Source organism: Dermacentor albipictus, chromosome 8, assembly GCF_038994185.2.
Source record: "Dermacentor albipictus isolate Rhodes 1998 colony chromosome 8, USDA_Dalb.pri_finalv2, whole genome shotgun sequence".
In the NCBI taxonomy this organism is placed as follows: Eukaryota; Metazoa; Arthropoda; class Arachnida; order Ixodida; family Ixodidae; genus Dermacentor; species Dermacentor albipictus.
Window position 1 is genome coordinate 58,529,739 of NC_091828.1, and position 288,358 is coordinate 58,818,096.

Consider the following 288,358-nt stretch of genomic DNA (forward strand, 5'->3'; position numbering starts at 1 on the left):
GAAAGGTCATGGTGATAAACTCATGGTAATGAAGGCATGATAATTAATTAATCATAACAGTATGTGTATTCTTTATTCAGCAGAGCAAATGCGAGCTAGGAAGCCTTCCGCAGAAAGATAAATTCAAGCGCAGTGAAATAACTAGCTGCCAGAAAAAATTACCACTTTCATCACGCAGCAACACTGCGATATTTGCGTACCATGGCACATATAAGTCGGCTGAAGGTAATAATCATGCCTATCTCTGCTTCAACGAAAGCCAATAATAAGAGCGGCAATGTTAGCGTTAGAAAAATATTGTACTTACACTTAATTAAGCAGTTTTATAGCTTGATGAGCTACTGTTTTGAGTTGTTAGGAAACCATTCAGCTTGTGATAGTGTCGCCGATAAAAATTTCATGGCACGTAAGCTTTGCTGACTCCTTCAAAGTGGAGGAAGACCAATGAAAGAGAAATGAAATGAAAGGACCTGACTATTACCCTGCCGCTACGGTGGTCGGAAGTCGAGAACATTGTCACGAGCCTTATGCTCGTCCAAACGTAACCAGCCATATGAATGATGCTACGGGCCGTAATGAAAAGCCTGGAGCCCTTGCAAGCGTCACAAAGCTTCATAAAGCCGGAACGTTTGGTTCTTCCCAACTTGGAATCAACTTCAGCGAATTCAGGAATAATGGCTGACGGTGAAACCGAGACCAAGAAACCTCGCCTAGAAGACGGCAAGTACGATGATAGAACATCGAATTATGAGCTAAGTGATGAAGAAGAGATGGGTGAAGATGCACCATTTACTGTGGTCACGTATAAGAAAAAGCGAGCCGAAGGAATTCCGGTTGTATTTCGCCCAACAAGTGAAGGTACTACTTTTTGGCAAGTAAATCCAAACCGAGTGTCTGCCGAAATAGTTTCCGCTTCCAAAGAAAAAGTACACTTTTCAGGACGACCAGAGTTGGAAGTTTCAGTGTCGGCGTTGCTCCCTTAGCATCGGCGAAACGCCTTTCGATGCTCTCAAGTGTAGGCGGCCTGGAAGTCAAGCCCTTCATCCCAGAGTCATACACGCGAAACGTTCGGAAAGTAAAACATGTGCCTCTGCAGTATAAAGACGAACAGCTCCTAGACTTCTTGAAAGACGCAGGAGTTATATCGGCACGCAGACAGATAAGGTATTCCCGCCAAGAAGATGGAGCAGTGAAGTCTTATCCACTTCACACGGTAATTCTGACTTTCAGAGATGACCGCCCTATTCCTTGAAGAATTTACTTGGTTTCACCAGTCACCCTGTCGAGGAATACCTAGGACCCACACTTCGCTGCTATAATTGCCAGAGATTTGGGCACATGGCAAAATGCTGGCAAGATGCAGAATCTCCTCAGAAGACCGTAACCACAAGGAGTGAAAGTCACTTCTTCAACCTAAATGTGCGAACTGTGCGGGGAACCATGCCGCCTCCTTCTCAGGCTGCCCACAGAGGAAAGCAGCGGCCCAAATGCGTCGACATGAGCTAATCCGTGGAAGACAACCGCGACGCAATGAACCCGCACCAAACCTCGAGATTGTTCATCCAGTGCCAGATCACCCACCTCAGCGGGCACCGGAACCACCACAGCCAAGAGCACCAACAAGATATCCCTCCTCTATAGAACAACCAAGAGTGCAATCAAGAGACCAATCAAGAGGATCACAGTCAAGCGCCCAGTCTTATGCATCAGTGCTACGGAAACCCAGACGACAACAGGCAGAAAGTAATACACAAGAAAGCTCCTGTACTCGAACACATTTCTCTCAGTGACCTTACGCATCTACTGCAGAAGTAACACCAGCTAATAGCGGAGACACCACAGCATAGGTGACACAACTGATTTTGCCAATGCTTTTCGCAGCTCTTAAGGCAATCCTATGTGCTCTGCCGAAAGCAAACAACCCACCAGAAGTGAAAGCCTTGTTGCCTCTTGAAGCACTATTGTGTCAACAATCCGGGCCGGAACTGCGGCAGGAACTACATGAATAACCGCTACAAAAATGTCTCCATATTTCAGTGGAATGCCAACGGTCTTCGAAGAAAGTGTGCTGACTTTCGTAAAGTGCTTGTGCAATACAACTTCCCAATACTTTGCATTCAAAAGGCGGGAATCAATGACGACTTTTGCCTCTCGAATTATGTGCTATATAAGACTTCTCGTCAAGGTGCTGTTAGCAGAGTGCTCCTGTGCGTCAGAAAGGACCTACCATGTTATCAAATTCAGTCCAGTGACTCAGACTTCCCGGAATTCGTCCCATGTAAAATATCCTTTGGCAAGCTCTGTATAACAGTGATTAATCATATCTACAACCTTCAAAGCGGATTTCAGTAGAAGCGCTAGTGAATATCTTCAAAATAGCTCATTCTAATGTATTTATATGTGGTGACTTCAATGCACACAACATCATCTGGGGCAGTGATCACTGTGATGCACGGGGTAACGTTATTGAGTGCGCCATAGATAAATGCAACTTGACTGTTTTAAACGATGGGTCGCCAACATTCCTTCGTGAATATAATTACTCAAGCTGCATAGATGTTACCCTGTGCTCACATGATTTAGTGAATGGTGTGGGATGGACAACAGATATGGAAACGCGCGAAAGTGATCATTTTCCCATCCTTGTTAACCACTCTGGCATGCACTATGATATCAGGCGCTACAGCAGACTAACCAATAACCAACTGGCAAGCTTTTCGGTACCGCCTAACGGATCAAATTAATCAACATGCAACAGTGGAAAAATTTACAGAAATTTTGCAGGATAATATAAACATATGCACAAAGAAGATCCCAATACCAAAAGATTATGCGGCAGTTGACGGAGAATATGAACCCCTAAGAGCCATCTGACGCCGATCCGAAAGAGCTTACCGACGGAGCGGAAGTTTAGAAGCATACAGAAACGCTCAGAAAATACACAATGTAATGCGCAGACGAATGGAAAGCTTAGGCAAACGGCGTTGGCGCGAATTCTGCGGCACGCTGTCTCCTCACACGGCGGTCCCACGAATTTTTCCAGTAATTCGTTCTTTAAGCGGACCTGTAACACAGAGCTTCCCATTTCGTGCTCTCGCTGTAGCTCGGGACACGTGTGAAATAATAGTTGCAGATGAATTTTGTGAGCTTATTTCCAGATCTGCTTTTATTCACAATGTGCAGAATTTGATATTTCAGTAGAGTTGGCTAAGCGAAAAATTACTGCTTGCCACTGGGCCCAACATCCTCAATTAGATCATACTTTCACATTAAGCGAGCTTCAATGTGCAATTGCATCATGTCGCCAAAAGTCCGCTGCTGGGCCGGACGGCGTTACGTACAATATGCTAAGAAACCTCGGACCGACAGGTACAAATGCTCTGTTAGACATCTATAATAACTTATGGATAGAGGAAACTGTACCTGACTCTTGGAAAGTCGCTCGAATCATACCAATTTTAAAACCTGGTAAGACGCCCTTGTGCCTTGAGTCCTTCCGCCCTATTAGTTTGACAAATTGTTTATGGAAAGTAATGGAGAAAATGATTGACGCGCGACTTCAATGGTGGTGTAATGAAACGAATGTGTTGTCCGACTACTTAGTAGGTTTCAGAAAACATAGATGCACAATGGATGCAATATTAGATATAGTAGCCTGTGTGGAGCACGAGCGTGCACGTGGAAACATGACTATAATAGTATTCATAGACATCAAGAGGGCATTTGACACAGTCATGTTCATGTTCTGCTAAGCATGTTGGAACTTGGTCTGTCTGGCAGGTCCTTGCGATGGATTTCTGAATTTTTAGCAGGTCGCAAAATATTTCTTCAGACGAGTGAAGAAAAGAGGGCTGAACCTGTTGTCAAACAGGGAGTACCACAGGGAAGCGTACTCAGCCCCTTCCTTTTTAACTGCGTCATGGCTGATTTAACGCGAAGGCTGCCATCACAGTTAAAGCTTTCACTGTATGCAGATGATGTGTGTATTGGACATCTGGGTCTAATGCTCAACTACTTCAGGTGGCATGGCAAGACGGCATAAATATCATCAACCAATTTTCGAGAGAAAGAAGAATGGTACTATCACACGCAAAGACTGCTGTATTGTCCTTCACTCGGAGGCAGTTAAAAAATTTCATTCTTAATATGGAAGGACACCCTCTAATGATTATCACGCAGCATCGATTTCTTGGCATAATACTTGATAGGCAGCTATCCTGTGCACCCCATATAAAAACTTTAAAACGAGGTCAATGCCATAGTGACTGTACTTCGCAGACTTGCAGGCACACCATGGGGCGGATCAGTATCGTTCATGCTGACTGTTTATAATGCATTAATATGACAAAAAATTGAATATTCCACGCCCATCTCACACGGACTTTCCCACACGTCAGAAGAGGGACTTCAAAGACATTTAGCTAGAGGACTACGCTTATGTCTAGGAGTTCCACAAGCGACTTCTAGTTCTTTTGTAATAGCTGACGCTCGCCAATCGCCATTTCCAGTTATGCGAACTACACAAACATTCCGGCATTATTTCCGTCTTCAAACCCAGCATAGAAACCACCGATTGGCTCTAGACATAATGAAACGAGATAGAAGTTATGTTCCATAGAGAAATTCAAGGAAATCTTCACATATTGCCACGAAATGAATTTTGGAACTCAGACATCGAATATCCTCCATGGCTGCTTACAGTTCCAAAAATCTAATTGTCAGTAGATGGGATATTCAGAAAAAGAGACATGTTCATTCAAGCTGCTCAAGAACTAGCACTATACCAGATATATGTGCGGTATTCATGATACGCACACGTCTATAGAGACGGCTCCAGTACAGCAACCTCTTCAACTTCAGCATTCATTATACCACACCTCAACAAACAACAATCATTTAAGTTATCTCGTGTGACTTCGTCCACAACGCCTGAACTGTTCGCAATCCTATGTGCGGTAAAATTTATACTGTCAGTAACAGGTGCACAAAAATGGGTAATTTTCAGCGATTCACAGGCGGCTCTAACATCGCTCTGCTGCACAAAGGGGAAAACATTTAGCGACAGTATAATATATGAAACTATGAAACACTTAAAAACCTCACAAAGGCAAGCGAAGCGAAACATGCAATAGCATTCTAGTGGATACCAGGGCATTGCAACATTCCTGGCAACACAGCAGCCAATGAAGCAGCACGACAAGCGCACCTCAAAGATGCTACGGCTCCGCTCCCAATATTAAAGACTGAATTACGGTGCATTATAAAGACAGCGTCTTTCAACATGTCTAGAAACACTTAGTTTGACCAGAATTCTAAGAGCTCTGGCTTATACCATATTGATCCATTTAATGAATTCAAATATTCCTTGTCATTAGATAGAACTATGGAAACGCTTATTCATCGATTAAGGCTAGGCCCTGCCTACACAAAGCATTTCTTACACAGAATTGGCCGAGCGGAAACCCACGAATGTGATAATGGATTTGTAGATGAAGATATATATCACCTCCATCTAGATTGCCCACATCACGACACACCAAGATGCCGACTTAAATCAGCGGTAATTAAATTAGACCGCAGACCTTTCAGTTTAAGGAAACTTTCGGGCCCTTGGCTAAGAACGGCCTTGCAGAAGAACGCTTTAAAAGCACTAAAGACTTTTCTTGAAGACAGCGGCATTGTTGGACGTTATCAGCGCTTTCATTGTTCTGTTCATTTCAATGTCACTCTATGTATGCATCTGTTTGGGAATTATGTTATGTTGACTGTTCTGTTGTGACTGTATGTGATAATAGATTTACACGATGTATGTACCACCCGCTGACTAGACCATGTGTTATTAGGTGACAGTATCGTTTGTACTTTTGAGACTTTCGTCTACATAAGGATGGAGACATTTACCTTGTATATTGTATGTACCATGTGTTCCTAACGTCATAGTCTTCCTGTGGAAACGTTGCGTGATAAGCCCTTGTGCTTGTGTGAAAATATTACTTGATATGCAACCTTGAACCCTGAATGATGTATGACGGAACCACCCAAGAGATAAGGAGTATCCGGCGCCTTAAATTGCGCGCCAACATCTCCTTATATAATATCAATAAAAAAAAGACAAAAATCGGCACCAGCACGTCTTCTAGGACGAAGTGAATATTTCTTTCAGCTAGATATTTCATTCGGAGAAAGCTGTATAAGTTTCCTTTCAAACCTCGTGCTACAAGACGGATGCAGGTCGATGCTACAAGCTGTTGGCTGCTGCTATGCTAGATTATTGCACCTCTGCTTTCGGAGGCGATAAGAAATACTACAAAAGCGAATCAAAAGAGACTTGTCTGTAATTGTACGCACGTACGTGTATCTATAAATTATTTTGCCTCAATATGAAAATGAAAAAAAAATCACCGAAAATTACGGTAATCGCTAATGCGAAACTTGAGAGGAGCTCCATACTGGTTTTCATTTTGTGATATACTGAGGCAAACAATTTGAGAGATGCATGTGGCAGAGTCAGTGATCCTCGAAAATCTGATCTATGGGTCAAGCGCGTCTCCTTTTGTGCATGACTCGTCGAAGGTTCGAGTGTAATCGTTGCTACCGCGTGGCTCCCAGAAAATACTGCACAATTCACGTCGCGCATACAATCAGATTACAAAACAATCGCAAACCGTAACAATCGAAACAAGCCGCGAACGAGACTAAGCCGAGCAAGCCAAACAAGCGCGAGCAAGAGTTGACCCCAGCAGACGGTAGTACGAAATGAGCTATACTGCCAAGATCTGATACGAGCAGGCATCATGCGGTCGGGCGGGGCCACATGGCACCAGTTTCTCGCGCACACGTCACTGAAGGGGCTGATCTCATTGCTCTCTGCCGTTCGCGGCTCACATCTTTCATGCTCCGCTCCCCGTTCGCTCTTTCATCTTTCGCTGCGCTCGTTCCCCCAGTTATGACGCCGCCACCGCTGACGTTCGCTGGAGGAAAGGGCGCGCAAGAGCTACGCTCTAAGAAAAGCAAGCCGCAGCTGCTTGGCAGCCGCAGTAGTCAAGAGCGACAACTTTGAATTGTGGAAAAAATACAGGGTGACTTGTAGCAAATTGAAAACTGTTGAAAATTATGCTTTCGAATGCGATGCGCGATTTCACATTCGATATTACGCAATTATGCAAGTAAGTATATATATATAACGGAGAACGCTTGACTACCTTGCAAAATAGTACAACGGGAAAATTCACCAGTGTGCGCAAGGGGACATGCTAGTAAAACACTTTTTTTCATCGCATGTTTCATATCTCGTAGCCCATTTTTTTTAAAGAGCTCGTCCCGCATTAGCTAGGACACAGAGGAGCTCTGCACACCTGTAAATGTCATATGCTCGTGCGACTAGTGCCATGGCTGCATGCGAATGTTGTGGGATCGTTCCCCACCTGCATCAAATAGTTTTTTCATCCACTTTCATTTCCATTAATTTATTGTTTCTTTATTTTGTTTATCAGCACAAGTAATTTCCTCTATGTTGTCCTTGGTGTCAGTGTTTGCTGGCTTCTTATGATATGACTAATAAAAATCAGCCCCCTCGGTTAACCCCGTTTCTTCTCGTTTATGGCTGCATATATGGCACACGTGACAACAACACGACGAGCGTGGCTTCTGAGATTATGCGGCACGCGCGGTGTCAAAATGAGGTGAAATGCGCACGCAGGCAAAGAAAGACCCCCGCAGTGAAGGACTCAATTAAAGAATGACTCCCATCAAAAACACGGCAACGAACATTTCCTCGTCAAAATTTATATATCCATGCGCTGGTTCCCAACAGTATGAGCGCGTCGCAGGAGGAGCAGAGTGTGGCGCGACGGCCTCGCCAATCTGGAGACTGCGAGAGGCAGCGCATGAGTGTGGGCACGATTCACACCATCCACCGCAGGCGCCTCCCAGCCAGCGCACGCTACAGCGGCGCTATCTGGTAGCCATCATCTCCGCAGTACCTTTTTTTGCTCATGCTTTCGCCATACCCTCCTCCTCAACTTTCCTCCTCGCTTCTTTAAGCCCACGCTGCCCTCCGCGTTCGCTCTTTCATCCTTCGCTCTGCTCGTTCGCTTAGTGACGTCGCAGGTACGGGCGCCTAACAGCCGCACTCTGAAACTCATTCCGGTGGGAAAAGCTCACGTAGCTCTTACCAGTGCTGTGTAAATAGTTCCTGACAGTCCAATCGCAACGTTGCACCAGAGCAGAGGTGCATGGAACACTGAAAAACAAGCAGTTGGAATGCAAGTAAGCAGGAGAAACTACTGTTATGTAGTGAGATGAATATACAAAACAACCCTTACTGCTTCCCCGTCGTAACGTAAAAGAGTTCGCTTGACCTAAGGTTGGGATTATTTGTCCAACTTGAAGCTTGCAGCGCATATGCACGTCGAATGCTGCCATCTAAGCATAATTTTAACGTGGTACTGCAATATTATAACGTGGTATTCTAAAAATTCAGCAGAACGGACAAAAAGCACGCGAATAAACACATGAAGCAATTTTTTTAACATGCCCATGTGGGGGTACACTTCACAGGACCGTATATTGAGCTACTTCCTGTCAGTTTTATCCTTTACTTATCAGGGTGGCTCATTGGGCTAGTTTATGATCTATTACCATGAGTGCACAGCGCCAAGGTTGAAGCTATATGTAGACTGAACGAGCAGAAGCACTCGTATTTGTCTTGCGTACGTCCACGTTCAGACTGCACGTTGTACACTCCAAATTATATTTGACATATATCTTTTCCGGATTTTCTACATTAGAAATAGTGCGGGCTAAGTGAACCTGCAACGTGCTTTCATTCATCCGCGATATCATAAAAGTTGAACAGACAGGTTACCTTAGCAAGAGGCATGCGCCCAAACTGTTGTTCACGTTATCACTAGACTCAACTGGAACATTTTTGATTACTAATCAATGATTCATATGTGCTATGTTTAAGCCTCGTCACCATATATAAATAATTATTGTATCTGAGTGTCCCGTCATTTCTTCTCTTCAAGAAAAAACCATGTTCGTCAGAGAGTCTCATATGTCTTTACTTTCTAGTGCACTTGAAGAAAATAGGCATATAGCGTATTGACTTCGTTGGATTGGTTCCCGATTCGAGCACTGAGCGAGTACTGATACAAAATTTCGAAGTCGAGATAACTTGTGAGGTCAATTTTTCTCGATATGCCTATAGCATCTGCGAAATATAATAGTATAGCGCCAACTCCGCTCTGCAGAAAACTGTCGGCGCAGGACGAAGGAATAAGGACGACAACGAAGACGGCGATGACATAGCGGGACACGTGCGTACGCAGATGGAGAAAAACAACTAGCAACAACGAATATATCGCGCCGGCACTCGCGTCAGAGTTTTGTGCGATCAGATGACCAGCTGTAAATACAAACGTATCGCCTCCTCTCCGTTCTGTCATTGCTCTCTGAAATCAAAACTTGTACTTGTATCTATTACGAAGACTATAGATAATTACCCGTCGCGCGCTAAGCAAAGAGGTTTCGTTTCATACATGCACAAAGCTGATTTATATATCCACTCTCTGCAACTATGCTTTATACACTTCCCGAAGCTTTGCTGCAGTTGGCCTTTAGAGCAAGTCACTACGAAGAGCAGGTGAGCTGGAACGCGAATTAGTGAAAGCAGTGTCTTGCCGGGAGCAAGAACAAAATAGATGTTTCCTGCAGGAAACTTCACACCTTTCGCACTCTTTTTTTTGTCTTACAAGAAAAGAAAACAAAAAATAAAGTATATGAAAACATAAATTGACACCCACCCGTATGTAGCACGAAGCTGCAAAGGAAACCCACACGAGCTACTCAAAAAGAAAGCCTCCGAGTTCAGGAAAAAATAATCGTGGTGGGGGACGAGGAATAATTTTTATTCGGGACCGAGATGAATTTGTTTTTCAACTAAAAGGCATTGTTACTCATTAGCTCGTGTGGGTTTTCTTTGCAGCTTTGTGCTACATACGGCTGGATGTCAATTTTTCCTTTCTTGAAGCTTCATCAAACTTGCGCAATTCCGCAAAACTAGTTCTTCAAAAAGACAGTAGCAACGTAATGTTTCTCCCCACAGTGATTTTTAAAACATCTTATTCGGTAACTATCACTAACTTAAAGCTTCAAGTTCTTCAGAGTATTTGGTTCGATACTTGATGGATTCGACTATCCAAGTAAATTACAGAATCATACTGCACCTGTTTCAAGGGCCAATGAAGCTGCGAATATAGAGATAGCACCAATACTTTGCTGGAAGAGAAAGCAAAATGCAGAGAGCTGACATATTTTGTGTTCCGCACTCACTGACAGAATTTAGATACCAGTCGCGTTCTCACATCATTGATACCCATATTGCATGGCACTACGCCTTGCTATATTTAATCTTTTCTTTTGAGAGAAATATGGTTGTAGGGATTTCTTTACACACACCAAATACAAGTATCATTCTAACTGCGTGACACATTACACGATTCACCATCAAAGAAATGATAGAACACAGGGCCGTGTAAATCGGCGACCGCTACGGTGAGTGAGAGTGCTAATCTACTCATTACATTAGGCAACGCCATCACCTCAACATGTTTCAACTTTTATAAGTGTTATTCCTGTACTTATTTTATCGCTGCGAACCCCTACCGGCCAAAATATGTCTTATTTTGCAGCACCTGCCCATTGAAGGAAGACTGTGTTGTGTGTAACCTTCCTCTCGTTGTTTCAAATTTGGGGGAGGAGGGGCAGCTTGTTACGAACCTGCCAAAACATAGCACGGGTGCGTCCCCTCCTTCTACCGCCTCCCCACCTCCCCTCCCCTCTAATAAAAAAAACTGGGAAAGCTTAACACAAGTGCCCCTAATATTTATTCATGACCTAAATTCAGCTTAATTTGAGGTGCAGAACAGAACCACAAACTTTCTGGCTGCGAATTCGTAGCTTGATTTTAAACAGCTACGTGCGAAATTGCAATGTAATTGAAGCGAGAAAGTAATTCTTGGGCTCCACATTTAAAGCCTTCCAAATTTTTACACGAAATAAATAGGAGGGCACCTTTGCCTTAGTATCATTGCACTTGTACAAAGTACGTATACTTGTGACCTATATTGCTAAATAGCGATTCAGATCTAAAAAAGTAAGAAAACCCAATTCCACCCTCCCATAAATTGGCACGAAACAAAGCGGACAAATACATAGAAGCTTCACTGCAATGATGGAGTGTAGTTCTCCACGACACTACGTAAGCAGTATTTGCCTTAAAAAATGCATACCATGTAAATCAGCAAAATCTACAACTACAAGCAAGACTACGGCAGTGAGCATGTGTCACGCACAATATTTCGACGGGCACATAGAGAGATGCTTAAATTAAAGGCGTTCAAATAGAATTCTCCCTTCGCAGTGTTTTAAGCTAATTTCCATGAACAGTTTCTTAACCAACGTGAACTACGACTTTGATTTAGTAAATCTAATTGTTCACCCCGAACTGGAAAAGATATGTAAGATTTATTGGTCAACATAAGAATAGCAATACTTTCAGAATACCAAGCAAAGAGAAGGCACTAAAACAGCAGAAAATAAAGCAGGTCACGAAACTGCTATTACTTATGATTTTTCACCACCTAGATACCTTAATATATGTATGTCTCCAACATACTAAAAGCACGCAACATGACGCCTCGACGTTATGATGATACAAAGATCTGACATTGCCTGCGGCTTTATTAGGTGCCAAAATGTACATCTCCTATCGAGCCTAATATTTGCAAGCTGCGTCTTCACAACACTCTCTCGAACGGGCACTGTAAGCATACCCTCTATGCTCTCATATTCAGGCCTCTTTGAAAGGTCTCCTTACATTCACCAGGCAAGCGCAGTTCCATTATTGAGTCTTTCGCCTGTCCCATACAGACAATATTTCACAAGAAGCAGCATATCTTGCCGCACAGCAGCGGTCATAATATGATGACAGGCCACAAAGCAGAGTGTCCCTTTCAGACTCAAATCATCTGTGTTTGTTTCTTCTCTATGAGTCGTTTGTGATTATCTTTCCTTGAATGATTTTTTATGTTTCTCTGAGGCTGCACCAGATGGATCGCACCGGCATTAACGAATGAGACCACGCCTTCATTATTCCCCTGCACCAGACGAAATAAGCTTTCGCCTTATTGGCCATCTCGTACTGTGTATTGAGCGGCGAAAAAAGGCACTGCACTAAAAAGTGCAGCTCGCGCGGTGGCTGCATCTGCACTTGAAGACAGCGCCCAAATAAAAAAAAATATGGAGAAAAATTGCGGCAACCAGCAACCACAAATGGCATGGCACCTTCTTAATAGAAGTGGTTTGTTATTCGGTTCTTGGTCAATTGACTTTTATCCCCACGCTGGAAGACTAGATTGCCGAGCTTAGAAACAGGCATTAGAGGTCACGTCATATGCAAAAGTATCTTCGTCGTACTTACCGTTAAAAAAATGTAAATAACACACGCAGTGAGAGATATGGTGCTGTTGAAGCGCAGACGTATGTACTGTGGGGAAAGAATTATATACTATCGTAAACAATGGTGTTATTACGACTTCAATAATGGTTAAACTGTGGGCTAGTTAAATTACATTACAGAATGCATTCACTTCTGTTACAAATTTGTTTGAATGGACTTAATGAGAGCAGCATTCCGGGCAAGTTCGTAATCTATTACTCAAGGGATATTGCGCAACAAAAAATGACACAGACGTAAGAGAAGAAGGCACACCAAACGCAAAAGCGCGATTGGTGTATATTCTTCGCTCACATCCGTGTCGTTTTTTCTTGCGCAATATCACTTGTATTTAAATGGGTTTCCGCAGAACTATCCCTTCAAAGTATCGCCTTTGTTTCGAGTTCTTTTAAAATTTCAACTTCGCCCTGCCATCTGCAAGTCGCCTGGTTATCTCAGATTGTAGAGCGGCTGCCTTGCAAAGATGGTGGTCCCGGGCTCGAGACCCGAACGAGGGCGAATTTTTCTTCAACTGCGGGGCTTTTCTTTCACGGAACCCGTATGGGTTACCTTTGTAGCAGTTGCTGCGATTGGGTGGATGTATCATTTTCTAAAAATAATTACTTCTCTCCACCTTCTGGTTTCGCCAAACTATTACGTCAAACTCTTGCCATATATTGCCTCGTATTTATTCACTTTCTTCATTTTCTGGATGTAGCGGCCGCATGGCCAATACCCCACTGTGCATTTGTGCCAGGGCATGGAATACATAACCATCATCAGAACCGGCGATCACAAAAAAGGACTAGTTGGCGTTGGCACAATATGTGCCTCCTAATTCTTGTCCAACCTCCCATTATGGGTATGTGCCGCTGGAGGAAAATCACCATAATGAAAATCGACACGCGGACACGTTTTTTAGCACGTCATTTGAGCGGTGGGAGGTACAGCTGACCGGCGATACCCTGGCGGGACAAGAAGCTCTAGTCCAGCAAGTTCGTCGAGCAGCCATGGCCAGTGGAGTCCTGGAATGAGGACACCACCCACTCCACCTCAATAGCAACCACCTCGATGGTTCAAATAAATGTTTTTTTTCTCTCTCTCTCTCTTGGCCAATAAGCCATTTTAGGAGCACGTCATAGTATAGAAGTCATTGTAGCGACCGTCTGTCACCTCGTCTTCCCCGCCGAGCGGGGTCACGGCTCCCTGCTCGAGCCAAAGTGGCTGTCCGACAGGGCCACCACCATTGCCACTCGGCAAACATTCTTTTGCTTTTGAATAAAGCCAGTCGACTCTCCGTTCTCAACCTGTCAAAACGTCGATTACTTGCCTCCGCTAAACCAAGCTCCCAAAATCATCATTATAATCACGAGGCGACCATCTGAAAGAGCCAGTTGGTCTTGGCATATTACAGCATATTTGAATTTCTTCAAAAATTTAAAATCCATTCTTCATTGCAGTCGATCTTTCAAAAGGGACGGTCTGCAACTGTTAAACTTCTCTCCGCCTTTCACGCGTTTGACTCAATTCTCGACAACGCCGGCCAAATTAATGTTATATTCCTCAATTTTATTAACGCCTTTGGCCGGACCTTTCCTTTTAATTTGATAAGGAAACTTAGTAAGTATCACTTTCCACCAAGTGTGGTATATACTTATTGAGCATATTGCCGAAGGACGCAATTGACATTGAAAAAGCCCCGTATGAGAATGTGTTTATTGGAATAAGAAAATAGAGGGTAGCTAACCATACTGAGCCCATTGGGCAACCCTTCACTGAAATGGAGAAAACAGGCTAAAATATTATTATAAATAGCGGGAAAAAATACTTCCGACTACGCACACATGCAGACCCTGAAACTTTCCTCGTCACGGCGGTCCCGAGGTTATATTAGAGGATGGATTTCAACAAACACAGCAGCGCTTTGGAGGCTTTTCACATCGCAGCCCCAGGATATCTTATTCTGTACACTACCTGTTATCTCATTTCTCTCAAGTGATCCTAAATTCGAATGTTCAATCGTGATTTGCTGGGATGCTACGCAACAGGTGCAACCCATTATCCTGTGAAATGGTATGGTACGGTAAAACTTTATTCTGGTCATTCGGAACGTGCATCATCACGTAGCGGGCCGCGCCCACGTCGGTATAGAAAGGCCGAACCATAGAGTTTCTCACTACATTGCCTAGAAGGAAATCTGGCGCTGCTGCGCTGTGGTATGCATGGGAATGCCGGTATATTGTGGATTCGGATTGGCATCGTTCTCGTAAAGACAGGACACCTTGAAGACGCGCTTGGCAAGTACCGTTCCGTTTGTCACAATGACTCCTTTTCTACTGGAACAGCACGTAAAAAGCTGTTGTGGCTTTATTATTACACGAAAACATGTTTTGTTTAACTATAAGAACTTGTTATTGTGTGTACGACTACACGTAAAAAGTATCAGCGGGCCCTCTAAAGTTGGAGGACAGACGACAAGGTTCGCGCTCGCTCTGAAACAGTTGGTCGTCTGTTCTTGCTTTTCTTCCCTTGGTCATGCATCGTGGGTGAGTAAAGATGTAATATGCGTGAATGGAAACAGTTTATGAAGATTTTACTTTGAGAACGCGTTATTTGCGTAGCCATATCCACGTTTTAGACGAAGCCTCTTACAACACCAGCCAACACGAGCCTCGCAGACACATATACCGTCATTCCCATGACGGCGCGGTGCCCCCTTAAGAAACTCCCATAGACGGTGGCGCCAGATTACCCTCTAGGTGTTATAGTGAGAAACTCTATGGGCCGAACCACTCCGCTGCGTCGCGGGCCCGATTGACAGCCCGTATATGTGCTTCAAGATCGGGGCTGCTGAGGGCAGCCTGCCATTTGGACGACATGCCACCGTCGCCGTCGCGCAACGCGGAGCGCCACCAAAGCACATGTTCTATGTTAGCTACGTCTGAGCATAGCTCCTACATTTTCGTCGATTGTATCTCTGGATAGATTTTGCGTAACCGAGCGGGGTTAGGGTATACCCCGACCTGCAGTAACCTGAGTGTTAAAGCCCGTGGTCAGCCTAGTTTCCTATGTGGCTGAGGATATCGTCTCCGTCCCATCTAAAAATATTTGGTAAGTTCATTATATGAGTAGGGAGATTCCCGATTGTCCATAACCTCAGCGCAGCGCCAGCCGGTAGCTACGCAATCGACGACTCCTCGCACAGCAATATGGGCCGACTCGTTAAGGTTTGATGCATTTTTTTAGCTGTACAGAAAACGGGCCATGTGAACAAGCATGCGCATAAAGTGCGAGAGGCGTTCATAGCGCCAGGCCTACTATAGCAGAAAATTGTAGGCCTCGAAAAGCGCAGTGTGCAGTATGTGTGATACATGTAACAGCATCTCGGATGTCTCACCACATTTCAGTTTTTTCCATTTTTTTCAAATGTGAACCAAGTCAAAGCAAGCGGTGCAGGATACCTCTTTTGTAAAGCACAGCGTTTCACTCACCTCAAACATCGACGTCACACCGAGACCGTAGAGTACAGGTACAAACACGTGCGTAGCCAATGGGAAAAGAAGTAACGGCAATATCGTCCCCCAAATCAGGTGCCAGCCATACGCGTAATAGTGAGCAGGTAAGGCAATAAGCCCCGTTGAAGAGATGATTGATGCCACAGTGGAAGCTGCCAGAGGAAGCATCATAAGTTTCCGGCTTCCGAGAAACACTTTCACCACTGCGGAAGTCGAACTAGCGCATCGCCCATGTTTCCGTAAGGAGAACCAAAGACCCAGAGAAAAGTTTGCCAGGACCAGAACTCCGAACAGGACATATTCCAGGACGTCCATCATGGATGATGTCTCCTGCTTCACGTCCCTGAATACCGTTCAGTCCTTTTTCTGCGCGAGAGAATTTAGGCCGCTTGAAATGCTACCGCTGGAATCGCGCTTTGCAATGAGTAAAAACTTCACGTAGTTTTCAGTTCACATTGCACAGATTTAGGATTTGCATGACGCCTCGCACGTTCGCACATGCACCCTGACACCATGTCGCTTATATTGGCGGAAATAGCTACTGTGGAATTGCGCTTTGTTGGCTAAAATGAACACGAAGTATTTAGCAAGACTTGAAGCAGCGCGGAGAAGGCGAGGCGAGCAATCGAAAACACAAACAGGATGAGCTCTGTACTACAAAGTGGAAATTTTATTGAAAGATCAACCAGCTTTTACAACATGTAAAAAAAACCATAACCAGAAGCTTGAAAACATGCATACTGCCTACAAGTAGAGGTGCTTATCTCGAAAATTTATCTGAAGTTTTGTTAGGCTGAGTGACGCTGTGCTAACGCATTTATCTCCCGCTTTGGTAGTGTAGTAAGCTTCAATAATTTATCATTCTTTTTCCCTCTTTCCGTGCTTCAGTAACCTGGTGTTATTGAACAGTGGCATACATCAGAACTTCTTGCAATGCGTAGCTAAATTGCTACCGTAGCTGCTTTTTACATTGTTTTTATGCTTACTATCTCTATAATTAAAACATTTCCCGGTTTGTCCGATGTGCACTTGTCCGAAATTTATAAGTATCTCGTAAACGACGTCAGAAGTGGACTTGAATTTTTTCTTGCGATTCGTGCTGCATTACTGGCGTTTACAATTTTTCATAGCATTGCATGATATCGAAAGTTCAGAGGGGGCGGAAAACACTAAGTTGATTTGGTACCTATTTACCACTTTATTTAGGTTATAGGATAACTTATGAACATCTAGTATTACATCCGAAGGTCTCTTCTTTTTCCTGCTTTTCGATTTTTCTTCCTGGGTGTTTTGTTTTCTTTTTTTTGTAGGACTATTTTACGCACGGCTGTGACGGCAGGTGATGGGTACATCATGTAACCGCACAAAAACAAGGGACAAAGAAGGAACACACAGGACAGGCGCGAACACACAGGTCCGCGCCTGTCCTGTGTGTTCCTTCTTTGTCCCTTGTTTTTGTGCGGTTACATGATGCATTCCAATAACAACCACCAACTAGCCCGCTTATCCCTGTTAAAAGATGATGGGTACCCGGCTGTCTTAAGACGTTTTGTCTGCTGTAGGAGACTATTTTTGATTTGGTGCTCACAGGATTTGTTCATTGTAGCTTGAATACAGGAGATGACTATTCCCCTTTTCGCGCGTTTTGAATGAGCACTGTCATAGGGAAGCATGCCTTTCTTAGGCCTAGGTTGATAAACCCAGCAAACATGGTGATTTGAAGCAAATAAAAGATTAATAACCCAGAATCGAATGCTAGTTTAATTCGGCAGTTCAAAGGTGAGCTTCAATCCCCCACCGTGTATAAGAAATTCTAAGAAGAATTTCCCCCAGCGTGTATAAGAAATTCTAAGAAGAATTTGCAATTCTTCGTCAAAGCAATAAGCAGGTCACTGCTTTACAAGAACCAGGTAGGTGTCTGCGTAGCGATAAATGTTCGTACCTGGGAAGTCAACTAAATCAGAGCAAATGTGTTTGTGAATGCTAGATAAAAAATATATCAAAAAGCAAGGGTGCCATGAATGAACTGATAGGACAACAGGTTTCGAAATTCTTGTTCACCTGATTCATTGGCAATTTCTCTGAAAGCAACCAACACACCGTCTCAAGGAGGTGAATTAAACCGATCTTCCCGATCAACAGAAAACCCGCTGACGCAATTAAAATTTGTAACACGAGTTCACCTTATACTTCACTCACAAATTCTTCTCACACGGTAGGAATCATTGACCTGCAGAGTCTTTAGATGGCCTTGCTAAACGTCCGACAAGCCACTACCACAAAGTCCTTTTGGATACAATAACCCTTAATGGGTGGTTCGGTTTATGTGTTTTGCACACAAAGAACACTTGCAGAAACCAAGATTCTGCTTTGCTAGCGAGCTTCTTTAACGGTTCAAGTTTGTTCAAGTTCAGTTCATGTTTGGTAATAGCTTGAGAGCAGCTGTCGTTTTGTTTTGCGGATGTAAACTGACTGCTTTGCACTTCTACGTAATAGCTCAGGTGTCTTTTTCTTTCAGGAAGAATTCTGGTAGCACGACGAACCTTCCTCTTTGTCGGACTGCAGACATTCCTGCTGTTGTTCTTCATCCGGGACACAACTTTTTTTAACAGTAATTTAGGTGCCTTCCTATGCGCACAACAGTCATGCACATAGATTTAAGTGCACTTTAAAAAACACCAGGCTGTGAAAATTATTCGGGAGTCCGCCACTACAGCGTGCCTCGTAGTCTTATTATGGTTTTAGCGCATACAGCCTCAAAGTTCTGCCAACACGTCTGCCGCAGTGCGATGTGTTATGTGAAGCAATGACAATGTTCAACCCTCTCATAAGTTATAAACAATTGTGCACAACAACGCCTGAAGCCAACACGTCTCACTGTATGTTGTGTACTACGCAGACAAAAAGCAGTGGTGCACGCATGGTAACATTTACCGTCAACTTGTTACTCTCGTATTGCACTAAACGCTGAAGAAACTATACATTCGCAGTTAGCATTACCGCTAATTATGGTCAATAAAAGCAAACAACACAAAAGCTCCACTTACATCGATTCCCACACTGCGTGGGATCCGCATAATTTTTTAGGCTGTGAATTTATATACTTAAGATTGGCGCTTTTTAATACAATATTTTCATTCGCAGTGAGCAAAAGCGGCTGTCGTGTGCACTGTAGAAGGGCTTCAATCCCATGAGCATTACATCATTGCCAGCTTCCGTGGGATCGTAGTCGTCAAAATGGGATATAATAGACAGAGAAATCAGAAAGTTGATGAATGGCAAGAAGACAGGAGCTTGCGCAAGGCCTCAGGAAAATAAAATGACTTTTCGAGCAGCATGGTGAGGGGGCCGTGCTATGGCATCAACGTCTATTAAAAATCCCCCAAAATATGAACAGAGGCCGGCAAAACTGCAGGCATTTTGGAAAAGCTGAACTCACTGGAAGTCTCGGTACTGTACTAGCTTAAATATAAAACATGTCTAAAACATAAAAAACATAAAGTTGGTAGCCCAAATTCCGGACAAATAAATTGGCTGTTAAAGGCGTTTAGGCGAAACCCGATAGTGCGAAGTAGGGCGACAATGTTGCCAAGCGTTGTAGAAAGGTCAAGCAGGTCTGTGACCGACGCCATCGCCCGACAACTGTCATGTGGCTGCACATATAAGCGAGATGCCTGGTCGTCATTCGTTACAGGGTGAGTCGGGTATAAAATTTTGGGCACAGACTCCATCACATTAGATACAATGCACTCTACGGTCATTCTTCGACGCCTCGTACCGTTTCTCGTGCCATGAAAATGCAAACAAATTGTCTCACGTGCCGACTGTCACCTTTCTCGAACTGCCAACATTTCTTGCCGGCCGTACATGCTTAGTTTCTATTGGGTTCGGCTGCTAATCACGAGGTCACGGATTCCCTTCTACCGCGTGCCTCATAATCAGATCGTGGTTTTAGCATGTAAAACCCCATATTTTTAATATTTACCATTCCTTAAGCATGTGCTTGGGAGTCCAACAACTCTTGAATAGAAGTGTCAGGAGTTGTGTGCGAGGTATTTCAGTGGGTAGCGATTTTGGCTCTCGATATTTTCTAGTCTACATTGCGGCTATATTATATAGGCGGAATGGAAAAATGGTAGACAATATGGAGAACAGACAAATCCCGCATTTATTACTACACAATTATCCTAAATAAATTTCTTCTTTCGCGCATGTTGATAACCGTGATAGGACAGTAATTTCACAACTAACTGGAAGTACTGTATATGTTGTGCGCAAAGGTGTACCTGGCCCGGTAGCCAGTAAATGGGACGTAGTATTGTGAGCAGCTTCGTTCATAGCGTGTTAACGGACGACCAAACAGAGACAGTTTATACAGTTATTGTGTCGTGCCTTTTGCCTCAAGGTGCAAAACCAACTTATCCGTGTATGCATATAAATAGTTGTGCACCTCTCGATTTGCAGCTGCTTTGGTAGCCCATGAATGCGGATAGCAAAGTCGCTAGGGAAATAATTGGGGGCACCTTAACGAAATCGATAAATCAAAATCAAAAGCCGTCCAAGACGGCATCTCTCGTAGACAGTGTGGAATGTTCGGATGTTAATAATATGTGCCGACTGAATAAAGGCTGCTACGGGGTGATTACGATGATTACCCTAGCTTCTTAACTGCTTAGCATCAAAAAACAAAAGAAAGAACATTAAAAAAAGAACCGCATCAAAAGCCCAGAATGAATCGTCGCTCGTCGCAACTAAACGCTCCTAGGATGATAATTCATATCCAGGCGACGAGCGGCTACGCTTTATCAAGAACACTGATAACGCCGGCGGGACAAGCATGGTGGCGAAGTTCAATGTGCAGGAATAGCTTTTAATTGTTTTATTTTTGTTTTTTAGACGTCATCATGCGTCACTGCGGGAAGTTTGAAAAGATTACGGCCAATACGCCACGTGTTGGCACTAGCGCGAACTAAACCCTCGTGTCCAGAAAGTCTGAATACGGCTATAGCTCAAGCAAGTAGACGTTACGTGCGAGTCTGATGAGAAATACAACTTGATACAGGACCGACCGCAGTAGGGCAGTAGTTATGGCGTTGTACTGCTGAGAATAAGCTCGTGGGCACGAACCCGAACACTGCGGCCGCATTCCGCTGTGGGCGTAATACAGAAACGCTGGTCTACCATACATTGGATGCACATTAAAGAATCGCAGGTGATCAAAATTATTATGTAGTCCCTCACTACGTGCTTCACAATCAGATAGTGGTTTTACAGCAAAAATGTATACCTCTACCCCTCCCCCTAATGCATTTCTCGTGTCCATTCCAAAAAAATTCACCAATCATAGCGGGAGGCGAGGTTCTTTGCAGCATCACCAGATGGCGCGCGCCACCGCGCGTCCACGGCAGCGGTGGTGTAGGCTGTGCGGGGGAAAGAAAAAAAGAACCAGAAAGCTCGCTTTCGCACTTAGCGTTCGCCGCAAGCGTTTGCTGGTAAACAAGCTGCATTTGCGGGAAGCGACAACTGTAGCATGCGAAGCATGGATTGACGTCACTACCCTTTTATATGTAGAGCAACCCACCTACCAAATGATTCCATTTGTGTTGTGGTAGCGCTATGGAAAGCCCACGCATAGTAAAGACACCCGAATAGCACTTGAGGTGCGATGAGCGGCGATGAGAAAAGCAGCGTCAACATGCACAACGGCGTCGTGCTCAAGCGAGGTGGGACACAATTCAAGGCTACGTCACATTGGTCTATCGCATCAGGTGATACCACAACCACAGCTTCGCTGGTCAATCACCTTCACAGCGTAGATTGGAGCCAATTTTTTTCTACCTAAACCTCGCAAGCGAATTATATTGCATACAAGATGAAGAGCAAATACTCAGTTTGATGTCAAAGTACCCAGTTTGTTAGAATGATGGATGGGTAGAGTCAATTTCTGAAAAAAATGAAACGCCTACAGCGCAAACTGCATTTCAAATGCAACTCCGACTGCCTTCGCTAGCACTCTTTGTAAGAATAAAACTGTATTCCTTTATTACGCACACGTAGGATATACAGGAGTCTCACAGATTCGAACCAGGAAAACGCATACATACCTGTACCAAGTAAAACCGGCCCTTTGTGTATGTAGTGGATATTGTTGCGCACTGTATCATGGAAGCAAGCTGGCCTCATATCCTCACAAAATGTATAGTTTGACACGTACACTAGATAACCTTCCTGTCTTTGCCTTTCCTTTTCCTCCTCCTCCTCTTCCTTGTCACGGCACTGTTTGACAAGAGCTACTCTTTACACACGTACAGGAAGTTATTTCCAGGAGAAGGGAGTAACATAGGTGTACAGGCACGAGTCGAAGCGTGAATTTTCGAAAGAGTGGTTCATCGTTTAGAGGTTGTCGAAGTGACCTCGCACACTGGGCCCCGGGTAAAGAGAAAAGCTGACCCAGTAGTTGCACCTGCGACAAAAATATGCCCCGGAGCCCTGCAGCAGGCTCACATTTCGAGGCCAGAATAAATTTTGTTCTTATTTCCAAAGTCGGTAGGAAATGCATGATCAAGATTTTTTTACCTTAATAATTTTATTCAGCGGCGTGTTATTTCCAGTAGAGCAAAATAAATACAATAATGTTTACTGCGAACTTAAAATACATGAAACTGCAATCCAACAGGGGAAGCCTCCGGCGGGAGTCAGTGTTACGACAATGCACTTTATTTTGTCATGGTTTTGAAAGAAATAAATCTCCATCTTGAGAGTCAATTGTATAATAACTTGCATTATAGCAAATATGTTGCGGTTGTTGATATATTGCTATAAAGTTCCGGGAGATCAAATAAATGTTATCAAATATTGGTGCTAAAACGACCTAATAACGCAAAACACACCTCTTTTTAAGTTTTACGCCCTCGCCGCTAACACATGCTCGTTCGTTCCCCGCCCACCTGCATTACCCCCTCACCCCTTCAGAAGAACCACGCCTATGTATACTGTGCCGAGGAAAGCATATGTCTCCTTGTCTAAAGTCTACTTGTCTAAACAAAGGCTCTGGCTTTCACCTTGTTCTCGCTCTGCTCATCGTCTTGAATTTCCATCTCCCGCATTCCCCATGTTTTCCCTGGACTCACACCGCAAAGCAGCGCGCCATCATTGTTGTGATGTACGTTGCAAGAGATATTTTTAGTATACTCCCGTAACAAAACACTATGCATTGACAAACGCGATGATCTGTCACAATTACGATGCTGCTGGCTGTGTTAAACAACTCGCCGTGTACCAAAGCATGACTACAAGGCACCTTCAAAATGACGCAATGTGCCATTAATCATATCATAAGCCAACAAACACTGATACCAAGGACAACATAGGCGAAATTAATTGTGCCTAATAAACGAAACAAAGGAACGATAAATTAATGGAAATGAAAGTGGATGAAAAAAACAACTTGCCGCAGGTGTGGAACCATCCCGCAACCTTCACATTACGCGTGGGATGCCCAACCAATTGAGCTACCGGGGCGCCGCTTACCGATTCACTTTCTTGGGTATCTATGTTTCTTAGTAGAACCCTGGCAGTGTTAGCCAGCGCCACCACTGACAAACATTGGCGGCGGATGTGGAACGTCCTTTCTGCCGCAGGCGTCACGATACCATGATCTTTTTCGGTGAAGGCAACCGTTGAATAAGCCCACACATGCTACCTGAAGGTATCACTCCTGCAACATTGATGCCGAGTTGTTGATTTTTTGATGATTGCTGAGAATGTTTGTTAGTTACTGAAATTCCTCTGCAATTGCTTTCAGGAAAATATTAAAATTAGCGATGAAGATATCCAGACACTCTGAATGGGCGTTATATGCGGCCTGCACTCTAGATAGAGGGTCATGAAAATCGGAAGGCAGAAAGGCACGCCATTATGTTCTGCTTTTCTGTGGAATGTAAAAGTGCACATTACAAAGCCAGTGTTAGTAGCAGATTTTTTCATGTATTAATGTGCGGAGAAAAAGAACACCCCATTTGTTGCGTCTACAGGTTAAGGTAGGTAACGTGAGTGTCTGCGTCAGCTCTGTGGAGATGGAACGCCTTTTACAGAATCGGTGTTCAAATATAGATTGTGAGCTGTATTCCACACTTACGAGAAGTTCAAAATTTGACCTACAAGTGCCGCCCCAAACGACGAAGGCGTACTGAAGAACTGGAAGGCATACGCTTTGATATAAAGTCACAAATGACCCAGGTTGTTTGAAGTTTCTCGTCGACTGACATACTCTCCCGAGCGATCGAAGTGCACGCTGCCTCGTCCAGCGTGGGGCGAGAAATCCAGAAAGCTAGCGAAGTACACTCCAAAGTCCTTCGTTCCCTCAGCTCTTGGCAGGAGAACGTCTTTATTGCTATAGGGAAATAAGCTCCTGTTAGTCTTCCGCTTGAAGCTTGCAATTTTTTTTTCATGCCGTTATGACCAGCCTGTTTCCAGCGCACCATGACGCAAAATTCGCAATTTCCTTCTGAAGAGCGGCGCAATCAACACTTTTTTGCTACTTTGAAAAGTTTCGCGTCATCGGCATATAACAAAACAAGAGTGTCCAATGACTGCCGAAACGTCGTTAATAAACAGCGAGAAAAGAAGAAGGCCTAGGACAGACCCTTGAGGAACTCCACTTGTAACCTCACAAAGTTCTGACGATTGACCATTTACGCTAAAGTAGCAGTACCGGTCGCGAATGAAGCTTCTTATCATCGCTGTAACAGAGTGATGTCATGCAGATAAAGTTGCGTTAAGTTTTGAAGGAGTATTTTGTGGCACGCATCAAACGCCTTACTGAGGTCAAAATAAATGACAACGAGCTGTTATTTCTTATGCGCTGCTTGAGAGGCACGCATCAGGAAACTAACGAAGTTGGTAGTTGTGAAGCGTCCTGATACGAAGCCGTGCTGCTGAGGAATGATGGTATTTTTAATAGAAGATGAAATTATTGAGTGCACGGTTGACTTGAATAATTTAAATGCTGCGCATTGTAGAGAAATAGGCCTGTGGTTACTCGTAGCAGTTCCTACCTCCGACTTAACGACAGGAACGACCCGTGCTGTTTTCCAAGCCTTCGGGAATGCGTTCGTCTTTGGAGAGGAATGAAACATATAAGTAAGCACTGTGTATTGAAGAAGAACAGGAACCAAGCAGTAGATGGACGCTATCATCTATGTAGGACGCGAGCGCAGACCACGAGCTGTTGGAGCCGAGACCATTGTTCCCTTGGGACTTCGCTGGTTTTTGTCTGTCGCTTGTCGTCAATAAATCCTCTTATCAATGTGGTGTAGGCGCGGAGTAAATTTTTTCAAACCTGGAACTCCAAAGCCGGACGTTGCCCACCACCACTCCGACAACGCCTGATGACGCCACACAGCAAGGCGCGGCCTAATCTGCGTCGGTCGTCATGTCAAGAGCGCTGCGCCAGCCCTATCCTGCTTTCTTTAGCGGCACCGATGACCATGACGCAGAAAATTGACTGTCGTTGTTTGAAAGGCTGAGCACGCACAAGTGGGACGACGCTACAAAACTGCGCAACGTCCTGTTCTATCTACCAGACGTCGCAAACCTCTGGTTCCGCAACCACAAGTCTGGCTTCGCCCCTTGGTTTACTTTCAAGACGAGCTTCGCGGAAGTGTTCGGTCACCCTACAGTGCGCAAGCCATAGATTAACATATTAAACGTAAAGAGTGGATGCTTCTATAGGCTCCTCCGGCCACCTCCGGCCGACTTTGGCTCTCAGCGCACCTAGCGTAATCGGCGAAACGCACTAGCCTCTAAGATGGTCACGCACGCTGCCGAATCGCGGAGGCTCCAATTTCAGTTTTTGTTTCTTGTATTTGTTTTGTGACCAATACTTCTGCTTATCATGTGATTTCATGCATGCGCCTGTGCCGCCGTTGATATGTTGTGACGACGAGCGCGCAAAGGTGTTTCACTCATGTTAGTTTTACTTGAATTCATATTTGCTGTTTCAAGCACTAACTTAGGGCAACAATCATGCGAACTGTTGAGCAAGTGGAACTTTATCGCTTATGATATTGTACGTCTAGTAACTCACGCCAAAGGTGTATCGTAAATAAATGTGCCGTGTTCCTTAAGTATAAATGAACTTGCTGCACAGTCAAAAATACGAAAATAGCAGACCACAATTTATTGCAGCAAGATTGTAAGAAGCAGATACATGAAAACGTGAAGAAACAACGAAATGCAAGTAATACGGGTGCCACACGGCGCACTTTATACGCGATCAAGCCCAATCCGATTTGAATTTCTCAGTCACGATTGGTTATTTTGCGCAAGCTGCGCGATGGCGCCAATATCAGTCGCAAATTTCAATCCGCATCGGACTTCTTCGCGATAGAAAGTAGTCGTGTGACACCGGTATAATGGAGAATAGTCGGAAATGAATGGCGTGATGGCAATAACTTTGCACAAGCAAAACACATAGAAGACGTGTTGCAACTATCCAGACAATGAATAAAAAACCTGCAAATACACGACAGCAATTACTTTGCTCAAAATGGGATTCTTTCAGAAGGAAAAAAATATCACTTTTTTTCTTTTACTTCTGCGAAGGAGGGTAATTTAGGGCAGCAAAATTATGTGAATGGCAGCGTGCCGAAATGAAATGGCTGCAGAAATAATTGAGCACGCACCAACATCGTCATCTCGAATGTGTAAGCCAGTGTCATCATCATCACCATCATCAGCCTGGTTACGCCAACTGCAGGACAAAGGCCTCTCCCATACTTCTCCGACTACCCCGCCGGTCATCTACTCAGTGTGGCCATGTTGTCCCTGCAAACTTCTTAATCTCATCCGCCCACCTAACTTTCTGCCGCCCCCTGCTACGCTTCCCTTCCCTTGGAATCCAGTCCGGAACCCTTAATGACCATCGGTTATATTCCCTCCTCATTACATCTCCTGCCCATGCCCATCTCTTTCTCTTGATTTCAACTAAGATGGCATTTACCCGCGTTTGTTGCCTCACCCAATCTCCTCTTTTCTTATCCCGTAACGTTACACCCATCATTCTTCTTTCTATAGCTCGTTGCGTCATTCTCAATTTCAGCAGAACCCTTTTCGTAAGCCTCCAGGTTTCTGCCCCATATGTGAGTACTGGTAACACACAGCTGTTATACACTTTCCTTTTGAGGGATAGTGGCAACCTGCTGTTCATGATTTGAGAATGTCTGCCAAACGCACCCCAGCCCATTCTTATTCTTCTGGGTATTTCTGTCTCATGATCCGGATCCGTCGTCACAACCTGCCCTAAGTAGATGTATTCCCTTACCACTTCCAGTGCCTCGCTACCTATCGTAAACTGCTGTTCTCTTCCAAGACTGTTAAACATTACTTTAATTTTCTGCAGATTAATTTTCAGACCCACCCTTCTGCTTTGCCTCTCCAGGTCAGTGAGCATGCATTGCAATTGGTCCCCTGAGTTACTAAGCAAGGCAATATCATCAGCGAATCTCAAGTTACTAAGATATTCTCCATTAACCCTTATCCCGAATTCTTCCCAATCCAGGTCTCTGAATACCTCCTGTATACACGCTGTGAATAGTATTGGAGAGATCGTATCTACCTGCCTGACGCCTTTCTTTATTGGGATTTTGCTTCTTTCTTTATGGAGGACTACGGTGACTGTGGAGCCGCTATAGATATCTTTCATGATTTTTACATATGGCTCGTCTGCACCCTGATTCCGTAGTGCCTCCAGGACTGCTGAGGTTTCGACTGGATCAAACGCTTTTTCGTGATCAATGAAAGCTATATATAGGGGTTGGTGATATTCAGCACATTTCTCTATCACCTGATTGATAGTGTGAATACGGTCTATTGTTGAGTCGCCTTTACGGAATCCTGCCTGATGCTTTGGTTGACAGAAGTTGAAGGTGTTCCTGATCCCATTTGCAATTACCTTGGTAAGTACTTTGTAGGCAACGGACTGTAAGCTGATCGGTCTATATTTTTTCAAGTCTTTGGCATCCCCTTTCTTATGGATTAGGATTATGTTAGCGTTCTTCCAAGATTCCGGTACGCTCGAGGTCATGAGGCATTGTGTATACAGGGTGGCCAGTTTTTCTAGAACAATCTGCCCACCATCCTTCAACAAATCTGCTGTTACTTGATCCTCCCCCGCTGCCCCTTTGCATAGCTCCCAACGTTCTTTACTTCTTCCGGCGTTACTTGTGGAATTTCAAATTTGTCTAGACAATTCTCACTCACATTATCATCGTGGGTGCTACTGGTACCGTATCAATCTCTATAGAACTTTTCAGCCACTCGAACTATCTCATCCATATTAGTTTAATGATATTGCCGGCTTTGTCTCTTAACGCACACATCTGATTCTTGCCTATTCCTAGTTTCTTCTTCACTGCTTTTAGGTCCGTGCTAAGGAAAATGGTACGAGATCGACCTACACACAGAGAAGCGGCTACCAAGGTCCACCGCCGCCAGAGGCGCTCACGTAATCGCAGAAGGAGATCATCATCGACAACAGAACAACCTGTACTCCAGGGAAACTCGTCGCGCGCTCCTGCTAGTCCTCATACGTCAGAGCCACATTTAACCTCGTCTACTCTTGTGAACACCAAGGACACTACTATATGGCCTTCCCTGCCATCTCGGAGTACAGAAGTGCAGCCGGAACGCTAGCGTGAAAGTGAACCTTCATCGTCGGATTGGCAAATCAAGGCAATGCTTGCACAGTTCATTCGTTCCTTGCGAATGCTGCTCATCGGAGTTAAGACGCCCGTTGCCAAGGCTGCGATGTAAATTCTTGACGCACTAGAACCAGTGCTTGCTGCTGTATAAAAGCTAGTAAACGCCATGGCATCATCAACTTCAAGGTTGTCACTACAACAAAGGATAAGCGGTTCCGTAATATTCCAGTGGCACGCACGAGGTCTCCGGAGTCGCCTGGGAGATTTTAAACAGAGAGTGCTCAAGCATCGGTTTCCAGTTATTGTAATATGCGAGCCGAATATGACATCGCCACTTAGACTCTCTGGATATGAACAATTCGCGTCTGGGACAAGTGGAAATACTAGCAAAGCTTTACTATGTGTGCGATGTGACCTCACGTATTCGCTAAACCAAGTTCCGGTGCATAACAGCCACGAGTACATCTCTATAACACTGAAGCTAAAGCGTCGGATAATCTCGATCATCGGTGGCTATGTTTCTCCCAGGGGAAGATTTGACTCTGGACATCTGAAACTTATTCTTGACTCTTGCCAAGGACCTCATATTATTGTAGGCGATTTCAACGCGCACCACCATCTTCGGGGTAGTAGGACCACAAATCTTCGAGGAACACAACTTCTTAACTTCACAAGCAGCAACGATCTTGACATCCTGAATGATGGCTCACCAACATTCAGTGGCGTAGCAACAGGGAGGGCCGGGGGGCCGTGGGCCCCGGGTGCAAGGGGCCAGTGGGAGGGGGGGGGGGGGGGTGTCATACGCCTGAAGACCCCACTTTTTCCGCCGGCTTGACTGGGCGCAAATGGCAAAGAATGCTCCGTTATACAGTAGCCCGCGCTCATGTACCCGATGCGTTGCGCCGCAGAATTGTTGGCTGCAGCTCTATCAACACCCCATGAAATAATTGCACAAATGTGCGGGCTAAGAAATTTAATTCCCTAAATGGTCGCTAAACTATTCGCCTTAGCGGAATCTTTCATGCGGGGTGTGCCTTGCGTTCATGCTGGGAGCAGGAGTCGCTAAACATACAGTAAGGCGTTGTAAGGCGTTGAGGCTCTTGGCTCCCTCTTCCATTCAGAACGCGCAACGAAGACGAACAAAGACAGCAGTAAAAGAGGGCGTTCAACGAGCGCGCCCGGCGCTCTCGTTTACGGCGAAGTGTTCGTTGAGAGCGACGTTGCATAAGTGCGGCCGTCAAAAGTCGCGAATGGGATTCTCTGGATCGTCTTCAGACTCTGTGCGGCCGAAAAGTTTGGCGGCGTATGACTCGACATGCTGTATATAGTCGCCGGCGCCGCGATGTTCAGCTCGCTTTTACTTCCCCTCTCCCGCTCGCTCCGAGAGCCGCTGCGAAACCTGCCGTTATGTTTCACGCTTTTCTTCTTACCCTCGAAAGCTTCAGAAAACTGTTGTTACTGTGTGACTTCATATCACAAGTACAGCGTCTGTGTCAGCTGCACGGAATTAAAAAAAAACGTGAATTTTGTAAGGATATTTTCCGATATTATATGAAGTTATGTGTCTGTGATTACAATGAACTCGGCAGCGTCAAAAATATGACAGGAATTTAATAACCATATCCTTAATAATCCCCTAATTAGTACTTATAGAGGAAGCACTTCAATTCCAGAATTGAGGATTCAAAGTCATATTATTACCTCAACAAAAACTTAAACAAAATCGTTTTGGGTGCTACAACCTACAGTACTTTGGCACTGCGGGCGGCGCCCAGTATGGCAGTAGCGAAAGAAATATGAAATAGTGGACCAGTGAGGTTGATCCATCAACCCTCTCCATTGCGAGTGCAGACCACCAGGTTTCGCTGGCACGGCTTCATCGAGGTCCTTTTTTTTATGGTGACGCCAAGTATCGACGCGAAGCGTTCTCTATTTTGTTCCCAAACCTTTGGTGGTACCGCAGCTAGGATAATCACGTTTGTCCAAAATAAAAACAAGGCTTTATTGATCACAACGAAGAGAAGTCGTAATTGTCATAACATTGGCGCCCGCGCAGCAGGGAGGCAGGTGGCGTTTTCCGTTTTTCTAATATGGTGGGGAGATCAGCGTCACTGAGAAACAATTGAATTTTCGTTTTCGTTCAGGGCTGCTCACAGCCAAAATACTGCGGGCCATAGTACCTACGACGATTTTTGTGAAGTTGTTGTTGGGCAAGATATGAATGTCGGCCTTCAATTTCGCAAATGCAATGTTGCCGCTAAAATTGGTAATTAAAACTTTAGAATTTTTTTTACTTGTGACGTGAGACGTATTTGCCACGATTTCGCATTTGTATTGGTTGCCAAGCCTTACAGTCTGACAGAAGATGTGCACATGCGCTTATCACAAGTTATCAGTGCAGCACACTGTGTTATTTGGCTCAGAAAAAACGGCGTTTATTGGCCTCGAGCTCCACAACTGGAAAAGCTGGCGCCATCGTCGGCGTGACGTGCTATTAGGGATCACGTGGACATAGCGGCCGCGTCGGCTGCTTCGGGAGCGCCGAAGCAAGCTGAAAAGGAATGTTTAAGTTCCCTCGTACGCTGCGGTCCTCGTTTATTGGCGAGATTTTCCCGCTTCGATCGAGTGTCTCCTTTAGAACGATCGGGAGCACTAGAATAGGTAGTGGCTGTCTTTGAAGGTGCGCAACATGGTAGGCTACTGCTCGGTGACGCAGTGAACGACGTACGCTACGGAGCCCGGTGTCAGCCTTATTCATACGTAGCCGCAGGACAGGAAGCTGCATATAGCTTGGCTCGCGAAACATAAAACCGGCAAACAGTCATCGGCTACAACTCTGGTATGCAGCAAGCACAGACGCGAGGAAGATTTCTGCTACGGCGCCGGGTCTGCGATGTTCGGAAAACACGCGCTAAGTCCGCTGCCCGACTAATGTCATGAGGGTTTGGTCTATGAACTTGTCGATGCTATAGATACAGGCAAGTGCACTGGAATGGATAGGGAGCGGTAAGAAGCACATAAAGAAAAGCATGGCATATGGTCATGTTTGTGTTATGAATTAATGCACTGAATTACAAAGAAGCAGCGGGAAATCGCACGCTGAGAACACTGATAAACACATCGTGCGTCGCAACTCGAGAAATAATATTGAAACGTCCAAGAATTTAGAAAAAAAAGGAAGATTGAATCGTCGCGACGTCCGGTACATCAGTCCCCGTAGGCGTCGAAGTCTCTACAACGAAATGATTTTTGAACAGCTTTAATAGCGCCCACGCAACATTGCTTGCTTGTATACTGTCAAATGTTCATATGCTGCGGTCTAAAGCTCATGTCACGGTGCGAAAACGCGCACGCGGCGAAAGCGAAACAGTGGGCGGACAAGCATGCAGACGCGCAGTCGGTCGCTGCGAAGCTGTGCGATCGCTGCATTGAGGCTTCATTCTATTACGCTCCATTTAGATATACAAACACTATAAGAACATATTTCACATAGTTTGGTCTCGGCGTTTGCCTACCTTTCACGCAAGAAGCCGGTTCGGGAGACTAAATCGCGGCGACCGCGCATAGTGGCGTTCACTGTACGTATTCGGTAAAGAGATAGCGTCTGCAAACGATTCTGTGCTTTCAGTTTGCCCAAGATTATTATTTAGACAGTAAAAAACTTCTCTCGTTTCGAAAGTACTTACAGAAATTCCCGGGAGAGCTCCCGCGTAGTGTTTTCAGTGAGCGCTGACAGCAAAACCTATGAGGAGCGCGCCGCGTTATCCCTCATACTACGCCAGCGAGGCGCTTCCTATAGATGGTGACTCTGTAACTCCTCGCCGCCAATACCTGCTCATTCGCGACCTCTGGGAAAGAAAGCGAAGGAGAGGGGGACCCGGGGGACGTGCGCGGCGTCCAAGGCGGCTGTACTGATGCTGAAACCCGGAAATTGGCGATATCCTCGCCTTCCTCGACAACACCCGGGGGGGGCGGGACAGAAGACCTATGGGCCCCGGGTGCCAGACGACCTAGCTACGCCACTGCCAACATTTCTTCGTGGCACAACATACAGCAGCTGTCCCGATTTAGCTATGGCTTCACGATGCCTTTCGTCTTCTGCTGCCTGGTGCACAGATGCTGAAACGTATGGCAGTGATCACCTACCTACTTATGTACAATTGAGATGGTTTACAAGACTTCCAAGTTCTCATACGCGACGCACTGACTGAGATGCTTTTCAGAACAAGCTAGAAGAATCCCGCGACTGTGTCATTTCACCGAAAGAGATTGAAGAGTGCATTAGAGCAGCAATGCGCGCAACAACACGCATCATCCAAACATCAAATTCGAGAACATCCGTTGACGTTATGTATGAAGAGCTGCGGGCAGTCCGACGTCGCGCCAAGAGGAAATACAGGCGAACTAAAGACTTGAGGAGGTGACGCCATGTGCAAAAGAAAATTCAAAGATACTTAGACAACCTCGACAGACAACGTTGGAGGTCCTTTTGCACCAGCATGGACCCAAGAAAACCGTTGTCCACAATACGGCATGTTGTACGAGCACTAGCATCTCCTCCACAACAGCTACGTCCCTTCCGAGCTTTGGCTATGATACAGACGCGCAGTGAGAGGGAAATCGCGGAAGATTTCTGCATACACCTCTCTGTATCTACAACATCGGTAGCTTCAGTGATCAGATGTGCTCCTCCAACAATGGACGATCGTCTCGACCTCCCATTCACGCTGCAAGAGCTACGTGCAGCGATTTCCTCTTCAAGACACTGCGCCTGGTCCTGATGGAATTACCTATTCTACCTTGCGCCATCTAGGCCCTCGAGCGACTGAAGAGCTCCTGCGTTTATAAAATCTCTCTTGGTCCTCGGGAACTGTGCCTGCACACTGAAAGACAAGCAAAATCGTGGCATTATTGAAACCAGGCAAGACACCCCATACTATGCTTTCCCACAGACCTGTGGCGCTTGCCAGTCGCATAGGTAAAACCATGGAACGCATGGTTTTGACGCGCCGGGAGTGGTTTTTGGAGAAGCGTAATATATATCCAGACGCAATGGCAGGTGTCCGAAAGGGTAGGTCGTCAATCGACAGCGTCATTGACCAAGTACAACTGTTGAACATCAGAAACGCCGCCGTCGATTAACAGCCGCTGTCTTTCTAGATATCAAGGGTGCTTTTGACAACGTTCTACATGATGCAATTTTAAATGCTCTAGAAGAATGCGGCGTCGGGGGACGTATGCATCAATGGATAGCCAGCTATCTTTAAGAGAGAACGATATTTATGACAACTCAAGACGGTGAAACAAAGAACCACCGTGTCTATTGTGGAGTGCCTCAAGGAGGTGTATTGAGCCCAACCCTATTTAATATCGTTCTCATCGGACTGGTCAAAAAAACACGCAGGCACAGTCTCGGTCTCTGTGTACGCAGATGACATCTGTATATGGACCACGAGCTTAACGCGCTTGTAAGTGCAAACGAAGCTGCAGTGCGCGATGTCAATAACGTCGACATACCTAAACAGTCGCGGACTGCAGCTCTTACCGGAAAAATGTGCAGCCATGGCATTTACATGGAAGTCAATGGCCTGCTACCCCGTTATGATTGATGGGAAGATTATACCTTCAGTAACCAACTACAAGTTTCTCGGAGTAATCATCGACCGTGACTTATCTTGGTCGAAGCGCCTCTGTGGATTAAGAAAAAAGCTGGACAGCTTTAATCAGATCATTCGACATATGTCTGGAAAATTATGGGGACCATCCAAGTCATCTCTTCTGCAGCTCTACCAGGCACTTTCTGTTGGCTACTTTCGCTACAGTGCGCCTGTACTTTCTCGGGTTAGTACAACTGCTGTACGCACACTTGAAGGTGCTCAGGCTCGCGCACTGAGAATTTGCCAAGAACTACCACGATGTGCGTCTACTTGGGGCACTATTGCAGAGGCACGTGCGCACCCAGCTCGAGTTTATCTGCAACATGAGCCATTGCGAGTGCATCTAAGGCTACTGACTAGACACAGGAATCACCCACTCACGAACGTCACAAGCGTACGGCCTTTGTCCGCCTACTCGGAAGCCGTAATAATAATAATAATAATATTTGGGGTTTTACGTGCCAAAACCACTTTCTGATTATGAGGCACGCCGTAGTGGAGGACTCCGGAAATTTTGACCACCTGGGGTTCTTTAACGTGCACCTAAATCTAAGTACACGGGTGTTTTCGCATTTCGCCCCCATCGAAATGCGGCCGCCGTGGCCGGGATTCGATCCCGCGACCTCGTGCTCAGCAGCCCAACACCATAGCCACTGAGCAACCACGGCGGGTGCTCGGAAGCCGTGTTCTCGCAGCAAGACTTATTGCCGTCGGACTTCCAACTGTATTACATACCCGAAGTTCCACTCTGTACGATGGCAAAGCCAACGGTGAGACGCTCAATCCCTGGAATAACGAAGAAGTCGAAGATACCGATTGCTGGGCTCAAGCATTTCGTACTATCATACATTGCTTACATGTATGAATATTACGAACATGTTTTTACAGATGGTTCTGTGACACAGACCTCTTCCGTGGCGGCCTACACGGTGCCAAGAAAGGGGATCACACAACGGTTCACGATAGGACACAGGACGTCGTCTACAGCAGCTGAGTTAACCGGAGTTCGAGAAGCAGTTCACTGCATACTGCAACAGAGTCTCGAGAAGTGGACAGTGTTCTGTGACTCAAAACCAGCACTGCAACTCATCAGCAATTATATGAGTGACAGAACCACATATAGTCCTCTGGTTTATCACATCATGTCTCTGCTTGCTGAGGCGTCTCATTGCGGGCATACCATCGTGCTGCAGTGTATTCCTGGCCATTGTGGAATACCTGCAAACGAACAGGCTGACGCAGAAGCAAAAAAAGGCGCACACTGACGGAACTAATATAAAGATTCATTTTTCCCGGTAAGACATTAACGCCTTGCTCCATACCTCCCTTAAAGCTTCTACGGCGCGACATTGGGAAAACCCCGAACATCGACAAGAGCGCCTCCATAGACTTGACGCTGGATTACAATTCCGGCTTCCACTTCGGTTGCGGAGAAGCCAGGAAACACTCATTCATCGATAACGCCTGATTGTGGCATACACCAACCGATACCTCCACAAGATTGGACAAACACGGGACCCTGAATGTAGCGTCTGTCACACTCTCGAGACAATAGCTCACGTACTTTGCGTGTGCCCTCAATATGCGGCCGACCGAAGAAAACTCAAATCTACATTTGACAGCTAGGACTCCCACCCCTTTTCAGAAGAAAAACTTTTGGGCTCGTGGAGGACTGTTCACTGTGCCCAACATGCCATAAAATCCCTTTTGAACTTTTTAAGTGAGACTGGTTTAGACGATCGCATCTAGAAGCTGTGAGACGTGCAGTTAGTGTGAAATGTGTTTGCGCAATAACTTTCTGTGACAAGATTACTTTTTGTATGGACAAGATTGCTTTTACGTATATTGCGTCTACAGTGCACATCTGCATATAGGACAACGTGTATATATTATCTCATTGTACCATAACATTATCACCCACCACCTGCCTTTCCCTGTATTTCCCACTTCCGCTTTTCTAGTGAGGAGAAGCAGGCTAGAGGCACGCTCCCCAGGTCGACCTGTCTTCCTTTCTCTTCATTAAAATCTACTCCTCCTCCTTTTAGGGTTCCTCCGTTCCTGAGAGCAAGTTCAATTCTATCCAAATTATGGTTCCTTATGTCAGCTGTCTTACGCTTGTTGATTAACTTAGAAAGTCTAAACCAGTGCATCCGTCAATAAACAGCTGCAATTTACCACTTTGTGTTGGGGGTCTCCACCTGCTGTCTTCGAAGCCTTGCAATCGTCTTCTGAAACTTGGAATTGTGCCCTTGAAAATGCGTGATGTTCTTTGGCTCTGCAGTGTATATTTAGGAAATGGCCGAAATTCCTACAATACGTAGAATGACAGACAGAAGGTAATCAATACCGGAGGCATCAAAACTATTCAATGTAGACACTACGTTCCTTCGTATAAACAATATTGGAGCCTGCAAAGTTTTATAATGGAGATGCTGCCTTCCTTCATGCAAAGCGTTTTTTTTTTTTGGGGGGGGGGGGGGTTAAGGAAGCATTGTTATAAAGGCTAAGAAACAAGGAACTTTCTACGGTAACGACTCCATACACAATTAGGACGTGAAAACACGTATATTCAGCCCAATGCAGAACAGCTAACAACGCTCGAGCGCACATAGCCTGCTACAGAGGTTGGCATAGAGCGCAATATTGCCATACTGCAAATATTGCACGTGTACAGCTTTAGAAATAACTACATTTCTTTTGCAGAAGTAAATCTCTGTACTTTTTCAGCAGTCGCCGCGCGTATCATAAACCTCTCTACCCCAAACGGCACGTGTTCATAGGCCACATTTCTTAACGAACCATTTTATTTTATTTTCGAACTTCGTCATTGTATCGAACGTGCATCGCAGCTCGGACGCTGCCGCATCGCTTTTATCACTAGCATCACCACTCATTGCTGCACATAAAAAAAGAATACGAAATGGAAGTCAGCGTACCAAATGGGCAGCAGCTGTTCATGGCTGCAAGGCCGCAGTCACTCGTTCATGCGGCTAACAGTGACATAACGAAATGCAAAGAGAATAAGTCGTTAACAAGGCGCAAAAGAACTTGCTGTGGGCTTACCATGAAATGGCGACGAAGCAGACGCTGGCAGAAGAACCCAATAACGATGATCAGCTGCATTTTACCGAAAGAGCCCAGCGGAGCGGTCTCACAAGGCTTCGCACATGTTGGGTCGTGCCCAGTGGTCGTGCCGCCTGTCAAGCTGCTATCCGCAGCCGCAGCCGCATTTTTCTTGATAGGCTATGCCACCTAGCGGAATCGGCGAAGCTTCATAGCTCGGCCGCGAAACGGCTCGAGTGTCCGCTCTTGCCGTTTACTATGTTATTCTATGCGCAAGCTTCGTGCTGAACAGCGTCTACGCGGGCGGGCGCAGCAGCAGGGCGAGAACTTCACGACCTATATCAAAGACGTCATCGACTTGTGCAAGCGCATGAATCCTTCTATCATCGACCGAGACGGGATCATGCACATCAAGAAAGACATAGACGACGACGCCTTTTATATGTTGACCCGCCGTGGTTGCTCAGTGGCTATAGTGTTGGGCTGCTGAGCACGTGGTCGCGGGATCGAATCCCGGTCACGGCGGCCGTATTTCGGTGGGGGCGTAATGCGAAAACACCCGTGTGCTTAGATTTAGGTTCACGTTAAAGAACCCAGGTGGTCGAAATTTCCGGAGTCCTCCACTACGGCGTGCCTCATAATCAGAAAGTGGTTTTGGCACGTAAAGCCCCATGATTTAATTTTTTTATATGTTGGTGGCTAACGATCCAAGCACCGTGTCTGAATTCGTGAGCGTGTGCCAGAGCTTCGGCGAACTACGTAAGCAACGCGCTTTAGCTCGGTGGCACACGTCAACAGACGATTCCCTCGCGGAGTTGTCCATCGGCGGTGACCGCACGGCGCTCCTGACACAGATCAAAAAAGATTGTGCGTGAGGAAGTCATTGTAAAGCTTCCGTGCTTCCCAGCCACGCATGCGCCCACGCACTATATGTCTCCGGCCATCCGACAGGTCATACAGGAGCAGGTCACCGAGGCTTTGCCGTCTGTCTGCCAGCCGACTCCTGTCGCAGCGCCACTGACGTATGCGAATGCCGTCATGAAGCCACATCCTCTGCCATTGTTGACCCCTCAACCACCAATTCGACTACCAGTGACGCCGCCTGCCGGGGCACAGCCGCAGTACGCAAATCCTGGGCGCACTGCAGGCAACCGGCCGATCTCCTACGCTTGCGGAATTGCGGGTGATATAAACATTACACCTTCTAATGTCTACGTAACCGTTCGCTGCCGAAACGTCAGATTATTCATACAACTGTTCTCATCATATTATGAACGCTTAACGTTACGTACGCATCAACTACGCTGAGTACGCCATTTTTTATATAGTATCAGTATTCATAATACGGCGAGTTTCTCACTGCAACCGTTAGAAACACGGAACATGCAAACAGCTCAATGACGAATTATTTATGGGAAATGAAGGGACCTAATACTCTTAAATATGATGCATTTGTTTCAGAGGTTTGGAGCCTTGTTACTGTTGACTCGCTATAAAACACGGACCTAAAGGCTGTGTCACTGTCACACCCAACTAAAATCAAGACGACCAACGTCTTTACGGAGGGCACAAGACTATTGCATTAAGAGCAAATTTATCGATTCTCACCTTGAGCTGTCTTGGAATAACTTCCACCTTAGTGATTTCCCCAGACTTTCAAAAAGCCTTGTGAGAGTCTAGCAGTGTTTTCTAACGTGTTTCTCACCTTGTTTTAATTTTTCTATTGTCAATTCAACAGCGTTCGTTCTCTTGTTTCAAAAAAATACCTATGTTACTGGAAGCTCTAAACATATAATGAAGTTAGGATTTGCACTATAAACTTAACATACGAAATTTATTCAAACATACGAGCTCCACTGAAATAGCGGCAACCTACCAGACCTTGTGACGCCGCGTGTGTGCTTCTCATCGATTCTATTTTAACAGCTGCTCTGCGAAAATTGAACGAAGGCTGTCATTTTGCTCGTTGAATGCAGTCCCAACCTATTCTGGCTGTTGCGTTCGTGCTGTATGGCTACATCAACGTTTTTTGGCGTCTGTTACGCGACACACCGTGTGAAAACTCTAGGGCACAAAGCAACTCCGCTTATTCTCAGGAGCATAGAAAGCCGAGGTGAAGGAAATGACGCTGTGCACAGCAACTCAAAGAACTTTCGTTTCCAAAGTGCCATTCTTGCTTGCTTTTCTGATGTATTCTTAGTTTACAGAGTGTGATATCAACGAATATATTTATTTACTTCTTACAAAAAATCTATGTTTATATATTTTGTTTCAAAGTACGGTATTCTTCCTAATAATACATGTCCATAAAGTTTTCACATTTTGGTGTCAAGGGGGGGGGGGGGGCATCAGTCATATTATTGTGCTAGGCGAACTTCTTATCCCAAGAGAATATACCTCACACGCACAAACAAATAAGAAAGGGATCGTTTTTAAACCTTCCGTGTGAATTCTTTGTGCGCAGCGGCGAACTTGCCTTAGAAATAAATATTGAATTTCACCTTTACTTGTCGCTTGAATAGATCATGTAATTTTCTAGCACGCACTTTATCGTCGTGATTTATATTCAGCACGACAATAGAATATGAGCTTATATGTAGACTATACTACCTATAATATTATTGCGGGCTCTTTGTAAATTGGTAAAGTATGAATAGGTGTAAGGAGTGAAAACGACAAAAGGGCTTGGAATTACAAAGGCCCAAAGTGTATATTTCGCACAAGGCTTTCACAGACTACAATGGGAAAATTGACATGAACTACCGCGTATAACGCAAGTGGAGTAATGACATATCTTGCATCGCCCAGCAGGAGTACGCTTAGACATTTAGATTTCCTTCGGAAGCACATTATATTAGTTGCTAAGTCACAACTACGCTTCCTCACGTGATCTACAAACGAGGATCAAGCCGGCCTCCAGAACAAATTCTGAACGCACCAGAGACGTCACTGTCCCTGAGCCCATGACCAAACTAACGTGAGCTCAATGATATTTAATGCTGCCCTAGATCGAACAAGACAGCAGCAAAGTATAACTGTAAGGCAATCCCTTGTCAAGGTCAGCCATGACGCCACAAGAACTTGTTTTGCTTGTGTTGTATTATTCCTTGTGTTTTGGTGAAGGACAAGCAATAGTTAACATCAAGCACGCGCAAGAATCAGTCAATCACAAAGATGTTGACGTCCACTTGCTTTGTGAAGCAAGAGCTTATTTTCAAAGGGTGTTGTTTCCGGATTGCACCAGGCCACATAAAGTTCTCTCTTGGTGCACGAATTGGAAACAGTATGCCGAGAGTCTGGCAGAGGCATGTTTTCATCACAAGCATATCCTGGTAGTGGTACCAAAGACTGCTTGGACCAGCATCTTACAAGAAACTGCGGGACTGTACAAAGATATCTGTCCTCACGTCAAGTGGCTACACTTGGAAGAAGTCATTCCAAAGAATTCAGCAATGAAAATCACCAAGCACGCACAGAAACCGACTACGGCTGACGATGCTCTGTGCTCAACTGAAAACTTTCCTGATATTGCAAGGTCCTGGACTCTGCTTTCAGGCAAGAAGGTGCAAATGGGCTGCGTAGTGTACGATAAGTCAGGTACCGTGAATTCTTGTACTTCGCTTGAAGGAAAATCATTCGTCCATGCTCTTCGTGCACTGAATGTCTCTGCTGACATTACTCCTGTCAAAAGAGGAGCATTCGCGGAAGCCCTCCGGAGGAATAAAGCAGACATAGTGGTCATCACAGTAGGGCTTACTCAAGACCGCTATCAGCACTTCGACTTCACCGTCAACAGGTTCGGACAGGCTGTCTATCACGTACAGAAAAAGTGGAGGCACCACGCGGACTTCTTTCTCGGCGTTCTCCCCTGGACATTCTTGCTGGTCCTGTCCACTCTCCTTTCTGTGGCCTCTTTCGGCCTACTCAACCTCCGTCAAGGTAAACGTCTCACGAGTGACTTGGGTGGCGTAGTGCTCGCCCTAATAGCCACCATCCTCCGCTTCACCTCTCCTCTACACGGTGACCACGCGCGCAGCTCCAGCGGCAGAGTGATCATGGCTTTCTGGATGCTGGCGTGCTTCTCCCTGGCAACTTACACTAGGAGTCTTCTCACCGCTAGTCTCACGGCAAAGCCTACGTGGGAGGCCGACGACACCTTCGAAGAAATGTTGCCCAAGCTACGACAGGGACGATTGCTTCCTTGCGCAGAAAAAAACTCCTTCTTCCACGTCCTGCTCACCATGGCCACTGGTAACAGTAGCGATGTTGTCGATGTGATGGCATTATCCGCCAGACGATGGGGCCGCAACCAGCAGGACTTTACTGGAAGCTTTGAGTCCTGCCTCGAGAAGACCAGAAGGGGAACGCACGTGCTCTTTTCCGCAGGTATTGATTTTTGCAGCTTTTCCAGATTCAAGGAAACAATTGTAGGGGGAGAAAAGCCAATTCGTAGCCTTATTGGCGGCTTCCCGATTAGGAGGGGTTATTCGCTACGGGCTGAGCTCATTTTGCTGACTCATCGAATCTTTGAAACCGGTTGGGATATCAAAATGAGCAGGTCACTCAATTGGAATTGCTCTGGAATTATCGAGAAAGACGAAGTGGGCTTTGGTGCTACACATTTGCTGTATGTTTACGGCGCGTTTTGCGCCGTCAGCTTTCTTGCCCTGCTTCTAGAATGTGTTCACAAACGACTCCTTGGCACGAGAAAAACAGTAAAGTCGAGCCTGAGGTTGGCTTCGAAGAGGGCTTCATGCGGACGTGTTCCAGTTAGAATTTCTCATAGGACAGGTCGCATAGGTCGGCGTATCGTTCTGCGCAGAGTGGGAACCCTAGGAAGAACAGGTGGATATCCTATAATAGCTCCGATCGACACTGTGCCGCAAGAGACGGCAGAGCGACGGCAGCTAGCGAGAGTTGCAATGTAGCTCGAAATTTTTTGGGCTTTGTCTAGTATTGCTTTGGTGAAAAGGAACGAAACGTCTTGCGTCTTTGGTAACCCTAATACTGTTCGCGACATTGATATCTACTCCAGTTGTCACAGCAGTGCGCACATGTCATATTTTAAATTACACTGCATGCCGCAAATGTGTCGCCCAAACGACAATGAGATACATAGTTGTGATCGTAATCTTCCGATTTCTTAAAGAAACGACCCGTAATCACAAAACGCTCACGCGTTAGAACTCTTTGTAAGAGACAAATTGCAGCCAATGCTGATGCTGGAAATATTACTAGCAGAGGTATCTGGCCAACGCCAAAGAATACTTATGAACTAAAAATTTGCATTCAGCCCCAAAGCCCATATATACAGAGAGTGTTTACGTTAGAATCGTTTGTAAGAATTAATTCCTCTCAATCTTCAGGCTCACATTATTATTAGCGAGACCTGAGAACCAGAGAAAAAAAGCCTTTATGAGCGAGAAGCTTCGTGAATACATGGCCACAAGAGCCAATTTCAAACACGTTTTAGTCCATAAGGGCTGGTACTTCCTTTGCCAGCCGCCTTCGATAATGATACATGTGTCGTCACAATTGGCTGATGTGCGTTATTACGGGCAATTTTAATATCACAACGTTTGCGTGAGTACAGAACCAATAAACTCAAAATTCTTAGCAAAATCTTCTATATCAGCTATAGTCCGGCAGCATAACGAATATATTTTACCACATTTGAGCAAAGCACCACTGCACAAAATATATGTATTCTATCCAAACATACGTTGTTCATCATCTCCGTGACCTTCTGTACTTTGAATTTATGGTCACTGAGAGCCATGTGCTCTGTACGTTGTCAAATATATTAGTACGACAAACTTCTCACACATACAAGAATAATAAACATTGATATACTGCGGCTACTGAGCTCGGCGCAATAAATATTTTGAACCTCATTGTGTGGCTCGAGAGTGTTTCCTTCCAACTAATCCATTAACTGAGATAATGTCCGTCAAGTTTTCGAGCTCTGATTTACACTGATTATCTCTCAGGTGAGCCCAGTCTTAAGTTTATGTCATGACTTTCTTTTCGAGGGGTTGGGGAGTGCTGGAAAGTACAATCTGCCCCTTGAATACTACGTGTACTCCTCATAGTTTACAGCGCCAACCTGAGTAACCACGCCCGTATAAGAACAACTTTCTACAAAATGTAACACTTTCATTCATTGGCAAATCAGTTCTGCGTAAATCCGCAAGGTGAAGGAAATGTCATGAAAGGGAAAAATTGTCATCCGCCCGAATATAGCAGGAAGCTACAAAGGAAACTCATACGAGTTTTTCAGCAAGAACGCTTCGCAATTGAGAAAAAATTCGTCCTGTACCGGGATTGAAACCCATGACCAGCGCCTCTGCGGGGCGGTCGCTCTGCCATCTGAGCTAACCAGGAGGCTAGCTGATCACGGCAAGAGGGGGAATTAATCGTCTACTCGACTACATCAACAACTCGATTTTCACTTTCACTTTCATTCATGAATAGAAAATTTAGAAGTTAAAGACACTGGATGTAGAAGACGAAAACACCGCAAGTTCTTGTGGTGTGGCTTCTTTTTGTACGTCCCGGGTCTTTCTTGCGCGATATTGCAAGCTGGCCCGCCTATCCAGACTATTGCACTTTAATTCAGATTAATATGACGTATATGCTGCAGCCGGTAGCCAGCTGCACTTTATCAATGTAAAAATAAAGCTGTGCTTCTGAATCCTGAAAAGTCTTCTCCAATGCTTCGACCTCCCACCCACCATCGTCAAGGCTAACAGAGATAGCGGTAAGCCCCCTCCTATATCGTCTGGCAGTGCAACTGCAGGTACTACCACAAAAATCGGGGGCACCTGCAGAAATACCTGGATGCCCTTACTACCAGAAATATCTGAAATACCAGAAATACCTGGATGCCCTTACCCCACAACCAGCACCCTATGTTATTGCCCTCCAAGTAAAGGGCAGGACCGCTAAACTGACTGATTTCACCGCCTACCATAATCCGTCATACGACCATATCACTACTTTGGTGTGACGCTACGTCACGGTCATTGTAGATGACCTAGATATAACGTCAGCCCCGTACCTCCTCATCGAACTCATACCCCCCCGCCAAGGACTGGGACCTCAGGCCTGTCTGTTCATACTTAATGTCTACAGCAATCCAGAACTACATCATTCGCTACATCAACTCTTCGCCATGGTCTTAGCTTGTAGCCGTGGACACCCCCCGCTCGTAGTGGAAGACATAAATGCTCCAGTCATGGTAGGGGGCTATCCCATCGATCGCCGCAAGGGCAGGCTGCTCTGGATGGACGCACAAACTCTCTGTCGGTCCCGGCTTACCGATCTATCAGGCCCCACCAGAGTGGGCCATGCCATTACTCGTGACACAACCCCCCACCTTGCTTCCACCAATAATACTCCTTCAGCGTAACGGCTTAACACCACAGAAAGCTTACATAGCGATCACTACGTTCTACACATCGCAGTGGAGGCTGATCCGAGTAAGCCAGCGTCAGGGACACCAGAAACTCTTACGGACTGGGCCCTCTTCCGGGACGCGCGCTCTCGCCACTGCGACATCCCAACCACCTCCTTCCCTATCTACTAGAACAGCTACCCTCCTTGACGACCAATCCCCTTGCACGAAAACTGTCGTAGAGGAGACGCCTGCATTTGGTGCCGACCCCAGGGAACTACACTTATGGGAAGCCTTGCTCAAACTTCAATAAAGGCATGCTCAGAATAAGCTTAACCAAAGCTTGTAGATACGGATCGCGCAACTCCTCAGCACTCTCGATGGTCTTGCGACCTACCTCAGACAAGAAAACCGGCATGTAATCTGCAAGCGCATGGAACGCCAGCCCAACATTCCAAGAACCTAGAATGTACTACACAGCCTGCTAAGCCCGCACTCTAGCAAGACAGCCCAACGACCGGATTATGCACGGCTCCTGCACACATACGCCGGCATCAGTTAGGAACTACTAGAGCATGTCCAAACACGCTATCTCAACCCACAACAGCGCAGCCAGCACCCTCCCTACCACGGTGGGCGAAACGACATCCAGACGGCTCCATCCAACAGGATGAGGTCAAGATGGCCTTCCTTTTTCTTTGCGTGGACTCGGCTCCGGGCCTGGACCACCATTACTAACAAGACTTTCCGAAACCATGACGACTACTCCATCCGTCAGCTTACTACATGCTTTTGACGTAATAGTGCGGCAGAAATTCGCGAGGTGTACAGAAGTAATTAAGAAATGAATGAATGTGTGGTTTAGTGGCGCAAGGGCCAGATATGGCCAAAGAGCGCCAAGACAGTGTTAGTGATTTAGCCTTGGAATGATGAGTACTGTGAAGATGTGACTTGGCTGTAAAAGGGCCTAAAAATAGTCGCAGTAAAGCGCGTAAAATCTACGTGCTATAAAATTATGGCGATGACTAATGACGAATACTAAAAACCCTAGAATGCAATGCGAAAAATGATGCAATGTACAAAATATGTGAGATGCTTAAATTTTCTAAGAACACTACTGCCTCGCCAGAGCCCTTGAACCCAAGGGACGAGAGGCATGTGCTATACGAAACAACTATCACAGCGCTATCCTCGATAGAGAGGAGGCGCTACGAACGTATGGGCTAATTACATGTAATACAACATCTTTCAGGAAACCTAGGACTGTGCTGGTATCAAAGAGCGGTTCTGCACCGAGTAACATAACAGGATGAAGGGGGATGTGCTCCCGGTATGCTAAGGGAAAATGTTTCTTTCTGTCATATTTGGCTTCCTAACACTCCAGGAGGACGTGGATGACGGTCAGCCTCTCCCCGCATCTACCACAGGTTGCAGGCTCATTTCCAGTGAGTAAAAAGTTATGCGTGCCAAAAGTGTGCCCTGTCGTTAGACCACAGAATAGGACACCTGTCCGACGTGATTTCGTTACAGGAGGCCCGAAACCTAATTGTGGCTTCATTACATGCAGCTTATTATTTGTTTCTAGGTCCCACAAGCGTTGCCAGTAGTTTCGCCGTTTCCTTCTTAAGAAAGGCTTCAGGTCTGCGACAGGGACTGCAGCGGTAAAATTAACAGTGTGTGATGCAATTGATGTGGCCATTTGGTCCGCTAGAACGTTACCCTGGATGCCCCTAAGGCCAGACACCCAACATATAATCACATGCTGGTTAGATAAATATGCTTTACATAGGACGGAATAGAGTTCAATTATTATAGGATTTCTGTGCTTACAGAACGATATGAAAGACTTCACAATACTTAGCGAGTCCGCATATATAATTGATTTTTTGAGTTTTGATTTCCTTATATGCTTCACGGTCGACAATATTGCGTAGGCCTCAGCCGTGAAGATACTAGTTTCTGGATGCAGTAAATCGGATTCCGAGAAGGATGGACCGACGGCTGCATAGGACACCCCGTCGCGTGACTTCGATGCATCTGTGTAGAACTCCGTGCAGGAGTATTTGTACTGGAGTTCCCGGAAATGCATTTGGATTTCAATCTCTGGAGCATGCTTTGTGACTTCCACGTAAGATATATCGCATCGTATGAGCTGCCACTCCCAAGGAGGTAGCAGCTTGGCTGGAGGCATTACGCGAAACTCGAGGAGTGGAACATGCATTTCTTCACTAAGCTCCCTCACATGCAGCGAGAAAGGCTGTCTTACAGAGGGACGATTGAGAAAGAGTGTAGCATATGTCATGTCATTAACGGTATTAAAACAGGGATGTTGAGGATGTGAGCGGACTTTCAGAAAATGTGTTTGGCTGATGTATGTTCTCTGCAGATGAAGTGACCACTCATTTGATACTGCATATAAACTTTCCATGGGACTTGTTCTGAAAGCTCCAGTGGCGAGTCGGATTCCTAGATGGTGGACCGGATCTAGCATCTTTAGCGCGCTCGGGGTTGCAGAATGATAGATCACGGCACCGTAGTCCAAGCGTGATCGAATGAGGCTCTTGTAAAGATTCATTAAACATTTCCTGTCGCTGCCCCATGTTGTGTGGGATAACACTTTAAGTAAGTTCATTGTTTTGAAGCATTTGACCTTGAGGTATTTTATGTGTGAAATAAAAGTTAATTTCGAATCAAGTATGACGCCTAAGAACTTGTGTTCTTTGTTCACAGGAATTCGCTGACCATACATTTCGATACTGGGTTCTGCAATGAGCCCTCTCTTTCTTGTGAAAAGCACACAAGAACTTTTGCTGGGGTTAACTTTAAACCCGTTTTCTTCTGCCCATATGGACACTTTGTTCAAGCCCTGTTGTACTTGCCTCTCACATACTGTAAGGTTGCAGGATTTGAAACCTATCTGTATGTCGGCTACGTAAACAGAATAAAAATGGCTGGCGGTAATGAAGCACGAAGGGTGTTCATTTTCACGATGAAGAGCGTGCAGCTAAGTACACTTCCTTGAGGTACACCAGTTTCCTGTATAAAAGGTCGCGATAATACATTGCCGACTTTCACGCGGAATGTACGGTTGGACAAATAGCTTTCTCTTAGGACGAGCATATTGCCGCGGATGCCAATTCCCGACAAGTCTCTCAAGATTGCATAGCGCCACGCAGTGTCGTACGCCTTCTCCATATCGAGGAATACGGATAGGAAATATTGTTTCTGTAGAAAGGCGTCGCGAATGTTTCCCTCAATGCGCACAAGGTGGTCGGTTGTGGACCGCCCTTCCCTGAAGCCACAATGAAAGAGATCGAGCATATTGTTGAGTTCAAGGAAATGTACACGTCTGCGGTTAGCCATTTTTTCAAAAAGCTTACAAAGACAATTTGTAAGAGCTATAGGACGGTAACTTGCTGCCAAGGAAGGGTCTTTACCGTGCTTAAGAACAGGGACCACAATCGCTTCTTTCCATGTGGATGGGAGGTATCACATAACCCAAATAGCGTTGAAAAGCGTGAGTAGTGTAAGTTTGGTGTCAGTATGTAAGTGTCTGATCATTTCGTACATGACTCTATCAGGTCCCGGTGCAGAGCTTTTGCATGAGTTCAAGGCAGCTCTCAACTCAGCAATACTGAAAGGCCGGCTATAAGGTTCATTCTGATTGGATTTTCGTATTATTGGCTTACATTCTTCTATTTGTTTGTATTTCAAAAAGGATTGTGAATAATGTTTTGAACTCAACACGCTCTCAAAGTGTTCCCCAAGTGAGTCTGCTTGATCTTTCAGTGTTTCACCTTGTGTGTTTACCAAAGGAAGTGAATATGTTTGTCGCCCTTTTATCCTATTAACCCTGTTCCATACTTTGGCCTCATCTGCATAGGAGTCGATACCGGATAAAAACTTCTGCCAACTCTCTCTTCTGGCCTGTCGGCGGGTTCACCTGCCTTGTGATTTTACTTTTTTAAAATTGATAAGATTCTCCGCAGTGAGGGAGGCGCGTAGCAACCCCCACGCTTTGTTTTGTTTCTTACGAGCGATCCTACAATCGTCGTTCCACCACGGGACACGCCGTTTGCATGCCAATCCATTTACTTGTGATATACATTTAGTTGCGACATCTATTATGAAGGCTGTAAAATATTCCACAGCCGCATCAATTCCTAACGAGGACATGTCATCCCATGAAATACTACTGAAAGTTCGGAATTTCCCCCAGTCAGCTGTATCAATCTTCCACTTAGGAGCCTGTGGTAGATATTCGTTTTCTTTACGTGTTCTTATCAATATGGGGAAGTGGTCGCTCCCGTAAGGATTGCCCGCAACTTCCCATTCGAGTTCGGCCAGTATAGACGGGGAAACTATACTGAGATCTATTGAAGAGAAGGTTTTGTTGGCAACACAGTAATATGTGGGTTCTTTCTTATTCAGAATGCACGCACCAGAAGAGAAAAGGAATTGTTCGACAAGCCGTCCTCGCGCATCTATACGAGGGTCACCCCACAGGTAATTAATAAAGTGAAATTGACACAGCCATGCAATCGTAGCAATTGATCAGAAGAAAACCCATAAGGGTTCCTTGAAAGAAAACCCTCGATGTTGAAGAGAAATTCGTCCCTGATCAGGACGAATTTTTCTTCAACTACGAGGCTTTTTTTTCGAAGCTCTCCGCGAATCCACGCCCAACGTCGGCCTCACAGCGCTCGGCCTACATAACTCCGTCGACGAAATCATAGAAGTTCCACGCATATCACTATACGAGCGTCTTGCATGGTCGCCTTCGAGTCACTCTGTCCTTGGTAACATCCGAATCCTATACATTACCTGGTTAGCCACCCCCCCCCCTTCCGATTATACATCCACTATAGATGTTACCCCTTACCTTGAAACATGCATGCTCAATACAACACGGGTAGGTGACAGGCCTGCTCTCGGCAACGACAGCAGAGATATTCTTCCCTTCCGCATGTGGCCTATCCAGATGCGTCTGAGTATTCTCTGGAGGCACCTATGGACATTACGGCCGTCACCGAGCCTTCCCGCGATGACGTCACCACCGCTACAATCCGCACCGCTATATCAGAGGAGAGCGAAGAGGCCGCCATAGCGCTCGTATACGCCTACACACAAGCCAGTGTAGTAATCAGTGATTCGAAGACAGCAGTGCGCAATTTTCTGAAAGGTTTCATTTCTCATCCTTAGACACACGCTTCCCAACCGGCAACGCATAGTACAGTTGATCTGAGCTCCGGGACACTCCGGTCTCACTGGTAACGAAGCCGCTGCAGCGCCGCCCAAGAATTCGTCCACAGAGCTCGCACGGCATTTATGGCGGAAAGCAGCAATCAGCGCTCGGGTGAGGAACTCACCGCCGCGGCGTCCTTATTCAAGGGTTGATTGCGTGAGTTGTTGCAACACATGTATTGCGAGAACTTGCGCTAACAGGTTTGTAAGGCATCAGTTGAATATCCTTCGCTATTCTATTGACCAGCCCGTGTTCTCAGGTAACTAGAAGCAGACTAGAAATCACTGGCAATATTTTACTGATATATTGATTCGTTGTGCCGAGCTGAGATGCGATCTGTGGCGTTAATTTGTGGGTCAAAGTGCGGTACCATACATGGTGATAATTTTTTTAAGTTTTCCAAATTTTATAAAAGTTAGCCTTTTGTAGATAACATAAATCTAGTTTTCAGCTGTATTATCAAGAGACGCGGACACTACTTGCGCGAGAAATCGAAACACATATTCAACTAAATAACAAAAATCACACTAATTATCTTCTCGATGAATTACTTTACGACACATATTTCAATTTACGAATTGTACCCAGGCAGTTGCAGGGCGCATCCGCATGGGATGTATTTCCACAATGACAAAAGTATGAAGATATGCGTCATCACACATGCCGTAAAAATGCACTCTTGTTCCACGCACCTATTTAACAAAAGGCTCTTTTATGCATTGAAGCAGAAACGCAAGTGGAAGGCCCGTGTCTTTTGTTGCATACTTTGGGAAATACCTCGAAACTGGTATGGTATGGTATGGTAAAGCTTTAATGAAGTCCTGCAGATCCTGAGGCTTCACGAAGCGGGCCGGTCCCACGTGGGAACCGGAAGGCCGAGCCTCTCGGCCGCATCGTGGGCCTGCTGGACAGCCCAGAGTTGGTCAGCCATAAGAGGGCTGCGGAGAACCGCGTCCCATCTGGCCGAGCTGTTATCGATGATAGAGCGTGACCGGGCACACCGCCCGAGCATGTGGTCTAACGTGGCTATTTCTCCACAATTGTGGCAGGTAGCATTGGGGTAAGTATCCGAATAGATTTTATGCAAGAGCGACGGACTGGGATACGTATTCGTCTGTAGTAGACGGAGCATTAATGCTTGAGCTCTAGTGAGCTGCGAATAAGGAATAAAGTAGGTTCTACGGCTGAGATAGTAGTGTTTAGTAATCTCGTTGTAGGTCGAAGGCGTGTTCTTGTTCCCTGGGGAGTCGGCTTCCGATTGGTAGAGAGTAGTGCGGTGGGCAAGTTCACGCGCAGCCCCGTGACCCGACTCAATAAGTTTGGGAGGAGCACCCTTTATCTGACCCTAATGTGCAGGAAACCAATAAATGAAGTGGTGCCTGGTTGCCTTGCCGCCAAGAAGTCTGAGGACCTGTATGGAAATGGTGCGCTTTTCATATGCTCTCACTGCAGACCTTGAATCTCTATGGATGACACGCCGTGAGCTATCCAGCAGGGCTAGTTCAATAGCCATTTGTTCAGCTATTTTGGAGTACCTCGTCCGAACCTAGGCAGCATTGTTGATTCCTTGCTGACCATCGACAGTGACGATGGTGAACGCCCGAAGTCCCTTACAAGAAGCGGCATCCACAAAGCTGCCCTGTCGCTGATCACGGTGTATTTCCCTAAGGAGGTTGGCCACCCTTGCCCTCCTTCTACCGCGATTATGATCGGGGTGCATGTTCCTAGGTATGGGCGAGACCGTGATGTTCTCACGAATCGACGGAGCAACGTCAGAGAATTCCTCCGCTACTCTTTTGGGGTGATATCAGAGTCGTTGTAGTGAAGCGTGTTAGCTGTGCGTGCTCCTGGGCCTCTTCAAAGTCTTCGAGAGTATTATGAATGCCAAGCTGCATTAGGCACTCTATACAATCGTATACGGGTAACCCGAGAACCCGCTTAGTAATCTTCCTGAACTGCGCATTCAATTTATCCCGCTCTGCCCGTTTGCATCGATGCATGGCTGCCACGTATGTAAAGTGGCACAGACCGAAGGCATGTATTGGTCGAATGAGGTTGTCCTCCTTGAGTCCATGAAGCCGATTTGATACCCTCCGAACTAAACGAAAGGCACCTTCAGTTTTAGCAATTAGCTTGTGTATAGTCTTGCCATTTGTACCCCCTGACTCAACGATCATGCCCAAGACCTTGATTAAATCGACTCTGCGTATGCGGTAACCGCTTCCTTGTATATAGGTTAATGTCTCTGTCTTCTAACGATGTCCACCCCTTCGGCCTTGATGTCATCCTGAAAACATATTTCAAGTGGATACGCTTTGCAAGCTCACAGGCTACTATCAGCGCTGGGCCGTATTGAGGATACATCCATCTTAGATACTATCTTAGATGCTCTTTCGCTATATCGTATTTGTATCATGATACGCCTGGAAAGATGGTTGTGAGTATTTATATTTCCGATACATGAAATAATGTATCGTGTATCTTAAGATACAAGACAATGCAATCGCAACAAAACCGTGCGAAACTGTAAACATTCGCTGAACTCCGCTTCACAAGTTCAGGCTGTTGCAACTAAGCCACCTGAATAAAACTAAAGGCAGCCACATTATTTTATCTTTCCGCCAGAGCACTTCAGCGAAGCCAGGTGATGTTGTCTGCGCGTCCCTATTGGTGGAGCAGAGTCACGTAGTGGCGGTGGCGCCATCTCGACACACAGCAGCTCGCGAACGTCTGCGTGCAGCCGACCTTTCCTTTTCTGGATTTCATGTTTTGAATTGCGTTGCTGCTGTGACACTTGCCCGAAGCCAACGTGCTGTGCTGCGCACGCTAATGTGTGCGGCGTCTTTCGAGCAAATTCCGATGTCCGGATAGTGTCGTTATCGAAGTCTGCTACGTACGGTGCATCGTTACGAAATCTGAAGAATGCAAGAACGGTGTTGCCTTGCGTCTAGCGGCTTTTGTGCATTGTTTTGGAATGAAAATATTATACCTGGAGAGAGAAAGAAAGTAATTTTAAGATATTAACAGACATTTCATTCGAAACTCCGATCAAGCAAGGTTGGTCGGAGTTAAGGAAAGTAATCGCCTGTGTCCCTATCGCGAAAACTGAGGTGCCGGCGTGCGCCTTTAGCTATTGCAATGATTTTGCATCTAATTTCCCCTGCGCTTGCATATATATTTCTTTTTTATTATTATCTCGAACATTCTTGCGTCAGTTTTCTTGCTTGAAACAGTAATTTCTTGACACGTCCATTATGCTGTACAATTTATTCGTATTATGTATGAACACCCGCATTTCCATATAAATCTTCTCTCGTCGTTTTCTTACCACTTCGCTTTATATACCCTTCCAATATACCACTCACACGCTGACCTTCGATGACAACTTAAGCCACAGGCCTGTGAAATCTGCATGGCTAACTGGCTCTTTCGTGAAAGCTCGCGCAAACCGGCAATTGGTGTTCGCGAATTTCAATAACCTTTTATGTCAGCGGTTATTGAAAGTGGGCCAGTGGCTGCGGTGTTAATGCAGTCTTTTGGCCTTAAACAGGTGTTCTCCTTGAAATGCAGGGGCTCATTCTGTGTTTTCACCCTCAAAAAGGTCGCGGAGTCAGTCTTTAAAAATATTATTACCCATTTTTCACTGATCGTACCACCTCCACAGTCCCCCTCCTCCGCGGGGAACACTTCCTCACGTTGAGTGAGATCGTCGCGGGCATTCAAGACGGGCATTCACCCTCCTACACCGCGCCAAATGCAGGGCACGGGAGCTGACCCTTCGACTTTTACAAGGCCGTGCGTATCCTCACCTTGCGGTTCTTCATGCTATATACCCTGAAAAATATTCCCGTTCGGAATACCCTGCCTGTGAACTAACGGAAACATTGAACCGTGTGCTGTGGGAGTGCCAAGCGATTGGATCTACCTTCACCGAGGATAGGTGGGCTGCGCTCTTGGGCAGCCCCGAACTCAACGACCGAACCCTGGCCGTACAGAGTGCCTGCAATCGGGCCGTCACACTCGCCTTGGCGGTCCCTACGTGGGACTAGCCGGGTGGCGCGGCGTCTCCCCTGCGTCTCCTCTGGGCCGAATTAAAGTTCGCTCACTCACTCACTCACTCACTCACTCACTCACTCACTCACTCACTCACTCACTCACTCACTCACTCACTCACTCACTCACTCACTCACTCACTCACTCATTTCTTTAAGCAAGCGCCGGGTTCTCATAGGACGTCTTTGTATGGACGAATTAACACTTTTATTTTTATTTGTCTTTCAAAGAGCTTCTTTAACATAAATAATTTTACCTATACATGGCTCTCTGTCTTAACCGTCAGGAGGTCCAGAGCTTCTGCGTTAGCATTGTGCTCATCGATCTTCAATGTACTCTTTTCCTGAAAGAACAGAACCGTTGTGAGGGAACATGAATTGCCTGAACTAAATATAATTCATTTCTTGGAGCATTACATACAGCAGGAATAGCTACCTCGAGTTGCGATCCATCACGCAGGTGCGTTGGTTTCCGCCATATTTTGACAAGCAAATCACTGCATAACTCCGGCTGCTCCTTTTTATTCCACATTTCTCCTAGAATAATAAAGCATTCGTACCGCATAAATTCTCCCAATGTTTCTACAAACGCTACAAGCGAATCCTGCAGCACGTTCCTAATAGCTGGCTATTACAACTGTAATTTATAAAACATAATAGTAATTCACTCTTCGCTACCCTGAAACAATAGCGCCTATGTTTGCATCTACGTTCATGTTTTACTTAAACAATACAGAAATGAGAATCGCAAATGAAGCAGGGAAAGCAGTTGTTCTGTCTTTTATCATCAAATTCAGTTGTGCTTCGCGGCGCAAAAGCATCAACGACAACGTAGTACACCAACCAGCCTAGGCGTCATCATAGCTAGGTTTCCACATTGAAGTTTGTTTCCGATAAGAAATGAAGGAAAAGAAAGTTCACATTGAAACGTTTCCAACGTGGCTTTAAGGTGTTCAACGCCCGGTAATAAACACGGCAAGTCAGACACACCACCATGCACGAGCACTTATATTACAGGCAAAACAACGTAAGAGGAATTTACGAAGACACACATAACACTGATGAGGTCACTAGTCTGCTTCTGATACATAGGCAGAAACTATTTCATCCTTCTTGCAATGGAATTCATCAAAACATGACAGCGAAATGTGTATTTTTGAAGCAGTTACTGCTTTATTGCACATTCGCAAATACAAGACCACAATGCAGGCGGTCTTTCATTAATTATTGTTTCGCTCCAACAGTGAAACAACGACGTCTACACCAAGAACGCGAGCCCTGTCCTGCTGCGCAGCGTAAACAGCACCCTCAAGCTACCAGGCGTCCTAAATATGCCTGATGCGACGGTGATCGCTTATGTGGCGAACGTACGTCGTTAGCGCTCCCACGGTATCGATCACAAGCGCCCATACAGTGTCAAAGATGAGCAGACGCACGAAAACAGCGTGAGCTGCCATGGCGCCATCGAGTGGTGATGGTTTTCGCGGCGGAAAATATGCAGAAACTCCGGTGGGGTTGTCGAAGTATGTGTAGGCATTGTGCCACTTGCTCCTCTTTTTACCGCGGTTCACGAAGCGGTAGCCGGTTCAATAAACGTAGGCTTTATTGACCTTGAATTCTGTTTTGGCCCCTGATGTTACCTGTATAAACCCTTATCAACCCTCGTCAGTCGTTACCAACGTTATATCGGACTCAATCCAGTGGTTATTGGTCGTTATCAACTTTACCCGACTCGACTCAACTCTTATCAGCCGTTATCTGTCGTTATCAGCCCTACCGCAATTGCTCAAACCCGTATCAATTTTTATCTGTCCTTATCAAACTTATCCGACATGATCCCACCCACTCGACCCCTGTCGATTGTTATCAACCTTACCGAACTTGATCAAAACATTATCAAGCCTTATCGGTCGTTTTCAACCTTAACGGAATAAAAGCGACCCTTAAATACCTCACCAACCTTTCCTTATAAAACTTATCGCACATGATCAAATCCTGGTTAACCTTTTTCGGTTCTCATCAACCTTATCAGAGTTGATCCGACCTATATCAACGCTTATCGGTCCAAATCAACCTTATCAAAATCTCTCTGACACTCATAAGCCCTGATCGCTCTTTAGCACCTCATCCATTAACGTCTAACCATTATCAACCGCGATCACACCCATGTGACCCCTCATTATCCCTCATTAGCTCATTGACTTCTTATCTGTCTAGGTTGCGCGTGAACCCAGGCAGCGCGGTAGGAGAATGTTCGTATGGTTCAGATATATTCACGTCTGCACGTGTGGGTGTTTAGCCCAGTCTGGCGGTTTTTCTTGCACTGGGCTAGACTTTATTGATGTCTTTATTGGACACTTGCGTGTGCTTGTCTTACCTTTGAATGTATTTTCAGTCACCTTAACATTTTGTGGTGTGTTGTTTTTCTTGTATTGCTGATGATCCTGCTCACATATAATAGCGAAAAAAATGCACAAATTCAGATTTTTCTCCTAATGAGTAGCATTCTTTGGCTTGGCTGCTAGGATTTGCTTTTGTTTTTCAAATTTCCGTCGGCCATCCCCAAAAATTCAAGTTTGCCTAGCCCCAGATTGAGCTTGGCTCACCCCCATAATAAAGCCCCTCCATACACGCTTCCGCCGACTAGGTTCAGTACCGCTAACCTACCCTTCTCCTCCGCGCTACTCTCCCACTCATCCCCTTAGCTTCCGGCGCCAAGCGGAACTTAAGTACTTCAGCTTCCTGTTCCGAGTGGAAGTGACGCTATGTTTTTTAGCGTTGTTTACTTTCGCGTCTACGGAGAGGCTTTAATTGGACCAGCTGCGGTTGAAACTGTTAATGCGATTCCATACAAGAACCACCGCCTATTGTAATCGGCGATCTGGTCGTGTTCGCTGCTTCGCGTCAACCTGCGACGGGTTGTGCCACGAGAGACAACGTACAGTGGAATGTAGTGCCTAGGTGCTTGGAGACCGCTCCCGTTTTTCGAGCATTTGGAAAACAGCGACCGCAAACTACTACTTCAGCGGAATACAACAACTTGTGCCCTTTGAATTCTTCTTGTTTTAAAACATACATCCCCTCCAGCCAGCACGTATGGAGGGATTTTAGTGAAGGAGTTCGCGACGCCAATTTGTACGGCAGACGCATAGAGTTTATGCTGTTGATTCTGAGGTTGAACTTGTCTCGTAAGGCAGATCGAAGGTAACGAACGTCCCAAGTGCGTGCACTGCGTGAAGAACTGCAATGACGTGAAGCTATGAAATATAAGAAGTTCAAATTTGCATGGAGGGCATTCAGTGACATGGTGAAAACAAGTGTGCTTTTCTTGTGCGATATGAGTGGAGGTGTGCAGTGAATTGGTGCGTGCGCGCGTGTTGTAACGCGTGCAAAGGTGTACGGCGAATTGTGTTAGTGCTGTGACGCGAGCAGATGTGTACGGCGAATTATGTTTGTGTGTTGTGCCCCAGCCCATGGCTCTCCGCACTTTGTCAGAGAAAGGGGACGACAGGCAAAGCGTGCGGGCGCAGCGTACGCAAACAAGCACGTAGATGCACACGAATGACGCTTGGTGGAATGGCTAGAGCGAGCTACTCAAATTAGCACCGGTTGCTAAGCACGGGCGTCTCACCATCGTCTGCAATCACAGTGGAAATTCTCGCAGCGCAACTCCAGGAAGCGTAAACGCCGGAACCGGATATCTTGAAACCGGACATGCCGGAACCGGAAATGCCGGAAGCGGAAATACTGGAACCGGATTTGGTGTGAGGGGAAAAGAAGGTTGTCGCTACTTAAGAAAGCGGCGGTGGCGCGTGGATGGAGGGGCTTTAGTCTGCTTCTCCGCTCATCCGGTGAGACGCTCCGTGCGCTTGAGTTTACCCGAATACCGGACGTGCTGAAACTCTAATATCGCTGGGCATCTCTTTCCCGTCGCTATATTCAGACTGAAAGGGACGTCAGCAAAACGTTCGCAATTATTTTCATACAGTGCGCTGTGATAAACATACTCTAAAGGTACGTTTCTTAGTGAAATTTCTGAGGGACGATGTGTATGCACGAGTTCAGTCGAGATAACGCGAGCTCTGCACAACTCTCTGTTTACTTGAACAAAAAGTGAAACGATGCAAACAAACATGTTCCTAAACGTATGAAAGCAAAACAGATTTAGTCGCTGAGATCAATCGAATATGAACGTTACCTGTCAAGGCGCTAACCAATACACCAATGGCAATTGTTGCAAATACGCCAAAGAAGCTGCTCCAATGGTATGACATCCGCAACAAGAAAAACGACTCTTGGGATCTGAAAGAAGAAATAGAACATTTCACCTCACACTGCAATCTCTTCTATCGTAAAAAAGGCGTTGCTTCTAGGCCACGTGAGACGGGCCTTCCGTGATGAACGTGTCAAACACTTAGTCTTCCTGGAAGGAGCGTGGATAGCGAGCAAGGAAGTGTCCTGCGTTCTTCTCACATTTCTTTGACAGACAGGACTGATTTACATATGATTACAAATTTTGCACGGAAAAGAACACTCAGACGGAGTGATTGTGTGCAAGGTCTTCCAAGCTAACCCCGCCGGTAGCAATACCCCCACTGAAAGAATAAAAGGTGGAAAAGCTGAAAATACTCTCGCCTACTGCAGCAGGGAAACGCCACACGATATATACATTATATACGTACATATCCGTATACGTATATACGATACATACGAGGCCCTAATCCTGCGTCGTGTGGCAGCACCTACTTAATCTCACAAAGCGAAAACACCATTTCATGTCAAGAAACTGCAGATCGAGAGAGACACTTATTTAAATGAATTGGGAAATGTTCCCAGCTATGACTTCGCTGCCTTCTCCACAGAAAATATATTTTTTTAATGATCAAGGGACGATAACATGAAGCGGTGCGGAATAAAACTTTACTGAGTTGTTTGTCTTAGCATCGAGCCATGAAGAGTGTACATGAGTAAAAAGAAACAGTGAAATCTTGTTTGAGTAAAAAATATTTCTATAGAAATTAATTACTAAGTAATAATTTCCCTGAACTACCAAAAACTGAAGGCCAGGATACCAAAAGCGCTAACTATGGGCGTTTCGTTCAGTTTCCGACGCTTAAATCAGAGTTTGAAGATATCGAAGTAAGCTTAACAAAACTGATACTTCGGGCTGAGAACTGAGAAACTGGCAGAAAGGTGTGTACTTGATTGCAAATATGTTGGTGTGTCTTCTGTTGCAATGCAGCGATAGCCAGATACAGGTTAATTTATTTCATTTCGACCACCCTGGATTCCTTTAAAGTGCACCCAACACATCGCAGATGAGCGTTTTTGCATTCCGTCCTCATCGATATGGGGCCGGTGAGGCCGGGCTTGAAGCCTTGGGCTAGAGCTCAGCACTGCAATGGTATATCCATTGTGCTACCATGGCGTGTGCCCGCTCAGATTTTATATCGAGTTCTTTGATTCTGCTGCTTAAGTTTCTACAGAAATAGGCCTCTTTTTATGGATTGTGCCATCAATATTAAAGTAAATAATCATATCGATAATAGTGGCTTTCAGCAGCACATATATAAGACATCTTTCGATCATGTCGTACATACAGCATGAAGCTAAACGTATAAAAAATTGCCGACGATTACGTTACTTCCTAATGCGAAATTTGAGCGCCGATCTTCAGGTGTTTCGGCTTTTCGATATATTGAGGCAAAAATCGAGAAAGACATGTAGAGTTACAGACAACTTTTTATTCTTCACACATACTCCTTCAAGAAACACTCCATTCCCAGTTCTTGATTGCCATAAAAGAAGCTTTGTCTTCGGAGAAATAGATGGATATATGCTCCACTTGCTGCCCCAATGCCTGGTTCGGCGTAGTGGCGGACGGCGGCGGCTAAGTGTTTCGGCTTGTGCAGCAGCACATCATCGAGATCAGCCGCCACCGAGCCGGCACTCTGAGTGCCGCCGCACAGGGTTGGCATTGGAGGAGGAGCGAAGAGAGCAAAGCTCGCGCCGTGCACGAGAGATGGCGCCAGGAGCGCGCATCTAGAGCATGGCGCTGGCACCACCTATGGAGCTGGTTACGGCGAGGGACAACAGCGAGGCACAACGCCGATGCGAAAAGCAGGAACGGGAGCCAAAGAGCTGCGCTCTAAGATGTACGTCCATGCCACGATACCTACTAACCTATCCAGCTTTTCCTGTGGGGAATACCGCTCTCCGTGCGATGTTGGCGGCAGCGAAGAGGACCTAGATCATTTATTGTACCAGTGCCCTCATTTTCAGCCACCCTCTCTAACGTATTTTGACGACTGGACGATCGGCTACTGTCCATGCAGTTGCTACTTGAAATTCGCTCGTCGGCCCACGAGGCAGTGAAAGCAATATTTTTTTTTCATGAGGACGAGTGGGCTGTGTGAACACCTTTAACTACCACTGGCCGACTGGACTGCGGGCCGGCGCGAATACACTGCTTCCTGTCCTTCTTCCCTGTCTATTTCACCTTTCTATTCCCCTCTGTTTCCTTCCCCCAGCGTAGGGTAGCCAAGCCGACGCTCTTCTGGTGATAGCCCCTGCTTTCTCCCTTCCTCTTTTCCTCCTCCGCTTGTTATGCCGTCTGTATATTTGTACACTTTGCTGTCTGCGTCACTCCAAGTCTTCTTAAAGCAACGCGAATTCTAACCGCGCGTTCGGCTATATATGTCGCCCTTTTTCGTGGGACCAGTCACATTTCCCCTCTCCCCCCCCCCCTAAAAGAAAGGAACGCTCGTGCTATCACCAGAAGGTGAAGCATTCAAAGTGACAGCAAGCACAGCGTTACGCAAAAGGCATCTCAGAACGACGATGATGATTGCCATGCCAATTTATTGGCACGCCCTTGAAATCAGGCGACGACAAATAGTCAACTAACCTGCTTTAGTCAGTCAGGTGGCTATACACGCTCTTCATTTTAGCATATATGTATACATCTCCTGAGTAATGTTTCTTTTCCTCAAAACTTCTCTGTGTACCTTGTACCATTACCTATGCTTGTAAGAGATCCGGTCCCTCTTCTCAGCTTTTCCTTTTAAATGCGTAAGCATTTCTATGGTTATCCAACAAGTGAACTGTCCGTCCGTCCCTCCTTCGTTGAAGCCTGTCGCTTTCAAGATAGAGCTAGCCAGCTTTGGAAGAAGACGACGACGAACGCGCGAGCAGAGGCACTAAAATCTGATGGTGGGCCAGCTTGAAATATGGTGGTGGGCCAGCTTGAAATATGGTGGTGGGCCAGCTTGAAATCTGGGGGTGGGCCAACTTGAAATCTGGGGGTGGGCCAACTTGAAATCTGGGGGTGGGCCAACTTGAAATCTGGAGGCCAGCTCACTTGAAACCTGAGGGTAGGCCCACCTAAAATCTGGGGGCGGGCCAACATAAATTCTGGGGGTGGGCGAACTTGAAATTTGGAAGTGGGCCAACTGAAATTTGGAAGTGGGCCAACTGAAACTAGGGAGTGGGCAAACTGAAGTTTTTAACACCTCGCTGTTGTTTATCTAAGATAAATGAAGCGCAATGAAATAGCCTTCAGATTGGCGTTCCCGTGTTCACGGGATAAAGACCAGGGGTGTAATTTACTAAGCTACGCTGCTTGTACGCAATTTCTCGGCCACAAAGACACCCGCCGTGATTGCTTAGTGGATATGGTGCTGGGCTGCTAAGCACGAGGTCGCGGGATTGAATCCCGACCACGGCGGCCGCATTTCGATGGAGGCTAAATCAGCACAAACCCGTGCACTTATGCTTAGGTGTACGTTAAAGAACCCCAGGTAGTCCGAATTTCTCGAGTCCCCCACTGCGGCATGCGTCATAACCAAACCGTGGTTTTGGCACGTAAAACTCCATAATTTATTTTTTTAGCCAGAAAGCTCTCACGCTGAGATACAAGTGCAACCGAAGTGGCAGCGCATTTAACTTACGGTGTCGTCTGAGAGCGAGGAGAAAGCGAAACTCGGATTAAACGAGAAGCAATGAAAGAAGCACGGTCAACGGATAGCGTGGTCGCACATCATGATTATGTAGCTCAGGCCATATTCTTACGGCAAATCACTGCACACACCCATTCGACAGCTTCCTTTTCGCGGCGTCTGCTACACAGCCTACTAGCGGAAACGCACTCGCCCGTTCACCGCAACACCATCAAAAGAATTGCAGTGAAAGCGCTGCGCCTCCATCTGACATTTCTGCGAGAGGCAGGTCCGATTGCCACATAGTGACAAATATGGCGCAGAAAGAGATGCTCAGCCAGAACGATTGCCGGCCAGGTCTGCCAGGCTAACTCTGCCTGTATTCATCATCGCCTCCCCTACCGTATTACAAAGCGACTAAATATTTGTTTCGATACTAATTACGGAAATGAGAAAAAAAAGCCTAAGGCCTCAAGGCAAGGGGTCCAGCACCCATACGTTCGTAGGTATGCTATATGGGCGTGCTGCACACGGTTGCAAATACGGTTCTAATACCTTGCATAGAATATGCTCAATATCCTCTCCTTCAGCCGCCGGTAGCTTCTAAGGTGCTGCTCAACGACGTCGTCGACCGCCAACCGACGACTAAACGTGCATTCCCTTCGTATAGGATCACTGTCGAGGGCACGGAGTACTAGGATAACAGCCAGTAAGAAACAAATTTAAAGATAAGCCGTGGCTACCGATACTCCCAAATTATGACAGAGTAACTTCCCTACGTTAAACCCACACCTGCAAGTTTCGCTGCTTACCACACTTTCACATCGTATCGGCACTCATCAATACTTCTGGCTTCTTCTCAGCTTAGTAAACACGATGATGCCTCGCACAGATGAAGAGTTTGTTTTGCAGTTTCAGGCGGCCGCGTTCCGCCACAGGCGAAATGCACAAAGGTGCGTACACGTCAATTTTGGCAACCGGTGATAAATTATAGGTTGGTAACGCCAGGGCCTGGAGCCCCTAATTACGCTGTCTGTCGTATCCGAAGTGGCAGCTTATAGAAAAGTCAACATTACCACGATGCCCACTGCCAACGTTTTCATTAACCTAACAGCCTCGTAAGAACACACGCTCTAGTGCACGTCAGAATGCTGCGCAGGACCGTACACGAAGCACATAGCGACTCAGCATTCTAGCTGGTTTCGGATCAAATTGGTTCAAGTTTCAGAGCAACCACTGCACATATAGTACGATACCAAGGAGGAGAGGGGGATTATCCAAGTGATGCCCGATGCCCTTCTGTAAACATGTGAATACGGCCTCACACTGCGCAGCGATTTGCGGCTGAAGAATAAAAATTCGTTAACATTCCGAACGATTTTTGGATGTTGCGAAACGCCATCAGCGTACGTTTATATGTTCACTGCAGGACGAACGCCTCAGCGAGCGGTCTCTAATTACCCCTGGCTTGTGCAAACTGACTCCAAGTTATGCCTGCAAATTTCCGGATTTCATTGGTCCACCTCATTTTCTTCTGTCCTTGACAGCACTTATCTTACTCATGAATCACGCAGCCTGCCCACCTCCTATTTTTTCCTCTTAATATGAAATAACCGCTACCCCCGTTCGCTCACTGATCCCCACGGCTCTCTTCCTCTCTCTTAGCGTTACGCCTAAAATTTGCGTTCCATCGCTTCTTTGAGCGCTCCTCAACTTATTCCCATGCTTCATTGTTAACCTCCAAGTTTATGCCCTATACGACAGTACTTAAGTACAGAATGATTGTACACTTTTCTTTTCAACGACAGGGGTGGGCTCCCCCTCACGATTTGTTAACGCAGGCCGTGTGCACTCCGACCCATTTTTATTCTTCTGTAAATTTCTTCCCCATGATCAGAGTTCTCTGAGAGTAATTCGCCCAGATAATCTCACTCCTCTGCACACTCTAGAGGGTGACTGCCAATCATGATTTGTTGTTCTATGGGCAGGCTATTCCACATTACCGTTGTCTTATGCATGTTATTCTGCATATTGTTACGTAGGAAGACGCAGACGAAAAGCTATGTACAAGTATATTTACAAGAAAATACGCTGCGCTTGGTCAAGAGGCAACAGCCCGCGCTAGCTTCTAATCGACGTCGTCGTCTTCTTACTGCTCGGCTCTTCATCATTGGAAATACTATCCCGTAGCACTACCCCCGGCGGCAAAAGCGCCGTCCCGGAGCGACTAAAGGCCGGAGTCTGAAGCAGTGTAGTAGGTCTTGAGCCTACTGACGTGCACAAAATCACTAGATGCCAGAGTAGATGACGAGGTTGAACTCACAGGAGCAATTTCGTACGTCACAGGCGTTACCTGGCGCAGCACGCGGTAGGGCCCTGTGTATCGCAAAACGAGCTTTTCTGAAAGCCGACGTGACGAAAGGGCGACCACAGGAGCACGAGTGCACCAGGTGAAAACTGTACGTCACGGTGGCGGGCATTGTAATGACGCTGCTGCGTGGTTTGCGAGTCCGTCAGTCGAGCACGGGTAAGCTGGCGTGCGTGCTCGGCGAAGGCGATGGCATCGCGCGCATACTCGTTTGTCGAGATCGCAGCAGGAGGAAGTACCGTGTCAAGGGGCAAGGTCGGTTCGCGACCGTAGAGTAGATAACATGGAGAAAATCCGGCGGTTGCGTGCCGGGAAGAATTATAAGCAAATGTGGCGTAAGGGCAACGTCCCAGTCGTGGTGGTCCTTCGAGACGTACTTGGCCAGCATGTCGGTAAGAGTACGGTTTAACCGCTCTGTCAGACCATTGGTTTGAGGATGGTATGAGGTAGTCAGCTTGTGTTCAATAGAGCAGGAACGCACAATGTCGGCGATAACTTTCGAGAGGAAGTTAGCTGTTAGTAAGCAGCTGTCGCGGGGCGCCATGCACTAAGATAATGTCACGCAAGAGAAAGTCCGCGACGTCAGTGGCGCAACTGGCAGGGAGAGCCCGCGTGATAGCGTATCAGGTGGCGTAATCAGTTGTGACGGCTACCCATTTGTTCCCAGAAGATGACGTGGGAAAGGGACCGAGGAGGTCTAATCCAACACGAAAGAACGGTTCCACAGGGATGGTGATCGGCTGGAGATGACCGGAAGGTAGCACCTGAGGTGTTTTCCGACGCTGGCAGGGATCACAGGCAGCAACATAGCGTCGGACGGAGCGAGCGAGACCAGGCCAATAGAAGGGGCGGCGGACGCGGTCATACGTGCGGGTTACCCCAAGCTGCCCTGCAGTGGGTGCGTCATGCATCTCAAAGAGCACAGTCTGTCGTAGATGTTTTGGCACGACAAGAAGAAGATCAGGACCATCAGGGAGGAAGTTCCTTCGGTACAGAATGCCGCCCTGGAGGACATATCGGCGAACGGATGCGTCGGTAGGTGTAGAGCGCAGACGCTCGATGAGTACTCGCAGCGATAGGTCTCGGTACTGCTCATCGGCCATGTTAGCGAAGGCAGACACGGAGAAAATGCCGTCGGCGGTACTACTGTCGGCGTCGTCAGGCTCGTCTACCGGGTAGCGAGACAGGCACTCAGCGACCTTTTGTGGTCGGCCAGACTTGTAGGTGACAGAGAACGAATATTCTTGGAGGCGTAAGGCCCAGCGACCAAGTTTAACCAGCAAAGCGCGTGATGTCCTGCGACAACGGAAAAGGGTCGGCCGTATAAGTATGGCCGGAACTTCGCAACCGCCCAAACTAGGGCCAGACACTCACGCTCAGTGATGGAATAGTTGCGCTCCGTGGGCGAGAGGAGCCTGCTGGCGTAAGCGATAACACGGTCGTGGCCACGCTGGCGTTGTGCCAGTACTGCGCCAATTCCGTGACCGCTGGCATCAGTACGGACTTCGGTAGGCGCAGAAGGATCGAAATGGGCCAGAACGGGAGGCGTTGTGAGAAGGTCGATTAGAAGCGAGAATGCAGAGGCCTCGTGATCGCCCCACTGGAAAGGGGCGTCTTTTCTCAAAAGCTCGGTTAGTGGTCGGGCTATGGCCGCGAAAGTTTTCACGAAACGGTGGAAGTACGAGCAAAGGCCGATGAAGCTGCGCACATCCTTGACACACTTTCGAACAGGGAAGTGCGTAACAGCATGAATCTTGCCTGAGTCCGGTTGCACTCCGTTCGCGTCAACAAGATGCCCAAGGACGGTAATCTGGCGACGGCCGAATTGGCACTTCGATGCGTTGAGTTGCAGACCGGCTCGCCGAAAAACGTCCAGGACTGCTGAGAGGCGCTCGAGGCGCGTAGGGAATGTTGGGGAGAATACTATAACGTCGTCCAAGTAGCACAGGCACGTGGACCATTTGAAACCGTGAAGAAGGGAGCCCGTCATGCGTTCAAAAGTGGCAGGAGCGTTACATAGACCGAACGGCATCACTTTGAATTGATAAAGACCGTCCGGTGTTACCAAGGCAGTCTTCTCGCGGTCGAGATCGTCCACGGCAGTCTGCCAATAGCCGGAGCGAAGGTCAATAGAGGAGAAATAGCGAGCACCGTGGAGGCAGTCAAGGGCGTCATCAATCTGAGCTAGGGGATACACGTCCTTTTTGGTAACCCTGTTACGGTGCCGATAATCCACGCAAAAGCGCCTCGAACCATCCTTTCTTTTACCAGCACACCAGGCGACGCCCATGGACTACATGACGGTTCAATAATGTTCTTGGCAAGCATTTTGCGAACTTCGGTGTGAATCACTTGACGCTCAGCCGGTGATACTCTATACGGGCGGCGATGAATAGGAGGGGCATCGCCGGTATTAATGCGATGTTTGCCAGCTCTTGTTTGGGCCAAAGAACGATCATTAAAGTCAAAAATATCTTGGTAGGAAATCAGAACTCGGTAGAGCGCACAAGCGTGCTCGGAAGGCATGTCGGGTGCAATCATTTTCTGTAAGTTGTCGATGGTACAAGTTGCCGACTGCGACGGTAGGGGAGGATCGGCTGAATTGTCGTCTATTGAAATCTATGCTACAGAGGGATCCTCGAATGAGCAAAGTTGGGCCAGCACTTGTGTCGTCAAGCCAAAATTGACCACTGGCAGGCAGACGCAATTCGCCGTAATCGATAAAACTGTGTGAGGTACTGTGATCCCGTGTGTAAGGAGGACGTCTTGCATAGGAGCCGCGATGTAGTGTCCGTCGGGGACTGGTGGGGATGACACGAAGCCAACGTAAGTCAGTGCCGAAGGTGGCAAGCGAACGAAGTCGACGGAACTCAGGCGAGTAGGGTGTTGTTCAGCGGGATCCAGAACAGGCAGGTCGAGGCGGAGAGTACTGGGGGAGCAATCGATGAGAGCAGAATGTGCGGAGAGGAAGTCTAAGCCGAGGATGATGTCGTGGGGACAGTGAGCGATGACTGTGAATAGCACGATTGTTGAGCGATCGGCGAAGGAGACGCGGGCGGTACACATACCAATTACGGGGGCTGTTCCGCCATCGGCGACACGGACAACAGGCGTCGTGGCGGGCGTGATAATTTTCTTGAGCTGGTTACGAAGGTCAGCGCTCATTACGGACAAATGCGCCCTAGTGTCTATGAGTGCAGACAAAGAAACACCGTCGACTTGCACGTCAAGAAGGTTCAGATGAGTGGGCAACGTCAGTAGAGGATTTGGCGGCGTAGGGAGCAATGCAGCGTCACCTCGAGGCGCTGCATCGTCTAGTTTTCCGGCTGGGAGCGGCGTCCGAAAGGAGTCGGCGAAAAGGAGCGACGGGTCTGGGGAGAGCGAGATTGTCGTTGTTGGAGTGAAGGCGAACGAGAATAGGAGCGGTTCGGTGCAGGAGAATCAGCGGCGGCGTTATCGGAGCGTGCGGCATAGGGACGAGAAGGGCCACCTGGGGGGCGAGAGTGAGCAGTATAAGTAGGCCGGGTCGGGGAACTCCAGCGACTGCGACAGTGCGGAGAAATGTGCCGGATTCGATGGCAGTGCGCAATTCAGATGGGTTGCGGAAACGTGGTGGGTAAGAAGATGCGGGACAGGGCGGAATCGAAGAAGCCGGGCGGATATCAAGACGATGGGCCGAGCAGATGGTGTGAAGACCCATGTTTTCGAACTCTTGGCGGACAACTGCCTGAATCAGTGAGACCGTGACTGCAGTTGTGTTGGTGGGACTGGAATCGAAGGCAGCCGGATAGGCGGCCTAGATCTCACGCCGGACGATCCTGGTAACATCGGCAGTGTTGTTGGGACGAGGAGTGTCGGCACAGGAAGATGTCGCTGGGGTGTTGGGCAGACGGGCAAAATGCTGGTCAATACGTCGGCTTCTAGCGAGTTCCAGGCGGCGGTACACATTTATAACAGCATCCATCGACGCTACGCTGTTGCAAACGAGCAAGTTGAAGGCGTCATCGGCAATGCCTTTGAGGATGTGGGCAACCTTGTCGGACTCAGTCATGTGGGTGTCAACTTTGCGGCACAGAGCCAAGACGTCCTGAATGTACGTGACATAGGGCTCTGTTGACGTCTGGACACGGCCGGAAAGCGCCTTCTGCGCGGCAAGTTGGTGACCGTAGGGGTTGCCGAACAAGTCTCGAAGCTGTGTCTTAAGTGAATCCCAACTGGTGAGCTCATCTTCGTGCGTGCGATACCAAACTCTAGGTGTGCCACCGAGGTAAAAGACTACGTTGGCGAGCATAATAGTAGGGTCCCACCGGTTATTGCGGCTGACGTGTTCATACAGGCTCATCCAGTCATCGACGTCTTCCCCGTCTTTGCCCGAGAATACGCCAGGATCACGGGGAGCGGAGAGACTGATGAAGGTCGTCGAGGTGGCAGCACGTGTTGGAGCTGGCGGAGTCGGGTTGTTGTCGCCGGGAGCCATGAAGGAAGTCTCGACGTACCGTCCACTGCGAAGCTCCGTGACGAGGTACAGGGAACGTCCACCTCCACCAGATATGATACGTGGGAAGACGCAGACGAAAAGCTATGTACAATTATATTTACAAGAAAATATCCTGCGCTTGGCCAAGAGGCAACAGCCCGCGCTGGAATCTAATCGTCGTCGTCGTCTTCTTACTGCTCGGCTCTTCGTCATTGGAAATACTATCCCGTACCAATATTAATCTTCAACCTACTCTTACATTTTCTTCGTTAAGGTCCTCAACAAATTGTTTCTATGTGTCCCCAGCGTTGCTGAACACGAAAATGTCATCGCCAAGCTGAAAGTTGTTGAGATATTCGCCGTTGATCATCGCTTTTAATCATTCCCTGCGTAATAGCTTGAATACTTCTTAGCATTCAATGATTATAATTGGAGACATTGTGTCTTTTTGCCGTACCGCTTTCTCGATAAGTATGTTTCCACTTTTCTTGCAGATAATTAAGCATTTAAAGCCGGAACTATCACTGAGGCATAGTCAAAGTCTGAAAAGCTGCGGATACGTGCGCTGTCGCTGAATGTAAATAAGTTACCCATAAATGAAATAATTCTTGAGTTGTGAGCCTCATGCTGCAAAGCAGCGCGGCCGTGATGTGAAGTTCATTCAGTCCTTCTGTACAATCCATATCGTGTGCACTTGCACCACTAATCACACACAAATGTCGCAGCTTCATCTAAACGGAACTGCGCACCGCCGGTAGGGCGCAGAAGGCAGCACAATTCAAGCGATTCAAATGCTGATCTTGTTGGTACGACGCGTTTCAGTGACAGTGCTTAGCGTCGTGCGTGCTTCACATTGTTGGTATCGCGATACCAGGCCGATGTGAGCGGCTCTTTCATGACGTCATGTCATGCGTGGATCACCGTAAGACTGTCGCCGGTTTGAAGGCAATTCTTGCGCTGAATTCACAAGCGCCTATGAACTCAGCTAAAACAGTGCGCTCACACGAAGCGTACTACATGAAACCCCGAGGTGTGGAAGGTACCATGGTTTCGAAACAATTACGGCCTACAGTCCTTAACATATAATATACCGGCTGTACTAAACAAATATAAGCATACAGCTACGCTAAATAAAAATGGTTTGAGTGACTACTTTCTTTCTTCATAGTGACACTTTAGTATATTGCATTCAAGTGCAAAATGTCATTTTTATGCATACGTGCTGTGTGTAATGTTTTTATGTATAAAGCCTTCAGTATATATATCATGTGAGTGCTATTGCCATGTAAGGGACCCTGGGCCTCCGTCAAACTGCTGCGACAGCTTTTCGCCCAGGTGTCCCTCCAGTTCCTTTTGTTCCGCTAAATAAAATTGATTGATTGATTGATTGATTGATTGATTGATTGATTGATTGATTGATTGATTGATTGATTGATTGATTGATTGATTGATTGATTGATTGATTGATTGATTGATTGATTGATTGATTGATTGATTGAAGTGTTTCTTAAGTAAGAGGAGGAGACTATAGAAAGAAGATCGCACGAAATGACTGAAGGACGTGAGTGACGTTATTTCACCCAGGTTTGGTGTTAACCTAGGGTTTAGAATACCAAACATGAAGCGGCTCCAGTGATACTCGTCAATGCGGTTATATAAGTATATACGTACGTCTGTGCGTGGGTGTGTGTTTGTGTACGTGTGTGTGCTCATGTGGGCACTCATGGGCGAATTCTTCGCTTCTTTCGTGAGGTGTATTTTATTTCATAGCATCAGTGTTTTTTGAAGGCATCCACATGACTTTAGTACCAGTGGTGGTACGTGATTTTATTCGCTGTTTCAAGTTTTCTATATGTGATCGTATTGATGTCCCGCTTCATATGATAGACAGGATTGCGATCTGTCGCACGCATACGTTCGTTCACACCGTAGGTCACAGAATAAGCAACACTGTGGGCACATACTCTATGTTGCTTCGACTTAGTGCTGCACGGAAACTTTGAACTGAGGCTGACGCTTAGGGCACGGAAGACGACAGCGAATTGTACAACAGCAACAAGTTATGATAATTAGAACTATTTTTTATTGTTTCCTCTCGCATGGAAAATTATAGCCCCCAAAGCGTTGAAAAAAAAATAATCATCCGCAGCCCTATGAGCAACAGAAAGCTCAAACAAGACAAAGAACTATATAGAAGTGCTCAAAACACATCAATAACAGACTTGATACTTGCCAGAGACAGACACTACACTTCCATTTGGTAACACTCAATAGAGTGTCATGACGGGTATGAAAATTCCGGCTATTGCGCCCATACCAAAACGCAGCTTATTATGCAGCAGTTCACTACACATCGTCAATGTTACTGCCTTCGCCAGAAGCGCACCCTCAACCATTATGCACTGAAAAGCTCAATCACCTTTGAGATGACAAATCAGAGCATGTCACAAAGATATAAGCACGGGCCATCCTCGTATATCAGTTCTGGCCCTTGGCCAATCATCTGCAACAGCGCGTTACAATGGTTGCCTACGTCAGCTTGAATGGCGCAGATAGACGTGGTTATGTTCGTATGACTGCTGCACCCCTATTGTAGAAATTTCTTCTGAAGGCGTCAGCCTGACGGCGGTTTAGGTTTTGTGAATCGACTTACGCTTGGTGTTGGCGGAAGTGCTAAACTTCACCTCTGTGCTACACTTAAATATACGTATTTTTTCGACTACAGTGCTCCTCTCTGCAGTGGCAGACAGCGCAAGCTTGCTGATATTACGAACACTTTCAGCCTTGTGAATGCGCTTTTTTCGTAAGGTCTTTCTTACACAAATATTTGTTCGTAAGTTCCCTTTGTGAACTCCGCGCCCCTGATCCTCTAGTAGACGCGCTGCCTTTGCAGAGCTGATTTTTTTTTCGAAAGCCTTCTTTTGAATAGCTTCACGCTAATTACCCAGAAAGAGCTAAAACAGTCATTTTTTCGTACGTTTGACTAATGCGAATTCGAGAAAATGCAAAAGCAATCTAGCTATTCCTTAAATTCCGCCGCACACATAACCTTCTTTACCTCTTTGCGTTTGATGGTTATTTTCGAGGTAGCCACTACAGTTTTTCATGCTATAATTGTAACTATTGAAATATGGCTTTTAGCCTGTAATATTTGTCTGGTTTAATAATATTGCTGTAATGATATAGAAGGTCCGACCTAGTGTTTGTCACTTTATACGTCTTTATGAATATTGTCCTACGTACCACTACTGTTATATTAGTATTAAATACTCATTGATTTTGCGGTATGTCTCCGCATTACTTCCTGCTCCATAATGCTTTAACCGAGTGCTACTGTCTTAATGTCGCATTACTCTCATCATTTTGCTGTTGTAATAGTTATGTTTCTATATATGTCTCTCTGAGTTGTTAAATTTTTCTTTTTTTGTTTTGTTTGTTTGTCGAGTTCGTTGCAACATCTCAATTTTCCTTTGTTTTGCTAATGTTCGCTGTCTGCCAGGCGCTGCCACTCAAGCCCTTCGTGAGGCTTTGGTAGGCCTGATTTTTGGTGTATGAGAATTGACATGAATAAAAGTACTATCTATCTATCTATCTATTATTTGTTGTTGGCTGCATTCAATCATTCATTCATTCATTCATCGGTTGAAATATATTGCTCGAGTTTCTCCAGAGCATTTACGGTGACATAATGAGTGGGCTCTGATTTTAAACACACAAAATGAAAGGAACAGCCTGCGTAGCTTTGCGCGGAAAGGTAGGTAAAATAAAATAGCAGTTATCGAACGCATGCAGTATGCCATACACGCTTCCTATCTGGAAATGTAGCGATAAACATTTTTTTTTCTTGTGTGCATTGCAATTTGCTTAAAAATGGGCTTTTTTTCTAAACGAGTGCTTTCATGAACTCTCAATTGTTCCCAAATATTCTCACTTATCAATGAGCGCGTACGGTGATAATTTGTGTTAGCAGAACAAGATGTATTATTTTCTGTGTCAGCACTCACTCTCAAATGACGAAGCTCTTTCACCCAAAATTCTGCTTCGGAAGCAGAGAAGCAAAAGCGAAAAATTACGCCATTACCTTGGAGCGTCGAAGGACCTGCTTATGTTGAATGCCTTCGACGTTGAAGTATGCAATGTAACATTTGTAGGGCAGTAATCCAAGGAAATTGGCATCCTGGGTGGCGTTGTGCCTTTCTGTATCGTGTTTGTGATGTACCATAACTGGAAGATAACCGTGACAATCGTGCCTACGCCTGCACCCTGAAAATAAAAAGGCAGTATAATTGGTTCGTCGAGTATCTTGATAGACCTCTAAGTACTTTGGTGCGTGAAGATTTCATACCCCGCTTCCCTAAAAAAGGTGAACGAAACCTGCCAGGGCAAATGCACCGGAGAAATGCAACAAGGTCAAGTTGGTGAAGGAACATCTAAATTCAAAATAGTAGTTTATTGCACCGCACAGTAAATGAGCTCATACAAACGGAAGCGAACAAATTAAACGCTCAGGTGTACAAATAAAAAGGAGTCTATTCTACATGCGGCAAGAAGGAATATGCGAAAAAATATAAGTAGAACCACTGAATCTTATTTCGCACATAAGAGTCGCTTTCCTTACTCAATTTTACAAATCTAATAAAGATGCCAAATGCATTACCCAACAGCATTGTCGATAACAATATTCAGGATTTGTAATTGGCTATATATATGCATTTCAGCCTTATATAGCGTATGTATTTTCTCAACTGGACTATGTATCTAGGTTGTGTTGAATAGCAATGACGTCAAAAACTCACCTTTTAGTCTCCAGGTAGGGGTGTGTAGTATCAGTAAGCAATAAAAACGTACAATATTCCGGGCAGCATCCCTCTAATACCGCTATTTTACTTACTGCTACATTTTTTCCGACAATTATTTGAATTTTCTGACACATTATGCTCAGGTTAATTCCCACACAACTTGGATAAAACTTGCGTCAAAAGGCAGAAACGTGCGTCTTTAAATTATTGTGGTTGCAAATAGTTATGCATATTTTTTTATGCAACAAGCAAGAGTGGGGAACTCCTTCACTTGGCCCCCCATGGCCACGTTTCCCAAACAATATACTGCGTCACTAACTTCCGCATTTGTGTGTGTGGTGTGATAGCAGCCGTTGGCTATGTTGCCGAGAAAAAAAATATATAGGAGGCAGCTGTAATGAGACAGCTACACAACTGCTTAACACGGAGTTCTAAGCATCAAATTTTTGGCATGCTGGATCTTATACAGGGGGTCCCAGCTATCATCCGTGACGTGTATTAGAAGGATGGGCTAGTCTACGCGAGGATAACTAAGTGCACATTGTTCACAGTCGAGTAGAGTAGCCGCCAGTCATTTTTGATCGATGTCATTCAATTTATCAATTATTTGCAATGGCCCAATTTTTTAAACACTACTCTGAATGGCGCGCTGTCATTGAAGACTCCGTCAGATATTGAAAGAATCCTGAATATTGCATGTTGTCAGCCGGGTACTCTCTGCCCGTTTATGTTTTCAGGCTCAGAAAGGAAATTCTTGAAAAATAAAAACTCTCCCTTCACTAACCCTTGCGCCCGCATCCCAAAGCAGCCCCCCCACACACGCTACACAGCCGTTAGGGAGCGCACTCCTTCGACGAAACATCAAGCACCAATTACGAACACACTATACCTGTCAACACCAAGGCGCCGCGATTGCGTGGGTGAGGGGCGCCAGACAAGGCGCCAGCTCTGCCACTAACTCCTGTGGAGCTTGTTTGAGGGCGCTGCTTTTTGATGCGGGCGGACGGTTAGTTACGCGATACGTTTCATTTTTGGCAGCATTTCTGAGACGGATAGAACACACGGGCAATGGGCATTTGGCTGAAAAGATGCCCGCTTTAGGCTAGGTTAGGTTAGGTTAGGCTTCCGACAAGCTCGTCATTGACAACACGGAATGCAGAGCAGTAATTGAAAAATTAGGCATTTGACTGAACTCATTAAAGTTAACGGCGTCGACAAAAAGTGAATGGTCGCTGCTCTACTCGACTGTGAACAATTTCAGCCTGGATATCTTTGCGTGAGATCGCCCGCTTATATATATATATATATATATATATATATATATATATATATATATATATATATATATATATATATATATATATATATATATATATTTACGATATCATTGAGCGATGCTCAAGGGACAAGCCGCCGCGAGAACGACGACGAAGTGGGTCTGTGCCCTTGGCGCAAGCGAGTGTCGGCCCTTATGGTCTGGCTCCAGTGTAAATAGCCTGTATGTAGCCTCTTTCATCTGTGTCTTTCCACACGTAACATTCTCGTGGCGGTCAGCGATCCCCGTCCTCATCGCGCAACTCCGGAGTGGTCGGTACATCGAGCTTGTCACCATGCCTCCCGGTGACGAGACCGCCTCTGCAACGGCTTCGGCTTGTCCGACTGCTCCAGTCATCACGGTTGCCCAACATCGCGACCCTGGTGTGTTCTCTGGCCTGGAGGGAGAGGACGTTGACGAATGGATCGAGCTCTATGACCATGTCAGTGCTAATAATAGGTGGGAACCAACGACCATGCTCGCCAATGTCATCTTTTATCTCGGCGGCACCCCACGCGCGTGGCACAAAACGCATGACGACGAGATGACCAGCTGGGACACTTTCAAAGAAAAGCTCAGGGAACTGTTCGGCGACCCCATTGGCGCGAAAAGTTGCCGAGAAAAAGGCTCTTGCGTCTCGTGTTCAGACATCTACAGAGCCGTGCGTTTCATACATCCTCGGCGTCTTGGCTCTATCCAGCAAAGCTGACGAGACTATGTCTGAAGCAGATAAAGTATCGCAGGTGCTAAAAGGCATCGCCGACGATGCTCTCAATTTGGTTGTTTTCGGCCACGTCTCGACTATCGACGCCATCATGAAAGAATGCCGTCGCCTTGAACAGGCTAAGAGCAGCCGTATCTCACACCACATTGCGCGGCAACCCAAGACTGCTGCTACGTTGACATGTAAGGGTCGACCGCGTGAGACCACACTCTGTGATGACGTAACCCGTATTGTTCGCGGCGAGCTCGAGGCCGCCTGTTCACCAGCTTTCTCCGCGACGCCTCCCGATCCACCAGCTACCACGACTGCGATGATTCAGGCCGTCGTCAGACAGGAATTTGGGAACATGGGTCTCAGCTCCGTGTGTTCACGTCTCCACCCACGGTTCCCCAGTTCTCTAGCAGCCCTCCTCGTCCCCGGCAGTCATTTTCTGCCACATCTCGCCGAAACCCGGCCAAATGGCGTACCCCTGATGACAGGCCGATCTGCTTCCACTGCTGTCGCATCGGCCACGTCGCTCGTCACTGCCGCAACCGATGGCCACCACCTCCTCGGACATACACCGCCGCTGATTCCCGCCCCTTTGAACCTTCTACTGCCTATGCCACCCACCATGAAACTCATTGCCGTTGATGCTCCTGCCCCGAACCTTCGCTGCAGCCACTCGCCCTCACCTCGACGCCATCAGTCTCATTCGCCCCAACCCCGTCGCTTCTCTCCGTCGCCTATGGCCTCCCGGATCCAGTCGGAAAACTAGGCACTGCAGCTTCTGGAGGTGAAGCTGCGTTGTCCACCTTGCCCTCAAATCCTCTGCTCACGTTACATACGAACCAAAACCTTCTTGACTTTGATGGCTATCCTGTCACGGCACTCATTGATACAGGTGCACATCTTTCTATAATGAGTGCTGCCTTCCGACGACGACTGAACAAGCTCCTCACCCCAGCGTCGGCACGCATCGTCCGCGTTGCGGATGGCGGTACAGTGCCTATCATTGGCATGTTTACGGCACGTGTTAGCATCACCGGCCGCCACACTCATGTCCTCTTCACCGTGATTGCTCATTGTCCCCACAACCTCATTCTCGGCCTCGATTTTCTCTCCGCGCATTCTGCTCTTATTGACTGCTCTGCCAGTACCATTCGCCTTGAGTTGCCGATTCTCACAGAACCTTCTGACGCACCCCAGTGCCGCCTACGCCCCACCAGCTTTATTCGCCTGCCGCCAAAAACAATAGCCTATATTGAACTCTTGTCTTCCCCACCAGTCCCTGATGCCGAGTACCTCGTCACTCCTCTGCCCGGCGTTCCACTACAGTATGGCGTTACCGTGCCTCACAGTATACTTACTATTACTGCGAACCGCACTTTCATGCCTATCTTTAACCTTGGATTGGAAAAGCAAATTCTACCGCAAGGTATTTGCCTTGGCAACGTCGATTGTCTCGGCGGCCATCACGTGGCAACTTTATCGACCGATGCTTCTTGCGAGTTTAACAGGGCCATCGTGCCAGCCTCGGCCACCGATCGCAAGATACAGAAAATGGTTGCGACGGACCTGTCATCGGCGCAGGCTGAAGACCTTTACAATGTATCATCGTCCTACAGAGATATTTTCGACTTCGACGATCGCCCTTTAGGCCAGACGCCAGCGGTCAAGCATCGGATTCTTACTGGCGATGCTACTCCTATTCACTGACGACCGTAACAAGTTTCTGCGTCGGAACGCCGAGTAATTCAAAGTGAAGCGAACGAAGTGCTAGATAAAACATCATTGAGCCTCTTTCGAGTCCCTGGGCGTCACCTGTAGTGTTGGTTAAGAAGAAGAATGGCACGTGGCGCTTCTGTGTAGGCTACCGTCATCTGAACAACATTACTAAGAAGGACGTCTACCCACTCCCACGTATAGACGACACCCTTGGCTGCCTCCACGGTTCCAGCTAGTTCTCTTCTATTGATCTTCGTTCTGGACACTCGCAGATTGCTGTTGACGATATGGACAGAGAAAAAATTACCGACGATTACGTTACTTCCTAATGCGAAATTTGAGCGCAGCAAATGCGAGCCTTTGTTTGCGTTTGGCCTCGGCCTCGGCCGCGCGAACGGTAGAGTCTTCTCTGCGACGGCGATGAGCTTCTGCTTCAGCCTCGCTTACTGCTGGTTGCTCTCGACGGCGGCGATGAGCCTCCGCTTCGGCGGTGCGAACGGCAGGGTCTTCTCGGCGGCGGCGATGAGCTTCTGCTTCAGCCTCGCTTACTGCTGGTTGCTTTCGACGGCGCGATGAGCCTCCGCTTCGGCGGCGCGAACTGCAGGGTCTTCTCGGCGGCGGCGCTTAGCCTCTGCTTCGGCGACGCGTACTCCTGGATCATCTCGACGGCGGCGACGGTAAGCTTCTGCTTCGGCGGCACGCACCTCTGGATTCTGACGGCGACGGCGCTGGGCCTCTGCTCTGGCAGCTCGTTTAGCAGCAGCAGCAGCAGCAGCAGCAGCAGCAGCAGCAGCAGACGGAGGACTTCCATCGGTCGTCTCGCTCATGGCTCAGAAAGAACTGGCAGATAATTTCGCAGTGGCGAACGGCAGCGGCAATTTCGGCTCGGGCGGTGCACATATACAGATCCGCCGCCACCGATCTGGCTCTCTGATTGCCACCGCACAGGGCGAACGGCAGCGGCAATTTCGGCTCGGGCGGTGCACATATACAGATCCGCCGCCACCGATCTGGCTCTCTGATTGCCACCGCACAGGGGTTGCATTGGAGGAGGAGCGAAGAAAGGAATTAAGTTCGAGCCGGCGCTTTGACAACCGGAGACTAGCAGGAAGAGGGGGGAGGGGGGCGGCGTGTACACCCAGCGGCAAACGATGGGGGCAGAAGCGCGCGCAGCAAGCGGACAACACGATAAAGGGAGGAGGGAAGAGATAGCAGCGACTGACTGATGCCGCTGACGCCGATAGTGAGTCAACCCCAGCTGCGGAGTTGGTTTCAGGGACAACGCCGCCGATGCCGACACAAACAATATGATACCCTCGCTTCCGCAGCGCTAAGAACCAGGTCTAGCCGTGGGAAGGTGGTCACGTATTCGTCGACGTGCCGGGGCCTACGTGAAATAACCGGCGCGTCGGCAACTGAAGAGCACCCTATCCGCCACACAAGAACAGGGGGGGGGGGGGACCCTTTCCTCCTCTGTCTGCATGGCGGCGACGGTGTTCTATGCAGTCACGTTATCTTGACTCTCTAGCGGCGTCAGCGGCATCCAGCGGTATCAGTCGGTCGCTGCTAGCGCTGGGGGGATGAAAGGGGGGCGGAGCTGGTTACGAGGCCGACGACAACGCCGACGACGACGCGAAACCCAGGAACGGACGCCAAAGAGCTGCGCTCTAAAAACTGCGTTCATCACACCTGATGGCCTGTACCAATTTAAGGTAATGCTATTTGGATTAGGCAACGCCCCTGCCACCTTTGAGCGTATGATGGACTCCTTGCTCCGAGGTTTCAAATGGTCCACATGTCCCTGCTACATCGACGACGTCATCGTCTTCTCACCCACGTTCGACATTCACCTTGAGCGTCTAACAGCTATACTTGATGTATTTCGAAAGGTGAAGCTCCAACTTAACTCGTCCAAATGTCGTTTCGGCCGCCGCCAAATTACTGTTCTGGCCCACCTCGTTGACGCTTCCGGAGTACAGCCTTATCCCTACAAAACACGCGCTGTCCGAGACTTTTCGGTTCCGAAGGCAGCCGCAGACGTTCGAAGATTTGTAGGCCTGTGCTCGTACTTTCGTCGTTTTGTTCAAGATTTTGCGGCAATTGCTAGACCCCTCACCAACCTTTTGAAGAAAGGCGTACAATTCCCGTGGTTTACTGCAGAAGCCGCCGGCTTCTCTCGTCTCGTTACTCTTCTCTACTCGCCACCCATTCACGCCCACTTTGACCCTGATGCCCCTACAGACTTGCGTACAGATTCCAGCGGTCAGGGCGTCAGCGTGGCGTCAGCCCAGCGTCAGCTTGGCCAGGATCGTGTTATTGCTTATGCGAGCCGCCTTCTTACACCATCGGAGCGCAACTATTCCATTACGGAACGAGAATGCCTTGCTGTAGTTTGGGTGGTTGCGAAGTTCCGTCCGTGCCTTTACGGTCGCCCTTTTTCCGTAGTCACTGACCATCATGCTCTCTGCTGGCTATCATCGTTAAAAGATCCTACAGGCCGGCTTGGTCGATGGGCTTTGAGGCTACAAGAATTTTCATATTCCGTGGTCTACGAGTCTGGTCGCCTGCACCAAGACACTGGCAGCTTGTCGCGTTACCCTGTTGACGAACCTGACTCCTCCAATATTACCAGTGCTGCTTGTGTATTCTCTGTGTTGCAGCTGCTTCATTTCGCCGACGAGCAACGTCGTGACGCCTACATCAGAGCACTCATCGACCGTTTTGAAAACTCTCCGGCCGATGCCACTCAACGCCTCTTCGTTCTCCCCGACGGTACTCTGTGCCGTCGTAAGCTTCATCCGGACGGCTCTGAATTCCTACTTGTCATATCTAAACACCTCCGCTCAACCGTTCTAGAAGAGCTTCACGACACACCAACGGCGGAACACATCGGCGTATCTCGTACCTATGACCGTGTACGTCGCCGTTTTTCTGGCAGGGCCTTGCCCGTTCCGTACGACGTTACGTCGCCGCTTGGGAACTTTGCCAACGACGCAAGAAGCCTTCCCAGCTCACCGCTGGTTACCTGCAGCCGCTCGACATCCCTGCCGAGCCCTTCCATTGTGTCGGCTCAGACCTTCTCGGCCCATTTCCGCAACCTACATCAGGAAATAAGTGGGTTGCAGTCGCGGTGGACTACGCGACCAGTTACGCCGTAACCGGCGCTCTTCCGACCAGTTGCGCAACTGATATTGCGGACTTCCTGCTACATGATATCATTTTGATTCATGGTGCTCCGCGTCAATTGCTAACAGACCGGGCCGTACGTTCTTAGCCAAAGTCAATGACGACATCATGTTTGCCTGCTCAATACAGCATAAATTTACCATCTCCTCACCCTCAAACGAACGCCCTCATTGAGCGTTTCAAGCGCACCCTTATAGACATGCTATCCAAATACGTTTCAGACGACCACCGTGACTGGGACTTCGCTCTACCTTACATTACCTTTGCGTACAACTCTTCCCTTCTCGAAACTGCTGACTTTTCGCCTTTTTACCTCTTGTATGGCCGTGAACCGACGCTACCACTGGACACCGTGCTTCAGTCCACCACACCTTCAACTAGCGCTTATGCCCGTGTTGCTATCACCCATGCTGACCATACTCGCCAACTTGCGCGCGCTCGTCTACAAGTCTCTCAAGGCAAACAAAAGCAACGCTACGACCTCCGTCACCGCGATGTTCATTTTGAGCCCGGCACCCTCGTGTTGCTTTGGTCACCATCCCGTAAAGTTGGCCTTTGTGAGAAACTGGTTGCCTGCTACACAGGCCCATATCGCGTGCTCCGCCAAGTGACCTATGTAACCTATGAAATCGTCCTAGCCGCACCCACTACGTCCTCCGCTGCGACAACCAGTGACATTGTCCACATCTCCCGACTCAAACCCTACAACTCTCCACGCGCTTTGGATATTTAACAGCACCGTGACGGCGCTTTTGCCACCGGGGGCTACTATTACGATATCATTGAGCGAGGCTCAAGGGACGAGCCGCCGCGAGAACGACGACGAAGTAGGTCTGTGCCCTTGGCGCGAGCGAGTGTCGGCCCTGTAGTCTGGCTCCAGTGTACATAGCCTGTATATAGCCTCTTTCATATGTGCCTTTCTGCACGTAACAATATATATATATATATATATATATATACCAGAAAAAAAGCAGTTCTGGGTCCGGGTAAATATTCACAGTGAAGTAGACGCGCGTCTACTTCACTGTGTATATATATATATATATATATATATATATAGTTTAGACCGGGGGTCCGCTCTTCATCAGATCGGTCCACCGGTCGAAACTGTTGAATTTAAATTCCGGTTCTGGTTACGTTGTAGGACGACTCAAGTTCTTTATATATATATATATATATATATATATATATATATATATATATATATATATATATATGTATATATATATATACGAGAACGTGATCTTTTCGGGTGAAGGCAACTGGTCAATAAACCCACATATGCTACCTGAAGGCAAGGTTCTCGTTCTCGTGAAGGTTCTCGTGACGCCTGCGGCAAAAAAGACGTTCCACGTCCGCCGCCTAGGTCTGTGAGTGGGGGCGCTGGCTAACACTCCCAGGGTTCTACTAGTACACATAAATACTCAAGAAAGTGGATGGGGAAACGCCGCCGCGGTAGCTCAATTGGTAGAGCATCGCACGCGACATGCGAAGGTTGTGGGTTCGGTTCCTACCTGCGGCAAGTTGTTTTTTCATCAACTTTAATTTCCAATAATTTATCATTACTTTATTTCATTTATTAAGCGCATGCAATTTCCCCTATGTTGTACTTGGTGTCAGTGTTTGTTGGCTTCTCATTATATGACTAATAATTATCGGGTCCCTCGGTTAACCCCCTTTCTTCTCGTTTATATATATATATATATATATATATATATATATATATATATATATAGTAGGCAAAGAGGGTTTCTTCAGGCTACCTTTCAAACGTAAAGAACTTGAGTGGTGCTACAAGGTAAACAGAACAAGTATTTAATTTCGACAGTTTCGATCGGTGGACCGATCTTCGTCAGGGTTTACAAAAAAATGGCAGTTCGGCCGTGGTAGGGAAGACACCAGACCGGGTACCCGGTCGTTCTTACATACATCAATCCGAGAGGAACAGTTGTGACAGTGATTGATTTTCGGCGCCTTGGCAGATTTACAGCGGCCTTTGGCAGCTATGCAGGGCAAGAGGAAGGCGGAGTCACATGTATCTAGAGCAAGGAGGTGTGTGAGGAGGAAAAAAAAAAGGAGAAAGGAAGAGAGAAAGAAAACGGAAAGAAAAAGAAAAAGCACTCAGGAGGAGGGAGACGTAAGACGGAGAGGGAGGGGGGCGGGAAGTAGCGGCAGCTAGGTTCCCGTGCACCCGAGGCAAGGAGGGAGAAAGCGGTCGCTCCGCAGCTCCAGTGCGTGGGCTGCCGTTCTAGCGGGAGCGGGTGGCGGGGGGCACAATAGAGAAGGGGCCCAGAAGGAAGACAGAAGAGCGGCAACTTGTAGAAAGAAACACAGTGTCACAGTACAAATATACAAGGCACGGCCCGTTCCGGCAGCTTTGTGGTCCAGCTACGGTGCGAAAAAAAGAAAAAAATAGTTCCAAAAAAGAATATATGCATGGGATTCGAAAGCAAGTGCGCCCATGGGCTTAGATTTAGGGAGTCGAGTTAAATAGCCTCCTTGTGGTCCAATTTTTGAACGTTTAACAGACAACTGACATCAAGTCAGCACGTGCGTATTTCAGGAAGGGCAATAGGTCACTCCGAATGACCACTTCAGTGGCAGGGTCCAGGGAACTGAATTTATTGGTTTTCCACTCGCCCCCTTGAGGCGCATGCGGAGGGGTGAGCAAGCAGTGAATAGCCAGCGTCTCAATTTTAGAGTACATAGAATGTATTCGCGTTTCCCACGCGCTTTCACGGCATATCCCGGAGGCACGTCATCCGCCCCGGACTCTCATTAATTCCTTTAGTGTACGTTCCAAATTTATGGATGAAAAAAGATTCTCTCTGCTCGCGTGCACGGGTGTGTTGGAAACCAGATTGCAAGAGCACAACGCTCACGCGTTCAAAGGAGTGATCTGGCAGCCGAACGTGCCTGGAGAAGGGTAAATTGGGGAGACTTTTCACATGCGCGCGGTGATTGTTAAACCGCAGGCGAAAAGGGGTCTCTGTTTGGCCAATATATTCCTGCTTACACACCTCGCATCGAATTTTGTACACGACGTTACTGGAATCACAGTCAAGATTTTCGGTAATTTTATATACGAAGGGCGAGTTCGATGCTTCAGCCGTGTCTGCTGTTGTCATGTGACGGCATACCTTGCAACGAGGTTTCCCACATGGTCTACAGCCCTTGGGCGTGTTTGACTTCTGTGTCCTCGCCCTGACTAACAAATCCCTTAAATTTTTGTTTCTTCTATACACAACCCGAGGCGGCTGCTTGAAGATAGTAGCGAGTCGGATGCTCTGTGATATGATATTAAAATGGCGGGTGAGAATGGCATTGACCCGCGGAGCACCGGAGGTGTATGTGAGGACCAAGTTTGGATCTGATTGTGTATTAGTATTGCTAACCTTTTCTCCCATTATCTGTGCTCGATCTAAGCTGCGGGCGCGTTCAATGGCATCGTCTACTATTTTCGGAGGATATTTTTGGCGTATGAGAGCAGATTTCAGTTCCTCCGCGTGTCGCTCAAATTGCGCAGATTCGGAACAGACTCTTCTGTATCTGTGGGCCTGGGAGTAGGGAATGCCTGTTTTGCAGTGATGGGGGTGGCTACTATAAAAATGCAGATATTGCTGACGATCTGTCGGCTTTTTGTATAGGGACGTGGAAATGCGACCGCCACTCAGTGACAGAGTGACGTCGAGGAAGTGAATACTATTTTGGGAGAAGTTGTGCGTAAAGCAGTTTGACGGGTGCAGAGAATTGAAATTGGAAATGAAGTTTAAGAGACTTTGTTCATTGTCGGCCCACACAAAGAAAATGTCATCCAGGAATCGCTTATAAAATATTGGTTTTATGGCCGAGTTTGCGAGGAACGGTATTTCTAAAGATGCCATAAAGATATTTGCATAATTTGGCGCCATCTTCGTACCCATGGCGGTTCCACTGATTTGCAAATAATGCTTGTCCTCGAACTCAAAGTGATTATATTTCAGTACTAGATTTAAAAGAGTCTCAACTGTGTCTTTATCTAATTGCCTAGATTGGCTGGAGTCAGCGTAAGCTGAAACTGCGGATGCTATGCCCTCGGCGTGAGGTATGTTGGTGTACAAAGATGCGACATCCATTGTGACCAAGTAACCCCCCGCCGGTACCGTCAGGTTTGATACCTCCCGAAGGAAATGATTTGTGTCTTTAATGTACGAGGGAAATGAAGATGGGATGTCCTTAATGAGACTGTCAATAAAGCTGGATATTTTCTCAGTCACTGTTCCATTACTGGAAACGATAGGCCGACCGGGATTGTTTATTTTGTGGATTTTGGGTAGTAGGTAGAAACGGCCGGGGCCAGAGTTTCTTGGTATCAATGCTTTGAGCGTCTTATCGGTTATCTGCCCTGCCTTGCGCAGAGTGGTTAGGGCGTCCTTTATTTCGCTTTCAAATTTCTCGGTAGGGTCGCTTGGGAGTTCTCTGTAAAATTTAGAGTTTCCCAGTTGACGGAATCCTTCGGCTATGTAAACATTCCGGTCAAGTACCACCACTGCACCACCCTTGTCCGCTGGCTTAATGACAATTGTCTGATCATCACGTAGAGTTCGCAGTGCCAGTCAAAGCTCACTGAATTGGAAGCGCTGGAACTGGTAAAGTACGAGGGAAGGAAAAATTTCAATATCCAAGAACAACAAAGAAAGAAACGGGAGCGTGACAATATCCCAACGGTCATCAGAGCTGATTCTCAAAGCCAAAACCCTGAATCCGAGGCAACCGATTGTTCTGAAGTAATCAGTGGAAAAAAGCACGAGACAGTGGGCAACACCTCAAATGTCATAAACTTGTCGAGTAGCCCATTGTCGAGTGCGCAACTAAATCTCCTTTCGAAAGGTCTAACTTTTTGTCCGGCGTCAGGAAGGATGAACGAGTTTCAATTGCTTCAAGATTTGGATGACTTCGCGAGAAATTTGCGACTACGGGAGTACTTTTATGATCGAAAAACTACAGAAGGGTGTCTTGACCGGCTACCTGAACTCTCCGAAAAATCATGGACACCTGGCGAGGCACGCGACAAATACATGGACATGTATATTTGTGCGGTTCAAAAAGACATTATAAAAGAGTACGAGAGGCATCGTCCCATCCGCAGTAACCTCTCAAAAGAGGAAGAGCAGGCACTGCGAACTCTACGTGATGATCAGACAATTGTCATTAAGCCAGCGGACAAGGGTGGTGCAGTGGTGGTACTTGACCGGAATGTTTACATAGCCGAAGGATTCCGTCAACTGGGAAACTCTAAATTTTACAGAGAACTCCCAAGCGACCCTACCGAGAAATTTGAAAGCGAAATAAAGGACGCCCTAACCACTCTGCGCAAGGCAGGGCAGATAACCGATAAGACGCTCAAAGCATTGATACCAAGAAACTCTGGCCCCGGCCGTTTCTACCTACTACCCAAAATCCACAAAATAAACAATCCCGGTCGGCCTATCGTTTCCAGTAATGGAACAGTGACTGAGAAAATATCCAGCTTTATTGACAGTCTCATTAAGGACATCCCATCTTCATTTCCCTCGTACATTAAAGACACAAATCATTTCCTTCGGGAGGTATCAAACCTGACGGTACCGGCGGGGGGTTACTTGGTCACTATGGATGTCGCATCTTTGTACACCAACATACCTCACGCCGAGGGCATAGCATCCGCAGTTTCAGCTTACGCTGACTCCAGCCAATCTAGGCAATTAGATAAAGACACAGTTGAGACTCTTTTAAATCTAGTACTGAAATATAATCACTTTGAGTTCGAGGACAAGCATTATTTGCAAATCAGTGGAACCGCCATGGGTACGAAGATGGCGCCAAATTATGCAAATATCTTTATGGCATCTTTAGAAATACCGTTCCTCACAAACTCGGCCATAAAACCAATATTTTATAAGCGATTCCTGGATGACATTTTCTTTGTGTGGGCCGACAATGAACAAAGTCTCTTAAACTTCATTTCCAATTTCAATTCTCTGCACCCGTCAATCTGCTTTACGCACAACTTCTCCCAAAATAGTATTCACTTCCTCGACGTCACTCTGTCACTGAGTGGCGGTCGCATTTCCACGTCCCTATACAAAAAGCCGACAGATCGTCAGCAATATCTGCATTTTTATAGTAGCCACCCCCATCACTGCAAAACAGGCATTCCCTACTCCCAGGCCCACAGATACAGAAAAGTCTGTTCCGAATCTGCGCAATTTGAGCGACACGCGGAGGAACTGAAATCTGCTCTCATACGCCAAAAATATCCTCCGAAAATAGTAGACGATGCCATTGAACGCGCCCGCAGCTTAGATCGAGCACAGATAATGGGAGAAAAGGTTAGCAATACTAATACACAATCAGATCCAAACTTGGTCCTCACATACACCGCCGGTGCTCCGCGGGTCAATGCCATTCTCACCCGCCATTTTAATATCATATCACAGAGCATCCGACTCGCTACTATCTTCAAGCAGCCGCCTCGGGTTGTGTATAAAAGAAACAAAAATTTAAGGGATTTGTTAGTCAGGGCGAGGACACAGAAGTCAAACACGCCCAAGGGCTGTAGACCATGTGGGAAACCTCGTTGCAAGGTATGCCGTCACATGACAACAGCAGACACGGCTGAAGCATCGAACTCGCCCTTCGTATATAAAATTACCGAAAATCTTGACTGTGATTCCAGTAACGTCGTGTACAAAATTCGATGCGAGGTGTGTAAGCAGGAATATATTGGCCAAACAGAGACCCCTTTTCGCCTGCGGTTTAACAATCACCGCGCGCATGTGAAAAGTCTCCCCAATTTACCCTTCTCCAGGCACGTTCGGCTGCCAGATCACTCCTTTGAACGCGTGAGCGTTGTGCTCTTGCAATCTGGTTTCCAACACACCCGTGCACGCGAGCAGAGAGAATCTTTTTTCATCTATAAATTTGGAACGTACACTAAAGGAATTAATGAGAGTCCGGGGCGGATGACGTGCCTCCGGGATATGCCGTGAAAGCGCGTGGGAAACGCGAATACATTCTATGTACTCTAAAATTGAGACGCTGGCTATTCACTGCTTGCTCACCCCTCCGCATGCGCCTCAAGGGGGCGAGTGGAAAACCAATAAATTCAGTTCCCTGGACCCTGCCACTGAAGTGGTCATTCGGAGTGACCTATTGCCCTTCCTGAAATACGCACGTGCTGACTTGATGTCAGTTGTCTGTTAAACGTTCAAAAATTGGACCACAAGGAGGCTATTTAACTTGACTCCCTAAATCTAAGCCCATGGGCGCACTTGCTTTGCGAATCCCATGCATATATTCTTTTTTGGAACTATTTTTTTCTTTTTTTCGCACCGTAGCTGGACCACAAAGCTGCCGGAACGGGCCGTGCCTTGTATATTTGTACTGTGACACTGTGTTTCTTTCTACAAGTTGCCGCTCTTCTGTCTTCCTTCTGGGCCCCTTCTCTATTGTGCCCCCGCCACCCGCTCCCGCTACAACGGCAGCCCACGCACTGGAGCTGCGGAGCGACCGCTTTCTCCCTCCTTGCCTCGGGTGCACGGGAACCTAGCTGCCGCTACTTCCCGCCCCCCTCCCTCTCCGTCTTACGTCTCCCTCCTCCTGAGTGCTTTTTTCTTTTTCTTTCCGTTTTCTTTCTCTCTTCCTTTTTCCTTTTTTTTTTCCTCCTCACACACCTCCTTGCGCTAGATACATGTGACTCCGCCTTCCTCTTGCCCTGCATAGCTGCCAAAGGCCGCTGTAAATCTGCCAAGGCGCCGAAAATCAATCACTGTCACAACTGTTCCTCTCGGATTGATGTATGTAAGAACGACCGGGTAGCGTATTTGGAAAATCCAGAAGGGACAACGCATGGCAACTGCAGCGCCACGCTATTGGCTGCCGCCTGCGGGGACGCGCCGTGGCGTCATGCCTAACAACGTACTCTCATCACCAGCGGTTTCGCGTAGCTTGTTGCGTGTCGTGGCCAACGCCGTGGCCAACGTTTTGTCGTGGCTGGCACGCAGACGCGGCTACGTGAAACTGGCGTAACTGTGTGCTGGCGCGGTCGCGAGCCGAGGGTGACGCGACTTTCCGTCCCATCCATCGAAGCGCCGTCTCCGCCCTGCCGATTGATAGGAATCGCGATCTACGCTGGTGCGACAATTTACGCTGCGAGGATCGCTGGGCGAAACCCATGCCGACAACCGATTGATAGGAATCGGGATCTACGCCGGTGCGACAGTTTACGCTGCGAGGATCGCTGGGCGAAAACCATGCTGACAAGATCGGAACCTGTGAGATGGAGTCGTATTCCACCACTACTACTAATGATACGCAGCGCGATGCCCTCAAGAGGAAACAAAACGCCCTTGCGATTACTGTGCTGCTCACGTCCTGTTAATGCAATTCGGCATACATCGACACGGCGTGCAAGCACTGAATAGTGTTTTAACGTATGTGCGCTGGCACAAAACGTTATAAACAGTCCCGAAAGAGCCTATATTGCATTGGATGTTAAAGTTCACCCTAGATATCAATAAATGTTGCAGGTATGTGCCAATTTCTTCACCTAATTGCAGAGAACTCTCGGGCCGTTATTGCATTTTTATGGCTTCCTCCATGTCCCAATATGCTGAATTTCAAGTACATTGAAGTTGTTGCAGATGCGAAATGCCACTTTTATGATGTATTTGGTTCGCCTGTTAAATATAGTTTAAAAAGTTCTGTTCAAAAAGAAATTCCCATCTTTTTACAACTGGGATAAACAATGTTAGAGGTGGAAAGCTGTATAAGTGAAAACTAATACTTTAATTTACTAGCACTGCTTTAAGTGAATTTCTAAAGCACAGCAATTTTGCTTGCCTTTTTCTGTTTTATAAATTAAAATGTACATCTTTGAAAGGCAGCCTGACCCTCTTTAAATTCGAAATATTGGGCACAGACTGGGATCACTGCTTTCCAATACACTTGCTGAAACTGCCTTATCAGAACACCCTAGTACACAATGCAGATCCATTGAGAAGTGACAAGACAGTTTGACAATTTTCATCATTGAAAGACTTAGCGAAACCTTTTTTGGGTTGTTTTTCCTTGCTTTCAGACACTGCACATTGCCCTTTAAGGCATGTTTTCAGTGTTTCTTTTTTTATGGGGAAGGCGTGTTAACATCTTTTACACCATGTCAATTATGTTGTGCCGTAATGTGTTCTTGGATGGAGTCTTGCCCTTTCATTCAGTACAATATAATGTAGTTTATTGTGTCATATGCCATTATACATTTGAGTACGAGTGTAGCATTTTGCTAAGTTTTGCCTCTGTCACCCAAGCTTGCAAGTTTGCTACCCACTGCTGGTGACGTGTGACACATGTGACTTTTGTTCAATAAAAGGAAGTCTATCACTTATCCTGTGCACGGGTTGTCTTCTTGAATTGCAATTTGTTGTCTATATTAGTTCTTTTGTTGCATCTCAGATTAGGAATGGCTATCATAGTTGACATCATTTAACCATATTGCACAAATGTAGATATGTACTTGCAATATGTGGCCACCATAAGTATAAATAGAAGTTAATAATTCAAGAATAGTGCCTTTGAATGGCGGGACAGCCATGAAATGTAGCTACAAGGTACCGGCGCTGTAAGTAGCACTGTTTGTGCAGAATATAGTTGAACTCAACTACTTTCAAACATCACTGTTTTTGTCTGCATTTGTATAGCTCCAATTCCTGTGAACAACACAAATCTGGTGGAAGAGTGGCTTGCACCTGCAGTTGGACCCAATGAATAGCCAAATCTCTGCACGTTTTCATGTTATTAGCATATTATTAGAGGCGGTCATTCTTGTAGTAGCCTGTTTGCCCAGTGTAGAAGCCACTACGGGTGTCAGGATGTTGTACACATCTTCGGCTTTGCAGGGGACACAGCATCTGGCACATAGTTTGTCACAGGCCATGTCTTTGGGGCAAGTTGGGTTTACTCACTTGCAAAGGGAGAACCAAGCTTGTTGGATAAGAATTAAATCGCCTGTACACTCAGTGACCTTCATTTTGTGTGACATATATGGTTATTGCTACCCTTGCTTTATGCACTTCTTGTCCGACAGCAGTCTTGCTTTTGAAACACTCGGGACAGCTTTCAGCAAGCTGGACAGGAATAGCACTGAAAAACCAGCAGATGTTAATTGTCGCACTTGTCATGTGAAACTTCATACAGTATGATGAGGGCGGAAATTAATGAGGGTGTTCCACAAGGCCTTGTAGCGCATGTCATGAGTTTGGAGCAACGTGATGTATAGCACTTTTCTGATCGCATACTATAGGTTCAGCAGGTGTGGCCATGGTTTAAGTGCAGTGCAAGGTCAAGAAAACAGATATCTATGAGCAGCACCCTGGTAAAGGAGACGCTGAGAAAACTAATGGGAAGCCTGTTGTACATCTAATTGACCAAGTTGCTGAATTATGGGGTTTTACGTGCCAAAACCACTTTCTGATTATGAGGCACGCCGTAATGGAGGACTCCGGAAATTTCCACCACCTGGGGTTCTTTAACGTGCACCTAAATCTAAGTACACGGGTGTTTTCGCATTTCGCCCCCATCGAAATGCGGCCACCGTGGCTGGGATTCGATCCCGTGACCTCGTGCTCAGCAGCCCAACACCATGCCACTGAGCAACCACGGCGGGTGACCAAGTTGCTGGCTTCATCAGGCAAAGGGTGATAAAGAGAAGGAAGTCATCAACACATCAGAATGTTTTTGCATATAGACACTGCTAAGGTTCTCAGGCACGCCAACAAGTCTTAGTGCGTAGGCTATGCATGACCAACTACATATGCCTTCTGTTTGGACAAAGAACTGCTCATTGTAACTGGATGAAGATGGAGTGGACAGAAATAAATGGCAGCTCCATTAATCTGGTTTCACTGGCATCAACACTGATTTGTAAGTGCGCATCGCCATACTCCACAATGCCTTCTTGGGTGACATCAACAAGGACCAGCTTGAGGCAAAGGGTAATAGACATCTTTACAAGCTAAAAATGCATGCATGCATGGAGAGCACTTTGTGTACAAAAAGTAGGCACTTCCACAGGAACTGGAAAAGGAACATATTATTGACAGTGGGCAAAGACAAGCTTCTCTGCTACTATACACCCAGCATTGTTGCCATGTAACGACATCTGAAACAATCCCTCTCAAAGAGGAAATCATCTTTGTGTATCCATAAAGAGGGTAGCAGGCAAAGCCCCTTCAACAATGATGCAAGCTTCAAAAGGCCCACTTGCACATCCTGAATGCTTCCTTCTTAGACTTTGCTGGGTGCAAGCACTCTACTGTCCAAATGTTGTCATTGAGAGCACTGTTCGTTTGGTTGCAATACAGTTCTGAAGTGATTGCAACAAATTTCCCTTCCTAGTTGGTCTGGAGGCCTACGGTGCTCATGAAGCAACACCATGAGATAAGCAAGGTGACAGGATGCCTCCAAGCCCTTGTTTGTTTATCACACTGTTTTGTTAGTAACAACCATGAGATCTGAGACCAACAAGCTCACGTTCGGCACTCTAATGGTTATTGTGGAGGATCCATAATAAAAAGCACAAAACAGAAAACTCAACAGAAAGGATAAGGCAACATTTAACACTTAGTATTGCTGCAGCCCACCCCCTTTTAGTCTGGTCATGCTACATTTTTTTCTATAGATAGGCATGAACTTATCCTGTGCGCAGCTTACTGCAGAGAGCATAGGTGATGTTCCCAATCGGTGTCCGATGTTTATATAGACTATGTGCTGGCTCAAAGAGGCTCGAAACACTGCAATGGAAGCTTCTAGTAGAAAAGGTACCTCGAAGAAAAAAAAAACTGTGCTACAACCACCTTGGCAACATCTTGTCCTCTTAATAAAGATTGTGCTTCCGTATCAACTTCAGCCCTCCAGTTTAGAGTAAGTACCAGTGCACTTATGAACAACGAATCAGTTCTCAAAGAGCACGTGCAGTCCAGCCAGAAGCATAGGCATGAATCCGCATTGTGCTCCTGCATTGAAGGTGAATAATGCATTACAATATGGCGAATGTGCCTTAGTAAGCTTCCTGGCAATATGAATTTGTAATGTACAAAGAATTGTCAATAAAGCTTACCAAGAGCACAGATGCACTTGCAAATTATATCACAATTGAAAATAATGAGTAAACCTATGTGCCCTTTCCACTCATATTATGCTTTACTGCACGATGCTACACCCCTGTATTGCGGTGTAGCAAGCTACGAAAGAAACGTTGCATAATTGAGCTTTTTAAGATTACCTTTTTCGCAATACTCCTATGTACTGCGGTGAAGCATACTAAAGGGGAAAGGGGCCACTGTCACTGGACATAAAAAGAGTTCTTTAATTATACACTCGCGCAACCGCCGCCTCTCAGATCGCCTGAGTGGACATACTATGCTGGGTGATAGCGGTCCCCTCCCACTTTTAGTATCCTTCAGCGCGCAACTAAAATGTACTGCGGCGAAGAAGCAGTACATTTGTACTCCATGGGTGAATAAACAAATGGTTTTTACAACAGTACAGAAATAAACGCGCACCATGCATCAGTCTACCACATGGAAGAGGGTCGCAACAAAAGGTAGCTGATTCACACAGGCTGTGTAGCCCGCTTATCAGTCGTAAAGGCTATTATGGGAAATTCAAAATTTCAGACACACAGAAATATGTTTATATGTTTACGTTTATGTTTAAGACTGCCAGAACTTCCACAATAGGAAGTAATTTACAACACACAAATGCAAACAACACAGACATATGCCTTGTTTTCAACTCGGTCATCATGCAAATGACACATAGCACGGAAAAACGCGAACATGCTGTGTGTTAGCATCGTAAACTTCATACTAGGCAAGGAGCACACCACAATCCCGCGACAGCCGCTAATGAGACCAAAACGGGAGCACATATCTGTGAACGTGCAAATGGAGACCCCTAAGCCACTCTGCTCCTCCACCACCCCCCGCTGCACGGCTGCACCACTCGTTTCAAGCACAGCACACTTAATTGTGTACACAATCAGCGCTGAACAGTGCATGGGCGATCGACGCAGTCGCATTTACATGACTTGTAGGGAGCAGCACATCCCTCAATGTCCGTTAAGCAAAGTCGGACACGGCGACGGCACATCGCGGTTCGCAGAACTTCGCTGCCGAGGCGCTAGAAGCACGGGTCACAACGCAGATTCTGTACTGCCAGAGCTCACCGAGGCGAAAGTCGCACTGCCACACCACCACTACTCGCGGCTTTCCGCCAAGTAACACAGAACCTACCACCAACACACAAGCAACGCAAGCACGATCACATAAGCAACGTCGAACAACGCACGGTCCGCGCGAGCCGGAGAACGAACATGCCGAGAACGAACACGCCACGGCGTCGCTCGGCGCCACCATCATGCCTTCTCAAAAACCGTAAACAATCCTGTCCCTAGGCACCTATTATCAGGTCACGTGAGGGATTTTTGTACGGAGAGCACCGGGAACGAGAGTTATCGCTTGGCGCCGTTGCTAGGAGTGACATCACGGCGTCCCGCAGGCTCGTAAGCCAATAGCGTGGTGCTGCGGTTGCCATGCGTTGTACCTTCTGGATATTCCAAATACGCGACCGGGTACCCGGTCTGGTGTCTTCCCTACCACGGCCGAACTGCCATTTTTTTGTAAACCCTGACGAAGATCGGTCCACCGATCGAAACTGTCGAAATTAAATACTTGTTCTGTTTACCTTGTAGCACCACTCAAGTTCTTTATATATATTGTTACGGTGAAGTGAAGGAAGACGTTGAGTTGGACTAGGGAAAGACGAAGTCTGGCGGTTGCCTGAACGCCATATCCATCATTTGTAAATATAAGTTATTTTACACTCGTGGGCCTGCTTTCTTCCCGCAACATTTTGGTGGAGGTGCGGGGTACCACCACGGAACTTCGCAGCGGACGTCATCTACCTGCTGCCACAATGGCAAATCAACCGACACAAGCGACAACGCCTCGGCAGCCCGTGCCCACGGTCATCCTCACTCACCCACGGGACCCGGGAACATTTTGTGGCACGGACAACGTCGACGTCGAGGACTGGCTTACGATGTACGAGCGAGTGTGCGACAACAACAGGTGGGATCCTACAATGATGCTTGCAAACGTAATATTTTATCTGAAGGGAACTGCGAAGCAATGGTATGACACACATGAAGCTGACCTAACGAGCTGGGATGTTTGCAAAGAAAAAATGCGAGACCTGTTCGGCAGACCTGTCGGTCGTCAGCTGGCAGCTAAAAAAGAACTTGCGTGCCGCGCTCAGACGTCCACAGAATCCTATGTCGTGTACATACAGGATGTGCTGGCCCTCTGTCGCAAGGCTGATGACAACATGACCGAGGCAGACAAGATTGGCCATATATTGAAAGGTATTGCAGACGATGCCTTCAATCTCTTGATGTGTAAGGATTGTGCCACTGTGGATGCAATTATTAAGGAGTGCCGGCGCTTCGAACAAGCGAAGGGCCGCCGCGTCACTCAAACTTTCGACCGGTTGCCCAATACCGCCGCGACATCTTCTTGCGAAGACCCGCCGCGGTTCGTTCAGCCCGCAGGACCGGAAGAAATAACGCGCATCGTTCGCCGTGAGCTTGAGGCCATGGCCCCGGCTCCCGTTCGTTCAGACTGTCGGGAAAGCGTACCCGCTATCTCCCTTATACAAGCGGTCGTTCGGGAGGAAATAGCAAGTTTGGGCATTCCATCTCTCTGCTCAGTCCGCCATACCAACACCTACCAAATTTCTCCGACCGCTCGCTCCCGGACGCAAAGCTTTCCACCACTCCGTCGCAACCCAGCTGAATGGCGCACAGCGGATGATAAACCCATCTGTTTTAATTGTTCCGGTATTGGACACATCGCCCGTCATTGCCGCAACCACTGGTCGTCGCCTCCTCGGTGGTCGTCTCCGAGTCACTACAGCCAAGTACCCGACAATCGCACTTTCTCGCCCTATACGCCGACTAGGAACATCAACGCCGACAGTGCTCCACCAAGATCCAGCCGATCCCCGTCTCCGCAAGGTCGTAGGTCCCGTTCGCCTCTCGTTCACCGCTCTTCGTCCCCTTCTGCAACCGGTCGCTTCGCTTCGGGAAACTAGGCGGTGCAGCTCCCGGAGGTGAAGCTGCAACTCCGACCCGGCCCACAAATCCTCTATTGACCCTGCCTACATGTGGAAACCTGCTGGACATTGAAGTCGATGGCGTTCCTGTTAGATCTCTCGTTGATACAGGAGCGCAGCTTTCAGTTATGAGCGCTGCTCTCCGCCGCCGGCTCAAAAAGGTTCTGACCCCCGCCGTACCGTGCACCGTGCGAGTCGCCGATGGGAGTACGTCACCTGTCCTTGGAATGTGCACAGCACGTGTGACCATTGGGGGCCATTATACCGTTGTTCTATTTATCGTACTTGAACACTGCCCACACGACCTAATTCTCGGCCTCGACTTCCTTTCGAAACACTCTGCCCAAATTGACTGCTCCGCAGGTGTTGTACAGTTGGACCTGCCGCTTCCTGCCGACGCAACCACTTGTGCTCCACACCGCTTATGTGCTGCTGAATTTGCAAGGCTGTCTCCACAGGCTGCTACAAATGTCCTGCTGACGCCCTGTCCTCCCGTACCTGATGGCGAGTACGTCCTGTCGCCGCTTACTGACGTGGTTTTGTCGCGTAATATTGCCCTACCGAGCACCTTAATTCGGATCCGCGAAAACTGCGCTCGCGTGCCCATCCTCAATTTTGGGTTCTCGTCACATGTTTTGCCACACGGTATCGCCATAGCGCATATCAATCCTTTGGAAGAATTTCAGATTTCTTTTTTGACCTCTGAATCCTTCCTCAGTACGAACGGACCTTTGTCATCCACTCCTTCGTACTCGACGCCTGCGGACGATGTTTCTAAGATGATCGCCCCCGACCTTCCTTCCGAGCAAACAACAGCTCTTCGTCATCTCCTGTCATCTTATCGGGACATCTTTGATTTGGACGACCGTCCACTTGGCCAGACATCTGTTGTCACGCATCGCATCAACACCGGTGACGCCAGCCCCATTCATAGGCGGCCATATCGTGTCTCGGCAACAGAAAGGGCCATCATACAGAAAGAAGTATATATATATATATATATATATATATATATATATATATATATATATATATACACATATATATAGATATGCATATACATGTATACATATGTATATATGGAAGTCAGTAATTGTTTTTGGGGAACAACTGCTACGCGCAGTGTAATGTAAGTGCCTCAATGAACATTAAAAGCCAGCATGACATAATACCGGAACCGCACAGGGTGTCTGAGCTACGACGCGTCGCGTTCTTCCACATATATATATATATATATATATATATATATATATATATATATATATATATATATATATATATATATATATATATATATATATATATAACGCGACGCGTCGTGCCTCGGACACCCTGTGCGTTTCCGGTACTATGTTATGCTTGCTTTTAATGTTCATTGAGGCACTTACATTACACTGCGCGTAGCAATTGTTACCCAAAAACACTTACTGACTTCCATTTGCAGCTGTTTGTTTAAACTTGTGGTATCGCAAATAACGTAATTCTAGGCGCAGAGAAGGGTCTTTACTTGTTATGTGCCTATAACAGCTACTTACCTTGGAGTGGACAAAAGGAAATAGCACGGCCAGTAGACATAATCCCACATAAGGCGAAGTTAGGCTTGTGTACATCATCAGAAATACCTATTGAGAAGAAACAAGCACATTTAAATGGTCCTTGGAAGGCACTCAAAATCATACCTTAACGTGTGAGGCCTTGTTTTTCTGAGAAAGGTTTTTATATTGAACACTGTTTTGAAGCGATCGCTGAGTTCGCGGCAGGAAATAATGATTCTACAAGGCTGGCATCGTCTAATACAACGATACCTTTGTTTTTCAGTTGGTCCTGTTTCTTCTCGAGTATTACCTTTGGGTCAACCAGCTGGCTAACTGTGACATTAACGTTAGTGTAGCACTACTCAAATGCAATCTTTTCGAAATGGTGTCTTGAACTATAGTCCCTCGTTTTTTCTGTCTGGAGCTGTATAAGGCCTTCACTTGTTCTGAAGAAAGTGAACCGCAGGATTAAAGAGCTTGCCTATATTTTTTCATTGATAATAACGATATTGTCGTACAACTGTCATCAGTTTGTTGTGCTGCTCAGCGGCTCATAAAATGAAATTTTTCATCACAATATAAAACTGAACTTTTTGCCATTGTTCGACTATGCACATTTTCCAATAGTGTTAAATCTACCAGTCAACTTCTAAGCTCCAAACAAAAAAGCAATCAGCGCTGACGCAAACAGCTTGCTGACAAAGTGTTGCACCAAATATAGTCCCTTCGTGATAGGCGCATGTAGATGTAGCCAAAGCATAAACCATTAGTTACAGGTACGATTGAGACGTACGCATTGCAATTACAAATAGCTGCGCTTTGATTTTTTCGGAGGCTCACTTTAATCTCTTCCTGACGAAGTTCTCTTCGCGCAGAATCATGAAGGAAATTGACGCTGACCAAGACTATCAAATTCATAAAAACAATGTTTCTGCCTCAACACCGCAGCCTTGTTCGTAATGAAGGGCAAAACAGTGTGAAAGGGTTTCGTTGAAACATTCACGCAGATTGCGAACGTCGATCAGGAGCGGCTTGCACGAACATTTAATAACGAAAATGATAACGAATTTAAGAGCGCTTTCTTAAGTGTTCCCTAGACAATTCCTATCCCGCAGTACAACGCGTTCTTAAATTCGTTATTATTTTAGTTATTAAATGTTGGCGCAAGCCGCCTCTGGTTATAATTTTCGTCGTTCCCGTTGAAAGTTGTTGCGGCTGTGCACATATGCAGGGACTCAAGATAAGGGCGCTAACTCGATCAAGCCATTTTCTCGCAAAGGCGCCCGTGTGCCGTGCGTTCAGTGCACGTTCAAATACCCGAGGTAATCAACATTGCGGCGTGCAACAACATAACACGTTGCGGTTTCGGCGAATGAAGCGCTCGAATTTTTCGTTTAAATTTGGCGACCATTATTCTCCATATTCTGTGATTCAATTGTTAATGATTATGCCACATGATGGTTCCTAGCAGCACATGCTGTCCAGGAACTTTCTACGCCACCTTGATTCGAAGAATAAATTTCAGCTGATCAGAACAAGGTCATCATCATCATCATCATCAGCGTATCCGTGTGCACTGCAGGACGAAGGCCTCTCCCTGCGATCTCCAATTGCCCCTGTCCTGCGCCAACCGATTCCTAGTAGCACCAGCGAATTTCCTGATTGCATCGCACCATCTAGTCTTCTGCCGTCCTCTACTGCGCTTCCCTTCTCTTGGTGCCCATTCTGCCGCCCTAACGGTCTAACGATGATCTAGTCTGCGCATTACATGACCTGCCGCCACTTTTTTCTCTTAATGTCTATTAGAATATCGTCTATACCCGTTTGCTCTCTGATCCAAACGACTCTTGTTCTGTGCTATAAAGTTATACCTAGCGTTCTTCGTTCCATCGCTCTTTACGCGGTCCTTAAGTTGTTCTCAAGCTTCTTTGTCAGCCTCCGTATCTGCGCCGTATGCCAGCACCGGTAAAATGCACTGATTGTATACTTTCCTTTTCAATGATAACGGTAAGCTCCCAGTCATGAGCTCACCATGTCTGCAGTATGCGTTCCAACCCATTTTTATGCTTCTGTCAATTTCCTTCTCATGGGCCGGATTCCCTGTAATTAGTTGACCTGTATAAACCTACTCCTCCACAGACTCTAGAGGCTGACTTGCCATCTTGAACTCTTGTTCGCTTGCCAGGTTATTTATCATTATCTTTGTCTTCTGCACATTAATCTTCAGCCCCACTATTAATCTCTCCCTGTTAAGGTCCTCAATCATTTGTTGTAATTCGTCTACATTGCCGCTGAATAGAACAATGTCATCGGCAAACCGAAGGTTGTTGACGTATTCGCCGTCGATCTTTACTCCTAAGCGTTCCCAGTTTACTAGCTTGAATACTTCTTCTAAGCACGCAGCGAGTAGCATCGGAGAGATTGTGTCTCCTTATATGACCCCTCCTTTATAGGCATCTTCCAGAGCAAGGTACTCAGTGCAGAATGACCATAGAAGACGTATATTCTCACGAGACGTACTCACCCTGCTCAATGATCCCATATATGCGCACAGCATGCTGTACACTGTCATGGTTATGCCTAAACCCAGTGCTGCAAATACAAAAATAAATATTTATTATGCTTACACCCATATTTTTGTAAATATTATCTTTACACTTCTCATAATATATACGGTGCACGAAGTATTCCTATTGATTGAAGGTAAAGTAGTGCCAGTGCTGCTAAACGCGTTAAAACGTGGGCAGGCACCGCCATTCATTATGTAGCACAATGAGCTACGGTTTATTTTCGGCATTCTCGATTTCTACGCTAAATATAGGCTAAAATATTGTCTAAACAAATTTCCACTCAGAGATACTCACCGGCGCGATGCACACACTGGTTAAAAAGGAAACGCGGCTTCGAACTTAGCTGCTGGTTTCATATTCAAAAAATATAAAACAATGTTGTGCCAGTGATTTCCCGCGTGTGTACTTTTTTTAAAAAGCACTCCTTTATACAGAAGCGTGTTAGCATGACAAAAGGTTTAGTAGGCCACGTGAAAAGCACTGTTACCCGTGCAGCGTGTAATCAAGAGTACGTGACGTGTGGAATCCTTCCACCGAGGCGCAATCACATCAACGTAGAGAATAGCCGCTTGCGAATTAATCGTGGACGAAGTCGTACTGCAAAACAAGAAAGAAAAAAAAACATTGATATCTGGCCCGGGTAACTAACGCGCTCGTTATGTCAATTCGTGAACGTTTGGTCAGTCGCGAATACCATCAGGAGCACAGAATTGCAGATATTCAACTGCAGATTTTTCGTACGCAAAGCCGAACAGGAAGAAGTAGCAAAAAATGAGTGTCTTTGCGCACAGCATGCTGTGCGCAAAGACGCTTTCATAATTCAATTTTTGCACAAAGTGTTTTTCATTGTTGTCGGAATGGCTTTGTGATACATAGTTCCAGCGCACAATTGAACAAGGACGACGAGAGAAAGATAACACGAACGCCGGTTTTCACGACCGGCGTTCATGTTGTCATTCTCTCCTCGTCCTTGTTCAATTGTGCGCTGGAACTATGTTTAACAATGCTGATCATAACCAACTAGCCCAGCTGTCCATACTTATCGGAATGGCCAGGGGCTTTCTTTTTATGTGGAAAGACGCAGGCACGCTCCCTTGTTTCTTTGAAGGTCGGAACGCACGGGACTTACAAACATGTGATTCCATACAGTTGCAAATATAATGCCAGGCGCTTCTTTCCACCTGCTGGCTACGTAATGTGGCCCCAATCTCGTATAAAGAGTTATTGAGTTGTTTGGATAGTACCATCAAGTCCCAAAAACGTTACATAGAAATGGCAGTTACTGTAAAAATTTTCTTCATAAATATTGCGATATAGTCACTCTCCCTTGTGATTGTCTTTCATTGCGCTACTTTCCTTTACAACTTTATACGTTAGATGTGAATGTCTCGTTAGTTGTTTGATTCCAGGCAGGGAATGTTCGATTAATGGCCGCAAATGGTCGAGATCTCGAACACAGCTGTTTCACCGTCTGAGACCAATGCATGGAGCTAAATTGTCCACAATTATAAGCACTCAAATGTAAATCAACGATCCCTTTGCTTTGCGAAGTTCGGTCAAGCTATTAAATTGTACTTGCTCAAAGAAAGGAGGAATAAAGATATTACACCATTACGTCTAAACCACACTGCACTGCTGCCGTAGTTCTGGGCTCTAGCGCCTACTTTAGCTCGACAGCCAGAAGGAAATAGCCAAGCTCTGATTAGAAGAAATAGTAACAACATGAGGGTTGATTGTCGCGGTTTAGAAAACTGCACATTTATAGCGATGGGCACAGCTAGAAAGGGCAAGGGTAAATCACAGAGCAGTAGCATTTTCTGTAAATATATGACCGTATTGCAATGGCACCTCGCATGCGTTTTAAGAGGAAGCTTTAGCTCGGGTGCTCCTATCTAAATACATGTAAAATAAGAATTCGTTTTTCTCGGCAACCACTGCACCAATTTTGGCGAGGTTTGTTGCATTTAAAAGGAAAACTGAAAGTCCAGTGACTGCTGGTTTTGCATTTTTAAAGTAGGTCATGAATTTTTTATCAAGAATTGGCAAAAATCATATCAAAAATTTTCAGAAAACGAAACTATCACGCTTACAACTCTGTAACTCAGCAATAAAAAACAATACCACAATTCTGTGAATTGCACACATGTAAAGCGGACAAAATTGGTATGTTCCATATGAATTTTTAAAAATTTAGCTACACAGAAATACTGCTTTTGCAGAACCCGCGTAAACAGAGTAACAAATTCACGTAAAGCCTAAAATGACATATCGAATTTGTCTGCTTTCCATTATCTAAAGTATGCCTTTTACAGGACCGCGACATCTATTCTTGATGCAGAGCTATTTATTTGTAAACTTCGTGCTTCTTTTCTTTTCAAACTTTCGAATTTTTCGAAAATTCTTGCAACAAAATTCAGACCTTAAATCAGGAATCCGCTTTCAACAGACCCTAGAATTTAACTTTTCCTCTCAAATGCAACAAATTTCATTAGAATCGGCGCAGGTGTTCTCAGAAAAACGTTATTCCGAGTTACGTGTATTTGAATAGGCCGCGTCGGAGTTGGGCCCGAGCTAAAGCTTTCTCTTAAGACGTTTTTTAATGTGACAATACAGAGAAGCCCTAGAACAATTCAGGCTGATAAATCACTCTTCCGGAGCTCTATTGTTTATAAAGTTTGCTTCAAAATCTTGATTAAGAAATAAGAAAATGAAAGCAAAACTTTCGCCCACCTGGGGACAACCATCGTTGTCTGCTCTTTAGATAAGGTTTATTGCTCACTCTCTTTCTCTCTCTCGCTCCCTGACTCTAGCGTTATTACGTCAGCGTCACGTCAGAGATTGCAAAGTATCTTCGCGCATTCAGGCCTTTGTGACACAATATACATACTCTAAACTTGCTAAGCTCAGTATTTGGCTCCTTTGGAGCACAAAGTCGTCCATCTTTATTCAAAGAATATTCACTGGGTCCAAGCTGGTGCGGGAACTTCAATATGGTGGCGCCACTCGCGATTCCTCTTTTACGTCACTGCTGGCTTTTGAAGACTCCTCCCACAATTATAGCAGCATTCTTGGTCTTGTAGAAGCTTTGATTACTAATACTACTCCCTTAACTTTTATGTTTAATGTCCCTAAGATTAAGTTATTACGTTTGGAGGCGGCAGCATTATGTGTCGAGTGTTACAACAAGCATTAAACTTCTGCGCCTAATTCATGTTTCTGTAGTGTCAACGATGTGCATATTTAATTTTTCTTCCTTTTTCAATGCATAAACCTCATGTGCCGTCAGTGAGTGAGCAACTTTAAAACATTACGGGCAATGATGTGAATCATTCACGGTGACTTAGGCTTGACAGAAATTTCCAAACAAGCCTTAGGACGACATTTCTAATGCGGTCAATTTTGGCTCCATTGAAATTCCTGCCCCAGAAAAGCTCCCTGAGTGAAGCTTCAGAAGCTCATGTGGGTTGTGATTACGCAGACAAATCAGCTTTCGAAACAGCAAACTGTATATTATGGTAAGGAAGGCGATGGAACTGATTATCTAAGAAAACCGTTAGCAATCATATTGTCCATAGCACAGCTGTTTATGTAGGCTAGAATTTCTATCTGCAACGATGCATATCTTTGTCTCATCTCTAACTCCGGCATAAGTGCGAACGCAATATTAGCACACAAACAATTTTCAGTATTACCTGGTTGCAGCGCAGACGACACCCGCGAGAAAAATACCAACAAGTCCAGGAACTTGCACGAGACGAGTGGTAATGTAGTATGGCACAATCTGAAAACAGGCTCGAGAAATGAAAGCACGAAGCGTTTTTCGTCGTCAAAAAATAATTCTTGAATTCGCTTCAACAGAACGCAGCTTTGTGTTTAAACAAGCTTAGCTTTATTTTTGGTCGTCATGGCGAGTATCAAGATAGTTGCTTTGAAGATTAAAAATATCAATACCGTTTCTTTAAGCGTTTCACTAAATTTGTCTAACGGATACTGCTTAACACCAATAAATGTATTCTGCTAAATAGTCTGTTATTAATCACGGCATGGCAGAACCCAGAGGCAGGCGTGGAAATATGAAAACAATTTCTTTTGTCTATAATTGATTCCTTGAAGTAACATCAACGTGTCACCCGCAGGTGCGTGCTTCCACAAGGTTACCTTCAGTTTCAGTCATCATTGGCATTATCAAGATAGTTGCCTCGATGAATAAACACAGCAACAGCTCTGCTTTGAATGCTTCTCTGTATTTGTTTATCACGCTATACCTGTAAACGCTATGGCGAACGTTTCCAATAAGCATGAAAAAGTTAACTTCTTATAAACCCTTATCTGTACGAACTGCAGACAGCCATCACAGGTATAATTTCTAGAAATAGACCGCATTCGGATGGAGGCTGCTGAAAAGAAGCTTACACAACCAGATGTTGGTGCATGGCAAAAAAAACCCAGATGCTCAAAATTGATTCAGCATCCACCACCGCGCTTATCTCTCCCTCCCTCTCTAACCGTGCGCTGATTTGAGGCGGTAAACCTAATGAATCAATGGCGTCAGACAGAGATAACTGGAGATTGCTGAGAGAGCAAGGCCTTTGTATTATGGTAACTCATTATTGGGTTCTAGATTGTGTTCACCTAGGCTGCTTAGTACATGTATTATTGTGAACAAACTGCCCAAGGACGGAACATCGCGTGAGGACTTCAGTAGAGTAGAGACATTCGGGCTAGTAAGTTATTATTAGTTACCTGTTTATTATTTATTACTTTCACACTTGTTACCACAGTCTCTTCCTCTGTATCTTCGTACTCTTACCAAGAACGTGTTGGTTTATGACATATAGCTGCGCCATTATCACTGCTGATGTATGTCACTTTGAGTGTTTCTCAATTTGTATCGCAAGATTGTCGATAGGGGCCAGGGATAACGTCTGGTAGGTATGATGCCTTTAGTCCCAGGCTCCTAGACAACGGCTGTCTTAAATAAGTATTGTATTTAAATTGAAATAATATCAGCATGTAAAACGAGTGACGAACACAGGCGAAGGCGCTGTGTATCGCCCTTCTATATTCGTAGTTCGTTTTTTGCGCTGTTATTACAGGCAGGCATTTATTCGTACTAGTTGGTTTGCCATACTGGGAACCTCAATCGCGCTGAAAAGAAAGGGACAGACATAAAAATGTCAACACACGGCGCTAACTTCCAACTGTTGAAAATTAGCGCCATGTATTGTCATTTCTATGCATTTTCCTGTGTTTATAGCGCTACTGAAGTTCCCAATATTAGAGGGATGGCTTGTGTGGTGCTGATGTGACCGCCGATTTTGATTAAGATGTACAAGGGCAATGTCTTCAATCCATCAAGCACTGCCGGTATTGCAATCATGGGTGTGAACTACACATGTAAGCTACTCGTGTGATTTTATTTATTTATTTATTTATTTATTTATTTATTTACTTACTTACTTACTTATTTATTGCAATACATCTTTGGAGGCTGCGAGCTCAAATGCAATCACGAAGGGGGAAAACGGCTTTCCTTAGCGGAAGCACCTGCCATGAAATCGCTCATACTCGACGAAAATCTGCGCCCACGATGCTGCGTTTATTTATTTATTTATTTATTTATTTATTTATTTATTTATTTATTTATTTATTTATTTATTTATTTATTTATTTATTTATTTATTGGCCGGACAGTAGAAGGGTAAATGTTAACATTCTCGAGTCACACCAATTCGAAAATACTAAGTGAAGCCTAGGCGTGCCTCAGGTATCAATCTGCTGAGACGAGCTTACAGACGCGCCTCCAGTGAACAACGATAATTACCTTCGCCCTTCAATGTCCTTGCTTATCGACTGCTGAACTGCCCATAATTACGAGCTCAATGTAGAAATAAGCCTTAAGTGGAACTGATGATTTAGATTTCCATAGGCACGGGCATAGGTATAATTTTTTGAAGCGAAGCCATCTTTGGTTCTTCTCCCGAGTTTCGGGACACTGCTGCTGCTATGGTCTCGCTTGCGCGCACCGCTGGGTTTCTCGCAACACCGCGAGATGGCGCTCCCCTGGCAGCGTTCATAGTTTATGCGTGTCGCTCTTGCTGGGGAGCTATAACGTAAAACTATTCCAAGCTTTTCTGCTCCAATCAAGCAATCCCTCCGCGATTGGTCAAAAACTTTTTTGGACCAGGCCCGCGTCAACCTAGGGTTGATCTTCATGACTCAATAAAGTTCTTCATACCCAACCACCCACACTTTAGCTGTATGTCACGCGACGCAACGAAAACTGCTATAGATCCCCATATAATATGACGTGTACACACTGATTATGCATGATTTGACCCAACAAAAGAAAAATAGTTAGGATTCAACCGCTTTTCGCCATTAGCCCTCGGCTATTCATCAAACGTTTTAGGCTGCGCCCACGTCACCTGCCTGTCAGGCGACGTCACAAAACCGCAAAAACGCACCGCGTCAAAGATGCATTAATACGCCGAACAAAACTGAATTTTCTGCTGAATAGCCGCAGGCTGCCCCGTTCCGAAAGGAATAAAAGATGGCTGCCGCCGATCGCTGAGGCATTTGCAACTCGCACCTGCCAAAGAGCATGGGTTTATTTGCGTATCATAGAACTTTTTACGCGGCCCTGTAACGTTTTCGAGCCCTTTCGGCACGTTTACAACCTCGTTCTGCCAACTTTTCTTTGCTAAGCATCCGTTTCAGCGTCATTCTTAAGCTTCCCTTGCATGCCACGGTTATTTTCGACCAGCCACGTCAAGCCAAGTAAGGGAAAGCGAACCAATCACAGACGCCGGCGCCACCCTCTTGATCCGGTTATCGATATTCAGTGCAGTGGCTCGGCCCCATCGAATGCCTCTCCACTTGAGCGTGCTCCTCGCCTCTTGTGAGCCATTTAGATAAGACAATCCGCTCAGTGTAGGCAATGTTATTCGTTTTTCAAGCAAACAAAAGTGACCTCCTATGAACGAGAAGAGCGTTTCATTGGTCTGTTCGGACAACCCTGCGGGTGACCGCCCGATGCTTGTGTCGCCGGTTACGCAAATTTGACGTCAGGAGATTGGGATGAAAACACACTGGAATAGTGTTACGTTATAGGACCCGTGTTATTGCTTCGCTATGCGGCATAAATGTAGGCGCTGGGCTGTCAAGGTCGCGTGCTGGGCTGCGATAGCGTAAACATTACAATCGCGCATATCCCGAAGAGAGCGCTTGGAGCTGGAGTCTCAACAGCGTGCCGGCAAGGTATGCATAAAGAGCGCGTATACACGCGCCAGCAAGATGGCTCCAAAATTACGCGTGGCGTCCATGGAATTATTGATCGCTCGCACTAAATGGAAATGTTTAAAACAAGGTCGTTTGAAATTTACCGAACATAGGCGAAATTCTCATTTACATGAATCCATGCCGGTATTGCATCTATATTGCCACACCTGGAGGCGCCTTGTCGCCTCAACACAAGGATAACTATTCATTGACAAACGGTTAGTACGGACGCTTATGCAGTTGACAAACTGGCCCAGCGCTGTACTGTGCATTAGAATTGCAAATATTTTCGGAAAAGAATGCGTAAAATACTCACTTGGTCAATACGATTAACCGCACCCTGTGACACTGGATCGCAACCTCGAAACCATATTGTCAGTGCCATGCCCATTGAAAAGATTATTACATAAACCAAAGAAAAAAGGGTCGAACTGGTGATCGCATTCCTGCAAAACATGTATAGGAGGCGCTTCAGAGTTTTACCCTCTATGAGGCTTGCTTTCAAGATGACATGCGTAAAGTTTTATTCTTCACGAGTACGTGCCAAAAGTCTCGTGCTTAACGAAATCGATTTTATTCCTATATTTGCATCATTACTGTAATTGACAAATGAGCATATCGCTCCTTCCTTGTAAAACATGGAGGTAGAATATTTCATACACATTTTTTGATGCCAAGTGTATTTTTCACCCTCAGTGTCACATACTGAGAAAACAATTTTTAAAAATTTGATTGCTCATTGCGCCTATACTAGGGCACTTTTATATCATTGTACAAGAACGACTTAATTTATTCCAGAAATAAACGAGAAATTAGGTGCAGGTGCAACTTTCTGCTGCGAGGAGGAGGGAAAGCGTCGAGTTGCCTTTGTCGGCTATTCAGACATGCGTAAAGTAGAACCGGTGATTACAGAGAGGGTAGGAGGTGCAGGCGTGCCAGTGCAGGCTATCGGGCTTTCGGGGAAACAGATTAGCGAAGCCATAGTGAAAATGGAGGAGAGACACCTAGTGGTGATGATGGGCGAAGTGACTGACGTGCTGCAAAGACGGTGACAGAGAGGGCGAGAACAAACGTGCTTGTCACATAAGCGAAGCTTTGTGGAGGTGTCCTCCATTCCAGAATTCACTGAGGAATCACGTAGCAGATAGCCAAAGCGGTTACCAACTTTCGAAATGTTACAAAGGAAGTTCAAATTCCAGAATGCAAAGTAAGGGTAAGGCGTGCAGACACGGACACAAGAGAAGTGGACAACACGAACGCCGTGTTCACTTCTCTTGTGTCCGTGTACGCACGCCTTACCTCTTCTTTTCATTATGAATCCTTACAAACTAAGTCAGCTTTCTGTTGTTCGAAGTTTCAAATTCCAGTGTGCGCGGTGCCCGAGGTTGAACGGCAGAAGTATGGATTTGAAGGGGCAGTGCTTCCAGTAAACGGAGAAATTTGAATGCCTAGCTAAGGAGATGTACTTTAAAATCAGTGGCATTAACCGAGAAGTGCACCGAGTAGGCCGGGAAGGCGGTCTTGAGCGTATCGGTATACGCTTTAACAATAGTGTAGCAACACCGGTTGGACGTCGATTCGAGACACGGGCAGTAGCCGTTTAGGTGGGCTCAAGGAAATCGGGAAGGATGATTAAGTATTAAGTGTAGTGACACACCTGCAAGGAACAGAATTTACCACAAAGAGTAAAGCAAAGAAACAAAAATAAATCTAGAGACGATAAAATTTCTCACATAAGCATTCCGGGTGGTCCCAAGCGCGAAAATTGGCTGGAAATTCAAAAGCAGCTCAATGAAGAAGCTATTAGCGCGTACGCATTGACCAAACGCATTCAGAAGATTTGTAGCAGCCACCTCTTTCTCACGCTTTTGTATGGGACGTGCGCCAGAATGATTGGGTCAAGGAAAGGCGGATGCGTAGGGAGGGTGTGAAGTTACACAGGGTAAAAACGACATGTCATGAGCATCTACGGATAAAAACGCAAAAAAAATTTGCCATGAAAATCAACCGAATCAGATTATTTGCGGAGAAAGCGCGAATGCTAAAATGATTTACATGTCATGTTACCAAGCAGCCACAAACACAAATGTCAATGCCTCGTTTTCATGTAAGAAGCTACGCAAAAAATTTCGTCTGTATTCATAATTCCTGCCATCACATATAACTTTCCAGAATCACTTTGGACACTTTGCGGCCAGCGTTTCCTAGCAAACATTACTGCTACATACGCTCCACTTGCCGGGAAGCGTGAGAAGCAGTCAGAGATCTTTGAATGTTATCGCCTTCAACACTTAAAGGCGAAGCTTAAGCGTCCTCCAAGTTTTTCGGTATCCGTGAAGCACATGAAGAAGAGACAGCAAACGAAACCTCAAAAAGAATTACGAGCGTGCGTGCGAGCGCATTGTGTAAATTTGGTAGGTGGTGGTCCCTGAAGGAGAAAGCCTGAACTAGCAACATTGAAGAAATAGGTAGGTTACCAAATGACCATTGGGCGCGTTAGTATATAGATACCAGCTTGTTGGTCTCAGAGTTTATCAAACGGTAACGCCACTCCATAGGCGTTTAAATTACTTGCTTGTTTTCAACGTTTCCTTGTTTCCACTATGTTGGGGATTATGCACATGCAATCCTACCTAAATACCTATTCTTGGCATGTTATTAGATTACTGACTGATTATAACTCTGTTAAAATGCAACTTTTTAACTTTTTGTTAGTATTTGTCGTTTAATCGGCATTGGCGCAATGCCGTATAAATGAACTAAATATTATAGCACAGTCCACAACACTGCAAACAAATTTACCAGCACATGTTTGTGAACCTTCAGATCGATCCCTGCAAAATTAGCCGTCGTCTAGTTTCTGATACATTCCAAGTTTGCCATATAATTAAATACTCTGGAGTATCTAATTAGTCAAAAACCCTACCTTCCTCAACTCTCTGCAGATGTCAGAACTATTTGTCTCTATCTCAAGTTTATGATTATGATTTCGAAACACAGGATTCATGATAGCGATTCGTAATAAAAGAATCCATTTTTGCATGACTGCCAGCAAGTTTTAGTTCTGGCATAACTTTTTTCATTGAGTTGAACTGGCAGTAAGATTTCCCAGCTGTCCAGGTGCAAATAGTAGCCTAATAAATTTTTCATGTGTCGCACCTTGCTTTCGAAATCATTAGGCAAATACAGAAACGTAGGAATTAAAAATGCTATCTTCAACGCCTCTTCAAATTTTCTCCTTGTTCCATTACTCATCGCTCTCCAGACAAAAACAAAAAAGTAATCACGCACGACCTCGATCGAAAGGGCACAAAGGAAACGAAACAACAACAAAGAAAAAAGAGCCAGCAGTCACATTTGGGCATGGACTATGCACTAGCCAACATGCACTTAACAGGTGGTCAGTCATGTACTTACACTCTACTAAAGACCACTATATTAGACGGGCGGCGAATTCAGCTTCCTTTCATCAATAAGATATCTCTACCTATATTCTGGTTTATGCAGTTATTTCAACTAAGGAACATATTGTGCACACAAGTTTACCTTTGGGCATCTTTGAGTGTTCTGGATGCTAGCAACCTCTGTGCAACAACTTGGTCGAAGCACAAGCGGCACATTGTTGGAGCCACTGCACCGAAAAAATAACTCCATATATTTTCTTCACTCGTAAAGTCCAGGCTGTATCTGTTAAGGCAAGCAGATTTCAAAGTCATGGCTCAGAATGTCTGCCTCTTTTTTTATTGTGATAGCAACTATACGGACACGCCTGGAGAATTTTCGCCATCGACGAGGTGGACGTTGTCCATATTAATTGTCCCATATGAAAGATAGACGCTGTATTATCGAAACACCAAAGTTTTATTGTCAAATTCTATGTCCCTGACTGGTTGATTCCTCAGAATTTTCGCAATAGCAGAGCGCAAAGAAAGGCCACAATGCATTTCGTTTACAGTGGAGGCATTTTAGTCAAAAACGTTAATGAAAGAGCACTGGCCAGTGCTATTTACGAATCGAGGCCACTTTTCAGAAAACTCTCTTTCCCTAGAATTGTTCGTAAGAGGAAATTCGCACCAATCCTGATGCTTGACATATTATTAGCTAAGTTGGCCGGCCAATGGTAAAGCACACTTACGAATGAAAAGCTTTGTGAATCGGGCCCCTGATATTTCACTGGGTGCTGACCAATCTCGACAGCTTCCTGCCGGTCTCGCTCAGTCTCCGCACGTGCAGTATCGAGGTGCACCGCATGAAACGCCACTGACACGGCTCATGACGCTAGCATTCTCAGACGCCTGATAGCTGTCAGGACGCTGTTTCTCATGTCCAGCGGAAGTTGCCTTGCGGGCTGCCTCGAAACTTGTCGCACCCGCGTAGAGATACAACACCTTCCGAGGAGTTTAAACAAAACGCGAGACCTGGATATCGCTGTAAATTATTCGTCCTTCGGACGAAGTTGCCAACTTCCTTTAAATTTCACGCAAAGTTTATTGCGTCACGAGAGACGTGCCTTTCTAAAACTGCAGTATTTCTTAAAACTGACGCAGTGCCACCTAGCTGTTTCTTCTTTGTGCATTTCGGGGACCTAGCTACGAAGCTGTGAGGGAATAGCCCTACCGGGTTTGAAAAGGCGCATAAAGTGTATTTCTTTCGAAAAACGCAAGTTTTGCATGCATGGTGAGATAAGCAAGCGCTCCGAATTCGTTCCATACACAGAAGGTGTGATTTAGAACCAGGTACAACTCGAAGTTCTTACCAAGTACTTCGTGAGTAAGAAGTACTTCTCAAGTAAGAACTTCTTACGAAGTTCTTACTCGAGTAATTACCAGTACTCTATCACTCACGTACGAGGCCGAAACCTGGAGGCTTACGAAAAGGATTCTACTTAAATTGAGGACAACGCAACAAGCTCTGGAAAGAAGAATGATGGGTGTAACGTTAAAGGATAATAAAAGAGTAGATTGGGTGAGGGAACAAACGCGAGTTAATGACCTCTTAGTGGAAATCAAGAAAACGAAATGGGCATAGGCAGGACATGTAATGAGGAGGTAAGGTACCCACTGGATTCCAAGGGAAGGAAGCGTAACAGAGGGCGGCAGAAAATTAGGTGGGTGGATGATATTAAGAAGTTTGCAGCGACAACATCGCCACAATTAGTACATGACCGGAGTAGTTGGAGAAGTATGGGACAGGCCTTTGCCCTGCAGTGGGCGTAACCAGGCTGATGATGATGACAACTCGAAGTGGGCAATTACAGAAGGTGTTGACTCAGTTTTTCGTGCACTTACTCTGCGATATATTTCCTGATGTCCAGGTCATTTAGCGGACGAATTGTGGCACCTGGTGACATGGAATCAATTATTACCTTAGCGATAACGGTTACTGGGGCACAAACGATTATCAGGAACTGCGCACAGTCGGTCCAAACGACTCCTCGAAGTCCACCCTTAAAAGAAAGAAATCATGCAGTGTACAAACAGTATCCATTTTGTTTTTCGTTTCTTGGAGGCACCGTTGTCGGTAACATTTAAAAACAATCTAATCGCATCAGTGGCACGGTGCTCAAGCATTCAGGGCTGTGTATGTATGTTTTATTAGGTAAAGGAGTTGTGAGTGACAAAGAGATTAACGGAAAGGTAGGCTGGCGCGCAGCTAAATACCGTGCAAGGTATTACCAATATCATTGCACTGCTATATAGCGATGTTTTAATAATATCGCAGTCCCTTCATAGCATTATATAATGAATAGCCTAAAATTTCCGCGCACTTAAGCCCGTACATGAAAATTGTAACGCCTACATCTGCTTTATTATTTCCCCATAATAAGTATGGAGGTGCCGGGTGCAGAAATGCATTCAAGGAAAGTTTATTAAAGCAAGACTATCGCACTTTCATAGGAACGTAAAATTTTTGAACTCGCTCATTAAAATTTCCGCTTAGGAATGAAAGGGCTGCTATTCAAACCACTATAAAGAAACGCCTTTTGTGTAGCCAGTGATCATCGAATTATAGTAGCGGTATATTCGGAATCGATAAGAACAAATATTCGTTTCGGTACTAAAGCAAATCTACGGTTTTCTAAACCATAATTAACAAAATTCGTTTTTTGAAGCATGAAGATATGCAGAAAGTACGAAGAATAACAGATCTGTGCAAACTCGCAGTAGGCATACATATGTAAGGTCAGCAGAAAGCGAATATATGCCCCCAAAAGATTGTTCTTGTTAAACCTTCAAAGAGATCCCATAACTCACAAGGATACATGAAAAGCGTTACAACCATCACGCAATCTCTTGGCCGATTGCTTGGCACCTGTCGGCTCTTCCAAGCTTCACTGAAATTTTCAAGATGAATTCCAGTTTTAGTATTTTACGGCATCACCATTTCCCCGGTGCATGCAGTTGAATCTCTTTCTTGTACGAAGGTTCATCCCTATCGCTGCCACCAGTTGTAGTATCTGGGGGACGAGCCCAATTGCTGTCCCCCAGATTTTGGACCTTGCCGTTGGGTGCGGGAATTGGCCGAGGTTGAGGAGGACTTTGAGATGAAAACTGGCGGTTTATTTACATTATTTACAGTGACAGTACAAAGAAATTCACAGTCATAAAGTCATTGCGGGCCGGCAGCAACTCGGACGCTGCAGCCCGTGGCAAGTAGCTCGAAACAGATGAATGAAGGAATGCTCTTTTGCTGCTCCCGGTCTCTGGCTTTTAAGCCCTTCGGTGTCTCGAAGTCACGTCACGTTCGGCCAATCGGCGAGCCCGCTAAGGTGACGCCATTTTCGACCAATCGGCGAGCCCGCTCAGGTGTCGTCATTTTCGGCCAATAGTAGGCACCCGTGCAATTGTGTCACACCCGGCCCGCAGGGTCGCTCCTTGGGCCCCAATTGTCCGAAGGGTTACTTCTCTCCGCGCTATTGCCTTCCCGGTCTGCAACTGCCTTCACAAAGGCGGATGGGGGGATTGCTGCCAGGGCTTCACGGTGCATTACAGCCGTCTTGCCTCTGGACCCACGTTACCTAGAACAGTGCCAGGCTCTCGCTAAACTTTCGGGAAGAGTCAAGCAGTGAACAGCAGCGGCGCACGAGGTGGGGGACGCCAACTCGTTTGCACGTGCCGCGCCTCGGGAACGGGGTAGATGTGCCTCTGCGCTCCTTAATTAGCTGTGGCGCGATTCGATGTGGTCTGGTGAACTCCAAGGAGGCTCAGGAAAAGGTCCCGTATCTAACAATGCGCAAGGTCTACTGAACTCTTGCAACCTCAGCTGGTCTTAACTTGTGCCCGAAGTGATCATTTGAAAATAGCCCGCACGCTCATAGATGCGCTATCAACAGCTCTCACGGTTTCGTGACAAAGGTATCACATGTGCATCTAATTGGCATGTCTTCCGAGTCGGGATGGCGCGCGCGGGCTTGGGACAATCCGACATTGGCAGGAACTTCACAAGTGCAGTATTTGGGCTAGTTGGTTTGTTACACTAAAAAAGAACAAAGGTGGGCACGATAATGGCCACAAACGGCGCTATTTTCTAACTATTCGTTTGAGGAGAAACTGTGCTCTCTGGGTGCTAACACGTGAGTAAACTGGCGGTGTCAAAATCCACTATTTAACAAAAAAAGTTGCGGTTTCCCCCGAAAGGCGAAGCATCGATTGCGACAGCAAATAATTAAACAGCTATACGAGGTAAAGGTTGTAGTTCTATCGGCCGTGTGAACTTGGAAACATTAGCTTAATAATTGAATTGACAAGCATGGTGTCAGCGTCCACAAGCAAACATGAACACATCACACGCCATGAGCGCAGGCATTCTCTGCAAAACGCTGGACGCTGGTATGAGCAAGAGCGGCAGTACCAGCGAGCAAAGTGACCTTCGTGCGGTCTGTCGCTTCGGCGCAAAAGCGGCGAGAACACAGCCCGCACAAAGGTATGAGCCGTCTGCAGGGCTCTTTCACCCCATGCCGCGCGCGGCTATCCAAAGTACGCACTTTCTGGCGGAGTCGAAGACGCCCCCCCCCCCCCCCACCCTTCCCTGTCTGGCAGCCTCCCCACTTTCCTCCATATGTGGCGCGCCAGATTGCCCCGCGATCGTCAGTTCCTTCTGCGCCCTATCGCGAAATGCGCACTTGCTGCCGGAGCACAATGCCGAACACCCTCCCTACCACCCATTCCTCACACTGTCTTTCGCGCGACGGTAGACGGCGCGTTTGCTCTCCGCTTTGAAAAATTGGAGGACGCTTAAGCTTCGCCTTCAAGAGTGGAACGCGACAGCGTTCCCGTCCACCCGCCAAGGGGTGTAAGACCAGGCACGTACCCAGGATTTTTTTTCGGGGGGGGGGGGGGGGGGGGCACCGCCTCCATCATCATCATCATCATCATCATCACCACCACCACCACCACCACCACCACCACCACCACCACCAACATCATCATCATCATCAGCCTGTTTTATGTCCACTGCAGGACGAAGGCCTCTCCCTGCGATCTCCAATTACCCCTGTCCTGCGCCAACCGATTCCAACTAGCACCCGGGAATTTCCTCATTTCATCGCTCCACCTAGTGTTTTGTCGTCCTCGATTGCGTTTCCCTTCTCTTGGTACCCATTCTGTAACCCTAATAGTCCAACGGTTATCTAACTGGCGCATTACATGACCTGCCCAGCTACATTTTTTCCTCTTCATGTCAATTAGAATGTCGTCTATACCCGTTCGCTCTCTGATCCAAACCACTCTCTTTCCCTCTTACGTTATGCCTAGCAATCTTCGTTCAATCGCTCTCTGCGTGGTCCTTAACTTGCTCTCAAGTCTCTGCCCCATATGCACTGGCAAAATGCACTGGGAAATGCACTGGCAAATGCATTGGCATTGGACATATTGCAGTGACAAAATGCACTGATTACACTCCTTACTTTTCAATAATAATGGTAAGCTTCCAGTCAGGAGCTGGCAATGTCTGCCGTATGCGATCCAACCTATCTTTATTCTTCTGTGAAATTCCTTCTCATGATCAGGGTTCCCTGTGATTAATTGACCTAGGTAAACGTACTCCTTCCCAGTCTCTAGTGGCCGACTGGCGATCCTGATCTCTTGTTCCTTTGCCCGGCTAGTTATCATTATCTTCATCTTCTGCATAATAATATTCAACCCCACTCTTACACTCTTCCTGTTAAGGTCCCCAATCATTTGTTGTAACTCGTCTGCATTGTTGTTGAATAGAACAATGTCATCGGCAAACCGAAGGTTGCTGAGATATTTGCCGTCGATCTTTACTCCTAAGCCTTCCCAGTTTAATAGCTTGAATTCTTCTAAGCATGCAGAAAATAGCTTTGAAGAAATTGTGTCTCCCTGTCTGACCCCTTTCTCTATAGGTATCTCCCTGCTTTTCTTGTGTAGAATTAAGGCAGCTGTAGAACCTCTGTAGATATTCTTACGCGAAGGATGAGTCAGTAAGACGAGAAACTATTTACATATTACATTTACAACAACGGTTGCAGCGCTGACCGGTTATATTCACAGCGTGAGCCCAGTTCGTTCTTCCTCCTATTTTCTGGAGTGATGGCGCCTACGCGCCTCGTTCAAACAAACAAATACCTCACGCATGTAGCAATATTTTCCAAGCTTTTTACGTAAGCGTTCTGTACTCCTTGATTACGTAGTGCCTCTACGATTGCTGGTATCTCTACTGAATTAAATGCCTTTCGTAATCTATATAAGCCACATAGAGAGGCTTATTGTACTCTGCAGATTTTGCGATAACCTGATTGATGGTATGGATGTGATCCACTGTACAGTATATCTTCCTCAAACCAGTCTGTTCCCTTGGTTGACAAAATCCAGTGTTAACCTTATTCTGTTGGAGATTATTTTGGTAAATATTTTATATAATACTGGGAGCAAGCTAATGGTCCCATAATTGTTCAATTCTTTAACTTCTCCTTTTTTTGTGGATTAGTATAATGTCTGCATTCTTCCAGTTTTCTGGGACCCTTGCAGTGGATAGACACTTCGTATAAATAGCCGCCAGTTTTCCAAGCATTATGTCTCCTCCATCTTTGATTAAATCGACTGTTATTCCACCTTATCCTCCCGCTCTTCATCGTTTCATGTCTTGCAGGGCCCTTCTGACCTCATCGCTAGTTATAGGAGAGTTTCTGTATTCTGTTCATTACTGTTTCTAAGTGAACTATCGTGGCTCCTCTTGGTACTGTATACAGGTCAGCTTAGAATTTTTCCGCTGCTTTTACTATATCGTCGAGATTGCTGATGATATCCTTCTTATCTTTTAGTGCATACATCATGGTTTGTCCTATGCCAGGTTTCTTTTTTACTGATTTCAGGTTGCGTTCATTTTTTACGGCTTCTTCAGTCTTTCGCATGTTATAGTTTCGAATATCAGTTATTTTCGCCTTGTGGATCAGTTTTGACAGTTCCGCGAATAGCGGAACGCTGTGCGGCCGCCAATCCCATACAACCACGTAGAGCGCAGGACTCTGCGATTCTAGACGTACTGCGCTCGCTGCGAAAGGTTAGAAAAACACCCACATAAGCACAGCAGAGAAGTAGCTACGTGAGGCGGTTCGACCGATAACTGTACAAGCGTCATCCAAAACAAGTAATTGTTCTCCACTTCCGGTGGCGTTTTCTCTACTTCCTTTTTAAATAAAAAGATGTTGATCCATAAATATTCTCATAAACAACGGTTAACTTTTTTATTATTCGCTTTTGCTTGCAGTTTGGTTGTTGCCTTGGCTCTCTCCCTTAGTAGATCGCTTAATTTCTCAACTCCTTGCGATTTTTGTTTCCAGTTGCCAATTTTGCACGAAAAGTGCTATACAGTTAGGGAAAAGCAGACGAGGTAACGGCCGACAGTCATTTTGCTTATGGGTTTAAGGGTTATTGCAGGGCTTCATGATGGACGCTCTTTTGCATCATTTTATTTCCCACCTTATCTAACCCATATCACGTGTATATGGTTCCGGGCCAGCGTTGCGTTGCGGCGAGCCGTAACTCAAGGAAACAATGAAGCAAAGGGATAAGTTAAACGCAATTGGCGTTTTCTCCGGCCGCAACTCGTTCCATGAGAGTACAGACCAGCTGAGTAACAGCTGCATCCCTCTCCTGGTCCCAGGATCAGCCTAAACAAAGAAGGTTGAACTAACAAAAGCAACAGCTATGCGCGTAACGGTTGAATAGATGGTGACAACTGAGCGCATCTCGAATTAATCGCGCGGGAGCAGAATCTATGAGAAAACTGTCCTTCACGTTACAAGAGATGCCGATAACTACAGCCATCTAAAAGGAGTGAAAAAGGCAGCATAATGCTGACCGATGAACAGCTGCGTAGTCTCAACATTGATCTGGCGGCGCTTTAGAAATGTGTGAGGAGTGGTGGCGTGGGTGGGGAGGGGGGGGGGGTATGCCACTTGATTTCGGGGGGGGGCCCGGGCCCCCCCGGGCCCCCCCCCTGGGTACGTGCCTGTGTAAGACAATGCGCTACGGCGCAGCGATCACTTACGAGGCGCCCCACATCGGACTTAGCACCTACCAATCACGCGGTGAGCGTCGAGCAACGCAGCGTTCGGCGCAGCAACGAAACGTGCACCTGAGCAAGCGGAACGAACCAAAGAACTCGGTGTCTCGGAGGGGGAACGCCAGCCAAACGTCGTGATCGGCACGGGCAGAGAGATATATAGATAGTGATCTAAAGAAAGGAAGGACGCTTGATTCTGCAACCCTTGAGAGAGCATGATGAAGCGTCGTCAGGGGAGAGGGAGTCGGGGCCGTGACGCGCCTTGCACCGGTCCCTGCACAGCCGCAATGCGCGCGTGGCGCGCCACCTGTGGAGGCAGCGCCGTACATTGAGAGGAGGGGGTCTTCTGTGTTTGCCGCAAGATGGCTCTGCGTGTGCGGAAAGCGCAGAAGAAATGTAGCGGAAACGTACTTCGCTACTAGTGTAACTGCAACTTATGTAAGTTACATGCTCATAATTACCGATATACACCGCAATATAACATTCAACGGCACGTTTTTAAGAGAACACCGCATTCACTAGAGGCGCTTTTGTACCGCTTTGAAGCATCGAACTCGTGGCTGAGTAGGCAATAAAGAAAAAACAATTCGTGGCTGAGTGGTAGCGTCTCCGCCTCACACTCCGGAGACCCTGGTTCGATTCCCACGCTGCCCATCTTGCAAGTTGTTTTTATTTATGGATTGCCTGCCGGGATTTTACGCTCACGGCCAACGCCGACGACACCGGCTTTTCTGTGACACGAGCTCCTTAACGCTGTCGCGTTAAAACCCCTCAGTTTTCCCAAATTATTGTCATTCGGATCATTCTTAGGTCTTTCCGCCACCTCGCTCTCCCCGACGTTTCCTCCTCCTGTCGCCCCAGCCTCCTCCGCTCCCCCATTGGCCAATCTGTGTCGCGTGCAAGCAGGCGCCGCACATTTGTGTATTTTTTCCTTGCAGCGCGCTCCGTCCACCATCGTTGGCCCTGCGCTACGAAAGTGCGCGCTGACGGATCTGATCGAGTGTGTTGGGGACGAGAACTTAATTGTGATGCCGCGCTGCTGCGCCTTCGCTTGCTGCAACCGACACAGCGACTGCAAAAGGCTTCTTTCTTTACCAACCGGCAAGCGCAATGCACTAAGTGTGGATACATAGGATCGGGCACTTCGATGAAGTGGCAAAAAACGCGCGGCTTTGTGAAGTGCCACGGTTCCTCACAACCTCTTCTTTTGAACCTAGTTCACGCCTACCGCTTCAAAAAGTGTATGTGTTCATGCTGTGCGTACTTTTGGCAGGTTCAAGTTGACTTTTTTTTCGAATGTGCTTTGTTTCATGTAGTTTGGTCTTGCGGCGAAAGTGAACGCATCTGCAGCTGACCTGTGATATAAAAACCACTTTACTCATGCTCTGTTTTGAGCTCCACCATAAGTTAGTACATTCTCGACGCTTTTGCAAGGCTCACTGTTACTTATGGATGCAGTCGTTTAGCTTCTAAAGTACGCCCGCATGTATTGATTTGGTTTGTGGTGATTAACGTTTTTAACATCCTGAAGCGACTAAAGCTATGAGGGAGGTCGTAGTTGATGGCTCCGAATAACGGTATTTAAGTCGTCTGGGGATGTTTAACATGCACTTTGGCCGTACTTGTACGTGGGCTGGTAAACTCCTCGTTGGCGTTTCGTAATTATCGCGCGGGCGCGGTAACGCTGCGTCAGAAGTTGGCGCCTCTGTGTGATTGTATTTCTTTATTAGATTTTATTTACTAGTCTTAACAACGTGTCATTATTTCCTATTATTGACGGCACCTCCAAGGCATCAAAGCGGCAACGGGAACACTTGTAATGTCACGTGCTCTCTAGAGGCTTCTGTTAGCCTTTACATGTGCCCTCCTAGAGCAGTACTTCCGAAAAAAGAAAACTATCTATCGTCGCGATTACCAAAGCACCCCGCGACTGCTGCAGCATACCGCGCCCGTGCAAGGAGAATTACGGAACACCAGCGATGAATCTCTCCACAGGCCTCTTGCATTTAGCCTCCATCGCGGCTGCTGCTCTCTGCTGGACGCGTCGTAAATATTGGAGGCATGAGCAGCGGCTACTCGCACGTTTTGTGTGCAGGATTATAATGGCCGAGAAAGGCCGCAGAGGACCGCAAGCCTGCTGATAAGGATTAACATTTTTCCTCCTTAACGTTAACACTTTTATCCGTCCGATTAAGTAAATGGGTATCATGCATCATATGCACTGTATGTGAACCTACGAAACAACGTACGCACACTTTCACGCTGTCAAAACCTGAAACTCTCGTAATTACGCGCGTGTTTAAGCACACCTCGTGCATGCGACGTGTTTCACCAACGCGAACTCTCAACGTGCGCGTGCTTTACGCATTAAATAATGGTCCTTTTCTCTATTTTTTCCGCAATTCCAAAACGACATTCTTAAGGCCAGTTACCGATTGACGAAACAAGACCTCGATTGAAAAAACTGCTCCGCAGAGTTCGAACTTTTCCGCGGATTTCCTCCTGTAGCGCGTTAGCCATCCTCTGCTAAGGCAGGGCCAAAACGGGCGGCGCCACCGTCGAGGCCGCGCCTAACGGAGGGGGAGGCAAATGGTTGGCGCTACTTTATGAGGGCCTTTGTCCGCTATGTCCTTGGCGTGCGCCAGGTTGAGCCGCGATCGTCGTTTCCTTCGCGTGCCTTCACTTGCCCTGGGGTTTCATAGGAACGTCACGGTGACGGCGACGGCAAAAATGCGCTTGGAGTGTCCATATATCTGCTTTCACAATAAAAAAATGTCTGTGGCTTAGCTAAGGTTAAGCCCAGGATGCGAAGCATGCTAGCCTTTATTTTAGTTGTTGAACCACTCTTTAGCCTGGTGAACTGCTGTTGCTTGTCTATATTTGGTTCGGCTAGACGAAGAAACAACTCACGCGTTACTCTGCTTCGCCTTCAAGAGTAGAACGCGATAGCGTTCCCGTCGACCCGCCAAGGGGTGTAAGACAATGGGCTACGGCGCAGCGACTACGCGCCCCGCATTGGACGCGATGAGCGTCGAGCAACGCAGCGTTCGGCGCCGCAACGAAATGTGCGCCTGAGCAAGCGACGCACGCCTGAGCCTTAGAAACAGCTCGTTTCTAAGGCAACACCGCATTCACTAGAGGCGATTTTGTACCGCTTTGAAGCATCGTACTCGTGGCTCAGTGGTAGCGTCTCCGTCTCAAACTCCGGAGACCCTGGTTCGATTCCCACCCAGCCCATCTTGCAAGAGTTGAGCCCGGCTTGCAGCTGTTGTGACATCAGTGCCCCAGCGGGACTTAGGCCGCAGTACCATCTGTGCGACAGCAGGCGAGCGCACGAGCTGAGACCCGGCTATGTAGCTACGCGGCCGCAAGCGAGCGCACGAGTTGAGCCTCCGCTTTGGCAGCTGTTATGACTTCATATGGTAGCTACTCGGCCGCGCGCGGCGCAGCAAGGAAGAGCGTGATAGTGCGGCTAGTATGCTTCGCATAAAAATTCGGCAGAGACACCCCAATTCACGAACTTTCCTTTTCAAAGCCATTTGTTTACAGGAACCTCCCTGAGAAAATTTACGTCAATCCGATCACTTTGTGACCTTTTTTTTTTTGCTGTTTGCGACGTTGGTCATTTTCGGGACTATCAATCGGTGATCACCGTCTATTACGACGCCGTATTTTCGCGTGATAGGGCATTTCATGCTTTGTAACTAGAACAGATCTCGAAGATTATGCTCTTCCCGGCTGCATTCTCTGTAAGCGATTGCGGATCATCCAATACGTTCCAGCCACCATGTTTTAGACGTCACCTACTGAAGCAGTAAACATTCATCATTTACCAGACAGTGAGCATTGCTTTTCTATCACTGTCTGCAATAAAACTGGTTTTGTTTTGTTGAACTGTTTTGTTGGACGCCATCTTTGCCGTAATATCATACCTTCATGTAGTGCTGTAGTATTGTACATATTGCAGGACAAGTTTTTTGTGATCTTTTCTGTGTATATTCAGTTAATGTATCGACGCCTCGTCATAGTTGTTCTCTATGTACATAACTAATGCATTTTCCGTTATTTTATATCAAGATGCACATTTGATTTACGCACGTATTTTTTTGTTATATATGCAGTGTGTGTGTGTGTGCGGCTGTCTTTAAGAGCGAGCCAAGGCCCAGTCAGGCCTACCGCCTTTTGCCTTGGCTTCCCCTTTCTATAGAAAGAAATAAAAATCGAAGTAAAAATGAATAACATCTCAATTATATCCGTATGAAAAATGGGCATATTTCTCGAAATAAACAGTTCAAGGTTATCGCCTTGTGTTGTTTCATGTTGGTCCTCTTCTTTTTTGTCGGTACTCAGTTTCCGAATAGATAGGAAGAGAGGGACATGCACAGTAAGCAAGTAAGGCACAGAACTCTTCACAAAAAAGAAATCATACCTGCATACATTTTGCCGTCTCCGTTGATTTTTTTCTCTCTAACTGCTTTCCATCAAATAAGCAATATACTTACTTCGTCTCTGCGCCAAAAGTAAGCGTTCAAATATGGGTCTTATTTATTGCCGCATAAAGATTTACGTGCTAAAAACGTCAGCCCAGTTAGGAAGTCCAAATTTTATCTGTGTCCGTTGATAAAGCTAACTTTTCTGTTTGCTAACATCTAATATGCTAAAGAAAAAACGCATTACTACTATAGAACTGTTATTCAACAGAGCTATAAATCTATTCTTGTAGAACCAGCCCATGGAGGTCTTACCAGTGCTGTGTAAACAGTTCCTGATAATCCGATGGCAATGTTGCACCAGAGGACAGGTGCATGGAACACTGAAAAATAGTTGGAATGCAATTCAGTATGAGCCGCGATAGTTGTGCAGTGGGAAGACCACACAGTCCGGCACTTGCAAAATCACCATCGCAAAGGAAAAAAGTGTAGCTGCACGCATCTCACTATGACTGGACGGTAATGCGTTGGGATCGAATCAATACAGCTCCCAAAGGTAATGCTCTCGTAGAAACGAGTTATCTTTGAAGCATGCACAGCAGCGGTACTCCTCTTTCGCGCTTTCCTGCGAACACTCGGTGCTGTCAAGCGGCGCCACCGCGAAGCCTGCGCGTGACCTCTGAGATGCACGGCGTGCTGGTGCGTGCGAACGCAAAGAAACACGTCGTGCGACAACCAGGTTCCTCTCTCGCGCTTCTCTGTACACGCTGAGCTATCTAGTGGCGCTGATGAGAAATCCGCGCAGAGCCTCTGAGAGGACAAGCGTTGCGTGCCGGTGCTTGCGAACGTTGAAGTTTGTTCCCTCGCTTGTCGCACACTCAGTGGTACATACACATTGACATATCTTGGTGAAACGTTCGATGAAGAGGGGCACATGCCCAGTACATTCATGGCGCAGCTCACTAAAACGTTGGCATGAAAGGCATTCGTTATAAATCCGGCACATACGCAGTGGGATTTCGGCACAGCCAGCGAATGCGTCGTAGTGCTATCCTTCGGGAACCCTTGTGACGTGTGTTCCATTCCGCTTCAGCATCGGAGAAATATAACGGATCTTTTTCGTCATTGTAGACCGGTACATTTCCAGTGGCACATACCTAGTTACCCAAATTCATGTCACAGACGTTCATTGAGGAGAAGCACACACCTACTGCCACATGCCTGGTGACCCAAGTTGGCGTGAAAGAGGTTCATCGAAGGCCAGCGAAGACCGAGTGGCGCATGCCCAGTGCTCCACGTAGGCGTCGAAGAGTCCATTCGAACAGCGGTACGTGCCCAGTCCCCCATCTACACTGACACTGGTCGGAGTGTAAGATGTTCACCGAAGAGCGGCACGTATGCATACATTGCGACATACTCAGTGAGGCAAGTGCGTCCGATGGTTGGTATCAAACCTTGTTGCCTCAGTCCAGCAGCCCGATGTGCTGTGCGCATCTGACCGCGAACTACCCAGTAACCCTGATAGGCGGGAAAGTGGTTAGATACACAGACAGACAGACAGACAGACAGAGACAGACAGACAGACAGACAGATAGATAGACAGACGGACAGATAGATAGACAGACGGACAGATAGACAGACAGATAGACAGACAGACAGACAGACAGACAGACAGACAGACAGACAGACAGACAGACAGACAGACAGACAGACAGACAGACAGACAGACAGACAGACAGACAGACAGACAGACAGACAGACAGACAGACAGACAGACAGACAGACAGACAGACAGACAGACAGACAGACAGACAGACAGACAGACAGACAGACAGACAGACAGACAGACAGACAGACAGACAGACAGACAGACAGACAGACAGACAGACAGACAGACAGACAGACAGACAGACAGACAGACAGACAGACAGACAGACAGACAGACAGACAGACAGACAGACAGACAGACAGACAGACAGACAGACAGACAGACAGACAGACAGACAGACAGACAGACAGACAGACAGACAGACAGACAGATAGATAGATAGATAGATAGATAGATAGATAGATAGATAGATAGATAGATAGATAGATAGATAAATAGATAAATAGATAGATAGATAGATAGATAGATAGATAGATAGATAGATAGATAGATAGATATCCCCCGAAAAGTGCTTGAAGTACTTAAAGAATGTATTGCATTAAGAATCAGAGAGAGAGAAACGACTTTACTGGCCCATAATGAAATGGAGCGCGTTAACTGTCTGGTGGGGTGGCTCCCTTTTCATTGGCTCCATACGCTTCCTGGCCCACCAGACCACTGTGAATCAGACGGAGCTGGTCTTACAGGGCGGGTCTGGATAGTATAATCTCCCATCGCTCGTAGAGGGTGGGTATAGTAGGCGGATTAGTTATGGGTATAGGTGGGAGGCGTTCTTTGGAAAAATTGCACTGTGCTATGACGTGACAAAGGGTGCCTAGTGCATTGCACTCAGGACGTCTGTTGTATCTTTCTGGGTATATATCGTTCTGGAGGCGGGGGGGAGGAGCCTGCCGGAATTTGCCTTTATATTGTTTGTTCGGCTCTGGAGTGGTGGCGTTGCGGGAATGTCTTCCTACCGTCCCCTAACACTTGACGATATCTATTTAACTGGGGATGGGTTGCCATACGCTTGCCTCCTCCTCGGTGGCCCGGGAGTTGTGCGCTCGGGCCTGTTGATGAGCATGTTCGTTGCCCTCAACTGAGGAGTGGGCTGGGACCCAAACTAGTTCGATTGTTTGTTTAGGAGGCGTAGCTTTTACGATGACTTTTAGCGCCGCAAGGGACACCCAGCCAGATCTGTAGTTCTTATGCGCAGCTTGTGAGTCCGTGACGATCTGGTGACGTTAAGTTGCAGGAGTGCGAGGGCCATCGCCGCTTCTTCTGCTTCCTCCGAAGACGGCGTATTGATTTATGCGCAGGTAACCAGCTTTTCTAGCCCGGTGACCACGACTGTTGCCCTCGTGGAGGGTTTCAGTAGACAGGCGTCTGTATATAGGACAGTGTCGTCTTCCTCCAGCGTCCTGGAGATGGCTCTTGCCCGGGCGTCGCGTCATCCGACATGCCTTGTCGGGTTAATGTTGCGCGGTGGTGGTTTGCATTCCAGCTTATCAGTCCACTTTTCGGGTAATTGGCCGTGGCGGGTGTAGTGTGATTCTTGACATCCGATCTTGCGGACGATGCATTTGCCCGCCTTGGTCTCGCTAAGGCGTACCCTTTCATTGGATCGGTGGACTTCTACGAGCTCGGCTACTGTGTTGTGGACCGCCATTCGAAGTAATTTTGTCATGGATGAATTTATGGGAATACTCAGGGCCTGCTTCATGGCTCTCCTGACTACTGCGGTAAGTTATAAGATGTCCTTCTTGAGGAGGTGCAGGTACGGCCCTTCGTAGACGATTCGTGAGATAACAAAGGCCTGAAAGAGGTGCAAAATGTCCGATTCCTTCAGACTCCTCCGCCTGTTGGCCACTCATCTGATCATGTTCAAGATCTGGTCTGACGTGAGCTTGATTTTTCTGATCATGGCTGTTTCCTTGCCATCTTCATGAATTAGGAGGCCCAGGATCCTGAGTTGAGGAACTGGGAGGATCCGGATCCCTTACAAAGTGGTTTATATGTTTTCTGCTTGTTTCCCTGTTGCACGTGGTCTGACAATGGTCAGCTCCGACTTTATAGGCGAACAGCAAAAGCCACAGGTTTTCGGATAGGTGTTGACTGTTTCAGCCGCTTTTTGGAGCGTGTTTTCCATCTAGCCATACGACCCTGCCCTTGCAGTCCAGAAGGTGATGTCAGCATATAATGCATGGCCCCGGCCGTCTATTGATTCGAGAAGCTTGGGCAACAGCAGGACAGTCATGTTGAACAGGAGGGGGCAAAGGACCATACCTTGCGGCGTTCCTGTATCCTCCAGGGAGATCGAATGGGATATCTCCTCTCCTTTTCTGATCCTAGCCGTTCGGTTGCGAAGAAAGTGTCGGATGCAGTTGTACGTTTTCACTCCACAATCCGTGTTGTGTAGGTTACTGAGTACACTTGCATGCTTGACATTATCAAATGCACCTATGAGGTCTAGCACTAGTAGCCCTCACAGCGCTTGCTTCATTGCCCGTTTAATTACCAGCTCGTTGAGTTGTACGAGAACATCCTGGGTGCCCAGGTGTTGCCTAAAGCTAGTTTCCGGCATCTCATCGGTGGCATCCAGATCTCACTGCAACCTCTTGAGTACCATACGTTCGATAGACTTCCCCACGCAGGACGTGAGGGATATCGGTCGCATGTTGTCGATGTGAGGTGTCTTCCCAGGCTTGAGTACGAAGCGGACTTCCGCCTCTCTCCATTCCTGTGGAAGTTTGCCAGACTCCCAGACACGGTTGATATACTCTAGCAGCTCTCTGCGGGCCTTGCGCTCGAGCTTGTTGAGTGACTTATAGGTGATGGTATCGGGTCCCGGCTCGCAGCCCCTGTTGCTCTCGGAGATTGCCGAGACCAATTCGGTGTCGATGAATGGCTTGGCTATTGCTTCATTGGTAGGCCCTGCGTAGTCGGGAGATACGATATCGCCCTTCTCCGTTTTCAGGTACTTGGCCTTCAGGTCGTTGATGAGTTTGTCGGCACCCCCAGTATAGTTGCTGAGGATGCACGTGAGGTGTCGATTTGTGGGGCTCTTGCTGCCGAGAGGATCGATCAGGTGATGAAGGAGGCACCACGTCTTCCTGGCAGACAAGGTGCCCTGCGCTCTGTCAAACACGCTCAGCCAATTCTCTCTGCACAGCTTGGACGCGTACTCAGCGGCTTGCTTGTTGACATCATGGATGCGTTTGCGAAGTTTCTCGTAGTGTCGTTGTTTCTTCCAACGTCTGGTGAGGCTGTGTCGTGCTTAACAAAGGTGGACAAGCTTTGCGTCCACACAGGGTGTCTGCAGTGTGGACGCAAATTTCTGGGTGTATTTCTCTACGAGCTCGAGTTGTTTCTTGGCCCATTCTCTATACGGTTTGGTGCTGTTCGTCTCCTCATCTTCGTCGGCTGCTTGCCTTTTTCGAAGCTTATCCCAGTCTGTTATCTTTGTTGTTCCCATTCGGGACATGAACGCGGGCCCCCTGATCGTAATATTGAGTATATCGTGGTCCTACTCCAGGGTCACCCCCGTGTTCTGCAAAGACACGTCCAAGGTTCCACTCAGCAGGGTAAGCTCTGGAGTGGTGTCCCGCGTTGCACTTGTGCCCATGCGGGTAGGAGTGTCTGGTTCGTTGAGTAGGGCTAGGTTGTGCTGATTCATGAGGTTCGCCGGCACCCTGTCTCTCTTGGAGTAAAATTTATTGCCCCACATTAAGTGAGGCGCATTGAAATCTCCTAATATCAATAGGGATCGGCTGCCCGCCTCTTTCTTGCTGTCGAGCCCTTCTTGGAGGGCCGACAGTATGCCTTGATTACAAAGATGTTTTTGCTCCCTATGCCTCTGCTGTGAATTTCCAAGATAACGTGTTCACACCCTCTCTGGCTTGTCATGTGCTGCGTCGCGGCTATTTGCTTCGGAATAAGATCGCTGTGCCTTTCGCACTGAGATCGGTGTATGTGACGCACCCCGAAAGTTTGGGTCGCGAGTTCGTTTCTTGTATTGCAAGGATATCCTGTTTGTATTCCGCATTGTCTATGTATTGCTCTAATTCCCCTATTTTGTCCTTGATTTCTCGACAGTTTCATTGTTTACGAGCAATGAAAACAGCGCTAAACGACAGGACGAGTGAGGGGACACAGACAAGGCACTCGTCCCGTCGTTTAGCGCTGTTTTTATTGCTCGTAAACAATGAAACTGTCGAGAAATCAAGGACAAAATAGGGGAATTAGAGCAATTAGAACCAACCAGCCCAAATGCGTACTCTTTTGCAGTTTCATTGGGCTAAGGTCGTTGTATCTTCCTTCCTGTTCTTACGCCTGTCTGCCATCTTGGCTCAGTTTGGTAGTCGTGAGACTATTTCCCATACACGGTTTCTCATACGGGCTCCCTTTTTAGCTTTCTTAACGGTTAGTATGAAGACTCACTGAGTTCAATTTTCTCTGCCTCCATAGCTGTTACCGGGGGCGTTGGCTAAACGTCCCTCTTAGCAATTTTTGGGTTTTGTGTCATCCTCGCAGCTTTTCAATTTTTCTGATGCTTCTTTGCGCGCAAGAAGCCCGCTGATTTGCTCCTTTTGCTTAAATACAAGCGCTTTGAGTTGCATCCGTTCGTCACAATCTTTCTTAGGAATTGGGAAGGGGAGAGAAATCTGTGTTGCTAAGAGCGATAGGAGATCTGTCTGCCCAGCCCACCTGTTTAGCGGCGTTACTCGTCGGCGTCTGGCTCCGGGTCTTCGACCCTGAGCGCGACTCCCGGTGGCGCCCGCTGCAGCTGCTTCCGGCCACGTCACCCGGCGACGACGCTCTCGAGCGTAGCCTCAAGGCGCAGCTGCTGCTCCGCCCTATTTCGCCGTCACAGGAAACACTGGTTCCGGTTTCCTGACCTAGCTGCTCCCTCCCGACGTGGCGGTTTGGAAGCTTCTGCGGACGTGTCGTTGGCATCTCTCCATTCCCACTGGCGTTTCCGTACCACATACGGGATCTTGAAGGCAGCTTTGCGCACCTTCATCATCATCATCATCATCATCATCATCAGCCTGGTTACGCCCACTGCAGGGCAAAGGCCTCTCCCATACTTCTCCAACTACCCCGGTCATGTACTAATTGTGGCCATGTTGTCCCTCCAAACTTCCTAATCTCATCTGCCCACCTAACTTTCTGTAGCCCCCTGCTACGCTCCCCTTCCCTTGGAATCCAGTCCGTAACCCTTAATGACCATCGGTTATCTTCCCTCCTCATTACATGTCCTGCCCATGCCCATTTCTTTTCCTTGATTTCAACTAAGATGTGATTAACTCGCGTTTGTTCCCTCACCCAATCTGCTCTTTTATTATCCCTTAATGTTACACCCATCATTCTTCTTTCCATAGCTCGTTGCGTCGTCCTCAATTTGAGTAGAACTCTTTTCGTAAGCCTCCAGGTTTCTGCCCCGTAGGTGAGTACTGGTAAGACACAGCTATTATATACTTTTCTCTTGAGGGATAATGGCAACCTGCTGTTCATGATCTGAGAATGCCTGCCAAACGCACCCCAGCCCATTCTTATTCTTCTGATTATTTCAGTCTCATGATCCGGATCCGCAGTCACTACCTGTCCGAAGTAGATGTACTCCCTTACCACTTCCAGGGCCTCGCTACCTATCGTAAACTGCTGTTCTCTTCCGAGACTGTTAAACATTACTTTAGTTTTCTGCAGATTGATTTTAGCCCCACCCTTCTGCTTTGCCTCTCCAGGTGAGTGAGCATGCATTGCAGTTGGTCCACTGAGTTACTAAGCAAGGCAATATCATCAGCGAAGCGCAAGTTACTAAGGTATTCTCCATTTACTCTTATCCCCAATTCTTCCCAATCCAGGTCTCTGAATACCTCCTGTAAACACGCTGTGAATAGCATTGGAGAGATCGTATCTCCCTGCCTGACGCCTTTCTTTATTGGGATTTTGTTGCTTCCCAATAAAGAAAGGCGTCAGGCCACACTTGAAAGGCGTTGCGCACCTTGTCTGTGGTCAAATCTTCGGCTCCACAGAGGTCACACTTGGGGGTACACTTGTGCTGTTCATCGGTATTACGAGCACCACATCCTCAGCAGATCAGGTCTGCCGGATTTCGACAAACATCCATGCGTTGACTCAGGCGACCGCGCTGATAGCAGATATATATCTGCTTTCTATATAATGAGCGTTTGGAGAGTAGGCAACCATAACGCACGTAGTTCGGCAGTTTGGGTCCACTGAAGGCGATCACAACAGACGTCGTGTTAACGATGCGGTTGGCCTCTACACCAGTGGGATTATATTCGTTGACAATGCTCTCGTTGATTTCTTGAACTGTGTCTCCGAGATGGCGCCTCGTATGACTCCATTGGTCATGCAATGGGGGGCCGATTCGTATGCACTGACCTCGAGCTCATTGCCTTGGACGACAATCTGGGTGACTCCCACGTATCGGTTAACGTTTTCTCTCTTCGAAGTACTAATGACAACGATGTTTTCCTGTTAGTTCGGGCATATCACGTCCCGGATCCATTCTTCTTTAGTGAATCCCACCGCAGCATAAATGGCCCGGCCAACTTCCATATGGCCGACGTTGCTGATACTGGGACCCCGCATGGTCGCATGCTGATCTTCGTATCGTGTCGGGGCAATGCAGGCATGCGCGCTCCCTTACTTATCTTTGGCGTTAACGGGTCTATGACCGGCACCGGAGGGTTTTGATTGAAGTGCGTTGAGAGACCTAGGTCTCGCTGACGTGGCCAGGACTTGCGTTCACCGGCGATGCGCCAGCCCAGTGTCCTGGTAACTTCTTCCGGGTGAATATCCTCCCCCGCTATTTTAACACTTATGGGAGTGTCCATGAAGAAGGTAGAATTCGGAATAATGTGCGTTCCAGCAGCGTCCTCCGGCCGGCGGCTAGGTCAAGCGGTCGGCGGAACAAACCTAGGCTTAGCGACGACTCGGCTTGGGTAGGCGCAAAATTGTCCTTAAAGTCCCAAAAAACCTCAAAGGAAGGTATCCTCGGGGTCCTGATAATTTCACGGAACACTTGGTGCGAGAATTTTTGGAGCACTAGGGGATAATCCGGCACAATCATCTGAAAACTGCGCAGCCGATGTGAAGCTCGTCCCAATGGTGTTGTGCCAGCATTCTTTGCCGACTTATCCGTTTCCAGCCCATGTATCTATCCACCTAATCTGTTATGTCCACACAGTGGCCCAAGTAGCCTACCGGCATAGGCCACTAGGTATGTGCTCCGGGTCGTGATGCGTCGAATTGTCATCATTAGAGCTTCGTGATATCTTACTGTCATCATGCCGTCTTCGTCACGCCTTCGACCCCGACCCAGTGGACTAAGTTATCTAATAGCTGGGCCACTAGGTATGGGCTCGTGGTCGTGATGCCTTCGTGGTCATTGCATCGCTGTCATTCCAGCCTTGTCATCCGACAATCGTCATGCCATCGTCGTCACGCCATCGTCGTCATACAGCCGTCATAAATTCGTTGTAACACTAACATAGTGATACCATCATGGTCGTTCAATCATCGTGATTCCACCTTAGTGGTGCCAGTCTCGTTATGCTACCGTCGTCGCTCCTGCTACTCCGACCCAGTGGTCCAAATTCTCTAAGAGCTGGGGCCACTAGGTACTTGCATGTATTTGGGGCCGTAATGCTGCCGTACTCTTTGCGCCGTTGTCATCCCAGCTTTGTCATCAGACTCGTCATGCCGTCGCCATCACACCATCGTCGCCACACAGTCGTCGTCATGCCATCGTCGTCAAGATATCATTTTATCATTGGCATCACTTAGGTAGCGCCATCCCATCGTCGCCATGCAGTCGACGTCACACCGCCTTCATCGTCTTATCGACGTCAGCCTTCGCCATTGTATTGCAATCATACTGCAGTGTAATCATGATTATTCTGCCCTTGTCATGCTGTCATCGCCAGACAGCCGCTATCATGCCTCCATTGTCAGAACGTCGTCCTAATGACAGCGCGATCGCGCTATCATTGTCACTCCTGCTTCATCATCCGACCCTTGCTATGCCATTATCGTCACACCACCGTCGTCATACAAGCGTCGTGAAGCCATCGTCCTGCCATTGTCATAATAAGCTCGTCGGCATTCCATTGTCATCATACTGTTGCCATTCAATCGCCGTCATACACTCACCGTCATGCATTCGTTGTCATACCGTTGTCGGAGTGCGGTCGCAATCGTTTCATCATCATCGTTATAGCGTCGACAGCCGGCTCGCTTTATGTCATTGTCTTCACACCGTTGTCGTCAGTGCAATCGTCGTCACGTTGTCACTTACCATTGCCATTACTTCAGTATCTTCATCCCATTGCCGCCATGCTGTGGTCGTCATACCACATTCGTCGTCCCATCGATGTCATTTCTTAGTTTTTATTCTGTTGCAATCATACCGTGGTCATTTAATCGTGATTATGCCGCCGTTGTCATGTTATCGTCGTCATTGTGTCATCGTCACACGGACGCTATAATGCACATGTTGTGCAACTGTCGACATGCCGTCTTGGCCGTGCTCTCGTCGCCATTCCCGCTTCTTCACCCGGTTATTGCTGTGCGGTCGACGTCAAGCCAGTGTCGTCGTGCACTCTTCGCAATCTCATTGTCCTGATGTAGTTCTCACGTTGCGTTCGTTATCCCGTAGTCCTGATTGAAATACCGACTATAATTTTTGTGATATCGTCGTCATAATACGCATTTGTCCTTCGATCGATATCATTTCTTCTTCGTCTTTCCAACGTCATTGCGTAGGCGTCATACAGTGGTGGTCATGCCTTCATGCTCACGACTTAACTTAGAAAGCGAGTGTCATAGCAAAGTGCGACGATATCGGAGTATGTGACATATAGACGAAGCAGCGGATGCATCAAAATGATCACTACATGTGTTGAGTAAAACTGACTTGAGGAATAGTATATCTCGATACATTTTCCAATTTCTATTCGCATTACCATCGACAGTCATCGTGAGTTGAGTCCTGCCGTAATAGTTTTGTCCGAAACGAGGCTTGCAGCGGATTTGACTTACAGTGCTGAAGCTTAAGCTCAACCAAAATGTGATACTTCCATATTCTGGAATAGGGGTAAAACAATTTAGCAGACCAGCAAGATGGCCACGCGAATAAATCGATAAATTATTTTAAGCGTGTTCACGTGCGGCGAACAGTCATGAAGCTAACGCACTATGCAGTTTTCTTACTGTTCGACACTGGAAAGACGTGCTTCCACAGGTGGTCTAAATTAATTTGGAGACTACGGCGTGCCTCATAATTACATTGCAGTTTTGGCGAGCAAAAGACCAGAATTAAAACATTTCGCAGAAGAAATCTCATGATGGCATGATCACAATGAGCAGCACTTACGTACGAGACTTCTACGTAACGAATTAGATGTAATTATTTACTTGTAATCACATACATCCTTGGAAATTTTGTAATTTAAAGATTTCAATGTTTGCTCTGCAACGCTCACTGTAATTCATTTACATTTAATGCGTTTGCATTCTTAGGGCACTTCAAGCACTTTCCGAGGGCCAAGTATCTGTTTGTTCATGTTTCTACCTAACCATTTTCCCTAAAACGTAGGTAACTGTGTAGCCCACGGTCGAATGCCGAGCGCATCGGGCAGCTGTGTTGAAGTAACAGGCTTTGAAACCAACAGTCAGACCAACTTGGGTGCTACAGAGTGCTACGTTACGACTTCACTGTTTATGGTCACGGCACCCTTAGATGGACGTCAAGAATTAACTCAATTTTACGTTCACTGTTGTGAATAACGGCATGCGATTTGTGTCCAAGGAAAGGTACAGATGTCTTGAAGTTATTGAATTTTCCAAACTTCACTTCCCTCATTGTCGAACGTGTTGTAATTAAACACTTCCGGAATATTCATTTTAATATACGGTATACATCAATGCGTTCTCTAAGACCGAAATAACTGTATATGATCTCCAAGACGTCAGTAAAGTATGGAAAAAGAACGCGCCAATATTATGTCCCAGCCATATTTAATAAATCACCAACGCCTGGGTTAAACGTTAACAGAAGACGTGGGATCCAAAAATTACTCAGGATTTTCGAAGTTTAAAAGAACATTTTGTATAGTTTCTTCAATATTCGGTTCCTACCTGCTACTAGCCAATTCCGCTAATAACCACGTGCAATTTTCTGTGACCTGGCTGTCAGGTACTGCCAGTCAAGCCCTCTGAGGCTTTGGCAGGCCTGCTATCAGTATTTTGTTTTTATTTATGCACAATAAATATTGTATTGTATTGTGTGGTATTGTACGTATCTGCACCAACTCACCCAAGCAGGTGCTCTTATTAACCTAATCTCCAATGCCAAAAAATAATCAAGCGCTGTGCTTCATAGAAGACCCTTCTACTGAGTAACCATAATACTCTGCGCAATAGCTGTATACGTTACAACACCGCCCTACCATCCAGCGCGCACGTCGAGCAAACTGGCTAACCTCCCTGCATTTCCCTCATTTTTATGCGAAGCATATTACTAGAGCTCAACCCAGCTCCTCAGGCGCGGCGGTGTCGCCTTCAATACCACGTGACACCGTGACGTCACGACAGAGGAGAAACGGGGCTCCAACTCGCGTCGTCGCTCGCGGCGCCGCGGCTGCGCTTGCCTCTGCTAGACACTCACGAGGTGAGATGCCTCGTGGAGACAGAGCTGCTCGTTGGAATGAGAAGCGAAGGTTGCGGCGTGCTACAGAGACTGCTTCTAGGTGGCTTTGCTACGGCGCAGCCACTACGCGCCCCGCATCGGACGCGGTGAGCGTCGAGCAACGCAGCGTTCGGCGCGACAAGGAGGAAGAACTTTATTAAAAACACCAGTCAATGAACGTCAGAAGAGAAATGCTTCTCCCCCTTCGCCCCTAGCCGTCGGCCGGAATGCCTTGAGACGCAGCAGCAGCAAGAGCTTGACCGATGATGTCTCGCTGGACGTTCGGGTCTGGGCTGCGGAGCAAAGCCTCCCAGGATTCTAGAGTTCGCGAACTATCATGTTTAGCCGGACGTGTCCACACCATGTGAACCAGATTTGCTGCCTCATCACAGAACCTGCACTTTGACCTGTACACTCCTGGATGCCACTTGCTGTAGAGTACGGGGTTTGGAAAAACCCCCGTCTGCAATTTCCTCCACATAACCTCATCTTTCTTACTGAGCGTTCTGTCCGCTCCCGGGTAGATTTGGCGATTTAGTCTATAGTAGGCTATGATTTCATGGTATGCGCGCATATCCTCTCTTCTGATTATAGTTTCGGTGGTTTGGGGGCTTCCGGGGGTCGACCGGTAAGTGAGACCTCGGGCGACCGAATGAGCCTCCTCGTTCCCTCTAAGTCCCTGGTGAGCTGGTGCCCAAACGAGCAGAACAAGCTGCCTGGGTCCTCCTTCCCTGTTTAATATACGGATGGCAGTCTCCGTCACCCTCCCCGATTCGTAATTTCTCACAGCGTTTTTGGAGTCGCTGATGACCACATTTACCCCCCTTTGGCTGAGGGCCAAGGCTATGGCTACTTCCTCAGCTTCAACCGTCTCGACGCCACTGACTGTGCAGCACGCCACCGGTGTTCCATCTTCTCTAACCGCCACGGCCGCGTGTGCCGCTTTGCTTGCATATTCGGCAGCGTCCGTATATAGGACGTCCTGTCGACAAGTGTATCTAGCTTGTAATGCCTCTGCCCTGTCTTTACGTCTGCCGTCGTGAAAGGCAGGGTTCATGTTTCTGGGTAGCGGAGGTATTTTTATCTTGTCCCTGATCTGTCTGGGTATGTCGCCTGAGCGCACTTGCTCATGTTTTGGCTCGTAGCCTAATTTCTCTAAAATTTTCCTACCTGTTTTAGATCCAAGTAGCCTTTGGTGCTGCGCGGTAACGGCAGCCTCAATCAGTTCCTCGAGAGTGTTCGACACACCCAGCTGCATAAGTTTGCCGGTGGGCGTGTTCGGGGGGAGTCCGAGCGCGACCTTGACACTTTTCCTAATAATGATTTCGAGCTTGTTCCGTTCTACAGAACTGAGCTTGAGGTAGGGTGCCATGTACACTATCCTACTGATTACAAAGGCTTGTGCTAGCCTCAGGAGATTCGCCTCCTTCATCCCAGCGTGCCTGTTCGCTATTCGCCTGATAAGACGACACGTTTGATTTGAACTGGCTTCTAACCTAGCAAGCGTTTCATAATTTTTCCGGTTTGCCTGAATCCTTAGCCCGAGGACGCGGATACTGTCGACCGCGGGGATCTCGGCGCCGTTAACGTACAGGTGGATGCCCGCTTCGCGCCTTTGGTGAAGCCGCTGTTTTCCGGGGGGCATCAGGAACAGTACTTCGGACTTTTCGGCCGAACATTTAAGTCCTTTGGGTTTCAGGTACTCCTCGATAATGTCAATTGCATTTTGCAGGGAGCTTTCAATTTGCCCATCACTGCCCTTGTTTATCCATAGTGTTAAGTCATCCGCGTATATGGTAAAGTTTAGATTCTCAATTTCCCCCAACCGTTCGGGAAGTTTCAACATGGCAATGTTGAAGAGGGTAGGTGATAAGACCGAGCCCTGCGGCGTCCCCACGTTACCCAGGTCAATGCTCTTTATAGATTCTTCCCCTATCTTGAGAGTGGCTTTCCTGTTGGTAAGAAAGTCCTTGATGTAATCGTACACTCTTCCCGACATTGAGCGAGTTCAAATTCTCCAAGATGGACACGTGCCTCACGTTGTCGAATGCCTTTGCCACATCTAACCCCACGATCACTTTCGTGTCTCGCGTTTGCTTGTCTATAATTTGGTCTTTGAGCTGCAGCATCACGTCGCATGCCGATAACTTTGGTCGAAAACCGATCATGGTGTCCGGATACAGACCATTGTCCTCCATGTACCTATTGAGCCGCGTCAGAACGACGTGCTCCATAAGCTTACCCACGCAGGAGGTGAGCGATATAGGCCTGAGGTTCTCGAAGCCCAGTTTTTTGCCCGGCTTGGGAATGAAAATGAGGTTGGCGAGTTTCCACTCCTGCGGTATCGTCCCTGTCTCCCAGCACTCCTGCATGTACGTTGCGAGGTTGGCGATTGAGCTGTCGTCTAAATTACGGAGCATTTTGTTGCTCACTCTGTCCGGCCCTGCCGCTGACTTAGTCCGTAGCCGATTAATCTCCGCCCTGACCTCAGCCAGTGTGATGGGGGCGTCTAATTCCGAATTCTCTCCCCCTCCGTAGTCCGGGAGGGGTTCAGGTCCGGCGGGATTGATGTACCTATTCCTAACTTCTTCTAAGAGTTCCTTCTTAGTGCCATCAAACTGATGTGCCATTATTTCCAGCTGTTGTTTTGACGCTGACTTTGTGCTATCCGGATCTAAGAGGTGGCGAAGAAGTTGCCACGTCCCCGCGGTACTCATATTTCTCTCCATCTGATCGCATACGTTTCCCCAATTTTGCTTCGTGAGCGTGATGGCGTGCTCTTCAATGTCCTTATTTAAAGCCGCTATCTGTTTCCTGATATTTCGATCCCATCTCCTCTGTCGAAGTCGGTCCTCCAGTGTTTTCTTTTTCCTCCAGAGATTAACTAATCTCCTGTCTACCGCTTCGTTGTCCCCCTCCGTTTCCACCACTTCGGTGGCCTCTTTAACAGTGCGCACTACGCCATCGCTCCACTCTGCAATATTAGAGATGGGAGCCGGGTCTCCCCTGAGTGCCCTGAAAGAGTCCCAATTTACGGCCTCCACCCTCCTTTTTCGGGAGGTTGTCGGGCCTCCTTCTACCACCACTTCTATGATTTTGTGATCGCTGCCTAAGTCTTCATTTGTATTGCACCACGTGGCTTTAGTGCCGCTCCCCGTCAAGGTGAGATCCGGTGTCGTATCACACGCGACACTATTTCCCTTCCTCGTAGGCTGCATCGGGTCGGTTATTAAATCCAGATTATGAGTTTGTGTGTCGTCCCACAATTTCCTACCTTTAATCGAAGTCTGCTTATATCCCCATGCCGAGTGGTGAGCGTTAAAGTCCCCCACGATCAACAGCGGGTTGTTCTTAATTTTACGTAGCGTCGTCGCGAAGAGATCCCCGAAGTCGCATTTTCTTTGTCTGGGAGAGCTGTACACATTTAATACAAACAAGCTACAATCTTTCTTTCTTCGCGGTACCAGTTCTACGAGGACGTGGTCGATTTGTGCATTCCCGGTGTCATGCTGCACCGCTGTGACGTTTCGCCTGATTAGGGCGGCCACCTGCGTGCTTTCACCTTCGCCTAGGTAGGATTTGTACCCCGACAATTTTGCCTTTCTGCCGCATTCCTGTAGTGCTATTAGCTCCGGTCGATCCCCGTTCCTCAGGAATTCCTGTAGGACCGCACGCTTGCGCGTGAAGCCTCTACAGTTCCATTGCCAAACGGTGTTTTTACTGGATCTGTGAGCCATGGCTGCCAACTAACTGATTTCCTAATACTTGCTGGGTGAGCTGTTCATATGCCCGGTCCCTCTTCGCAAATTCTGCCTTAAGTTCTACAGTGAGTTTATTATCCCTCTGATGCAGTCGCTCTGTGAGATTGTTATCTCGCTGATGCAACTGCTGTGTCAAATTTTGGAACATCCCCAACATGCGTTCCTCGAAGGCCTTGCGCCATTCATCGTCCTGACCAGACTTGGTCTCAAATTTTTCCTCCAGTTTCGCTATTTTAATGTCTATCACTGTCTCTATGTCCCTATCTATCATGGGCTTCTCCATTTCCTTCGCCCTCTTTTTAGCAGGAGGCGGAGACGCTATCTGCTCCTCTGATCCTTCGATATTTGGCTTTTGCGACACTTGCGGTTGTTTAACATGTGCTGTATTAGGCTTAAGGGCTAGTTTAAGCTCCTCCAATTGCCTATTCATCGCGGCTAGCTGTTCTTTAAGCATGCGATTCTCTTCCTTAATCTGAAACATTTCCTCATCGCGTTTATCCTGGGAGGCCCTGCTTGCCCAACCCACCTTTCTGTTCGGAGACGTGGATCTCGCTGGATTGTTGACGACAGCGCTGCCGGAGGTCTCCGGATTCCCGCGCCCAGCCTTCGGTTGCGTCTCCCCTTCCTGCCGCTGCGGCAGTCGCGGAAAGGAATCCGACCTCCCTCTCGACATGCTCCGCTGTCTTGACGGACTCCTGGATCTGCCTTGATTCTTTTCCCATCTGCTCCTTCCTACGTCGGTCTCCTTCGCCTTCCGCTCTTCCTCCTCCAAGCGCTGCTTGGCTTCCCATTGCCTCTTCTTTATCGTATAAGGGGTCCTGAAAGCTTCCTTGCATTTGCGGTCTGCCGTTAAATGACCTTTGCCGCACAGCTTAAACTTGGGCTTACATGCGTGATCCTCAGGTGGAGACGTCATTCCGCATCCCCGACATTGAACGTGTTCGCTGACACATACGTCCGATCTGTGTCCTAGCTCACCACACTGGTAGCACACCTCGTAGCGTTTCTTGTAGAGCACACACTTCAGAGGTACGCCATAACAGTACATCCACCTCGGCACTGTCTCGTTTTTGAAGGTGACGATTGCCGAGCTGGAGTTGCCCATCTTCCTAACTCCAAGTATCGGCGGGTTCCTCGGGTTACCGAAGGCCTCAGTCAGTTCCTCATTGTCAATGTCGGGTCGATGCCGTGCACCACACCCCGCCCGTTGTCTTCGTGCGGTGCGAGGTACGCCGTGACTTCGTAGTCCTTGTTTTCGATCTTGATAGACAATCTTGGTCACCTTCCAGACAGTGTCCATATCTGGGGTGCTGAAAATCAGGGTGCCTTGCTTGTCGTTAACAATAAGCACGTCCTTTTCTTGTCCCTTAACCCATGGGATTTGCGCTGCCATGCGCACCGCCGCACTCAGCCTGGTAGTCGGAACTTTTGCGAGCGCCAGCCCGTTCTTCGGCCGAAGGATGATCTTGTAGTCGTTCGGCGGTAATCGCGGGAGGTGCGACGCAATTGAACGCTCCGCGATCTTGTGCCCCAGCTGCTTATACGCGGCGTTCGCCGCTGCCGCCTTCTTGCCTTCCCCGAACGCGGTTCCGCGTTCCGTCTGCTCGCCGTTGTTTTGGCTTTCTCGCCGTTCGCCTCTCGCAAGGTCCTGCAGCTCCTTGACACGTTTTCCCACTTTCGTGATCCAATCCGCTGTTCTCAGTTCTTCGGGGGTAATTTCTCTACCCTCTACGGTCACCTCCATGGTCCTCGTGCCTCCACAGCGGGGTTCCGAAGCGGATGCCGGGGGCTTCGGCTGCCGCCGAGCCGCCGCGTTTGTTCAACGCTAGCTGTACCTTTAGCTAGGTGGGAGACGCGGTCGTCATAAAAGTGGCCGTAAAACATCCAAAAGTCCACTTACAGTCATAAAATTGTAATCCAGGTGATCCTTGGGTCTTCCGATAGGCGATCACATCACTTATTTCTATGAATCGGCACTGTTTCCACCAGACAAGGCAACTTTTCACGGAGCCGACTTGAACCACGTCCGCACTCCCTGGCCCCCTGGCGGCTCCCTCCTCGGCGCGACAACGAAATGTGCGCCTGAGGAAGCGCCGCACGCCTGAGCCGACGCCGACGACACCGGCTTTTCTGCGACACGAGCTCCTTAACGCTGTCGCATTAAAATAAAGGCTAGTATGCTTCGCATCCTGGGCTTAACCTTAGCTAAGCCACAGCCAGTTTTTTCCTCCTCGATCAAGTTTTCAGTGTCGCTGCCAGATGCATTCACAACAAAAACTAAGGACGAGGACCCGCGAAATCTTATATTGCAATTGTTAGCGCAGATGAACATCATGAAGGGCTGCCGAGGACGCACTGAAACTGCCAAGCCAGCTGGTTCTTTTTGCTGTATCTACACAATGCTGATAAAGGTTCGTACGAAAGTAGCGTAGAAATTTTTCATTACTATTGATTAGTTACTCATTTCATTTCTTGGGGCGCTAATAGGTAAGTGCGATCGACTATATTTTTGAATGGAGTAATTGCAATCGGTTACTGGGCTTTTCTGTAAAGTGTAAAAGCCGGATATGTACACATTTCAACGTTCTCGGTGAGCAAGGTTAGTCTCTGTCGGATTCGAACCCGGTCCTCTGTGCACACCAGTCCGTTGCCCTACCCATTCAACCACGCAGTTCCCAGCCACCCGGGTAGGCGGGAAGACGGTTACATACAAACATAGATATGTAGACAGATAGTTGACCTCCCGATAGTGCGTGAAGTACCTCATGTCTGTTTTTAAAGTATTAATAACGCTGTCATAAAGAAAAGCTTCTATATTTAAATATCTAGGCGTTTACATTTCGTCAGATGCGCCATAGCACCAGCATTTACTTTATCTTTTGTAAGTTTTTACTAGGAGTGGTGTGTGCAATGATAATTTATTGTTATTTCTCAACGCCCTCTGTAATTCCTGCAACGGGATTTTGGGGTTCGTTAATAAAAAACACGTGAAATAAATTGTACTCTACCTGTTTCAAGTGCCAATGACGCTGCGATAATAGAGATAGCACCAACACTTTGCTGAAAAAAGCAAAATAAAAGAGGCTTCAAATGCACGCATTCATGTGCTCCGGTGAATAGCATAATTTGCGCGATATTAGGGCTACTTTTATACTCGTCGTTCACAGTGCGCTACTTGGCGGCGTGCGCATCGCGGTGACATAATCACTGGCGTTGCGTTACTGAGCCCGAGGGCGCAGTCTCAAATGCCACCAACAGTGGCAGCCGCATTTTTATTAGAACTAAATACAAATACAGCCTTGTACCACTCATTGAGTTCACGTTACAGAAACCTAGTTCGTCAAAATTAATCCCGAGTTTGCCTCTACGGGATACGTCATAATCATATCGTGGTTTTGGCATACGAGTCTCACAATTTATTTAAATTCTACGGCCTGCGATATTGAGCTGCTTACATTGTAGGAAAACGCCTTCAAGTGTACTTCTTGGGCCTTTCCCGAAAAATAGCCTGTAAAGCGCTGCGCCAGGTGAACTAATAATGCCTCCAAGAAACCAGACAAAAAATGGAAAGTGTAGCGTCAACAAAGCTTCCCCAGTAGTCAGAATATTCACCGTCTAAATATCTGAAGCAAGGCGATAATCTTAGTTTCTTGTAACTATTTTAACTGCTCGTTGCCTATGTACTTTATCGTCACTATGTGTTCTAGCTCTAAAACCTTCGTGGTTGACCATTTTCCAAGAATGCGCGCAATGTGCGAAGGAAGGCAACCTTGTGACTGTGCTGTGACGCTGACTGCATTAAATTCGTCAAGCCCACAAACACTTTGCGCAAGCTGACCCCTCAGCGTTTCGATAAAGGCTGGAAACACCCGTCTATCAAATTTCCCCGCATCCTGATTTCACGTAAGTTCTAGACGCACAACGCAACTATAAACAATCCTGCTGTGAACGTGAAATTCTATCGCGCATTCCGCATTATAAGCCCCCAATCTTTACAAGAAATGGAAGCACTTTGGCTATACAATCATGCATTTGTACACTCCTGAAGACATTCACTGACCCCTGTAGACAGAATATAGAACACTATAAATTCCCGAGCATGAGCAAGTCGCAAGTATAGCACATGCAGATGGCGCGCAGTTGAAGAAACAAATACATGAAAGGCTCAATGCCATGGGAGAATGTAATCAGTCAAAGACTGCAAATAGCCTGATAGAATCAGCATAAAAAGTTACCGTTTTTACAGAAGCCAGTAAAACAAGTATCAGCAGGACTACGCCTATGGACGAATTCTTACGCTGTGCCCAAAATTTGTAGCCCTACGTATATGGCCATGCTAGGACACATTTATTCCAATGCTGAAAATGGCAGATCTTCAACGAGAATTATGCATAAGTAGCGTATATATAACACTATCTTTCGCCAGCATTGTTTTGGGGCCTCTATGAATTGCGTTTGGAAGTCCCAATTAAACCTCGGAGGCTTGACAATATGTTCGACACTCTGGTAGAAATAGAAATCAGCCTTAGTTTCCGAAGAGAAGGTACTAGCACAAAGGAAGAAAGATTATTTTACACACCCATATCTGAAGAACGCTTCATTTCGTATCCGTCCGCCATACTGTTCTCACGGAATACTCCAACACTGTCAACACATGCCGGTTAGGTGCTTTCAGCAACAAGTAAATAAATTATAGCAGTTCGCGTGATCATTCTTTTCTGGCTTCTGTCTACTGCATGAATACATTGACACCTCGTTTATGCACGGCTGCCACATAATATCCATGCGTAATAGTGGATACTATGTCACAGGCCACATGTCACAACGAACGGAGGATTTCATGAAGCCCCCGAAATGTAAAATCTTTTCTAGCTTGAAGTCTGCAACCTATGCGTCTGTGCCAGTTGGTCGAGAGCCCACCGCAGGCACACTCACTACGTTTTCTCGTTATACCCGTCGACATCTTCGGCGTATTTGCCTACGTTTACCAAGAAACTGTTCCGTCATCGGGTCTTTCTCCCCTCCTATATGCCCACGGCGGCGGCAGCAGCAGTAGCAGCCGACACTGTGCGGACTCTTGTGCCTGTGATGTCATAAAAGACCACAAAGCAAAGCGTCTGTCTTAGACTCAAATGGTCCTGTATTCGTATATCGACACTATTGTGCTCAGTGATTGTTTTCCCCTTTGAATTTTGCCCGTTATATTTTCTTTTACCTGGCCCGTTACAGACGGTGCACCGGAATCGTCGCCTAATCAATGGCGCCAGCGTTAAGCAATCACGCTTGCCCTCACTATTGGTCCCTACCAGACAATATGGTCGTTTCTTTAAAACATGAAAACCCTGTTAAAACGCTCCAATTAATGTTTAGAGTCCGCATGCCGGAAATAGTGCGAAATGTCAACGTATAGCTCGCACGATATTCCTACGCGTGGGCTCGGAGACAGCGGGGGAAAAAGGGGGGGCGGAAATATAGACTTCAGTAACCTGTGTCCAAATAGTGCAACTTGCACTTGAATCCTCAATTTTTTTGAAATTCCGCCATTGCTTTATTCAGATTTATCCACGCGCTGCAAGATTCTGTGCCGATCGTAGGAATGGGCACTCCGAAGCAACACTGTATTCATTAAGATCTTTGTTGTACTTACCGTTAAAAAGATGTAAATAGCACATGCAGTGAATGATATAGTGCTGTTGAAGCGCATACGGATGTACTGCGGAAAGAGAAATCGTAAAGGATGGCATTAATACGTGTTCGGTACGGTGACTATCAGTGTTAGTTGTTTGGCTTGAGAGAGTGCCGATGTTCAAGCACAACGAATCCAGACGCGCACATACATTGAGTGTAGGGGCATAACAAACATTAAACTGTCAACCCCAGATGTTCTTTCAGAAGCGATAGTGCATATGTACATGAAAGCAATCAATAAAAGCGGTGCAGGCCCGCTACAAATGCGTGCCAGACGAAACACGCTGCCCATATTGTAGCGCCTTTTGCGATAAGGATGCCGAAGTTATGCTCCCGAACGCGAAAGAGTCAACTGGGAAAATTTTATCTGGTGTCTCACTTCGATGCCGCTTTTTAACGAAATGCATGTAATAACAATACAATAAAAACATTGTTTTTTCAATATGACGCCAGAGTAATGTATTCGCCTCTGGATTCTGCAGTTCTGCTAGCGTTCTCTTGAGCTGTAATGCATTACGAATGATGTCTTCTGTACTGAAAAGTTATTTGCTCTGATCAGACATTATGTTCACTGGAATGTAGTTTTACACGTTGTAGCAGCTGGAACACTCGAAAGCAGACTTAGGAAGCTTGAGCAAATATTTGAAGCAAAATTTTTACATAACTTTAGAAGAGTTAACTGCTGGGCTAGTTGGTGATCTTGCATACTGAAAAAATTTTGCGCCAAAAAACACAACACACACAAGAAAGACGACAACACCACCATAACACCTGTAATTTTTCGCTTCCCGTAATTCCCGTAAAAGGGCCAGCTTAAAAAAGTGAAGCACGAACTTTGTCAATCCATAACCTTGCACAAAAAATAGGTATCGCATTTCTGTACGCTATTTCTGTTAGAATATCTGTAGCGGAAAAATTTGATATGGGAATTCAGAGCTTGCGTGAAGTTACTACATTATATACGGGGGTTCCGCAAAAGTTCTATTCCGGCATGCGTGGTATATTTCAGGACAGTGTGTAGTGTACCAATTCTGTTTAAAGACTTTTCGTATCGCTTTTCATTGCTCACTTAGAGTTCTATTGGTCAACCACTACCAACTCGCTCAGTTTTCCGTTTTCCTGAAGAGCTGTGGGCTTGATGCTTTACATTTTTATTCTATAATCTTCAACAAATTTTGTAAACACTGGCTGCCTATATAAAAAAGCCGCTTGCTGCAATGTCACTAGATATTAAACTTATTCTTTTATATGCAACAAGTCATATGAAATTCAGTGCACTGGTTTCCGAGACATACAATTTCTTCATTCTGATCTATTGAGATGGAAGCGTCCAAGCTCAAACTTTCTGTTAATTTCAGTCACAATTCGTCACTTACATAGATATATAGCTGACTAGTGGCATCTCACGAGTTTGAATGCCGTTCTTGTTACAGAAGATAGTTACAAACTTAATGGATGGATGAAATAACTTTACTGGAATGTCTTGCGAGCTACGGAGTGGAAGGCCCCATACAGCGGGCTACTCCCACGCTGGGACCAGGAGTTTTAACTCCTGGCGGCATCGTGGGCTCGCTGCATGGCCCAGAGCTGCTCCGCCAGGTCCGTGCTGCGTAACGCTTCTTGTAGCCTGGCGTAGTCGTGATTCTTGTTTGCGTTGGTCCGACCACACGGCCAGAGCGAATGATGTACGTCTAGTGTGCTATGGGAATTTTCGCAACATGAAGTGCATAGCTCAGGCATGAAGTGATGTAGTCTGTTCTGCGTAGAGTACGTGTTGGTTTGAAGCATTCTGAACGTGAGGGTTTGAGGCCTGGTGAGTTTATTGTGAGGTGTGCTGCATATTCTGCGGTCTAGATAAAAGTTCTTTGTGATCTCGTTGTATGTGGAGAGAGGGTGCCGATTCTCGCTGGGATGGTCACGACCAGAATAGGTGGCGTCGCGGAGGGTTAGGTCTCGCGTAATGCTGTGAGCCATCTCATTGAGATTGCGAGGGGCGTCCTTGATCTCACCGAGGTGTGGCGGGAACCAGCAGATGGTGTGATGCTGCCGCGGTGAGTATGCATTGACTATTTGTACTGCTTGTCTTGCAACGGCGCCTTTCTCAAAGGCTTTGACGGCCGAGCGTGAATCGCTGTAGACGTGGGTGGTAGTCGGGCCTGTGAGCGCGAGTGCGATGGCGACCTGTTCTGCTATCTCAGACTTGTGGGTCTTGACTGAGAGAACGTTTGTGACTTCACCTAGCTTACTGATCGTGGTTTCAACGAAGGCCTTCCTGGACGGGTACTGTGCCACGTCTACGAAACAGGCTAGGATCTTCTTATCACGTATTTCGCGCAGTATGAACGATCCGCGTGCCAGCCTTCTCTATTGATGGTACGCGGGGTTCATGTTCCGCGGGAGTGTGCGAATACACGGGTGTGCGTCGGAACGCTTTCGTATAGATTCTCGATTGCTGTGATGTTATGACCTAGTTTGGCTAGAATTTCTCTACCCGTTTTGTGTCAGAGAGTATTGTCAATTGAAGCTGTTCTTGAGCTCCGGCGATTTCTTCAAGTGTATTGTGTACCCCCAGTTGCAGCAGGTGCTCTGTCTCGGTGCTTTTGGGAATTCCCAGCGCTAGTCTGACCAGCTTCCTCAGTTGCACATTGAGTTGGCCTTCTCCGCTACCTTCCATCTGTGCATGGCCGCCTCGTACGTGAAATGGCATAGCGCAAAGGCGTGTGTTAGCTCGAGGATATTTTCTTCCTTAAGGCCGTGTTGTCTGTTTGCTACGCGTCGTATGAGATTCAAAGCATTATTCGAATTTGTCACGATCTTCTCCACTGTCGCGGTGTTAGAGCCGTTGCTGTCAATGAGCATGCCGAGGACTGATTCTGCTGACGCGTGGAATGGTTCCTACGTCTTTTGTTCTGGGAGTAATGGCGTGTGTGTCTGATTTCGCTCTCTGGCTTGGGACCGCTTCTCGGTGGTTTGTAGACAAGGAGCCTCGACTTCGCGGGTGAACATAGCAAGCCCGAGAGCCCGAGGTATTCCTCGATCGCGTTGATCGCTTGCTGTAGAGCGTTCTTAGTTGATCCCAGGCTACCTCTGGGCATCCAGAGCGTTACGTCATCTGCGTATATGGTGTATTTGACGTTCTCGATTTGATCCAGTCTCTTGCCTAGGCCGGCTACCGCAAGGTTAAAAAGCGTCGGAGAGATGATAGAACATTGCGAGATGCCCTTGCTGCCAAGTTTGTATTTCTGGGACTTGATTTCTCCTAGAGGGAGGGTCGCCGTTATGTCACTCAGGAACGATTTTGTATAAGCGTAGAGTCTAGTGCCGAAGTCAAGGTTAGCGATCGTGTCCAGTATGTAGTCATGTGATCAATTATCGAAGGACTTTTCGTGGTCTAGCCGTAGAATTACTCTCGCGTCTCTCGTGTCTGCGTCAATGATCTCATGCTTGAGGAGCGTCATAGCGTCTTGGGTGGATAGCCCGACTCTAAAGCTGATCATTGTTGCGGGCTAGATATCTTTTTCTTCGAAATGTTTCGAGAGCCTGTTTAGGACCGCGTGCTCGGCTACCTTGCTGACGCAAGACGTCAGCGAGATGGGTCTGAGGTTACTGATGTTGGGCGCCTTGCCAGGTTTTGTGATGAGCACGATGAGGGTCATTTTCCAGTCTTCGGGCAGTGGTCCATTCCTCCAGACTTTGTTCATTTCCTCTGTGAGGGTTTCGATGGAGGCGTCGTCTAGGTTTCTAAGTGCCTTGTTAATTACGCCATCCGGCCCCAGCGCTAACTTGCTGTTTAGGTTCTTAAGCGCCGTGCGTAACTCTTCGGTTGAGAAGTCCCAATCTAGATCTCGATTGGCGTTGCCGCGATATGCTTCGGTGATGGTGCCTCTAGCATTTTTGGCCAGCGGGTGGTACTTATCGGCGACACGGTCAATGAGGTCATTTCCCGTGGTAATCTTGGGTTCCTCGTACATGATCCTGTTGAGCGTGCGACCCTGGTCCGTTTCGGTTCTGGTTCTGTCTAAAATGTGATTGAGCAGGTGCCACGTCGTCCAGTTGTTAATACGGCCGTGCGCGGCGTCGCACACTTCGTTCCATTGCTGGTTAGATAGTTGCGTGCAATATTGTGGAATCAGCCGGTTGAAGGAAGACATTCATTTCTTAAGCCGTCGATTGTGTCTGTTCTTACCAGCCCCTGGGGAGCGATTGTTTGGCTTCGAGCATGTGAGCCAGTCGGCTGTATACGCTTTGAACGGGGGGATCTGTCTCTATTTCCTTCGTGGCAGCCTTAATGTCGGCCTTTAGTTTCGACGTCCATTGTTCCATTGATTCTTTGCCTGTTCGGCCTTCGTATCTTAACTCGCGGAACTTGTCCCAGTCGACAAACGTCATTTTTCTGTGTTCGCTGGATGGGGTGTCAATCGTTGTCTCTACAGTGTGATGATCCCTACCCAGATCCTCGAAGAGGGTGTTCCACTGATAGTTTAGAACGTTGCGGATGAAAGTGAGATCCGGCGTTGTGTCGCGGTTGACCGAGTTACCCGCTCTTGTGGGGTATGCGGCGTTCGTAATGAGCGTTAGGTCAAGTTCATCGGCGTCGTTTAGTAAGTCCTTCCCTTTGGCCCTGCTGGCGATGTATCCCCAGGCCTTGTTAGGGGGGTTTGTGTCCCCGGCCACGATCATGGGGTTGTCGCCGGCACGGTTACAGTCGAGCTGGAGAATTTGCCTAAATTTTTGTGCTCTGTGCTTGGGGCTGCTGTAAACGTTTATGATGAATATATTCTTGGTGTTCTTGGCTCTAGGGAAGACTTCCGCGAGAATGAATTCGCAGTTGCTGTGGCTGTGAATAATGTTGCGTGTCGTGTGAGCTAGCTTGTTGCTGACCAACGTGGCGATACCTCTGTATTTGTGTTGCGGTGGCGTAGCGGTCACTTCATAGCCGGATAGCGAGGGCGTAGCGGTATTTCTCTCTTGTAGGAGAATGACTTGAAGTTCGTCTTTTTTGGCTCAAATGTATTGCTGCAGGGGGGCCCTTTTGCGGACGTAGCCCCTACAAATCCATTGGCAAAGGTGAAATGGTTCAGTTTGCGCAGCCATCTTTGTTGGCGTTGGGTGGCCTTTGTGAGGCCACGGTGTTTCTTTGTCTATCGAGTGACAACGCCTGAGGTATCTATCACAAACTTAATAGTACTCCTTTAATGGAATACAAGCAGTTGATTCCAAGGGGAGCAATTTGATAAAGAAATCAGTATTTCTTTAACGGCCTCATCGGTCACTAGCGTGGAAATTGCAAGCACATACATTTGCGAACAAGATAACAACTAGCGATGAAGGTAGAAGGGCTTTGCAAGACACGTCACGGAAACAAACGGCATGAGAAGATTCAATAAGAGTTTGTTCTATCAACGATGCTGGAGAATTTACGCTTGAAAAACTTTTGATCCTTTATACGCACTGTCTCAGGCTTCAAGTGTACCAGAAAGTTCGAATACTTAACACATTATACTTGCAGCGGTGCGACTATCACCTCCAGAAGCAGTCAAAAGGAAGACCGCTCACGTGCAGGTAGCGCGAGAAAAAAATTGGAGGACGCTTAAGCTTCGCCTTCAAGAGTGGGACGCGACAGCGTTCCCGTCGACCCGCCAAGGAGTATAAGACAATGCGCTACGGCACAGCGATCACTTACGATGCGCCCCGCATCGGACTTAGCGCCCACCTATCACGCGGTGAGCGTCGAGCAACGCAGCGTTCGGCGCGGCAACGAAACGTGCGCCTGAGCGAACGGAACGGACCAAAGAACTCGGTGTCTCGGAGGGGAAACGATCTACGCCAGCCAAACGTCGTTATCGGCACGGGCAGAGAGATAGATAGTAATCTAAACCGGGAGCACGGCGAAGCGTCGTCAGGGGAGAGGGAGTCCCGCGACGCGCCTGGCAGCGGTCCCAATGCGCGCGCGGCGCGCCTCCTGTCGGGGCAGCGCCGTACATTGAGAGGAGGGGGTCTTCTGTGTTTGCCGCAAGATGGCTCTGCGTGTGCGGAAAGCGCAGAAGAAATGCAGCGGAAACGCACTTCGCAACTCGTGTAATTGTGACTTCTGTACGTTACATGTTCATTATTACCGATATACACCGCAGTATAACTTTCCACGGCTCGTTTCGAAGGCAACACCGCATTCACTAGAGGCGCGTTTGCACCGCTTGGAAGCATCGAACTCGTGGCTGAGTGGTAGCGCCTCCGTCTCACACTCCGGAGACCCTGGTTCGATTCCCACCGGGCCAATCTTGGAAATTGCTTTTTATTTATGAAGCGCCTGCCATGATTTATCGCTCACGGTCAACGCCGCAAACGCCGACACCCGACACCGACGCCGACGACACCGGCTTTTCTGCGACACGAGCTCCTTAACGCTATCGCGTTAATAACGCGCTAGCTCGCTCGACCTGAGTGGCCGCGGTATCGGCCGCTCTCAAGATAACGCCGCACCATGGTGACCAGTCCTAAATAAACCGTGGTCACGGCGGCCACTATTTCGGTCCACATAGTAAACCATAAGAAGGAAGACGCTAAAGATTTAAATAATGGTAGGCTCATTATCTTCTTTTCATTATTACATAAAATATTCATCACGATGATTTTCAATGAAATCAGCCCAACGTATAATTTGACTTCAATCAGCCAAAAGAACAAGCAGGTTTCAGGGACGTAATTTCTACAATGGACACGTCCACGTCATCAATCAGGAGACTGAGAAATCCGGGGAATGCAACCAACCTCTTTGTATGGCTTCCATAGATTACGAAAGGTCATTTCATTCAGTAGAGATACCAGCAGCCATAGAGGCATTGCATAATCAAGAAGTACAGGTGGCATACGGGAATATTTTGGGAAATATCTACGAAGATTCCCCTGGTACGTTGCTTCTCCACAAGAAAATTTGAAGATTACTTATCAAGAAAGTGGTCAGGCAAGAAGAGACTATCTCCCCAGTGCTATTCACTGCACGCTTAGAAGCTATTGGAATGGGAAGGCATAGGAGCGGAGATTAACGGCCAATATCTTAGAAACCTTCAACCACATGGCATTTTCCTGTTCGGCAACACTGGGGATGAATAGCATCAAATTATCAAGGGCCTTATCTGAGAAAGTGTAAGAGCAGAAGCCACTGTAGCGCCAAAAACCACGGACAAAGAAGAGTACAGGACACCATGGGTGCCCGTCATGTCCGGTCCTGGTTCTTGTCCGTGTTTCTTTGCGCTACAATGACATCAGTGCGTATCAGCGAACACGCCCAAGAAGTTACACTGTGTAAGAGCGGTTTCGAAGATGTATAGTCAGAAGACAAAGGTAATATTGAACAACCTGGTAACACAACAAAAATTCATGATTTCCAGTCACCCTCTAGAATCTGTGCAGGAGTACGTTTATGTAGGTCACTTACTCAAAGGGGACTCTGATCATCATAGGAAAACTTAGAGGAATAAATATGGATTGCAGTGCATACGGCAGCCATTACCAAATCCTGACTCGGCGTTTAGCACTGTCGTGGAAACGAATAGTGTACAATCACTGATTTCTACCAGTGATACGGGGTAGAAACTTGGGGTAGACCGCGCAAAGAGTAATGGAGCGAAAAATTCTTGCCTCAATTTTAAAAGACAGGAATGAAGTGGCGTGTATAAGAGAGCAAGCGGACATAGCCGATATTCTATGTAGAGATCAAGAGCAAAGGATGGCGCTGGGCACGCCATGTAAGGCGTAGCGCACATACCCAGGGGGCCATTGGAGGTGCAGATTAGGTGCCAAGTGAAGAGAAGCTCAGACGAGGATGGCAGAAAATTAGATGGAGAGATGAAATTAAGAAATCTTCAGTCACAAGTTGGAATCAGCTAGCGCTCGACAGGGATAGTTATATATCGCTGGGAGTTTCCTTCGTCCTGCAGTCGAAATCAAAAGGGGCTAATGATGACATCACTCAAACACGTACAACGCTTGTGATACGACCGCATGCAAAATGTACTCAACTCTACGTTTCCGCAACAATACACGACACCGCCACGGCAGTAATGAGGAAACATTGCAAATATTAAGACTCTATACATGACCATCCCAAGAGTGTAATACGTACCCTTACATGCACGAGTACTCAGTGCACCACTGTCCAACTTCTAAATGCCAACTAGGGTTCTTTAGATATATATTTTTTTCATATTAGGAACACTGTATATTTAGAAACATGGCAGGGGCTTTATGCTTCTGCATGGCTAGGGTGCTAGGATCTGCTCTTCTGTCGAGGACCCGTCTTGCTATTCCATAAAGCAGTCTGAAATGAAGTCTGCTATTCATGCACTCGCGCTCATATTGTCTGAGATGCAGTTAACTTTTTTTTTTCTAGCTAGGCAGAAAGTGTGCATATGTGAAGCAGCACGCGCGTATTATTATTATTATTATTATTATTATTATTATTATTATTATTATTATTATTATCGTATGATGGGAAGACACAGACACATAACGGATTAAGAGAGAAAACTTCTGAAGCATTCATACGCGATTTTGAAGTAAAGCCTACAACCTACAAAAAGAAGGATGCCGCTGAGCAAGTTGGTTTTGCAACGTCATGAAACCACTGAATACGATTTCCAACACTGTTCTTGCCGAATGCGCCGGTGCGTAGGTGATATATGTGACAGCATACCGGTCGTTTCGCCATCTATCAATTTCACACTCTTCGCAAAGAATGATCCATGCCAGAACAAGTGACGCAGCTTACCTGAAAGATTGAAGTAACGCCAAGGTCGTAGATTACGGGCACAAATACGCGCGTAGCCAAAGGGAAAAGTAAGAGAGGCGTCGCCGCAGCCCACAGCACGTGCCAGCCGTACGCGTAGTAGTGGACAGGCAAGGCGACAAGCCCCGTTGACGACAGGGTGGACGCCACCGTTGAAGCTGCCAGAGGAAGCATCATGAGTGTCCGGCTTCCAAGAAACACTTCCACCGCTGCGGAAGTCGAACCAGTGCGTCGACCATGTTTTTTCCGTAAGGAGAACCAAAGACCAAGGGAAAGGTTTGCGAGGACCAGAACTCCGAACAGGACATATTCCAGGACGTTCATCGCCAAACAGATATCTTTTCTCCCGCTCTCAAAGCCTGTAGGGTCCTTCCTGCAGGATACACTCGGATGTTAAATCACTCTGCAACGAGAAAAACCTTCACAACGCTCTATGCTCGCATCACAAAGATCTACTTTTCTTGGCACTTAGCACATTATTATTTTTTCCGCTCAGTCCTACGGCTGTACAGGTTTGAGAAAAAGAAACTAGTTCTTATTTAGCGAGAATGAATACGAGGTATTCATTTATGTTATTCTAGTTCAAAGTACAGTTGAAAAGAAGATATATATTCCGCAGGTATTTAGCATGGATCTTTAATAGCCTTGCGTAATAAAGATTTCATACAAATTCATAATAATATAAATAATAACAAGAAGAAGAATAATACGTTTAGCAAAATATGCAAATTCAAAAATTGAACAAAATTCTAAATATATAGGAATACGCAACAGCTTGAAGAAATAGATAGGCTAGTAGCCGTAAAAAGCAGCGCTATGTTGCAGTCAGTAAAAGGGTAGTATATATTGGTGTTCTCCCAATATATCCTGTTACACTGTCGGTACCATAGTGTGGACAACTTGTAACCTTATTTTCACAATAGCTAAATAAATTATTCCGGTATCGTTATTGTAAATTTACAAAATTGGAATGTTTGATTTCTGGACTCTACTGCTGCTATGCTTTGAAGGATGAGAATTCACAGCTAGATTGCTTTAAAACATATGAACATCCAAATATCTCACGAAATTACATTCTTGAAAGTTCACTTCACTTTGCCTCGTGAGTGTTTATCAAAGGATAATCCTCTTGCTGAATCAGGTAGAGGTTACCCACTAACGTAATGAGAAGTGCTACTTCGTATAACATAAAAATTGGAAAGTCAATTTGATGTCACAGTACCTTGTTTATTAGAATGGTGGATTTGTTCAGTCAGTTTTCGAACAATACGAGCCTATGTAACCAAATGCATCACCGAGTCCTTTCGCTAAACGCCCGTTTTTGTAAGTACAAAATTCTCCTTTTTACTACGCGCACATTTGACACACAAGAGTCCCACACATTCGAAGAAGAAAATCGCTTACGTACCCAATTACACCCTCAGGCTTGTTCGTCGCGTATGTACTAGGCTTTATTTAGCACTCTATCGTAGGAGCAATGTAGTGTCATACCCTCATCACAAACGCAGTGCGTATTTGTACTGCACCGCTACGCAGGCTAGTCTTTTCTCCAGTACAGGAATTAGGATCAAAGAGAGGGGAGTAATGTGGGTAATGGCAACAGGGCGACGGGCAAAGGAAACAGCTGTTCCTCGTTTCCACGTTGTTGAAACGACCCCGCTCAGTGTTCCAGGGAACTAGCAATGCAATGCGCGCGCACTGGCTGCGCCTCTCGGGAAATTATCACTCCTGGCCGGGCAGGAGACGCGCATGAGTGGCGTCGGAAACATGACGTCCATGACGTTTTTCCACCTGCGCGATTGCTTGCGGCGCCTGCTGTCAGCCAAAGCATAACCTCCAAGATTCGTCTTTTTACTCGGCAGGAGCTGTCGCTGAGGCGTGGATTCGGACATCGCCTCATGGCGAGGTTAGAATAAATCGTCCGAAATGCGCGAGACAAGAGAAACAGGCCTATAACACCCCGTATTCGTATTTCCGCAGTTAATTATCGTTTGCGCATGCTTGACTAATTTTCCCACCGCGTGACTTTATTGAACGGTACGTCATTTCTTGAACGAGCGACACATGAGAGAGTATCTGCTGCACTGATATTCACCGCTGGTCGTTCAAGGGAAGCCTGTGGTGGGAGCCCGCGTATCGAAATACACTTTGTCAAGATCCTGAAGTAGAATAGATGGCATCGTTTGGGGAACCCCTTGTATTGCAATAATAAACTGCGTAAAAGTTTATGCAGATCACTAAAGCTTACCAAATACCAGCGGCAAAACATCCTCCCTACTTGAACACATCAGAAACACGACAATCAATTTTGCAAGAAAAATGCTTAGTGACTCGTCGTTGAGCATTCATAGTCGCGTGCGTAAAGTAACATGTACCATTCAACCCCACTGTGCGGTACAATTAAGCTGCCGCTAACTGTCATCTAGAACTCGTCATGCACCTGAAGATAACTGCAAGATGGCTTCAAAATAGTGCATTGCATCAGTACTTGCCTGCCTGTTGTTTGTATGGTGTGTCTTCAACGTAAGTATGTGCATTCACAAAACCACAGCAACTCTTGCAAAAACCTGCCTTTAGCCGCAGGAGTTCTGAGCTTCAGCATAAATGTATTGCGCAACTCGAAGAAATGCACAGTCGCTCTTCCCCTTTTGTCAACCTTTGCAAGCACAGTTTCTTTTGCTGAGGCAACCTCGTCGCGTTCATAGGTAAAAATACCATATTTCGGTTGCCCGGACGTTCTGCACCCGTCACATCCGCCGCTCGCGCACAGAACACCTGAACACTTCAACAGAAATATTCGCTGCCGCTACTCCCGGTCCACGCTCCCAGCCCTCAGCTTGATTTGCGTGTTTAAGAGGAAGCTTTAGCTGGAGCCCAACTCCGACGCGGCCTATTCAAATACATGTAAAACGCAAAAACGTTTTTCTGAGATAAACCGTGGGCAGATTTTATTGATATTTTTTGCATGTGAGAGAGGAAGTTCAATTCTAGTGACTGTTGCAACCGGAACTTTTATTTAGGTTCTTAATTTTGTTAAAAGCATTTTTAAATATACGAACATTTGAAAAAAATAGAAGTACAAAGTTTATAAATTCATAGCACTGCATCAATAGCAGATATCGCGGTTCTGTAAGCGACATCCACTAGACCATTGAAAGTGGACAAATTTGATCTGTCATTTCACAGGTTACGTGAATTTGTTACGTTGTGTACGAAGGTTCTGCAAAAGCTGTATTTCCATATTACTAGTTTTTTTAGATTCATGTGTAACATATCAATTTTGTCCGCTTTAGTTGCACTATTCTATGCAATTCACATAATTTTATTGTCATTTTTCGTTGCTGAGGTACAGAGTTGTAAACTTGATAGTTTCGTTTTTTTTAATTTTCGATTTTTGCCAATGTTTGATACAAAAATTAGAACCTTAATCAAAAATTCAAAACCAACAGTCACTAGACCTTAAGTTTTTCTTTTAAATTCAACAAATCTCGTCAAATTCGGTGCAGTGGTTGCCGAGAAAAACGAATTCTCCTTTTACATGTATGTAGAGAGGAGAACCCGAGCTAAAGCTTCCTCTTAACACATGTGCAACACCGCCTCATGCAACGCGCTGATATTTCACAGCATTTCTGCACAGCTCTGAATCTTCTTAAGCAATCTGTCTTTGCAGATCCGAACGGCTGAAATAACGGCGCCATACCATCGTGTCATAAATGCCCTTGCGCAAGAACACCAAGCCGCCCGCCTTACCAGTAGGAAGTTGCTCCAATTTCTCTTCAGTAAAGCAATTGACACCCTTTCTGAGATAAACTTCTCCGCTTCGCTGAGAACAGCTCTTCAGCACGTCTGCGCCTTCAGAAATTCACCAGGGTAAAAACGTGCCAAAGAAAGACACGCCATAGCACCTTTGTTCGCTCTATGTCTGCAAAGTTTCACAATTTCGATGGGTTATGCAGAGATTATAAGAATATAATGTCACTAACTTGCTGTTTTCAGCCGAGAATCTCGTCTCGGCTGTTGATGATGAATGCACACCTTGATGATGAATACACATGGAACACCAAGAAAGGCCGCGATCCAGAGTTATCCGCAGGGTCCTCTTGCCTCATCGAGAAAGGTGACATGTACCTTACTGAAGTGAATACCTTCGTACTAGCGCTAAGCAAGCTTGAACAGCACGTGTAGCTACCTGAGCACTTTTACGCGAGGACGCTAACATCGAATGTACTCGTATGGTACTGCATAAATTGCAGAAGTGCAGAAGAAAAACGAACTTAACAAGTCATCGTGTACGCAAGCGGCTCCCTGCCTAAAGCTGCAGGAGTTACGATGCCATCACTGCGCTACAGCAAAATATCGCCCATTTCAATATGGAAAAACAGTAAACGTCGTCAACGGTCACTGCCCTCTTTGCTATGCCGTCAGCACTCAATGCCCTAGCCGGTTACCTTACACTTTACACATACACCACTAGAGAAGATAGATGGCAACGTTGTCGGCAAATCTGCGCGAAAAGAGCTATACGTCAATTGCCTTTCGACAACTTCATGAGTGTACTGCTGTGAAGCCAATAACATACCGTTCTTTCCTTGGCCAGACCACCGCATCGACTGTTATCCAGAAACACGTCACTTGAATTTTTTTCAGCGAACCGTTCTTTTTCTTTTCTTTTGGTGTTTTCTCGGAACGGGATCAATTTTGATGCTGCGGGGTTTGACCATGAGAAGGAGGAGTGAGTATGGATAACGAATACGAAACAAGTAGGACTGTGTAGCGGAAGATGAGTCACGGGAAGAGGAAAGTGTATATTTGAGCCACGGTGAAGACCGATTGTTTGCATCAGTGATGACATAGAATCCACCGGAGCGGATTCACACCTGCACTCCGGCAGCATCAGATAGAATGCGCCATAGCGGCGTGTATTAAACCGGCGATCTCGTTCGGTGCTTTGCGCGACATTACACCGAATAAAGCGGCCCGTCGATAAACGAAGAGAGATGTGGCACCAGTAGCGGCTTGAGCAAAAATCCCAAAACCTCGATTGTAGCGAGAGGCGGCAAAGACAGTCGAAAAAAAAAAACATTCGTTAGCTCAAAGAGAGAGAGAGAGAAAATAATGCAGAGAAAGGCAGGGAGGTTAACCAGAGGTAGTTCCGGTTGGCTACCCTGCTCAGTAGGAAGGGCTAAGGGGGACAAAAAGAGAAACAGAGCGGAAGGGGGAGATAGAAAGAAAGGGAGACAAGCACGAACGCAGCGCGTACACTACAGAGCGGTAGGGGGCGGCATTCTTAGAGTCTGTCGTGAAGCCCCGTGGACCGAAAGAACCTTAAGGGCCCCTACATGGTCGCTCCGCCCGTCCGTTCCGCCCTCGTCCGGCCGCGTGCGGAAGCCCGAAAGGCGGAAGGTGTCGCAAAATTGGATGCACGCTCAATCCGCACGAGCGGAACGCACGCGCACTCCTATTGGGCGACGAGGCCTGTTGACAGCTGGCAACCGTTCGGCGGCGCAAAGGTGTTCAAGGTTGGCAACGACCTTTGACAGCAGACGACACTGGCATATTTTTGCAGATCTGATTTCAAGTTTCCGCGTTCCGGTGAAAATGCGACTCTAGGCTGCCACATTCTGTTCTGCAGCCGTATGTGTTGCATTGGCACCGTCATCATTCTTCGAAACATTGCACAGTCGTCTTATCTGCGCCACCTTTTACAGATGTATTGCAATCGCATCAAATCGCAGCACGCGACGTATTCTCGCATGATTACTTTCAGTGCGCGCTGCCTTGGCTCGTAGAACAAAACCTCTCTAATTATCCAACGTGCTACGTTCTGCGTCACGCGAAACTGATAGTGTCGCCGGAAGCGCAGTGGCGCGGTTTCTGTAGTGCTAGTGACAGCTTGCAAGAACACGGAACACACGCACATCTGTCGCGGAATGCATTTGCGTAGATCGCCAAGACGCACCTTTTTACCACTGAGCACGCGTGTGAGCCTCCGAGTACAGCTTGCTGACACGCTTGCTCGTGCTTTTTTTTTTACTCTGCCAATTTTAAGAGTGCTTAAAGCAGCTGGATTCATGGAATGCCTTTTCCTTAAATTATTTGCTCAGCGATGACTGAAGTTCTCACCGTGTGCAAAAAAAAAAGTTATGCATAAGTGGTTAACTTCATGCAGCAAGGAATTGAAGGTTAAGCAGTGAATGTACAATTCATTATGACTGGCTTAAAGCAATATTTATGTATAGCGGTGACCTATGTTTGACCTATGTGAGATATGTTTCCAAGGGGAGTACTTATTTGAAAGCATATAATTTACACTGCTGATAAGAAAACTTATTTTGAGTGAAATCAAACAATTGCATTCTTTCTTGCCAGTCTGGCTACCCAATATGTTGCCACCTTACTACTTAACATACCTAATTTAACATTTCAACAATGTACAAACATTACCAAAGCGCACAAAATTAAGCTGTACCTTGACAGGCATGCTCCCTCTTTCACCCATGGCACCAAACAAGGATGCTCGACTTGAGATTGTTTGCTGCTGTCGGCATCATACATGCCTGTTCTATTTTGATTGCTCTACATATAAAAAATGAGCTCTAATCAGGTTACATCAGTTAGTTGGGCATGAGCTGCATGTTGTTTATGTATTTATGTAGTGACAACCTTGCTAGCTCATGCACAGCCATATTTTAGGAAAATGAAAAATGCATAGCATAACATAAACAGCTGGCCAGTGCCTGTATTTATTTGAAAGCAAACCGACATTATCAAGTGTAGCTTAGCAGTGAGTTCAGTGACCTCTTGTGGCGTGAAATGGTTGATGTAGTTAGTAGTTTTGTGTTTGTCTTTCTTACTTAGTTGCTGTTTTAACATGCACATGACAATGAAATGAAGGTGCGTAGGGCAGAAGACAGGGCCACACAAAAAGCGAGGAAACATTCATTGTCATTTTTTTATTTCCATAACAAACCAGCGAATAGTTCCTTAGGTCCTTATATAGTTCCTTAGGTCCGAATAGTTCCTTAGGTTCCTTATCCAGTTTTGTGAATAATTCACAAGGTGTTCTGCGTAAAACTGAAAGATTGTAGTGCTCTATTACCTATTCACTATTTGGGTAGCCAAATGAACGATACTCCCATCAGCACTGTGAGAGCACAGAAATTTGCAGTCAAGAGGCCGTAGTGGCTCAGCCTCTGTGCCAAATGTAAAATTGTTCCAAAAGAAAACATACATACTGGTGAATTGGGTATGCATTCACATCTACTATTCAAATCCACACATCAAGTATTCTTTCATTCCTTGGCACATTTCTCACCATTGTACAGACTTTGTTTCAGCGCTCTGTGTGTGCAGTAATATAACTTGGTAAATCAAAGCTGCGGTTATTCACTACACTGAAAGCAACTTTGCGTGTGGGTTAGATAATATAATGCTCCTACATATGGGTCAGCTTAGTATTAGCCGCTTTGTTTACTAGTTCACTGTTACGCCTGAACTATACGGTGCCACTGGACAATGCTGTATCCCTGCAGGCACGCTAGAACAGCTTGGATATGCACAAACAACCCTTTACATCGCACTTAAATTATGGTGGTGTAGATTTGCTGTCACAATGTGCTTGTAAGCATAACTGCCGAGCATTCAAAAAAGTGTTTGAAATGTAAGGGTGGATGCTCAGGTTTGCAGGTGTGACGTTTTACATTTATAGTGCAAGGACACACCGATGAACAGGAAGGATACCACACAAATCGTCGTGTTGTGACCTCGCAGTCACAATGCAAGTAGTTTTCAGTGGCTTTTAGCTATAAACATGTGAAGCAATCTGTAAATTCAAAACTGTATTAAGTAAACTGAAACACCATGAAAAGCAACATCACACTAAGGTGTACACATTTTTTTGTCACATCAGCTCTTTGCAGTGCAGGCCAAATATGTATACAAGCTATTTGTAGGAAGTAGGAAGCCTATCCAATATAAACAAGAAACTTGCAGGCAAGGTAATCACAACAAACCAGCTGAGACGGTGGTACTATTCTACTTGTTTTCGTTTGTGATAGCACAAGTGTTCCCACTTGTGCTGCTGGATGGTTGCGACTGATATGCTCGTGAAGGTTTGGGTCATTCACATTTCAAGGGATGAGTAACTGTTACATACGTAAATCATCTTCCTCTGCCTATATCAATGACTTAACTATATGTGGCAGGTTTAGCTGTGTGATTATTGGTGTAGCTGAAGTGATGTATCACACATAGTTTCCGCGCACTACCCAATTGGCGAAAAGCATGCAGGAATTGGCCTTTGAGCTATTGGTTCAGTGGTGGCTTTCCACTAAACTGACTGTTGAAGAGGCAGATTTCACTTTATCAAAAGGCCCATGTGAAAAATAGCCTAGAACTCGTGACGCCAAATACTGTCACCACGTGTGACTGAAGAACAACACGTTACAGAACAATGAGCAGTGGAATTAATCTCACTAGTATACAAAGAATTGCAGCTGCATTCAGTATTTCACTGCTGGTATACTAAACATAAACCTTCATATGAGTTGTTTGGATGGCATAATCAACAAGATCCCTCTAATAAGCTGTGGCAAAAGGTAACTAAAAAGCTGCTACCCCAGTTACTGCATTGGCCTAAAATATGGATTCTCGCATGCAGTGAATACAGTTCTTAAATAGGTTTACATACAGGTATGAAATGTAACTGCACCATGTGATAAAATTTCAATACGATCAGCTGACTACCACATAGACAATCTTTAATGGGTATAGTTGGTGCAACGTGCTTTGATATTAGAAGTTGCGCTGTTTTATTCACACACACATGCGCATAAATGCAAGGTACAAATACATTTGTGTTCACGTGTTACTGTGTGCATCAAATGAACAGCACCACTTATACTACAAGCCATAAAGATAAATAATTTTTTTTGTACCAGTCTAATTCCTATTAGCTACGCAGTGATTTTTTTTTCTCACATGCAGCAACTCAACTCCGTGCATAAGTTAAGCCATGGCTGTCATGCCCAGAAAATCATAAAATAAAGAAGTGACCATGTGTACGGGCCTAAAATTGATGGTTTGGCAATATCTTGTCTGGCTGGGTAGTAAATTTCTGTCAAAAAAGAACTCTGGGCGAAATTTCTTTCACGCAGTTCTGCTGGCTGCTAGCAGAATATTATATAACACCATACCTGTGACAGTTACTAGTTACAACTCGTCCCACGTGTTCATTTTTAAATTCGTAGTGCTTTTTGTCAGCAAATGTAAAATTTTTAGTTAATAAGAAGGTAGTATCCAGTTCTTACCTATAACATATTCATCTACCATGCCACTTGTGTCTTTACAAACAGACTCGGTGCTTAGTCATTAGTCAAAAACAAGCAGGACAGATTTTTGGCTATGTAAGCCGCTTGCATCACAAAATATAAAGCAATTTACTTCATGAAATCTAAAAATTGTTGATCTTCACACTAGTGTCCACATTATGAAAATCAAGGCTGCCAGAAATTTGCATTCATGACATTAGTGCTCTCAGGCGCGTCCACATTTTACGACAGCGCTGAACGTCTTGACGTATGCAATTATGATGTTGTTCCCTAATTTGCCCCCACCGATAGAAACATCTACAACTATGCAGTAACAACTTTTGAAAGAAACGATAGATGTACGAAGCAGAAAAGGCCTGTGTGATAGAGCTTATCTGTAAGGGCACTAAATATGAAAACGCGATCGGCAACGCTTCTGCACAGTTCACTTCTGAGCAAACGCACATCGCGTAGAACGAGCACTTCTACACCCAGCAACGCTGCGACACATCGCACATACATATCACGATTTGTAGCTTGCGAACACACTTCATGACAGCAAGAGCACAGCTCGAACGTCGCGGTCACCTCGGCGCGTCGCAGCCGGCAAAACGGCTCACGCACAGTATAGCACACGCAGAATGGCAGCGATAACGAGGAGATAAAAACTTATCGCTACTGATCGTATCATTACTTCTGAAAGTTTCGAAGGGCTGGCGTTCACCACTTCGCGGCAACGATCCGAATACACAGAACAGAAACCAATCGTGTTCGCTGGGTGCGCTAATCGGACGCTACTTATTTCGCCACGCACTGAACATGTGTCCTGCTGCTCAGAATGCACGTGTATGTGATGGACTTCTCGTTTGCGACACGCACGCGAAGCATGGAACAAAAAATCACGAAGTCGACGGCTTCAAATATTTCTTCAGACGCTATCGTAAACACAACACACTTCCTGCGCTCCGTCTGTTTCTTCCGGCGATCGCACGCGCTGACGATGCCTGGAAGGGTGCACCGGCTTGCTGCCTTCGGTGACTGTCTCCGTGGGTGCCAGATAACTCTTGCAAAAATCATAAGAAGGAGAAAAATAGACTGTTTCTGACGCGGCTGTAGCTTACGCCTCGCGCCCCCGCTTCGCTTCGAGCAAGCGCCATGTTTGCTGTGACGACACCGTCCGTCCGCCTCGGACCAGCCGTGCTCCATCCGCACGAGCGGATCACATGCGCATTCCTATTGGACGACGCGGTCTATTGACAGCTGGCAACCATTCGGCGGAGCAACCGTGTTCAAGGTTAGCAACGAATTTTGACAGCAGACGACACTGGCATGTTTTCGTCTATATGACTTTTGTGGATGCAAGTTCAAGTTTGACGTAATAGTTCTGCGTAATTTCCCCCCTTTATTAAGTTCAAGTTCAATCTATAATTAATTTCTCTATGCATCTAATTATGTATTTAGAGAACGAAATACCAATAGCCGTGGCTGAGACATCAATGCGTGTCTTCTGCTACGAATCCGAACATACACTGCCGAGCTGCACCGAGCATTTGCGCTACAATCCAATGGAACGCGCAACTATGAGGCATAACAGAATCCTGATTTAATCGTGCATAATTAACATCGACCACAAAGCTTTTCCAAGCCTGTGTATCTAGGAACGAAATAGCTTTTTTCGAAACAGTAACAAAACTTCTCCGCAGTCAGGGAACGCCACAGCATCTTTTTCTCTATGGCGACAGCCTCAAATCGAAAGGTGCTGTGATTATTTCTCCATACGGCTGCCGTATTAATCGATATCGTAGCGCTGTTTCGTTCTTCGGGTAATGCGGGCTCCGAAAAATTTATCGGTCTGCTGTAGGCAGGCTTTGAGCCTGCTCAGCAAATTACGAATTATGTACACTTGCGTAAGTAGCGAAGTTTCTGAAAGGCGCCGATTACGAATACCAAATATTTTCTAATTTCGAGACACATAAACACAAAGTTAAAATCATATGTTTTGGTGTTAAGAAGCCAGTAATTATTTGCAGATATTAAATACTCGTGCTTACAGTACCAATCACAACTGAAGAGCATTAGAATAAGAAATCAGAGTGTTTTGAATTTAGTCATTTCTATTTATTTATTTATTTCATGAAAGGTCCCTTGTTGAGACATTACACGAGGTTGTGGGTGTTTACTGGCAAACAAAAATAATACAAGTTACGATGGGATGTTTTCGAGGAGCCGCTTGAACTCACCTTATGTTCCGTGTAAATGACAGTAGAATGAAACAAGGCACAGCATGTCACCACATAAAATTAGGAGGAGCCAATAAGTGTAGTATTGCACCACTAAAATATTGCTTTGATTGTGATGCAGACAGAGTGATCACTCGTAAAATAACTTCCTTTGCTAACTGTGACAACACACTTGCACAACACAACCAAACCCAGGATATAGAGAACCACCACAGCTACTGTGCATGACTTGTGTTTAGGTGGGCCCTATAGTGCATTTAAGAGCTCTGTCCTTCTCTGTATGCTAATAAAACATCCCAAGTCCTTTGGACATCAGGCCTCTCTGGATTTTGCATTGCAGGAAGTATTGCACTACATTTTTGAGCTCGCCTAATGCACCTTTGCAGTGGTAACACATGTGAACTTTATTCAGTACGCTACAAAGAACTGCTATTGCACTATTACTTCAAAATGCAGTGTTAAGGCCCATTTATAAATTGCTTTCTTGTGGTATGGGTGCAGTAAACTGACATGTTTATGAAAGAAAAAGAAAATGCAGACTAAACCACCAATGTACCAATATACTTCCTTCCTGTCAGACACTATAATTTCTTTCTCAGAAACAATGAGTGCTCCAAGAAAAAGAATAAATTATGGGGTTTTATGTGCGAAAGCCAGGATATGAATATGAGGTACATCGTAGTGGGGGACTGAAAATTGGGGCCACCTGGGGTTTACCATGCCCCTAAATGTAAGTGTGCGGGTGTTTTCGCATTTCGCCCCCATCAAAATGCAGCCGCTGTGGCTGGCAGTCGATCCCGTAGCCTCATGCTTAGCAGCCCAACACCACAACCACTAAGCAATCACGGCGGGTAACTGCTCCTCAGGTTGTACAATCTGTGTGGCTGTATCAAAGCACTGATGTAACACATGTGTTTCAGTGGGGTCTAACTACCGCACAGCAGTTGTGGTGCAGCACTTCCTAATGGCAACATGTGTTGCAGCTGGGATACAAAGAGTTGAGCCTTTGTATCCGATGAGCATATGGTACGTGGAAACTTTATTTCCACTTGTAAAAATTTTTGAGTATGTTCTAAATGACATGAGCCAATGCTATTTTAATTCTTAAAATAGCTGTACACGTTTGTGTAAATCAAGAACACCATGAAATAACAGTCATCGGGGTATGCTTGAAAGGCAGCTTCAGCATCTGCACTTCAAACCGCAGCCATGTTGTAGCCATTGTAGGTGAAACAGCAGTAGTCAACGCGAAATTGACCGCCACTTTAGCAGTTTGCATGCAAACACACATTCATGTGGTGGCATTGTTTATTTTGGTTACCTGGCCCAGGCAAGTAATGTGAATAAGAGAACAATTATCAAACATCATTAGCTTAGTGTGGCCCAAAATACTAATTCGGGTAACTATTAATAGCAGTAGTCGAGGGCACGCTTGAAAGGCACCATTAGCAGTCTGCACGTCAAAGCGCAGTCAAGTCGTCGCCACTGTTGGTGAAACGGCAGCACTCAATGCGAAAATGAGAGCCACTGTTGGCAGCTTGCATGCAAATACACATTCATGTGGTGGCATTGTTTATTTTGGTTAGCTGGCCCAGGCAAGTAATGCGAATAGGAGAACAATTATCAAACATCATTAGCTTAGTTAGGCCCAAAATCCTCAGTCGGGTAACTATTAATAGCAGTAGTCGAGGGCACGCTTGAAAGGCACCATTAGCAGTCTGCAAGTCAAAGCGCAGTCAAGTCGTCGCCACTGTTGGTGAAACGGCAGCAGTCAATGCGAAAATGACAGCCACTGTTGGCAGCTTGCATGCAAACACACATTCATGGGGTGGCATTGTTTATTCTGGTTACCTGGCCCAGGCAAGTAATGCGAATAGGAGAACAATTATCAAACATCATTAGTTTAGTTAGGCCCAAAAATACTCAGTCGGGCAACTATTAATAGCAGTAGTCGAGGGCACGCTTGAAATGCACCATTAGCAGTCTGCACGTCAAATCACAGTCATGTCGCAGCCATTGTTGCATTTGTTTATCCGACGGCAAATAACACCAATGTAAGCACAATTATTCACCCTGAATAGCTTTGCTAGCATTGTTTGTACTAAAAAATTCTGAGTGAAGTTGAATGTGTTTTATTGAGGCAATTATTTAATTCACAAGCCATTGGCATAGCGATTGACGGCCAGGTTCAAACAATGACATTTGTGAAGTAATAAATGGTGAAAGTTGCAAAAGCTATCAGTGCACTGCTTTGCTGGGCTCCATTTACTGAAAAATGTCTTTGCAACGACGAAAGCATCAGACAGGAAATGACACCCCACTGCACAATGTTATTCGTGTTGAAATTTTTTGCCATCATATGTGATGGGCGGCGAAACCATCCCTTTACTAAGACTGATTGCATGAAAAATTCAACAGCATAGCAAGGAGTAGTTTCACAATATGGCACCCGTTCATGTGCACTTCTGGCGAGCTGCCACATGCACTGATGCATAAACATGAACAGAGGTAAGAGGCTAAGTTGCTGTGCAACCCCATGACGCTTTTAAGAAAATATATCTCTAAACCTTTCTGTTTTCATAGGCGATCAAAATCTGTTTTGAGCAAGTTGGTTAATCACACTGCAGCAGCAACACAAGAAGCAAGGACAGAAAACACAGCGAGTAGGCAGATTGAGAAGACGAGGTAGACCAGTGAGAAAGGTTTTAATGAGATGGAAGAGGCCAGCCCTGCCGTGTACATGAGTTAGGGCTTTGAATGAGATTGGTTAATGAAAATGTGTAATGACTTTGCTGAATGAAAACTAGCAAAAGCAAATGCTAATATAATATAAAAGGACAGAAATAATGGTCAGCGCAAGCACGCATGGAAGCAGGCACGTATTCACACACAAATGCGAGAACTAAGAAAAACTCCAACGTAAAGAAATGTGGGAAATGGAAAAAAAATTGACAAACGCAAGAAAACATACATTTACAAACAGACGCGGGTCGAGGTATTATAGGAGCGGGTTCACAAGCTGCTGTGCTTACCGTCTCATATGTTTTCTTTTTTAACCGTTCTCTTAACACTGTCTTGGGAATTTTTAATTGCATTCATGACATTAGTGCTCTCAGGCGCGTCCACATTTCACGACAGCGCTGAACGTCTTGACGTACGCAATTATAATGTTGTTCCCTAATTTACCCCACCGACAGAAGCATCTTTAACCCGTGCAGTAACAACTTTTGAAACAAACGCTAGATGTACGAAGCAGAAAAGGCCGGTGTGATAGGGCTTCTCTATCGGGCTACTACATAAGAAAACGCAACCGGCAACACTTATGCTCAGCTCACTTCTGAGCGCACGAACATCGCGTAGTACGACCACTTCTACACCCAGTAACGCTGCAACACATCGCACATATATATCACGATTTGTAGCTCGCAAACGGACTTCATAACAGCAAGAGCACAGCTCGAACGTCGCGGTCACCACGGCGCATCGCAGCCGGAAAAACGACTCACACGTTGAATGGCAGCGATGACGAGGCAATAAGAACTTATCGCTACTGATCGTATCATTACGTCGCAAAGCTGCGAGGGCTGGCGTTCACCACTTCGCGGCAACGATCCGCATACGCAGAACAGAAACCAATCGTGTTCGCTGGGTGCGCTAATCGGACGCTACTTATTTCGCTACGCCTTGAACATGTGTGCTGCTGCTCAGAATGCACGTGTGTGTGATGGACTTCTCGTTTGCGACGCACACGCGAAGCATGGCACAAGAAATCACGAATTCGACGGCTTGAAATATTTCTTCTGACGCTCTCGTAAACACAACACACACTTCCTGCGCTCCGTCTGTTTCTGTTGGCGATCGCACGCACTGATGAGGTCTGGAAGCGTACACCGGCTTGCTTCTTCCGATGACTATCTCCGTGGGTACCACATATCTCTGGTAAAAATCACAGAAAGGAGAAAAAAATAGACTGTTTCTGACGCGGCTGTAGCCTAGGCCTTGCGTCCCCGCTTCGCTTCGCTTCCAGCACGCGCCATGTTTACTGTGACGACAGCCGAACTATCCGCCTCGGACCAGCCAATGAGAGACGAGCAGGCGTGCGGACGGGAAACTTGCGTCCGCTCCTCGCTCACCAGTAGAGAGCCATACGCACGCGGCCGGACGAGGGCGGAATGGACGTGCGGAGCGACCATGTACGGGCCCTAACAGCGCGAGTAAGGCCTTCAACTCGGATGTTCTTTGGAGCATTGGCCTAAAACTTTTAGTTCTGAAAGGTTAGTTCAAAAATTACATGCGATGGTTTATAGGGTATTTCCATTACTTTCACCAGAATTTGTTCTACAAGAACACTAATTATTCTGAGCTGCTTGGTGCACTGCTAGGTATTGTTAATAACAATGCAAAGCAGCAGATGAAAGTGCTGAGGAATGCAGAATGAAGCCAAAAAATGAGGCACCATGCTTTCCTCTGCTAAATGTTACCATCGATTGCGCACATGCATGAAAATGCGGCATGGTTGAGCCCAAGCGTAGAACAGTGCACTTAAATGTGCACTTAACAGTGTAGTGCTTAACAGTGTACTTCTAAATTCAGTTAATTCGTATAACTACTTGGTATCCATATTGCGAATAGCCTCTCATGGAAAACGCACACTGAGTGCCTAATTAAAAAATGCTAATCGTAAACTCGGTTTCATTAGCCATAATTTCTCCTCTGCTCCGAACTCTTCAAAAGTACCTCTCTACAAAGCTCTCGTCAGGTCAAAACTCGAATATGACTCTCATATTTGGCATCTCTGATCTACCCTATCTTCTTCCCTTGAATCAATTCAAAATCGATGTGCCCGATTTATGTTGTGCAACTATGCCCCCAACGCAAGCGTGCCAGCAACCAGACATTATCTCGAACTACCTGGCTTGGCTATTTGAGGAAAAGGTGGTCGACTGTGGCTCTTTCATGATGTCTTTTATCATATTCCACAGCTAAAACGCAAGCTTCTCGTGCCCCTCCATACATTTCCTTCCGCATTGATCCCAGTATGATAGTCCATGTGCCCTGGTACCACACACACACCAGTGCGCAAATTTCTCCCTACCGAAGGCTGCCTCTGGCTGGAACCACCTTCCCGCCTCCATCGCCGGCAATCCTGACGAATCTTCATTGACGACCAGCATTTCTATATCGTTACTCAAGTGCTAACCACCCCTCTCTGTAACGCCCTAGTGGCCTTCAGAGTAATTTAACTTAAAAAATAAATAAATAAATAAATAAACGAGGACAAATAAAGAAACCGCATCTGAGCCAAATTATTAAACAATTACAATTTTTCTGATATAGTCATGTAAAAGTCGCTGCTTTGTGCTATTATCATCATCATCACCAGGCTATCTTAATGTCTACTGCAATACGAAGCCCTCTCCCAGTGATGTCCAATTACGCCGACATTGCGCTAGCTGATTCCTTCTTGCACTTGTACGTTTCCTAATTTTATTACCCCACCTAATTTTCTGCCTTTCTCGACTGCTCTCCCTTTCCCTTAGCACCCGTTATGCAAATCAACTGGTCCACTGGCTATCTGCCCTGCGCATTACATGGCCTGGCCAGCTCCATTTTTGGCTCTTACCCGCCGTGGTTGCTTAGTGGCTATGGTGTTGGGCTGCTAAGCACGAGGTCGCGGGATCGAATCCCGGCCACGGCAGTCGCATTTCGATGGGGGCAAAATGCGAAAACACCCGTGTACTTAGATTTAGGTGCACGTTAAAGAACCACAGGTGGTCCGAATTTCCGGAGTCCCCACTACGGCGTGCCTCATAATCAGAAAGTCGTTTTGACACGTAAAACCCCATAATTTGATTTTTGGCTCTTAATGACTATAATATCGGCTGTCGCCATTTTTTCTCTGATCCACATAGCTTTCTTCCCGCATCTTAACGTTACGCTTAACATTTTCCGTTCCATTGTTCCTTGCGCGGTCCTTGACTTGTTCTCGAACTTCTTTGTCAGCCTCCAAGTTGTGAGTCTCCCCGTACGTTAGTACTGGTTGAATGCAATGTTTGTACACTTGAATTGTACACAATGAGTGTACAAATCAAGAATTGGCAATGCCTACCGTATGCAGTCCCACCCATTTTACAACGTAAACTCTTTGGGATCATTTTAATGGCCGTTTCGGTTGGGGATGGTGTCCACCGCCGCTGCCGCCGTTGTCCGTCGCAGCTATCGCCGGGAATGAGAAAATATTCCCCGTTCTCACAAGGATCAAATTTGAGCCCGCGGCGCGGGAGTAAGCTACTCAACCACTGAGTCATACCAGCGCTATTTTTTTTATTTGGTGGCACTAATTATAAATATAATACGTTCTTCTGTGAAGTACTCACATAATAGCCAAAACAGTCATAGCCGCGTCTACAAGCCCAAAACAAGGACTTCAGAAATATTACAGCAAACAGCTCTTTAAAAGGGAGGTAAAAGGATACACTGCATCAACAATGGATGCCACTCTGGTTGGAAGCCTATATGATCATAAACGCCTTTCGGTTACGAAATCATCTGAATAAAATGTGAGTGCGAAGATACAACTGGTTCTGCATTCTGGTCTAACATGCCACAGTTTTCCATAAACTTTGCGGAGTCATGAGTAGCAGTATGTCAAAAGGCACACCTTCACATTTAGGGGCATAAGACATCGTATGTTATGAGGATTTACATCAAGATGAAAGCAGGATCACATTTTCGACAAACCTGTACTTTCGTTAAAAGAAGCGCAGTGTTCTTTCCAACGGTCCCGATGGAGTTTGCGGGCATAACGTCGGGCGGCGCTAGTTAGCCGGCGAACTTTAAGCAAGTCTTTGTAGCAAAGACCGTTGGCACCGTAGCTGATTTGATTTCGGGTCCTACTGTCCCACAAGTTTAACGCACGGGCATCTGCTGAAGGAACGTCGCTGTTCACCTCAAGATCGCGTGCAGTTTCCCAGCGTGCAGCCTTTTCTACGGTTGCAAACCTCCGGTGTAGTTTCAAGCGCCTGGTTCTTCGGTTGGCGGCACTATAAAAGTACGTTCAACGACCATCCATAACGGACGGCCATATGAATCCGGTAGTTACGTCCAACTTCGCGTCCGGGCGTAGCCGGAACCAAGACAGCCTGCCAGCTTGTCCTAGCTACGCTGGTGTACCGTGCAACATACAGAATGCTTGCGTACCGACTGACGAAACAACACGTCCAGCAGTTGGAGGTGCTGTACAACGAGGAACTCCGCATTGTCACCAAGCGGCCGCACCACGTTCGGCTGCACGATCTGTGACGCTATGCGAAGCTGCCATTACTTCCACACATTATCGAACACCGCCCTAATGTAGTCAGCTCCTATGCCCCACAACTCAAGAAGGCCGCGCTCTCCTGCGTGCTCTTGGTGAAATCCCGGACTCCGAGTTGGAGCCCGCACCATAGACACCACCGTGGGAGGCACATACGCAACTGGTCGACTCACAACCTCTGCCAGGACGCGCGCCGTCACCCAGAGCGCAGACAGTGATATGCAAATTGGCACATGAAGAGCCGAGCCAGCTCCTATGCCGCTCCGTTTTACGTGGACGCTGCCTTCTGTACGACGCTCGACGGTGCGCGAGCCGCAGTGGGAATTCGCCGCCTCGACGCTGAAGCCCCGCGCGCCCAAGAGTACGTGTTTGCCAGTCAACAACCACCAGGCGTACTCACGGTAGAACTGCTGGCTGTCCGTGACCCGAAGCCTTCGAAGAACCCCCAAGTAGTTCGCAAATTGCTGTATATGCCGACAATCAACCGGCTGATTCCGCGCACCCCACACCGACCCAATCGCAAGGAAGATAGAGAGTCGAAGCTCGGGTACGGGCACGTTGCAAGTGCTAGGCGGCGCCCTGTCTTTCCGACCCCTAGCGCCATCTCACGAAAAGTTGCGCGAATGTGGTAGGATTACTCACGACGTCAGCAGCCCGCGGTGCGTGTTTGGCGTCCTGTCAAACGGTAGCGATGGCACGAAACAGCGTGCCGATATTTCTGGAATTACAAGATCTTGATAGCTTTTTTCGTGAAAAGAATTTAGAGAAATGAAGTCGTCTATTTGAAGTGGGGCACGTCTACGACGTGAGGGAAGTGTTGAACTCGCACTGATCGGAAGTGACTGCTAGGTGTATTCCGCAAACGAAAAATAATGCACCAGCGAGATGCGTGAAGCTCCGCGTAAGTTACTTCGTTATCTACGCTGTGGACGCATGAAATTATAGGCGATTGATTCTTGAAGATCGGCGACAGCAGACAAATCCTAGCAGGGAGCTGCGATTGCCGTGCTGGCATCGCAGGGAAGTGCAAGGACGCCGCGGTAGTTTCCCTGTACATACAGGACGGCAAATACGAATCGAAAACATCTCATCCAAGAACGTGGGGCGTACGAACGACTCGCAAGACCTACCAGAGGTATTCTAACGTTGCTCTCCCCAAACACACAAGAAGGGGATGAACTTACCAGTTGTGTTAGACTTCACTGGGAAAATATTTTCGCCCAAGTTACTGGAAGTTTGATACTTTTATGTTGCGATTTTTCAGTGCGTGCAAAGGAGGTTCCAATAAACCACGTTGTCAAAAATTTTGGTGATCTCAACTGCCCCTTCATTGATATGCTGGGCGCAGAAGGGTGTATGCCAGCTCAGCCGGCTGCAACCCCTCCTCAAATCTCTCAGCAAGCCCTATAGCGCTGTTTGAATGGGAGAGGACTGGGAAAGAGTTCCACAGCTTTACTGCAGTACAGTGTGGAAACAAACTACTTTGTTTGCTGCATATCTTCGTACGCACTGCATGCAGGGGCGTAGCAAAGGCGGGGGGGGGGGGGGGGCGCGGGTGCGAGGGGCCAGAAGGGGGGGGGGGGGGTCATATACATCTGGAGACACGGAAATTGTTGATATCCTCGCCTTCCTCGAATAAACCCGGGGGAGGGGGGGGGGGACAGAACACCTATTGGGACCCGGGTGCCAGACGACCTAGCTACGCCACTGAGTGCAGGTGTACCATTGCTGCCATCATTGCTGTAAAAGCAAAGAATTCAGCGTTATAACGCACTTTGCATAACGCCGGAACATAAAACAGCTTATGCCGTCGGGCGAGCGCTATCCAGTGTTGACGCCGTTCTGCTTCATACGGTCGGCTTGGAAACCTGTAAAACTTAGTTCCTCGTGAGTTGGTGTACTTGCTGTTGCAGCCCACTACCCAACAGCTCGGGTTGCACTTCGGCATTGCTCAGAAAAGGCAACAGCTACGGGCGAAACAGTGCACATACAGGCTTTCCGAACGCAAGCTGGCTGGTCGTATCCTGCCGGTTCCGCGCCCGCCGCCGCGAGGGGCGCCCTAGTAGGCGCGGGAACTACGTTCGCAACCTGCCTATGGCCCAGGCCACTGCGGAGTACTAGGGAACGCCACTGCTAGCGCGATACTGACCTTAAACCGCCTCAATAATGTAGCAGGTTTCGTGCCCCTGCAAAATGACGCAAATGAAGATGCATCCTTTCTAGAACAACGACATAGGCGACAGCTTCGTGAACACCTACAACAAATGCCGAAGGAATATCTACTGCCTGCAGGCTTGTGGCGCACATGCATAGTACTGCTGCACAAAGCCAGCACCGGTACTGCACATACGCCGGATGTCCTGGCACACTGGCGTGCACACAAGGAAAGAAGACACCTTCAGGGTAACATGGCGGAAAAACTACCTCCCATACAAACAAGTTGTCTAGTGTGAAAAGCGGCAGCTCCGTCAACCACCAGGAACTTGCTCAAAGTATGCAGCCATCCGACTCAAGTACCGGCGGCAAGTAGCCAGCTTCAAGGAGTGGATCCGTCCCTCAGCGGTGACGAACAGTGTACTACGAGCGCTGTTCCCCTTTGCTGTGGAATTGGGACTTCTCCGCATGGTGGAACCATGCGGGGAAGCATTCCTCCGTTGCTGGCCCTGTCCTTGTCTCCTAATTCCCCAAGTTCATTATCCTTATTAGGCCGATGAGCCATCCCTCTTTCAATGAAGCTGTCCATACATATACAATAAGAGCCTCTTTAAAAGTCTTTGCAACAAGATGACGCCTTTGCAGTCAATAATGCAAGTGCCCTAGTGCGCAAGGAGACACTAGATGTGACATGTGGGCCGCTTAGCGTTGATGCGCGCACACTTTGCATTGCAGTTGCATAATATTATGTCAGGTGGCACGCCATGTAGGACTTGTACAGGTCGTAGTAAAAGGTAGATAAAGTCTGGAGCAAGAAAAATAAGAATAAGCAGATGTATAAAAAATCCTGTAATGAAAAACATCTATATCATAGCTGAATAAATCAAGCAGGCTAGGTAACTGTTTATCATCGCCCCATTCCAAAGTTATTGCCAACAAACCACAATCACCCTATAGCGTCATCATCATCACTTCCATCGCATGGTACCACCTCTCACGCCATCTGAGATGCGCGCCGCGTAGCGTCGGTACTTGCGCACTACACATTGCAGTTGCATATGACTCCATAGGGCACGCCATGTAGCAGTTTATAGGTAGCGGTACAAGATACATGGAGAAGCTTTGAGGAAGAAAAGCAATATTAAGGAGATGCACACAAGAATGGTAGAACGAGAAGCATGTATACCTTATTAAACAAAGCTCGCTACGTGACTATTTGGCTCCGTTCCCTTTGAAAGATGATGAAAATAAATATCATCATCATTAACACTGCAGCGTAGCACTTCTCACGTGATGTGCCGCGTAGCGTCGATGCGCGCGCTCTGTGCATTGCAGTTGTAATATATTGCACCAGGCGGCCCGCCATGCAGCAGTTGCATTGGCAGTTGTACAAGGAAGGTAGAGGAGTATTCAAGAACAAAAAGAAGTTTAAGGAGATGTGTAAAAAATGCTAGAATTAAAACAGCCGCAGCTTCGCCCGAAAGGCGAAGCATCGATCGCGATAGCAAATTAGTGGACCGCTAGCTATACTAAGAATAGTGGTTTTATGGGTCGTATAAACTTGTAGACTTGATTAAATTGAGAAGCACAGTGTCACGCACGCGCTAGCAACCATGAATACATCTCACTTGGTAACCGCGCAAACTCGCTGCCAAAACGCTGGAGTGAGGAAGCGCGGCAGCAGCAGTGAGCGAATTGGGCTTCGCGCGGCGTCTCGCATAAGCGCGAACTAAGCCGCGAAACACAGCGCGCGGTGCACTGTTGGCAAAATGCGTTCAAGGTACAGCGGCTCGAGCGGGCGCGCGCGGCTGCCCGAAGTATAATGCACCGCCCCTCCCTACCCTTCCCCCTGGAGCTTTGCGCGCGACGGAAAACGGCGCGCTTTCTCCCCCCTTTCCTCCCTTTCGAGTGCGAGATTAAGCTGCGATCGCCGAATCACCCTCGCACGCTTTCACTCTCACACAGACCGCACACGGCGTGCGGCGACCATTTCATTGCCCTCAGACTTTATACAGAATGTCACGGCGACACCGACGAGAGAAATGCGCTTGGAGTTTCCATGTAATTGCTATCGCAATAAAACATGTATCGCGTACCTGAATACATCCAGTAGGCCAGGTAACTGCTTGTCATCACCCCGTTTGAAGGGGGGTGCCAATAAATCATCATCATGATTAGCATCGTATTGTGACACTTGTCACGCAATGTGAGATGCATGCCTCGATATGTGCACGAACGCACTTTGCATTACAGTTCGATAATAATACACCCGCTGACACGCCGTCTAGCTGTTCACGCAAGTAGGTAGCGGTACAAGGCAGATAGAGAAGGATTTAGGGGAAAAGAAGACTACGGAGACGTATACAAAAATGATGGAGTGAGTGAAAACTTTATTCGAAATGTCTGGTGATTAGGGCGGCCTGGGGCCGTGAGCACACAAGCCTAGATGGAATGATGATGGAACGAAAAAGGTTTACAGCAGACGTGATTAAGTGACGCAGGCTAGCATGACTGTTCGTCACTGCCCTGTTTCAAAGGGGATGCCAATGAATCATTATCATTAGCATCATACCGTGCCACTTGTCGTTACTTCACCACGTCACGTAGCGTCGATGCGTGCAAATTTGCATTCTAGTTACGCTGTATTTCACCAAGTGTCCCAAAATGTAGCAGTTGCATGTAGCAGTTGAATGTAGCTGGACCTGTTCAGCTCAAGCAGGCTAGCTGACTATTTGTCACCGCCTCGGTTCAAAGGGAATGCAAATAAATAATCACCATCAGCAGCAGCATCGTATTGCACCACGGGTCAAGAAATGTGAGAGTGTCTAAAGTGGGCGAATTTGATGTATTTACATCACTCGGAATGGCAGCATTGATAATTGAGTAGGACTCTTGGAAAACTAATGTAATAATTGTTTTAATTTCATCTAAACTGCAATTTCAAATATAAAATTCATACTTAATGCCCTAATCGATACCGTTTACAGAATAGCGATGTCTTTATTTGGTGTGCAAAGTTAGGGATTTGTAAATTGAGGCTTACATTTTTTAAAGCATACCAGTTTTGAAGAACTTTCGTAAAACGTTCCCTACTCATAGATCAAAACTCAGCTTGCTAGAATCACCACCATTTAAGTTTTGCTCCATATGCAACAATGTTAATTCAGATCTCTTCAACGGCTCTCTCGTCAAAGAATTTCAGTGTTTTGCATGCATCTGAAGGAGAAAATTGGATCTCGCCCCACTCTGTATCTTCCTCTTAAGTTCTGAGACATCAATATGTAAGCTTACGCAAGTGCATTATGCGAGAAAAATACGGGGAACTCAGGGTCCCAATTTTTCTTAGTCACAACCATATGAAGGTAACAGATAATCAAACCAGGAAATGCATATGATAAATGGAATGGGTTTTTAATTGAATTGTTGAATTAGCAAGGTACAGACGAACTAGAGTGGGTGAAACGACACCTTGCCGCAAATAGTAGCCGGGCGGACATCTTGCACGTCACGTGTGACCCGCTCTACCCCTAAGCTGCCCCGGAGGCCGTCCTCCCATCAATTTCCTTGGGTATTTTTGTACGTGCACAAGGTTATACCTCGAACTGTTAGCGAGGGCCGTCAAAGCAACAGATGTAAATTTCCTTCTTATCGCTCAAGAGACGAGTACTGGGAGCAGTGTTATGCACAGAAATCTGCGCGAAGTAGGTCTGCCACGCCGACAGGTTCTGCGTTCGTGAAGAAGTTACATTGTTAGTTGTGCGCAGGGTTGCTAAGCAGGAATGCCCGAGTTTGACAAACTTGGGCAGCTCCGTGAGCTCTGGTAGCACCCTAAGAGAAATTTGCGAATTGTGTGGAAACATGTAATTCGACCCTCAGAACGCCTCCAGTTTCATTGGTTTGTCTAGATTCACTCGTGTTATCACTACTTGGGCGTTTGCCTTGTGGGAGGCTTCAAATAATCGAGTCACGAGATCGAACCACCGGTGCCTTCTTTGTTTATCGTTGCACTCATCGTATTACCTGTGCGAGTAACGCACAGAAACAAATGTTTTCTGCTGTATTTTTAACTGCGCAAGCATTGCTATGCCTACCCAACGAGAAAACCAGTCCGTCAGTCCGTACGTCACGTAAGACAAGTCGCTATAAGGACATTACTGTATGAAACGCAACAAACTTGAAAGCAAGACCGTTGGCGGTAGTGAGTTTAATAACTGCGACTCAACGCTATGAAGCCGAGAGTCTTACCCACTGGGCTAAGCCGCCACGCTTACGATGGTGAATATATCTGAACCATATGAATGTGATGTAGTGGTGGTACAGAACAAATGCCAAAGGATAACGGTTTCTATTAAGGCCTTGTTGCACGATTTGTTGATGGTGGAATAAAGGTAATCTCTAGGACCTCATGTAGAGCCGACTTGAAACATTGCAGACATCAGGAAAATTCTTATTTTGTGAAAATTTATTGCCAAACACGCCCCATCCCCGATACGTATCCGTGGTCGCGGGATGTGACTAGCGTTGGCGCATTCCTTCGCTGACCGAAGTGCAAGCAATCTCTGAGGGCGCGTGCGCTTCACGTAGCACAGCACAGACAGACAGACAGACAGACAGATATGCAGTGAATGAGTTGGTAAGGATAACAAGAAGTAACGAGGAATTAGATGGGTCTCATCACCGTTGTTAACAGTTCGACGTGTATGAATAAGGTGCCAAAGAGCGATGAGTGCTCGTAATGGTCTGAGCAATTCTGACAATGTTAATAAGCGCCGATAAGGGTTGGATCAAGTACGATAATGTTGATAAGAAGGGATAAGAGTTGATAATGGTTTATACCTTTCGAATAAAGTTTCATAAAATTTATAATGGCATTGTGCTGCGTGGGTATAGCAAGTAGCGGAATGCTTACGCATACTTGGACAACCTGCGCAAAATTTTCAGCATCAGTTTTTTTATATCCTGGATGCTCTGGCTTCATCTCGTTCTGAATTTTTTTGGTGTACCGCTGGATAACGCCAATGTTCCACAATGACTACTTGTTAGCGTTAATCTTGACGCGTGTGTCTACATTTGTTTATTGATTCATGATGCAAAGCCTGCTATATTCACGGGTAAATGTATTTCTCTCTCTCTCTCTCTCTCTCTCTCTCTCTCTATATATATATATATATATATATATATATATATATATATATATATATATATATATATATATATATATATATATATATATATATATATATATATATATATATATATATATATATATATGCTGTGGAGCAGGTTTTGGTTTCTTGCTCTTGCATTCCCTTCTTTTTTTTCTGTCTCTGTAAAATAAAGGCGCGAGAATACGAATTAAAGTTGAGATAATGTTACCAGTAGTTTATAAGCATTTAAAGATCTACAAAATGAGCACTGAATGTTCGAAAACGAAACAATTCGCCATTTATTACATTCTGCTTTGTAGTGCGAAGGAACTGTAGATAGACAGATAATGCCCGGAAAAAGGAGACACGTCCGTGACGCATTTGTTTCACTTTTACTTCAGGCTCAAATTATTTGCGGGAAATCTGAACAGCAGTCTAGAATACTGATCCTGGAGAGTGCAAATATACCAGCTGCTGCCACGACTAGATAACATCCGCTCAACATCTGTGTACTGAATAGAGCCGGTGTTCGCACTTTCCACGTGTTCTAACGCGATGCCTTTCCTGTTGTCGCTTTTGTTGTTATTCCTCTGAATAATTCCAGCGTATGTTCGCAGTGGGGCATTAGCCTATGAATTGGATGGCTAGGTGAAACGAGCAAGAGGAGGAAAACGTAAAAAGAAATTCTGTTGTCAAATATAGGTAAAAGGTCTAGTGTGAGGGAGGGAGTAAAAAAAAATTACCACCAACCGCAGAATTTAAACAGTGAGAATCAATTCAGCGGGACAATCGATTGGTTTCAGTAAGAAAATTTTCAGCTGCACAGCAAACATTTCTGCCACTGAAACCAAGAGGCTCCCAAAGACCGAATCACAGGCACAGACTTATTTATACACACACTGCAAACGGGAATTTGTAATAATATTTCTCTTATCATAGCGAAACGTCTGCAGGACAAAAACGAATGATCTATCTCTTCTGGCTTGTCTTAGAATGAGCACAGTGGTGAGGCAACCAGCCCAGGCCTGTGTGGATACAGATTTATCGTCGATCAGCGACAGCGCGGCCTCCTGATGGACTCTTCCATTTTTTTTTCTGCTAAACTATCTGCCCCAGGAATATAAATATCATTAGACATTTCCACTCTGTGAAGGTGGACTACCAGCGACGCTGTGTAGCATGCGACAAACAGATGACGCAGAATTTTGAACAGAGATACGAACACATTTATCGTCTTGATCGGTGGTCATCGTGACGAAAGGTACGCACACACATTTATTTTTGTAGATCCACGCTAGTTCTTGTTATACATTCGTGTTTTCATTTCGCGATATATTGAGGCAGTGAATTAGCGACGGAATTCACCGCACCGACTGGCAGTGGGTCATTGTCGTCAGCGCCTTCGCAGAGCACGGGCATCCGCCACCGGAAATCATTCTGGATTTTGTCTAGGATGTCTTTTTCACGCTCGTAAAGATATCTCGGCGGGAAGTAAGGCTGGATTTCATGGCAATGTCCATGCACCTGTAGTCAAATAACACAAGAAGCTCCATCCGAGCACAAAATTTCACGGGCGTTTTGATGACGAGCGTGCTTGTGGCGGCAGCTCGCGGAGGCCCCGGAATCTGCGGAGCGCATAGATTTCAATTCCGAAATTTTATGGGTATGATGTTCTCACAGTGTTGATGCGAAAGGTGCATAGATATTTCCAATGTCGTGTTCTAGATTTTCAGTTCCGCAACTTTGTGGGTGAAAAGTTGTTATAAACATTTCACGTCAAAGGTGCATTGACTTTTTTTAAAGTCGTACATTGGACCATACAACTGGACAAGCCAAACCAACACACTACCACACAACTTGACAAAGCACGCAGCGAGGTCCGATGACACGAAGCGTTGTGGTGGCTCATTTGTGCTGTCATGCCATAGAAAAGAATATCATCAATTTTTTCACCTGCGCCAAAGCATACATGTCAAGACACTAAAGTCACCAAAGGTAACTACGTTGTTATTTATTTATTTTTACTTTGACTTTTATTCGTGAGGACACATTGAGCCTCTTCAATTTTCTTGTCGCTACCCACGGGTTGCCAGAGCCAGCCAGGCCGCATGCGTTTTTCTCGTGTTGCCCCGACCACCACGCGGCGCACTTCGGTGCGCGTTCGTAGGAACCTAGGTAGGACATTAGGCAGTATAATAGCAAACGCTTGGGGGCGCAACCCACCGCCCCATTCCAAAGGGGACACTCATAACACCCATCCATCCATCGTTTTTCTCTGAACGAGTGGATTTTGGCCTAGCCGACTTTTGGATGCTTCCTGGCTAGCAAGTGAGAAAAAGAAACAATGGTCAGTCGCCGCCATCACTCTGGGTACTCGACAGATTAAAACGCATTCGCTTGAGGGAATTACCTTTACTTCAATGTTATCGCAACCTCTCCGGCAAGTCTTTTGTCTGAACGGTGTAAGATACCGAGAACTATGCGTGTGGTTCTCTGTGGACCAAGTGTCTCACGTGTTCATCGATGTTCCTTCGGTAACCACATTTGGTGCCCAAAGTAATCATTCGATCGTGGCCAACATGCTCTCCTCTTCTTTTTCTTTTATTTCGGGGCCCTCGCCCCACAAAAGAAAGAAAGACATTGCTGCGGCGCAGCGAATAGTCGCATGGTGAAAGTTCGACTTTGTTACTTCTTCATTTGCGGAAAGTAATGGGCACATGGGGACTCTTCAGCTGCCGGATACTCTTATTATAGTATTTCCCATAGCATTTATATGGACACTACAGGCATATTCCTAGCATCGCCGTCATGTTGCTTATTAAGTCTAAGGGCGATCACATCATCACCACGCGAAGCATGCTGTATGTGCGAGAGAAAGGGGGGGGGGATGGATCAGCCGAGAATGGTGGCCTCGTCTTGTGTGACCAAGGGAGAAATGGATCTATGGATGGATGCTATCAGCGTTCCCTTTGCAACGGGGTGGTCAATTGTGCCACCAAGCTCTTCTTATTATATTGTCAAATGTTCTACCTATGTTAAAAAAGAGAGAAGAAACAGGGTAAAAAAACCACGACGAATTCTCATAACCAAACGTTCGGAAACCCATTGTAAACTTTATTTTCGCACGCCACCGTTGCTTCTCGTCTCCCTACTTTTCTTCCACAAGTCTTTCAATCGCCTCTTACTAATCTCTATTGCGAATATGTTTCCTAGTCCCCTGCTCTCGCAGAACCCAAGGCCTTCAAGGAGGGCAGTGGTTCTTAACTCGACCGCTGGGCAGATATCTTCACATTCTAATAAAAGCGGGAAGGAAGCGAGCCGCCTTCCGTCGCGCTCGATGCATCGGCGGGAATGGAGGGAAGAAGGAAGGGGTAGGCGGGCGGGCCTTAGGATTCTGTGAACTGTGAATCTGTGATTGCGCAACACGTTTATTTGCCTGGTTTAGCGCATTATATACAGTGGCTTTCACTTAGATGCGTAGAATTATTGGGGACTTATATGTATATTTAAATATCTTGTTGCGAGGTCTTCTGTATACATGCAGTGAACTTTGTTTCCAGTTACACTTTTTGGCCTTTATCAAGCTGTATCTTCGCATTTGTATATTCCATTGTATATTCGCATTTTTAATGTATATTTTGCAGAACTCCTGCTTTTCATATGTGCTTTTTGTTGGGACCATACTTTCGGTGCAATTACTCACGATACATGACTGGTGACAGCTGCTCCTGAGCAATACATTGGATCGAAAGACAGTGTCATTGAGATTTTCCCCTGGCCGTTGCATATATACTAACATGTAAACAAGGTTATTTAATGACAGTTTCATGAAAATATTTGTCCTCAACTTGTTTATTTTATGGCCTTTACGTTTTGCATGTCAGCGGCACGCACTGCTTCACTGGTTTCGAACTAATATAGTTCTAAAGATCGTGTGATATTTTCTTTACTTAATAAATATACAAGAAACATGGAAGCATGGATACGGCTATTTCTTGCACAATTTTCAGGTCATACCAATATAGCCGTTTCTTGTCTTGACAGTGCCTAGCGGTAAGGAATTCATTCGCAGCATCTTTGGCAATGCCAATGCCGTTATTTTTCAGGTAGTTAATCCCCCGACAAATTCTATAAGGACGAGGCCGAGCTGCAACGTACCCTTCAACAGTTGCAAGCTTTCCCAACAAAATGCAACAAACACCCTCATCCCGTACTCAGTTACTGCGCCCGCACAATTTATAGCCTCGAATGAAGGCGCATGCGACACAATATTATTCCTCACTAAGCTACAGGTACCACAGCGAAAATACGGGATGTTATATTGAGGTCAAGGCTCAACAAGTGCGCCGGTAAAAATTTTAGATCAAAGGCAATGCACTCATTAAAACGGCCACAATCATAACTGACCGGAGGTGTGTGCCACAATTCTGTGATTCCACAAGACAAGGATACGCTAGCGTCATTTAATTTATTCAGCCTTGTTCGGGTCACAGGCCCTGATACGCGGGTAATACAGCCCAAAGATCATCCACAGAGCTCACCCTTTCGCAACCAATCCTTTATTCCACTTCTTTCGGCGCTTACGCGTGCAAATTTTATCTAGATTACAATGGGCCTGTGCTGTTTATAATAGCCGTCAGGTTAATATTGTTACGTAGAACGACACCGACGAAAAGCTATTTACAGGTATATTTACAAGGCAATACGCCGCAGTTGACCAAGAGGCAACAGCCCGCGCTAGCTTCCAATCGTCGTCTTCGTCTTCTTCCTGCTCGGCTCTTGGGAATCATTGGGAATACTACCCCGTAGCACTACCCCCGGCGGCAAAAGCGCCGTCCCGGAGCGACTAAAGGCTGGACTCTGAAGCAGTGGAGTAGCTCTTGAGCCTACTGACGTGCACGACATCACTAGACGCCAGAGTAGATGACGAGGTTGAGCTCACAGGAGCAATTTCATAAGTCACAGGCGTCACCTGGCGCAGCACGCGGTAGGGCCCTGTGTATCGCGAAAGGAGCTTTTCGGAAAGTCCAACGTGACGACAGGGCGACCACAGGAGCACGAGTGCACCAGGCGAAAACTGTACGTCACGGTGGCGGGCGTTGTACCGACGCTGCTGCGTGGTTTGCGAGTCCGTCAGTCGAGCACGGGCAAGCTGGCGTGCATGATCGGCGAGGGCGATGGCGTCGCGCGCATACTCGGTTGTTGAGGTCGCAGCAGGAGGAAGTACCGTGTCAAGAGGCAAGGTCGGTTCGCGACCGTAGAGTAGATAAAATGGAGAAAATCCGGCGGTGTCGTGCCGGGAAGAATTGTAAGCAAAGGTGACGTAAGGAAGGGCAACGTCCCAGTCGTGGTGGTCCTTCGAAACGTACTTGGACAGCATGTCGGTAAGAGTACGGTTTAAGCGCTCTGTCAGGCCATTGGTTTGAGGATGGTATGAGGTAGTCAGCTTGTGTTGAATAGAGCAGGAACGCACAATGTCGGCGATAACTTTCGAGAGGAAGTTACGACCACGGTCAGTAAGCAGCTGTCGCGGGGCGCCATGCACTAAGATAATGTCACGCAAGAGAAAGTCCGCGACGTCAGTGGCGCAACTGGTAGGTAGAGCTCGCGTGATAGCGTATAGGGTGGCGTAATCAGTTGCGACGGCTACCCATTTGTTCTCAGAGGATGACGTGGGAAAGGGACCGAGGAGGTCCAATCCAACACGAAAAAACGGCTCCACAGGGACGGGGATCGGCTGGAGATGACCGGAAGGTAGCACCTGAGGCGTTTTCCGACGCTGGCAGGGATCACAGGCAGCAACATAGCGTCGGACGGAGCGAGCAATACCAGGCCAATAGAAGCGGCGGCGGACGCGGTCGTACGTGCGGGTTACGCCAAGATGGCCTGCAGTGGGTGCGTCATGCATCTGAAAGAGCACAGTCTGTCGTAGATGATTTGGTACGACAAGAAGAAGATCAGGGCCATCAGGGAGGAAGCTCCTTCGGTACAGAATGCCGCCCTGGAGGACATATCGGCGAACGGATGCGTCGGTAGGTGTAGAGCGCAGACGCTCGATGAGTACTCGCAGCGATAGGTCTCGGTACTGCTCATCGGCGATGTTAGCGAAGGCAGACACAGAGAAAATGCCGTCGGTGGTACAACTGTCGGCGTCGTCAGGCTCGTCTACCGGGTAGCGAGATAGGCAGTCAGCGTCCTTGTGTAGTCGGCCAGATTTGTAGGTGACAGAGAACGAATATTCTTGGAGGCGTAAGGCCCAGCGACCAAGTCTTCCTGAAGGGTCTTTCAATGAGCATAACCAACAAAGCGCGTGATGGTCTGTGATAACGGAAAAGGGTCGGCCATATAAGTATGGGCGGAACTTCGCAACCGCCCAAACTAGGGCCAGACACTCACGCTCAGTGATAGAATAGTTGCACTCCGCGGGCGTGAGGAGCCTGCTGGCGTAAGCGATAACACGGTTGTGCCAGTACTGCGCCAATTCCGTGACCGCTGGCATCAGTACGGACTTCGGTAGGCGCAGAAGGATCGAAATGGGCCAGAACGGGAGGCGTTGTGAGAAGATCGATGAGAAGCGAGAATGCAGTGGCCTCGTTATCGCCCCACTGGAAAGGGGCGTCTTTTTTCAAAAGCTCTGTGAGTGGTCGTGCTATGGCCGCGAAATTTTTGACGAAACGGCGGAAGTACGAGCAAAGGCCGATGAAGCTGCGCACATCCTTGACACACTTCGGAACAGGGAAGTGCGTAACAGCATGGATCTTGCTTGGGTCCGGTTGCACTCCGTTCGCGTCAACGAGATGTCCAAGGACGGTAATCTGGCGACGGCCGAATTGGCACTTCGATGCGTTGAGTTGCAGACCGGCTCGCCGAAAAACGGCCAGGACTGCTGAGAGGCGCTCGAGGTGCGTAGCGAATGTTGGGGAGAATACTATAACGTCGTCCAAGTAGCACAGGCACGTGGACCATTTGAAACCGTGAAGAAGGGAGTCCATCATGCGTTCAAAAGTGGCAGGAGCGTTACATAGGCCGAACGGCATCACCTTGAATTGATAAAGACCGTCGGGTGTTACAAAGGCAGTCTTCTCGCGGTCGAGATCGTCCACGGCAATCTGCCAATAGCCGGAGCGAAGGTCAATAGAGGAGAAATAGCGAGCACCGTGGAGGCAGTCAAGGGCGTCATCAATCCGAGGTAGGGGATACACGTCCTTTTTGGTAACCCCGTTAAGGTGCCGATAATCCACGCAAAAGCGCCATGAGCCATCCTTCTTTTTTACCAGCACAACCGGTGACGCCCATGGACTACATGACGGTTCAATAATGTTCTTGGCAAGCATTTTGCGAACTTCGGTGTGAATCACTTGACGCTCAGCCGGTGATACTCGATACGGGCGGCGATGAATAGGAGTAGCATCTCCGGTTTTAATGCGATGTTTAACAGCTGTTGTTTGGGCCAAAGGACGATCGTTAAAGTCAAAAATATCTTGGTAGGAAATCAGAACGCGGTAGAGCGCACGAGCGTGTTCGGAGGGCATGTCGGGTGCAATCATTTTCTGTAAGTTGGCGATGGTACAAGTTGCCGACTGCGATGGTAGAGGAGGATCGGTTGAATTGTCATCTACTGAAATCGATGCTACAGAGTGATCCTCGAATGAGCAAAGTTGGGCCAGAGACATCCCGCGTGGCAGCACTTGTGTCGTCAAGGCAAAATTGACCACTGGCAGGCAGACGCAATTCGCCGTAATAGATAAAATAGTATGAGGTAGTGTGATCCCGTGTGTAAGGAGGACGTCTTGCATAGGAGCCGCGATGTAGTGACCGTCGGGCACTGGCGGGGATGACACGAAGTCAACGTAAGTCAGTGCCGAAGGTGGCAAGCGAACGAAGTCGACGGAACTGAGGCGAGGAAGGTGTTCTTCAGCGGGATCCAGAACAGGCAGGTCGAGGCGGAGAGTACTGGCGGAGCAATCGATGAGAGCAGAATAGGCGGAGAGGAAGTCGAGGCCGAGGATGATGTCGTGGGGACAGTGAGCGATGACTGTGAATAGCACGGTAGTGGAGCGATCGGCGAAGGAGACGCGGGCGGCACACATACCAATTACGGGGGCTGTTCCGCCATCGGCGACACGGACAACAGGCGTCGTGGCGGGCTTGATTATTTTCCTTAGCCGGTTGCGAAGATCCGCGCTCATTACCGACAAATGCGCCCCAGTGTCTATGAGAGCTGATACAGGAACACCGTCGACTTGCACGTCAAGAAGGTTCAGATGAGTGGGCAACGTCAGGAGAGGATTTGGCGGCGTAGGGAGCAATGCAGCGTCACCTCGAGGCGCTGCATCGTCTAGTTTTCCGGCTGGGAGCGGCGTCCGAAGGGAGTCGGCGAATAGGAACGACGGGGCTGGGGAGAGCGAGATTGTCGTCGTTGGGGCGAAGGCGAACGAGAATAGGGGCCGTTCGGCGCAGGAGAATCGGTGGCGGCATCACCGGAGCGGGCAGCATAGGGACGAGAAATACCACCAGGGGGGCGAGAGTAGGCAGTATATGTAGACTGGTTCAGGGAACTCCAGCGACTGCGGCAGTGCCGAGAAATGTGCCCAATGCGATGGCAGTGAAAACAAATTGGCTTGTCGTCTGCAGTGCGCCAATCAGAGGGGTTGCGGAAACGTGGTGGGTAAGAAGGTGCGAGACGGGGTGGAATCGAAGATGCCGGGTGGGGATCAGGGCGATGGGCCGAGCAGATGGTGTGAATACCCATGTTGGCGAACTCCTGGCGGACAACGGCCTGGATCAGGGAAACAGTGACGGCGGGTGCATTGGAGGGGCTGGAGTCGAACGCAGCCGGATAGGCGGCCTCGATCTCACGCCGGACAATCCTGGTAACATCGCCAGTGTTGTTGGGACGAGGAGCGTCGGTACAGGAAGATGTCGCTGGGGTGTTGGGCAGACGGGCAAACTGTGGGTCGATACGTCGGCTTTTAGCGAATTCCAGGCGGCGGCACTCTTTTATAACTGCATCCACCGTCGCGACGTTGTTAAATACGAGCAAGTTGAAGGCGTCATCGGCAATGCCTTTGAGGATGTGGGAGACCTTGTAGGACTCAGTCATGTGTGCGTCAACTTTGCGGCACAGAGCCAAGACGTCCTGAATGTACGTGACGTAGGGCTCCGTGGACGTCTGCACACGACCGGAAAGCGCCTTCTGTGCGGCAAGTTGGTGACCGTAGGGGTTGCCGAACAAGTCGCGAAGCTTTTGCTTAAGCGAATCCCAACTGGTCAGCTCATCTTCGTGCGTCCGATACCAAACTCGAGGTGTGCCACCGAGGTAAAAGACGACGTTCGCGAGCATGATAGTGGGGTCCCACCGGTTATTGCGGCTGACGTGTTCGTAAAGGCTGATCCAGTCCTCGACGTCTTCCCCATCTTTTGCCGAGAATACGCCAGGATCACGGGGAGCGGAGAGGGTGATGTAGGTCGTCGAAGTGGCAGCAGGTGTCGGAGCCGGTGGAGTCGGGTTGGCGTCGCCGGGAGCCATGAAGGTAGGCTCGACGTACCGTCCACTGCGAAGCTCCGTGACGAGGTACAGGGAACGTCCACCTCCACCAAATATGTTACGTAGAACGACACCGACGAAAAGCTATTTACAAGTATATTTACAAGGCAATACGCCGCAGTTGACCAAGAGGCAACAGCCCGCGCTAGCTTCCAATCGTCGTCTTCGTCTTCTTCCTGCTCGGCTCTTGGGAATCATTGGGAATACTACCCCGTAGCAATATAATCGATACTCTCGAATTGGTCCAGAACGGATTCTAAAGCTTTTACGTAATGAAAAAACGCGGCCGTTTTGCCCAAAAGGCGAAACATCGTTGGCGATAGCAAATTATTAGACAGCTATAAGAAGTAAGGGTAGTAGTTTTATCAGTCGTATATACACGTTTGGCCTGCTAACTAAATTACCAAGCATGGCATCACGCGCGCACAAGCAAACATGAACACATCTCACTCGATGATCGCGCACACTCGCTGTCAAAACGCTACAGTGATAAAGCAAGTTTGCAGCTGCGGGCGAATTGAGCTTCGTGCTGCCTCTCGCTTCAACGCGAACTAAGCGGCGAGAACACAGCGCACACGAAGCTATGAGCACTCGGCGCACTCGGTCGCCATCGCAGAAGGTTTCAAGATAGGGCCCGCGCAGCCGCGCCGTGCGCGGATGCTGCCAAAACCAGCCCCGCCCCGCTCACCCCGGTAACTTGCGCGCGACGGAAGACGACGCGCTTCCTCCCTGTTTTACTCCCTTCCGGACGCGAGATTGAGCCACCATCGTGGGCTCACCACCTTCGCACGCTTTCACGCGCACATACAGCACGCGGCGCGCGGCGACGATGTTATCGTCATTGGACTTTACACCGAACATCACGGCGATGCCGACAGAAATTTAGTGTACATAGAATGGCCATGGCAATAAAACAAAATTCGTATTTAAATTCACACGGATACGGGTGATTCAGACAAAGCACTTCGCAGTTGATTAAATACGGTGTGCCAGTTGTTTTCTTGGCGTCACTTCAGTTAGCTGCGCTGCGTTCACGTATCAGCCGCGTTGACAACAGGCCCGCATGGCAGAAGAAACTCACCGGAGTGTACGTAAAATATGCTACTGGTGTTGCATATGAAATACCGCTATCGCGTGAAAAGGCCTATGTGGCTCAAAGTGAACTCTGTGTCAACGAGATTGGGAGCATGAATTGTACATAAAAAAATCGCCGCCCAAGAACTCCGTACTGGTAGTTAACCAGCGGAGCTTAAACGTGCGGCCCCGTTGTTTATCATTTGTTTAATCCTGACGGTTTACTAAATGACGGCTTAAAGGCTGCCGGATCCTCGGTGCGCAGTTTCTGCTTGCGCTCCGCTGCACGATCCTGTTGTCGCACCCGCGTTGCAGAATCGGCACGGTGTAGACGAGCTCGTTCCCGGTTCCGCTCGCGTCGTTGCTGATCGCAAGCTGCCTGCTCCACAGGAGTACGTATGACGCGTGCCCTACCCATTTCGGAGCCGGATATAGACCGTTTTTATTAATTTTTTTGTAGGCGCCGCCATATTGTGAACGCAGTGGCGCCGCCTGTGAGCAGCGCCATACTGGGTTGGGTGAAAGCGGTCTTTTGCATGGCAGGTATACGCTCGGCGGTAGGTTCTGGCGTTTGTTTTCGCGGTCATGTGGTCTGTTTAGTATGACGTGCGTCTTCTACGTGGTAAGCGGTTCTGTGAGACGTGCTGACGTGGTTTAAGGCGTCATGGCCGGAATTTCTGCTAGCGTTAAGGTGGACGGAACACGCAGCGCGATGTGTCCGCGCATAATTGAGCCTACAGTCAGCCTCGGAGATCAATTGTGTATTTCTGAATTTTCCAATCACTAATCTCACCTTATTGCACTATTACCCTCTATTTCTAAGCTGCGGTTTAGGAGCCATGAAATATACGGGGCGATCGTAACAGGGGGGTACCGTTCTGCTACGATAGGAGCTGTGATGTTATACCGTATTTACTCGATTCTAAGCACCCCCTTTTTTTCACGATCACGATGCCCAAAGTGAGGGGGGGTGCTTAGATTCGGAAGATCAAGAATAACCCCCCTCCCTCTTTTCGCTGTGATATCACGACGATACGGGTACGAGAAATAACATGTTATTTTGCAAACGGACCAGGGTCGTACGCTGAGCAGGATCATGCACTAGCAACACAAAATTACCACGGAAAATGAGCTCATTCACCGTCTTGCCGACAAGTACCTCCCGCTGGCCAAAAATGCCAGAGGCACGACCGCCGAAGCATATCGCGGCAAAGCCAACCCAGAGCTAGATCGGGACTTCTCAACCGAAGAGATACGCACGGCGCTTCAGAACCTAAACAGCAAGTCAGCGCCAGGGCCGAACGGTGTAACTAACAAGGCACTTATTGATTTATTGATTTCCATTTACACACACACATGTACAGAGGAGTGGTAAATGGAGGTGGATGAGAGATAAAAGCCGCACAGACGCGGCTTGAGGTAACCTCACCCCCTTAGGTACAATATGGCTGCATAGGGTTACACATCAAGCGCCATATAAATTACATTTATCTAGTGGCCATAAAACATTGCAGTTATGCAATATATGAAAGAACAGTGAAATATTTCCACAATAACAATGCAAAACACACTGCGGCATTGAAATAAATAAAAGATATACACTTGTTAACATAGACAAAAAAAGAGGAACATAACACGCATTATTAATCATTAACAAACGGGCTCTAAAGTGAAACCAATAGAGTTTTAAATTCTGACAGTGATAAATCCTGTAAATTGAAGCCTGATCTGTTGTATAAATTCAGTAATCTTGGAAGGTTGTTACACAACATTTGACAACCGTAGTTTGTTCTAGAGCGCGGAACCTTCCAGACTTCAGGTGTACGAGTTGAATAACGGTATGAATTGACGGATAGATTTGCAAGTTCAACAAGTAAAGTATTGTTACGTTTGCTATTAAACTAATACTCGCGTAATAGTCTGCAGTTATAGATCTTATGGGCTGTCGCAATGTTGTATTTCTTGAACAGGTTTTCAGTATGGGCGGCAAACGGTACATTAGCGATGACACGTATTATTTTCTTCTGCATACGAAATAATTTACTCAAGTTACATTCAATTGTGGTGCCCCATACAAGATGCCCATAATGTATGCGAGACACGAATAAGGCATTATAAATTAATAATTTTACAAAGACGGGTAAAGTATATCTGTAGCGATTTAAAACACCTGTTATGCGGCTAAGTTTTTGGTGTACAAAGCTGACATGGTCGTCCCATTGCATGGTACTCGTGAAGTGAACCCCTAACACCTTTGCAGAAAGAGTGAGTTCTATATTTGTGGATCTATACGCTAATGTTAGATCTGGAGGAAGACTCATGCATTTGGTATGAAAAATTACGGCCTTTGTTTTCGCCGTATTTACTTTTAGACAGTTCTCAGTGGACCAATAGGATAGGCTACGCAAGAAGTCATTTGCCATACTAATTAAATTGGTACAAGAACCGGACGAGATGAAAACACTTGTGCCATCTGCGTAAATTATAAATTTCGCCTTTTCGTAGATAGAAGTAATATCGTTAGCATATAAGTTAAACAGCAACGGGCCCAAAATGCTACCCTGTGGGACGCCACAAAGTATTTCTTTGGTTACCGATGTATTGTGGCCTACAGAAACAAACTGGCGTCTGTTATTAAGATAAGATTTTAATAATTGAAGTGGAATGCCTCTAATCCCATATTTCTCTAGTTTGTAGAATAAAATGTTGATAATAATATGATCAAACACCTGTGTAAAGTCGACAAATATGCCTATTGTTAATAGCTTATGTTCGAAGTTCTGCAATAAAAATTCCTTTTGATCGAGAAGAGCTAATTCAGTCGACCTGTCTTTACGGAAACCGTATTGAGCATTTGAAATTATCTTGTACTTTTCACAGAACGAAGACAACTGACTTAGAATAATTTTTTCAAGACCTTTTGAAAAAACAGGCAGGATCGAGATCGGGCGATAATTTTTTATATCTAATTTATTACCCTTTTTAAATAATACTACTACCTTAGCAACCTTCATATTTTCTGGAAGTACGCCTGTGGAAATGCACAAATTATAAATATGTGTCAAAATAGGGGCTATATCATATATAACAAATTTTATAGGTAGAATCTGAAGACCATCGGCATCGCAGCTGCGAGATGTCTTGAGTCTTAGGTACACAGAACATACATCCGAAGGCATGAGTGGCTGAAAAAATATTGTGTTTGCGTTCGGAGTAATGTGCACATAGTGCGGCATGGGATGATTGAGGTCAACGTCTCTGTGTACAAAATTATCATTGAAAGCGTTTGCCAAATCCTCCTTTACCAACAATCTACCGTTTAAACTAATTTGTTCAATTGGATCACTCCTCTGATTTCTGTTCATAGGAGCATTTAGTCTATTCCATAGTTTCTGTGAGTCATTCATACAAGACGAAAACATCTGCAGAAAATAAGCATCACGTGCTTTCCGTAGCTCTTTGCTTAATTTGTTACGAAACATTTTAAATGTTTTTAAATCCAGAGGCTCTCGGGTTTTGATGAATTTAGCATATAGTTTGTCACGCTTCTTCATTCTTTTACAAAGAGCATTCGTTAACCATGGCTTTCTGAGGCATTTTTTTCTCCTGTTAACTTTGTAAACAAAATGCTTTTTACACACGGTAACAAACCTGCTAAGAAAAATATTGTACGCTGATTCAGCATCATGTTCTTGTAAAACGTCATCCCAGTTAATCTGCTTCAGCTCTGTTTGAAAAGATGTTAGGGTATCCTCGGTTACTTTCTGGAAAGTTCCGCTTGTGTCTCTGTGCAAGGTGCTAGCTATTCTAGTTTTGACAAACATGCAAATAGGCATATGGTCACTTATAGCACTACTCAAAACAGCACTTACGATACACTGAGGAGAGTAATTCGTTATAAACAAATCAAGCGTAGTTTCCGTATTTTCTGTTACTCTAATGCTGGAGTGAATTGTATTTAAACAACCATTTGAAATGAATACCCTTTCAAAATCGGACCGGCGTACTGTATCCGCGCCAATGTTTACATTAAAATCTCCTCCAATAATTATGTTTAGGCGGTTTTCATTAGCAAAAGATAATAGATCATCAAAAAATTCAAGAAAATGGGCAAGAACACCATCAGGAGGGCGGTAGCATACAGCAAAAAGGTATTTCTCTGAATGAACACATAGCACTTCGTAATCACTCGTTGTACGCGAAAAAGTAGGAAGTATATCACAAGGTATAAGGTCAGACATTAATAGGCACACACCACCCCCGCGTCTTGTTAACCTATTAAGGTAAAATATTTCATGTGCGGAAGTTCTAAAATGTGACTGTCATTCGTATGCCAGGTTTGCTTATCATAACGTCACACAGCTTATCTATCCCCACAAAAAGCTTTCCAGTTCTTCTATTTTGCTAGAAACGGATTGAGCGTTAATATGAACACAACTAGTTCCCTTTTGTTCAGCTTCTATGTGGGCAAACCATTCTTGTTTAGAAACCGACCCTAAGTGATTCATGGTGCTGAAAAAGAAATAAGATCAACAGCAAGGAACATTAGCAAGGAATACTAAGTAAGAGTCGAAAGCTCATCCTCGTGCTTAATGACTACAGCCTGGGCACCATTTTCTTTGCGTACAAGCACATGCCCATTCGCGTGCCATGCATACTTATACCCGGGATGTTTTGCCCATTCCTTAGCGGCAGCCAGAAGCTTTCTAGATCGAGTTGTCATGTTCTCGGCAATAAAAATTTTCATGGAACTATCTCTAAGTGATCGTTTCTTAGCAAGCCAGGCATTTCGCAGTTCCTGAGCGCACAATTATGCCACGGGTCCTGCCCGACCTAGCTGGCAGCCTGTGTATAGCCACAACGTCCTGCTCCGATAGACATTCGATGTTAAGTTGTTGTGCTAGTTCGTTCACCAGAGATAACAAGTTCTCACCCTCAGTCTCAGGAACTTCATGAATTTCAAGGTGCAGGCGCCTGCTGTGCCATTCAAGAGCGTCAATGCCATCCCTAAATTTACTAAGGTCCTCAGGGGCTTGAGCCCCTTCCATCTTTTCCACCCTACGCTTTACATTGTTCATGTCTTTTTCGTGACAGTCCAGACGTCTCTTAATGTCATCAAATTGGTCAGACAGCATTTGGATAGATTGCTCAATGCCACTTCCATTACTTGGCAAGGCTAAAAGCAAATTTAGCTTCTTATCCAATTCTACCAGCTTCACCATGATTTCCGTATCTTTTACCTGACCCTGTACAGGCGCAACACTTTTGCTTCCTTTCCCTTGACATGTCTCACACTTCCAATTTTTCTTGAAGGCTCATTTTGGCCTCATTCACACCCGAACACTGACCAATATGAAAAAGAAATCTGCAGTCGGAGCACGTCAGAACTGAGTCATGCTCGCCGATAACAAAACGTCACGTGCAACATCGGGACATTGTAGGCAGCTTTTACGTACAACCACAATCACCAGCATATGTAAGAAATGGTAGAGCTACAGTGGCTAAAACGCATTAAGGATTAACGCAGACAATCAGTTTGGCAGCAGACACAGACAAGCAGTTTGGCAGCGGCAGCAGCGGAGCGCAAGAATAGGAAGGTTCAAATTACAGAGATAGACCAACCTGTAAAACAGCAGACCGTTCAGGCTTTCGTGCGCGATGCGCTCCACCGCTGCAGCCAAAATGACACGAGACGCCCCCCGCTGAACTGGCCGTGTTATCTGGTCGCATTTAGCGGATTTTCAGGAAAGGTGGCAGCACAGGCAGCCAGGTAGTCTCGAGGCGCGCAGATCAAACATCAGGTTTCCCTGTAAACCAGAAGACCGTTCAGGCTTTCGTGCACGATGCGCTCCACCGCTGCAGCCAAAATGACACGAGACGCCCCCCCCGCTGAACAGGCCGTGTTATTTGGTCGCGTTTAGCGCATTTTCAGGAAAGGTGGCAGCACAGGCAGCCAGGTAGTCTCGAGGCGCGCAGATCAAACATCAGGTTTCCCTGTTGATGAAAGGCAGGAATGTCCTTCAAAGGTAGAAACACCGAAGATAATTCTCTAGGGCTGCGACAACACAGGCCACGACGTCCTGCCAAGTGGTCTGTAGCAGTACCTGTAACAACAGAATGGTCGGTTCAGTCTTCATGACAGCACTTTCGCCATGCCCACGCATCTCGACAAAACCTCGACGAAACCTCAATCGAAACCCTCACAGAGGAAATCAACAAAATCTGAGGGAATGGAGCGCTACCCGAAGACTGGAAAACGGCCCTCATCGTGCTCATCGCAAAGCCTGGCAAGGCGCCCAACATCAATAACTTCAGACGTATCTCGCTGACGTGTTGCGTCGGCAAGGTAGCCGACCACGCGGTCCTAAACAGGCTCTCGAAACATCTCGAAGATAAAGATATCTACCCCGCAGCAATGATCGGCTTTAGACTTGGTCTATCCACCCAAGATGCCATGAAGCTCCTCAAGCATGAAATTATTGACGCAGACACGAGCGACGCGAGAGTAATCCTAGGGCCAGACCTCGAAAAGGCATTCGATAATTTATCACATGACTACATACTCGACACGATCTCCAATCTCGACCTCGGCACGAGACTCTACGCTTATACAAAATCGTTCCTGAGTGACAGAGCGGCCACCCTCCGTCTAGGGGAAATCAAGTCCCAGAAATACAAACTCCGAGGCAGGGCCACCCCGCAAGGTTCGGTCATCTCTCCGGCGCTTTTTAACCTTGCGCTAGCCGGCCTAGGCAAGAAACTGGATCAAATCGAGAACGTCAAATACGCGATATACGCAGATGACGTAACGCTCTGGGTCTCCGGAGGTAGCCTGGGATAAATTGAAAGCGCTCTGCAGCAAGCGATCGACGCGATCGAGGAATACCTTGCTCCCACCGGCCTGCGATGTTCACCTGCGAAGACGGAGCTCCTCGTCTACAAACCATCGAGGAGTGGTCCCAAACCAAAGAACGAAATCAGTGACACACATGCCATTACTCTCAGAACAAAAGACGGAGGAACCATTCCACACGTCAGCAAAATCAGAGTCCTTGGGATGTTCATTGAGACAAACGGCTCTAACGCCGCGACAGTGGAGAAGATCGTGACAAAGTCGAATAATGCCTTGAACCTCAAACGACGCATAGCAAACAGACAACACGGCCTTAAGGAAGAAAATCTCCAATCTAACACACGCTTTTGCACTATGCCACTTCATCTACGGGGCGGCCATGCACCGAAGGACAAACTCAATGTACAACGGAGGAAGCTAGTCAAACTAGCGCTGGGAATCTCCAAGAACACCGAGACAGAGCTCCTGCTGCAACTGGGGGTACACAACACACTTGAAGAAATCGCCGAAGCTCAAGAACGGGTTCAGTGGACAAGACTCTCTGGAACCAAACCGGGTAGAGAAATCCTATCCAAAGAAATCGAGAATCTATATCAAAGCGTTCCGATGGACACACGCAACTCCTACACGGATCGCCCACTCCCGCGGAACATGAAACCCGCGCACCATCAACCCAGAAGGCTGGTACACGGATCGTTCATCCTGCGTGAAATACGTGATAAGGAGATCCTAGCCTGTTTCGTTGACGCGGCACAGTACCCGACCAGGAAGGCCTTCGTTGCCACCACGATCAATAAGCAAGGTCAAGTCAGAAACGCTCTCACAGTAAAGACCCACAAGTGCGAGATAGCAGAACAGGTTGCCATCACACTCGCGCTCACAGACCCGACCACCACCCACGTCTACAGCCATTCACGCTCGGCCGTCAAAGCCTTTCAGAAAGGAGCAGTTCCAAGCCAAGCACTACAAATAATCAATAGATCCGCACCGCTGCAGCATCACACCATCTGTTGGTTCCCGACACACCTCGGAGAGATTGAGGACGCCCCTCGCTGAGAGCCATTGAGCCATCTCAATGAGATGGCTCACAGGAGCGCGCGAGACCTAACCCTCCACGACGCCACCTATTCTGGTCGTGACCATCCCAGCGAGAAACGGGACATTCCCTCCACATATAACGAGATCATAAAGCACTTTTATCTAGACCGCAGAATATACAGCACACCTTACAATAAGCTCACCAGGCCTCAAGCCCTCACGTTCAGAATGCTTCAAACAAACACGTACCCCATGCAGAACAGACTACATCAATACATGCCTGTGATATGAAGTGCTGTGCCACACGTGTCAAACATGATTCGTTCTTTTTATGTTACGTCATAGGCAAGCAGCCTATATATTTAGTTCGCTGTCACTGAAATAAAACAGTGCGGTACGGGCTCTTGGATCGTCTCCGTTACTCTGCCACCCGCTACAACAGTGGCGACGAAGATGACCACCCCGCGGAGCCCCCGCCACGAATAGCGGCGTCTTGGTAGCGCTGGGAGTCCTGCTGGGTACTGAAAGTAATCGAGTCTACGGAGCATCGGCGGTCATGGCCCTGGCTACGAACCTCGGTACACCATGTTTCAACGAACATCAAGATAAGTGGGATATTTACTTGACTCGACTGGAGGCATTTTTTGAAGCAAATGATATTAAGACGGATGATAAGAAAAGGGCGCTCTTGGTTTCGACACTGTCAACGAAGGCGGTAGGCGTTCTTGCTGGACACTGCGCCCCCCAGAAAGTAAATGGCCTGAGTTACAAGGACGCACTTACCCTTCTAAATAACCACTATGCGCCGAAGACTAATGAGGTTGCCGCAAGTTACAAGTTCTTTATAAGGGATCAGGCTGCAAGCGAATCTGTCCGGGACTATGTTGTCGAGCTACTCAAGCTTGCGGATAATTGTCACTTCGGCACTAGTTTGGACCGTATGTTACGGGACCGCATTGTTTGTAGCATCCGAAATGGGGCGGTGCAGCAGACGCTGCTTGAAAAAACTGAGCTCACACTTGCCCAAGCTGAAACGATTGCCATAGCGGCAGAGACAGCCGCACTGGAAGTAAGCGCCATGACTAGACCTGATAATGAGGCAGCGGTGTGCACTGTAGCGAGTAAATCGCGCCGATATCAGACCTTCACCAAAGATAAGCAAAGCCATGTTGAGTGCGCACGCTGCGGAAACTACGATCACGAAGCAAGCGACTGTCCGCACAAAAAAGAGCAGTGTTTTCGCTGTCGGAAGACTGGTCATTTCGCAAGAAAATGCCGCTCCCAGTCGGGCCTCCGGGCTGGTCGTAGGCGCGATAGCGTTGCTAACGCAGTTCATTATGAGAGCGCTGTGTCCGAAACGGAGGAAGGCGATATTTCATCAGTCTTCACATTGCAGGAATCACGGGAAAAGAAATCTTTGCTCCAGGCGTTCCGCAGAGTTATCCGCTGGGGTGGCGTGCCCTTGAACATGATTATTGACACGGGATCACCGTTTTCTATCATTCCGCAGGAGGTGTACCTAAAGCACCGCCTGACTTGGCCACGCATATCGAAATGCAAACGCACGCTCAGCTGTTACTTGGGCAAGCTACCCATTGTCGGTGAACTGCACCTTGAAGCCCATTTTGCGGGGAAGACTGTACCTGCCACATTGATAGTTACAGGCTGCTCGGGTCCCAGCCTTTGCGGAAGGGACCTAATCCAAGCGTTCTCGCTTTTGCCGTCCGGGTTTCTCGCGACGGTTCAATCGACGTCAGCAGATCCCGACAGCCTCAGGACCGAGTTTCCTGCCCTTTTTGAGCCAGGACTTGGAAACATTCAGGGGCCACTTGTGAAATTCCACATTCGAGAAGGCGCCCAACCGAAGTTCCACAAGGCGCGGTCAATTCCTTATGCTCTTCGTGAAAAAGTGGAAACTGAGCTGGACCGTTTAGTAGAGCAAGGCATATTATCGCCCATAGCACCTTCTGAGTGGGCGGCGCCAATCGTACCAGTACTCAAGAAAGACGGTTCCCTTCGCATCTGCGGCGATTTCAAAACCACAATCAATGCTGCGTGCATAACTGAGCAGTACCCTTTACCACACATTGAAGACATTTTCGCGTCGCTACGGGGGGGATCATTTTTCACAACACTGGACCTTAAGGATGCCTATAACCAACTCCCATTGGATGAGGAGGCGAGGAAGTTGGCCGTGATAAACACTCGCAAGGGGTTGTTCTGCTATAACCGTCTTCCGTTTGGAGTTGCCTCGGCTCCCGCGATTTTTCAGCGGCGCATGGAAATGGTCCTGACCGGTCTTCCAGCCGTGCAGGTGTATTTGGACGATGTATTGATAGCGGAACGTCAAGACGATAATGGCTCAGTGCTTCGGGACGTTTTGCTTCAAGAAAATGGTATCAAGCTGAAGGCCGAAAAATGCCATTTTCGCGAAGACTCAATCGTCTACCTGGGCCATCGCATTGACAAAGACGGCTTGCATCCGCTTGAAAAGAACCTGGCAGCAATACGCGACTCGCCACGGCCTACGAATGTGAGCAAACTGCGCTCGTTTTTGGGTCTGTTGACTTATTATCACCGGTTCTTGCCACACATGTCAACGATGCTGGCCCCGTTGCATCTTCTGCTTGAAAAAGATCGTAAATGGCACTGGGGAACGGCGCAGGAAAATTCGTATCGCAAGGCTAAACAAACACTTCTGAGTTCGCCTGTTCTGACGTATTTCGATCCCAGCCAACCAGTGCGTTTGGAATGCGATGCGTCACCTTCGGGTTTAGGTGCCGTAATCTCGCACCGAATTTGAAAAGTGGTTAAGCCCATTGCCTTCCGTTCACGCACGTTAACACACGCCGAAAAGAATTATTCTCAGCTCGAGAATGAAGCACTCGCACTGGTATTCGGAGTAACAAAGTTCCGAGACTACCTGCTGGGCCGCGAATTTGTATTGGTCACGGTCCACCAACCCCTGGTGGGACTTCTACGAGAAGATCGACCTGTGCCCCCAATGGCGTCGGCACGTATTCAGAGATGGGCTCTGTTTCTAAGCCAATATAGCTACCGCATAGAGTACAAGGCTGGCAAGGAAAACGCCAACGCGGACGCACTCAGCCGCTTGCCCGTGCAGATAACAGACGTTTGTCGATCGGGCACCTTACCAGAATACGTGTTGTCTTCAGAGACCCTCCTTGACAGCTCGTTCGTGCCAGCGCATGCCATACGGGCGCTGACGAACTGCGATGAAAACCTTAGCGTTGTGCAGCAATTTGTACTGAATGGATGGCCTAAACGCTTGTCACCGTGTCAAAATCACCTTCAACCTTATTTTTGCAGAAGACTGGAACTGTCAAGCGTAGAAGGCCTGCTCTACTGGGGTCATCGCATCGTCGTACCCCGCAAAGCACGAGTCTCCTTGCTCGCTGAGCTACATCGGTCACACCAGGGTGCATCTGCGATGAAAAGACTGGCTCGGACGCTGTTCTGGTGGCCTGGGTTGGATGGTGAGATCGAAAGCCTTGCACGTTCGTGCATCTCATGTGTACAAGCTCAGCCAATGCCCCATCGACAGGTTCCTATCTGTTGGCCAGAAACGGGAACCAAATGGTCAAGGCTTCACATTGATTACGCCGGACCGATAGAGGGACGCATGCTGCTGATAGTCGTCGACTCGCATACTAAATGGATAGAGGCACTTCCCGTCATGTCGGCGACCACAGAAGTCACAATCGCGCGGCTTCGAGAATTGTTTGCGCGTTTTGGCTTGCCGCAAACAGTTGTATCAGATAACGGGCCTCAGTTTGCAAGTCAGCAGTTTTCCCAGTTCATGACTGTCAACAACATAACTCATCTACGTAGTGCGCCGTACCACCCACAATCTAATGGTCTCGCAGAGCGTGCGGTCCGCACAATAAAGGATTGCCTTCTTAAGCACTCGACGGTGAACGATCTCGAAACAAAACTAGCGCGAGTGCTCCTAGGCTATCGACGTACCCCACTACCGTGCGGCAAGTCTCCTTCAGAGATGCTCCTGAACTACCAAATTCGTTCGCGCTTGGATACTTGCGTCCTGTCTTTACCTTGAACTTGCTCGCAGCCTCCCAGGTTCCAGTCCGGCGACCAGGTGTGGGTGCGCAACTTTAGCCAAGGGAAGCGTTGGCTTCCAGGCATCGTCAAGAGCACAGAGGGTTCACGCCTTGTAACGGTCGACACTCCAGGTGGCCTAGCCAGACGTCACTTCGACCAAATTTTCCGTCGCGTACCTGCGTCACCCGTGACCCCAAAAGCGGAGGCTCCCGACTCGCTTCAATCCAGCCCGGACAACAACACTCGTCCCACGTCAACGCCAGAAGGCCGGTGCAGCCTGGCCACTCCAGAAGCAACTGGCGCTGCGCCTGTTCCTTCGACAACACCTCCAACGTCCCTCCCAGCCGACCAGGCTCTCTGTCCCCCAAGTCCGCCGGTCTTACGGAGGTCTACCCGACAACGAAAACCCGTGCAAAGACTTCAGTTTTAAAAGAAAGGGAGAAGTGATATGAAGTGCTGTGTCAAACATGATTCGTTCTTTTTATGTTACGTCATAGGCAAGCAGCCTATATATATAGTTCGCTGTCACTGAAATAAAACAGTGCGGTACGGGCTCTTGGATCGTCTCCGTTACTCTGCCACCCGCTACAACAGCCTGACCTATAAAAAACATCATATTGCGAAAATTGCCATAGCACACTAGACGTACATCACTTGCTCTGGCCGTGTGGTCGGACCCACGCAAACAAGAATCAAGACTGCGCCAAGCTACAAGAAGCATTACGCAGCACGGACCTGGTGGAGCAGCGCCGTCCAGCGAGCCCACGATGCTGCCAGGGAGTTACAACTCCCGATCCCAATGTGAGAGTAGCCCGCTCTGTGGTACCTTGCACCCCGTAGCTCGCAGGACCTTTCATTAAAGTTATTCCATCCATCCATCTGTACCGCTGACTGGTTCATACTTCCGTTCGCTTTAAATCGAAGCGCCTCAGGGAGGTGTCCGTTACCTACAGTTCTCATTGGGTGAGTACTTTCGCATGCCATTAGAATGAGCTGAGTGATCTCCCAATTTTTGCAGCAGCATTTCGCGAGTTCTTGCTCTGGTATGTTTTTGTCCTTAGGCATCCAGCTCTAGCCTAAAATAGCACAGCACGGCCATTTGTGTTAACATACACATTTCCCCCGCTAATTTCAGAGAGGGGTAAAATAATGCCATCTCGCGGGGATGCGAGAAAACTGAAAAAAAATTTCGTCAGGTCATTTCCGGGAAGTACGTCCCGGAAATGAGAATTGAATGAGAATGCACATGAGAAATGACAATTGAATGAGAATACACATGAGAATTCTGGTGGAGCCAGGCATAAAATGTTTTCGTGTTAAAAAGATGTGCAGATACAACGCACACGTTAGAAATTATGTAAGCGAAGCTTTCGCGAAAGACTTGCTATAATATTGTACATTGCGCTTCTGCGTCTTTGGCGTAGAGAAAACTGACGCATGCATGTCGTCTCGCATTACCGCGCTACGCAATAGTATAAATTCTATCTTGGCTTGCATTTCTTTATTCGTTCGTATTTAGATCAAAATTTGTCTGCCGCTTCATGGCCGATCCACTGTTGTGGGTATGTGCCTCAATGTGGCAGTTATGATCATCCGTCAACACGCGGGGATCATCTCAAATGGCTAGTTAGAGTTGGCGCGACATGTATCTCGGCCAGTACCCCGTTGTGGGCACGTGCCATTGTAATGCCCCCTTCCAAGCCAACTTCGCGTTGTAGGTTTGTGGCATAGTATGAAAATCGTGAATGTGATCCAGCCTAGAATATCCCTGATATTCCATGTGTTGCCCTGGTTCTATTTGAAATTATCTTGGTGAATATTTTGTGCGATACTCAAAGCAACCTAATGGGCCTATAATTTTTCAATTCTTTAATGTCTCCCCTTTAATAGATTAGTTTGACTTTGAAATTAATAATAATAATAATAATATATGGGGTTATACGTGCCAAAACCACTTTCTGATTATGAGGCACGCCGTAGTGGGGGACTCCGGAAATTTTGACCACCTGGGGTTCTTTAACGTGCACCTAAATCTAAGTACACAGGTGTTTTCGCATTTCGCCCCCATCGAAATGCGGCCGCCGTGGCCGGGATTCGATCCCGCGACCTCGTGCTCAGCAGCCTAAGACTTTGAAATTCTTCCAGCTCGCTGGTAAACTTGAACTTGTGAGCAATTGCGCATAAAGGGCCGCAAGCTTCTTCAAGCATAATTTCCTCTCCATCTTTGATCAAATCAACTGTTATTCCATGTTTTCCTGCCGACTTTTCTCTGGACATGTCTTGAGGGCACTCCTAACTTCATCTCTATTTAGAGAAGGAGCCTCTGAATCCTGTTCGCCAGTACTTCTAATGAAGGTTGCATGGCTTCTTCTAGTACTGTAGCCGACAAAGTGTAAGAGCAGAGTTGAAGATTCATATGCAGAAGGCAAAAATAACATTCAATAGTACGGCAACGGAACAAGAATTCATGATTGCCAGCCAGCCTCTAGAGGCTGTGCAGGAGTGTGCTTACCTAGGTCATTTACTCACAGTGGACCGCGAACATGAGAAGTAAACTTTCAGAAGGACAAAAATGGGTTCAATTTCATACTGCGGGCATTACCAAAAACTGACTGGAAGCTTACCACTGTCACCGAAAAGAAAATTGTGCAATCATTGCGTTCTACCAATGCTAACATATATGGCAGAAAGCTGGAGGTTAACAAAGAAGCTCGAGAGCAAGTTAAGGACCACGCAAAGAGCGATGGGACGGAAACGAAAAATCGTAGTTTCGCCCGAGAGGCGAAGCATCGATGGGGAGAGCTAATCAGTGGACAGCTAGTCTTACCAAGAATAGTTTGATTGGCCATATAATACCGCTGCCAGAGGGCACCTGTAATGTCATTCACAGAAAATGCCATTCATACCGAATATCATTGCAGTCTTGTGCTCCCTGTCTACACTGGTATGCAAAATGGCATTCGTAATTTACGGGGATGTTTATCGGCACCTTGCACACACAGGCACTCGGCAATCGACATGTATACTTTCAGGTTGCGCTTCGCCCTGCGCAAATCGGTGAGGGGGTCTTTTCACACTGTCAGCAACGCGCGCGTCTCGTCATCGGCCTAGTCCGCTTTTCGCTTCTCATTCTCGGCTGAAAAAGCTGCAGTGTTGGCTTCCGTGGTTGGTGGATATAGGCGTTAGCGCAGCACCAATTTAAATAACAATACGCAGAAATGAAAAAAAAACAGACGAGTGTGTGTAAACATGACCGACAAGAGGGGCTAGCGTACAGTGGGAGACGGCGAACAAGGATGTAACTGCACGAACTGCTTCAACTATCATGCTGTACGTCCTAAAATTATTAAAACCTTCATAACAGCAATTATGACAGCATTCACTCTGATTAGACTTCATTTCAACTTATCGATTTCGTAATTTTTGGCCAAGCCCCTGTCGTCGAGGTTACACAAGTCGCGCTTGCATGAGTTCGCCAAACTCATTCAATGGGCGAGTGCCATTAGCTGGGAATGTCATTCACTAGGCCCGGGTAGAAGCAAAAATAATGCCATTAGGACGTAATCTCATTGGCTGCGAATGATATTACATGTGCCGTGTGACAGGGGTATAAGGTTGTAAGCATAGACATATCAACTAAATTAACAGGCATGATGTCACGCGCGTACAAATAAACATGAAGACATCTCACTCGATGACCGCGGAAACTCGCTGTCAAAAGGCTGTAGTGAAGAAGCGCGGCAGCAGCAGCGGGCGAATTCACCTTCGTGCCATGTCTCGAATCAACGCGAACAGCGCCCGGCGAAACTCTGTCTTCGTCCCAGATGCCTTTGAAGAGGCAGCGGCACGGACGGGCGCGCGCGGCCGCCTGAAGTTGAACGCGCCGCCCTCCTCGCTACACGCCCCCCCCCCCCCCCGATCCTTGCGTGGGAGGGAAGATACCGCAGATCTTGCTCGCTTCCCTCGCTTGCGTGCGCGAGATTCAACGCTCGTCGGCGGCTCACCCTTGCACACTTTCACTCGCACACAGAGCACACGGCGCGCGGCGACGTTTTTAACGCCCTTGGGCTTTCTACGGAACCGCACGGCGACGCCAACAGTGACGGCAGGAATGCGCCTGGAGGGTCCATATAAATGTTATCACAATAAAATTTTAGGCGCAACGATAAGCGACCGGAAGAGGGTGGTGTCATTCAGAGCGGAAACAGCAATAACCGATATTCTAGTTGACATTAAGATTAAATAATGCAGCTGCCACGGCATGTTATGCGTAGGGCTGATAACCAGTGGATCATTCGAGCTACAGGATGGGCACTAAGGAAACGAAAGCACAGGCGAGGACGGCCGAAAATTAGGTGCGGTGATGAAATCAGGAAATTTACGAGCGCAATTTGGAATTAGCTAGCTCAGAACAGGGGTTATTGCGTCCAAAATTAGTTATTTGCTCAAAACAGGGCCTTCGTCCTGCAGTGGGCATAAAGCAGCCTGACTACGATGATGATGATGATAAAAATCATCGTCGTCAACACGCAGCGATGATCTCAAATTGCTAGTTGGTGGTGTCAATCCCCCGTTGTGGTCTGGTTGATCGTCACCAGCATACGCCCCTTACATCGGGTGACCTCACAGAAATGGGGCGTGAAGGAATGAGACCTCCTCCATCTTATTCAGGCCTTCGTGATCAGCAGCCTCATCTATGCACTCCCCTACCTTGGACTCCGAAAGATGAAGGGCGCTAAAGTTGGCTGCCTTATCAGGCAGGCCTACAAGGTGGCCCTGGGTTTACCGCAGAACACATCCACAGAGAGGCTCCTACAACTGGGGGCACACAATGCTATTGACGAGCTCATTGAAGCCCACCGTACTGCACAGTGGCACCGCTTTCAATGCAGTAATACTGGACGACGTATCATCACCCGTATTGGTTACCGGATAACGACGACCAGCTGCGCGCCAACCACAATTCCTCCCAACATCTGATGCATCTTTACGGTCGAGCCTCTGCCAAAAACATGCAAACCGGCCACCACGACCACCAACGACGAGCCAGGGCACATACCCTCCAAAAGACATAAGGAACCAACCCCGCCGTTATGCATGTCGACGCGGCTCAATATCCCGACAAGGCTAAATCCCACGCCATCTGCGTCAATCCGAACTCACGGCCCGGCCTCGAGACGCAGACTTTATCGGGCTCACTAAGAGCCGCCAACCCCATTGAGCTGGAGGAGGCTGCCATTGCAGGGGCCATCGTCTCCACAGGCGCCCACGTTGTCATGAGTGCATGACTCCCAGGCGGCCATCACTAATTTCAGCAGAGGCATTGTGGCCCCCGCCTCCAACCGCATCCTGCAGACACTAAGTTCATGCAAACAAGCCCACTCTATTGAAGTGATACTTGTCCCGGCACACCCGGGAAATTCAAGGAACTAGACGGCCCACCAACACGTCACGCATTCGTCAGCCGAGTGGTGGGTCCTACCGACCCAGAGACTCCTGGCGAGGCCTTGCGCTCCTATCACGACACCACTCAATACAATCGACTTATAAGAAACACACGCCCTTCCCACTCGAGTCACTCAACAAGCGCCAGGAAGTGGCCTGACGAAGACTCCAAACGCACTCATACCCAAAACCGTACATCTGTTCTCGCATCTACACGGACCGGATCAATCTCCGCTGCCACGTGTTAGCCACCCTCAGTCATATTGTTTGGGACTTTGAGGAGGATCCACCTCCTCCAATTTTCTTGGCCACTCCCTCACCCGAATCATGGAAACAGGTGCTATTCAGCTCCAGCCTGGACATCCAGCTAATGGCCGCCGAGCGAGCCGAAGAGGTCGCCTTCAAGCACTGCCTAACGGCCATCTCACCTGCCCAAAGACGCCATGAACTAATTCCTCTCCACCTGACAAAATAAAGCTGTTGCTTACGCGCTTTGCCGTGTGATTCTGCGCCACAGTATGGAAATCATCATCATAATCAACACGTGAACATGCTTTCTAGCCGATCCCCTGTTGTGAATGTGTGCCAATGTGACACCCACTTCTAAGCCAACCCCATGTTGTAGATATGTGGCATAGTATTATAATATCAGAGATTGGAAATCATCATCATAATCATTACGGAAATCGTCATGGAAATAATCATCATAGTCAACACGTGGACATGGTGCTTGGCCGATCCACTGTTCTGGGTATGCGCCTTGGTATGGAAATTATCCCGCTGCGACAGTATGACAAAGCTAGTTTGTGACAGTTTGCGCTAGTGACACGTACGTGCGATTTAGGCTGCTGCTGCTACATTCAAGATAATGCGCTTTTTGAAAAAGATTTTTTACCATGAGAATGCAGTTTGTGGAAAGCGTGAATGCTGGACCTCAACGCCGAACTGCCCGTACCTTCAACGCTGCATTCAATTCAGATGGCTTTACACCTAAAACAAGTTAATGATGAGTGTAATACTCAGCCGGAATGGTTCCCCATTTTGGTGAAGTGTTCATCCTTACCACCTTTCAAAAATGAAACCTTCATTTCAACCTAAACTATGACCAATGCTTGTGATTGTGTTCTTTTGTTTTGTGTGTGTGATTGCCATTATGCCCGCCAGTCTGTGACCATTGTTACGACTTTGCACCGCTGCCACCTCTATTACGACTTTGAGGTGGTCCCTTAGCGCTCGTCACACGTTTCGTGGCAGAGCATTGGTAGCGAAGACTCCGAGTCAGGCGTCGGTGAGAATAACAAAAGGAACTTTATACACTATATACAGGTCATTATACAGGACAAGATCGGATCGGCACAGGGGCCGAGAGCTGACAGCAAACGCGACTGTTCCCGCACGGCGACGTCCGGCGAGTCTCTAACGCGTGACACATCTCACTCTACTCGAGAGCGGCACTGAGCTCCCGGTGGGTCGGCGGATCCGGTTTTCCAGGCGGCCGCGTCGGGCCTTTTAATGCCCCGAGAAACGATTGTCACTCAAACGGCCCAATACAAAGCCAGCACTCGACGGTCGTCCGAGAGGTGCAACTAGCGACCGCGCTGGCCACCCGGTTCAAAGTTGGCGCGCGCGGTGACCTCCAGGCAAAAGGAGGTACGGCGCCGGGCTGCCTGGCACTTGGTTGCACGTTTGGACATGTCGCTCGCCGATGCTTCTCCGCGGGACACCGCTGCCTGAGGGCTCAGCATCTTGACTTGTCAAGGGAGAATTAGGGCGCTGTTCCTTTCGGCGCAGTCCCGGGTTTGTCCAAAGGGCGCTCACAGGATAAATTCTGCATCTTGTAAATTCGGAATCCGGGCTGGTGGTAATGGCACAACAGCATCGCCGCCATCAGATAAGGCGCCGGGAAGGCGAGCTGCCTCCACGTGGCTCGGATGCCAGGCGCGCACGTTCGCCAGGCTCGTCCAAGTTCACGTCCAGTGTCTCGACGCCAGGTAACTTCAATTGCCCAGGTCCCACTCGCCAGGACAGGAGCTCTGCTCATCGCATTGTCGCCAAGGCACCTCGACCAGCTCCGCTCGGGTCGTTCCTAAGCCCTTGCTTCTCGCCACTGGTCCCGGTTGGTCGTTCTGCAGCTTGCAAAACCGACCGGCAAAAGGCAACACCCAACACGAACAAGTGCCCTCTGTCTCCCGTCAAACACCAGACAAGGCCATAATACAAATCAACTTAACTGAATTGCTATCCCCCTTTTTGCTCCCGCTGCAACAAGAGGCAGGTGTACGATCTGGTACCCAAGGCTGAAACAAACAGTTTTCAAATTAACAACACACCAAAATATCAGGAACAACTAATAATTAGCAATAATAATGACAAATAGAATGGTCCCCTTGAAATCACTTGGACCGAAAACATATTACTGAGAAAGCAAATGAGGTCATTCATTTTTTTTTCCCGATGATATTTTCGAGGAATCAGAAGCTGATTATATTTGCGATTCTGCTTATCCGTGTAGCGGCGGTACAATAAGCCAGATTCCTCGTAAAATGAAACCCTCTTTTTTTTTCACTCCCCGTTTGACGCTCTTCCTCAGAACGGCTAGTGAACAGTCTTCCTGTTGCTCGCGAATCAGAGTTTCCCTTTCAACTGCAGCCTGCTCCTGCCAGCTGGCGGAAACCGGAGCGAGTGTGGAGCCCGCGTCGCCTAACTGCGGCGTCGCGTCCATATCGCGGCTAGCACTGTACGTGTCACTCCCACTCACTTCCAGGACACGCTCGCCCAGGCCAGCCTCCGAGTTCTGCCTCTCCCGTGCCTGCTCGCCACTCAAGTTACCTTGATCGGTCCATGTGCCGCACTGCTGTTCGCTCACCGACGCAAAGTTCCCTCGACCGCGGGCGCGCTTTGGATCGCGTGAGGGCCATGTACGCCACGTCGGCAAAGAATGATCTGCCCTGATCCTTCAGCAGCTGCTCCGAGCTATTGGAGAAGAGATAGGGAAAGTGCTCCGGGAGGGCAGCAGACACAGCGGCTTCTGTGTTAAGTTTCCCAAACTTTCCTTCAATGATAACCGTTGCAATCGGTAAACAGACACTCTCCTCCTCGGCCACTTGCCGTATCCTAGCGCACTCTCCTGTAAAATCACTCGAGGAGAAGAAAGACGGGTGAACAACGTTCATAATTGCTGCAGAGTTCCGAAGTGCTCGGCACTTCTTACCGTTTACCTTAATTTCCTGCATATACGGCTCCAATCGTCGTATGGTTTTGTGAGTTTCCTGTATTGTTGCAAAAGCAATTTTCTCTTGGCAGTCCGCAGCGATGTGCCCTGGCTTTTCGCAATTGTATCAGGTTAACGGTTTCCTTTTTTCAAAAAACGCGTCGTATCGTTTCGCTGTTTTGTTGCAAAAGCAATTTTCTCTGGGCAGTTCGTAACGATGTGCCCTGGCTTTTTGCAATTGTAGCATATTAACGGTTTCCGTTTTTCAAAAGACCGCGTCGTATCGTTTCGCTGTTTTATTGCAAAAGCAATTTTCTCTGGGCAGTTTGCAGCGATGTGCCCTTGCTTTTTGCAATTGTAACAAGTTAATGGCTTCGCTTTTTCGGGCTCCCCGGAAATCCCATCTCTCCTATCTGCTTTTTCTACGCGCACTGCCTTGCTGTGCAAGCTGCGGCGGGTGTAATACTCTTCCGCTAACTCTGCTGGCTTGTTTAGCTTAACCTCCTTTAGCCTATCTTGCAGCCAGAGCCTGACCTCCTCATCAATGCAACGGTAGAACTGCTCCAACGCGATGTATTCGACGATTTTGTCGCGGTCGTCGTAAACCTCTTCGCCCTTCAGCCATTCCACCAGGTCGGCTTTTAGACGAAACGCGAAGTGAACATTCGACTCCCTGCCCTTTTTTGCATACCGGAACCTCTGCCGGAAAGCTTCGGTCGACAATTTGTGCTTCCGCAGTAGCGCTTCCTTCACTCTCTCAAACGCCTCTTTCGATTAGCAAGTTATTACGTCTGATGCCTCCCCAGCAAGCAAGGCTAACAGATTCTGTGCCCAAAGGGATCGCTCAATGCAATTCCGTTCGCACACGTGCTCAAATTTCACGAGGTATTTGGCCATATCCTCCCCGACGACAAAGGGTGGAAGTTGATCGCGTATTCTTGGAACGTTAGAAGTGAGACTAGGCGCCCGCGAGCTATTTCGGATCTCCAACACTTTCATTTTAAGCTCGTGCTCACGACGCTCTCTCCTTTCCTCCTTTTCCTCCTCGCGACGTTCCTTGATACCCGCCCATGCCTCTTCGGCTTCCTCAGCCGTTACGTCCTCAGTCCTCATGACCTCAAGGATCGCATTTTTCTTTTCGTTGAGCCCAACTCAATGCCCAACTCCTCACAAATTTGGAGAATTTCTTTGACCTTGTATTTCTCCATCGTTCACACTGTCCTCCTGCTGTTTACCCTTTTTGAATATACCTGCCGTACGCTACTACAATGCTACTAGTAAGACATCCGCAAGTATTTCACACATTGCCCTGTTTACGCCCTCAGCATCCCCTGGTTTTCAAAACATTTTCACTAGGCTTGAAACACACAAGGTTAACACAATGCAACACCAAATCCTTCCCTAAGCTACTATAACCTGTGTCAGAGAAAGTCTGGTGTTTGAGGTAAACATTTTATACAGGCATAGGAATCAAACCGCTAGGGAAATCGTGGAAGCATACTGGATTGAAAAACAAAAAGATAAATGCATCAGCCATCCTTCTGTTTCATTGTTAGATAAAGAAAATTCGCTTCTATCATCCCATCTTTAACGCATTTTATTGTAAGTGGTTGTTTTTATGCACTTTGCTGTTTTTAGTATGACCGGGTGGCTTTTGTCCACGTCTTTTTTATCACAAGTGTTATATGTAATATTGACGTTGCTCTTTTGACTTGATGGCGCAGATCAGCGGGTATCATATGCGCTGTAGGGTGCTCTGTTAACTAGAACGCGCAGTTCTGTGGGTATTTAAGTAAGTAGTTCTTCAAAAATAAACCAGTTGTTAGAAAGCGCTCGTCCTTGTGTTGCCCCTATTCTTCGTCCCTGTTTGTTTGCGCACAAAAAGTATCAATATGAACATCTCACTCCACTCGAGAGCGGCACTGAGCTCCCGGTGGGTCAGCGGATCCGGTTTTCCAGGCGGCCGCGTCGGGCCTTATAATGCCCCAAGAAACCATTGTCACTCAAACGGCCCAATACAAAGCCAGCACTCGACGGTCGTCCGAGAGGTCCAACCAGCGACCGCGCTGGCCACCCGGTTCAAAGTTTGCGCGCGCGGTGACCTCCAGGCAAAAGGAGGTACGGCGCCGGCCTGTCTGGCACTTGGTTGCACGTTTGGACATGTCGCTCGCCGATGCTTTTCCGCAGGACACCGCTGCCTGACGGCTCAGCATCTTGACTTGTCAAGGGAGAATTAGGGCGCTGTCCCTTTCGGCGCAGCCCCGGGTTTGTCCAAAGGGCGCTCGCAGGATAAATTCTGCATCTTTAGATTCGGAATCCGGGCTGGTGGTAATGGCACAACACCATGTACAATAGCTGAATGCTTTGTGTCGTTACTTGTTGTAATAACTGCCATCAAAGAACAAAAAAACGTGATCAGGCTTCTGCACTGAGAGGTCGAGATTAAAATTACGCCAGAACACGCTGTTGCTTTTTTTTTAAGTCAGAAGGAATCTACTCAAGGGGAACTCAACCAGGCTACTATGGACTGATGAACAGGCCGAACGACCAGGTCGATGCCTTGAGTTAAAAATGGCTGTGGCTTAGGTAAGGTTAAGCCCAGGATGCGAAGCATACTAGCCTTTATTTTAGTTGTTGAACCGCTGTTTAGCCTGGTGAACTGCTGTTGCTTGGCTATATTTGGTTCGGCTAGACGAAGAAACAACTCATGCATTACTGCTTCGCCTTCAAGAGTGGAACGCGACAGCGTTCCCGTCGACCCGCCAAGGGGTGTAAGACAATGGGCTACAGGGCAGCGACTACGCGCCCCGCATTGGACGCGGTGAGCGTCGAGCAAAGCAGCGTTCGGCGCGGCAACGAAATGTGCGCCTGAGCAAGAGACGCACACCTTAGAAACAGCTCGTTTCTAAGGCAACACCGCATTCACTAGAGGCGCTTTTGTACCGCTTTGAAGCATCGTACTCGTGGCTCAGTGGTAGCGTCTCCGTCCCACACTCGGGAGACCCTGGTTCGATTCCCACCCAGCCCGTCTTGCAAGAGTTGAGCCAAAGCCACTTCTCCTCTGTCGTGACGTCACGGTGTCACGTGGTTTCAAGGCGACACCGCCGCGCCTGAGGAGCTGGGTTGAGCTCTCGTAATATGCTTCGCATAATACTTTGTTTGCCTACGAAATCCCGCAAAAAGTACCGCGCGACTAGTCGCGTGGCACTTTTCTTGTGTTTTGCCTGCTACTTTAAATCTTCGAAAAAAATATACTTTTATGGAGTACGTATTGAGCGACAGGAAACAGGATCGAGAGTGTTTCATAATGGCCTACAATTTTTCTCGTTGACACATGTGTAATTCCATCGCTTCAGTTGGAATTGCATCATTTCCAACTGACGCTATGCAGCTGCACCTGTCGACATTGCAATGTGCCAGACACCCTGGCACACTTTCTACTGCAATGGAAGAATACCGGAGCAAGCATCATAGCGACACAACCCGCCGCAGCAGACCCAAACCTCCTCAATGAAACGTGGGAGGCTGCCATCTGTTCGGACCTCGTCACCCAGCGCAAGCTCGTCTCCTAGGCACGGCAGGGGGTCCAGGCCAGAGTGTTCCTGGAATAAGGGATCCTCCAACCTCGAGTTACAAGTCAGGATTTCAAATAAAGGTTTATTCATTAATTCATTCGCTCAATTTTGCTCTGAATATGCACTTTTGGAAGTTAATTAATGTTAAGTAATTATTTAATTAGCCGAAATATACAAAAGATATATTCGGGCTTGCTCCAAGCGACGGCAAAGAACGTTATTTTGGTTCTGTTCAGCTTAAGTGGCACTCTGATATTTTTTTTAGTTTTGGCACAATTTAGGTACGTTGTTGGACAAACTGCTCATAAAATTTTGGAAACTCACCAATTATGAAAGGATATGCCTGCAATTGGTTGCAAGAGGGAAAACAGGGGAAATAAAGGCGATTGTGTAGAAATGCTCATTTCTCAGAACTGAAACTGGTGCACGAAAAGCGAGACCTTCAAGAGGTATTGTTACGGGGTTAAAAACAGTCAGGCTTATATTTACAGAATATTTACAATAATTGTAGTGGCTGACAAGATGGTAGACAGCGCGCGAAGTCCAGAGAGTCGTCTTCTTCCGACCAAGCTGATAACATCTGCTTCGTGAGCCTGTCACATGACCCCCGGCGGCGGAAGCACCGCCTCGGTGCTGGTTTGGAGGGGGGGAGTGATACAACTTAAGACGCGCGACATGGACCTCGTCGGAGCGATGCTGAGCCACGGTTGGCTCAAGAGGGGCGATTTCGTACATGACGTCAGTTACTTTACGCGAGACACGGCAAGGGCCAGAGTAGCGTGAAAGTAACTTCTCCGAGAGGCCAGCGTGTCGCGACGGCGGCCAAAGGAGAACCAGGGTGACGGTGTGTAAAGGACGTCACGATGGCGGACGTCATATAAGCGCCGCTGATTGTCCTGCGACTTCACAAGTCGACGTCGGGCAAAATGGCGTGCTTCTTGATGGTTGCAATGTGGGCTTGTTGGTAATGCATCTTCAAGGGGAGTATGGTAGCGCGATTCAAAGACGGGACAAGAACAGACACAAAGGGACACACACAGCGCTAACTTCCAACACTGTTTATTGTCGAAAACCAGGTCGTACTTATACACTCAGAGAACATGAGTCACAGCCACGTGAACAGATTAACAATCAGAGCGATACATTTTGTGATATGTTAGGCCATGCGCAAAAATTTCAGTTCTTTTTCAGAGAGAGCCAATGATGGTTTGCTGATACATGTATCCCCTAGGGCATCAATCTGCTTGGCTTCTATTATAAGTCTAGTGAGTTCGCACTTGTTTCTACCTGTAATGGCTGTTTGAAAGTTTGAAAGCAGAATTTCGTAAGCACCTTGTGCAGCGTTTGATTGTCAACCTCTGCCTAAAGCATATGACTTAAACCAATATTCGGCAAGCAGCAGAAATGCTCACAGGAGCATGGTGGAACTTGAAGGCATCCACCATTAAGAACTGCTGGCGAAAACAGGGCTTGTCAAAGCGTCTCTGCAGCTTGAAGATGACCTGGAGGTGACCAACAGCAACCCAGGAGACTTGTGGCCAAGGTTGCGGAACTGGGGTGCGATCGAAGATCTTTGTTCGATACGCGTTCTGTTCGGTTGCTGTAAATTCCTGACAATGGGACGGAGAGAGCAGCCAATCGGCAAGCGGTGATCTCCCGGGAACTTTACTTCCCTCTTTTGTCGTCTGCTTACAGACAGTATGCTACAAAACGAAATGTTTCTCGTCTTCCAAATGAATGAAATCTTTATCTAAAAATGTATTTATTTCTTAAGCTTAAACACGTTTTCAAATAGTAGTACGTGTGACTACTGCAATTTATAACTATTATTTTCCCTGCGTCGTCCCTAGGTGGTGTCGCATACAGCGAGCAGAAAAAAGAAACGCGGAAACAGTGGCGCACTTTTCAAGAGGCAGCAACAACATTCCAGTGGCTTGCTGTCACCGATGATCAGGTTGATTTCGCTGTACAACCAATGCAATATTTGTTTCGAGAAATGAAAGCAACGCCCGAATTCGCGTTCTGCCATTTCTGCAGGCGCGTTTCGCACCACCACCCGCTCTCCTTCCTCTTCGAGTAACGCCAGCACAACGACCTAAGTTCCCAATGCATGTGCCATTTTCTCGAATTAAACGTGCCATTCCGCAGCTGCCGGTTGGATCCAATCCATCAGACACGCCATGTGAAGCCAGTCTCGTAAGGAGCGTATAATCGCTCCAAACTTCCCATCTCCTGTCGGTTTCGGCGCCTAGCAGACGTGTTCTTGCACGATGATTGACAGGAGCGTGTCGTCATTCTGACGTCACCAAAAATGTGGCTGCGCCCTGCAGCTAGCGACGTCGAGGCGGAATAGGCCAATCGCGCGTGCCGGTAACCAAACGAACGCGCTGAACAACGATCTCCGATCGCACCTCCGCTGCCTGCCGTCTCTTCCTTCGATGACTATGTGAAGAGCGATAGCGCAGCGCTAACGATGGCGGACCTGACAACTGAAGAGATTGTTAACTGCATTTGCGACGTCTCCAGTGACGATAACGACCCGAAGAAAGACGACTGTGGCTCATGAAAGACGAAAACGTCTCCAACATCGATGCTTCAGTGCACATGAACAAGGTCTGCACTTTCATCACTCGGTACAATGGTGTACCCGATGAAGTATTGCACAAAGTGGGAGATGTAGACGCATTCCTAATCGGTCGTGCGTGCTGCACGCACCAGAAGAAAATCAGATTTCTTCAAATAAAGCAGCTTTGAAGTGAGTGGAACATTTTTATTTGAAAGTAGGCTTGTCTGCACACATGTCTACTGCCAAGGTACTATGTAACTTTCAATTCCTAGGTTTGTCCATTCGCTTATAACCGCAAGTTTATCATTAGAACAATATTTCAAAATAACGAACGATTTTCGGCAGCCCCACGTGATACGTTATATCGAGATTTGACTGTAATCATATCGTGATTTTGGCATGTATATCCCCAGAATTTAATTTAACGAAGTTCTCCAAAACCCCAAAGACATGTAATGCGACTTGTTGATGCTAGTTTAGCATGTTAAATAGCACATCCTTTGAATGAGCTTTCGTAATCAAGTGGCATGTTGTCATGCTGTGTGAGGAATTTTTCTATAGCTATGTAGTGATAGTAATAGCAATGGCATTGGCTGGGCTGGCTCTGACAGTAAGCTGGGCTGTTGCTAATGCGGTTTCGGTCTTTTATCGTACTGCACCACGCAAGCAATTTTCGGGCCAATTCTTAGAGAAAAAAAAACAAACCCACATGCTAAAATCTGGTAAATACTGTAATCACTCATTTTGAGCTGCCATCTTTGCTTGAGAATATTCACAGGGCAGTGGAAGAATAAGTATTTTTGGTAGAAGATAACATGTCTTTAATGCACTTACCAACCCTTAGCGATGCCGAGACAGCTGCTGCAGCCATTGGGGCCATAATTGTGGTTACCTTTTGGGTCAAGTGCGCTCATGCCGACAAGTCATGTTTAAATAATGCAGTGAGCGTTGATTTCAATATCAAAACAATCAATGTTTAAGCATATAGAAATGTACGAGTGCTGGCTGGGATCTTCAGTCTGGATCGAATTAACTGAAAAATCGAATTAAATGGAGTCAAATGTATACAAATCAACTGTGTATATTTGATGCTGAGGTGGTTATGAAGATGCCTGGATATGCATAATGGTTTCTAAAGTGCCAATGGAGGCGAAACTAGCATAAATGTATTTTTCTACTGTTAGGCATGGAAGACCAACAGATCAACAAGTACTTAATGTTTGGAGCTCAATGTCTAGTAGCTTAATAATGTTTATGCTGGAATGGCACTCACAGTTCCATCAAGTGAATTGAGCTGTTACACGAATGGATCCATTCTTCTCGGTTCTTTCGTACCTAACTGGGTACGCTTATTTTATTCGTTTTTCAAAAATAACTGAAGTACTGACGTCAGACATGGATGCCCATGAAACTGCACAGAAGTGCTTTAACAATTGAGTGCCACCAGCTATAGTGAAAATGATACTCGACACCAATCTCATCTAGACTGTTGCATTGCTAGAGATCACAAGAGTGCTGGTGAAGTATGTTTGGAATACGTTGAGTTGGCGTTAATACCTGGGATGCAGCATTCAAATGCCAACCTACTACACGATGTTGCTCCTTCCTCTCTTTATTTATGCAAAGGAGAGCTGTTTTTACGCAAAGAACATGAGGAGCTGGTGACTTCTTTCACTTACACGGAGATGCTGCATTCATAATCTAACCAGGGTACTTAAAAAACGGGTTTTTTTACTTTTCTCAGATACCAATCGCTAATAACAATGAATATGAAAAGCAATTTATGCCCTCTCTTTCCTGAGTTTAGAGGAGGCCATGGCAGCCTTCATTTCCACTTGTAAAGACTCGCCGAGCCGAAATATGCGTTTGCCCTTCTCTTCCGCAGCTGATCGACACGGTAAAGCACGAGAAAGAGGACAACGTCAGGCTGCGGGCGTACATAGACGGAATCCTGCTGAACATCATCGAGAACCACCCACAGCTGCTTGAAGTGAAGCCCCTCGACTGAGCACACATCCCTGCCCCACACACACACACACGTGTACAAAGAGACTCGGTGTTCGCCGTCCTGATGGGAATGCATAGTAATCCACTGCGTGCCTTGGGCCATGTGAACGTGGTGCCTTGGGGGTTCCTTTTTATGCTCGTACCGACACGTGCGAGACGTGCACATCGACTTCTTGGAGACCACTGTCTTTCAAAGGGACCCACTGGACCTTTCTTTTTTGTGATTGTTAGGTGTCACGTGTATTGCAAATCGCAAACACAGCCTGCGGTTGTTGAGATAGAATGTTTCGGTTCCGAGCTGGGCGTGGACAGAGTGTGAATATAGGCTTACACGAAATGCTGTGAATATGAGAAGTCTCTTCAGAATCGACCGCAGGGTCGCGCTGCATCGACACGCTTCTTTTTTTAATGACATTGTCATCACATGCTTGTTGACTTCTTCGCCGGTTATAAAAAAAAGAAAGACATTGTGAATGTTAAGAGTGTTAAGAATCAACTGCAGGGGTCACATTGTGTTGTCACGATTCTTTGAGCACATTGTCATTGCAAGCTTGCTGAGCTTCCTTCTGGTTATTAAAAAAAATAGCAGAAATACTTTGGGAGTGTAAGCCATTGAAGTGATTGTTTCGTTTTTATTATTTTCAGTTTCATGCGTTTTATCTTTGAGGCCTCGCAGCTTTTAAACAGCGTGGAGCAGGTGTGTTACTTTACAAACTATCAATGCAAATCAATGTGCTTATAAAGCAGGGTGTCAGTACATGAATGACAATGTGATAAAAGGGAAAAAAGTCTGATAGAAAAATGCAAAACTAGTATTCAATGCGAGAACATCACTTTTGAGTTACCAGTGACTATTAATTAACAAGCCAAATGTTTGTTACGAAACGAATGGCAGTTAGTTAATCAGAAGCATCATTTTTAGGTTCAGACAGTGGAAAGCAATATTCACTGAAAATTCTGCCTTTGATCTTGTAAATACATTTTGATGAACAAGAGATGGTTCTCCGTCCAGAGAAGCTGCGAACAGCTTTCGAAAGATCCCTCAAAGCTGAGAGCTGGGCGAGTTGGTGTGGTTCCAGCTTAACGGAAAAGTCCGCGAAAATGTGGTTGTTTCAAAGATGTGATGCGAGAAATTATTTTCAATACTTCCTGCTAGATAGCTGCCCTCTTGGCCATTCTAGCAGGTCTTGATTTAGTAATGCTTTTAAATCGTTTCAGAGTTGTTGTAGAGAGATTTAACGAGTGACTGCATTCAAGTGGGGGCTCAAAGCAACATACTACTTGGCATTCAGAACAGTGCAGCCACACGTGCTTTGCCTCTGCTGCAATATAAGCTGCTGCCAACAGGTTATTTTAGCTGTTCATGTTTGATCTAAAGGTCATTTTAATTTTCTGTCATCTACAAGCCTTATTATTATTATTTTTTGTTCTCAGTCTTCTTTTTAGTTCTTTAAGTAGAACTCATGCATCTTGGTCACATTTGGGGCGAAAAAAAAAGAAAGAATCAAACGCTAGACATGCTCCATGCACACATCAGGGCTGTAGAGCTGCTGAAGATGTTATGCTCCTGTGGAGCCACGTTGTACAGTTAAGTGAAAGCTAATAAATTGTCTAGTTTTTGCTGAAACTTGCTGTCATTGTGCTCTTTGTGCATGTTTCTTCCTTCACTATTCCACTGAACCACCCAATTGTTGTTATATGGTGTGCAAATGGTGTGTTGAGCAGCACGACGTCATGGGTTTGATTACCATGCATTGCTTCAACATTTCTGATGGTGGAATGCAAGAGGACTTATGTGCTGGCCTTTTGGGGCACGTGATAAGAAAATAAATTGGAAGCCTTCCAATGTGGTGTCTCTCGCAGCATCTTTGCTGGGCCTGTGGGAAGTTAAACCGCGCCATTCATTTGGGACATCTCCTGAGATGTAATTTCTGTTGTATAAATTGTCATATCCCCCCCTCCTAAAAGTTTCTCTGAGTACGTTTACAAAAGTGACGCTTGTGCTTTTAGTACAAATGTGTTGGAAATGCTGCATATCTATATTCAGTACAGCGATAAAAGGAAACCCTTATAACAGTGGAAAGACAATGGCAGTAGATGTTGGCTTGCAGGACGCAATTTGTAGCGAGTGGCCTGGAAACCATGCATGCGATGCAGTATTTTTAAGGGTTGCACCGTCATATTCTGAAATCGCAGACACGGGTGACGTTCACATTACCCAGCTTGGAGGCACCTTGTTGGCCACGATTGCTCGCATGCAATTTTTTATATGTAGGGCACGCGATATCAACATCGTACAGCCTCCAAAGTTATGATTTTGGCTCCTTAATTTATGCTAAGGAATCAGTCAGTTCCAACACTGGCTTTTCAACATGCTGTTGTACAATTTTCGGTGCCTTTCAACGAGAAATGCAATCCACTACACATCTTGAGGTCAGCACTATCAGTTTTGGTCTCGTATTTCAATTTTTTTGGTGCCTTGCAAAAATTTTAAACACGCAGGGCTTGATGGGAGACATTGTGGCAATTGGCATCTCGTGCACTTTTCAGTTCCTCAGACTAAACCGTCCAAAACATGCGCCTCTTCTCTCAGCTGCACAAGTTTAATGATAGCAGCACGAATGACTAGCCTTGGATTGACGAGTGTGCTTGAAAGTTCACAATATCCGAATGTTTTCAATCAGGTAGACTTCGACTTTCCAAAACCAACAATTTTGTTGGAATGTACTATGGCAGACTCCGCTTAAACGAAACTCGAGGGGACAGAAAAATGTGTTCAGTTTGTCTGAAGCTTCATTTAGGCAAAAAGCACAAAAATTGCAAACAAACATTTTATTCAAACAGTTTGCACGAGTGTTCTGATATTACTGTGGTGAAAGATTTTACTGTGCTCTGCTTCTAATATTGTAGCTTATGTTGCACAAGGTTGTGTTCATTCCCGATAATTCTGCGCAGTCCTTGAATTCAAAATGGCTCAGCAGACTTCCAACTGCATGTCTGGCAATGTGGTCCGAAATGGAAACGTGCACTGGAACAGTAATACGCGTGTCTTCTTCACCAACTTCAGATATTTTCGGCTGTCTCGGCGGGCAGCATCTGATGCACAGAAGGTTCATCTGAGGTTTCATTCCTGTCGGTCTCAACAAACCAGCAGTGGCAGCCTGACTGCGAGATTGTAGCTGTACTTCATAGTGATCTCTTCCTCTTCAGGAATCGCTACTTGCCTAGCAAAGTGCTTTTGACTGAAATACATTTGCAACCTAGACAAATTTCATTTGCATTAACTTTCCGACAGTTGCCTGATGGATTGAATTCCCTCTGCTATTTGTAATCAAGAAAGGGGCTGACAAATGTAATAGCACACTGTGGTTGTAAACAGGAATAAGGTGCCTCAGAGAGACTGGCCAACGTTTCCATAGGAGGACCCATCTTTGACGAAGATATGTCCTATCGAAACATTGGCCAGCCTTTCTGAGGCACCTTCTCTGTGTTTATAACCTCTGCTATTTATTTTGTCACCATTTGACATGTTGGTTGGCCTTTTCCTGCTCGATAAGCCAATGAGGTAGGTGGCCATTTCGGTTAAAGTTCTGTTTAACTGGCATTCACAATAAGATGGGTTTCGTTTAACTCAAGTTTCTTAAAATTGTTTATACCATTGCTCTGTTTACCAGGGGTTTGCTTCTAAGCAAGTTTTGTTTATCCAGAGTCTACAGTATTAGTTGTGAAGCACATAATATTGTAATTTGTTGTAGAGGTAACTATAGAATATAGAAGTAGTGAAAACAACATTTAACATCGTAGACAATGAATTAGATTTCAGCATTGCTAAATGGACTGGGTTTACCCCATGTGGGTGCTTGGCAAGCCGGACATGCTGCTTAAATGAAATACAAGTGTCCATTCATTATTACAAAACTTTTTGTGCGCGAACAAACGGGGACAAAGAAGAGGAGCAACACAAGGACGAGCGCTTACTGGCTTTATTTTCGAAGAACTTCCTGCTTAAATACCCACAGATCTGCGTGATCTAGTCAAACAGAGGATGCCTATAGCGCATATAAAGGTTGAGATAAAATGCCGGGGACCAAAGCCACCCGGTCAACATAAAAACATCAAGGCGCATGTAACAAAGCACTTACAATGAAAATACGTTAAAGATGTGATGTCAACAGCGAATTTTCTTTATCCAGCAATGAAACAGAAGGATGGCTGATGCATTTTTCCTTTTATTTTTCAATCCAGTGCGCTTCCACAATTTCTCTCGCAGTTTCATTCTTATCCCTATACAAAATTTCGGTGCTACTAAGACATGGTGAGCAATCGTGTTCTTGACAATGCATAGCCAAATGCGTACCAGGGTGACCTTTCAGGCTAGATAAGTGTTCCTTTAGTCTCGTGTTGATACATCTTCGATGTCTGCCCTACGTATACATGGCCACACGTCATAGAAATCTGACTAACATTTTTCACGCAATCAACAAATGGGTTCTTACGCGGATGTCTAATGCTACATTCATTCTTTGCATCATTCTTTTTTTCGAACCTATTTTTAACCTTAGAACACACACGACCTATCTTGTTTTTTGCCAAAAACGCCACTTTTACTTCATAACTCCCAGCCACCTTTTTAAGTCTGTGAAAGGCCGTGAACGTACGGAATCACTCTAACCTTGGAAGCCAAAACATTCTGCCTTTGATTCTTTGTACATTGTTCTTTACCCTGTTTAAGTATTTTCATTAGTCTATTGCCTGACGCCAGCATCACAGCGAGCGGGTACCCAGCCTTTCTCAACCTATCAACTTGCTGAAAAAATGCAAAGTTTACAGTGTGGTGACGTGACTTCATCAACACTGACCGGAAACATGAAATGACTATCCCATTCTTCACAAGACTGGAATGGTTTGAGGTATAGTTCATTAGCGGCTTTGCAGCTCGGGGCGAGGATGACCAACACACATGTTCCGGTAGAAATTCTAACTTGACATCAAGAAACTGTAGCTTTTTATCTACCGGTACTTCCGAAGTAAATGTCAAGCCCTTCCCCAGAGAATTAAAGGCTTCTACTACCCTATTCCTGTAAGCACCCTTGTCTACGTGACAGCCTAAAATTAAGTAGTCATCGACATATCTGTATACCTTATATACTACACCTTCTAAATCTTTTGCCAGTTCTCCGTCTATGCTTCCCCAAAAAATGCTACTAAGGATGGGAGCTACCTTTGACCCTTTGCACACACACCTTGCCTGTAGATACGTTTCACCACAGAATCTTGCATGTGTATTCGTTAAGTAAAAATGCAGAATTTCAAGAAAGGATTCAATAGCCATCCCGCATGTGTTGCGGAATGACACCTCGTCATTCTTGTTTGTTATGCAATCTTTTACACTGCACATTAGGGGCCCATGCGGTAAGGAAAAGTAGAGATCTTGAACATCTATGCTGAATCCCCAGCTGCAGCTTGTACTATCCGATGCCAGAAAATTCACAAGGCCTTCAGATTTTTTCATCAAGTATGGATCCTGTACTTCTAAGGAATTCAACATTTTCTGAAGGAACCCCGCTACCAGAACCTTCCAACACACTTGCTCGGACACAATAGGAATCGGCCACGTGCTGTGTGTATAGAGAGGGGGTTCACTTCCCCCCCCCCCCCATGTCAGCGGGGCAACCGTTTCTGTGTTATGTGGGGTCACGGACCGCGCGGTGTTGGGTGGCGCGTCGCGGCAGGCGCCAGGAGGGCGAGTGCCGATTCCGGGAAGTCGGTATTGTGCGCACGGTGTTGGCAGTCCGCCGACGGTCACACAGACCAGCCTTGAAAGGGACCGCTGTAAAAGGTATTGTGGGTCTGGCGACCGAGTGCCTGACTAATTGGAGGCGCCGCCGAGGTTAAGAAGGACTTCGCAACTCTGACCCCGTGCCGCATGCAGTGAGCATGGACCTGATCTTCTACGCGTCCGGAACGCAGTCGCCAGCCTTGTTGTTGGGTGCGACTGCCTGTGTGGTGTCGAAGGCCAGCTTACAGTGCACGCTGTAGGAATGCGGTGCACACGTAAAGAGTGCATTCGGACGACGGCGTCTTGGAAACACGCACTCGGAGAACTTTGTCTTGTAGACAATAAGTTTGAAGGACAAGGAGGGCCATCCGTCTCCCACATGGCCAAACTTAGAGTACAGCGGCACTGCGTGGTGTCGATGCCCCTGCTTCCGAGACATTTGCGGCCTAGACGCCATTGGGATTTGAAACGGTCTAGCGATAACTTGTTCGGGCCTGGCGTGTTTTGCTGAGCCCGTCACTAACTACGGAAAAATGAGAGGGCAACGGAGTTTTGGCGAAGAAGGAAAAGAGCTTTGTTTTCCAATATGTTTATTTTTAAGAGTAAGCCCATCCCTGTGGATTGTAGCTTAACAAACGGTTGACTCTGATTGGCAACTGAACCTGTGGGACGGGCCAACGGCCCTACCGGCTTTTTTTTTTCTTTGTATATTTGGGCTATAAAAATCGGGACGACATGCTGTCCCTCAGACTTGGCTGAAATCAGGATTGCTGATAGATCAGTGAGCCTCCGTACTATGTACGTTAAAACGACTCTGGGCTCTAACAGTCATTGAGACAGTAGAAGAGTGAGACTTTGTTTCTCAATTGTTCAAATTTGTAATGTATTTGTTTTACCTGCCATGTATATAGAAAAGTTTACGTATAAATATTTCTTGTACATCTGACCTCATCGTTTCCTGCCTGCGTTTGATCAACAACTGCCGATCATCATCCGAGAAGCTTCAAGTTCCAACGGTGAAGCGAGGACGGAGAACGAACGAAACTTTACTAGGCCTAAACAGAATTCCTTTTCAGTTCTTTACATGTGAGACAAGCTTTTCTTGGTCATATTTTTTCAATAGCTCCACTGCCTTCTTTTTTACGCTTTCTACATTTAAATCGCATTTCCTAAAGCACTTATTCACTGCTCGTCCTTGTGTTGCTACTCTTCTTTGTCCCCGTTTGTTTGCGCACAAAAAGTTTTTTAATAATGAATCTGCTGCAACTAGGCCGACTCGCAGTTATGCTTCACAAGTGCTGATGCTGTATTGGAGTTCCTGTGCAAGTTTCCATGACGCCGCATATTTTAACAGAATCTGCTCTGTGCTCTTAAGTGCCTGTGAATAGGGCAGGATATTGCTTTTCAAAGGGTGCAAGGACTTGGGGGTGAACATGTTTGGATCCTGGATGAAAATAGTTTACCGAGAAATTTCTTGGCTTGAATATCTCCAAAGGGATATAAACACTCACGCTTCATCAGTTAGGCAAAGTAAAGTCTCTTTGCTGCAGCAATTATTTCAAAATTGCCCGCCTGCACGAAGGTTGGGCAAAACCTTTACGTCAAAAGCAGTTCAAATAATCACTCGTTTCGTTTATGCAACTGGTATATACTAGAGGTAAAATAGCGCTTTATTTGAAGTTTAATCAAATGAATAGCGCTTTATTTTTTTGGCCTTCGAATTAAATACTTGGTGAATATTTGTAAGAATGAGTACAAAATACCTTCTTATTCGAAAAGTATTTGATTTGACTTGTACCCTGCACTTTCTGATTCGTATTTGATTTGATCTCAGCTTGAAGGAACTCTCGGAAAGTACAGTGTGCTAGTGTAAGATTGCTCCTACACAGAATACTAAATATGGGCATCAGAATTACGTTATGCACAATGTCATTTTATTTCACTTCCTAAAAATGTTTAACCACTAAAAAAGCAATGTTCTTCCCACCAACTCTGAAATTCATTGTCCTCTGGATTTATAATTATCGCATGGAAAATCAAGTTCACTGCGCTTGAATCTTAGTTCAGCGACGTCGAAACAACAGCGACGTACACCGTTTCCAGCTCAGGAGTCCGCATCTCGATACACCCGTCACTCGGGAACAGTGTGTACGCCAACCGTGATTGTGATTGGTGCTCCTCGCAAAATTATCAGTCCAGCTTCCTCACGTTGGTGAGCCTCTGTGACATCATTCGAAAAAGTGCCGGAGGCTTGACGACGCAGTTTATGCAGAACAGGTCGGGGAATTTATCCCAGCTGCCGACAAATCCAAAGAGCGCGTCGGAAGGCAGAGCATGCTGATTGGTGCTCTGTGTGTTCACCTGCCGATCAAGTTGCTCTGATGTCCGCTAGTCGATCTCGGGAGTGAACGTCTTCGAATTCAATGACCGGCGGGTACTGGGGGCTCGCTTTTGAGGTCTCGCTCCGTCTTGGCCATCGCTGTGCGAAAAGCGCCGTCCAAGAGTTCGAATGCCTCGTCCCAATGGACAATGGGGAAAGCGGAAGGCGTGCTTCGCACGTAGAAGCGATAGTGCTGTGACGGATGACTTGCCTCTCCAGGGTGAGTCTTGCCTATACGCCCAGAGGCCCGCGCCGTTTTCCAGAAGCCTTGACCAGCACTGGCGTAGACACTGTGCATGCCCTTCCCCGCTGTGAGCTCCGCAACGATGCAGACAGCGCCGCGAGACGCCGTCTTGCACGCGTGTGTGGTCACCGGAGAGAGACGTCGACTGGCACTGATTCGCTGGCCTGGTTCACGGTAGTAGGCGCTGGCGACGTCGCCCTCAAGGCCGTCCAGGCTGTGGCGAAGGTCATCGACACGGTGCATGAAAAGGTCGATGAAGAGTGTGCTCGCGGTGTCGCCGATACTACGCCGCCAGAGCTCGGTCCTTGCACGTAGCCGATTGAAGACAGGCTCGACGAGCCTCAGTGACAGCAGGCAGGCAGCGCACGGAGATGAGTCGTGAGATCTCGTGTCGAGATCGGCAGGGAACGGGCGGACGAAGGTCATTGTCAGGAGCAAATCTTTGTAGCCGTTGCAGCATGGCCGGAGCTTGAGCCAGGGAGCGCAGCTGTAGCTGGTGCAACGCTGAGTGCGATACGTAGCAGAAGTCGCAAAAGCTCAGGAAGCTCGACGAAGTCGGGTCGAGGTTTGGAAGGGCTTTCGCAATTGCTCACGGTACTCGCGTGGCCGGCTCGGGTGTTCGATGATGACGTGTCGCGCGAGCATCTTCTGATGATGATGATGATGATGATGGCAGACGATTGTTCAAACGAAATGTGAAGGATAAAGAATTGGGTTGGAGGTGGAACTAAACGTTGAAAGGAAAACGAGTGAAATACAAAAAATGGTTAAAAGAATGGTCGGCCTTCCAGGAAGCAAAAAGAAGAGGCGTGGGAAAATGATCCTCAGAAAGTGGATTACATGGAGTTTTGCACTTCTTATTTGCAGAAATTCTATTGTTTTTATTTTGGGCATGTGGAAATATTGTTCGGTAATATGGTAGAGGACAGTGAAAATAAGTAAAATATTAACGGGGTGAGCATTTTGTTACGCAGAAATCATCGCGGCATACTCGTACAAAGGGCTTGAGTTATGGCCAATCTTTCTTGATCTAAACATGTTTCTTTTTTTACGGTTAAAGCTTAGTCCAGACGCGCGGACGAAGAAACCAGAAATTTTGTGCGATAGAAGTGTGGCTAGAAGATATTCAATCAATCCGGTGTGACCAATGCCCTTCGTGGGTACGAGCCATGTTTTGAAGCAATAACACATGCGGAAAGCTTGGATGTTATATCTGGGCAGGCGTTGTAAAAATACTGTCCTCATTTCCGCAAGTTGCAGTCTTTTTGCGAGAACAAGTAAATACTGAATAGCTTACATTTTACATAGTTGACTGATTTGTAAAAGATAGCAAAATTGATAATTTTGGTCGGCGCAAATATTGCTTCGTCAAAAATACCATTAACCACACCCACTAATAATACTGACATGGGGAGATATGCTGACATGGGGCAGAGACTTCGAGACTGACAAAGAAGCTTGAGAAGTGAAGGACCGCGGAAAGAGCGATGGAACGAAGATTTCTAGGCATAACCTTAAAAGACAAAAAGAGAGCGGTTTGGATCGGAGAGCTAACGGGTATAGACGATATTCTAATCGACATCAAGCGAAAAAAATGGAGCTGGGTAGGTCACGTAATGGGCCGGTTAGATAACCGTTGGACCATTAGGGTTACATAATGGGTACCAAGGGAAGGGAAACGCTATCGAGCACGACAGAAGACTAGGTGGAGCGATGAAATGAGGAAATTCGCTGGCGCTAGTTGCAATCGGTCGGCGCAGAACAGGGGTAATAGGAGAGCGCAGGGAGAGGTATTTGTCCTGCGGTGTACATAAAACAGGCTGATAATGATGATGAACACTAGTCACCGGTTTCGTTTGCGCAACAGGTACGTACACTGGTGGTCAATTTTCGGAGTCAATTCAGGGGAAAACAAACAGCTCAAACGCGCGCATTAGAACGTTCCTTCCTAGGGTACGACAATTATGTGTTGGTACTTTGTTTTTCAGCTATGTGTGTTTTATTCAATAACTAAAGATGCCGGAAAAAGAAAAGAAACATTGCGAAATTATTCGAAACCAGCTTCGCGAGATCTTGTCGTGCGCATCGCGCGTATACACAGGTTCTGGAGGTTGTGAACTGTTCAATGGGCGGTGATATCGGCCTTCACTGCCGTAGCGATCACGATGAAATACTCGTACATAGCGCTTGGGAGTCTACAGCTGGTAATGCATGCCGATGTCGGCAGCGCCGTTTTTCTCCAGCCAACATTGCTGGCGGTGGTACACGTAAAGCGGCCGGCTTAGCTCCGTCACATTGGTGAGCCTCTGAGACCGCAGTCGAAAGAGCGCTGGAGGCTCGACGACAATGTTTGCACGGAAGAGCTCGCGTAAGTTCTCACAGCAGGCGACAAATCCAAGGAGAACATGGCAAGCCAGATCGAAGCGGTTGGTGAAATCTTGACGTGCCGCCATTTCACCTGCCGACCAAGTTCCTCTGGCGCTCGCTAGTCGGCGTCGGGAGTGGTCGTCTTGAAATCAACGACCGGCTCGCCCTGGGTGTCTCTTTTCGAGTCTTTCTGTGTCTTGGTCATCGCCTGACGAAAAGCGCCGTCCAAGAATTCGAATGTCTCTTCCCCAATCGACAAAGGTGAAAGCAGACGGGTTGTTTCGCACGTGCCATGCTGCCATACTGGGGGACTTGGCGTTCCAGTTTGAGCCTCGCGTAGATGTCCAGAACGCCGCGCCGTTTCCCAGGAGTCTTGATCAGCACTGGCGAAGACGCCCTGCCTGCCCTTCACTGCTGTGAGCTCCTTAGCGAAGGAGGTGCTGCACCTGGGCGTCATCTTGCACTCTTGTGTGGTCAGCGAAGAGAGCCGTCGACTGGAACCGATGGGGTGCGCGGTTTCGCGGTAGAAGCCGCTGGCGACGTCGCCCTCAAGGCTGCTCAGGCTGAGACGATGGTCGTCCCCGTGGTGCGAGAAAAGTTCAATGAAGAGGACACTCGCGGTGTCGCCGATACTTCGTCGCCAGAGCCCGGTCCTTCTACGCGGCCAACGGAAGCAACGTTCGACTGGTGTTAGTGACACAGGGCTAGTACTTGCTTGGAGCAGAGGGGGAGACCTCGCATCCTGATCCTCGATGAATGGGCATGCGAAGGCCATTGCCGTGAGTGAGTCCTCGTAATCTGTGCAGCGCGGGGATGGCGCCAGCCAGCACGGGTGGGGCAGCGCTGGGTCGAACGCGGAGCAGGAGTGGGCGCACCTCGGCATGTGGTGCGAGGAACGTTCGGATGAGCTTGCCGACCTCGTCGCGAGGCGCGCTCGACGTTCGCCTGAACTTCACGTGTCGCACGAGCGGCTCTTGATGATGATGATGACGACGGTGATGATGATCGCAGAAGATGGCACGCTTCCAAGAGTCGCGGAGAACTAGGAATACAACACAAAATAAACAATACCAATACAACCGATTGAAATCGCCGGTACGATGAAAATATCGAGGCGAAAACGCAGATATTAAGAGAAAATGTGCCGCTTAAACACATCGTGGATATCCCAACAGCGAGGCGTCAGGTTTGTCCTACAACAATGTACTATCTGGCCCATAAAATAGAGATCTGTGAATAACGCTTCAGGAACGATACGCGGCAAACATATAACTAAACGAGACAACGAATCCAACGCGAAATTTACGGAAATGGGCATGAATAAAGTCTATATAGTGGAAACCTTAGGGGTTTCAAGGAGAAATATTATTCATTGAAACTACATAAGTGTGCGACCAATAGGAAATTAGCGGGCAATTTTCATGAAGTCAGTGTGAAAATGCGTTAATAATCAATCAAGTCAATCAACTATGTTTATTTAACATGCCCAGAAGAACGGTAAGGTCCGAGTGTTGGCGCACCGTAAAAAAAAATTGAGAATACAGATACAAATAGAAGAAAAAAAACTTGAAATAGAAAACGAAAATTATGAAAGGAACAATTCGGAATCAACAAAAGCCACGGTGAAATGGCAAATGAAAAACGGAGAAAGAATCACGAAAAATGCAAGAGAGTCAATAAAAATAAATTAGTCAATCCAGTCTTTAGATTGTGTCTGCAGAAATAATAATAAAAAATAGCATATGGTTCTAATACTGGGGCGCAGGTAATATATCGAAATTATGATATGCAGTTTTAACAAATGCGAAGGAAAACGTAAAAGATGCATGGGCAGAAAAGGCATTCGGCCATAATACTGGGACAACAAAGGACACGGGAAGTTTCGCAAATAAGCTATTATCTATTGACAAAGGTAAAGTAAACGGAAAATGAACAGAAGATTGGTGAGAAAGGGCAATAAAAAAACAGCGGTTAAAGGTCAAACGTAAGAGATAGCGAATGAAGAGCGCGGAAACGATTAATCTAAAATGGACTTAAAGGCTATGTACCAAGAACATGAGATATGCGGGAAAAAAAAACAGAAAGCCGCTGAACCATTGGACATATCGCGCAGGCAAACTGAGAATGTACTAAATCACACTGCGAAGGAGAGCATGTATACGTATACCGAGAAAAGCTAGCAAGCGACGACACGAAGCTGTCAGCAGAACGACCCAAGCAACTCATGAAAAAATGTTAAGGTCAGCGAAATGGGTATTATAAAGATTTTGAATTCTGTAAAAAAAGCAAAATGTTTGCTGTGAGAAGCACGCACCAAGAATGATCGGTGCTCCCTTGTGATTTTCTGTGGAATCCGAAGCGCGACATAACTAAGTAGCTAAGCGCACTTTATGTTTCCGGGAAGGAAATTATGCAAAAAAAAAGGTGTGCGCAAATACGTCGGCATATACGTTGTATGCGCTCCGTAGGTTGTATTTGCCCCCTCTCACATGAATTAAAATATCCCACTCCTTTCCTGATGCTGTATAGGGCTATATATGCCTTCCCCAACTCGGATACGCATCGGTGGTGTTGGAATTGAACTTCCGAATCCCACAGTGATAGGGCGCGTTAAGTTAGCGCGCTCCGAACTCCAAGGGAGCACGCTCGAGTGCGCTCGAGTGCGACGCCTTCGGAGCTTAACTTAACGGCCATTTTCGCCGACTGTTTTCGGGTGCACGAACGTGCCGTCTGGCAAATGTTATCTTGCTTCCGCATCCGCTATTGCACTTCGCGCGCTTCTCGAAAATGGCCCCGCCGACCGTACTTCTGCAGCCCTTGTTTAGACGATGAAGAGGTAGAAGAACTTGACGCGCGGCGACGGAGGCAGCAGCAGCAGCTTACGATGCGATGCAAGCTCAATGCGCGCCAACACGTTGCCGATCTCGCCTGACAGCAGCTTCAGACGGCCGGCAGCGCGGCGGCGAGAGGAACGAGTGGGCAAGGAGAACGGACTTGCATTGGTGGAAAGCGTAGGAAAGACGTCATTTTTCCGGAAGCCGTAGCAGGTGCGCGCTCTCGCGCACCGTTTCCAGGATGGTGCGCGTAGAGCGCGCTCCGCAATCACGCACCGGAAGTCGCTTTTTAGTCGTTAAGCTTAAAAGAGCGCGCTCTGCTGGCTAGAGCGCGCTCGAGCGCCTTAACTTAACGCGCCCATAAACTAGAACAGGACCAAAAACAGTTCGTTAGAATTTACCGCCATCGCTTTTGAGCTGGCACTGGCCTATCTTGCAGCTCTGAAACTTTAGCCTCACTACCCTACCTTAACTAGCAATGCGTTCAGTGCGAAATGAAACGCTTAATAATAATAATAATAATAATAATAATAATAATAATAATAATAATAATAATAATAATAATCTATTACTGTTATTATGGTTTCGCATCCCGGAACTCCGCGCCGGTACTCAAAAGGGGGCAGGTTGACACGATTTGCTGTGACCTCGGCAAAACTTATGGCGTAGACAGCCGTTCACTGCTTCAGATTAAGTTTACGATGCTTTGCGCTGACTCCTCAATTAACAATTTCTTGTGAAGTTATCGTTTTGATAAATGGCGTTATGGTAACGTCAAAGGCCAAACTTTTTCTTTTTACAAGAACTGAAATTTGGGCGAGTTTGTGAGTATTCATACTTGACTTAAAGTGCAAAAAAGCACTAGTCCTGCCTAGCCTTCCCTTTCTTGTCCTCGTTTTTTGTTGCGCTTTAAGTATGTCATCTTTTTACATGAGAACTAGTGGCGTTCCTGGAGGATCAGCCTTAGCACCACTCCTTTTTTTTAATTTTTTTTGAAGGAAGCTCTTTGTGTTATTTGGTATTATTCTTTTCTTCTATGTGCCGATGAAATAAAGATATTTAAGGAAATTTATACCGTTCGTGACTGTCGCATCCATCAGTCTGACCTGTTTTCTTCTGAATGGTGCAAAAAACCTAAGCTTGAATGCTGCAAAGACCAAAGTCATTACCTCAACACACAAAACACCAAGCATTTGTTTTTCTTATTGTGTAGATTCTGTACCATTGTGTAAGGTTTGGGAGCTCAATGATCTCGGTCTACTTTTTGATTCGTTCTTACTCTTTTCTGCTGGCACTAAACACGTTCCAATGCGGTGTATGCGCTCCCTGGGCTCTTTTGCAGGCCATCGAAGGAATTCAAGTCTCCTATGCACCCTTCAACAAGTTGCGCACAACAATCTGACTTCCTCAACTCGAATACGCTGCAGTCGTCTGGAATGTTTCTGGATCCAACTTTGACACTTAGGTCTGGTCCAGAAAACGTTTCTAAGTATATATCATCAGCGCTTTGCTAACACAAACACTGGAGCTTGTTCAAGTTCTGCTGGACTATTGTTGCTGCTCTTAGTTAGCTGCTGACGTTATCGCGCGCACATTGTTTTCTTTCAAACTCCTTCATGATATCCTCACCTGCCCCGAACTGCTCAGTTGTCTCGTGTTTCGTATTCCATTGAAGAATCACCCAGAGAACATTGACCTTTCCGTGTTCCTGCCTGTCATCATCAACACTCAACCGTACATAGAATACAGCTTTTATAACGCTTATTTTCATGACCTCTATATCTTTCATAACTCGCTGGCATCGTTGTTTTCCGAGATTCGTGTTGTTGTGTTATGGTTTCACACGTTGTTCAAGTGCTCTTCGCATCACTTTTCTGTTGTATTCACCGTGCGCTTTATTGTATGTACAGTCGTCCTTTCAAACTTTTATATTTATTATTTTTTTACTTATATTCCCCTGTATCTTTTTTATGTATGCATGCGCCAGCTCACAGACCTCAGGGTTGTTCTTGAACACGGTAAATAAATGCCTAAATCATGAATTGATTGAGTGGTTGATTAGTAATATTCTGCTGGTTGTTGTCGGCGACTGAATTCACATCAAAATCATTAATGAACGGGAGCGCCAATCGCGTGCGGTGGCAACGTGGCACATACTAAAGGATAAGACGAAGAGTTCCTGGTGGTGTGGATTACATTTTCTCAATTTTTCTTTGTATATTGACACCCGGTTCGTTGCCTATCCTCCACACTGGGACCCAGCGCGTCCGGTATTATGGTAACCACAGGCGAGCGGGTCGTTTCGCCGGATGGGCAGATGCGTAAACTGAAGCCCCTCCACGCTACTATTGTGGTGCTCATCGAGCATGTAGATCAATAGCCGATCATGCCTAACCAGCGCACTCAACGAGTCATGTGTGCATCGGCTGTAAAACAGTTTTCATTGTCAGGTCATCCGCGTCAAAGGGGCACAGTATCCTCACCATGTGATCATATGTGTTGCAGAAAAAAATGCTCAGACAGCTCAAGGAGCCTAACATTGTAGACCAGGGTCGAGCGGGCGCTCCTCGAATTACGCTTGCTATCATCCAGTATGTTCACGGCATATCTCACCATCTTAAAATGTAGGCAACCGAGCAGGTTTGCTCGTTTGCCTGAGCAATCGGGTTTTATTTTCTACTCCAAGACGTCTTTATTTGATTTGTGCCAAGGTGAATGCAGGACATGGGAAAAATAAACAGGTGTGCTCAAAAAAACACGGCTAGTAACATGTCGGCTGTGTAAAGAAAGTAATTTACTCTGTTCTTTTGTCATGTTGTTCATGATAGGTTGGCCAAACGGGCAGATGTCTGAATGACAGATTCTATGAGCTATGTTTTGAACAGAGAAGTTGACCAACAGACAAGGGAGATGTTCGAAGCTCTTGAGATCAAGAAGCGTGGTGGTGCTTTTATCAGTGAACACTCAGTTTCTCTCTCGACAAAGGAACTGGCGTATCTTGGGTGCAGCGCTTATAGGAAGCTGTTCTGTATCGTGTTTTTGTTGTTCTGACTCTAGGCAGCAGCTATTTATTCCCGTGTCAAGAAATAGAACGCTGAGTTGTTAGTGCGCCTACATGGTTGTCCTTCGTCCGTCGTTTTAATTGGCGCCTTCGTCGTAATCCTGTATAACGAACTCGCCCACCAGCACGTGTTCAGGGGGATACCGACAGTTCGATGCGCTGCAGCCCCTCCACTCGTCTGCTGCCTTGCAGAAGGACACGTTGAGTTGAGTTGAGTTGAGTTGTTGTAGGCTACTTGTGGGATTAGCCTTGCAGTTGCTGCCGGCAATTGCTCCACCGTAGCGACACTGAAAATAAATAAATCACATAATCAGACACAGACCTCACAATTACAAATGGTCACTCATCAGTTCACCATGTGGAGGCCAAATCCGTGTCCTGTAGGTAATTTAAAAGAAGGCGAGAGACCTCCTTCCTACACAACCGGTTCTCGCGCGGGAAAACAATGTCCTGAAGAGAACTGTCACGAACTCCTGTCTTCTTGAGGGACCCAAATAATAAATATATTGCCAGTTGCTATGTTTGCAGCCCACAACATAACCAGGAGGAGCCATGGTGCTTGCGAAATGAAATATTTTGACCAACACTGTCCGCAGAGCCGTCGTCAGCACGGATCACGTTGTCACGCAAGCGGACAACACTTGCTGCGTGCCGGAAGTCTTGAGTACAGTGATAAATTGCCTCTTTCTGTTACTTTCGTTTCTGTACAAACAAATGCGCCAACATTCCAACCATTACGAACAACATTTGTTTGCCATAAAATTCGAAAAGTTATCGATGATGATGATGATGAAAAACTTTATTTATCCCTCTTTAAAGGGAAGGGGGCAATGGAATAGAGGATGGGGGGAGGAACTACTTGAAGTAGGCCTCCTTTATCCTCTCAGCCCACTCCAGGATGGCCTCCTGAAGATCGGGCCTGGAGCTGCGCAAGGCAGCCTCCCACTGCTCCTCACTAGATATTAATTGTTTGAGGAAAGGGGGAAGGGGGTGCTTAGGGCACCCCCACATGATGTGGTTTAAGTCTGCTTTGGGAGAGACACAGAATTTACAAGAGGGAGAAAGGTAAATGGCGGGATGAATGCGGTGGAGGAGGTAAGGGGACGGAAAGGTGCGAGTCTGCAGCTGTCGCCACAGAATTTCACACCTACGCGGGGATTTGCCCATGAGTGGCGGAAAGGTTAAGCGGTCTAATCGGTAGTGTGCGCAGATGTCGTGATAAGTAATAAGTCGATCCCGCGCTGTAAACGACGCCTCCTCCGTGGCGAGGTCCGACACATGTGATGCCTGAGCCCGGACAGTAAATCCTCGGGCACTGGCATGAGCCGCCTCGTTTCCGGCAAGGCCCGCATGCGCGGGAGTCCAGATTAATGCCACAGTTTGGTGGAAAGGATGGACCAAGAGGAGAGAAAGGGCTGGCTTAGAGACCCTACCCGCTCCGAAGTTATGTATGGCTGCTTTGGAGTCGCTAACGATAACTGATGAATTTGGAATTGTGAGGGCCAGGGCTATGGCCGCTTCCTCCGCCTCCTCCGAGGAAGAGCCAGGAATGGAAGCGGCCGCAGCGACCTGGCCGTGAGAGTTAATGACTGATATTGCGTAATGATTTCTGCTCCCATATTCGGCGGCATCGACATAGAGCACGTCTTTAGAGGTGGAGAATTGTTTTTGGAGAGCCTTTGCTCGCTGCCTCCTGCGCTGTTTGTGATGCACAGGGTGCATGTTTTTAGGAAGTGGGGGGATGCAGAGGTTCTCGTGTATGTGATGTGGAATGGTGTATTTAGTCTTGATGATGGGTGCCGGAGTGATAGAAAGGGTTTGTAGAATGTGTCGACCTGTTGCGGTGTTAGAAAGTCTGCTATATTGGGATGTGAGGTGGGCTTCTGTGAGTTCAGTAAGTGTGTTGAAAGTTCCAGTAAGCATTAGCCTATCAGTGGAGGTACGTATGGGGACTCCCAGAGCGAATTTATATATTTTGCGTAAAAGAGTGTCGATCTTATCTGATTCTGATTTAAGGAAATGTAGATATGGTGTTGCGAATGTAATCTTACTGATAACGAAGGCCTGAATCAAGCGGAGAAGTTCGGCCTCCTTTAGTCCGCCATGTTTATTGGAGACTCGCCCTAGAAGGCGCAGGGTGTGATCGACTGTAGTGTGGAGTGTATGTAGGGTATATGTGTTGAGCCGGTTGCTTTGAATGTGTAAGCCGAGCACCCGGAGCCTGTCCACTCTAGTAACGGGGATGTGGTTTAGGATCACCTCTATACTAGACATGTGTTTTCCGGACCCCCGGTGGGATGGCAGAAGTAGCAGCTCGGATTTTTGAGGGGAGCATGTGAGATTCATAGCCCCGGCATGAGCCACGACGGCGTCTGCTGCGGCCTGTAGAGTGTCTTGAATATCTCCATCGGAACCGCCAGTCATCCAAAGAGTGATGTCATCGGCGTAGAGTGAAAACTTGAGATCGGGAATAGACCGCAATGCTTGCGCCATCGGCATCATAGAAAGATTAAAAAGAAAAGGGGACAGCACTGAGCCTTGGGGCGTGCCGTAGCTACCTAAAGCGTATGAAAGGGATTGCTCTGTGCCTATGTGTATCGTTGCGGTACGGTTGGATAGGAAGGTAGATATGTAGTCATATGTCTTTCCGCCAACCCCAATGAGATTAAGCTCTCGGAGGATGGCGGAATGTGAAACGTTATTGAAAGCTCCGTGGAGGTCCAGACTGAGAATTGCTTGCGTATCTAGACTGCTATTAGGTGTAATGATGTCATGCTTCATTCGAAGCATGATATCTTGGCATGACAGAGATTTTCGAAAACCTACCATTTCTGATGGATAAAGATTGTTGTCCTCCATGTATTTACTAAGTCGGTTCAGGATGACGTGTTCGAGTGTTTTACCTAGACAAGAGGTTAGTGATATAGGCCTGAGATTAGAAATGTTGAGTGGTTTGTTTGGCTTTGGGATAAAGATTACCCTGGCATCTTTCCACGAACTAGGGAGGGTGCCTGTGTCAAAGCAGTGATTGAAGTACGCCGTGATGGCTGTGACAGAGTTGTCGTCTAAATTGCGGAGTATTTTATTGTTAATAAGGTCGGGGCCTGGTGCTGACATTGTGCGCAGGGTGGCGAGGGCATGGCGAACCTCTGCTTCCGTGATAGCGGCGCTAAGTAGCTCGTTTGGTTCGCCAGTATATTTTGGCATGTCATACTTCTGAGCGGGAGGCAGATGTTTATGGCGGAGGTCGTCGAAGAATCCGTTGAGATTGTTTTTGTGTGCATGTAGCAGTTTGTTTATGCTATGGTTGTGGCGTGTGCGCGATGTGGTAGGGTCTAATAAGTGTCGCAAGAGTTGCCATGTGCGCTTGTTATCGAGGTTGTCATGCATGCTTTCACATACCTGGCCCCACTGCTGGCAGGCCAGTTGTGTGGCGTACTCCTGGATCTGAAGGTCTAATTTGGCAATTCTGAGTCTTAGTTTTCGGTTGAACCGTTGCCTCTTCCACCGTTTGAGAAGAGACTCTTTGGCTTCCCACATGTGTAGAAGCTTGGAATCAACCGTAGTGAGAGCGGTTTCGGGGGGCAGAGTGGTAGTGTGCATCTGGGCGTCTGAGTGTAGTTGCTGAACCCATTCTGAAATGTCTTGAATGTTTGTGGGAGCTGATATCTGGCGGGCCTCTCGAAAATTGTCCCAATTGGTAAGGCTGAGGCGTTTGGGTGCAAAGGGTTTGTGTTTGAATTGTAGTGTGATGGTAATGATGTAATGGTCGCTACCGAGGTTAACTTGTGAGTTGTGCCATGTGACGTGTTGTATTCTGTGTGTAAGCGTAAGATCGGGGGAGGTGTCCTTAGCTACGCTATTGCCTAGCCTGGTTGGCGCATCGATGTCGTTATGTAATGTGAGTCTGTGGTCTTGTATGTGGATCCATAGGGCTCTGCCCTTAGGAGTAGAAACGGAGTGACCCCACAAATGGTTGGGTGCGTTGAAATCTCCAAGGATTAGGAGGGGGTGGTGGGTGGCAGCGGCAATAGCTTGAGCGAAAAGGGAGTCAAAGCGGTGATGTTTGTCTTGTGGACGACTATAGATATTGAGAATGTAAAGGCCAGGTGCATTATTTTTGCGAGGAATAATTTCTAGAAAATCGTGCTCTATATCGACGCTGTCGAATTGGGAGTGATTGGCAGTGAGGTGCTTTTGCATAAGAATTGCCGTATCGGGCCGGGAGACCTTATTGTTCTGATAAACATAATAACCTGGAAAGCTGATTAGTCCGTGAGTTTCCTGAAGCGCAATGACAGCTGGGAGATTAGAAGAGGAGGCCAGAAACTGCTGGAGGTGTGCTTTCTTTTTTCGAAACCCCCTACAGTTCCACTGCCACACTTCAAACTCGGAGCGGGTCGGGTTATTGGCCATTGTTAAGCGGAGCCAGTGGGGAGGCGGATCGAGCAGGTGCAACTATGTTAGGGTGATTCGCGGTGACTCCAGCTATCCAACTTGTAGTTTGTTGGATGTGTGCTTGTACGAATTCAATAAATTTGTCGAGCTTTTCATTCCTGGATGTGTAATCTGTATTGATTTTTTCAATTGCAGTGAGTATGTTATGAAATTTAGTCTCCAAAGCGGTTAGCCTGTCGTTATAATTTAAGATTGTCTCGTCCAGGGTGTCCTCTGATCGCGGAGTGCTCGGAGTTTTACGTTTGCTCGGGGGAGGGTGAAGCGGTTCCCGTTCAGTGGAAGGGCTAGTGTCCATGGGGCGGTGGGAAGAGGTTTCAGGTAGGGCTGATGGATGATCAGTCGAAAGGGTCGTGTTAGAGAGAGGGGCTTCAGAGGTTGAAGTAGAGGGGTGACGAGATTGGAGTTCTAATTTAAGTCTTTGAATTTCGGCTTTTAGAATTGTATTTTCTTCAAGGAGGGATTCATTATTAGCAGTCTGGTTTGAGGAGCAGCTGGAAGAGGCTACCTTAGCCCAGCTTACCTGGGGTGGGTTGCGTGAGGAGTTGGCGAGAGTAGGGCTTGATGATAGAGCTGGCCAGGCGACGTCTTGGGTTGCGTAGCCAGGCCCGCGGTCCTTGCTTTTGCTGCGACTTCTTCGCCGGCTTGAGTCACGAGTGCGGTCGAGACTGGGAGTTCGGTTGGTGGGTGAAGTTTCTTGTTTATGCCTTGGACGTGTAGGGCGTGGTTTGAACCTTTGTTTGCACAGTGAGGAGCCGGTTTGATGGTTTCCGTTGCACACAACACATATCGGGTCACATTCATGGTCCATGGGTGCGTCTTTCATTCCACACTTGGGGCAGAGTGTGTCGGTGGCACTAGTGCAGACGTCCTGGCGATGACCAATCCCGCGGCATCGGGTGCAGGCTTCTACCTTCTGCCTGAAGGGGCGGCATCGAAGTGAACAGCCGTCGTAGTTGACGTAGAAAGGGATGATTTTGCCTTGGAATATGACCATGATGGTTTCAGTATTGCCCAGGCGTCGTGCACCCCCAATAATCAATGTTGGGTTGCATCTGCGGAGGGTTGAGGCGATGTCATCTTCTGAGTAATCTGGGGGCAAGTGAATGCATCCTCTGCAGGTATCGATGGGATCAGCCACATGTGTGGCGACTTCGTAAGGGTTACCATTGAATTGCAGACTCTGGATGTTGTGGTAGAGATCTGCACGTTCCATGTCTGGTGTGCTGATTAGAACGGTATTGTTGATGGTGTTGACACGAATTTGGTCAGAACTGGTGCGGTCGGTGATGGGGAGCCCCGCAGCCTTGAGGATGACTTGTCTGAGGATGCATGCATGGATTCCAGCGCAGTTGAGGCCCCCACGAACTCTTAGGATGATTTTATAATCGCTGCGCGGCAGCGGCGGGGGCTTCGGTTCTGCTCTTGATTGAGTCCTATGAGCCACTGCGGGGTATGCTGGTGGCGAAGGATGCTGACGCTGTTTCGAGAGGTTGTCGTGGATCTCGCGCCAGGTGCGCGCGCCATCGCGCTCCGTTCCTGCGCCCATGCTAGGCGGAGCTAGGCCCAGCAGCGAGACGGTCAGCCGAGAGCCCTAAAAAGGGCTGCGGCTCGCGTAAGGGACGTCGGAGTTGCTAAAGGAACTGTCAAGAAGTGCCGATAACACTCACATAGGTCCAGGCAGGAAATCAGGCTCTTGAAGCGATTGGGTAGGCACAAAAAGAAAAAATGCAGGAGCAGAGGCAACATGCGACCGCTCGCACCGTCGTCTTCTTCTTCCTCCAAAAGTTATCGATGATGCGCCCTGGACAGCCAACTGATAGCCCGCACTACTGGCGTCATATGGTCACTTCGCCTCACCTGGTCAAGGGCGGTTGAAAACTCAGCTGAGTGGCTTGCTGCGATCGGTAGCGGTGTACATTTTTGAAACTTTATAATAAATTACACGCTTCACGTGGACCACTTAGGTGCGTTAATTAATGATCAGAAGGATCTGCCCTAACGAGTCTGTATACTTATACAAAATCGTCAAAACCGTTTCAGGGTTTCTCTAATATCTACCACGCTTTTCATGTGAAATCGTGCGCTGCGTTTTCCGACTGTTGTTCTTCTCGGCTGCAGCGTTGACATCCGTCGTTTTATCGCTCTATATGACCCGTCTCAAGTTTTGATGAAAAATGACCATAATGAAAGTGCTGTTCATGTTTTTATTCAAACATGTTTATGGGAAGGCTTGCATGGAGACTATAGTAAACCATGTAGTGTTGTCGTTCATTAGACGTTTATTGTGGGCTGTTCGTCCCGAGTTGGCGCCATAATCTGCATTCTCGACTGATTTATGGGACTGTCTCTTCGGCATGTGATTAACGCATAATATACATGTTTTGTTGCGCCAGCCTTTCCAATACCTGAATGTGAAGCTTCCCTCTCCTTCGCATCGTGGTTCTTTGCTAAATGCTTAACCTGATGACCGACACGTTGAACAAGTGCTCGGGCGCGGCTGCAAGCTTGCTGAGCTGGTGTAAATGGTCTCATTACGTTGAGGCATGCTTGATGGCTCGTTGCGCTTCGGTTGTTATTACTGCCAGCAGCATTAACGATAGAATACACATGACCACCGAACACTCTATTCCTGCTCGTATGTGACAGCCTGCTAATAGACAACGTATTGATTTGGGCCGTCGACGTCAGAAATAGAAAAGCAGCTCCACGTGGGCGCGCGTTTCTTTGCTACCACCATGACTAATGCCATAGACAGTCTTTACACGCAATGACGAAATAACGAAAAACAAAACAGGAATTACAAAAACAGGTAGAATTTATGGCGTCGGTAATGAGTTACAGTTAAACATGGCTAAATTGGTAAGTTTTGCCTTAAGTGTGTGTTTGGCAAGCGCTAGGTAAAGGAAACGCAATTGCTAACGCAGTGTTGAAGTACCTGCAGAAATTTCCAGAACGTAACAGCATCCCTTCTACGCTGCTTAAGTGCCTGCTAATAAATGATGATAGTGGTTCTCAATAGGCCCAAGGACTCAACGTGAACAGGTTTGGAGCCTCAATGAACAAAGTTGAACAAGTAATTTTTTTGCACGAACATCTGAAAACCGCAGAGATGCTTTGTCGCACATGTCCTTTTGGCAGGATGAAGTCTGTTGGTCCATTGTTTATAAAAAAATTACTTGCATTTTTAGCTAGACACACTGTGATTAATTATTCGCAATCTCTGATGTCTGTCGGGACGAATGACGTTTTACGGCGAAACTGTTAGCCTCTCACTGGTCGGTATTTTTCGTGTTCGTGTCAGTGGGCAATAACGTGGGTCGATCACGGAGTTTGTGCAATACCGGGCCGATCTGCGGCTGAGGTGATCCCGGCTACAAGCACTTAGCAAAGTGAAGCGAGAAGTGCACACATTCTTTGGAATCACACACACAACATACAGAATAGCATTCCTTTTGAATAAAGAAGCTCAAAACGAGCCTTTGAAACACGTAATTAATAATAAAGCGCTCCTGATAACAATGCAAAGCACGTGGCGCTCCTCTCATATCTCTTCCGATAAGGATTACTGTACAACTTTCATGCCTAGTGACGTCACTAACCTTTTATATATAAATGAACCAGCCTAGCAACTGACTACATTGTTGTTGCAGCACCGCTATGAGTAGGCAATGCATAGTTGGGACTCGAGAGCAGCAGCGTGAATACAAGGAATGGGATAGGAACAAAAGGAGACGGCAATACCACCAGCGGTGGCATTCTGTCGAAATTACCATCACTCTAAATTACCATTACTACTATTAGCCTAAAGCAATCAAGTATTGGTACTCTCGTCAGCAGTTGTAGTGGTGGTTTTTAACATCTTCGCTGGAGATCCAGTTTTGCAGGGCCGGGATGTGTGGTGTGAAAACGTTATTTGGAATCCGGCAATTGGGAGGCCCGGGCCTGGGGCCGCCTAGATGGCCACTGGGAGCTGCTGCTCCCGTGCGGTCTCCATGGCTCGCTGGATGGCCCGAAGTCGGTCTTGGAGTTCTGAGCTGAGCAGCGCAGACGACCACCGCGCCCGTAGATTTTCCGGGGAGACTGCCATTTTATCTTGCTATATTTCACATCCCCACATGTGTGGAAGGTTGGCTCTAACAGACTTCCATAGCTTCTACATGTCGCTCTCGTATATATCAGGTTAGAGGGTTTTTAGTTGCACGGGAGCGAGTGAATTTGATTTTTACAATACGTCTTAGTTCGAAAGTACGTGTGAAAGCAATTATTTACCATTTCCGTTCACGTGACAGGTATATATGTGCTAGGAGTGTGCGAATCCTCAAAAAATTTGAATGACAAGTTCTCCCTTTGATTTGGTCATAGAAATGAGTACATTCAATTCTTTGCGATTCACATGCGATTTGATCCATATATAACTTCACGAAAATCTAACCTTGAAGGAGCTTCCAGAAACCGCAGTGTGCGTGTTTCAGAATGTTGCTAGATAGAGTACTATATAGGATCATCAATGTTACGTTATATAAAATGTCCTTTTATTCCGTTACCTAAAAATATTTAACCACACAAGAAAGGAAGGTTCTTCCCACAAACACTGATAATCATTGGTCTTTGCAGTTATATTTACGGCATGGAAGATCAAGTTCTGCACTAAGTGACATACAATAAACTGCGGTATAATCTTAATTCAGCGACGTCGCAACCACCGTGACATACACCGTTGCCAGCTCGGGAGCCCGAATCTCGATACACCTGTCACTCGGGAGCAATGTGTACGCCAACCGTGATTGTAACTGGTGCTTCTTGCAAAATTATCAGTCCCGCTTCCCCACGTTGGTGAGCCTCTGTGACAACATTCGAAAAAGCGCCGGAGGCTTGACGACGCAGTTTATGTAGTACAGGACCCGAAATTTATCGCAGCTGGCGACAAATCCAAGGAGAACGTCGGGAGGCAGAGCAAGGTGGTTGGTGCTCTGTGTGTTCACCTGCCGATCAAGTTCCTCCAGTGTCCACTAGACGATGTCGGGAGTGAACGTCTTGGAATTCAATGAGCGGTGGACACTAAGGGGGCCGCCTTCGAGGTCTCGCTCCGTACTGGTCATAGCCTGGCGAAAAGCGCCGCCCAAGAGTTCGAATGTCTCTTCCCGATCGACAAGGGGGAAGGCGGACGGCGTGTTTCGCAGGTAGAAGCGACAGTGCCATGCCGGATGACTTGCCTCTCCTGAGTGAGCCTTGTCGGGATGCTCAGAGGGCCGCGCCGTTTTCCAAGAGCCTTGACCGGCACTGGCGAAGACGCTCTGCATGCCCTCCACCGCTGTGAGCTCCGAAGCGATGTAGACGTCGTCTTGAGACGCCGTCCTGCACGCTTCGGTAGTCGGCGAAGAGAGACGCTGACTGGCATGCAGGAGCTGCCCGGGTTCCCCGTAGAAACCACTGGCGAAGTCACCCTCAAGGCTGTCCAGGTTGAGACGAAGGTCGTCGACACGGTGCGCGAAAAGGTCGATGAAGAGGTTACTCGCGGTGTCGCCAATCCTTCGCCGCAAGAGCTCGGTTTTTCCATGCAGCCGATTTAAGAGAGGCTCGACGAGCGTCAGTGACAGCAGGCAGGCAGCGCATGGAGGGGAGTCTCGAGATCTCGTGTCGAGATCGTCGGCGAACGGGCGGACGAAAGCCATGGTCACGAGCAAGTCTTTGTAGCCGTTGCAGCAGGGCCGGACCGTGATCGAGGGAGCGCAGCTGTAGCTGGTGCAACGCTGAGTGCGATGCGTAGCAGAAGTCGCAGAATCTTGGGAAGCTTACCGAAGTCAGGTCGAGGTTCGGAAGGGCTTTCTCAATTGCGCTCCCTAGTCGCGTAGGCGTCTCGGTGTTCGAAGATGACGTGTCGCACGAGCATCTTCTTCTTCTAATGATGATGATGATGACGGTGGAAGACGATTGTTCAAACGAAATGTGAAGGATAAAGAATCGGATTTTAGAAGGAACTAAAAATTGAAAGAAAAACGATCGAAATACAAAAATAGTTAAAGGAATAGTCAGCTTTCCAGGCGCAAAAAGAAAAGAAGCGTGGGAATACGGTCCTCACTAACTTCATTACAGGGAGTTTCTTCTTGCTTACAGGGAACTTCAGGGAACTTCAGGCATTACAGGGAACTTCTTGCTTGCGGAATTCATATTTTCTGATCTTTCTGCTCGTATAAAAATTCTCAGGTAATATGACAGAGGAGTGTTTAATTATGTAAAAAGTACAGGGTAATCATCTTGTTTCGCGGAGATCATCATCGCATTTACCTGACAAACGTTTTTTACGGCCAACGTTTCTTGATCTTAACCGCGGTGTAGAAGATCTAAACATTTTGCTTACGGCTGAAGCCTACTCCAGAGGCGCCGACGAAGAAACGAGAAATTTTCTGCGAATAGAAGGGTGGGTAGAATATTGTCGATCAATCCAATGTGACCAATGTCTCTCGTGGGTACGAGCCATTTTTCGAGGCAATAACAATCACAACGCATCCGGAAACCTGGGATGTTTCATAATGTTACATTGGCTGTCCTAGTATAAGTACTGTCTTCGTTTCCGTGGGTTGCAGTGCTCTTGCGAGAATAAATAAATACTGAATAGCATACCTTTTTCCGCGGCGCAAATATTGTTTCGTCAAAGGTACTATTATGCAAAACGCACAATCAATAATTATAGTAGGATACAACTAAAAACATACAGCAGTGAAAACTAAGGCACAAGGACAGCACGAGGTCGTGTTACTCCGCCAGGCAATGACAGAAGCAAAGAAAATCGTCGTCATGCGACCCTTGATAGCTGCGGAGCGTCTGCTGTTCTTGGAGACGCTTTTCAACGGCGGTAGCGATGAGGTGTGCAATAGACACGGGGCAAAGTGTGTGGAGTCAGAGCATTTCACTCTTCTAAAGTCCACGGTACAGTTCATTTCATTGCTGAGCTCGTTTTACTCGTGAAATTTCACAGCCAACTGAAGTGAAACTTGACAATACCATATTGTAGAGAAGCAGTGGTTTTATTTCAGTTGAATAAAGAATTGGGCTTTCACCGTTCCAACAAATGGACGTCTGAAAACACGCAAAATTACGCGCGTATTTTATTTTCGTCGTTGCCGCCTTACTTTGGTAACGGAAAAGTTTGAAGTACGAACTATATGCAGCCTCGTGGAGGAGCAGTGGCTGATGGTTATGAGGGCTTGGGTGGGGCTTCGCTGCAGACTTAAGTTGTATCCGACTATACTCAGCGTTTTCGTTTATGCAAACGGCAGGTACACTGGCAGTGAATCTTCCGAGTTAATTCAGGGAAAACTAGACAGCTGAAATGTGTTTGTTAGAATGTTGCTTGCTAGGGTACCACAATCATGTGTAGATACTTCGTTCTTCACCTATGTATGTCTTATTTTGTACATACAGACGTAATTAAATTAATCGAACCGGCTTCGCGAGATCCTGTCGTGCACATCGCGCGTGCACGCATGATCTGGAGGTCATGCAAACTGTTCAATAGGCTACTATATCGGCCTTCAGTGCCGTCGCGATCCCGACGAAATAGTCGTGCATAGCGCTCGAGAGTCTGCAGCAAGTGATGCGTGCTAATGCCCGGAGTGCCGTTTTTCTTCAGCCAACATTCCTGGCGGTGGTGCTCGTAAAGCCCCAGCTCAGCTTTGTCACATTGGTGAACCTCTGGGACAGCAGCCGAAGCAACGCTGGAGGCTCGACGACAATGTTTGCACAGAAGAGCTCGCGTAAGTTCTCAGAGGAGGCGACAAATCCAAGATGAATATCGGAAGCCAGATCGAGGCGGTTGGTGAATTCTCGACGTGCCGCCTGTTCACCCACCGAAGACGTTCCTCTAGTTCTCACTAGTCGACGTCGGGAATGGACATATTGTATTGAATGACCGGCTCGCCTATCATGTATTTCTGCGTCTTGGTCATCGTCTGGCGAAAAGCGCCGTCCAAGAGTTCATATATGTCTTCCCACTCTACAAAGGGGAAAGCGGACGGCGCGTTTTGCACGTAGAAGCGACAGTGCCATGCCGGATGACTTGCCTCTCCAAGGTGAGCCTCGCGTAGACGCCCAGAGGGCTGCGCCATTTTGCAGGAGTCTTGATCAGCACTGGCGAAGACGCTCTGCATGGCCTTACTGCTGTGAACTCGTTAGAGAAGGAGGTGTTGCAACTGAGCAGCGTCTTGCATTCTTGTGTGATCAGCGAAGAGAGACGTCGACTGGAACCGAGGAGGTGCCTGGTTTCGTGGTAGCACCCACTCGCGACGTTGCTCTTAAGGTTGCCGAGGCTGAGACGAAGGTCATCGACAAGGTGCATGAAAAGGTCAATGAACAGGATACTCGCTGTGTGGCCGATACTTCGCCGCCAGAGCTTGATCTTTCTACCCGGCCAACGGAAGCAACGTTCGGCGGGTATTAGGGCAACCCGGCCGACAGTGCTTGCGGCCAAGGGGCGAGATCTCGCGTCCCGATCCTCGAGGAATGGGCACGCGAAGGCCATAGCTGTGAGGCAGCGGTGCGTCGAACACGGAGCAGGAGTGGGCGAACCTGTGAAAGTGGTACGACGAACGTTCGGAAGAAGGTGATGATGATAACCTTGATGTGTTTGGCGCGTACCCTCTCACGGGGATTCCCGACCTTGTCGCGAGGCGCGCTCGAGGTTCGCCGGAACTTCACGTGTCGCACGAGCGGCTCTTGCTGATGATGATGATGATGTCCACAGAAGTTGGCACGCATTCAAGAGTCGCGGGGAGCTAGGAAAACGATAAAAATGAAGAATGCCAGTACAACCGATATCCGTCGGTTGTATTGGCAATCTTCAACTTCGGTAAGATGAAGATATATCGATGTAAAAGCGCTGATATTAAGAGAAAATGTGCAGCTTGAACACGTGGGGAATATCCCAACAACAGCGAGGCATCAGGTTCGTCCTACAATAATCCCACTGATATCTACAATCTGCCCCATAAAGTACAGGTTGGTGAACTGCCCTCCAGGAACAATAAGCGACTAACATCGATCTAACGACGCAACAATGAATACAACGAGGATTTTACAGAAATGAGCATGAGTTAAGTCTATATAATGGAAATCTAAGTGGTATCAAAGACAAATTTGATTCATTGAAACGACACAAGTGTGGAGGCAATAGGAAATTAGTGGGTATTTTTCATGAAGTCAATGACAAGATGCGTTCATAATAATAATAATAATAATAATAATAATAATAATAATAATAATAATGCCACGACAAACTTGGTGACATTCAAGTTGCACGCCCTTTGCATTGGGCACTGTGCACGCCTTACAGTGGCGTTGATCAGCAACAACAGGCAGCGATCTTCGTGGCACGGGCAGCCAGTTGGACCCGGCTCGCATGTGCCACGCGCACGAGGTGTCACGCGAGGAGAAGAGGAAGACGGTTCGAGCCCAGTTTGAGAACGCGACTGCCGCGGATTCCTGCACGACCGCAGCGACTTTTACTTGTGGGCATGAGTTCGCCTTTAATAAGTATCCTTGTTTTAATAACATCGTTACAATAATAATAATAACAACAACAACAATAATAATAATAATAATAATAATAATAATCAATGACTCAAATATTCTATCAGTCACGTTTATTTAACGTGCCCAGGAAGATCCCTAAGGTCCGAGTGCTGGCACACGATAAATGTTAAAAATGGAAATACAAATAGAAGGAACAAAGTACTGAAATAGAAAATGACAATTATGAAGGGAACCGTTTACAATCAACAAAAGCCACAGTGAATCCACAAGAGAAATACGAAAAAAAACACGAACCATGCGGGAGAGTGGATAAAGATAAATTAAACAATCCAGCCTATAGATTCCAGCCAACCTGGACCAGCCAACCAATCCAATCCAGTCACCACTCCACACCAATCCAGCCAACCTGGACAGCCTTGAGGGTGACTTCGCCAGTGGTTTCTACGGGGAACCCGGGCAGCTCCTGCATGCCAGTCAGCGTCTCTCTTCGCCGACTACCGAAGCGTGCAGGACGGCGTCTCAAGACGACGTCTACATCGCTTCGGAGCTCACAGCGGTGGAGGGCATGCAGAGCGTCTTCGCCAGTGCCGGTCAAGGCTCCTGGAAAACGGCGCGGCCCTCTGAGCGTCCCGACAAGGCTCACTCAGGAGAGGCAAGTCATCCGGCATGGCACTGTCGCTTCTACCTGCGAAACACGCCGTCCGCCTTCCCCCTTGTCGATCGGGAAGAGACATTCGAACTCTTGGGCGGCGCTTTTCGCCAGGCTATGACCAGTACGGAGCGAGACCTCGAAGGCGGCCCCCTTAGTGTCCACCGCTCATTGAATTCCAAGACGTTCACTCCCGACATCGTCTAGTGGACACTGGAGGAACTTGATCGGCAGGTGAACACACAGAGCACCAACCACCTTGCTCTGCCTCCCGACGTTCTCCTTGGATTTGTCGCCAGCTGCGATAAATTTCGGGTCCTGTACTACATAAACTGCGTCGTCAAGCCTCCGGCGCTTTTTCGAATGTTGTCACAGAGGCTCACCAACGTGGGGAAGCGGGACTGATAATTTTGCGAGAAGCACCAGTTACAATCACGGTTGGCGTACACATTGCTCCCGAGTGACAGGTGTATCGAGATTCGGACTCCCGAGCTGGCAACGGTGTATGTCACGGTGGTTGCGACGTCGCTGAACTAAGACTATACCGCAGTTTATTGTATGTCACTTAGTGCAGAACTTGATCTTCCATGCCGTAAATATAACTGCAAAGACCAACGATTATCAGTGTTTGTGGGAAGAACCTTCCTTTCTTGTGTGGTTAAATATTTTTAGGTAATGGAATGAAAGGACATTTTATATAACGTAACATTGATGATTCTATATAGTATTCTATCTAGCAACATTCTGACACACGCACACTGCGGTTTCTGGAAGCTCCTTCAAGGTTAGATTTTCGTGAAGTTATATATGGATCAAATCGCATGTGAATCGCAAAGAATTGAATGTACTCATTTCTATGACCAAATCAAAGGGAGAACTTGTCATTCAAATTTTTTGAGGATTCGCACACTCCTAGCACATATATACCTGTCACGTGAACGGAAATGGTAAATAATTGCTTTCACACGTACTTTCGAACTAAGACGTATTGTAAAAATCAAATTCACTCGCTCCAGTGCAACTAAAAACTTTCTACCCTGATATATACGAGAGCGACATGTAGAAGCTATGGAAGTCTGTTAGAGCCAACCTTCCACACATGTGGGGATGTGAAATATACCAAGATAAAATGGCAGTCTCCCCGGAAAATCTACGGGCGCGGTGGTCGTCTGCGCTGCTCAGCTCAGAACTCCAAGACCGACTTCGGGCCATCCAGCGAGCCATGGAGACCGCACGGGAGCAGCAGCTCCCAGTTGCCATCTAGGCGGCCCCAGGCTCGGGCCTCCCAATTGCCGGATTCCAAATAACGTTATCACACCACACATCCCGGCCCTGCAAAACTGGATCTCCAGCGAAGATGTTAAAAACCACCACTACAACTGCTGACGAGAGTACCAATACTTGATTGCTTTAGGCTAATAGTAGTAATGGTAATTTAGAGTGATGGTAATTTCGACAGAATTCCACCGCTGGTGGTATTGCCGTCTCCTTTTGTTCCTATCCCATTCCTTGTATTCACGCTGCTGCTCTCGAGTCCCAACTATGCATTGCCTACTCATAGCGGTGCTGCAACAACAATGTAATCAGTTGCTAGGCTGGTTCATTTATATATAAAAGGTTAGTGACGTCACTAGGCATGAAAGTTGTACAGTAATCCTTATCGGAAGAGACATGAGAGGAGCGCCACGTGCTTTGCATTGTTATCAGGAGCGCTTTATTATTAATTACGTGTTTCAAAGGCTCATTTTGAGCTTCTTTAGTCAAAAGGAATGCTATTCTGTATGTTGTGTGTACGATTCCAAAGAATGTGTACACTTCTCGCTTCACTTTGCTGAGTGCTTCTAGCCGGCATCACCTCAGCCGCAGATCGGCCCGGTATTGCACAACCTCCGGGATCGACCCACGTTATTGCCCACTGACACGAACACCAAAAATACCGACCAGCGAGAGGCTAACAGTTTCGCCGTAAAACGTCATTCGTCCCGACAGACATCAGAGATTGCGAATAATTAATCACAGTGTGTCTAGCTAAAAATGCAAGTAATTTTTTTATAAATAATGGACCAACAGACTTCATCCTGCCAAAAGGACATGTGCGACAAAGCATCTCTGTGGTTTTCAGATGTTCGTGCAAAAAAATTACTTGTTCAACTTTGTTCATTGAGGCTCCAAACCTGTTCACGTTGAGTCCTTGGGCCTATTGAGAACCACTATCATCATCTATTAGCAGGCACTTAAGCAGCGTAGAAGGGATGCTGTTACGTTCTGGAAATTTCTGCAGGTACTTCAACAATGCGTTAGCAATTGCGTTTCCTTTACCTAGCGCTTGCCAAACACACACTTAAGGCAAAACTTACCAATTTAGCCATGTTTAACTGTAACTCATTACTGACGCCATAAATTCTACCTGTTTTTGTAATTCCTGTTTTGTTTTTCGTTATTTCGTCATTGCGTGTAAAGATTATCTATGGGATTAGTCATCGTGGTAGCAAAGAAACGAGCGCCCACGTGGAGCTGCTTTTCTATTTCTGACGTCGATGGTCCAAATCAATACGTTGTCTATTAGCAGGCTGTCACTTACGAGCAGGAATAGAGTGTTCGGTGGTCATGTGTATTCTATCGTTAATGCTGCTGGCAGTAATAACAACCGAAGCACAACGAGCCATCAAGCATGCCTCAACGTAATGAGACCATTTACACCAGCTCAGCAAGCTTGCAGCCGCGCCCGAGCACTTGTTCAACGTGTCGGTCATCAGGTTAACCATTTAGCAAACAACCACGATGCGAAGGAGAGGGAAGCTTCACATTCAGGTATTGTAAAGGCTGGCGCAACAAAACATGTATATTATGCGTTAATCACATGCCGAAGAGACAGTCCCATAAATCAGTCGAGAATGCAGATTATGGCGCCAACTCGGGACGAACAGCCCACAATAGACGTCTAATGAACGACAACACTACATGGTTTACTATAGTCTCCAAGCAAGCCTTCCCATAAACATGTTTGAATAAAAACATGAACAGCACTTTCATTATGGTCATTTTTCATCAAAACTTGAGACGGGTCATATAGAGAGATAAAACGATGAATGTCAACGCTGCAGCCGAGAAGAACGACAGTCGGAAAACGCAGCGCACGATTTCACATGAAAAGCGTGGTAGATATTAGAGAAACCCTGAAACGGTTTTGACGATTTTGTATAAGTATACAGACTCGTTAGGGCAGATCCTTCTGATCATTAATTAACGCATCTACGTGGTCCATGTGAAGCATGTAATTTATTATAAAGTTTCAAAAATGTACACCGCTACCGATCGCAGCAAGCCACTCAGCTGAATTTTCAACCGCCCTTGACCAGGTGATGCGACCATATGACGCCAGTAGTGCCGGCTATCAGTTGGCTGTCCAGGGCGCATCATCGATAACTTTTCGAACTTTATGGCAAACAAATGTTGTTCGTAATGGTTGGAATGTTGGCGCATTTGTTTGTACAGAAACGAAAGTAACAGAAAGAGGCAATTTATCACTGTACTCAAGACTTCCGGCACGCAGCAAGTGTTGTCCGCTTGCGTGACAACGTGATCCGTGCTGACGACGGCTCTGCGGACAGTGTTGGTCAAAATATTTCATTTCGCAAGCACCATGGCTCCTCCTGGTTATGTTGTGGGCTGCAAACATAGCAACTGGCAATATATTTATTATTTGGGTCCCTCAAGAAGACAGGAGTTCCTCACAGTTCTCTTCAGGACATTGTTTTCCCGCGCGAGAACCGGTTGTGTAGGAAGGAGGTCTCTCGCCTTCTTTTAAATTACCTACAGGACACGGATTTGGCCTCCACATGGTGAACTGAGGAGTGACCATTTGTAATTGTGAGGTCTGTGTCTGATTATGTGATTTATTTATTTTCAGTGTCGCTACGGTGGAGCAATTGCCGGCAGCAACTGCAAGGCTAATCCCACAAGTAGCCTACAACAACTCAACTCAACTCAACTCAACGTGTCCTTCTGCAAGGCAGCAGACGAGTGGAGGGGCTGCAGCGCATCGAACTGTCGGTATCCCCCTGAACACGTGCTGGTGGGCGAGTTCGTTATACAGGATTACGACGAAGGTGCCAATTAAAACGACGGACGAAGGACAACCATGTAGGCGCACTAACAACTGAGCGTTCTATTTCTTGACAGGGGAATAAATAGCTGCTGCCTAGAGTCAGAACAACAAGAAATAAACAATGTCGTCATCTGCATCAGGCAACGAAAACACGATACAGAACAGCTTCCTATAAGCGCCGCACCCAAGATACGCCAGTTCCTTTGTCGAGAGAGAAACTGAGTGTTCACTGATAAAAGCATCACCACGCTTCTTGATCTCAAGCGCTTCCAACATCTCCCTTGTCTGTTGGTCAACTTCTCTGTTCAAAACATAGCTCATACAATCTGTCATTCAGACATCTGCCCGTTTGGCCAACATATCATGAACAACACGACAAAAGAACAGAGTAAATTACCTTCTTTACACAGCCGACACGTTTCTACCCGTGTTTTTTTGAGCACACCTGTTTATTTTTCCGATGTCCTGCATTCATCTTGGCACAAATCAAATAAAGACGTCTTGGAGCAGAAAATAAAACCCGATTGCTCAGGCAAACGAGCAAACCTGCTCGGTTGCCTACATTTTAAGATGGTGAGATATGCCGTGAACATATTGGATGATAGCAAGCGTAATTCCAGGAGCGCCCGCTCGACCCTGGTCTACAATGTTAGGTTCCTTGAGCTGTCTGAGCATTTTTTTCTGCAACACATATGATCACATGGTGAGGATACTGTGCCCCGTTGACGCGGATGACCTGACAATGAAAACTGTTTTACAGCCGATGCACACATGACTCGTTGAGTGCGCTGGTTAGGCATGATCGGCTATTGATCTACATGCTCGATGAGCACCACAATAGTAGCGTGGAGGTGCTTCAGTTTACGCATCTGCCCATCCGGCGAAACGACCCGCTCGCCTGTGGTTACCATAATACCGGACGCGCTGGGTCCCAGTGTGGAGGATAGGCAACAAACCGGGTGTCAATATACAAAGAAAAATTGAGAAAATGTAATCCACACCACCAGGAACTCTTCCTCTTATCCTTTAGTATGTGCCACGTTTCCACCGCACGCGATTGGCGCTCCCGTTCATTAATGATTTTGATGTGAATTCAGTCGCCGACAACAACCAGCACAATATTATTAATCAACCACTCAATCAATTCATGATTTAGGCATTTATTTACCGTGTTCAAGAACAACCCTGAGGTCTGTGAGCTGGCGCATGCATACATAAAAATATACAGGGGAATCTAAGAAAAAAAATAAAAATAAAAGTTTGAAAGGACGACTGTACCCACAATAAAGCGAACGGTGAATACAACAGAAAAGTGATGCGAAGAGCACTTGAACAACGTGTGAAACCATAACACAACAACACGAATCTCGGAAAACAACGATGCCAGCGAGTTATGAAAGATATAGAGATCATGAAAATAAGCGTTATAAAAGCTGTATTCTATGTACGGTTGAGTGTTGATGATGACAGGCAGGAACACGGAAAGGTCACTGTTCTCTGGGTGATTCTTCAACGGAATACGAAACATGAGACAACTGAGCAGTTCGGGGCAGGTGAGGATATCATGAAGGAGTTTGAAAGAAAACAATGTGCGCGCGATAACGTCAGCAGCTAACTAAGAGCAGCAACAATAGTCCAGCAGAACTTGAACAAGCTCCAGTGTTTGTGTTAGCAAAGCGCTGATGATATATACTTAGAAACGTTTTCTGGACCAGACCTAAGTGTCAATGTTGGATCCAGAAACATTCCAGACGACTGCAGCGTATTCGAGTTGAGGAAGTCAGATTGTTGTGCGCAACTTGTGGAAGGGTGTATAGGAGACTTGAATTCCTTCGATGGCCTGCAAAAGAGCCCAGGGAGCGCATACACCGCATTGCAATGTGTTTAGTGCGAGCAGAAAAGAGTAAGAATGAATCAAAAAGTAGACCGAGCTCATTGATCTCCCAAACCTTACACAATGGTACAGAATCCACACAATAAGAAAAATAAATGCTTGGTGTTTTGTGTGTGGAGGTAATGACTTTGGTCTTACCAGCATTCAAGCTTAGGTTCTCTGCACCATTTAGAAGAAAACAGGTCAGACTGATGGATGCGACAGTCATAAACAGTATAAATTCCCTTAAAAATCTTGATCTCATCGGCACATAGAATAAAGGAATAATACCAAATAACACAAAGAACTTCCTTCAAAAAAAATAAAAAAAGGAGTGGTACTAAGGCTGATCCTCCAGGAACGCCACTAGTTCTCGTGTAAAAAGATGACATACTTAAAGCGCAAGAAAAAACGAGGACAAGAGAGGGAAGGCTAGACTGGACGAGCACTTTTTTGCACTTTAAGTCAAGTATGAATACTCACAAACTCGCCCAAATTTCAGTTCTTGTAAAAAGAAAAAGTTTTGCCTTTGACGTTAACATAACGCCATTTATCAAGACGATAACTGCGCAAGAAATTGTTAATTGAGGAGTCAACGCAAAGCATCGTAAACTTGATCTGAAGCAGTGAACGGCTGTCTACGTCATAAGTTTTGCCGAGGTCACAGCAAATCGTGTCAACCTGCCTCCTTTTGAGTACCGGCGCGGAGTTCCGGGATGTAAAACAATAATAACAGTAATAGATTATTATTATTATTATTATTATTATTATTATTATTATTATTATTATTATTATTATTATTATTATTATTATTATTATTATTATTATTATTATTATTATTATTAAGCGTTTCATTTCGCACTGAACACATTGCTAGTCAAGGTAGGGTAGTGAGGCTAAAGTTCCAGAGCTGCAAGATTGGCCAGCGCCAGCTCAAAAGCGATGGCGGTAAATTCTAAAGAACTGTTTCTGGTCCTGTTCTAGTCTATCACTGTGGGAATCGGAAGTTCAATCGCAACACCAACGATGCGATGCGTATTCGAGTTGGGGAAGGCATATATAGCCTTATACAGCATCAGGAAAGGAGTGGGAGAGCTTAATTCGTGTGAGAGGGGGCAAATACAGCCTACGGAGCGCATACAACCTATATGCCGACGTATTCGCGCACACCTTCTGTTTTTTGCATAATTTCCTGCACGGAAACATGAACTGCGCTGAGCTACTTAGTTATGTCACGCTCTTGGATTCCGCAGAAAGTGACAAGGGAGCACCGACCATTCTTCGTGCCTGCTTCTCACAGCAAACATTTTGCTTTTTTAGAGAATTCAACATCTTTATAATACCCATTTCGCTGACCTTAACATTTTTTCATGAGTTGCTTGGGTCGTTCTGCTGACAGCTTCGTGTCGTCGCTTGCTAGCTTTTCTCGGTATACGTATACATGCTCTCCTTCGCAGTGTGATTTAGTACATTCTCAGTTTGCCTGCGCGATATGTCCAATGGTTCAGCGGCTTTCTGTTTTTTTTTTCCCGCATATCTCATGTTCTTGGTACATAGCCTTTAAGTCCATTTTAGATTAATCGTTTCCGCGCTCTTCATTCGCTATCTCTTACGTTTGACCTTTAACCGCTGTTTTTTTATTGCCCTTTCTCACCAATCTTCTGTTCATTTTCCGTTTACTTTACCTTTGTCAATAGATAATAGCTTATTTGCGAAACTTCCCGTCTCCTTTGTTGTGCCAATATTATGGCCAAATGCCTTTTCTGCACATGCATCTTTTACGTTTTCCTTCGCATTTGTGAAAACTACATATCATATTTTCGATAGATTACCTGCGCCCCAGTATTAGAACCATATGCTTTTTTTATAATTATTTCTGCAGACACAATCTAAAGACTGGATTGACTAATTTATTTTTATTGACTCTCTTGCATTTCTCGTGATTCTTTCTCCCTTTTTCTGTTGCCATTTCACCGTGGCTTTTCTTGATTCCAAATTGTTCCTTTCATAATTTTCGTTTTCTATTTCAAGTTTTTTTCTTCTATTTGTATCTGTATTCTCATTTTTTTTTTACGGTGCGCCAGCACTCGGACCTTACCGTTCTTTTGGGCATGTTAAATAAACATGGTTGATTGACTTGATTGATTACTAACGAATTTTCACACTGACTTCATGAAAAATGCCCGCTAATTTCCTATTGGTCGCACACTTACGTAGTTTCAATAAATAATATTTCTCCTTGAAACCCCTCAGGTTTCCACTATATAGACTTTATTCATGCCCATTTCCCTAAATTTCGCGTTGGATTCATTGTCTCGTTTAGTTATATGTTTGCCGCGTATCGTTCCTGAAGCGTTATTCACAGATCTTTATTTTATGGGCCAGATAGTACACATCAGTGGGATTGTTGTAGGACCAACCTGACGCCTCGCTGTTGTTGGGATATACATCATGTGTTTAAGCGGCACATTTTCTCTTAATATCTGCGTTTTCGCCTCGATATTTTCATCGTACCGGCGATATCCATCGGTTACATTGGTATTGTTCATTTTCTTTTGTTTTCCTACTTCCCCGCGACTCTTGGATGCGTGCCATCTTCTTCCATCATCATCGCCATCGTCATCATCATCCAGAGCAGCTCGTGCGACACGTGAAGTTCTGGCGAACCTCGGGCCCGCCTCGCGACAAGGTCGGGAAGCTCTTCCGAACGTTCCTCGCACCACATGCCGAGGTGCGCCGACTCCTGCTCCGCGTTCGACCCAGCGCTGCCCCACCCGTGCTGGCTGGCGCCATCCCCGCGCTGCACAGATTACGAGGACTCGCTCACGGCAATGGCCTTCGCATGCCCATTCATCGAGGATCAGGATGCGAGATCTCCCCCTCTGCTCCAAGCAAGTACTGGCCCTGCATCAATAACACGTTGCTTCCGTTGGCCGCGTAGAAAGATCAAGCTCTGGCGGCGAAGTATCGGCGACACAACGAGCATCCTCTTCATTGAACTTCTCCCGCACCACGGGGACTACCTTCGTCTCAGCCTGGGCAGCCTTGAGGGCGACGTCGCCAGTGGCTTCTTCCGCGAAACCACGCACCGCATCGGTTCCAATCGACGGCTCTCTTCGCTGACCACACAAGAGTGCAAGATGACGCCCAGGTGCAGCACCTCCTTCGCTAAGGAGCTCACAGCAGTGAAGGGCAGGCAGGGCGTCTTCACCAGTGCTGATCAAAACCCCTGGAAAATGGCGCGGCCCTCTGGACATCTACACGAGGTTCAAAGTGGAACGCCAAGTCCCCCAGCATGGCAGCATGGCATGTGCGAAACAACCCGTCTGTTTTGGCCTTTGTCGTTTGGCGAAGACACATTCGAATTCTTGGACGGCGCTTTTCGCCAGACGATAACCACGACACAGCAAGACCTGAAAGGAGACACCCAGAGCGAGCCGCTCATTGAATTCAAGACGTTCACTCCCGACGCAGACTAGCGAGGGCCAGAGGAACTTGGTCGGCAGGTGAAATGGCGGCACGTGAAGATTTCACCGACCGCTTCGATCTGGCTTCCCCTGTTCTCCTTGGATTTGTCGCCTGCTGTGAGAACTTACGCGAGCTCTTCTGTGCAAACATTGTCGTCGAGCCTCCAGCGCTCTTTCGACTGCGGTCTCAGAGGCTCACCAATGTGACGGAGCTGAGCTGGCCGTTTTACGTGTACCACCGCCAGCAATGTTGGCTGGAGAAAAACGGCGCTGCCGACATCGGCATGCATTACCAGCTGTAGACTCCCAAGCGCTATGTACGAGTATTTCATCGTGATCGCCACGGCAGTGAAGGTCGATATCACCGCCTATTGAACAGTTGACAACCTCCAGAACCTGTGTATACACGCGATGCGCACGACAAGATCTCGCGAAGCTGGTTTCGAATAATTTCGCAATGTTTCTTTTCTTTTTCCGGCGTCTTTAGTTATTGAATAAAACACACATAGCTGAAGAACAAAGTACCAACACGTAATTTTCGTACCCTAGCAAGCAACGTCCTAACACGCGCGTTTCAGCTGTTTGTTTTCCCCTAAATTGACTCCGAAAATTGACCACCAGTGTACGTACCTGTTGCGCATACGAAACCGGTGACTAGTGTTCATCATCATTATCAGCCTGTTTTATGTACACCACAGGACGAGGGCCTCTCCCTGCGCTCTCCTATTGACCCTGTCCTGCGCCGACCGATTCCAACTAGCGCCCGCGAATTTCCTCATTTCATCGCTCCACCTAGTCTTCTGTCGTCCTCGATAGCGTTCGCCTTCTCTTGGTACCCATTCAGTAACCCTAATGGTCCAACGGTTATCTAACCGGCGCGTTACGTGACCTACCCAGATCCATTTTTTTTTCGCTTGATGTCGATTAGAATATCGTCTATACCCGTTAGCTCTCTGACCCAAACCGCTCTCTTTCTGTCTCTTAAGGTTATGCCTAGAAATCTTCGTTCCATCGCTCTTTCCGCGGTCCTTCACTTCTCAAGCTTCTTTGTCAGTCTCCAAGTCTCTGCCCCATGTCAGCATATCTCCCCATGTCAGTATTAGTAGTGGGTTTGGTTAATGGTATTTTTGACGAAGCAATATTTGCGCCGACTAAAATTATCAATTTCGCTATCCTTTCAAAATCAGTCAACTATGTAAAATGTAAACTATTCAGTATTTTACTTATTCTCGCAAAAAGGCTACAACTTACGGAAACGAGGATAGTATTTTTCCAACGCCTGCCCAGACATAACATCCAAGCTTTCCGGATGTGTTATTGCTTCAAAACATGGCTCGTACCCAAGAAGGGCATTGGTCACACCGGACTGATTGAATATCTTCTAGCCACACTTCTATCGCAGAAAATTTCTGGTTTCTTCGTCCGCGCGTCTGGAGTACGCTTCAGCCGTAAAAAAAACATGTTTAAATTAAGAAAGATTGGCCATAACTCAAGCCCTTTGTACGAGTATGCCACGACGATTTCTACGTAACAAAATGCTCACCCCGTTAATATTTTACTTACTTTCACTGTCCTCTACAATGTTACCGAACAACATTTCCACATGCCTAAAATAAAAAATATAAATTCTGCAAACAAGAAGTGCAGAACTCCATGTAATCTGATTTTGGCTTCTAGCGTGAAGTGAAACACGGACACAGAAAGGAGCAGACAGGACGAGCGCTACCAACTCGCCGTACCAACTCGCCCAACTGTCTGTCCTTTTGCATTCCGTGTAATCCAGTTTCTGAGGATCACTTTCCCACGCCTCTTCTTTTTGCTCCTGGAAGGCCGACCATTCTTCTAACCATTTTTGTATTTCACTCGTTTTCCTTTCAACGTTTAGTTCCACCTCCAACCCGATTCTTCATCGTTCACATTTCGTTCGAACAATCGCATGCCATCATCATCATGAGAAGATGCTCGCGCGACACGTCATCTTCGAACACCGAGCCGGCCACGCGACTACGGCGAGCACTTGACAAAGCCCTTCCGAACCTCGACCTGACTTCGTCGAGCTTCCTGAGCTTTTGCGACTTCTGCTACGCATCGCACTCAGCGTTGCACCAGCTACAGCTGCGCTCCCTGGCTCAAGCTCCGGCCGTGCTGCAACGGCTACAAAGACTTGCTCGTGACCATGGCCTTCGTCGGCCCGTTCGCTGCCGATCTCGACACGAGATCTCACGACTCGTCTCCGTCCGCTGCCTGCCTGCTGTCACTGACGCTCGTCGAGCCTATCTTCAATCGGCTACGTGCAAGGACCGAGCTCTTGCGGCGTAGTATCGGCGACACCGCGAGCATACTCTTCATCGACCTTTTCGTGCACCGTGTCGACGACCTTTGCCTCAGCCTGGACGGCCTTGAGGGCGACGTCGCAAGTGCCTACTACCGGGAACCAGGGCAGCGCATCAGTGCCAGTCGACGTCTCTCTCCGCTGACCGCACACGCGTGCAAGACGGCGTATCACGACGCCGTCTGCATCGTTGCGGAGCTCACAGCGGGGAAGGGCATGCACAGTGTCTACGCCAGTGCTGGTCAAGGCTTCTGGAAAACGGCGCGGGCCTCTGGGCGTATAGGCAAGGCTCACCCTGGAGAGGCAAGTCATCCCTCACAGCACTATCGCTTCTACGTGCGAAACACGCCGTCCGCTTTCCCCATTGTCGATTGGGACGAGGCATTCGAACGCTTGGACGGCGCTTTTCGCCAAGCGATGGCCAAGACGGAGCGAGACCTCAAAAGCGAGCCCCGGTGCCCTCCGGTCGTTTAATTCGAAGACGTCCACTCCCGACGTCGGCTAGTGGACACTAGGGCAACTTGATCGGCAGGTGAACACACAGAGCACCAACCAGCTTGCTCTGCCTTCCGAAGTTCTCCTTGGATTTGTCGCCAGCTGCGATCAATTTCGCGACCTCTTCTGCATAAACTGCGTCGTCAAGCCTCCGGCGCTTTTTCGAATGTTGTCACAGAGGCTCACAAACGTGAGGGACCTGGACTGATAATTTTGCGAGGAGCACCAGTTACAGTTACGGTTGGCGTACACACTGCTCCCGAGTTACAGGTGTATCGAGCTGTGCACTCTCAAGCAGGAAATGGTGTATGTCACGGCGGTTGCGACGTCACTGAACTAAGGTTCCAGCGCGGTGAACTTGATCTTCCATGCGATAATTATAAATGCAGAGGAAAATTATGTTTAGAGTTGGCAGGAATAACGTTGCTTACTTTGTGGTTAAACATTTTTATATAGTGCAATAAAATAACATTGTGTAGGATGTAATGCTAATGCCCATATTTAGTATTCCGTCTAGAAGCAATCCAACACAAGCACACTGCAGTTTCCGAGAGTTCCTTCAAGCTGAGATCAAATAAAATACGAATCGAAAGGTGCAGGGTACAAATCAAATCAAATGCTTTTCAAATTTTTTACTCATTCTTACAAATATTCGCCAAGTATTTGATTCGAAGGCCAAATTAAATAGAGCGCTATTCATTTGATTAAATTTAAAATAAAGCACTATTTTACCTCTAGTATATACTAATTGCATAAACGAAATGAGTGATTACTTGAACTGCTTTTGAGGTAATGATATTGCCCAAGCTTTGTGCACTTGGCACTGCACGTAATGCACTTCAGCAGCAATTGCAATACGAACATATTACTCAAAGCAACAAAGCAGTGTCTGTTATGTCCTTTTAAAAAGAAATTACGTATTTCTGTTATTCACATGGCAAAGAATGTGTGCCTGCCTAAATGTCACTGCAAATTGGAACAATATTTTGTTCGACTATTATTACCATTTGTAACGCAGCTTCTGCAGCGCACAAGCTGAAATTACTATCAGTGCAGCATTTTATACAGCTGTAGTGCCTTTTTGTTTATGCAAATTTACTGATCATTTTGTGTACGGTTTCCGGCTGGAATTACGTTTCTGGGTATCCACCTGATAAAGAACCAGTAAAATCTACGCAGGACGGAACAAAATTTTTTTATCCTGTTTACTGATTTTCTAGGTAAGGGCCATCAACTCGGCAGCAGCCCCACAGGCCCCCTCGGCATAGATAGATAGATAAACTTTATAAAAAGAATAATCAGAAAACCGCTAATGGTCGAGGCCCTTAGTCCAGGGCTCCGCTGGCTCTTGCCATCTTCTCCGCTCTCTTTATCAGCTTGAGCTGGTCGTCGAGGGCCGAGCTGGACAGCAGTGCCTCCCATTGCTCCCTCGTGGTGTTCGTGTCTAGGTGTTCTATGTTTTGTAGTGTGCACTCCCACGTAATGTGGTATAGGGTTGGCGTGGCCCCACACCATGGGCATTCGTCTGTGTAGGCTGTGGGGTGTATCCGATGTAATATGTGTAGGTTCGTGTAAGTGCCTGTCTGGAGCCTACGCCAGGCAGCGGCATCTTCTGTCTTTAGATTTCGATGGGGTGGTGGATATCGCAAGCGACGCCCTCTGTGATAGTTAACGATGGCTGAATACTCGAGGTCGACAGGGTCCGGGTCTTCTGCAGCCGGCGTGATGAGTGCTCGGTTATGTACGAATCCTCGAGCTGCTCTGTCGGCCTGCAGGTTGCCCGTGATGCCAGTATGGCCCGGTATCCAGATGATGGTTTGGGTGGTGAAGTCCTCAGGGTCCTCCTTAAGTATTCGTGCTAGGATTTGTGCTGCAGGTCTTCCAATTCTTTCCTGTAGGAAGTTGCGGCAGGCCTGCTGGGAATCCGTAAGGATCGTCAGTGGTTGGTTTGCGCGTAGGCCCTCGCGGATGGCTAACGCGATGGCCATCTCTTCGGCTTCCGTGATCGTGCAGGGGCGGGTCGATGCAGCGGAGGTAACGTTGCCTCGGTGGTCGCATGCCACTGCCACTGCGCCCTTGTTGTTCGTCCCATACATGGCGGCGTCCGTAAAACGGGCCGTGGTATTGAACCTGAACGCTTTCTCCATGTACTGGGCGCTTGCTCTCCTCCTGCCGGAGTGTAGGTTAGGGTCCATGTTGCGTGGTATCGGGGCAACGTGAAACCTGTCCTGGACGTGACGAGGTATTAAGCAGGTTTCTTGGGTTCGTGTTGTTATTGCTGGGAACCCCAAGGTTTGTAGGACCTGCCGGCCCGTGTGAGTCCGCGCTAGTCTCTGTTGTTGCGAGACGTAATGGGCTTCTGTCAGTTCGCTGAGGGTGTTGTGCAACCCTAGCGCCAATAATTTTTCAGTCGATGTACTCATCGGCAGGCGGAGAGCGGTCTTGAATGCCGTCCTCAAAAGTGTGTCGGCCTGCTTCGTCTCGGACTGTGTGAGGTGGTAGTAAGGCAGGCTGTATGTCATTCTGCTCACCACCAGACTACTGACCAGTCGGAGGGTGTCCCTTTCCTTCATTCCTCTGTTCTTGGATGTTACGCGGGAGATCATGCGTGATATCGCCTTGACACTGGTTTTGAGGAGTGTAAGGGTGTGTGTAGCGCGCTGGTTGGACTGCAACCACATGCCCAGCACCCTCAGCAATGGCTTCTCTGGTATGAGGCCCCCGTTTAGGCGTACCTCGAGTCTTCTTGTTGGGTCTGTGGGGACTGCGTGGTTACCCCGGCCTCGCCAGACTCGTAGGAGCTCAGATTTTTCGGGCGAGCATTGTAGTCCCCGCTGGCTGACGTATTCTTGGATTAGATTTGCTGCAGTTTGCAGGCGTTCTTCTTTTTCAGCGAGGGACCCTGTTGTGGTCCAGAGTGTTATATCGTCTGCGTAGATTGCGTGCCGCAGACCCGCTACGTCCTGCAGTTTGCTTGCGAGGCCGATCATGGCGACGTTGAACAGCGTGGGAGAGATGACAGCACCTTGTGCTGTTCCCTTGTTGGGAGGGTGGTACACTGTGGTCTCGGCAACAGCCACTGGAAGGTGCGGCCTGCAGGGCAGCCAATGAGTATGCGCAGCAGGGACAGCTGGCCGAGGCTGCTAACGTGGAGGCCGCCAACTTCCACGAGCTGCTGCTGCAGCAAAATAGGCAGCTACAGTCGCGAGCAGATTAAAATGGACTACGGCGAATGCGGCCGGAGCGGCTGCCCGGCTGGCGCTGCTATTGCACTTCGCCAGAACCACCTAGACTAGGAGAAGGCCTCGGCACTCCTCCGGTGACGTCACTACACTTAGCCCGTCCGCCTACGCTTGACGTGCCATTGAAAGAAATAAAAAAAGCACAATACTGCAGCATGTAGGAGGCTATACCTCCAGAATTTATTTACATCCAGTATAAATTTATCACTAGCGTGATTTACGGAACTAAGACAAGTTCTTTCCTCGTTAACTTCGGCATTTGGAACAAAGCTGACAATGGTCCCCATAAAACAAAATGCACTACAGAATGTGGGTCTAGAAAGACGATGCACCGGAAAAACATCTTTCTTTTTTCGGTCTGTCACAGCTGTACAATTCATATCACACATTTTACTTGTCATTGGTTTCCACTATCACAGAATGACATACGAACACACAACACTCACATCAATAAAATATGACACACATCAATCTTTCTAGCTTAAGAAAAATCTGCTGAACTTCACAATGCTGAATAATTAAAAAAATTCCAGAGAAGTCTAGACAACATAACACACAGTTCATATATTGTATGTATAATAGCATACACATTCGCGCAAACAGCACACATCCTTTTCACTTGAGGGTAATCAAATTTCTCTTTTCCATTATTATTTTCATTTTTATTTTGTCGTGTTTAACGGCTGCGTAATTCCACAGCAGAGGGTTTACTGCTGGATTAAAGATGTTCTTCAGCATTGACCCTTGACTGTGACCAGTTGCGCAAGTTTCAAAGCCTTCACCGTCACAGAGCAAATGCTTCATCACACTTCGAAGTGCAGCTCTCTGATTACTCTCTGCATGAAACATGTTCTCATATTCTTTGCCTTTGCCTTGGTGCACAGCACCGCATGAATTACACATCTCTGTGAAAATTTCAAGCCACCTCTGCTCATATTAACAATCCGGACGTGCTAACTACGTTCAAGCTCTCTATCAGTAATTGTGAATAAATCACAGCAGTCATTGCAAGGCTTGTGCTTCAAAGCAGCATAGGCACAGTAGCCAGCGATGTACACCAATGCCGGCATGTCTTCCCAGGCTTTCTTTTGGTCACAGCTTCTTAGCTTTATGTTATATTTATCAATCAGCATTTCAGCATACGTATCTTTGCAAGTGTCAGTGGATGCTGGCCTATCTGGCAAGATCAGCGTGTTCTGGAGGCGGATCTTTGCCTCAGCTTCAAATACCTGTGTTAACGACACATTGTAATGGGGCCCACACAGCTTCCGGTACTTTCCAAACCGAGCTTTGAGGGGAACGGTTTAAAATTTTCCTAGGAGAACGTACGTAAAACCAAGATCCTCCAAACAATATCTTGACACCTCGATCAAGGCGTATGCGGAAAGCCGGAGAGCCGAGTGGGTCTCCTTTGTCAACGCACCTGGATGCACACACCGACAATTCCAGTCGTCGAGCCAGGTAACATATGTGTCGAGGAACCGCAGCTGCTCACCATTGATTTCACGCTTGCCAGAGATCTCTCACTGTGCGTCCCTTGTGTCTGTGACGTTGACGATGCTCCACGATCGCACAATTAGGTCAATGAAATCTGCAGTACCATCTGCAAGCGTCAGATGCAAGCTTTCGCATCTTATCCTCAAAGCAGATGAAACAAAAGAGTTAAAATTTGCCGAGCAAGTTTCACGTTCTGCCTCTCAATAATTGTGGGATTTATAGCTTTATACGTTAGCCCAAAAACCTCTTTCACAGTATTAGTTTGTTGAGCCTCATGAAACTTTCTGAGTGATGTGAATGAAGCACCCTTTATTTTATTACTTTCTGTGGTTCCACAGGGAAAAGGTGGGTAATATAGACAGTGGTCAGGATGGTTTTGGTTTAGCCAATTGTTTCTAATACATTGCATTTCAGCAAATGCACAGAGCCAACAATATGAAAAGGTGGCTGCTGCGAATTAGCAGGATGGGTGTAAACAATTTCGAGCTTCTGGGCCTCGCTGAACATAGCCATTACTTTCCGGTTAATGGCATTGTTGTCTGTGATGACTGCAACGATATGAATGTTTGCTTCTTCAAGTCTCAAGACTACTTTTCTTACGGTTTCATGCAGTTCCTCCGCAGTAATTTTTGACACTGGAAGGATATGTGCAACATCTTTGAACAGTGACAGGAGAGACTGCACCATAAATACATGCGCTGTCTTAGTAGGGTCACAACAGTTCACAACAGCCCCTATTATGCTGCCTACCGTGTATTCAGGTAGGTATTCAAAGAACTGCTGCAAGTGTATTTCATATACCATTAATGTTGCATTTCTTTCATGAGTTTTCAGCAGATTTACTCTCCTTTTCATATATCTTAGCGAGCCCTCTTCATTTTGCGCCTTTAAAGGACTAACATCATGTGCGCCACAGACGCTTGATTGTTTCAGTATGAGGCAACACTAACTTTCCACTGCTCCTCAAAAACTTGTAGCCATGCGGTGAAATAGTGTACAAAATGCTACACAAGACCAATAGTTCCGCAGAGTACCGAACAGCGTTATTCCTCTTGATGAGGAGATGGCACTGCTCTTTGAGGAACAGCACAGCGCCCACCTATTCGTCCTCCAGAAGGTGTCCACGTGAAATGTCATCAAGAAGTGAGATCACCAATTTCAGTGCAGCCTTTCCTTTGTCCACTTGTCGTGGTTCTCCTTTAGTGCAGTGGTGCTCGAAATTAGGCAAGAGCAGAACATGCACGCGGAAATCGTGCATACGATCCGGGATCTCAAAACACTTGTCAGATGTAAGACGAGCACCTCTTCAAAACACACGCACAGACATATCCAACGACACAGTCACTGATACCAAAATCTCGGAAGCATCTGTAGTCACTTTGATGTAAGCAAAGATCACGCAGCTGTCGCAAGGTACCGCTGTCCAAAACCTTTTCCCTCCTAGCTTGTGCAGGCGTGAACTGATGTCTTGGAGGCTGTTAACTTTGTTTTCTCGTTCCTCGTTCTCGTACGCTAAATCTGACTGCTTTAAGGCCCTTTTCAAGCTGTTCGTTGTCCACACGTGTTCGCTTTGCATCAGGGTCTTCTCTCGACTGGCGAGAAACCGAAATATATTGCGGGCTTTTGGGAAAGATCGTGGAATGGCATAAGGCGTAAACCGGGTGAGTTTCATTCGAACCTCCATGGTCCGTCTGTCGCAGTCCGTGTATTCTGATGTACGTAGGTGCTCGGGCTTGAAATGCTCTTCACAAACCTGCGAAGCAACAAGCGCCGTCATATTATGAACACACCTTGACGCCTGCAAACCTGTGACATACGCATACAAATATAGCCGCGAGATCTGTGAAAAGCGCATTTTACTGACCCATGAGGCATCCAACGAATGAATATGCATGCACCATCGCAAGCGCACGCGAGCCCACGTGGTTTACACGTGTAAATACATGGTCTATTGAAAACGTATTTATATAACAATGGAATATCGTAGTTTGCACTAATACGCTTTCATTGCACATTGTTTATATAAATCCTCACTGCACAAATTCAAAAGCGAGGCAACACTTACCAGCGGATCTTTCAGTTTTCCATCGTCGACATCGTCCAGTCGCACTGCTCGCTGCCATTGTTTCTTTCATTCGGGAGAAGACGAAGAAGACGAGTTCTCGATCAGCTGCTAATCCTGCTTCGCTCTGGTTTTTTCGGTGAAATTTGTGCGTACCGACGCCCCTGTGGCGTGTACGATATCAAAAGAAATGACGGACATTCCGCCTCCTCTGCCGCCAAGGTTGGGGCTTGGCCTCCAAGCTGCAAGTCGGTCTGCTGCGCCCGACCACCTAAACGCGACTCTGTCAAGGTCATCGAGCTGCTCGGACGTCGACGACATGGATTCTGACGGCGGATATACCGAGGTCACAAGTCGTCGGTTGAAGAGGAAACTTCGTAGGACATCAAGCGTGAGTGAGCTTAACTACAATAAGCCGCCCACACAGCAAGCGTACACAATCGCCTACGTCCCCGTCGCTGCTACAGGCAACCTCAATTCCCTCAATAGGCAAACTCTCACTGCCTATCTCGAGAGGCTGGCTCCAGGGCAAATCAGAGAGGTCCGAATTAATCCCAGAAGAAACATACTTACTGTTGATGTAACTACACGAACCATCGTCGACACTTTGAAAGCTATAACTGAGCTAGGAAATATACTTGTCCGCTCATTCATCGTACATGGAGGCAGCACCACCGCCGGTGTTATCTACGATGTCGATACAGATATAGATAATGATGATCTCGCACCGCTAATCTCCTCGACTGTCCATATCACAGATATACACCGTTTGGGACGGTCGAGGTGCATAAAACTCATTTTTGAGGGAGAGACCTTACCAACACATGTAAAAGTGGGTTATGTGCGACATCCTGTCCGTCCGTACATCCCTAGGCCCTTGCAGTGCCGTAAATGCCAGAAAATCGGGCATGTCAGTGCTGTGTGCATGAACAAGATGACATGTCCGCGTTGTGGTGGTGATCACGATGAGCTGACGTGTGCTGACTCTGACTTGAAGTGCCCTAACTGCGATGGGCCGCACCAGGCAACGTCGAAGGACTGTCCAAAATTAAAGACTGAAATGTATGTGCTAAGGAAAATGGTACGAGATCGATCTACCCACAGAGAAGCGGCTACCAAGGTCCACCGTCGCCAGAGGCGCTCACGTAATCGCAGAAGGAGATCAGCATCGACCAGAAGACGATCAGCATCGACAACAGGACAACCTGTACGCCAGGAAAAGTCGTCGCGCGCTCCATCTTGTCCTCAAACGTCAGAGCCACCTTTAACCACGTCTCCTCTCCTGAACACCAAGGACACTACTATATGGCCTTCCCTGCCATCTAGGAGAACAGAAGTGCCACCGGAACGCCAGCGTGACCATGAACCTTCATCGTCGGATGGGCAAATCAAGGCAATGCTTGCACAGATGATTCGTTCCTTGCGAATGCTGCTCATCGGAGTTCAGACTCCCGTTGCCAAGGCTGCGGTGCAAATTCTTGAGGCACTAGAACCAGTGCTTGCTGCTGTATAAAAGCTAGCAAACGCCATGGCATCATTAACTTCAAGGTTGTCACTACAGGAAAGGATAAGCAGTTCCGTAATATTCCAGTGGAACGCACGAGGTCTACGGGGTCGCCTGGGAGATTTTAAACAGAGAGTGCTCAAGCATCGGTTTCCAGTTATCGTAATATGCGAGCCGAATATGACATCGCCATTTAGACTCTCTGGGTACGAACAATTCGCGTCTGGGACAAGTGGAAATACTAGCAAAGTTTTACTATGTGTGCGATGTGACCTGACGTATTCGCTAAACCAAGTTCCGGTGCATAACAGCAACGAGTACGTCTCTATAACACTGAAGCTAAAGCGCCGGATAATCTCGATCATTGGTGGCTATATTTCCCCCAGGGGAAGATTTGACTCTGTACACCTAAAACTTGTTCTTGACTCTTGCCAAGGACCTCATATCATTGTAGGCGATTTCAACGCGCACCACCATCTTTGGGGTAGTAGGATCACAAATATTCGAGGAAGACAACTTCTTAACTTCACAAGCATCAATGATCTCACCATCCTGAACGACGGCTCACCAACATATCTACGTGGAACAACGTACAGCAGCTGTCTCGATTTAGCTATCGCTTCACGATGCCTTTCGTCTTCTGCTGCCTGGTGCACAGATGCTGAAACGTATGGCAGTGATCACCTACCTACTTATGTACAACTGAGGTGGTTTACAAGATTTCCAAGTTCTCATACGCGACGCACTGACTGGGATGCCTTTCAGAACAAGCTAGAAGAATCCTGCAACTCTATAATTTCACCGAAAGAGATTGAAGAGCGAATCACAGCAGCAATGCACGCAACAACATGCATCATCCAAGCATCAAATTCAAGAACATCTGTCGACGTTATATATGAAGAGCTGCGGGCTGTTCGTCGTCGCGCCGAGAGGAAATACAGGCGAACTAAATTGATATCCGACTTGAGGACATCACGCCGGGTGCAAAAGAAAATTCAAAGATACTTAGCCAAGCTCGACAGACAACGTTGGAGGTCCTTTTGCAGCAGCCTGGACCCAAGAAAACCGTTGTCCACAATATGGCATGTTGTACGAGCACTACCATCTTCTCCACAACAGCTACGTCCCTTCCGAGCTTTGGCTATCACCCAGACGCGCAGTGAGAAGGAAATCGCGGAAGATTTCTGCATACACCTCTCTGGATCTACAACATCGGTAGCTTCAGTGCTCAGGTGTGCTCCTCCAACAATGGACGATCGTCTCGACCTCCCATTCACGCTGCAAGAGCTACGTGCAGCGATTTCCTCTTCAAGACACTCAAGTGCGCCTGGTCCTGATGGTATTACCTATTCTACCTTGCGCCATCTAGGCCCTCGAGCGACTGAAGAGCTCCTGGCTTTATATAATCTCTCTTGGTCCTCGGGAACTGTGCCTGCACATTGGAAGACAAGCAGAATTGTGGCATTATTGAAACCAGGCAAGACACCCCATGCTATGCTTTCCTACAGACCTGTGGCGCTTGCCAGTTGCATAGGTAAAACCATGGAACGCATGGTTTTGACGCGCCTGGAGTGGTTTTTGGAGAAACGTAATATATATCCAGACGCAATGACAGGCTTCCGAAAGGGTAGGTCGTCAATCGACAGCGTCGTTGACCTAGTAACAACTGTTCAACATCAGAAACGTCGCCGTCGATTAACGGCGGCTGTCTTTCTAGATATCAAGGGTGCTTTTGACAACGTTCTACATGATGCAATTTTAAATGCCCTGGAAGAATGTGGCGTCGGGGGACGTATGCATCAGTGGATAGCCAGCTATCTTCAAGGGAGAACAATATTCATGACAACTCCAGACGGTGAAACAATGAACCACCCCGTCTATCGTGGAGTGCCTCAAGGAGGTGTATTGAGCCCAACTTTATTTAATATCGTTCTCATTGGACTGGTCAAAGAACACGCACGCACAGTCTCGGTCTCTGTGTACGCAGACGACATCTGTATATGGACCACGAGCTTAACGCGCTTGCAAGTGCAAACGAAGCTGCAGCGCGCGGTGTCAATAACGTCGACATACCTAAACAGTCGCGGACTGCAGCTCTCACCAGAAAAAAGTGTAACCATGGCATTTACACGGAAGTCAATGGCCTGCTACCCCGTCACGATTAATGGGAAGATTATACCTTCAGTAACCCACTTCAAGTTTCTCGGAGTGACCATCGACCGTGACTTATCTTGGTCGAAGCACCTCTCTGGATTAAGAAGAATGCTGGACAGCTTTACTCAGATCATTCGACATATGTCTGGAAATTCATGGGGGCCATCCAAGTCATCTCTTCTGCAGCTCTACCAGGCACTTTTTGTTGGCTACTTCCGCTACAGTGCGCCTGTACTTTCTCGGCTTAGTACCACTGCTATACGCACGCTTGAAAGTGCTCAGGCTCGCGCACTGCGAATTTGCCTAGGTCTACCACGATGTGCGTCTACTTGGGGCACTATTGCAGAGGCACGTGCGTGCCCAGCTCGAGTTTATCTGCAACATGAGCCATTGCGAGTGCATCTAAGGCTACTGACTAGACACAGGAATCATCCACTCGCGAACATCACAAGGGTACGACCTGTGTCCGCTTACTCAGAAGCCGTGTTGTCGCAGCAAGACTTATTGCCGTCGGACTTCGAACCGTATGACATACCCAAAGTTCCACCCTGGACGATGGCAAAGCCAACGGTGAGACTCTCAATCCCTGGAATAACGAAGAAGTCGAAAATGCCACTTGCTGGTCTCAAGCATTTCGCGCTATCATACATTACTTACATGTATGGACATTATGAACATGTTTTTACAGATGGTTCCGTGACACAGACCTCTTCCGCGGCTGCCCACATGGTGCCAGGAATGGGGATCGCACAACGGTTCAAGACAGGACACAGGACGTCGTCCACAGCAGCTGAGTTGACCGGAATTCGAGAAGCAGTTCGCTGCATACTGCAACAGAGTCTCGAGAAGTGGACAGTGTTCTGTGATTCAAAACCAGCACTGCAACTCATCAGCAATTATATGAATGACAGAACCGCATATAGTCCTCTCGTTTATGACATCATGTCTCTGCTTGCCGAGGCGTCTCATTCCGGGCACACCATCGTGCTGCAGTGGATTCCTGGCCATTGTGGAATAGCTGGAAATGAACAGGCTGACGCGGAAGCAAAAAAGGCGCACACTGACGGAACCATTGTAAAAATTCATTTTTCCCGGTATGACATTAACACCTTGCTCCATAACACCATTAAAACTTCTACGGCACGACATTGGGACAACCCCGAACATCGACAAGAGCGCTTATATAGACTTGACGCTGGATTACAATTCCGGCTTCCACTTCGATTGCGGAGAAGCCAGGAAACACTCATTCATCGATTACGGCTGGGTGTGGCATACACCCACCGATACCTTCACAAGATTGGACAAGCACGGGACCCTGAATGTAGCGTCTGTCACACTTTCGAGACAATAGCTCACGTACTTTGCGTGTGCCCTCAATATGCGACCGAACGAAGAAAACTCAAATCTACTATTGACAGCTTGTACTCCCGCCCCTTTTCAGAAGAAAAGCTTTTGGGCGCGTGGAGGAGTGTTGACTGTGCCCAACGTGCCATAAAAGCACTTTTGAACTTTTTAAGCGAGGCTGGTTTAGACGATCGCCTCTAGAAGCTGTGAGACGTGTAGTCAGTGCGAAATGTGTTTGCGCAAAAACTTTTTGTGGCAAGATTACTTTTTGTAAGGACAAGATTACTCTTAGTGTAGTGCGTCTCCAGTGCGCATCCGCATATTGGACAACGTGTATATAGTATCTCATTGTACCATATCATAATCATCCGCCACCTACCTTTCCCTGTATTTCCCACTTCCCCATTCCCCAGTGAGGAGTAGCAGGCTAGAGACACGCTCTCCAGGCCGACCTCTCCTCCTTTCTCTTCATTAAAATCGACTCCTCCTCCTCCTTCATTCGGGATCACTTGATAAACCAAACAGCCTGACGTTTGGCCTGTTGCCGTAGTTTCCTCTACAGTTTGGCACACAACATCGGCCCATGACATCGAACAGACCACACGTGTACACAGAGGAATAAATGCATAAAAGCGAACCACGTGCAGCGACGTTCTCCTACGGTGTCTCGATGGCGCAGGATATACGCGTCACGTGCGTCGCGTAGCACCTAGCGCCATCTAATGTTCAAGGGCGACACCACGGGCAGTGGAATGGCTAGGGTAGAATGGGATGACATCAGAGGATAGGTGCGGGCGAGTGCGGAGGCCTTCTGCTAGTCTTGGTGGTTCTGGCTTCGCGCGCTCATGACGAGAGTACCCCGAGCGACGTCAAACTTCTCCGCACCCTCGCTCTCGCGCTGGTGCTTGTCATGCTTGATAAATGTCTAGTGCAGCGTTCAGCTGCTCTGCTGCTGGCGGTCGGGAAGAAGGCGCGCGTGAATCACCAGTAGTTCACCGCTTTTAGCCTGTTTCACATGATGCGATTTTCGTCGCACCGGAAGTGCGATTTCCGTCGTTTGCGATGAAAATCGCAGTCGCAGTGCCAACCCCCCGATTTTCGGCTGTGACCAACCGGTTGGTCGCACAGTCGCACCGATCGCTGCGATTTTCCGTCGAAATTGCGCGGAGAGCTGTCAGCGAAGCTATTTCGCCGGTTTGTTTTGGAAAATGGCATCTCGCCCGACAAGTTCAATGCGCGGAGACGTGGATCGTCGAATTCGGTACGTACGCGAAGGGAGAATAAAAAACTTGTACCGCAAATTGCATTCTCCGATTGCTATGCGTTTGTTGACACGCTACACGGCAAATGAAGTGCATTCTAAGGCCAGAATACATGGAGCGAACTTTCACGACGAAGTTCGGGCGGCAGAAAATCTGCCGCGGCGCGACGCCGGATGTTCGTCGGGCTGCGCTACATGGCGCGAAGACACGGCGGCCGCCGCCGGCGAGTCGCTGCGTTGTTATCAGTGTGGCTAGACGAGGCAAAAGCGCTGTAGTGAAACACATGACAAAAAAAATAAACTTTAACGACAACTATTATTGCTTTTAAATTGCGGAACACTCTAAAAACGCGTAAAATTTTGTTTAGAAATGTCCCACAGGATGGCACGCTTCTGAACAGCCGAAATTAATTTGTCGTTACATTCCAACCGCGCCTCTTTGGATACCATGAATACGAAAAGCGGGAGACCAGCGTGAACGATAGAGCGGGATCGGGATACACGGACAAGCCAGGTCGGAAGTCGGGGCGGATAGTGAGACCTGATTGGCTCGCTTTGGGGCGCCGCTCGTTTGCCGCTTCCGGTATCGTCGACGCCCGACGAACTTTTCTGCGCCAGCTAGATCGGCGGCGAACGACGTTTTCTCCGCCGCCGAGCGTCGCGCGTACGCCGCCGGGCGTCCAACGCCGACTATTCGTCGCATATTCGCTCCATGTATTCTGGCCTTAAAGGCCCGAATACATGGAGCGAACATTCACGACGAAGTTCGGGCGGCAGAAAATCTGCCGCGGCGCGACGCCGTATCTTCGTCGGGCTGCGCTACATGGAGCGAAGACACGGCGGCCGCCGCCGGCGAGTCCCTGCTTTGTTATCGGTGTGGCTAGGCAGTTTGATTAGCGCTAAGCCACTACTTCAAATATAGACGAGGCAAATGCGCTGTAGTGAAACGCATGACACAAAAAAAGAACTTTAACGACAACAATTATCGCTTTTGAATTGCGAAACACTCTAAAAACGCGTAAATTTTTGTTTAGAAATGATTTCTAGTGTTTTTTATGTGTTTGAGAGATTCATGTGCCGATGTAGCTTAAAGAAAGCGGTGATGCTATGCGTTGTGGCAACACTTGGCGGGTAAACAACTTTCGGCATCTCCAACTCCGCGGCTCTGTTCTGTGGCTCAACGCGCGCGCGGCCGAAGCAAGCAGACCCGAAGGTAGCGCACGTGAGCTTGTCTAACCATGGCTGTTATTAACTTATTAACCGTTTTGGATGCCATGAGTACGAAAAGCAGGAGACCGGCGTGAACGATAGAGCGGGATCGGGATACACGGACAAGCGGGGAAGCCTAGCCGGAAGTCGGGGCGGATAGTGAGACCTGATTGGCTCGCTTTGGGGCGCCGCTCATTTGCCGCTTCCGGTATCGTCGCCGCCCGACGAACTTTTCTGCTCCAGCTGGATCGGCGGCGAACGATGTTTTCTCCGCCGCCGCGCGTCGCGCGTACGCCGCCGGGCGTCGAACGCCGACTATTCGTCGCATATTCGCTCCATGTATTCTGGGCGATAGCGTTAAGGAGCTCGTGTCGCAGAAAAGCCGGTGTCGGTGTCCGCGGCGTTGGCCGTGAGCGATAAATCACGGCAGGCACTTCATAAAAAAAAGCAACTTTGAAGATGGGCTGGGTGGGAATCGAACCAGAGTCTCCGGAGTGTGAGACGGAGACGCTACCACTCAACCACGATTTTTTTTTCTTTATTACCGGCTTGGCAAGTACATAGAAATATTGTCAAATAAAACCGAATGTTAAAACGTCTAGTCGTTACTAAGACTGACGTGTCATGTTAAAATGGCTTCATCGAAGCCAAACTGTCCAACACTGAAAGCCAATTTGGCGGATCACTTAGCAGTTTCAACACTTCGCTTGTATAATTAACATTCTCAGTAAAATAATACATTGCTGGCCTTGCATCAACATCAGCATTGCGTACAGCCATACGAGTTCGCCACACACTTTGCACACACAATAGCATCAACATGTCCAGCGGCACACTGTCAGGTTCAGCACATGGCAAAAACCTTATTCCGAACGCAGTGATAGGAAGCTCGTTTTTTAATGTTCTTTGCAGGATGTCCCAAAGAAAGCGGGCATCGTGGCAGTCAAGAAAAATATACTGCGCAATGGGGGACTTGGTTTAACGCATTTGTTTTTCAAGCAACTTTTATCGAGATTTGTTTTCTTCCGCGACCAAAGCGATGGGTTTCTGCGGACGGTAATCCAAGTGAGATTGCACGACGCTTTGCCCGATTTTGTTGTATCGTCGCACGCAATCAAACCGATGGCACTAAAGGGCTATCTGCGTGAAGTTTCCATGGCGATACGTCTTCTAAACGCTCGTTTTTCGAAAGACTACTTGTTTGCAGTGTCACGAAAACAATTGTATAAGGATCTTGTTGAAGTGTTTATACCTACACCAGTGTATCGTTCTATGTATTACTTAGGGTCTGAACGAGATGTTTTCAAGCGAGTCAATAATATGCCTGTACGAGCTAACACAAGATCATTCTTTTTCAAACTGCATACCGGCACACTGCCTGTTAAGCCATGGCTAAGAAGCAAGGGCTTGTTTGTCCCATGGTCAGACAACTGTCTTATATGTAACAAGGAAGAAACTGTCAGCCACGAGTTCGATGCCTGAAAGAAGTACAAAAGCGCTTCTAGTGAATGCGGTGTTGCCTTAGAAACGTGCCGTAGAAAGTTATACTGCGGTGTATATCGGTAATTATGAGCATGTAACTTACAGAAGTCGCATTTACATGAGTAGCGCAGTACGCTTCCGCTACATTTCTTCTGCGCTTACCGCACACGCAGAGCCATCTTGCGGCAAACACAGAAGAGAAGTATCTCCTCTCAATGTACGGCGCTGCCCCGACAGGTGGCGCGCCACGCGCGCATTGGGGCTTATAAGTGTAATAAGACAGAAATACGGAAAGAGAACCAACATGTTCGTTGGAAAGGAAAAAAGAAACCGAAAAGCCGGTGGAACAAGGAGATACGAGAAGCGATCGCCGAACGACAGAAAGCATCTCGAGAGCGCAGGCAGGCAAAGAAGGCGCAGTTGCCACAGGATGAAGTAACTAGTAAATGGGAAATATACCGGGAGAAAAAGTCTATGGTTCAAATACTGGTGCAAGCAAAATTAAAAGGTGAAAGTGAACGTTGGTTGTCAGAAATACGTGAGAAACAGAAGGCCGCACCTAGAATATTTTGGAACCACATAAAATTATTAGGCAGGAAGTCAACAACAATACAACAACATATCCTAGACGAAGATGAAAAGAGACTCGAAGGAGAAGCGGCAATAAATTACATCCGAAAAGCAACAGCCGAATCTTTCCAAGGCAATGACGAGGTTATACTTGTTGAAAAAAAGAGCATGAAAGAGACCCAAGGGGAAAAGCAGCTGGTGCTAACAAATTTAAACTGGAAGAAAGCGGAATAGAAAATTCCTAAGCGTACAGCCACAGGGCTAGACGAGGTTCCCATAAGGCTGATAAATGAACTAGGACCAAAAAGTAAGGAAGCTCTGGTGAAAGCAGTGGAAAGAACTTTAAAAGATAGACGAATACCAGACAGCTGGCGGCAAAGTAGAATGAATTTGATTTGTAAAGGAAAGGGGGAGAAAGACAGAATTCACTCGTATAGACCGTTGACCATTACATCGGTAATATACAGGCTAGCAATGCAGGCAATCAAATTAAAGCTTCAAGCATGGACAAAGAATAATCGCATTTTGGGAGAGCTTCAGAATGGTTTCAGAATAGGTAGGCGTTTAGATGACAACTTGTTTGTTCTTACTCTGTGTATTGAAATATCAAAAGCAGAAAGCAGACCGTTGTATGTGGCCTTTTTAGACATTACAGGAGCCTACGACAACGTGGACCGCAACATATTGTGGGATATCCTGGAAGGGGAAGGCTTAGGTAACGATTGTATACAGCTTTTGAGAGAGATTTACCTAGAAAATGCCGTTTGCGTTGAATGGGAAGGGATGAGGAGCGAGGAGAAAGTTCATATCAACAAGGGACTGAGGCAGGGGTGCCCTTTATCCCCGCTGTTGTTTATGATGTACATGGTGAGGATGGAGAGGGCGCTAGAAGAAAGTAATATCGGGTTGAATCTCTCATACAAACATGCGGGTACAGTAATAGAGCAGCAACTCCCAGGTTTATTTTATGCGGATTACATTGTGTTGCTAGTGATTTGCATTGTGTTGCTAGTGCATTGCTAGTGCTAGTGATTTTTAGTAGACGTTGCAAGTGATTTGCAACGTCTGTCTAATATCTGTGGACAGGAAGGCAACGATTTAGGCTTGAAGTTTAGTGTTAGAAAATCAGGTGTTATGGTATTCAATGAAAACAGTGAACAGACAGTGGAGATACAGGGCCAAGAAATACCTCGGGTAACAGAATATAAATACCTTGGTATATGGATAAACGAAGGCAATGGATATATGGAAACACAGGAAAAAACCATAACAGTAAAGGGGAAGAGAAATGCAGCCATAATGAAGCACAGAGCGCTATGGGGATACAATAGGTACGAGGTCCTCCGAGGTATGTGGAAAGGTGTAATGGTTCCAGGACTTACTTCTGGAAATGCGGTTGTTTGCTATAAATCAGGGGTACAATCAGGACTCGACGGCAACCAAAGGTCAGTGGGTCGCCTCGCATTGGGCGGTCACGGGAAGACTACAAATGAAGCTGTGCAGGGTGATATGGGCTGGACTAGTTTTGAAGTGAGGGAAGCTTGCAGTAAAATTGAGTATGAAGAACGGCTGAGGAATATGGAAGAAAGTAAATGGGCTGGGAGAGTGTTCAGGTATCTGTACAGGAAAAACATTGATTCACAGTGGAGGAAAAGAACTAGGAAGCTTACCAGCAAGTATGCGGCCAGTAGGGTGAACAACACAACAACAAAAGTCAAGCGGAAAGTCAAAGAAGCTGAATTAATCTCATGGGTGGCTGCAATGGAAAAGAAACCTGCCATGAGTAACTACTTGAGAGGAAAAAACGAAATCAGGAAAGAAACCATTTATGATAACTCAAAGGGAAGCTCATTACTTTTCGAAGCGAGATCAGGATGCCTTAGAACACGCACCTATAAAGCGAGATATAAGAAGGAAGAAGAAGCATGTGCTTGCTGTGGTAATGCTAGGGAAACTACGGAGCATGTTCTATTAGAATGTGAAGACGTCTACCCAGCGGTCGATTTAGGCACCACTGGCCTCCTTGAAGCCCTTGGGTTCAGAGGGAGCAGTGGTAAAGCAAACATGTCCGCAATAGACATTAGTAAGAGGCGACTGCAGGATTGGCGGATGAAAAGTAGGGAAACGACAAAAGACGGAGGCATACAAAAATACAAAAGCACAGTTCGCAATAGGGGATCGGAAAATTTGGGCGTGGTAGCTCATAGTGATTTTTTTTCTTTTTTCATTGTTTAACCTAGGTAGAATATTAGACAGTATAGTAGCAAGAGCTTGGTGGCGGAACCCACCGCCCCGTTCCAAAGGGGACGCTCATAACATCCATCCATCCATCCGGGGCTCTGCGCGGACCGGTGCCAGGCGCGTCGCAGCCCCGCCTCCTCTCCCTTGACGACTCTTCGCCGTTCTCCCACACGGGTTGCAGACTCAAGCGCCGTTCCTTTCTTTAGATTACTATCTATCTATCTCTCTGCCCGTGCCGATCACGACGTTCGGCTGGCGTAGATCGTTTCCTCCTCCGAGACACCGAGTTCTTTGGTTCGTTCCGTTTGCTCAGGCGCACATTTCGTTGCCGCGCCGAACACTGCGTTGCTCGACGCTCACCGCGTCCGATACGGGGCGCCTCGTAAGGGATCGCTGCGCCGTAGCGCGTTGTCTTCCACCCCTTGGTGGGTCGACGGGAATGCTGTCGCGTTCCACTCTTGAAGGCGAAGCTTAAGCGTCCTCCAATTTTTCACGTTTGCTTCGTACGCCTTTGCGAGCTGTCAGTGCTAGCTAGAGATGTTGGATCCCCAGCAGACGACGAGGTCGCTACAATGTTTTGTTGAGTAGCATGGAAAAATCGCGCTTACGGGGCAGCTTGAATTATTTCAACCTCGGCAAGGGCAAATGACAAGACAGCAAAGTACCAGAAATTTCAACGTTGCGCTGAACGCGGCACCGTTCAGTTGCATTTTCTTGTCGGTTTTCAAGCATGAATTTCCCGATGCATCTTGAAAGCTCATCTTGCCTCTTATTAAATTTGACAGAGCAAAAGTGTAGGCTATCGTAATGAATTTGCTACGATAGCATTAAATCCGTGGCTCGAATAAAATATTACATGCACGTTAAGTTGTACCTCTTCTCTGGAGAATTTTTTTTTCTTGCACAGAAACCAATAAACATCGACTATGTTGCGGACTTTGTACCCTTATTGCATCTGTATGAACACTTGCTCTGCAAGGTAATTAACTGTACAGCTAGTAGATTAAGTAAATTGCTTGCTATAGTGGCACAGTGACAACGTACCCTCCTGCACAATGATGTAGAACTCGTGCAACAATGCAAAAAGCAGGCAAACGGCCTGTTCTTGTGGGGATAAAACAGTATAAAACGACAGGCAGAAGAAAAGTAAATCAAAACTGTGCAGTGAAGTCAGCCAGTACAAACAGTTCTTGCACGTTCACAGCTGATCAAGTGTGCAGAAGCATACATGCCTTACATGTTTCTAGTAAGTTTCTAATAAGTTTGTGATCACGTATATTAGTGTGTAAACCCATATAACGATATCCGGTGCGATTACTATCTCTATGAGTAATGAAATACCATGCTACTTGCAAGAACATATATCACCTGAGGATTTTAGAACAAATTTCTGCATTTCAACTATACACAATATGTGGTTTATTCAATAAAAGACCACAAACTGGGCTTTTTTTGCAATTACAAACTTATTCCAAACTTTACTTACACACAGGCAAGAAAAAAATTATAGACAGAAATATTGTTCTTCAATTTGTTCACCTGCTACTGTGTCTATAGCATTCTGCTACTAACACAAGATGAGGGGTTGATTTGCCAGCCATGGAAGTCGCATTTCGATGGGAGTCATAGGTGAAAAAAAAAAGCTCTTGCACTTAGATTTAGTTCATCACCTTTTATTGAACCCTTAGACTTCAGTATGCTAGGGAGTTTTAGAATAGGGGCCCCAAAGAAATAGCGTCGAAGCCACTGCGCATGCGCGAGACGCAAACTGCGTTTGGGTTTTGCGTTGGGAACGCTATTTCACCGATTTAGCGGGAGCCCAAATAGCGTTCCCAAAAGTTTTGCGTAAACAAACATGGCGGCACCCATCGAAGCGACGGCTCTAGCTTAGCAGCAAACTGGGCTCGATTCGTGCTAACGTGCGCAGTTCCTGAGCTAGGAAAAGTGACTGCGGTTATCGCTTTCTCTCAACTAACGTGTGTAATGAAGATTGATTCATTAGATGCCGCCGATTCCGAATTCGATTGCTGATTTCGTGGCTCGTAGGCCTAACACGGAAATGCTTTGGCTGGGCAAGAAGCAGATGAGGAGAGACGGCCGAATCCACTGGCGAAGCCAAACTTGAGGACAAATGCAGCCGAGGCGAGCCTTAGCCGAAGCCTACACCTGCCTACACGTTTGTTCCGACGACCATTTTTCGAAATGGCTCCGACGATCACGGTCACACCTGTGCGAACGCGATTTTGTTTGCAAGATGACCTCGCTTTGTTGCGCGAGGTTCGCGCAGTCAACCCATTTGCCGATCCTGCAGGATGGGCAAGCGTCTGTACAAACATCAAAACGACGACAGGAAAGTACTTCAGCCAGCGCGCACTCCGCGACAAGCTGGACATGCTGCTCGCCCAGTACCGACGTAACGACCAGGCGAACATGAGGAAGTAAGTACTTTCCACCGTAATTGCCGGCGCCTATTTTTGTTTTTCTGTCTTGCGGTGGTTCGGTGTCTACTCGTTGTATTCATCTATAGCGCACGCTTCGCAGGTCGGAAACTGAAGAGCAGTACTCTGAAAAGGAACATCTCCTACAGGAGATTTCGCAGTTGGCAGATGATTTTGGCCATAAAATCAGGCCTACTACTGCGCGGAAAGTGGCTTGCGCGCGTCCGCAGCCGTCTCCTATCTCGGCAGCTGGGCGTAGTGCTGCCTCCGACGCGAGAGATGCTGCCGCAGCATCGCACGTGGTAGGCCCAATAGCGGTCGCCGTTGCCGAGGGGGCCGACTTCACATGTGAGGTTTGAGTGTCTGCAAGACAGCATCATGCACTTGATGAACACCGCGTTCAGCACGACTTATGCGAACATTTAACATACTTTTTCGTTCGGGGAGAAATGCGCAAGCCCTGCATTTATAGCTTCTTGCCACGATGCAGCCATGATGTATTGCTATTTGTAACACGGTTAACAGCTACACGTGCATGCGGAGCAGTGTTTGTGGTGTATATGCTCGAAGTTAGAACATCATATTGTGGTATTGTGATTGTATACCTAATGCATGTAAACATTACAAAATACATATCTTAGTGTATGTCATACAATTTTCCGCATTAGCTTCCCACAACATTAGTTGTACTTTAGTCGCTGTCTGTACAGTGAAAGACCGCTCATATGCTGCTCACCCGTCCTTTTGTACCTAAATCAGATGGTGTTCTAGCTCAAGTATGTCTATTTAAGCCACTACAGCAAGTAGGAAGAACTATGCTCTGTAGGGGCTGCTCTACACTGCAGCACCAGAGAAAACATTGTGGCAACATGAATTTCTCTTAGCACTGAAGAGAAATAGTGCTAGGAAGACTGACATGTGTGTCAACATTTATTTTGATCCAGGCAATGTGGATTACACAAACACGGCTACAGCACAACTAGTGCGAATGCACGTCAAGAGCTGCATGCATGTGAAATGTACTATCATGGACAAATTAAACGCGAACAGCGGAGCCCATGATCTATAGTAGAATCAGTGCAACTTGCTGGCCATGCTCAATGCAGGTGGTGAGTGCGAGAGTGTGTCCCACTGCGATCCGTTCGACCGCAGTTTCCTGTGTGCTAGTTTTATCATACCAGCGCATTGTTGACATTGCTGTCGAAGCAGCTGTTTGCGCCACGCGGTGTTTGCTAAAGGCAGCCCGCACGTGCGGTACTAGCATTTGCTTTGCTCACTATCAAACGTTGCTTTTTATTTATGTATTTATTTTGGCCACCATCGTCTCCTAGCTACCACTGGTGATTTAAGTGCTGGAAGGCAGCACTGCCTGTGGCACTCAATTGTACCGTTAAAAACGCCGCTTGCACAAGAGCCACACCTTAACGGGGCAGTGTTGCCTTCGGCGCTATTGTGCACAACTGCAGGACCCGGTGTTCCTGAGGCCATTAGAACTTGGCCATGCTGGTGTGTCGATAGAAGACACACTTCAGATTATTGCTCTTTACCGATACAATGTGCCACAACATGACATTTGCCAGCATTACAGGCCACGAGTTGTTGACTGTTAATCGGATTCTCAAGGCGTAGCGTGATGAGGGACGGCTTGGAAATCTACCGTGGTAGCTCGATGTCTGTGCCCGCAAGGGCACAGACATCGAGCTGTGACAGAGGACCAGAATCTTTAAATTGTGGCATGCGCAGCTGAAGCCCCACCGTTAGGGTGCATCAGTGCGGCGGTATGGCAAACCTAGCACATAGGAAACTGCAATCGAAGATATCGCAGTGGGACACGTACAACTTTGATATTCATGCAATATTTTTAACATGAGAAAAATAGCATGTCAGGTTCGCATTTATTTCAAATGAGTATGGAAAAGTCAGACAGCACTGCATCACAGCTTATGCAAACATAGGTCAAAGGCATCATCAATGGAACAATGTAACAATGATGTACATGCAATGTTCTTCACAATACACTCCATTTAACGTCACAGTTACTGGCTGTGCATGAAAAGACTACTTCACCTTTCAAATGGTGAACTGCGCCAAGCAGAGACGTGTTTTGTCAACACATATTGTGAAAAGACACATGCTATTTAGCTTAAGTGTTCAAAGCACCACAGCATGTCGCCAAAACTATGCTGTAAGGTGCCTTCATGGGCCTGCATTATGCGGCAGGAAGATGGAGGTGTGATATGACTTTCATATTTCTTCTGTTGACTGCCTGTTAGCAGCCAAAAGAAGTAATGCCAACCAGAATATATTACAGAATTCGTTGGTGTCTATTTTCACACAGGGAACCCGGATGAACAAAGTCCAGCGACTACACAGTTGCTGCAAATATATGAAGACATACATCCAGGTGATGAACCTGCGTTAGATTTGGATGTGCCTAGCTGCAGGAACTCCCCTGAGCATACAAGTGCACAGCCTGATACTGATCAGTGTAGCTCAAGAGGGACGCTGCGGGGAAGGCAAGGCAAGTATACGCTGTGTGTAGTTAGGCCACATGTAAAATACAAATGTGTGGAGTAGTTTGTCATTGCCTATCTACAAACAGCATCTTAACAGTGCCCCTCTCATTTGTTCTTTATTTGCAGGTGTGAAAAGGGCTGCCGAGAGGGGCAACCTGGCTTTCTTCGAACAAAGGCTGAAGTACGAGAAGTCAATGAGAGCCACAGAGTGCTCTTTAGAGGAGCGAAAGATTGCCCTCGCAGAACAGCGCCTCGCTCTGGAGAGGGACCAGCTGGAGCAGAGAAGGCGGGAATGGGAGGGGCAGCAGCGAATGCTGGATGAAGATAGACAGCTCCGGTGCGAAGAACTTGGGAGGCTGCAGAAGCATCACGAAATAGAGATACAGGAGCGCAGGGCAGAAAGAGAGGCATCCCTGACAACTCAGAAGGCACTTCTAGAAATTATACACAAGCTTTCGCAAAACAAAAAATAAACATTCTTGTAGCGCTGCATGGTGCATTTATTTCTTCAAAAAGAAGTTACAAGGTCATTATCCTTGCAACATACATGCCCAAATGCTTGGGAATAAAATTTTGCAAATTTAAGTGTGTTAAGACTACGCCTCCGATTGGTGCTCTAGCACTGCATACAAGATGAATAAAGCTTGCTTTAACAGGTCACACAAAACGTAGCATCGGCAAATGTGAGATTGTTGAGTGGTTCAAATGGAGCCAATAATTGCTTGACAATCTTTAAGTGCTTTCCAAAACGCTCTTATGGGCTACGCATATGCAAGTTCCAAAGACATGCGAGATCCCTGATCCGAGGATTGAGGATCTCAAGCTGTGACGGGAACCAGATATTCTGGCAGAGATGGTAGTTTTAAGCCAAAAAACATAGAAACTTGACTACCATACAAACATGTATGGCAGTTTGCAAGGATTGTACCTACTTTGTACATCTGAGGTACATTTTATAGAAGCATCTTTTGGTTTTTTTTTAAGTCCAAAAACGCAAACAGTCCAACAGTCTTGCCGAACCCCCATTCTACGGCCTGGCGGACTGTGCTCATGCCGGTATTAAACCTTTGTTGTGCCTCTGTCAGAGAAGAGCCAGCATAAGGGCGCATCAGCAGTGGACGTAGTGGATATGCAGGGTCGCCATAGATGGTGTACAAGGAACCCTGCACCAAGTGCTCGAGCCTGCTGTAAAGGCCGCTGTCTCCCAGGATACCTACAACAGAGCAACTCTTTTCAGCACTCGGCAGCCACCCAAGAAATATTCTCACAAAGAGCACTAAAAGAGATTTCATAGCTGAAGTGCCTGAACAAGAATATTATTTATAAAACAAAATGGTACACAGAATGGTTCTTTTTCAATCTTTGTGTCTCATGATATTAGCTTGGCCAGTGAATAACAGAAGGCCTTGGCTACTATGCATGCAGTTATATGCTTAATAATTCTGGGGTGCAGGTGCACACAACATGGAAGAAAACCAATAATTACGTTTCCTTAAGGTGATCAAGCATGCACAAAGGGCACTATAAGTAAACTTCCTGGGTACCTTTGTCTTCACGTAAGGTGTGCAGCATTACGCTTCACTGCACAATATTACTGTAGTGACCTATACATGCACTGCTTCTATGAAAATACCATTATGTAATAAAGATACCTTTATCAACGTAGTAAGTTTGGTGTACCTACCGGCGTCGTGTCTGTGACCTGGATAGGGGCCGTCGAGATCGCACACGATGCCGTTGGCGCACATGACAGATTGATATTTCACAGCATGGACGCGCTTATGACCCGAGAAATATATTCTCTGGTTCACCGATGGCCGGCAAATCGGTCTCGCTGTCCCATCCACGAACCCCCAACAGTTTTTAAGTGGTGCACCTCTGCGATGCACTGCCTGTAGATAAAAGTAGGTAACGTAAACAATTACC

General features: G+C 47.0%; 1 protein-coding gene, 1 long non-coding RNA gene and 1 pseudogene across 7 annotated transcripts; all 3 read right to left on the reverse strand.

Annotated features, from left to right (window-relative positions):
- Nucleotides 1–10,229: 10,229 nt before the first annotated feature.
- On the reverse strand, nucleotides 10,230–16,375 carry LOC139048459 (uncharacterized). The gene is made up of 3 exons (XR_011507716.1): nucleotides 15,991–16,375; nucleotides 12,485–12,550; nucleotides 10,230–10,281 (listed from the first exon to the last, which is right to left on the reverse strand). It is a non-coding gene; the product is annotated as an uncharacterized lncRNA (long non-coding RNA).
- A 37,954-nt stretch (nucleotides 16,376–54,329) lies between these two features.
- Nucleotides 54,330–196,410, reverse strand: LOC139048457 (sodium-coupled monocarboxylate transporter 1-like). Of its 6 annotated transcripts, none has more exons than XM_070522843.1 (16): nucleotides 196,182–196,410; nucleotides 153,757–154,143; nucleotides 144,949–145,014; nucleotides 142,310–142,361; nucleotides 123,488–123,555; nucleotides 112,505–112,662; nucleotides 110,763–110,903; nucleotides 107,533–107,662; nucleotides 103,628–103,716; nucleotides 100,423–100,532; nucleotides 99,890–99,957; nucleotides 97,366–97,452; nucleotides 72,992–73,173; nucleotides 58,327–58,430; nucleotides 54,565–54,665; nucleotides 54,330–54,472 (listed from the first exon to the last, which is right to left on the reverse strand). In XM_070522843.1, the coding sequence occupies exons 1-16, from the start codon at nucleotides 196,287–196,289 to the stop codon at nucleotides 54,386–54,388; spliced, it is 1,938 nt and encodes a 645-aa protein (XP_070378944.1). In that variant the 5' UTR covers nucleotides 196,290–196,410; the 3' UTR covers nucleotides 54,330–54,385. The 6 variants fall into 6 exon arrangements, with proteins under 6 accessions (XP_070378944.1, XP_070378943.1, XP_070378947.1 ...); XM_070522842.1 differs by having other exon boundaries at nucleotides 54,550–54,665; XM_070522846.1 differs by having other exon boundaries at nucleotides 54,550–54,665; nucleotides 153,757–154,147.
- Nucleotides 196,411–286,914: 90,504 nt separating this feature from the next.
- The window catches only part of LOC139048796 (uncharacterized), a 2,121-nt pseudogene continuing 677 nt past the window's right edge, over nucleotides 286,915–288,358 (reverse strand).

Excerpts from the sequence above, each read along its gene's own strand:
- LOC139048457 (XM_070522842.1), bottom strand. The coding sequence starts at position 196,289 with ATGCGACCAGATAACACGGCCAGTTCAGCGGGGGGCGTCTCGTGTCAT. Across the intron at positions 112,663-123,487 it reads GAACTGTTTACACAGCACTG|GGTGGACTTCGAGGAGTCGT; the intron begins GTAAGACCTCCA and ends CTTTCTTTTAAG. Across the intron at positions 73,174-97,365 it reads TTCCTTTTGTCCACTCCAAG|GGTGCAGGCGTAGGCACGAT; the intron begins GTAAGTAGCTGT and ends TTTTATTTTCAG.